This window comes from Apus apus, chromosome 6 (assembly GCF_020740795.1).
Source record: "Apus apus isolate bApuApu2 chromosome 6, bApuApu2.pri.cur, whole genome shotgun sequence".
NCBI lineage: Eukaryota > Metazoa > Chordata > Aves > Apodiformes > Apodidae > Apus > Apus apus.
In genome coordinates this window covers 9,737,255-10,019,507 of record NC_067287.1, presented here as the reverse complement: position 1 = coordinate 10,019,507, position 282,253 = coordinate 9,737,255, and the positions used below count along the sequence as shown (strand labels likewise).

Below are 282,253 nucleotides of genomic sequence, written 5' to 3'. Positions count from 1 at the left end.
AGAGCCCAATCCAACCTGGCTGTGAACACTTCCAAGCATGAGACATCCACAGCCTCCCTGGGCAACCTGCTCCAGTGTCTCACCACCCTCACACTAAAGAACTTCTTCCTTATGTCTAACCAAAATCTACCCTCTTCCAGTTTAAATAAATGTCTCCTCTGAGGCAGCAACTCAGCTTCAGCAGTCTTCCTCCTTGGTGACACAGAGGATGTGGTAGTGTGTTGCTAGTTAAAGCAAACATTTTCTCACTTGGGAATGACAAAAGGAGTTGCAGATAGACAGTTGCTTCCAATGAGGTATGGCTTCCCTGTTAACACTGCTGTCAACACCATCCCTTGCTCATGGCTCTGTTTGGTGTAGACTTGATTTGTTTTCATAAAGGAAACCTTTATTGGAATAAGAGGGTGCAGTTCTTTACATACGCCTAGAAGCCCTCTCTTCTTGAAGATTTTTACAAATATCATGTTAACTGATTAAAAACTAGCTGATGTAAACACAGTGCATAAGATGGATGCATACACAGTAGGCACTGAGAAAGGATTCCAACAGGTTCCTTGACACACATGATCACCTGCAGAAAGGAAGTCAGAAGTGTTGTACCATACCTAGTTGAGCACATTCCATTTCAACTTCTTTTCCAGCACCACTCAGAATTGCTTTAGAGACACCTTAAATAAGAAGAAACAAGACTCCACTGTTACTACTGTTAATGCTGTTGAAGTCCCCTCTGAGGCAGAACCATGTACCACATAATATCTAAAAATACTTCGATCCTGATAACAGTACATGTTACAACTGAAAAGCACTCTTGCCTACATTTTCAGCTAGCGCTTTAAATTGAATAGTGATGTCTAAAGCACCTAACTTCTCTTTTAGTCTGAGAGATGGTCTATAAAAAGCTTCTATTAAAAGGAGAACATAATATTTCTAGTTTCCCTAGAATCATAAACATGCCAGCCTGTAACACATTAGCAAGGAAAAGGAAGGTTCAGGCACTTACTAATGGAACATTTGGACCCTAAGAAGCAAAACAGAAACTACACTTCGACACAAAAGGGTTTGAAGCATTGAAAAAAAATACTTTCTACTCTCCTTACCTAGACCTTCCAACCACACCTACTGTTTTCACACATAATACCAACTAAATTACCTGTTTTGAGGTTGAAGGTTTGGTTTGTTACGTTTACAATGACATCTGTCTCTTCCTTGGTAATATCACCCTCTGCCACCTGGAACACGACGGAGCCAATCGTCACTTCGTGTACACCCTGTGCTGCCGTTGAAGAGGTACCCGAGGAAGCTGCAGGGAAGAAATACAGACCCTGAGCAGAAGGGGAGCAAGGAGGTACAAGATAAGGGACTTCTTCATGGGTACAACACCTACAGAGACCACAGTTTGCCTCCAGACACAGTCTGCAAAGAGGACTGCCAGATGCGTTAACTGAAAATCATTCCTTCTCACAAGGGTCTCTGATCAACCTTCACCTATTCCCATTGTTGTTATTCATGCTGAGGTGACAGAAAAAAAAACCTTGCTCTGCTGCACACATGGTACACAGACAATACTTTGACTCACTGTATTATCCAAGCCTTTGCAAAACTCCCAGCTAAGAGAGTGGCAAAGTTTCCAAGTCTCACCCTCTTGCTCCCCTGTATCAGTTTTCAGGCAGGTTCTCTATTGCATGACAGGAACTTTTTACCTATGTGTTATTTGTAAAAACTTAATTAAGTTTTCAAACTCTAACTCACTTTCTACACTCCGCAGTTCCATTAGGCTAGATAACACCAAAGATATTTCAGCTTGGTTTTGCTGTTCTCCTGAATGTGTAAAAGATTTAAGAGTATTCCAAATAAGCCAGTTTAAGACATAACTAGGAACTCAACTGCTTTCCCAGGATATAGGAAGGCACCCACCTGTTCACAATCTAATTAAGTTCTGCAGCAATAAAAGAAAAACCCTGATTTGTAGGGGCATTATCCAGATCATGAATCACAGGTATGCTTGTTTTCTTAGCATCTCCAACACTGTTTTGACATTAGACAGACAGCATGAAAATACTATATGCTGTCTTTACATCAGCCATTTTGACTGTTCTTGGATTTCAGGGATGACATGCTCAAAGGAATATTTAAGTATCCATAATGAATGCATTCTCTGGAATATTTAAAATAATTAAGAAATCCACCAGGCACACAACTTCTGTGAAACAAGCTTACCTGTGCCTTGGCTAGCCTTGTCTGGAGAAGTCTTCTTCACCTTAGTATTTACAGTATTTCCAAGTCTGCTTTCAAGTTCATTTGAAAACTCCTAGATAAGGAAATTATTATCAACCCCTGTAGAAGTCTTTAGATTATACAGTAGAAATAACGGCTTGAAGAGGAAAGTTAAAAAAAAAAAGTTTGTAAGTAGCTTAATGCAGATTACTTTGTACCATCTGCCCTGATGCTGATGGCAAGTCTTGACTTTTCAGCATGAGCAACAGCCAGAATCAACAACTAACTAAGTGAAAGCCTGGGAGGGATGCATTAGCAGATGGCATCCTTCCACTGAGGGGCTAGTGTGCACTCCAACTCAAGTCCCGCAGCTAATGCCACCCTCTTCTATGCACAACAGCTCAGGCCTTGGCACAGCAGCCTTCAAGTCTGGCCTTTCAAAATGCACAGAATAACAGGAGTCAATAGATGCAGAAACACTTATTTGGACATTAATTCACAGCATGACTGCTCTCTTTGAGAGATTCGTGGTGAAATGAGTAACTTGAATGTTGATACAGAAAACATGTGCTAATGCAACACTGAAGCAAAGGGGACGTGTTTTCTGCTGGAGAAGTTTACCAGCAATCCTAGCATTATTGTTCTTCCTAAAAGGACACGAGCACTCCATTGAAAGTACTCCTTTTTCCAAGAGAGAAGATACCTGTGCAAAAGTTGCAGAAAATTTATCTGTAGGCAAGTCCTAGGTACTGAAGAATTAGGTGAGTTAATGAGATAAAGAGCAATTACACTTTCATCTGTATTACTGCCAGGGAACAGAAAAAGACAGAAAGGGAGCAGGGCTGTACAGGACAGGCAGGTGACCATGAGGGGTAGAACCAAAAAAAGAACTTTCAGTACAGATCAGAGTGTCAAAAAACTACTTCTGCAGTACGAGAACAAACACCCTGGGGATTCTTTGGAGATCATCAGGTAGCCAAGTATCGTGAGGCAGTCCCAAACAAAAGAGCATATAAGAGAGACAGAAAAACATGCTAACTCACCTGGATACAATCTGTGTCTTTTGGATACAACAGAAAGTGAACTTCCTCAAGAGAACTGACTCTCATTTTACTACTGAATTCAAACACTTTGTCAAACAGCAACTTAGCAACAGCAAACTTTGGGAATCCTAAACGCCCTGTCCCAATCGCTGGGAAAGTAATTGACTTCAAAGACAGCTCCTCAGCAATCTGCAGGCATCTTGTGATGATGCTGCACAAGATCTGTAAAGCACAATTATTTTTTCAATTACTGGAAGTAATTTTTTTTCCAGTCTGTGTAATGCAGTACTTTCCCTCTTAGCTATCTCTTAGCATTGAAATTAAATAACTGTATACACCACATGGAATATGTTAATCAACAAGGGATTAGCCACAGCTAAAAAGTCAGTCCAAACTCTCATAGCCTACAAAATTATCCCTCATTTCAAAGGAGAAGTTGCATTAAACCCACCATAAAGCCCAGTCAAATTAAGAGTTAAGACCAATAAAAATCCTTATACCTTTCGAGATGAGCTTCTCTGGAACGATGGTACCACAGCATGAAGCACAACACTGCAGTCTAGATTGTAACCTTTTGTTTTCAAAACACATCCTTCCTCAATTGCTTTTCCTCGGCCTTCTTCTTCTAAGCTCATCTGAAGCTTTGACCCTGCCTTGCTTAGCAAAGCTTTACAGAGTGGTCCTGCATCAAGCCGGAGATCTTTGCCAACACTGACAACAACAATGTCAGTCTGAAAAACAAGCAAGCAAAGACTTCAGCTTTTAAGTATCAGTTCTTCTAAGCATCACATTTAAATTTGGCACTGGTTAATCAAATACAGCCTGCTTACTGATTCACAAAGTAAATGTTTGGGACAGCAATCTGAGAGTGAACAAAGTTTTGGAATAAACCAGTGAAATTCTACTACCGTAAGCCTGCCTGTAGCAACATAAAACCTCAGCTAACAGTGAAATTCATTTCAAGCCAATAGGAGAAAGTTAAAATTCTGCACTCCTGCTCTACTCATTTGAAAAATGTTTATGAAGTTCATTCTCTAAGAGAAGCTTGCAGATCAAAAACCCATGTTCACTGAGGTAAGCAAGGCCTTCCATACACGACTGGTCATGAAAAAAAGGAGATGCTCACAACAAACAAGACTGGAGGAAAGCCAAGGAGAAAGAAATGAGAAAAGCAGTAACTTGTAAGGCAGAGAAATACAAAAGGCTATGAACATTGTGTTGAGCACTATATTCAGCTCCTCAGGATGGACCTCTATACACATTTTGATGTATATCCTGCCCTGGCCAAATGGAGGAGCAGTACATGCTGTGGGAGGCATCTACTCCTGAAAGGATTTGCTGGCCACCATGGAAAGGGTTCTGAAAGGAGCTGCTTCCAGTGTCAGTGATCCCAGTAAAGTAACTATCAGCCAGCTACCAGCAATTCAGTACTGGAGACAACTGGAAATCAGATCAGTGAAGTTGGTTCCCCATAGGAAATGCAACAGCACGTCATGTGCCAGTGTTCATCAGTGGCACAATGGATGGGAGTTCCCCAGACCAACACCACAGAGATGGAGGGAGGACCAGGGCTCAGACGTGCACAGCTGCACTGCCTCAGGACCACAGTGTATCTGGACACAGCTCAGCTGCTCTCATGCAGCAGGATCCTAGTGTTAACCAACACTGAGCACCCTCTTCTGCTTCCGTGCTAGTACCGCACTCTTGCCATCAGGATTTCTGAGAAGCTCAGTGCTGCATGGAAGTGTTTCCTGCCCAGCAAGGTAGGGTCAGTGGGGTTTGGAGCCCAGAAGCATTCCTGCTGACTCCAATTGCTTCTGCTAAATTGTAATGTACCATGTACAACAGGGATCTGTGTGCCTCTGTGTCAGGAGGTGACAAAATGCAGTGCTGCACAGCCATCTGTATCTACCATGTAAGACAGTCATCTGATAGCAATTCTTTTTATCAGCAGTGATAGCCAATTCCAGCAACATATCACACATGTGACGTTGCTACTTACAGATTATAGTCTAAGGTTGTTCTTTTTTGGTTTTGTGGTTTTTCTTTAAAAAAATAAAAATAAAAAATCCAAACAAAAAAAGAATTGACATTTTAAAAGCAGGTAATTTAAGACACTTACTGTGGCATCTTCAATGCTTCCTCTTTTCAGCACGATGTCAAGGCCCTCCTCAGTTGTCAAAACTGGGAAGTTGTTGGTGCTTTGAGAAGTCCTGCTTTTCTTTGGCTGACGAACTAAAGTGACCTGACGCAGTGACATGGGGAAAGGTGAAAACACTTCTCTCAGTGCCTTGTTGAAAGCCTCAATGTTATCCTGTGCAATATCCACGAGATGAACCTCCTTCAAGCTGCTGTCTCCCATAGATTCTTCCAAGGTCTCCTTGACGGAGGATACAATTGAACGTGTACAGATCTGCAGCGGGAAGCCAAAAATCCCTCCGCTTATAGCGGGCAGAGCAATGGAGCAGTAATTGTATGCTTCAGCCAGCTGTAGACTTTTCTTCACTGCCTTTTTTAACAAGTACAAGCACTTGTCTGCTTCATGCTTCACCCACCTGGGCCCAACAGCATGAATGACACTCTTGCAGGGCAGCTTCCCAGCGCCCGTGATGACCGCACACCCCGGCTGGAAACGCCCTTTCTTCCTCACCAGCTCGTTGCACTCCTCTTGCAGCTCTGGGCCAGCTGCTTTCAACAGTGCCTCAGCAAGGCCACCAATGTGTTGCAAGTCTTCATTAGATGCATTGACCACAACATCAACTGGGTAATTACACAAGTTACCATTATACACTGCTATTATAGTCCTACCTACGGTCACCTGCCCACAGGGCTTGCCTGTAACACTATATTCTTGATGTTCTTCCATCTGTTCATCTGACTCTTCCAACCTGACTAAACACTTAAAGTCTTGTTTTGCTCTGGTGACAAAAAAGTGTTCTTGCTCTTTGAAATATGACCTAGCTCCTGGCTCTGTAATTATCACACGCTTGAAATGCAGGCCAGACAGGATTTGCCCAACTAAGGTGACTCCCTTCAGCACTTCTCTTCTTGGCCCACTCAAGGATATAACTCTACATTTATTCTGTGCGTTAAAGTCAACTTTCACACCTCTACTCTGTAAATCAGCCCAAACACCTGTCTTCTCTTTCTCAAAAAACATTATGACTGCCACAGGCTTTCCTCCAATAACCTTTTGTACTTGCGTGTTTTCATCTATAAAGTTACCAAGTTCCTCAAATGCTCTCGCTACTGCTTGAGAACAACCAGCAATGATGACCTGACTCTCTGCCTGAGTGACTGTTACAGCTTCATTAGACCAGTGCTCCTGGGTAAGCATCCTCCATTCCTCCTTCTGGAGGACTGACTCGTCCTCCAATATAATGCTTTTGTGGTCCAGCCCGTTCTTTATTTCTTCTTCTGCCTTTAGGAGATCTTCAGAAGAATTCCCTTTCAAGATTATAGCCTCTGTGCCAAGCTCAAAAAAGGCATTAATTTGTTTTGATATAAACAGGCTCTGTGACAGGGTTTCATTATCAATATGCTTTAAAAACTGGAAAATGTAAGGGGGGATATTAAGTGTTTTCTTTACCATTTTGCGTAAACTATCTAATATTTCTCCTTTTACTTTATAAACTTCCTCAGGGACCCCACACAGGTTAATTACCTTCTGAAAATGATCATAAGTTAACTGCAGGGCTGGGAACTCTGTACGAACTTTTTCTTCAAGACCAGTACTCTGCAAAATTGCATATTCTCCTGTACCCAGTAGTACCATTCCTTCAGTTCTTAGCTTTTCTCTTTCAATTTCTCTGGTGGTCTTTTCTATCAGACATGCCAGGTTTTGTCCAACATTCTTCACAACTTCTTTTTCACCTACTAGAACAAGTAAATCCTTGGAGATACATGGGATTATCAGAACTTCATCATGTGTGAAGCTGTTTCTAATGGCTTCCCACACCTCTGCACTTACTTGACATTTAATTGCTTTGTACTTGGATATGTTATGGGAAAACGCTGTGGAAACATCTTCATTCCATGTCTTGATCAATCGATATGCTAATCTCTTCTGCTCAAACAGAGCAGCTGAAGGATGCAAAATAACTTTTGGATCTGCACAGTTTGGTTCAGGCCACATCAGCTCACAATTACACTTTGCCATTTCACAACTTATTGCCTCAACTAGCCTGTTGTTTCTCTGCAAGTAATGCCAAATATACGGGTCCAGAGGCTTTGTAATCGGATCTGGCTTCTTAATTTGTGGCCCTTCCTTTCCATACAGAGCTGTTCCCAATGAGAGGTAATAAGGATAGACAGAGATTGGTGTTTTGTTGAGTGAATGCTGCTTTGCCAAGATATTGGTTACATCTAAAAACAAACAAACAAAAAAACAATTAGTGCTAGTATCATCAGGGCAAGTTAGATGGGGCTCTGAGCAACCTGGCCTAGTGGAAGGTATCCCTGCTCATAGCAGGGGGGTTGGATCTAGATGATGTGTAAGGTCCCTTCCAACCCAAACCATTCTATGAGTCTATCATCTTCTCCTTTGGTGATGTTTTGTTTGGGTTTGGTTTTGTTTAACTTCATTTTCTATATAATGTTTGTTTTAGAATAATTTTACAGCAATTTCACCCCCTTTCCAGCATCTGCTCTCCAGCCAAAAAGCTGTCCAAGAAATCACCCTCAGGCAAGCCAGACAGCACACATTGACATGGGACAGCCCGTAGCAAAGGCAGGGGGGGGAGAAGTCTCCTGCACTATGTGAGGCTGTGCTTTCTCTATTAAACTCAAACTGTAACCTGAACTCTGTAAGGATTATGGCCTGGGTGAAATAAACTGTGCAGAAAAAGGAAAAACTTCTATGCCTCATGCCCAGCTAGTCCAAAACTTAAGCTTGCACAAAATTTTACTGCACTTGCAGTTAGCAGAGACTTGCTGGCAAAGCACCAGATCTGCTGTTTGATGAGGACAAAGCAGGCATCTCTCTACAAAGTCCACATTTGGATGCTTAAGTGAAAGGATCTGAAAGAAAGCAGAGCTTTGCACTTCTGCATTACCTTTGTGGTCACTGAATGTAACGATAGCTGCATCTTCATCTGGCAGCTGCTGAACATTCACCACTTGCGCACCTCCGTTCTTCTTGTTCTCAAAGTAGATGGTTATATAGTCACTGGGTGTGTGAGGGGGTATATTTTCAGCCCTAATGCTTTTTGTTAGCTCAAGGCACCGTGCAGTAATATTTTGCTGCTTTGCTCTCTTGTCTTTATTAAGCTTTTCAGCAAATTCCCGTACATCTACAAAGAGAAGGGAGAAGGAAAAAGAAAACCAAACCACGTAAAACACCAGATCAACCTAGAAGCTCACTTTTCTCCCATGATGTTAGCAAACTAAGACTATCACTACATGGGTTGACCAAAGCGCTTAACCACAAAGCACCTTCTTCCCACAGATTCATTATGTGTCACTCAGTATTCACCACATGGTTGGTGACAGTGGACTACAACTGCTGTAGCCAGGATTTGTCACTGGTTTTTCTACTAAGTAGCACTGTGTCTCTTCAACCCCAGAAGAAAATAAGATCAGGTTCGTTTTTGGGCTGTAACTTTATAAACAACTCATCAAACTCAAGTCAACAGTTCAAGCTTGGATTCTTTCAGTTTTATGAGAAACATGTTATTTTTTGGGCTATTTTCCCCCCCCATTATCATCAGTTAAAGGTGGTCACGTCACTTCTACATGTCAGGCAAACACACAATTAAGGTTTTAAAGAATGTACTTATTTCCTAAAGACTACACCAAAAATTCAGGACTGGACCATGGTATAAGAGGCAAATAATTTCTGACTTCTAAAGCAGAGAACCCTATGCCTTCTCAGAGATTAAAAACTTCATTGGTTTAGTTATACAGCGGACTCATCCCTTCATAACTTTCAGAATTCTGAGCAACTTCATTCTTACATATTACCAGTAACACAACTAATCCCACAAAGGTGATTCAAAGTGGCACATAACTAGTTTTTGCCACATTCTACCCTCTAAAGAGGTTTACCATTTTTTTCAGTCCCCCCCAGCCTCTCCCTGGTGAGAAGCAGGAGCAGACATTTCTCCCTCACCTGGGAAGATGCCTTTGTCATCAATCACTAATAAGGCAGAAGAGAAAGTGTACAGTATCAATTGCACTAAGAAACCCCAGTGGGTACACAAGGGCTGAACTTGCTGACACTGCAGCATCAGGCCAAGCATGTGGTGGTAATTCTGTACCCACACTTCACGTAACTGACAGCTGCCCTCTGCATAAGGACAGCTGGACACACCTCAGCATCCCACGTCCATCCAGCCCCATGTCTCATCTCCAGCAATGGCCACAGCAGGTATCCATAGAGGAGTTGTAAGAAGATGCTGCTTCCCTAATCCCAGCCTCCAACCACTTTTTAGTACAGCAGATTTCCCAAGCCTGATGCAGCCTATTTAATAATTGTAAAAAGCTGTTCCACAAACTTGTTCAATTTTTTCCCTCAAATCCATACCAACTTGCTACACATGCAACACCTTCTAGCAAGGAGAACCTTTGTGATCAATCTAAGACAGAGCACATCATTTTGTTGCTTGTATAAAGTAGTTACAGTTTGCCTTTTACCTGTTTTGTTGACTATCCAAATCAGAGCTAGCCCTTCTTTCTTACACTGGCCTCTACGCCCTACCAATACAAACTTTATCAGAGGAAGTAATTAAAAATGACACAATACTGGGTTATATCTTAAACCTATGAGAGAAAACATTAATTTTCTGTTTAGTCTCCCTCACACACCAGTAGCTAATAAAAACAGATGTGCAACTTTGACTCCTCCTTACCAATATTGCCAGTAAAAGTAACTGCAGCAGCACGCATTTCAGGTATCATTTCCACACTGAAGTCATCATCTTCCCCTGACAAGCCACTGATGTTCTCCACCAGCATAGTTAACATGTAAGCTTTTACTGTCTCCTGTATATTTTCAAGCACAACTGTGGTGGAGAGCAGGGATTCTTGAGGGTCCTCCACTTGGCACAGGTCTTGGAGAGTTTCCACTTGCCATGGCTTCACAACCAGATCAATTTTCGTCACTGAGTGATGCTTCCTTTGCAGAACTTCTTGGGCATCTAGTTTCACAGGAAAAGAGAGACATGATCTTCCCTCCCCACCCCACCCCAGCAAAATGAGATGCTTAATTACACTCTACTTTAAAAATCTGGCCAGCCACATTTTCTCATATCACAGAAGAAATAGAAATAAGGCAAAACTGCCCCCTCCCTGGAGGTGTTCAAGGCCAGGTTGGATGGAGTTCTGAGCAACATGGTCTAGTGGAAGGTGTCCCTGTCCACGCATGGGGGTTGGAACTAGATGATCTCTAAGGTCCCTTCCCACCCATCCATTTTTTGATTCTGTGACTCTAAAACTACACAGAAAATTTGGGCCAGGATAACTTACTCTATGATTTAGGTGCCCCCAGTCTCCCAAAAGGAAAAAAAGTTACTTTTGAAGTGCTACCTCCTTTCTACTGCCTGCAAGTGCAAGGAACTGTTTTCCAAATTAGTGATATTTAATAAATAGCAAATAAATTTCTCTTTGTGATTTAACAAATATTTAACTATTTAACTATATTTGGCTATGTTAAATTTTAACTACTTCTCCTGCATAAACAATTTCCTCTTCCTGCACACATCCTTTGCACACTAAGAAGTAGCCAACAGCTCCTAAGCTAAGAGGAAAGCTACATGTAAATTGAGGCTACTCTAAAATAACTTTCTCCACAGAGGGTTTACCTCTGTGTCTTACTACTGCTTTTCCTCATAATCTTAAAACCTTGGCAACTGAAATTACTACAAAAGACAATACAACAAAATATTTACCCATGATCTGCAGTTAACACTACTGTGGTTTATCCAGTCTCCTGAACTAGAATTAAAGCTTGCTTATTCTGCAGGGCTCCTGACATCATCTCTCCTGCATTATGCTCTGTGACCCTCGACCAAGTATTTGAGATTGGTCTAGAGAACCACTTCTTCCCCTGTGGATTTATATAAGCACTGGAAGAAACCCACATCTGCATCAGATAGATGGACACATTCCCTCCTTTCACATCCTGTCACTCTTTGGGAATAATGTACCATTTCTGAGGCAGCAATGCCCACACAGAGACCCAGCACCAGCAAAAGCCTATTTTAAAAGGCAGCTTTAGTACTACAACACCCAAAAGGTACAACCATACCTTTCTCATCCTTAAAGGTGATGATCATTTGCTGATCCTTCTTGACGTAGGTCTTGATTAACCCCCCACCAGACTTATCTTTATTTTCAAAGTACATTTCCACAATCTCATCTTCTATTTCCTCCCCAGAAGCAGTAGTTACTATGATAGATTTCATAGAGGCTGTTTCTTCTGCTTCAAATTTCTCACAATATTCTGGAATGAAAGATCACACCCTATACCTTAGACAAAAGCTAAGAAAAAGACTGAGCTTGTCTTTCACAATTTCACACCACTTTTTGTTCACATCACGAATAAAATCAAGAACAGAAAAAAAAAAAAAAAGTAAATCAGGTGGTTAGGTTTTGTACACAACAGCCTTTAAATCCCAAACAAGCTGAACATACCACTGGGGTGAGTTGTCATATCAACAGATGAGGAGAAAATGCTTCTATTTCTCAGCAGGCGAGGACAGCAGAAGTAATGTCTACAAAAGCTTCTTCACAAATCTACAATGAGGGGAACCACCACCCTTCTGCCTGTGCACCTTCTGCATTTACAGTTCCAGCCATTGCTGTCACCATGGTCATGGGTCACCAGGGGTCTACATGTGCTGGCTGCCACAGGGGCTCAGGTGCACCTGAGGCACAGAGCTACACGTGTTCTGTCACGGGTCACCCTGGCAGGGCTGGTGGCAGCTGGGAAGGTCTGTGGAGGGACAGCCTTACCCAGAACAAAAATCAGCATCCACTGCATGTTCTCCCTGAAGAACTGACCTGTCTGAGGAAGTCAGTGAGGTGGGGAGTTTCCTAAAGGGGCTCATACAAATAAAATAATTATTATTTTAGCCTAAGATGAAGGTTTCTACACTATGTTAGACAAAAATTACAAGCCAGCCAGGTGACCAGGGCACTACTGCAGCATTAAGATCACTGAAAACCAATGAAGCAAGAAGACACTGGCCTTTGCTGGGTAAGTGGCACACTTACCTGTCTTCTGCTGAGTGTGCACAGAGTCCTCCTTATCCTGGCAGGTGAGAAGGGACACCTGGGGTTCATTAACTAGAGAGAAACAACAATGCTTTCTCAGTTACTGTGTACTTCAGGAAGGAAAACATCACGCTCTTGTAGACCCAGGAACTAACACAGCTTGAATTTAGTCTCATTTTACAGTGCCAAGGTCACAGGCTTCCGTATATTCCTTTCTTCAAACCATACGTGGAATGTTGCCCCAAAGCAAAGCAGTACATAGTTGAGCAGCACGAACCACTGAGAGCAGGGCCTCCCATGCATTTACAGCACTGGCGCTGTTAAAAATCCGAGCCATCAAACAAGAGCTCTGCTGAGCACACCCCTCCTCTGGAGAGGAGGGCCTTTAGAAGCAAGGCACCTCTGCAGAAGCGTCTATCACGGCATGCTCCGATCCTGCACCGCATCTCTACCCGCTACTTCAAAGCAGTACGGAACACTCGGCTGCGCTAGAAAACACGGGACAGCAGCAATACACATCAGGCTGTTTTTCCGCTCTGCCCCCTCAGCCTCCACCTTCTCGCCACCCTCACTCGCGCGGGGAAGCGACTCGCACGCAGAGCGACGCGGGCGGGGCGGGATCGGCAAACCCTGGCCCGCGGGGGGGAAAGAACACGCCTCGTCAGCTGGGACCTGAAACAGCCCAAGAGGAGCAACGCCACACGCTGCCTAGGAAGTTAGCGCGTTCAGCTGTTACACGTACCTCGGAGCTCACGGCAAGGTTGCGCTTCAGGAACGAAATTACTTAACTCTGCCGTTTAAAAGCAGAGTACGGGGACGGTTGGACGGCACGACTTGGAAGAGCAGAGCTCTGCTCTCCTGTGGAGGAGTCGCGGCTCGGCCACCGGCTGTTGTCACCTCCCCCCCCCCCGTTCCCCCCGGCCCCGCTCCCCCCGACCGGCGGCCCCGGGCAGCCCCGCCGAGCCCCCCCGGGCCGCCCCGCCGAGACCCCCCGGGCCGCCCCTACCTTGCGCCTCGGCCGCGCCGGCCCGTCCCACCTCCTGGAAGCGGAACGAGAGGAGAGCGGTTACCCACGGCCCCCCGGCCAGCCCCACCGCCCGGCCGTGCCCGGCCCTGCCCGCCCGCCTCACCTGCGCGGGGTGGGCGTCCGCGGGCAGCTCGGTGACCAGCAGCGACAGCCGCCCTCGGGGCCCGCAGTCGAGCTCATGGTTCCGCCGGTCGAGCACCCGCTGCCGCACTGACAACACGAGGGGCAGCGGTGAGGGCAGGCGGGCAGCACCGCCCTCCCGCCCCCGGGACCCCCCGGGATCCCCCGGGACCCCCCGGAACCCCCGCCCCGCCCCGGCGCTCACCCTCGGGCTGCGCGAAGCAGACGAGGACCTGCCCGTCCCCGCTGCCGGGCTGCAGCTCGCACTCGCCGCCGCCCGATCGCTTCTGGCTCTGGAAGTAGCAGAGCAGCTTCTTGCCGAGGGCAGGCGGCGGCCCGGCGGCGCCCCAGGGGCCGCGCACCAGGAGCGGGCAGCGCTGCGGCCGCTGCCCCGCCATGGCCGCTCGCCCCGCACCGCCTTTCGGTTTCAGTTCTTCAGCCAGGAAACCAGCGCCGGCTCCGCCCAGGGCCGGGAACGGGCGGGTCCCCGGAGCCGGCCGGGAAGGGGGGTGGCGGCCCCGGTCCCTCCCGGGGGCAGGAGGGCAGCAGCCTGGCTGGCCCGGGCGGCCACCAGCGCGGCCTCGGGGCTCTGCAGAGTCGCGCAGGGAGCTTTTCCGTGCCTGTGGGCGCTGGGTAACACGGTAACACGGATCCCGCTCTCCCCGTGTTACGCTTCCAAACCAAGTCGCGGTGCGGAGTGAAATTACCCGTTTCCATCATTCTCCATCAGATACACTTTTACACCTGTGCCAGAGTGCAACATGTTCCTCAGGCCAACGTGTCAGCCAGCAGAGACCACTCACACCAAGCGCTTCGCCTTCCCCTTCTGAACGTCGCTGTCTTCAGCTCCTTCTTGCTGCCTCTTCTACTGAGGTGCCCAAATACGAGACAGCAAAACAACAGCCAAACAAAGATTCCCCCACCCCAACTTGACTGAAAGTCCATCGAGGAAAGAGATGATAACCAAATACCAAAAGATATGATAAGCACAGGCAGACGTCAGGGGAACATCGCTGCTTTGTTTCTCAGCGGGCAATGAGTACTTTGCTCCCCAATGCTCTCAACAGTCAGCCCAGGTGCATGCTTGTCTCCCTTGTGGTAACCCAGGCAAAAATACCTGACTTTGATTGCCTGTCGGGCAGATTTACTCCTAAATTGCACATCTGTGGTTAGAAACTAAAGGTCTGTACGGCTGGTTGTAGGATAAAGGCTTGAGAGCTTCCAGGGACACCTAATAAGGCTCTGCTGCAGAACTCAGCCTGCAAGCTTTGCCACAGCTAAAACGGGAACTGCTGAGATCAGTGAACTGGCTTAATTGGGACAGGAAGTGAAACGAGAGACCAAAACAAGACGTGGAGATTTGATCTTCATAGCTTGTTTCAGTGTGCAGAGAATCACGGTCATTTAGAAACCACCAGAATGTTGGTGTCTTTGCACAGAAATGGTACATTCCCGGGTTGGCACAGAAAAGGGAAGAAACATGAAATAGTGTGAAATGTGAAAACAGAGGCAGCAAAACCAGCCGCAGCAGGAAAGTCATTCGACCCCACATGGAAACCAAACAGTGCCCAATACTAGGAAATCTGAAAGTTAAGGTAGTAGAATAGTACTGCCTGTTCACACGGTGGGAATCTCAAAAACAAAAGAGAGGTGTCATCAGGTCCAAATCATGGCTTTGCTGGGAAGCTCCTAAGTTAAAGACAAAAAAGTCCCTGTATGTGTCTAAAACAGGAGGGAAAACGTGTACAGAAAAATGCAGAACTGAGCAGATGGTATTTTTATATTTTATTTATTAGTTATAGTCAATTGCCTAACAAAAATGGTTTAACTCACTAAAAATTATGGCTGCATTAAGTTAAAACTATTTATTTCACATTGCGACCAAGCTAATTAGCAGCCTATTTAGGCAGTGAGAGTAGCAACAAAGTGTATTTGTGATACAACTGAAAACATACATTGGAAGCAACAGGAAAAAATATACTTTTATAGTTGACTTAAAAGCTGTACTTAAGCTTAAATACTATGTGAGGCACAGAACCAGGACCCCATCATCAGAGATGGCCATGGGCACTGCTCCAACGCGGCTGAGCATTCAGCGCTTCTGCGGGGTTAAAATTACTGCAGCATCCACATGCCCCTCATACATTACCCATGCTAATTTCATGTTTAAAACCCAAACCACTAATGCTATTTCTATCCTGAAAAGGAAAAGAAGCAAAAAGATCACCGTCTGATCACAGCTGATACTTATATACTAATGTTGCGGGCCGGTATCGGGGGGCTACTTTGCTTTGCTGGCTTGAAAGGGATTTTGTTTAGTCTTGTGTTGGGGGGAGAGAAAATGGACCTTTCCCCAGAAATAATAAAACTAATAAAAGTTTTCCAGCGATGGGTTACAGGATGCTATCCATGATGGCAGATGTGACAACACAAAGCTAAAGGAAGTGGCTGATCAAATAAAAGCTTGTAGTAGATCTGTCAGGTTCGGTGGTCGGACTGAAAACTCATGAGAAAAAGCCCAGATCAGATTCACTGGTGAAATAAGAGATATCACTTGATATTTGACAACTGCAGTAAGTACTGATATCACCCTCACAATCTGTAATGGCTACACATATAGGGAAACTCTATTCAAGGAAGTAAATGATCCATAAAAGGAGCATACATGGTTTGATGAAAAAAGATTACTTTTTGTAGCTGACTGCAAAATACAAGGGATTTAGGCACAGCAGTTGAACAAAGTAACTTCTTTCTTCGTTGTGCTTGAATAGTAAATGAATTGCTACACGTTCAGTTATTACACTTCAGAGCCGAGGGCTGACAAACATCCTTATTCAATTCCTCTTGCTTTCAGTTCTGATCGAACCCGCTGCAGATAATCAGGATCAGGGTAACCAAAACTAGGAGAAGAAACGATAATTGTTTGGGCTACTTCTGCAGTGAAGGAAGCACTTGGCAGTCCTATGGAACCTTCTCATCAAAATCTCTCAGAACACTTTGCAAAATGTATGCACTTGTCTTCTTACTCTACAGACACAATGGACCCTGTTTTACAGCTCGGAGAGGTGAGGGTAAAGCTAAAAGCTTACAAAAAGCAACTGATTCATTTGGTTGTCCAAAATGTCTGTTCTGTATGTATGCATGCTAATCCCTGGAAGTGTTCCAGGCCAGGTTGGATGGGGTTTGGAGCAACCTGATCTAGTGGGAGATGTCCCTGCCCATAGCAAGGGCCTGGGACCAGATGATCTTTAAGGTCCTTTCCAACCCAAATTAGTTTATGAATCTGTGAGTCTAACTGACACAAAGAACTTGATGTTTAAAGCTGCCTGCTGTCTCACTTGAAAATAACAGGGTGCTGGAGTATGCATTTTTCTAAAAACCAGACCGGAGGTGGTATCCAGGTGAGCATTTGAAACACAAATATAATGGCACCTCTGGATTTTAACTTTTACATCACCAAAAGTGTGTATGAAGCAAGTGTTAACTAGGGAGTGTATTTGTGCAGAGGTGGAGGGATAAAATAAAACTGATACTTCTTGTTCTTTTGACAATCCTGAGATCAGGAGCACAAACCTTAGCTGCTATCAAGAGCTTGCTGTCCTGTCCTGTACTAGAAGTAGTTTCTTATCTGAGTAGTTATTAACTGAGTAGGTGCTTTAGACAACTCACTGGTAAATCAGTGGCCTGAGGGGGAAACTGAACACTAAGCTCATCCTTGCTCCAACTGTCCAAACAAAAAACCACAAAATCTGAAAGCTCTAATGTGGAAAATACTAAGGGCAGCCTTCCTGACACATCTGAGTAGCAATCAAATGACGTAACGAGAAGAGTACTTACTTGGTAGGTCCTCCCTGCACAGAAGTTTTGTGGTGAATATCATTCCATGTGATGACACCTTCTGCACCAGTAGTACGTGAGCGCCCCACTGTGAAAATCAACTTTTGGTCAAAGGCTCTTTTGAGAAGCTTCAGAATTTCTTGCCCTTCCTTATTGTCAGGTAAATACGCCACTCGAGTAGTTGCCGCGTAACGGCTCCCTGGGTTTGGATGTTTGTCCTGTTTTGTAGAAAAACAAAACAAAAACTTTGCATATCATAAATGCTTTAAAAGTGTGAAAACCACACACCCCAGATTTGGGAATATTTTTAGCCTGTCTTTGACGCAGAAGGACACAGAATGACTGATGACTGATTTTGAGGAGTTTTTTTCTTGTTAGATAACTTATTTCATGTAAGTTTCCTTCACATTTTCTTGTCATCACTCATGTCTCCATTGTTATTCTAAAATTTGTTTTCTTCCTCTTTGCTCTCCCAAATACCTGTCACCCCACCCCCAACTTTTTCATTTATCCCATTTTCAGTCCTAGCTATGACCCTCAGCACAGAACAGAAGCTGATTTCTCACCTGGAAAGCTCACAAGCCAGCCTGCTATTCATTTTTGTCCATTGGTGTTGGCAGCTAAGAGAACACCTCAGAGAATCTTCATTACACTTGGATAACTTTGTTTACATGATATCACTCCATAGATTTCAGTTCAGTTATGCCCAGTGTACAAATTAAAATCAGGTAGCTCTGTCCTGGTGCATATTTATATGCACCTGGTGTATATAAAATGGAGAGCTACCATCTGATTACTTCATTCCTACTATATTACGTAATTGCACTCAAAAAATATTGAATTAAATACTTGCAAGATTTGTATAGAACAAAGAAATGTCTATTTTTGACATGCATTAAAATAATGGAAAATTAATTTTATATTCAATATTGGTTTTGATGTGGGGAAAATCTCTTTTATGAAACTTTAAAGGTACTCACAGTTTGAATTCCACCTTGCATATTATATATAATCACAATAGTACCACAATCGGGATAACCAGGGAGAGGATCAGTCACTGTTTCAGTTGACATTGTTCCCTCTGGTTGGTTTCCTTCTATGAGCCCATAAGGAGTATTACAAACAGGACAACACTGCTTATAAGTCATGGCCAGGTCGATGCAACTTTTGCAAAACTCATGATTACACTTTCTCAGTGTTTCTTTATTACTAATTCTGTCCATGCAAATCGGACACTTGTCTTTGTCTTCCTCATCTGTCTTTGCCGTAGGCTGTTTTTCTAAAGTAAGATTGTTCTTTTGCTTGCCATTGTATTTCTTCTCAGATGCTCCTGTAACTTCTTGGTAGCCAACACTGGAGGACAGCAGTGTTGTGCTTTTAGTCTGCATTGAGTCTTCAGGGTTTAGAAGGTCCATAATGTGCTTTTCAGCAGCATAAAGATGGTTTGGTAAACCGCTTAAAATTAATTTGTTGTCCTCCTTCTTAAGTTTTACATGCAGCTCTTCCAATAGTTTTCCATGAAGTAGCATATTTAATGTTTTCTCCTGATCTCCTGAAAGCCTCAGGCTGATGAGTTTCTCTCTCAACATTGCAGCGGCATTCTGAAATGCATTGATGAAACTTTCAGCAGCATGTGGAGTCATATCAAAAGTTTTGGTCCTAGGCCTAAATGTTATTAACATCTTCTGGCCGTATGAACTGCCTTTTTTTTCTGTTACTGTACCAAATTTATCTTCAATGTATTCAATGTCTTTGCTTAATATTGTTTCCAACAATTTAAACACAGAAGCATCAACTTCAATTCCATTCCTGTATTGGTACAGATCTGATGACATGTTCATATTCTTTTCAGCTTTGCTGTTTTCACCTTCCTGGTCCAGAAATTTTTTGGCATCTAAAATCAAATGCCCTGGACCACGGAGTAGCAATTGATTCTCTTCCTCTTTGGCGAGAAGATTACTAAACCTAGCATTTAGTTTTGTTATTGTCTCATTTAATGTGTCTCTGTTTGTTATGGGAATTTTTTCCTGTTTCAGATCTCTTACATGTTCCTGAAAAGCTGTGATAAAAAAATCTTTAGCTTTTTGTATTGATGCTGAACTTTTAACAGGAGTGAAGCACACTAATGTGCTTCCCTTGTCATGATCTTTACCTCTTATAGACACTCCAAAACGTTCTTGCAGTGTTTTGATTTCTTCTTTGCAAGCATGACTGAAATATTCATATAGAGCAGGCAGAACTTCAAGCTCATTCATTTCTTCAGTATTTAGACCATTTTCATCTTCCAGACCATTCTTACTTTCAGAAGGTGAAAAATCATGGTTTGAGTCATTGTCTGCAAGGATATCCTTAAAGTAGTGATAAGCCTTTTCAATATCCATAAAATCTCCTGTCAATTTCTCAAAGCCATCAATATCAGGATTTCCTTCTCTTTTTAAATTTGGACATAGAGTGGTAATTTTCTCCCTTTGCCTTTCAGTGAACATACTGGTATTCAAAGTTGCAGATACTGTGAGAAATATCTAAAGAGAGACAAGAAGACATCAGTATTTGTTTTTTCTAAGCCTACTGCTTCTGTATTTTGAGAAAAGAAAAAGCCCCATACCTCCCAGCAGGGCCAGATTACTGCAGACACAACTCTACACCCTGTTTCTTTTATGCCATGTATACTGACATTACAGATACCTAAGTTAAGCAGGCTGCTTCTAAGTCAGTAGCAAAAACTAAATCTGTTCAGGTCATCAGCAGGAACAAAGACAATAACTTTGCTACTTGAACCGAGACTGTGACCAGCACTCCCTGCTCCTGACCTCTGGTAATGTGCTTATCTTAACTAACACCGTGTCATAAAGCTAAGAGCTGTTCTCTGAGACCAAGCTGCTCATGTACGAGTCCCTTTTCCTCTCATTATCAGGCCCTCAAGGTCCTGTGCACCAAAACAGATTTATTTTTCCCCTCCCTGTCGTTCTCAAGGTTCCTGGGTACCAGACCAGTTACTCCCCTCCTTATTGGCCTTGAAGGTCCCAGGCAGCCTGCCAACCAGTTGGTGATGACCCCGGCACAGAACAGAGACATGTAATAAGCCCACAGAGCACTGTCCAAAAAAAATCAAGCAGTTAAAGTCCTAAGTGGGAATGTGGATGGCAGCTGCTGCTGGACAGTGAGACCCATGATTTTGCAGTGCCTAGGGACAACTCCACTGTCCTCCGCTTCCTCTGAGACCTCAGTGAATGACTTGTATTATTTTATGTGGGTTTTGAGTCTAAGTTATGACTGTTACATTGATACAGCAAGCCAATTATTAAGATTTGACATGATCTGCAGAGGATCCATGTGATTAGAAAACAGAAGCTGTTTAATAAAACTGTATCACACTGATTCTGCTCATAGAAATCCTGTGCTGTTCTGATCAGTAATTCCATGCTATGCTAACCATAAAACCCTGTTAGAGAATAAATAAAGCTTAAATTGTAACTACAGCTTCGTGCCATCATCATGCTGCCAAGGTTCCCCAAAAGAACCTGTCTGTCCCCTTAGTATTGGGTGACAGAAACACATGATTTAACAGCTCATTTAAGTTAAATTACGTTGTTCTTTAATTATATTAGACTTTCTAGTTTTCTCCTACTATCTTTCTGTTAAAAGAAATCCCAAAAGTTATACTTCAGTAACTCGGGGTTAAAGCAGAAAACAGGATTCTGAAAAACAGTAATGAACATGTTCACATCTCTACTTTGCACAGACAAAAGGATAGGGAAATTTGCAGCACGCCACTAGAGATGTCACTTTACCACTATGTTAGCACACAAAGTACCTCAGAAGCTGCATCTATGCTACTGTGGAAAAGAGGGTAAACCCTCTGGGCCAGATATCTGCCTCGGTGTCAGCCACATCATGTAACATATAGCCTGGCCCCTACCCCACATCCCTAACACACGGTTGATCTCTTCTTCCCTGAGTAAGCTTAAGTTCCAAGTGTCTGAAATAGTTTGCTGTGCCCATTGAAATGTGCTTTTTTAACACTGATGTAAGGGATGAAAGTAATTAGGGCTGCTGGAAGGTGCAAACCATGCTGAAATAGTGTTAGAAGTCTGCATAGCAGGAAAGGATCCGACTCTCATAGAACTTCCACCTTTTCGGAGCAGTCCTTGGTGCAGATTCTCCCCCAAAACCTGCCAGGGTGCTGCTGTGGGGAGCACTGGTTGGCACAGGCCAAAGCCATGCTGGAGAACACAGAATCATAGAATATCAGGTTGGAAGGGACCTCAAGATGACCTGGTCCAACCTTTCCTAGCAAAAGCAAGGTCAGGATGTTAACATGGTCCCTGTCAACAGTGTGTGGATGACCTGTGCTCCAGCACTCAGAAGTCACCCCCTGCCCCCCTCTTTACTGACTAAGAGAACATAACTGACACTTGCTTGGCATGAAGTATTGAAGTGCAACATGAAACAAGGCACAGGACGTGTGGAACTACGTGCTGGGCAGGTCGTGACGCTGCTGGTTACTGCTCTTCCTGACGTACCTTTCCGGTAAGGATGTCTTCTGCCGAGACTCCGTGGCCTTGGGCTGCCTGCTGCTCCCGCCGAGGTGGGGCAGAGCTGGGCGGGAGGGCAGAGCCGGGCGGGAGGGCAGAGCTGGGGGAAGCCTGCTCTGCAAGCGGGCTCTTGCTCAGGTCCTCCTGTCCCAGCAGCATGACTATCTTCAGGTGTCTGCCATCGATTTCGAGGGCGTGATCTGTGCGGGATTCCACGTTCTTCTTCACTGCAAGGAACGTGGGGACGGGCTGCTCCAGTGACCCGAACGCTTGACAGCTACAAGCGGCCGCCCAGGCCGCCTGCCCGCGCCCTGCCCCGCGGCACCGGAGGCACCCGCTGCCCTGGGCGGCCATTCCCGCCCCCTCGCAAGGCTGCGGGACCCCGCGGGCTGCCGAGCCGTCCGGCCCGGCCCGGCCCGGCCCCGTCTGCCCCGTACCTTGCTCCTGCTGGAAGTGCACCCAGAAGGTGCCGGGCCCGGACCCGGGCCGCACCTCGCACTCGCCGCCCCCCGAGCGCCGGGCTGACTGGAAGTAGCGGAGCAGCTTCAGCCGCGCCTTCTCGCCGGCCGCGGGCGCGGGGCTGAGCCGCACCAGCAGCGCTCCCGCCGCCATGGCCGCCGCCCGCTTTCGCTTTCGCTTCCTCCTCGGGGCTCCGCTTCCCCGCCCCTGGCGCCGCTCCCGCTCCCGCCGCTTACGTGAGGGAGACAGGGATCGCTTCCCGCAGCGGGACGGGGCCGCGGGCAGCCGCGCCGGTTCCTGGGGATGGTCCAGGTGAGGCGGCGGGGCCGGGGCTGGCGCGGGGCCGGACCCCGCTGCGGGAGCGGTGGCTGGAAGCGCCCGGGACGGGCCCTGCGGGGCCTCACGCACCCGCCGGCCAGGGCGTGGAGGCACTGGGGGCCACAAAGAGGGGGGGCAAAAAAGAGCTGTTTTCTGCCCGGGTCCTGCGGGTGGGGTTAACACGTCGCGGCCGGGCAGCTGGGCTGGCGGCAGCGGTGGGTGGCTTCACGGTGCCCTCGCCGTCCTTTCCGCTCTGAATCGCGACTTTAAATGTCGGGAAACTTCCTAGGAGCGTTGGAAAAGGGGCTGCTGCCGGTTTTCCTTACGGCAGAGCTGCTCCTGTCGGAACGTGGCCCGGCGAACAGGAACATCTGTTGTCTCTTTCCTGCGTCTGCTTTTTGCTGGTTGATTTTTGGTTGTGTTTGGTGGGTTTGTTTTTTTTGTTGTTTTGTTTATGTGTGTGTTTGTTTGTTTTTAAGTAGAGTTACCTGGCACGGACCTCGAAAGACAACAGCGCTTTAGGTAAGCCCCTCGTTTATCCGTCTGCACGGGGTGTTCCTGGGTTGCAGTTTAACATTGCCAGCCGCAGCCAGCAGGCTGGAAACGTCAGCGTGGAAGAGCCAGCAGCGACCCGAAATGTATCAATTAGACGTGGTTACGAATCAACATGATTATCCATGACTTCAGCGGGATTCGCTTGCATTTTCTGTGCCTAAAAGTAGGAGCTCAGAAGTGTTCTGATGAAGCAGTGTGTGTGCTTTGTAAGTGCAAAACGCTAAGGCTCTTTTTTACAAGCAGGTAGCATACCCTGGAGGAAAGTTTGATTAAAGTCGTACAAATTGATTTACACTAATTAACAGAACTGCTGCGTATAGCAGTGCTGACATCTGCCAAGAGAGGGCTGTATTGCCATAGTGATCATATACAAACTGCCCTACTCTTTACCATTATTTTCGTTCCCTAAAAAATGTGGTTTGAAAAGCCCTTCTGAATTCTTAAGTTCCATGCAAGGAAAGAACTAGCTTTAAGTGCAGACCCAGGAAGAGCCACGGAATTAGGGACAAAGTTCAGTCTAAGATCCCTGTGCCACAGTTGAATGAGTGTGTCTGCAGACGCTCCTCTGTGGGTGCAGCTGGGAGTCACTGACCCTGCAGGGGCGTGGGGGTCTCACCTTTGGACCTTGCTGGAGATTCGTGACAAAATGTTCAGAATGGCCTGGAGAGGGCAGGGGCAGCCTCCAGCCTTTGCAGCACAGGAAGCTCAGAGGAGGAGAAGTAGCATTTTCTGCTTTTACAAGCATTCTGAAGCCCTGATTACGGTGTGGCTTTTCACATTTGCTTTCTCAGCTGGAGTTCTAGTGGCAGTTCATTCAGTTGTGCTGCTGCATCAGTCTGTCAGGCTAGTGCTTTCAATAAAATTAAGGTTCGTGGTGAAGGCTATTTGTTTTTTTTTTTAATTCAGATTAATTCATGGATTCATTTAAGAATATGTCCCTGACAATGGTTGTGTCAGCCTAATGGTGGGGAGGATAAACAGTAGGAAAGAGAGAGAGAAAGAAAAGAGAGAGGAAAAAACAACTGGCAGGAGGACATGCATCTTGACCAAGCGTCCTCCTCAGGGTAAACAGTAAGGCAAACCCAAACCCTCAAATCACCACAGGCTCAGTGATGCTGTTGTTATCTTTTAGGGCCTTTGGAGGAAGAATAAGGTCAGCCACTTATATGGAAAAGATATCTGAGCAGGCATTTTGGGGGCTCAGGGCATGTTTCACCAGGTCTGGCAGCTGCTGGGTCACAAAAAGAGAACCTTGTAGACAGACCGTTTCAGAGGAGGGCATGTTGCCTCTCTGAGGACCATGGCCACTCCCATGCCTGCCTCTGCTCAGTCACAGGAAGGGGGTTGGTTGCTGATTGAGAAGAGAAACTGGAAGTATCCACAGGCTTACAGGAAACAGTGAACAATGTAAGGCTGTTTCTCAGAATCCAAATATGTTAAGCTGAGAAAGCACACCTGAACTTTCCACTTTTCTGCAACTCACACTGCTGTGATTCATAAGGCATTGGAAGGAAAGAGAAGAAGATCTTGAGGAAAGGTGGGAGAGGATCTATTAGGTGGGGAGGTTGATTTGAACAGAATAATGCTATGCACTTGAGGCCTAGATTTCTTGATTTCTTTGCTTAGTTGTGCTTTCTAAATCTATGGAAAGGAGAGAGAAGATCAGAATATGCTAAAAAATACCAGTAAGTAATAACAGTAGAATAAAATTGGGAGCTATAAACCACACTTCTGTATAAAAGGCAATGTTTTGCCAGTAGGACTTTGGATTTCACTTTTTATTATTCTGTATCCTAGGGCCAACCATGGTAATGGATGAGGACAGCTTGATGATCCCCATCACTAAAGATGCCTATGAAGTTCTTAAGAAAAGAGAGGACTGTCTAAGTAATCTCATTTTCAAAAAGTTTGCTTGTCAGTTGATCTTCAAAAGTACAAATTGCACTGTTGAAGTATACAGGAAAAAAATAAAGGAGGGAGTTGACATTTGTGTTTGTAAGGATGATCTCACAAGACACAAGGTAGATGCTTTGGTGAATGCAGCCAACGAACACCTGTGTCACAGCGGGGGCCTTGCTTTAGCCCTTGTCAGTGCTGGAGGGCCAGAAATACTAGAGCAAAGCAAGTGTTATATTCTAAAGCATGGACAACTCAAAACTGGCAAAATAGCAGTGACAGATGGAGGGAGGCTGCCTTGCAAGAAAATTATTCATGCAGTTGGTCCAAGGTGGAATGTTTATGAAAAGGAAAAATGTTGTAGCCTGCTTCAGGAAGCTATTAGGAATGTTCTGCAGTATGTTAGCGATCCAGAACATCGTATAAAGTCTGTTGCCATCCCAGCAGTGAGTTCAGGTATTTTTGGCTTCCCACTTAGTTTGTGTGCTCAAGTGATTGTAATGGCTATAAAGGAATTTGTTGAGGCAAATCCATCAAGCTGTCTGAGGGAAATCCGCCTGGTGAACCTTCTTCAGCCTACAGTTGCAGAAATGAAGAAGGCGTGTGAAAAGTTTCTGGGTGGTACCAACTCATGTCAGGAAACTCTTCCAGCTTCACCCAGCCAGCTTTCATCAACTTTCATCAAATATAAAGGCTTTCGCTTGCGCATCGTAAAAGGAGCCCTTGAAGAGCAGAAGGTAAGTCTGTCCTGTCACCTGCTCAACCTGGAGTTGCCCCCAGGTCTTTGCAGGATGTGGAGCCCAAGAATTCAGGACACAAGTTGTATCAGTCCACTAAGTAGTTTTCTTCTCAGCCTGATGAGAACTTACAAATAGTAAATAAATTATAGTGGCAAGGAGTTTGTTTTTTTTTCTAAATGGGTATTAAACATTATGGGTTTGTTTTGGTTTTCTTAATATACATGCTGGTATAATAGGAAGCAGCTAAAGACTGCATGATTAATTATAACATATCCCTATGTTAACGTTTAACTTCTTATTACAACATCATGGGAGTTCACATTTTATCACACGTTCCCTAGAAATCTACTCTTATTTTTTGCCTTGCTTTTTTCCTCTATAATTTATGTTCTCCTAGGTGCCACTACTGGAGTTACTCAGCAAACTGAAACAGCTGAAAATAACTTACACAGATGATGTGCACCTTATCTGTGCATGTAATGTTAAAAGACAGTGCATCATTTAAATTGATTTGTTTAACTTTTTAGCTAGAAAATCTAATGCAAAATATATGAGCTTAGTTATAGTAATCCAACAGATCTGGAACTGGAACAATCTTAGCCTGGAAGCTACATGACAGGAATTGCATTTCCTGTTAGCAACTGCTGTATCTTAAAAAAATTCGTAACACTTATTTTAAATAAGTGTATGAATTGAATAAGAAGTTATTTTTTCTTTGTGTTTCATTTTATTTTATTGTTTTGTTGGGTTTTTTTTACATGAGAGCAAAGGATTGCAAAGTTGACATTTTGGGGAGTTTTATTAACCAGTTTTACAGCACTGGAAGATACAGCGTGCCTTCGGGACTGTGAGGAAAATAAGCTCCAAGGTCTTGTATCTTTAGATAACCTTCAACAGTTGCAGCTACAACAGTTAGTGCTGTGGTCAGCAATCTGCAAAATATTTATTTTTTTTGCATTTGACAAATTGAATTTTAAATCATAGAATGGTTAAAGTTGGAAAGGACCTTAGAGATCATCCGGTTCCAACCCCTCTGCCATGAGCAGGGACACCTCCCACTAGACAGACCAGACTGCACAAGCCTCATCCAACCTGGCCTGGAACACCCCCAGGGAGGAGCAGCCACAACCTCCCTGGGCAACCTATTCCAGCACCTTACTACCTTCATGGGGAAGAATTTCCTTCTGATGTCTAACCTAAATCTCCCCTCTTTCAGTTTAAAACCATTACCCTTTGTCCTATCCCTGCCCTCTCTGGTGAAAAGTCCCTCCCCAGCTTTCCTGTAATCACTTCAAGTACTGGAAGGCCACTATAAGGTCTCCCCAGAGCCTTCTCCTCTTCAGGCTGAGCAGCCCCAACTCTCTCAGCCTGTCTTCATAGCAGAGGTGCTCCAGCCCTTGGATCATCTTCCCGGTCCTTCTCTGGATCCACTCCAACAGCTCCATGTCTTTCCTGTGCTGAGGGCTCCAGAGCTGTACACAGTACAGAATATACAGAAAATACAAAAGACCTACTACAGGAGTCTGCTGGGAAATGGAAGCAGCTGTTGCTTTACAGTTCCCCTGTGTCCAGTGACCCCGCTAGCTTGGTGACAAGCCTGCTACCCTTATGGGGAGCATCTGCTCAGGCTGGGATAACAGACATAGCCATAGTTCTCTCCTGCTCATTGATAATTAGCTGCAGAATTGCAGTTGATGAGGTGTGTATGGGTCCTTTCTATAGGTGTGGTAATAATTCTGTTGAATACCCTCTGGTGACTTGAACAAGTCTCATGCACACTGTTGGCTTCTGAAAAAAAAGGTGTGCATTTACTGCCTCCAGAAGGTGCACATCTTGATGTGTTCCAGTGCTGCCCTTGGGAGTAAGAGAACCTTTTGCACAGGTGATCCGAGGCAGCCAAGGCTTTTTTAAAGGAATTTTTCCTAGAAAGTGTGTTCTCTATAGCAGCAAAGCCTGCAAACAGTAACCTTGAAGTGTACTGAAATTTTGCACTCTTTCCTTCCAGACCAGAGCTGTTGTTAATTCTGTGCATGTGGATGGCAAAGGCTACCCTCCAGTTTCAAGAGGACTGCTGGAGAAAGCAGGTTCAGCTCTTCAGGATGCACTCAACACTGCTTTTAGACACTCTACGCTTTATAAGGCGCTCATAATAACCAAAGGGTTTAATCTGCCCTGTGATGTGGTGCTGCACACTGTATGGCAATACCACCACAGAGTGTTAGTGTACGAGGTGATGATCAGTTAGATTGGATTTTAATGCATTTTCATTTTCATGTTGGGTGATGTTAGGACTAAAATACTGTGGTTTTTTTCCTGCAGGAATTAAAAGTTGCAATGAAAATGTGCCTTGATTATTTAAGGGAATCCAAACGTTCCTCCGTTTCTTTCCCAGCAATGGGGATTTGGTCAGAAACGTTGCCTGCTGAGATAGTGGCAGAGGTCATGGTTGAAGAGGTTTTAAATTTTGCCAGGGCACACCCTGAGATGGAGATGAATACGCAGTTTGTCATTTGCCCAAAGGACGACAATACCTATCAGGTAACAAATCTGTTGTTAGCTACCAGTAAGGAAAACCCAACATGTAAAATCTTCCCATATATGACTACAAATTAAGATAATTTGAATTCTGTACTTATAGCACTTATGAGCAGCATGGCAGGTCCCCGTCATAAAACTATTTGTTTCATTAACAGGTATTATTAATCTATACAAATCTTTATTTTCTCTTCCCTAAACCAGAAGTCTTCACCCTGTGGTCTGATAACAAGGGAAGAGAGCTCTGAAATGCTCATGATTGTCAGTGGATTTATAAGAAAAGTCTACTCTTAACTCATTAGGGAGTAAACTTACTCCTCCTCAGAAAACTTCTTTAACCGATTTTTTGGTAGGAAGTTCGTAGAGCAAAACACTATCAACACATTATATGACCTAACATGATAGAAGGGAAACAGGCAGTGGATAATTTCAACTGCAGTCTGCCACTTTCCACCTTTTGAATATGTGGGTGATGTGATTAATAAGCAATTATTTTAGATAGCCATCTGTTGTAAAATACAGAGTTTGCTTTTCTTCCCGTTTAACTTCAACCATCCATTGTTTCAACAAGTGCAAGAACTAGGTGGAGGAGGGGTGGAACTAGATGATCTTGAAGGTCCCTTCCAACCCAAACCATTCCATGTTTCTAAGCTCAGAGCTGTGTTCTGTAACAGTCCCATAAACTCTAGAGGAAGCTGTATGTCACTTATGTGGTCATCACTTAATCCCTTGATAATTGGAATGCAGCAGAAACTTTGATTAAAAAAAAGAAGGAAAGGCAATTTGTCAGATGCCAAATCCACTGCCTAGCAGAGTTGCTCTTCTCTTGAGGCTTTCCATGTGCCATCATTAAGAGCCTTGGGGCAAAGGCAGAATAGTCTGGAGTTTAAAACTGAGTAAGGGTTCATCAGCATTAAACTGCAAGAAATGAACACCTTTATCAACTGAGTTTCCATGAGTTCTTACCTTAGGAGATGTAGAAGAACAGGAATGCATTTATTATTGTTAGGAATAAAATTTTGGGAAAAGCTGACAAATGTCAGCTGTCAAACCATTTCAGAATTTGGGGGGTGGTGGTGTAACTACAGCTGTAAACTGCTTATCTAATAGAGTTTTCAAGAGATTAATTGCATTTTTGACAAAAGATACTGCAAACTGTTCCTGAACTTTTCTCATTCCAGTTTTTCCAGAGAGCGTTTAATTCAGCAGCACAAAAACTGGAAGAAATGACATCTTACAAGACAAGTGATCACTTGAGTAAGTAATTAACAGAAGGGGCATATCAAGTAACTGAGCACTTCAGATCTGAGAATCTGAAATGACATTCCTTTAAAAAGAACTTAGTACTTGGATGTGTGTCTTTGGGAAAGGGGGAGGCAAAAATGTCTGAGCACTTTGCTTTTTTACATTCATAGGAATGGAGCTGGGCAGTCCCTTCTAAAATTTTCCAACATGAAAAGCTTCATCGTTGTCTAACTTGATGGAAGTTATTTGGTGGAAGGCAAATAAATTTTGCATGTGTGTGAGGTTGATTTCTTTTCCTGGAAACCTTCCCACCTGGCATATAATTTTTATTTTGAGCTTCTCTGCAGAAGAGAAGTGTGTCTCTTGCACTGTACATTTTGGGTTAAATATAGGAATTTATGACAGCCCTTGAAAGCTCTTCACTCTTCCAGTGCACTTGTACTGAAAATTAAATAAACAAATCTTACTTCTAGGTGCAGAGTCAGGCAGTCAAAGAGTAGAAGAGACTGCAAATAGCAAACCAGCTATTGAACTTAAAGGGAACACACGTACAGCATTGGAAGCAGCAGAATCATGGATCCAAAGTGTGCTACAGATTCAGGAAAGTCACTGTGCTGTTATTGAAAACAACTACATTTTTAGCTTTGGTAGGAGTGAGTTTGCAGAACTATCTCAGGAGCAGCATTCTAGTGTGTGCGTGTCAGAAGAAGTGCGAGATGGAAAAGCAAGACTGGAATTTCAGGGCCCTCCTCGTGCTGTGATTGATGCAGTGCTCACAACTGAAAAATTACTGCTTCGTATGCAGGACAAGACTGCAGCCAAACAAGAGGAACTGCTGAAATTAATATGTATGTAAATCACTAAGTAAATAAGTGCATAAATAAGGTTAAGTATGAAGCAACGTGTATCTGTGCATTGCTGAGAGTGGACAGACATGCGTTCAGTTCACAGACATACTGAGCATTGCTTTAATTACTGACACTGCTCTACTTGTAACATGCAAGCCCCTTGGAAGACTATTTGTGAGTTTTGGTTGCTGACTTGGCAATATCCCCAGTGGGGCAGAGTTTATACAGGGGCTGCCATTGTTGTACAGCCAGTTGTGATTCTGGCTTCCTCCAGGACAGCTTGATTTCAGAGCCTGGCCACTGGAGACATAAAATCTGCACTTAATTAACACATACCTTTGCTGAGCTCTTTTGCTCAGTACTGCTGGACCACTGGAGCAGGACCCACTGATGGCCTTGTTCTGCAGAGTCTGTGACTTTCATTAACAGTTGATAGAACTTGGGGCACTGCAGAAAGCTCCAGTGATCTGTTTTTCCTCATGTTTAGTCATTCAGTAGAGATACCACTATACGGAAGTCAGGCTGTGGAGAGATGTAATGGAGGAGATTGCTTTTCTTTGGTTCCCTCTCTCTGTGGTTTCTTTAATAAATGCAGCAATTATTTATTAATTTTCCCTCTCAACATTACCCTATGACATTACTTCAGAGAATATTTAGCATTCTTTGTTCTTAACTGAACTACCAAACTAAGGTGCTGGATCCCTCCTCCTTACCTTTACCTCAAATATTATGAGATACAAAAATTTTACTCCCTTATTTGTATCTAGGCCAACCAGAAGCAAGTCAGCTTTCAGAAGGACACTTTTACAAGAAAATTACTATTGAAGACATCCAGATTTCACTGGTGGAATCACACCTTCAGGAGTTTAAAGACAGACAGAAACAGTTTGAAAAAGCTGGGCTTCGTGTTCTCAAGGTAAAGAGGGTATTAAATGGAAAAACTAAATCTCAGCTAATGTATTTCAACTAACATGTTTAACATATGCTTAAAAAATTCAGCGGAACTCTCTCACTCTGTTGCTCTTAAAAATTAAGATCAAGTCAGCCTAATCCTTAAAATAGATGTAGTCTTTATTCCTAATGAAAAGTACTTTCAACATAATGCAAAGAGTCACTAAAAAAGTGTGGTTAAATTCTGAGAAGTCCAGTTAACTGTATGTTCCGTTTCATATTTCATCCTTCAAATGTTCCTTTATAGTACTCTAGAGAAATGTGAGATCAGTATGTTAGTAGGAGTGCAGTATTCCAGGACACTAATGCAGTGTCTCTGTTTTCTTTTTGTGAGCTTGACAGCAAAAATGAGCAACTGAATTTGTCAGAATTACAATCTGATTAGTGGTGTGTTGAAGCTGGGGTCTTGCTTTGGTATCAGCACTTGACTGAAGGGGAGGAGGAGGAGGCTGTGCAACATGGAGAAATACACAGGTTTGGAACCAGGGATTCGAGTGCCTAGTGGTGACAGTGATACCTGGAAACCCCACTGCCCCGTGCCAGCCTGCCCTTCGTACCAGAAGGGATTTAGCACTGAAGGAACAGCAAGTACCAGCCAGGGGAAAACAAGTGCTTCTTGAGCTGCAGAACTAAAGACTTTGTTGCATCTCAGTGCAAAAGCTACATCAGAATTTAAAACAGTGCTGCACTTGAGGATTGGTCATAAGCTCAGTGAAATGACTTTAAAGAAAGCAGAAGCTCGATGGGGCTTCAGCACCTGCTTGTTTTTGGCTCAGCTGTCAGAACTCTGGCATGACTGGGTGGCTGGAGACCCTGCAAACCCCTGGTACTGCCTTTTGCTGTAGGACTGTGACTGGCTTGCTGGTAGAATCAGGTGTGCCAGTGAGAGCTGCAGCATGGCCAGTTCACCTGAAGTTGTGTGTGTTGTTAGGCTGCAGCAGCCACACAAGCTGATGCAGAGGCTCTCTGATCTACAGACCTGTTCTTCCCCAGGGGCTGTGAAGTTTTGATCAATGAGAACTAATGTTCCCCACACCTTACAGGACACTTGCAGTTCTTTACAAGATCAAGCTAAGGACCCACAAAGGTTACTGTCATGTATGGTTGATAGGCAATCTGTTCAGCACAACCAGAGTACTGGAAATTAGTACACTAGGATATATTCCCACTGATTTCAATGAGAAGCATAGGACAGCAGCATGGCTCTTTCTGTGGATCATCTGCACACTTCACAGACCTTTTCTGCTACATGGTCAATGCATATAAGCTAAATTAAAGGTTCTTACACTGAAGAACAACCTGAACCAGAGTCCTCATAGATTTCATGGCTATTGGTCTCTGCTTATACTACACTATTATTTATATTACAGATTGAAAAGATAAATAATCCTCTTTTATCTGCTGCATTCCAACAAATGAAAAAAACAACAGAAGAAAAACATGGTACCTCCAAAATAACCCACAAGTTGTATCAGCGTGTTCCTCCTCAGTTCTTTACCTCAGTGTGCCTAACTGGATTTCACAGGATGTATTCTCCACCAACAGGTAATAACTTGCTTGGGCATCTTTCATCAAAATGAACAGTGACCAACTGCTAAAGTTGGATTAACATCACAGAAAATGGCATTCCTAAACAACAACTGTTTCTTACTTGTGTTTAGTGTCATGTGAACTTACTTTTTTATCAACAGTAAGGTTTTCCTGGTTTTCCTTCCTGACACTGTAGTCAGAAAGGCTCTGAGAGGATAAGCCTGGATTCTAGCCTAGCCCAGACACTGTTGACAGAATTGCTAGTATAATACACACATAATACCATGGCCAAGATTTCTTTTGTGGCATCACTCTTTCAAGAAAGTCAATGTCCCTATTTCCTTGCTGCAAACATGTATTCAATAGCTTGGTGCTTTAAAGCATGTTCAAAGGAATCATGGAAGAATTGAGGCTTGAAGGTCTCCCAGCCTCACTCGCTGCTCAGATCAGATGTGATCAGAGGCAGGTAATCTGAGCAGACTCCATTAAGAAGAAAGTTGTGGTGCCCATGAAAATACTGTAGTAGACAGAAGTTTTCAGTAACAGAAAGAATAAACATTTAATGCCTCATCCTGCAAGAGGTGAAGGGTGTGGTATTTTGCTTGTCAAATGTGGAATTGGGATTTCAGGCAATACACTGCTCCAAAAGTGGAGATTTGCCTTTTTTGTTGTTATAATGTACATGCAGCATTTTCACACTTTCAAAGTATTCAACAGGATGATGTTCTAATTTAATTTCTTTGCACTTTTCCACGTAATACTGTAATAGCACTTTTCTTCAGAAAATTTTTCTTTCTTTTTCCAGAACAAAAATATGGAGCTGGCATCTACTTTAAAAGGAACCCCAAAAGCCTAATTGAGGGTAGAGGTGTATGGGAAACAGACTCCAAAATGTATGTGTTTGAGGCTGATGTATTAACAGGCTTGTACACTGAAGGCAAGTCATCCTATATTATGCCACCAGCAGTGAAGGGGGATGCCATTAAGTTATATGACAGCCTGGTAGATAATGTAAACTGTCCTGACACCTTTGTCATTTTCAACAGTATTGGGGCCCTTCCACAATACTTGTTGACTTGTTCCCAAGTGAAGAAGCATGTATCAGTACAGTAGCTACTGCGAAGATCCCCTCAGAACACAGTCTAGTACTTGAATTGTAAGAGGATGCTCTACCTACTAACATGCTGTGACCCAAGTGCCTCGTGCAAAGTGCAGTGAAATACCTGTGAACAAAAAGAGTAAGTCAATACCTTAAGGAGAGTAGAATAAAGTAAGTCTGCATGGAAATGGGAGGGAAAGCATAATAAAAACAGCTTAACATTTATCTATTTACTTTATATGGCTTAAAATGCTCTGAGCATGTGACTGTACGCTTGATGTTTGTGTAGGCTGTCATTCTCCATTACATTTCCTTAATCTGAGATACTGCATATGTTAGTGAAACCCAAATGTGAGGCAATACTTCATGATGTCTATGGACATATGTCTATGCCTGGAGATGTTCCTGTGTGATGTGCTCTAGGTGATCCTGCTCTGGCAGGGGGGTTGACTAGATGATCTTTCAAGGTCCCTTCCAGCCCCTAAGATTCTGTGATGTCTTAACAGTACTTAGCACTACAGTTTTTATTAATTAAGAGATTCCAAGCATTGTAGATACATGTATTCAAAATAAAAACTATGAATGGCACCATCAGCTAACCTGTCATTATTTCATATAGTCTTAAGAACGTGACTTGGACTGTATTTAAGCTTCAGATTCCTCAGTGGTATTCAATCTCTTTGAAAGGCTACATAGTAGTAGAGAACTGGTTCAAAGCTACAGCTTGAATTTGCTCTTCAAATCATCTACCTTTACCAGTATATTTTAAAGATTACACTGTCAACTCTACATAGCCCCACACTGCCTCTATAGTGACCTAGAGCCAGTAAAGAGAAAAGCCTAAGAGCTATTACACTAATTTAAATGTAAAAGGGGGTTCAGTCCAGCTCTCTAAAACTTCCATTCTAAGGCCTGAAACTATGCCTGACATTAGCAGGGTTGAAAGCAAAACTATTGCCCTGAACTAAAAAGCTACTACCAGATTTGTCCAATCTGAAGCATTTAAACCCACTGGTTATGGCCCTAGCTAAACACTCAGCTTATAATAGTGCTGTGATACAGGAATAAAGGCTCATCTGTCAATATCACATCTGCTTCTAGATTGAAAGGTCACCTACGGTTAACACCATAATTACCTGGGGAGAAGAGGGACTCACATAAAACTATTTAAAAAACCTGAAGCTGTCATATGAAAGCCATTTCATCCACGTGTGAAGCACTGTGCTAATGGAGAGCAGTCTGAACCCTAAAAGACAAAATTAGAATTTAATAAACTTTAAACAATAATATGTTATTGAATTTCCATCACACTTCTACTGCACCTGCAACTCCCAAGATAGCAGTCATAGTGCTTGGAACCACTCAGAAGTCCAAAACTCCCAAAGAAATTAACTAATAAAAAAATCTAACTCTGAACTCTTAAGTGAGGTTAAGACCTCATCACCCTCTACCTGAAGCCTGCCTGAAAGGAGGCTGTAGTGAGGTGGGTGTTGGCCTCTTCTCCCTAGAGACCAGCGACAGGACAAGAGGAAATGGGGTCAAGCTGTGCCAGGGGAGGTTCAGATTGGATATTCGGAAAAATATCTTCATAGATAGAGTGGTGAGGCCTTGGAACAGGCTGCCCAGGGAGGTGGTGGAAGCACTGACCCTTGAGGTGTCCAAAAAACAGGTGGACGTGGTGTTTCAGGAGATGGTGCAGTGGTTAGGGGCTGTAGGGCAGATGGCTGGACTTGATGAACTTGAAGGTCTTTTCCAACCTTGATGATTCTATGATTCTAAGTTGAAATTATTTTTTTTAACAATTGCAAAAGAAACTCTTAAATTACTATAATAATATTTTTGTTTGTTTTAGAAATTATTTTTAAGGTTAGCTATGTCTACATTGTTGCAGAAGGGTAACTTTTGAAGTGTGCCAGTCAATGCTGAAGTGCAACCTTAAATGAGAAACCCCTCAGGAACTTGTAAGAACCATCTCACCCATGAGTCTGGGTCTCACAGAAATCCCAAGGCTGCTTATAGATAGTATGCAGGAAGTTTGAGAACAGAATCGTTTCTGTCTTGTTATGTCTATTTCTCTTTTAACTTCTCCATTTAAGCAATCCCTCTCCTCTATTTCTGTCCCATCTTTCCTCATGCACCGTGACTCATACATTACTGCCAGGAAAACCCACAGCTGTAGATTTAAAGGTTTTTTTAGGCAGCACTGAACAAGAATAAGCTCTTATTTTAGCTTGCTTCAAGAGGTTTCATTTTTTAAAGGAGTTTCATGGCAGGAATTAGGTTTTTTTCTGTTTTCTTTTATGAAAAGACTCAGTACAGCTTCTGAACTACTACATCTATTTCTAACAAGCAGTTAGAAAACCTCAGGTTTTCCAACTTTCAGAAAACCTCAAATAATTTGTTTTCTTTTGCACAATGTAACATCTTCTACGCAGCATAAAGAACAGTTTTCATAGTGCAGTATTATTTTAATACTGTTAGACAAGTACTGGTAACAATGCATTTAATCAATATCCTTTTTATTAACTTTGTAACTCTTTTTAACTGCATCTGAAAACATTGGTAGTTTATATATAATTTAATAGAAAAAATAACTACTGGGAAAATCAAATGCCCAGCACATGCTTCCTCCTCCCTCCACAAACACCTGCCATTTATAAGGATTCAGTCTTACTGAGTATCTTCCATTTTATTATAGCAATATTTTTTTCTAGTATAAGTTCACCAGTGTTCTCTGCACTTCGTGATATAATATATATTCTCTGTATATATATACACATAGTTAAAAAAAAAAAACTTGTAATGCAAGAGGTTGTATATAATTATTTTCATCTGGTCCTCAGAATAATTCCATGTACAGAAACTAGAAAATAAACCCAGCACAAACTAGATGTACCAAGTAGTACATATTAAAATAATTACCACAGTAATTGAAAATTCCTGATCTTAGTCCTACAGAAATCAGTCAACTAGAGGCTACTCCACAGCCTCTGGGATCTCTCTGTCAGCCACAATAAGGGTATGAATAATTCCTTCCTTTCGTTTTCCACTACTGACAGCCTTAATGCAACAGCTGTGGCCACCAACGCTGAAGTGAGTTTCAGTCCCATCTTCTACAAATTCACCCTGGGAGAAAGGAGACAAGAATAAAACCAGACGTTATTTTAGTAAAATAAAAGCTTGAGTGCATCAGACTATTTCCAAGGTCAAGATCACTTGTAGTTCCCACAATCAGAGCAGCTGTAGGTACCTACAACAAATACAGGGCAAATGCTGCACAGAGCTGCAGAACCTCAGATAGGGCTTAGGCAAAGATTTGTGGGTATTACATGACAATCTATATATCCCATAAACAGAAACGGTGAAGTTGAAGTCTCTGAATTAATATCATTGATTCATGTCAGTAAAACAAAAATAGAAAAGTTTCCTTCTGAGTTGTCCAGTACAGCCAGTAAGTACCACATAAACCTACACTGAAGTGCCAGTAAAACACGAAAGATTTAGTGCTACCTTCTAGAGCAGGACAGAGATCCCTGAATTGAGTAGAACAGTTGTGTATTTTGGATACGTAGCTTCTGCTGCATAATTTCCTCTTGTGGATTTTGCCGTGTGTGGCTGTGTGTGTCATAATCTTCAGGAGAGGAGAAATACCTGTGTGCTGCTCTCATGCAAGCACCGTTTCACAACTAAAGCTGTACTCATAGCTTGCAAGAAGATCTCCTAGTGCCTTTATGACATTGCAGAAAAGGCTGAAAACCATCAAGAGCAGAAGTTCTGATTCACTGAGGGATCCTCCTCTACCAAATAAACATTTGGTGAATCTTTTCATCGTATTCTCAAGTATAGCAAAACTGATGATTATACACTTTGTACTCATCCAGGGGACTACTTGTGGCAGCAGTAATCACACTGACAACTCTGTGGTGAGAAAGCACATCCTTCAAGGATGGGGAAACCTACACAGCATGCATATTGAAAGCCATCATAATATAAAAAGACACCAAATAGATAAAGCCCTCTAGCTGCCTACCTGCTCCAAAATTAATGCAGATGCAACAAAAGACAAAATATTTTGTTTCAGTAAGACTCTTAAACCCTAAGTATGAGGAACCATCTCTAGATGGAAAAAAATCCTGAGCTGTAATAGACTACACGTGTTCAACTTTTAGTCACCACTCACAAAAACACGTTTGGATGAGGTGGCTCTATATTCTGCATCAAACTCAAGTCCATCCCACTCCCCTGAAATTTTTCTCCCTAAAAAACCTTGAACAACCACAACCCAGAAGATTTATCTATTTCACTTGTCTAAAAAGTGTGAACTAAAGCATACTTTATCCTTAAATAGACAGATGTTTGGCATCCTAACTGAAATGCTATCAGTTACAAAAGACAATGAAGGACATTCAGAACAGACTAATGGCATACTGGCTGTCCAGGCCCATGCTCATACTCCGTGGTAAAGTGAGGTAACATGCCCCTCTGTGGCTTGTTCTGCTAAGCTCTGGTTACCTAGTCACAGCCTGTGGAAATGATCACGTACCGCTGTTTCCACTTTTTCACCGTTGCACCACACATCCATAGTGTCCTTTTCTGTGGAGGAAAAAGTATAAAGATATTTCAACCCCCTACAGAAAAGAAGATCTAGGAATTTTAGAAATTTACTGTTGAAATTGACTTTCAGTTCCCAAAAAAGTTCCTAATTAGCCATAGTACCTGAGCTATAAGGTTTGTTCTTATATTGGAGAGGTAGGAGGCTCTGTCATCAATGGGTGAAACATTTTTGCTATGAACATATATGTTTACCCCTCCCTAGCTCTGGCTACTAACACTGGGTTGTTCTGAAAATTGTCAGAGATATTGATAGAATCAGAGAATGGTTTGGGTTGGACCTTAAAGATCATCTAGTTCCAAACCCCATGGCATGGGCAGGGACACCTTCCACTAGGCCAGGTTTCTCAAAACCCTGTCCAACCTGGCTGTGAACACTTCCAGGGATGAGGCACCCACAGCCTTCCTGGGCAACCTGTGCCAGTGTCTCACCACCCTCACACTAAAGAATTTATTCCTTATGTCTAACATGAAACTTGAAGACAAAAAAATGAAGTAATTTCTGCTAATTATTATTAATGCATTGCCTTGCTATTAAGAAAGTGAAAAAAGTAACACGGAAGTTTTAAGATTAAATGTGTAGTTAAGATGTAATACAGAAAAAATTATGCTGATAATCTAACAAAAATGTAGAGTAAGATTGTTGCACTTCTTCAGTTAAGGACTCCTTCAGTTTGGTTTAAGATTTTTGTGAGGAAACCCTGGTTACCTGGTTAGCAAACTGACACAGACTGTGGGTTTGATCACATTGCAGATAATCCTTCTATAACGTGCTTCACCTGGAGACTTGCCTTGCTCTGGCAGCTCTATGGAAACAGGAGCCAGAACTCCTTCCAAAGTTGTTTTGTTTTTTTTTTTTCTTAAATCCAGACCATGCAATTCTTCACCACGAGGGTAGTAAGGTGCTGGAAGAGGTTGTCTTAGGGAGGTTGTGGAGGCCCCCTCCCTGGAGGTGTTTAAGGCCAGGTTGGATGAGGCTTGTGCAGCCTGGTGTAGTTTGAGGTGTCCCTGCTCATAGCAGGGAGGTTGGAATTTGATGATCTTTAAGGTCCCTTCCAATCTTAACTATTCTGTGGTTCTATTCTGTGATACTGTAGAACAGAACACTGACAGCAGGCTCATCACCCTCACAGGAAAGAATTTCCTCCCAATGTCTAATCTAAATCTACCATCTTCCAGTTTAAAGCCATTACCCCTTGTCCTATCACTCCATGTCCTTGTAAAAAGTCCCTCTAGACCCAATTCTTTTTCAGACTATCTTTGGTATCTAATTCCAAACTCCCAGACCACCCAGGATTTTACACTGCAACAGTGCTAGCTACTGAACTATGCTTTCTTTTAACTCCCAGTTATTGAATACATACAAATTTATTCAAACGCAGCAAAGTGAAGTCACTCAATGTTTACTTACCTAAAACCACCCTATAGTCTGTACCCCCCAAGGTCAGGATCCAAGTGTTGGTTGTTTTTGACCTGTTCTCCATATACTTCTTGAGGCTCTTCCCATTGATCTCCAAAGTATATTCATATGCAAAGCCACTGACTGCATCAATGTTAATAGTAGCTTTTGTTTTGGATGCTCCAACAGTGAATGTTTCTTTACCCACTAATTTAAACATCCATTCTTTTCTTATTTCTTCCTGTAGAATAAAACAAAGACAATGGGTATTAACAGATAAAGCTGAATACATGTTTTAGTATAAAGAAAATAGAACTAGAACTCAGGAAACAGCTCAGTACTTAACTATTCTTTCAGAATTAACAACTACACAATATTCTGTATGTCTAGAGTGCTCCTGCCCAAGGACAGCAAAGCACTTCATGAATACTCACACCTTAACTGTAACTGAAAAAAAAAAAAGAATGGTGCAGCTCATTAAATTAGGTAAAATTAATCAACTGAATATACCTCACTCGCATTTATTAGTCTTTTTGTTCTGATGCCTGTTGCATGGGAGTGCACTTACACAATCTGTATCATAGTGAATTTTGAGCACATAGCAATTTCACCTTTCCATCAACATAGACAACACGTTTTCCTGAAGTGGTCCCATGTTCAAATTCAATCTTATGAACACCATCACTTAAAGCTACTTCCCAAACAGCCACCAAATCTGTCATCTTCTCTAAGTGGCTGTACCGAGACCTACGGAAACACCAACAAAGTAAATTAATTGTTGTTGAAATAATTAAATTACTGATGTCTATAGTTTAAAGCTTTCCTACAAATGAGACTTGAAGGAATAAGCTTAGAGAGCTGCTAATATTTTCATGTTTTTCAAACATTCAGTATGACAAAACATCACAAAATATAAAGACAGTGCAACAGACTCACTTTGACAAACACCACACAAAGACACATATATCCAACCTCTAAAACTTCCATGTCAGCTGTAGTATGGTTACAAAATTATGGTTAGATTCAGATGCTCCTGGACAGTTCTGCAATTTCTTGCCAGGTTTAAAATATGGTATTTTCATTGGTCTCTAAGAAAAGCATTTCAGCCTTTTAAACTTCAAAAATTGTCAGGACCAGTTTAGCTATTACCTGTTTTACCAGGTTTGTCTGTAATCTTTCTCAGAAACACCACCTGCAGCATCCAGAAATGCAACTCTGTGCACACAAACACCCACAAGGGAGGAGAACTGGCAAGATATCCTTCTGTTTAAGTAATTTTTAAAGATTGGATACAGTCATAAGTGACCACTGGATGTGCAGTTATCTTTCCAAATCTGCTCATACCACAGTTCTAATTTTTTACCTTAGTTCATCTTCACAGACAGTAATCTCCTCACCGGATGCCATAGTAACCAAAACAGCTTTTAATCCAATTAGCAGCAAGAAAAAAAGAAAAGCAGAACAACAGCAGAGAAGTATCGAGGCCTAAATTTTCCGTTTTCTCCATCCAAGATACCTGATATTTTTAAAGTGCCATGAAGTATCATGCACTACTATATACAGGATGAAAAACAGACAATAGTATTTCTTCTCGGACAAAAAGGCAAATGAATGTATTCTTTCACAAAATTAGTATGTGCAATTTATCCTAGCTTTATTAGCACATCTTAAATGTGTTAATTATTTGATGGAGAAATGCTTGGCCTAACTTGTGAGCAAAAAGCTTAGAAATTCACAGCTTGATCAAGGCAGGAACCAAATCCAGAGCTGCCGACCTGGGTCACAAACCCTAACAAACTAGGAACTCTCGCCACCTCAGGGAAAGTCACAGGCAATGACAACTGCAACCTGCTTGTTTTTCTAAACCACTCTAGTAGTTTTCAACAAGAAACTGTCAATTCAGTTGTAAAGTTTATGTGAACCACAGAAAAATCACCCATTTCTTCCTTAGGACACTTTTAGACCATGACTTTGTTTTACCAACACTGTTGATATTTTTAGTTTATAAATTTCAGTAAACAGATTCATTTTTGTTAAGAACTATCTGCATTAAGTCTGTGCATGTCTATAAGTATAATTAAATGAATTTGTTACCAGTTATACTTTTCAGTGACAAATGAATTTAAGTAATTAGAAGTAAGGTAGTAAATCGCAGGATCTCTCTTCAGCATGAGAGGAGTGTGCAGTTAAAAATTAAACCTCCACTCTGAAGTTTCTATTTTAAAAGATGCTCAAGGACCCTGCTGTATTCCTCTGTGGTTTTGTCAGTAATCACATGTTTCTGTTCATAAACTGAAAAATAAGTTTTAAAACCAGTTAAGACCATCTGAAGGATACAGGACTTAATTCTCACAGTGGCGAGCACTCTACACCGCCTAATAAATGCTGAGGAGGTTGTTCCCAAAGCTACAGGCAGATTTCTGTGCAGGCACAGGGTGGAAGTCAGGCAAGGTGGGTTTCCAGGGACACGGCGTGTCCCCGCCCGCTAAGGGACACCAGGAGTGACACAAAAGGAAAGGCCAGAAGAGGTGGCACCGCGAGCAGCTCTCGGGGCTCCCCCCGGCACCGCAGGTGGTTTAGGATCAGTGCTGAGAGGGCGGGGGAATATCCCAGAGAGCGCCATTTCCTTCTTTTAAAAAAACAAACCGCGGTAAGGCGGCGATACGATTCCTTTATTTCTGCAGCCCAACCCGAACCCGAGCTCCAGGCCGGCCGGACGCGTCCCGCAGGGCACCCGGCCCCGGGCTCCCCGGCCTGGACCCGCGGAAGCGGCCGCGCCTCCCACCCCGCTGCACCTGCTGCTGACCAGCAGCCCCCACAGGAGATTTACTTCTTCGTACACAAGGGCTCGCTGGGAAGACTGGGACGGGATTACCGCCCTGCGCCCGGCAGGACAGCGGGGGATGGGGCACCAGGGAGGCTGGGGACTCCAGGGGCAGCGCATCTCTCCCCACCACCCCGCGGCTACTGCCAGCAGTTTCCAACTGCTCCTCACACAGCTCACTGCCGCGACCCTCTGCACCCCGGCCCCTCTCCCAGCCCACCCTGCCTCAGCCCCAGGCGGCCGGAGACCGCCGGCTCCCCGGCAGGCCTCCCGGCACGCCCCACCCCTCCTCCGGGCAGGGCCCGCGGCAACACGCCGCCGGAGACGCCATCTCTTTCCTCCTCCTCCTCCAGAGGCCGCACGGTCTCCAAGGAGCCCGGGGAGACGCTCCCTCAGCCCGGCCTGGCCCCAGGCGGGAAGGCTCACACTGAGCGAGGGCAGCTCCCGGGCGCCCGCACCGCTCCCCCCTCCCACCCCAGGGCAGACCCGGCCCCCGCCAACGGGCGACCAGGCGAGCCGGGCACCGAGCCCCGCGCCCCGCCCCGCCGCTCCCGGCCCGCTCCTACCTCCGCGGGACTCTCCTCCCCCTCGCCTCCCCGCGCCTCAAAATGGCGGCGCCCGCCAGCGCCGCCCCGCGGCCGCCTCCCCCTCCCGCCCTCCCCGCCTCCCGCCGGGCGGGCCGTTCCTGCCGCCGCCGCCCGCCTTCCCGCCCGCAGCCCCGTCCCAGCCTCCGCCCCGCCGCCCGTCGGCACCGCCGGCAGCTCCGCGACCCGGTAACCGGCTCCGTTCCTGCCCCGCCTCCCGGCAGCCCGCTGCGGGCGGCAGCGGTGCCGGGCTCGGCCCCCCCTCGCTGGTGGCCCGAGAGCGGGCGTCCCTCGCCATGACGGAGGTACCGTGGTGCCCCCCGGGCGGCCGCGTTACTGCTGAGGAGTTAAAAACGGAGCAGGAGGCAGGCGAGCAACCGGTGGAGCCCCAGAGCCGGCACCTGCGTCTCCTGAGGGCTCCTCCGGGGGCTGGGGGGGGGCCCGGTGCTCTGGGGTTACCCGGGGGTCGTCTGGGGTGTTTTTTGTAAAGGTAAATCTTACTCGTTGCACACGCTTCTCCTTCTAATAACGGTGAGGAAAACCGAGTAATCTTTATGCTGTTAAGTACACGCCTGGCCGGTATTTTTTTTCCAGATCCTCCTGGGGAGTCTCCCAGGCCCGCTTACCCTGGCAAGGGCTTCCTGAGGTGTGCGTGTGTTTTGGGGGGCACTGATACCCTTTGGGGGGCGTTGATATCCTTTGGGGGGCACTGATATCCTTTGGGGGGCGTTGATATCCTTTGGGGGGCACTGATATCCTCCCTGCACGACAGGAAGGGCAGGAGACGGGCGAGCTGAGCCCCAGAACTCGGGCTTCTGTCTCTTTTCCTTCCAGCTGCAGCAGGAGAAGGTAGAATGGGAAAACCTAAACAAGCTGTTGATGCGGCACGGGTTGAAACCGGTGAGTCTTGCTGCCCCCCAGAGCTGCAGAAAGGCATCAGGTAAGGAAATGCTAATTCTGCGGGTTTCTGCGCTTGGCAATTGTAAGGCCGTGCTCAGGAGGCGTCTCTACAGCCATCGCTTCTAAACGGCAGCAGGGATGCGGTGATCTTCAGCCGTTCGTTATGACTTTGCCAATGCTCTCTTTCTCCAGATACAACTGTCTTAGACAGCCAGTCTTCTCTAGGAATAAGACTTGCCTTAAAAACGCTGGTGGAAGACACCGACCGACAGCAGAAAATGATGCAGGGGCTCATGGAGGCTAATCGCTGTCTTAGGTAAGATGCACTGGACGGAACTTTCCTGCTGAGGCAAAGCAAAAGTATTATCAGTGCCCATCTCCTGCCAGGTGGAGGTCTTGTCACAGCCGAGGCCTAAGACCTTTTTCCTGAGATGATTGTGCAAAATGCAGCAATGGTGGCCTAGTTCATTTCGAGTTCTTCCATTATCTCATCTGCTGCTTCTTCCCATACCCGCTTATTTCCTGTACCACTGGCTATTAACGAGTGTCATCAGATGTTTGTCAGGCCTGTGCTTCTTTCACTGTCTTTAGTGAAATGGGTTTAATTTAAATAATGGCTTATTTTTCTTTTTTTCAGAGATGAGATACGACAGGAACGAGGTCGAGCTTCTCGACAAGAGCAACGGGCTAATGATTTGGAAAATGTGGTGAAGAACATCAAGTCCAAAATTTGTCAGCTGGAAGATGAGACAATAGCTAAAGTTTGCCAGCAACAGAATCAAGTCAGAGAACTTCAAAAAGATCAACAGGTTTCACAGGTGATTCAGATAGTGCTGTCTGAGGGTTCCAACTTTCTGCTTTTTTTAAAAGCTCTAAAAATGTTTACATTGATCAAAATAAATGTGGGTCTTGGGTCATAGAGTTAGTACACTGTTGATAACTTGGATTTTTCAATCTATGCAGAATTTTCTAGGATAATTTAGAAAAATACCTGTATCCTTCTACTGCCTCTTCAGTATTGCTAAAACCCAAGTACTAAGCCTCCTTGGGACCAAGTGCCTCCTTGGGCATGTACAGTACCAACTCCAGTTTCTCGGTTAGAATCATTCCATAATGCTCCCATCGTCTGTTCACAGGCAAAATACCAACAGCAGCAGAAGAAGCTGCAAGAACAGGAAGAGACCATTCTCCATTTGCAGAAGGAGCTGTGCAGAGCTGGGCTGGAGGAGCAGCGTCGTGGTGCCACCCAAACCAAACTGTTCTGTCGGTTTTGCAAGAGAGCTCCCAAGTCTCTTCTAGATCAGCAGTAAGCAGTTTTCTTGTCTTGGCGAATGACCTGTAACATGAAGAACTGGATTTTAAAGTAGCTGTTATCTGTATTTATATGGGGAAAAAAAAAACAACAAACAACAATTGGAGGCCTTAGGGTGCAAACTGAAATCTGAATTACAGAATCATGGTGTCACAGAACGTTAGGGGTTAGAAGCGACCTCTGGAGATCATAAAGTCCAACCCCCCCTGCCAGAGCAAGACCACCACAGAATCTGTGCCAAGTCACACTGAAATGCATCCAGAGGGGTCTTGAAAGTCTCCAGAGAAGGAGACTCCACAACCTCTCTGGGCAGCCTGTTCCACTGGTCCATCACCCTTACAGTAAAGAAGTTCTTTTTCATGTTGAGGTGGAACTTGCTGTGTTCCAGTTTGCATCCATTGACCCTTGTCCTATCACAGGGCACAACTGAAAAGAGACTGGTCCCGCCTTCTTGACACCCACCCTTCAGATATTTATATACATAATAAGATCCCTCTCAGTTTTCTCTTCTCTAGACAAAACAGCTCCAGGTCTCTCAGCCTTTCCTTATAGGGTAGGTGTTCCAGTCCCTTAATCATCCTCATAGCTCTCTGTTGGACTCTCTCAAGTAAATCCCTGTCATATAAAGGTACATCAGTGCAGTCATTTTTTTCTTGCATAAAAAAGCAGATAAATTCATGGCAGAAATTAAAACATTATTGTCCACTGTATGCACTAGGTGTCAGCAAAGAGAAGGGAATGATTCATTCTGGAACAGCAGCATCTGCTAGGGTGATGTCATGCTGGGGATTCTAACATCTGAAAATGTAAATTAAAAAAACAATCAAACAAAAAAAACCCACAACAAACACCACCCCCTTAGCCCCCCTGAAAAACCCCTTTCAATTTTGGACAGTCATCTTTGCAGCTGCTGTCTACTGGCTTGTTCTAAGGCTTCCCAGGTACTTTAGGGTAAGTTCTGAAAGTATTCCAAGCCTGTGTCTCTTGGAGTAAGAACTCCTTAGTTCTGCTGTAATCAGAGATTTGCCAGTTCTTAGGCCTCAGGTAGCCATTACTTTTTTGTGCTGATGTTTTCTAGGCCTGGCTAGCAAGTTTTCCTGGGAAGCATTTAAAAAGATTTGTGTGTGCACAGCTGTGCTCTTGAGCCCTCACTGGATGAGAGGAAGGATCACTGAATTTGCTTCCTCCTGCTTTCTCCTCTCTCCAAAACAGACAGTCTCAGAGTTGCTCAAGAGGAAAGGCAGTTTCTCAGCTGCTCAGTGTTTTGTGGCTTGATTTATTTTTTTTTTTTTGCAACCACTTACTTTGAAAGCACGTTTAGTTTCTTTAGAGATGGATGTTCTCAGGCTAAGTGGGACCTACGCTCTCTACCTCCCACAGTGGTCACTGAGCCCTGGCACTCAGGACTGTGCCTCACAGGCTTGCTGGGTTAACCTCACAAGATGAGGAGGCTGTCAGGAGGATTTAGCTTTTGTCTCCTCTTGAATATTTCTGCCACTTTTAGACTAGTACAGAGTTAATGTCTCTACTTTTCTATATTAGACAACTGACCATGTTTGTTTGGTATGAGAGAAACCCCCCCTATTTGAAGCAATCACTTCTGAAGTGCAGTCCAGTTGTGTAAGCTGGCCTGTTCCTACAGGTTGGTCTTAGTATCTTTCAGGCATGTTTTTTTTAGAATATATTAAATTGAAAATACGATTCTTCTTTTCTTCAGGTTCCTTTGTCTAATTGATTATTACGAATCTCAAATTAGTCGGATGAAAAAGGAACTAAGGTAGGTCTTCTCCAAAAGAATCACAGATCCACAGAATGGTTTGGGTTGGAAGGGACCTTGAAGATCACCCATCTAGTTCCAACCCTCTGCCTTGTCAGGGACACCTCCCACTAGACCAGCTTGCTCAATGCAAATACCTTATGGTTTTACTGTTCAAAATGCTATTACTTCTTACTGTTCTTAAATCCTATAATTATAAATATTCTGTGTTCTGGATGCCTCTAGCATGTAAGAAACAGCAAAGGATTGTAATGGTCATGGAAGTTTGGGTTCATTGGGGAATAAGTGTCAGTCAGGCTAAGGAGCTGCTCAGTCAGGAGGCCAGGCCAGCTAGGAAGGCTCTAGGACATTTCTGCACAGGACAGCTCTCTGCAATCAGCAGATGACACAGGGCTGTGCTGGTGTCCTGGATCAGAGATGTCCCAGTAGAGAGTTGTCCCTTCATGGCTGGGGAAGTTGAGGGCATTCAGACACATGAGTTATAAGTCTTCCTTTTTTCTTTTTTTTTTTTTTTTTCGCTTTTGCCATGGTTCAGAATTCCTGGTGCAGAATTACTGCACAAGCTGTGCTCAGTCAACTGATCTCCCTAAACAAAAGGAGTATCAGCTTTTCAGCTCTATCATGGTGCCTACGTGGTACAAAGCTACAAGCAGATACCTGAGACATTCCAATATTTTGAGATTATTGTCTTGAAAACTGCAACAGGATTTGCTTGTACTGGAATTTCTCTCAAGGAATAAGTGCATTTCATTAGTATATGAAACAGCTTCCCAGTGGATCTTGGGGCAGAACTTCTATTTACTTTGCAGTTGATGGGAACTTTGTTGTCATACATCACTCCTTTCTAAAACAACTTAGATCTTTGAGGTAATCGAATTACAGTAAGATGAAACAATCTGTTTTTCTCAATAGGCAATATAAAAAAGATGAAGACCAGACACAAAGAGACATAAAAAGCAAGGAAGAATTCTTAAATCTAGAAGCTACTCCTAAATACAGAGCACTGCTCACGGTATGGAACTGCTAAGAATAAGCCAGTGCAGCTCTCTAAATGGTAACCCTTCAAGAGCCACATAGAAGCATACTTGTGTTTGATTTCTATCCCCTTGTTCTTATTGTGCCTTCTTAACTTCTAAACTCTCTGGCCAGGGTTCACTGTCTTTATGCAAAGATTCTTTACTGGGGACTGCACAGATCTCCTTAATCACAGGTTCTCCACCTGCAGTCTAATGCAGCCGGCTCTTGATCTTAAGTTGACTAATTCCTCCTTGTCCATGCTGTCTTGCTATATAGGCAAATGAGAACCCTTCTTAACACATACATACTTTAAAGTGTTGAGGCTTGTTGGTTACAGAATGAGTGAAACAAAAGAAGTAACACGGTCTATGTTGCAGTCTTTCCAGAAACAACTTATTGAAACAAAAGCCAGGAATGAACAGCTTTTGCTTGAAAATACAAATCTCAAGAAAGATTTGGAAATAAGGTGAGAAAGGATAAGCATCATCCTTTACAAGGACACCTCAGTAGACCTGCTTTACAAGGAAAGAAACAGAAAGCACCACAACTGTCAAAGTGTAGGATGGTATCTGCCTATAAAAGGGATTTGTAGAAATCAGATTCAGCAGCTGCCATCAACCTTCCCTCCCTATGCTGTTAATAACAACTACTAATGGTTAGTTTGCTGTTTATTGCTGTTGCCATGTAGAAATGTTACAGAATTTCATTTCCAGAACCATGTTGCAGCACTGGCAAAGATTTCTTTTTCATTTGGCTGAGTTTTGTAGATACCTTCAAATGCAAGACATGCAATATGGGACTTTTTCCTTCCCACAGACCAACTGTGCAGGAATTAAAACTTTACAAGCACCAAGTGAAGAAACTAGAGAAAACTTTAAAGAAAACCACCCAGTAAGTATGATGGGACTTCAGGAACTTCAGTGAATTCTCTGAGCTTCTTAGGGCAAAGATACTCTGCAACCTGTAATGTAGATAGTAGCTTATCAAGCATGTGCTTTAACACTGTTCCTCAGAGCCTGGTTATGGGCAGCAGTTGCTGGTGTATCTCCAAATACACCCTGTGAATCTCTGAAGTGATGGCTTAGTCTCCAAATGGGGCATAGCAGTGTGTCTTTTTTACTTTGTCTTTCTGGATTTTATTTCAATGCTGTTGCAGGCAATATGGACAGGATCAAACTGTGGTGTTTGCTGCTTCCATGAGCTCTAAAGAAAGCTACTGGTTACATTATGAATTATGAATGAGAAAGTATGAGTTGGCAGAATGTTGCAACAACTGAAATTATGTCCATGTTGTTCTTGGAAACTGACTAAGTTTTTTTTCTGAAACCTTGCTGAGAAAATACATTGAAGGTATTAGAGACCCATTATTGACAATGTGTTTTTATCTGTATTTTCACTTTCTTGCTTGTGCATGTGTATGCTGAATGCCAGATATTGTATAGTCTGAAAAAGACACATCACTTGAAGTTTAAAAATGTTCCTTTCTTCATTTTACATTGTGTATGTTTTCTCTCGTGCAGTAGGTATGATTTAGTCTTTCTTTAGGGAAAGTCATCTTAGATGTGACAAGAAGAGCTGTATATAGTTAAGCCAGGTAAGGTGTTCCAAGCAGAAGCAGTTAAAGACCGTGAGCGTGGAATTTGACTTGTTTGAATGAAGTTCTGGATTTTAAGTCTTCAGCTGTAGTAGAAGCCCTGGTGACAGAACAACTGTACATCTAGTGGTGTCCCTTCTAAATTAGCATGCAGTCTGGAATAACCTCCACCTGGAGACTTGAGATAAATGAATGATATTTACATTTGGTATTACATTCTTCAGTGAGTTCAGTTAGATGGGATTCTATTGGCAGGCACCATAAAATTAACATTTTACTTTGTAGATGTAAGGATATGTGCTACCAACCTAGTTCTTTAATCAAGTTGAAAGCATTATCTCCAGCTAAGGCTGGAGTGTAACCCACTGTGTGTATTTGGTGTGTAGACCTGCGAGGAGCAGGACAGGAGAAAGACCTGAAGAAAAGAAAGAACCTGAGAGTATCACAGGAGTAGATCAGCTGCAGGCAGTTTGCCAGCAATACTTACAGGTATGCAAATTCTATCTGTGCTGTGTTTATCTAGCACTGTTACAATGAAATATAATGCATGAGTTTTGTTTATGTAAACTGAAGCATGGCATTTTGAATCTAAAAGTTGCTGTTGGGTCCTCTACACAAGATGCCTAATGTTCTGGATTTGGCACTTAATGTATTTGGCAGTCAGTGTAGGTTTGTTCTTAATTGTTCTGTCTTTGTGTAAACTACCTGAAGATACAGCACGGAAGCAGAGATGAGGTTGTCAAACATAAAATTAATGGTTTAGCTTAACTCTTTTCAGGACAGGGAATTTGTTCAAGGTCTTAAGCAAAACAGATCCTTATGTTACAGTTCTAAACATGTCTGAGGAGATAATGGCTTTTATTTTTCTTTGAATAAAAAAACTCCAAAGATAATAAAACTTAGCAAAGTGTAAACTCTGGAAGTAACAATGCCTCAAGCACAAATGTTAAATATGCCTCAGAGGGAAGTGTATTTGCATTACTTTTACATATCTTCTAGTTAGTATATTTTTAAACCTTTGAATCTATTACATACTGAATACATCTGTAAAATTCATTGATAGTAGCTTATTGGAGCTGTCTATGATTTAACGTTTAGACAACCATGACTGTGGTGGAGAGGGACTTTCATTATAAAATATCATACATATTTGAGCAGTAACATTTGTTGTTTGGTGTTGAAGGTTTTGTCCCACATAGATTCTATTTTGCAAAGCCCAAGAGCTCCTCCACTAATATACAAGCGCAGCAAAGGGTCAGTGCAAAATAACACTAAAGAGAACGGACAGGAATGTGGATTTGAGCACCTTCCACTCACTATAGAAATGTGGGCAGATCAGCTAATGGCCCTAAAGGTAAAACATTACTGTACTTGGCTTTATATTCCTCCTTTAATCTGCTGACCACCCCTCAGTCTCTCCCTGTATCTAGGGTGGGGTTTTTTTCCTGTGTGTAACTTTTGTTATTGCCTGACTTGGTGTTGAATTTTAAAAATAATTCTGCTGTCCACTTAGATACCACTTGGAAGTAGTACACAGTAAAGTGAAGCACGTGCAGTGTGACCACACATGAGAGATGCTCCTCTGTGTATATGAACTAAATGTTTTTGTTCACTTGCTATGTCCCTAAGACACTTCAGCTTTAATCTGTGTACTTCACACATCAGTGGCAATACATTCTCTTTCTTCCTCACAGAACAGTAACTTTTTGATTTAAATACAAGTGAAGTAATTTTGTTCTAAACCAAACTCTCTGTGACCAACACTTCTTTCTTCACCGAAACTGTAATATATGAAGTACTTCTATTTTTAGACTATCACTGTTCTTTTTAAATCCAAGAATGCAAGCAAGACACTGGGCTTGAATTCCATGAAAAATAAAACCTTACTATCTCCAGCACTGGAATGTTTTTGCATATGAGAAACAGAAAATCTGCCTGTTCTCTAAGAAAAACAACTTTAAGAAGTTACTAAAATAAGTTGTGTTCTCTTCCTTCCTTCAAAAGGATTTGTATAGATCCTTGAGAAAGCTGTCTCTGGAATTGATGCCCTGGCACACTGCAGATCTACAGGATAAGAGAGAATCCATACGAGTTGAAGACCTTCAGTTCATAGTAGATGCAATTTTGGAAGAAACAGAAAATAAGGAAAAGGTAATACTTACCAGGGGTTTACAATCACAAGTTGCTGTGGAATTCTTAAATCCCTTCTCCACAGGGTGATTAGCTTTGCACATTTGAAAGCCTTGGGGGGGGGGTTAAGAAAGAGCTGTTTGAAGACGTTCCATAGTCAAAGACTGTTTTAACATAATGGATAAATTCACCTTGGGGAAGACTGCTTTAATGAAAGTCATTTGACCAACGATGAATTTGCATTGCCCTGTAGTAGTCTTGGGTATCATCCTGGTCTGTCTCTTTCCCAGTCAGCATTGAGAATACACAAATGTACTTATTAAGAAACAGGAGAAAGCTATCAAAGAGTATTTTTCAGTTTGCTGGATATTTGTGTCTGAAAACTCTTTAAAATATGTCTTCACATTTAAGAATACTTGGAATGCTGTGACTTAATATGGGAAGTTACATCCCTTTTTCTTCATAGGCTGGTTTTAAGAATGTTTCAGTTACAAATCAAAGATTTTATAAGCAATAATGTCGATGAGTTCTTTACTCTGCTTTGCTACAGAACAGCCAGGCACCATCCTCACCAACCCTGTTTGCAATGGTCTCTCACTTCCAGAAGTTGTTTGATGTGAACTCTCTGAATGGTGTTTATCCACGAATGAATGAGGTTTACACAAAGCTTGGGGAGATGACCAATGCTATGAAGAATCTCCATGAGGTCCTGGAACTAGGTAAAGAGCATTTGTTCATGCCATTTCCAAAGGAAGGAGAAAAAAATATGATGAGCTGCTGAGAAATAAGTAAACTAGGTATATTCTTCACTGGGAAGATAAAAGCAGGTTGCTGTCTATTGGGAGTTTAAATAGCAAAACCCCATTATTTGGGGTTTAAATAGCAAAACCCCTTTAGCAGTTGCTGAGGAATACCAGGAAGGCAGAAGAAAGAAAGAACAAATTAAATTGGTTTTTTTAATTATTATTTTTTTGCAAAGCTTTGTTTTCTGTCAACTGCCTTGTAATTCTTCTTGACCATCTTTCACTCTCTACCGTAAAGACAAGTTTAGGAAAAAATAACTCAACCTTTACTCTGTATTTCTGCTCAGTTATTCATTCAATTATAATTACGTCCAGTCATCAGAAACTTCCTTCTTATGCTGCTAAGCTTAAGTTGTTGTTGACTGTCAAAAACTTAAGTGCCCAGTGGCACAATTAGTTAATTCCCAGTAGCCGTTCTCTTCTGGTTTGTACTTCTGGACAACAGCAGCTGCTGCTGCTCTTGGGTTTAAAGATTTGGCTGTGCTGTAGGGTACACAGGCTGAGAGCAAGGCCCCAGGACTGCTAAGGTCCCCTGAGCCTCAGGAGGAGGGCAGCAGTCCCTTCCTGGAGAGGGAAGTAGTGTCTGTCTGCAGCCAGCACAGGAGATGAGGAAGCCTTGAGTTGCCCTCATGATCACAAACCAAAGGAGCTTGGAAGATGCCTTCTCCAGACCTAGTGCTTCTGAAACTGAAGGAGAAAAGGACAGGGAGCCTGTTACCTGCAGTCACAGCAGTCAAGGCAAAACAAGTTCTGGCTGTTAATAAAGTATTTCTTGGCCTAGCCCCTGAGTTACAGGAACCTAATGAATACCCCTCTCTCTATAATTACAGTTGGCTGATTTCCACTGACATTGTAGGGTGCACTTCAGTATCATCTCTGCTGTGAAAATACACAGCTCTGACATGTGATTAGTGATTCACCATTCCTAGTTAACATTAGTGCATTTCTGACCATAGTTACTTTGTTTTGTGAATGATGGAACTTGTCTGCATAGACACACAAAAAACAAGTAAAATTTGGGCACCTGCAAGAACTGGATTGTGTCTTAAGCACTTGCCTGCTATTGCTGTTATAAGAAACATGAAGTTTGTTTTTCCACAGACAGTTCAGCTCCACCCACTGTGGTAGTGGATACTGTTGGGAAACTGTGTGACATAATTAATGAGAACGTGACTGAGCAGGTACAGCAGCTTCTGGGAACCCGAGACATCCACAGGTATGTGGGGCTGTTCCACTGGTGACCATTCTTCAAACATGAAATTTAGTAATTGAAAGAACTGGTTAAAACTGATACTGAAATAAACCAATTTGTTACAATGCTGTGACAGCAAAGGAGTTGCTACTATCCTGCTACTGTCCTACATGAAACAGAACTTGAATAGTTTCAAAAGGATAAATCCAGCAAAGAGAAATGTAATGCCAGAAAATTCCAAGACTTGGTTTGCATGGATAAGGTGATCAAGTCAGCCTTAGTAGGATGTATTCCATAAGGAGACAAAGCAAATACTGCATGTGGGTGGGGAGGAGAAAGTGTTGCAAGGTTTCAGCTATATTATTGAAATATATTAGTTGCTAAGAGAATAGATACCTCAAACTGCCTACAAATATTTTGGAAACTGGGCAAACCTTGGTCTGTCTTCAGCAGATGTCAACATACGTGTACTTGGCAGCAGACTGTAAGAGCCTGCATTCAGCACAGGCTCTGCAAACATACTAACAACCAACTGCAGCAGGCAGCAGCTCTGACACACACCGAGTTAACAATACCAACACCCTCAGCCTTGCTGCACTCCTCACAGTTTTAACTGGAGAATATCTGCTTATAAAACCTTCCTTGCTCCACCTCTCAGGCAGTTATATCAGCCTCCCTGAGGCAGCAGATTTAGCACTTCCAGTCCAAAAATTACCTAGTGCCATGTAAGAAAGAAGGATGTATATAGGGCACAAACAGGGAAATGAGAGATCCTTTCTTGACAGCTAACACTTGTTGGCTGGAGGTTTCAGAACCTGGGAGCACATTTTTTGTGTAGATGGTTTTATATACAATTAAGGAGCAGTGTTTTCAGAAATCCATTACACAGTACAGCAAAACAGCTGAGGAAATTAATTTAAAACGCCCTTTTATCTGACAGTCTCACTTGCACATTTCAGTATAATCAATAAGCTAGAAGAACATGAGTGCTTCTTTCCACCATTTCAAGCTCTCGTTCAGGACTTGCTCTGCCTTCTAGGTGAGTAATATTTGCAGCAGTTGTAATTATCTTCATGCCAATGCTTCCTCCTAAAACTTTTAAAATACCTAAGAAGTGTTTTGTTTACTTCTTGTGTTAAAACACAAGGAAGCTGTGAGGCAAGGTGCTAACTTTTGCCTCACTTTCCTCAGTGAAAGTGACCCAAATACTTTATGTTGCATATATGAAATCATATTACTCTTAAGCTAAACTGAGGGTTTTTTTTTCCAAAGGCATTAAAAGCTGCGAGGAGTTTATTTCATTCACTAGCTGCGTCTCTAACATTTCAGTTAGAATTTTGGCTGAACTTGAAGATGTTCTAGGTACATACACCTGACAGTTTTATTTTCATTCTGTTTCAGAGATCAGTAACCCGGATGATATTTTACCTACGGTGCAAAATTTGAAATTGGTGGCTAGTTAAGAGTTACTCTGGGCTTCTCTAGCAAGATTTCTCTTACCTGTGAATGTGCCTGTTGAGGCATATGACATTACAGCTACCTCTAACCTCTGTTAGCCTTAGTCAACAGTTTCAGGTTTTTTGACACAAATAAAAGCTGTTGAATTTCTTCATTTTCCTTAGTTCTTGTTTCATGGTCAATTTAAGAAAAACTAACCACTGATCTCCTCAGTCCCAGAGCAAGGACTAATACACTCTGCATCAGTCTAGGAAACTGAACCCAGCATGAGGCCAGACATACTGTAACCGTTAAACATCTTGAATGTTGTGGATACTCTTTAAGTATGAGAGAAAGGTGCTCTAACTGCCTTTACCATAAAATGTTGCTTACATTTTCAGGTAAATTTGAGATCTGAGCAAACTGTTATCCAGTGAGGATTCTTTCTGGTTACAAAGGCAGACTAGATAGATGCCATCTAGGTCAAACATACCTGAAACTTGTGTCGTGTGGTTGTTCATGGTCTCTGCCCAGCATGGATTTGAAGTTACCACAGCCATACTTTGACAGCCAGTTTAGAAATGCATAGATCAAGTTTTTTTTATGCAAGACAGAAGTTTATTGTACAGAAACAAGTAAACCAAGCTACCAAAAATATTTTGGTATATTTTGTTCCAATATTAATAAAGCTTAGTTTACAAAACTCTGCTGTTCCTCAGGCAGAATGCTTAGCTATCAAGGTTTGTAAGATTTTGAAATGTAACAAAGAACAAAACTTGTTAAGGCATCACAAACTTAAACCTTAATGACATCTTGGTAAACCAATGTCCCTGGTTTTGGAAGTCATTATATACATACCTGCAAGCACAATCTGTTAAAAGCCTTGCACAGCAGAATATAAATGTATTATTTTCTCAAAAAACAATCTGTTTTTTTCAGTGGGTTCTGTAGCTTCATCTACAGATGAAGAATGCTATTTAAAAATCCATTCTTCTAAAACTACAATGCTCTCATGTTGAAACAACATGAATAGGATCTTGGGGAAATGAGATTGCCAAGCAAAGTACAGGCACACCTGACAGTCCAAAATATTTCCAGATACAACTCTTCCTTAAGAGAGTATTCACACTTAAGGTTGGATTTTGGGGGAGAGGGTATGCCAAAAACAGCAAAAATAAAGCACTTGTTATTTAGAGACAAATTATTCCCAATGTGGGGTTGTTTTTGTGGGTTTTTTACTTCAATGAGAACTAATCTCTGAATAGCAGCATTAAATTTACATGTCCTGAGCTGCAGACTGCTTCAAATTTGCAGTGACTGTTCAAAAAAATGCTACTTACAAAAGAGTTATGTACATTCATATAAAGTTGAAAAATTAGTAACTTAGGTACATGAGAAGAAATCAGTTTTTCTTGCGTCTACTCCTTGTCAGCTCATACCTGCAAGACAGACACAATAATTCATTATAGTAGTTTAAGACTTTCTTTCAAGTTTTAACTGGCACAACAGAGAGAACGTGGGCTGCTTTATTGCTTGTGCTTCATAGGTGACACGGCAAAGGAGGCTTTGGAGATGGCCTCCAGCTTCAGCTCTTTACCAGGAGCTTTGATGTGTCGTTATTCTCCTGCTCCCCTAATTGCCACATCCTTTCTGAGAGACAGACATCAGCTGGCCAAGGGAACCTGGTTTTCCTATCCCACTGGCCAGTGCTGGCTCACTGCCTGTCAGGATGGCAAGCTCCTGGACTACCCACACTGCATTCCTTGGGCTCCACTGATGGAGAAAGAAGGAAGAACTACTGCCATTAACTACAGACACGGAAGGAGGAAAAAACAACCCTGGTTCTTAATCTTTGCCTCAGACCAGTGCTTAAGGTTTAAGTCTGAACCACAAGGAAGATACAAGCAAAATTGTAAGTGGCTCATTATACCAGTTTTTATAAATGGTTTATAATTAAAGTTTTATCATATATGTATATTGCTGATCACAGTATTAATTTAGTTAAGATCTTTATCCAAGTTAAAATCTGTTGCAAGGTTACTTTAATAAACGTAATTCTTTTACTTGTGTGTCCCAGTGGCTTTTATGGTAACTTAAAATATGCTGAAGACTTTAATTGACACACAGGCCTCTTATTAAAACTGTTTCACAGGGCAGGTATTGCACCAGCAACTGGATTAATGTGCAATTTAGATAGAACTACCAGATTAACTCAAGTCAGTCCTGCGTTTGCAGGTCAGATATTCTTCTTGCTTACCAAAATACACAGCCCATTTACCAGTCATGCAAGCTCCCAGCAAAGCCAGTAGCAGGGGTTGAAAGTATGGAGATGAAAACTCACCACTGTGCAAAACCTTTTATTAAATCCTCCTGCGACAAGTCAATCCGCACCTTTAAAAAGCAAATTTTATTCCTTTGAGTATTAGTCAGCCTACAAATTGATTAGCTAAGCTAGCAGCCCTCCCAGGTCAGACCCACTTTCAGGTTCTAGGGCTGGAGCTCAGGCTCGAGGGAAAAGGAGCTTCCTGCATTCCCAGGACACAAGGCATTGGCCAACCACAGCACTGCAGCTCCGTTTCTTAGCAGCACCGCTTGGAAATTTATCTGTCACTGAAGAAGTGATCCCAGTTTACTTTTCACAGAATCAAGAGTTGTTCACAGCTGAAAACACTATTGCCAAATTCTGGGTTTTAACCACAGGCCCTTCTCAGCTTCGTATTTGCACTACGGGAGCCATTCCCTGAATGGGCAGCAGCAGATCCCAGAAAACATGTTTTTATTCCGGGAGGAGCATCCTTCTGAAATAAGGCAGCATGGCACACAAGTTACAGGAGACCACAGCTTGAGTTCAGGTGAAAATCTGACAGAAAAAGTTGTTTCCAGACTGCTAGTTCTATTCCTGAGACTTAGGTCCTAGAACCACATTTCAGGATTACAGGAATCGCTCAGGCTGTTCAGCTCTATCAGATCTCTGGTGTAGTTTCTTTCAACTTACTTTCCCCAGCTCCTTCCTTTCCTGTGAAATGAACGGCCTGCTGTTTTTCACTGCAATGTCCAGTGTCCTTTTCTTGACATCTTCCAAAGATTCAAAAAATTCAAACCTGAAAGCAAAGTTTTGAAAGGAGAGATTTAAGTCAAAACTTAAAATCCTATAAGCATCAGTGGCCAGAACACAGTGACAGAATATAGCATCAGAGGCCAGAACTTCAACAGAGAAGGAAGACACAGAAAAGGCAATTCTGTAGTTAGATTTCATTCACATTGTAAGAAATCTCTTCCAGGCCTCATGAAAGACTACAACACTGTGCAGACTGTGCCAGGAAAAGGAGGAAAACACACATCCATGGTGAAATCCTATCTACCATCATTTTCCTCCTTCATGGAGGATCAGGATTATTCTCCATGCAACCTTTATTACTCAGAGGAAATAGTTGAGCCAACCCCCCAAGTTTACAAAGTAGGCTCACACCACATGAAGAGAAGACAAAGGTTGAAACCTGTGGCAATTAAATTCTTAATGGCTCTGACTCATGCCTCTGGCACACACCATCTAATGTCAAGTGAGTTTTGTCCAGGCTACATCACTTAGGTTCTGCCCACCTGAATAGCTCTTCCTCAAGTCAGAGCTGTAAAACAGGTTATATGTTTGGGAGCTAAGTGTTGCTCAACTGTTTCTGTACTTAATTGAGGATGTACAGGACACACCAATACTGAGGATGAGGAAAAAGAGATGAGATGTTCCTGACAGCTGTGCTGGCACTGTATTGGTGGAGATACATAAGAAGAGGCAGAAGCAAAATCTGCAGCTCTACTGTTTTGTGTGTCAAGAAGAAATATTTTAAAATCTTTTCTCCATTTCTGACCTGTACTGACATATGAAGAAAGGCCCCAACACAGAAAACAACCTGAGCCACCCAGGATCACCCAGTATTCCCTGATTTTCTTGTGTCTACCCTCCTCTGAAGATGGGGATAAAACCACATCTAAGCATTACTGTGGTTTTATACAAAACATGTTCCATTTCAGCAGCAAAGCTGCTGTCACAGCACTGTCAGGAAAGAGGTGGGAGTATTTCACCCTGCTCCCACCTGGTCTCAAGGACAATATCCATCCCACTGTCTGAAGAATGGTCCAGTCTCAAAAGGCTTTGTATTCCTGCCTTTGACTTTTGGAAAGATGTCAGAATAAGCATCAGGCTTAAAAGTATGGAGAGAGAAGTAGGCTTTGTGAGGTACCCAAATGGAAAGATCACCTCTGCAACAACAGGAGATAAGCATGGGTAGGGGAATGTCTGTGCAGCCTGTACCAGCTAGGAGCAGGAAAGGGGTTGGGAAGAAGGTGTGCCCTCCTACAGGCAACAGACAACACCCTAAGCAGAGCAAGGCCAGACCTAAGTACTTGGAAATCACAGTCAAAGCACCATTTTTGTCAGAAGACCTGCAAGCCTTTATGAGACAACCCTTAGGAGCAACAAGAAGCACACCTTATATAAGTCCTTTCATTGTACCAAGATTATAAACATTTCAGCAGCAACGATCATTAACATTTTCTTACTTTTCATCATACTGGGGGTTCAGAGTTTTCTTCTTAACTGAAGTCTTCCTCCTGCTTGTCCATCTTCTATCTGGAAGCAGGTATATACGAACATATGGATCTACTCCACGATTGGAAGAAGGTACTAAGTTTCTGTTGAAAGAAATAAAGTGTTGACAAGCAAGGCAGCTTCTCCCACTGACTATCTAAATCAGACCCACCTTTAATGGGCTCATGGGCCAAAAGCTTTTATCTTGAGTTGGAACATAAGCAAATAAAACTTAACAGACATGAAGTTAAACAAAATTTTCACTATTGAGTGTGTGGCCACTTATCAGAGTTCCTAAATTAACAGCTACAAATTCAGTCACAGGTGTCAATTCTTGTCATGATGCCTGTCAGGAGATCCCAAGACATGCATCAGTTGTCAATGCTGCTCAGAGGAAGTTCTGGGTGGATGAAGTTCAAGTACCTCTGCTGCAGTGAGCACCCCTCACTGCCCACCCTCGCAGTCCTGCTACTGGCACTGACCAGAGCTGGAGGTTTCCACCCGTCTGGGCTTAGTGAGGCTACACAGACTCAAGTCAGCCAACACTACGGCATCTTTTACAGGGTTCTGCTCTAGCTCTGTGGTGTGTCTGACAAGCTGAGAGAGCTCTCCCCCTTCCCTTTACAGACAGCCACAAGCAACGGTCAGTGCTACCTGCAGCTGTTCACCAGCACGACGAGGCTCTGCCGCACCGACGCGTAGCGCACCGTCAGCTGGATCTCCCCCAGAGGCATCTCGGTCCCGCTGCAAGACAGGTGCACAGCCAAAGCCCTTCAATACAGGTAGTTAACAGACCACATGGACAGACCCAGCAGCACAAAACAGGGCACGAGCTTCAGAAACTGGTGATGCATTTTCAACTAAACCCAACTTTCAGGGCATTAATCTTTCTGGCATCCTGAGGTTTGCTGTCTATAGATAAACAGCTGGACCACAGAGGCTCCTCAGAAAGAACACCCCTGTCAGTGCCAGCAGTGCCCAGCTGACCTGCACAGGTGCCCCATTTCAGTCCCACTGCATGAACAGCCAAAAAAGCACCTACTTGGCCTGCTGCAGATGGAGCAGCAAAGTACAGGTAGGCATGTTACACAGCTGCTTCAAGGATGTCTTTACATGCAAAATGGGACCCTTTTTTAAATCTCATTCTGCATGTTATTAAAGTGGTTTCAAATCCAAAACATCACTTAAAAACGGCTTCTAAATTAGGTCCATTTAGAGCTAGAGAATTTGCCAGTTCAGTACTAGACTGAACAGCCAGAGCTGGGTTTGGTATTCAGGTTGATAACTGCTCTGATGCTCTCTTTAATTGAGATGGACCTTCTCTGCCACCTCAGTTCATTAAGGATTCTACTAGCTCTACTCTGTGTCCCAGAAGAGACAGATCCAGCTCCCTGTCCCCCTCAACAGAGCAGACTCCTGCAGCCTCACACTTAGCACTGTGGGAAGGACACACACACAAGCACATCTGTCCACAAAAACTGTTCACAATATTATGGGAGTCTCAAAACTTCCTTGATAAAAGGCAGCATCTGAAACTTTAGGCAGCCAGATAGGCTTATCAAGAATGTATGTTTTCACAGAAATGGGACATTCAGACTTCCAGTCTCTCATTGCTAAAATAACGTGTTACGGGATGCAGGATAGTACTTGTGAGAGGTTCTTACACACCATGAAGTCAATACATGCAGCACCTCTTAGGAGAGCCAGAGAAGGAAATGCTTTTGCTTTACACCTGTACTTTAACTTGCTATTGACTGGAATACTTGGGCTAATTCTTTGTAAGGTGATTTGAGACTCAAGGCTCCAAACGACTTAGCAGTCTTGAACTCAACTGTGTGTAACAGTGACCTACAAAACCCCAAACCTTCCCAAGAGAAGAACAATTCAGCTGGAAGAACACCTACTTAGGAAGGTCCAGATTGCTGCTACTTAATTCAAAGCAAGAAGAAGGCAGAGAACCCAGTGAAGCAACACTGGGTGCAAGCCTCAGCTCCTGCAGGAGCGGCAGCGCGGGCACTGCCCCGGCTCTGGCAGGCAGGGCTGATGATGGGCAGAGCTCTGGGTTCTGCTCACGCTCCGTCTCATCGAGGGCAGCAAGAATTTCACTGGCTACAGGTGCTGCTGAACTATCACTTGTGTCCAGGTCTTCTCTGCTGTCCTTTTCTGGCAAGGATTCAAGTGCTGCAGGGTCTTTGTTCATGGAAGGGGCTTTTGAGACTTCCGAGTTTGGCGGGGAGACAAACTTCTGGTGGTTTCCACCGTTCTCCATGACACGCACGGGACCTTGCTTTGAGGCACTGACACCAGCCTTGACTCTTTGTGGATCGGGTTCTTCAACATTCAAGGCCTAAAAATCACATGGGAGTGAAATGAATGCTGCTCCCAAAGCACTGGGGTTAATGCTAGCATTATCACCTAGGACGAAACTTCACCACAAAACAGTAACAGCAGGAATCTGCCATTAGAGATCAAAGAGACCTATGGAATTGGCTGTGATGTTCTCTTCCCTTGTCCTACTGTGTATGTATGTATCAGTGTCTAAACACTGACCAACAGCACAGCGAGAAAACAGTTCTTAACCATCAGTCTCTCTTACTATTTAGCAGCTTTGATTTCCCAGCATAGATTTTTCTCAACCCAACTCTTTACTGTCATGAGAAGATTTTCAGCAGAGGCATTGCAATTGCACTAAGTTCCTGGAAGCCTCGGTGATACCTCTCAGCTCCACCATGCATTCTTAATTACACATAAACACCTTGTCACACTTCTGCTTTCTACTCATCTGTGAAGCAAAAGTGCATTTCTCCTCTACCACCTTTCATCTCTTTTGCCTGGTTAGAACTGGATGCTTCCACTGGGGAAGTTGAGTGAATGGGGCAAAGAACAACTTACCCGCAACACAAGTTTCATCTTAATGAAGCTGTCTGAGCTGGAATGATCCAGCTGAAATCTCTGATCCAGAGTCATGTTTGGGTCCTTAAGTAAATGGGAGAGACATACCACTGAAGTTCCCAGGACACTATCCCGATCCTTGTCTTTTATCTAGAGAGGAAAAAAAAAGTTGTAAGTTGTTATTAGATGGCAAACTGGGAAGCATACCACTAAGAAAAGCCAAGCAAGAAGGTAGTTCAGAATTAGCTTATTTACTTCAGGACATGCTATCAAGTATGATTACTTCCAAATGGGTGATGCCAGTATTACAGGAGTGTAACAAATCAGTATTTTTGGAATAAAACTCCTACCTCTAACTATACAGAGAAGGAATCGCCTTAGCAGAAAACCTAGGCCCTGAGATTTACTTGACCTTCCTTATTGGCTCTGGGGAAGATGTCCCAAGCAGCTGGGATGACAACTGATCAATCCTTTATAAGCTTTTTAGGTAAATAGTTTATTTAGCGTATTGAACCTCAATACACCCAAATTCAAATCCACTTCTGTAGCTGAGTGAACAGACATAGAACTGGCTGGGACTGCAATGTTTGCTAATGAAATACAGGATTTCTTAAGAAGCCAGAATACCAAGGTGAAGTGAGAGGACTCTGGTTGAGAATTAGAAAGGCTGCAATCTCTGACAGCAAAATATGCATGGCTTTACTACATACAGACCTGTATAAAAACCCATTTGCATTTTGCAGCCAAAAAATGTTCCACATTTGAACTGAGATGTTATGCATTAGGTGATCCCAGAGCAAAGGTAGATACCAGCATCCCCGACAGAGAATCACCTGTGCAACAACAGGTGCTTCTTCCACTTTTTAAATAGGAGGACCCCAGTACCAGCACACAGAAACAACCAGCACAGGGATCACAGCCACCATGAAACAAGCTTTCTTCGTATGTGTACTTCATCTTCAAAGGAAAGGCTTCTCTCTCACCTCAATGTGCAGTGACTGGGAATGAGCACTGTGGACAAAGAAGGTGAAAGCCTGGCCCCACGTGGGATCTTTGCTGAAATTGCAGGTCTGCAACAAGAAGATAGGGGCACAAAGGTTAGCTTATTCTGTTAGAAGCAAAGAATACCTTGACACTGATCACCAGTGACCCTCTTGTTTCAGTCAGTGATGCTATATCCCCACTGTACAGAGAGAGTGACATTTCCAAGTCAGAAATGTGCAGAAGCAAAGTCTCTGGTAAAACCAGAACAAGGTCTGCAGGGTGTGGAAATGCTGAAGAACAAGTCAGGCGAGTTGCTGTTGGACCCAGCCAGTGGTGCCTGGACCAGCAGCCTGCCTCACCTGCAGCCAGGCACTGCTCCCTCCCTCCCACCTCTCCACTCAGGGAGAACCTGAGCGCTGCTTCCCGCCTGCAGGCACCCAGAGCAGCTCCCAAAGCTGCAGTGAGCTAGAGAGGAAGGGCAGGAAGGCTAGAGGGGCAGGCTGAGGGGTGTAGAGCTTGAGGAAAGAGTAGGAGGGCACAGCTTCAGCATCATCCACACTTCAAGGATGAAAGCGTATGGAAAGCACCCGCAGGGTCTATGGCTGAGGCTGCTCCATAAACCAGCTGCTTCTGCCAGGTCATGAGTGCTGGCAGCAAGGGGAAAGGAGAAGGGAGAAGCTGGAAGTCAGACCTAGTTTGGGTGAGGCAGGTGATGTGGTGTGGTTTGTAAACAAAACCCAATTTCTGACTGGAGAAGGTTGAAGAAACAAAGGTGCCAGTCCCATATGCCTGTGTGTAGCCAACAGGATTCATCCCTATTTTTGGGTGTCACTCATCTACAACCAGCTGCGAGGCAATAAACAGCAGCTACTGGGAGGGCAAAAATTAATATTAAACAGTAAAAAAGGAACTGAAAGTAAAGCAGAAGGCATTAAGATACATGCTTGTCCAGGTAAAAAAAATTTAATTAAGCTTCTGCGAAACACAGGAGCCAGGAGACTCCGACAAGGGAACAAATGCCAGTTAAATGCAAATGACACCCTGCCCTGAGAAAGCATGAGCCAGATTGCAGACCTATCATTTTTTCCTCTGCAGTCTTCACAGAGCTAAGGTATCTTGGCCAACATGACTTCATGGCCATGAGCACAAGCACACACACCTGTACAGCAGCTGATCAGACCCCCACTAATTAAGCACGACTCAGTACCAGAGCACTTCCACATCCTGGTTCACCCCCACCTCCTGGCCCCTGCAGCCATCACCATGACTACAGCTCTTCACATCAGTTTCACTAGTCCTACTCTTCTTAGGGGCTACTTGGAGATAAATACTTTTTTGTGGATGCCTAAGGAAAGCAGAAGAGTCAAAAAGCCTCACCTTGCTTTTCTGTGTCTTGTTTCCTACCGTGAGCAGGACGAAGGAGGAGGGTTCTCGTTCTGTCTTCTGTAAGTTAATACAAGAGGGGGGAAAAAAAAAAAGAAAAAGAGAAGAGGCATTTATAGTTTACTGGAAGTAATGTTAAACCACTGCTCTTGAAATAGGTCATGACTCCTTTCCAGAAGCAACAACCCTGAACCTTTCACACTGTATGCTTCTGCACTAGTGCACTAAGGGTGTGGATCTGGTTCTTGGCACAGCAAAAGAGTACACAACAGGTACAGAATTAAGGACTACTGAATGGTATGTGTACCACAGTGCTGGTAGCTCATCTAAATTGTGAAGATCATATTAGGAGGGGAGCTACTCAGAGAGAACAAGAAGTTTTATCTTTATCTGTTGCTTAGAGCTGTGCTTGTGTGTAGCTTGTTCAAGAAAAAGGGCAGAAAGACACTCTTCCCTACACTTCCATTTACATCACAGTAGCAAAATGCAGTATTTGGAGGGAAGAAGTAAACAGAAGCAAAGGGAGAGGAGGTATGAATGACAGAGAGGCTTCTGAATCCCTCTAAAACTGATGGGGTAGGAATCTGGTGGTCAGATCGCCAATGGATGGGAAGGTTACCACAAACCAGCATATCCCTCCCATCCCAATGTGGGAGGTCAAGCTGGAACAGCTCCCCATGTAAAGAGCCCCTGCAGCAGCAGAAAGGATAACATGACTTGGTCTGAAGTCTGGAGGCACTCTGTCTAAAGTATAAAACAAAAATAAAGCTAATCCCACACAATCAAATATTTCCGTGCTGCATTCCCCCTTGGACCTCCTAGACTTTCTCTGGGGTGGGGCTTTCAACCACTATTTTGAAAGCTTGGTCACTCATATTCTTATTTTTTTAACCACAGCCAGTTTCAGTTGCTACGATACCACATCATCCAGAATGTTGTTCTGCAAGCATGGGAGAAGAATATCAATTTTACCTTGAGGTACTTGTTATTTTTGATCTTCTTTGCTCCACATTCACCATTCGAATACTCAAAGTGGTTTTTCTGAATTAGTAAAAGAGTATTTTTAAATGATTAATTTGTGGTCTTTTTAAAAAAAAAGAAAAAGCTTAGGAGTGAAGGCTGCCTGCACATGGTCTGCACTTACTGGAAGGTTGAAGGCACTGTCCAAGTAGACTATCAGAATGGCTGTAGATAGACCCTTCTTATCCTGGGAAGGCCAGGAAAGATAACACAAAACAAAACACAAGGTAGACATGATTACCCAACAAGGACAATGGAAAGCACAACAGAAATCCAAAGGACAGTTTCTGAAAGCTAAGCAGCTCTTCACCTTTCTCCTAAAACTTGCAATTTAGTGGAGCACAAGTCAGTACAACATGACAGTTTTAAGAAGAGCAGTAAGAAGAGTTCTAAGTCTTTCCAATTCACTGCTCTTAATGCACTTCAGTCTCTCTAGTGCAGAACTGGTTGGATTCCCCAGTGGAGCAAGACACCTAAAATACATGCTCAACCACATACATCAACATCAGCAATCCAGTGTTGGCAGAAAAAAGCCTGGAAACAAATTGTATTCACTTCAGTGAACTCAAATGCTTTTGCTCAGTTATGAAGAAACAATATCCTTGAGAAATGGGCTTTATCCAAGCAATTCTGCTGGACAAGTAAGTCATTACCATTTGGAACCATGGCTCTACCAAGCACTAGTGCTGGGAATTTGTCAACACAGGTTATAGACAGGGGTCCTACAAAGACCCTAGATGAAGAGGGAAGGGAAAAACTGTCAAAAAAGTGAACAGTGAGAGGCCACTTTGCAGTGAGTCAAACAAAGCTTTGCTAATTCAAGCAAAAAGAGCTGCCAGATTTGAGTAACTCTTGAATTACTAAGGGACCTGGAGCAAGCAAATGCCCTTCAACTTGGGGGTGGGTGAATCACATCAAAACTTTGTCAGACCAAAATAAATCCCATGAATTTGCCTGGGGTTCCTAATTGTACCCAATTCCTTGTTGATCACTGGATAGGGATCAGAATATCTGAATCCTTTGAGCAAATATACTCACCTCATGTAGCTTTTCTTGGTCATTTACCAGTGAAAGCCACTCCAGTTTTAAATGCAAGTGTCCACTTGTTGTCTTACTTAAGGGAAACCACTAAATGGAGACAACAAAGAGTAACTTGAGAACTGTGAGGTAGAATAATTGATATATATGTTGCAGTCTCTGAGACTTTTGTTCAACAGACAATATGAATTCTACTTGGGGTGCCTTAGCTTGCCTTTTTGACACTGAGATTGTAGCATGTCCATCCACTTAGAAACACAAGCCAGAAGAAACAAAACCAAGATACCCACATACATGCAAAGCACATGGACGTTTCCAACCACCAGCAACACAAGACAGGCACCCCAGCATTGTTTGCAGAGTGCTGGGTTGCAGGATGGACCACAGTAAGATTGGATCATTTCTTCCCTCAGCAGGCAGACTGCTTCACCAAACCTTATCTGTAGCCTTGGTATATGTGGTAGACAAAGGCCACAAGACATCAACACAAGATCCCACTGCTGGCTCAGTGTAACCTCAGGGCTGTCTGAGGTTGCCAGCTTGACTGTAAAAATTATTGTAATAGCTACTTCAAGTTTTCTGAGCAAATATTTATTTCTGAGAAATAAATATTTATTTCTGAGAAAATACTACTGTGCAAGTGTGCAAGGAAGCTTTAAGCACACAGAAACACTGAAGTATCAGAGGGAGAGCACAAATGAGCACACACCACCAAAAGCATTTAGAAATAAGCTGTGATCTTTACCTCATCAACAGTTCTGTCGTTCTTTACATCCACCAGGTTTATAAGCAAGCTAAAAGACAAAAAGCAAACATTCCAGTGTGTATTTAAGCATCTAGGACACTGCTGTTAGGGGCAGGGGGAGGGAGGAGAAACCACCACCAAAGCAGCTCACACTCAAATCTATTCCAAATAGCAACTTCTACACATTACCTGCATGCATGTGCACTGGAAAGCACTTGCACTTCTAAACTCTTCCCCCTGAAATACTTGTAAAACTAAAATAAATTTGAAATAAATCTCAAGTTGTGTAGTGACCATCACTTCTCATGGCTTCCTAGGATTCCCTGCAGGAGTCTGGGCCCATTCTGTACCTTGTTCAAAGTTAGTTGCAGTAGGAACTACTAACTTGGTATCAATATCTAGACAAAGGGAATAGTTTCTTTCAATATTAAGTTTCCAGTATGAATAACCTGGGTGTCCCATTTCAGAGCTTACTGGACCCTGAGCAAGGGGTTATGCTGATTTACCTGCCCATAAAGTCATCTTTATCTGGATCTTCATCATACAAGTCCACTTCTAAGTCCTGACCATGCAGTTCATGAACAACAAACTGGGGGAGAAAAAGGAATGATTAAAAATCAAAAGTATTCACATAGGTTCACATAGGCTCAGGCTGTGGACAAGAAGGACATTCCCTACTGTTTCACAGCTAATCATGTAACAAATGCAATTGATTATAGGTTAAAATAGTTCAAAACCAGTTTGCTTGGTTTTGAATTACAAGCTAAATCCCTCAAACTGCTAACCCTAATAAGCAGAGAAGAATCAATGCTAGAGCAGACTACAGCTGCACAGACTGCTGCTCTGATGGATATTTAAAGCAGCATTCTGCACCTCCTCCAAAAACCCACATACATAAACCACATCAACCTGAATGCCATCCCAAGTTTGCAATGTAAATTTGAACTCATTCAAGGGGCAGAAACGCCTCGTCAGTCAAGTAGCAAGGAAGTCCACCTGCTTCAGTGCAGTCAGCTAAGAGAAGGTCCTCCAAGCACAGGGATGTAAGCAGCTGTGCATCCTACGGATGGAGAGATCAAAAGATTCAGTACCTCAAAGGTCTCATTCCAAATGGGATTAAGATCTCGGGAAACTGTCTTGCTTCGATGCTGCACCGTGCCAAGGCGGAGAAGAGCGTAGGGGTCAGACTTCCCCCTGATTGCACCAAGGAAACTGTCCTTCTGGACAAGGTTTTCAGCTTCTAGCAGATGAACCCTTATTACTCCCTGAATAAAAGAAGATATAAAATTGGTCATGAAAATGTGATCTTTGGATAATTATACCATGCTACCTCCCCAAACTAGCTATTTCAGGCAGCAAGGGGTAGTCATCGTGACAGATTTGTGGAGGCGTGTATTTTGATGCAGTTTATTTCCAATGACAGCTGTATTAAAACACTTTCTCCACCATTTACCTTGATCTAAACCAGATACAATCTAGATAATTGCACAGGAAATATTCTTCAATTTGTATTTAAATCAGAAACATACATATGCACACAGGATTACAGCCACAGTCAGAGCAAGGATAAAGATCAACTCCCACTGACTGAAGGGGGAACTAAGTCTCCATTGGCAGTTTCTTATTTTATTGCAGAGTGGCTATCCAGCTTCAATATGGTCATCTAAGTTTGCAATAGGGAGCATCCTTTTGTCATTCATTTATATTTACCCTCATTAATGAGTCTATTAAGTATTTGAGGGATGGAGGAGACTGAAGATCTGGGTATGATAAACATTTAGGAGATTTGTTGTTGGGTTTTTTCCCCCAATTTTCTTCTGTAACCAAGAGATGTCACCCTCTGAGCTCCTTATTTGCCCTCCTTCACAGCACTAGTGAAAAAATCAGGCAGCCTGACACTCATTGCTCAGGCATTTGCCATCTCCAACTGAAGATCTGTGGTATTCTCAAATTAAACTAAAGGTTTAAACCTGTAAACGTGCTCAGCATCTAGGCAGACTTCTTATGGCATGTAGAGAGGGTAGGACCCTCTTCAAACTATGAACCATCCAACACCTGCTTTTGTATTTCTGAAACATTGCCTACAGAAAGCCTGCAATCCAGGTTGAAACAGCTGAAGCAGGAACCTAAGACACTGAGCTTACACGAATCCACACTGCAGCAAATGCACACTTAGATTAACACTCTCACTGAGAAAAAAACAACTCACATGTGGGATGGGGAACCTCAAGTGGGCAATGTTCATATTCTTCTTCAGAGGCACTGTGATCCTGTTTGGTAGAACCAGCCGTGAAGCAATGAAGTCTTGAATTAGTGAGTCTGACATTACACTGCAGGTAGGGTAAAAAAAAAAAAAAAGCAGCCTAAATCTCTACAATTGATCACAGTTTCAGTTAGAATGAAAGAATGAAGCAGAGTGTGAGAAACGGGCACCGCGACGTGAGCAGAACTGCCTAACCTGCCCCCAGCTGCACACGGGCAGAAGAAACTCATGTTTGTGACATTTAGCTCAGAACAGGAGGAAATGGAGAAGACAGTTTAAGACCAGAACCAATCACCAAGGATGGCTGTGGATCCCTGAGGAAGGCTAGGCTGTCTCCAATCCATAATTCATGGCCAGCTGAGCTGCTGCAGAGCAGAAGATGAGCATGGGGAAGACTCTCAAGGTCCCTTTCGATCTTACTCCTTGTTGTTCTGCATGTAATCACCACTGCCTCGTGGCACACATGGTGCAGTGCCCACTTGCACACAGGGATGTTCCAGGCCAGGGTTACTAGGGCTGGGTGTGAATTTGCTTCCAGTAGGTTGTAAGTGATCAACAGGAGCTTAGGTCATATGATGAGATCATCACGCACCCAAACAAGTTATACAAACCCATGTGCCTTTTGTTTTTCTCTGGGAATGCTGACACCAGACATGGACAAGGTGAAGAGGGAATGTGGAAGTTTCAGCACTTCACAAGGGGGTCAAGACCCTGAGGTAGCTTGTTTTTAGCCTTAGAACAAGGCCCCAGTGCACACTGCTGTCTGCTCTTGGCCACATGCTGACACCTGACTGCAACATGGAAGAAGAAAGCACCCACATTCAAAACAAAGGATGAAATTCTGTATCTTGGTGTATCTTGCACTAAGAAGGAAAATCTTGTTTGAAGTAACTGCACCTTCAGCACAGAGATGATCACGCAGCCTCAACTGAGGATACTGTGCCTTGTCTTGGGAGTTCAGGGAACTTTCCAGTCTAATTAAAACTTGCAAACTTTTAGCTTTTGAGTTTCAGTCTTTTCTGTAGAAGTGCTCTATCTGTATGGCAGGGACAACTAATTTGACCTGCTTGTCCTGAGCAAGAAGTATGTTTCTATCATTGATGTCTGGTACTCTGCAGGTGATTAATGAGAGGATTTCAATATAGTGTTACAACTTGGCATTAGCAGAAGACAATACTAAGATAAAAACCCAAGAGCACCAGACATCTGAAAGATTTTTGTCCTCTTGATAAATCTAGTGTTGATAAAGCAGCTTCTCAGGGTAAGGCTGTGCAACAAAATTGTCACAGTTCACAGATGAGGCTGGATTCACACAGGAGGAATCCTCTCTTACACCAAGTACAAAACCAGAAGCCTGAAAGCCCTTGGTCAGATTGTTGGCTTCCTTGTCAAAACAAAAAAAAAACAAACCACAGGAATGTCACAGAATTGTCCCCTCTCTCAAGGTTCAGTGTACACCCAACTAAACACAGCTTGTACATGTGGACAGACAACTGCATCCAGTTTCTTTACTCTCCTAACTAAGCCAAATTCATATGGAAGGGAGAGTTCTTGTTCAACCTGTACTTCAGCCTATTCACAGCCAGGCATGTTTTGCTCCCAGCTTTCATGTGCAGTGCTGATGAACCAGCAAGGGTTTCTGTGTTCAAATCCCTGGGAGAGAACCAGGGAGTGAAAATTTAGGACACCAAATTTGCACTTAATTATGAGAGGCTGTAGGTTGGAACACCTACCTACCTTCTTCCTTGCAAGGAAACCATGTTAGAAAAGAACAGATTCCTCTGATAAAAACTGGAGCTCCAAGGGCAAACTTTGGGGCAAAAGGCCACTCTGGCCTCAAATTAAAAAAAAAACCACAAAGCTTCCTTTCACCCAATACCAAAGGTTGTTCTCTTGTATGTTGCCCTTTAATGCATAAACTGGCACCTGAAGTAGCCAGCCACTTCCTATGAGTCTGCAAACCATGAGCTGCAGAAGAGAGGGAAGCAGAGGTGTCTGCATTTGCATTTAAAGGGAGAAAGGCAATGGCTGAGTAACCAAATATATTTTGTTCTTGTGTAACAGATTTTCTCCTCCACAGTGACGAACAAGGAAACAGCAAATCTCCAATCTGCAGAAACAGTTTGAAACTTACAGTACTGAAAACTGCTAAGATTTTCATCCTTGCTGTGCAAGATTTATGCACAAGATCAACCCAAGAGAAACTGGGAAGGAGCTACATTTTCTGAAGAACCTAAAGGGTGAGCAGATTACACAGAGGGAAAAAAAAAAAAGAGAACGTTTCTCCTCATAAACCTTGTGCAGTTTTCTTTATCGTGGATTGTATTTCCCTTTATCAGAGGGACTGATACCACTGCCACTCTGATACCTTGCCTTTCTTCACTATAAGGTAAATAAACATAAGCACAGCACCTTTTACACAGCACTCTTGAGAACAGATTTGATGATTACTGAAAAGAAGCCATCCCAACTTCCAAAGGCTTTTTAAAGAAGAATAAAGTAAAGCAAAGGAGACACTCACTTAATCCCTGGGACATCCAGGAGGTTGCTCATGCCTGCCCAGTTGATTTCCAAGTGCTACAAGAAGATTGGGGGGAAAAAAAAATATACAGGACCATTAAAATTTATTTCAGAACAAATGTAGAACTTAAAGGGGAAGCAAATGCTTCTAAAACAAGGCCAGCTGTTCAAAGAAAGCAAAACTTGCACCACTAAGTGACTTCATCTGTATATTAAAACCAATGCATAGTATCAATTTCTTTATCTATTTTACCTCCCATACCAAAAGAGAGTGTCACTGGCACTTGTCCTGCAAGCACAGGGAAATCCAACATTCAGCCCCTAGCAGTGGCCACTGGCAGATGCCCTGGGGTCATCCACAGTAAATCCAACAGTTCTACCTAGATTCTGAAGCTGTTTCCTCATCCTTTCACTTCCAAGGTCGGCCCAGGCCCTGAGGCAGGGGGATTTACAAACACCACCTGACTTCAGGAGTCTGTATTTCTATTCATATAATAAACAAAAAGGGTTTTTTTTCATGTGCTAAAATAACGCTACTACATCTAAACACAAAACCACCTCATCCAAGATCAAAAATGTTTGACTTCCATGAACTCATACAGAGCATAACCCACAAGCAAACAAAGCTGTGTGCTAGAAGACAACTGGTTCTTACAATACTAGAAGGTTTCTCATATTTTATTAAACCACGATTCAACTACAAGGCATGTGACCTTAAGCAGGCGAGCTTTCAAAACACAACCATGACTGTATGGTCCCCAAGACGACTACGTCTAAAAATCTATCAATGGGAAGATTTAAAACCCACCTGCCAAGAACCTTGCAGCAATACTTTCAAAGGCCTGTGAAATGTCCGCTGTGCTGTCACCACTGGAAAGTCCTCCCAGTGAAGAAAGTAACTTTTTAGGCACTACTACAAGAGGGCAGGATAAATCCACTGCTATTCTCTTGGGGTTCAAAAGAGGCACTGAACAATCAGGAATTTTCTATTTAAACACCTGCACTGTGAGGCACTCACAGCCATGCACTTTGGGCTACCAGTGACAGACAGCTTGTGTCACTCACTGAGGACCTATCCACACATTAAGACAGCCCAAGTGCCAAGAAGGCTGCAGAGTGCAGATCCCTACTGACTCACCGGCTTCTGCATAAAAAAGAGGGTCACTGCTCCAATAAAAGGTGGGTCGGTCAGAAGAGGTTCCAGGATCACCCTCAACGTCCCATACAACTGCAAACAGAATAGACCAAGGCAAACTGAATCTGAAGGTACTCTGAGGATGCAGTTTGAAAACTGTGAGCTTTTTAGTCATGGAGATAATATTTAAAATCCAATTTGAAGTCATTTTATTTAGCATTGAATAGCAACAATAACCTTCTCCCTCCCCAGCCATCACTACCGATATTGGGCAAGCTTGTGGAATCTCCCTGCAATCCTGACTGCCACACAGCAGAGTGATCAACACTGTAGAAACAGGTTGTTGGTCTCATCCCCACCAGTTTATGAGCACCCTGTAGAACTGGCTCTTCTGAAGCTCTCTACCAACACGCAGCTCCTCTGGACTCCAGTGGCAGGAGCTGGCCTCCAGGAGCTCAACGCTCTAGCACTGACCCTGCTTAAGAGTCACACTAAGAAGCTTAAGAGTGGTATTTAGGTGCTTTCCAAGGAAGGCACTACTGCCCCAGCCAAAACGCAAGGTGATAAAGCCAGTAATTCCAAGCCTGCTAGTTGGTGGTTTCCCAGCTAAGTGTCACGACCTCCCCACTGGGACATGCCACCTCCTGCCACACACAGCCTTGAACAGACAACGTTAGCACTGCACGTACCTGGATGCCTTTCACTCCAAGATTAAATTTCGCTATGTCCATGTGAATCTCACAGTCCCCTACGTAACTGAAAGAAAATTCACACGTTATTCCACAGTCTGCAATAGTCCCAGGAGAAATTTGGGGCTGTACAGAGTACAAATGAAATTAGTTGAATGACGGACAACGTGACCCTGCAGGCAGAGATGGATTTTCAAGCAAGTGAAATGGGAAAGTTGAACACATTGAAGAAGGGTCGGATCTTCATGAGAGAAACCCTGCAGTCAGCTGGCATATTGATCTACCTGCAAAATGAGAAAGCAACATCTCTATTTCAAGGTTACTTTCCCATTCTTAAGACTGGCAGTTGGCTGAGGCAAGCTTGCTCCAAGGAGGGTATCAAGAGTCTCACTGGAAATTTGAAGTCACAAGAGGGCACAAGCCAAGTGTCCTCTTGCTCTCTTCTCTGCTGAAGGCCTGATCCCACCCTACAGCCTGGTGACCCAGCTCCCCAGCTGATACAGAGTCATCCTGCCACCACATATGGGGTTCTTCACCTTGTCAACAATCACAAAGCCCACAGATAACCCTTGCTCACAACACAAAATCCCATTTGAAGAACAAATTCACCACTAGAAATAACCTGGTTTCCTTGAGGCTGAATTAAAAGACAACAAGTTAGATCAGGTTTTGGTCAGTTGCCATGGAGAACATCAGGCTTTAAATAAAATGAATGCCGAGTGTGGTATTTTTGCAATTTGGAAACCACTTTAGACTTTTAATAAAGGTACAAACATCACCTCATGCAAAAAACCAAATAGCCACTCCCCAGGGAGCAGAACCTAGATTTGTTGATGCCTCTAGCAGAAAACAATTGAAGGGAGCTACCAAGCTCCCTTTCAGTCCTCTGAGAAATAGCTCTTTCTGGATGCAGACACACAAACACCCTGCAGCTAAAGCAGGGAGTAAAGGCACCGCAGGACAGTGAACGTGCTGTGCTTGCTGCCTGCCTGCACCATTTCACCTCATAATCAAAGAAAAAGGACAAGATTTTTGCTGTGACCACATGTATACAGGCAAATAGTGCTGCAGTTGCCACTAATTCACACTGCAATTTGCACATAGACAGATTCCTTCCCTTCCCAAAAGACCCTGCCAAGAATGTGTAACCCTCTGAATTTGTCTCCATTTCTGCAAGCAAAGTCTTGGAAAATTTGTTTACAAAGAGCCACTTAGCAGCATTTTAAAAGCTCATAACACACATATTCAAGCCTTTAATGTTAGTACAGTCTCATTTCTTAAATAACCAACCTCATAGGCCATGCCAAAATTAACACAATATTTCTTATAAGCTAGTCACATAAATAAACAAACTTATTTTTACGTGTATCAATTTCTACAATTTTGACCTTATCTTACAGCCCATTACACTGGTGCTAAGAGAGCTCTGTCACAATAAAAGTCTACTTGAGAAGCCAAAATCAGTTCCTCAATTTGCAGTAACTAATCCAAGAGGATTTAATTCAGCTGTTGCCAGTGTCCAATACAACAAGTAATAGTTGTGGTGTTTCAATTTACGAACTTTACACCTTTCCATGCAGCCACTTCCCACCCACTCTTAGATGTCTCTTCTCTCCAGTAACACTTCAATACACACAATCATGTTTTCAAGTCTAGATGTCAGAGAAGATTCTACCCCTTTTATCAGAGCCTGAGCCTTTAATTATGCTTCATATAGGCATTGTCTTCACACCAGGGTGGCTTGGTAGGAAGGATGGATTCTTTTTTCATTAGTTTTATTCCTCTTTTCCAGTCCAAGCTGCTTCTGCTTTTGTCTGCCCCCTCTGCTCAGCATAACCTTGCTCTCCTCCCCCAGAGTACACCTGAGCCAAACTCAAGCCTCCACACTCGAAAGCGTGTAGGACTGAGCCTCTCTGCCACAGGACTGTGCTTTACTCACCTGTGAGGGGTAGCAGAATCTGTTTCTCTCCTAAATCATGTATTGTACAAGGAGATGCAGAAAACCATGCCTGTCCCATGGATGAGAACTGGAGAAGCTCGTACAGGTGCATGTAACTGCATCTCCTCTCTACCCAGGTGGAAAAGGATATAATGGCAATCCATTGACTGAAGGCAGGGATGCCACAAAGAGCACACACTGACGAGTCTGACTAACCTGGATGTCTACATATCCCTTTGGAAAAGGCATGTGCAATTCCCCCCCTGTAAAAACAGCTCCCTGTGGGACCATCTTCTCACTAGTCCACATGCTAACATCCCCCCTTGGTCCAGCCTTCTCAAGTGCTTTGTAAAGCAGGCTGCTGCTTACTCTGTGAACTTGAGTGAATGAGCAAGCAGTATTAGACAAATAACAGAAACAAGAAAATATGGCCAAGTACTACAGGGTATGAGAAAAAACAGACCATCTCTGCCCTTCCCTTTGCCTAGCAAGTCAGGCTCCCAAGGGCAAATGTTACGTTTCTGCTGAAGACTGACAAGTTTCCAAAATGCTTTTCATTTCTTGTAAGATCCTCCAAACTCTGTTAATCCAAACTCCAAAGCTCAAAGTATTGTTGCACACTTCTTCAGACTACCTTCTCCAATTATAAACAAATGGCAGTGTTTACAGACTTGAAAACTTGCCAGTTAGCAGGCCCAGAGATTCTCTTTTAAGAATAAATTGCAACACATACATATTTTTATATGTATTATGAAACTATTCTTCTGTGACCTCTCCTGTACTGTAAATGCCACAGAAGAGCACGGAAATGAAAATTCAAAACACTTCCAATGAAAAATGATTAGAGTACTAAATCAGATTAATAAAATAGGAAGCAACTGGATTGCCAGATATTCTTCTGGGAAGTTAACTGTGCCTTCAAATACTTTGAAACTCTGGTAATTATAGCAAGTGATTACATGACTACACAGCAGTTCAAGGAACTGCAGAATTAGTGGGAAGAAAAGCAGCTGTAGCAGGTCAAGTGGCTGCACTTGAAAATTTCCTATTTTGAAAAATCCGCTACTGGAGAGCATTTCTGGAATGCTTTGACAGTAATTCATTTGGAGAATGCAACTGTCAGCTCCCCATGCTCAGGGGACAGATTAATGATTTAGATCGAGAGCAAATTGTTTGCAGATTCCAGAGTATTGCCAGTTTATTTCCAGCTGGGATCACATATTTCAGATTTGAGGATTTCAGATCCCAGTCTGGCAAGGAATTCATACTTCATTTAGCCACTGGAAGAACCCTGATACTCTCCTATCTGTCTCATAGCCTCCTTCCTTGCCTCTTCCAAAAGGTCTCTCTTCCTCACAAGTAATCATCCCTGACCTTTGGTTTTCCTGCCAAAAACTCAACTATAGTCCTTTCATAGAATCACAGAACCATAGAATGTTTTGGCTTGGAAGGGACCTTAAAGAATGAGTTCCAACCTCCCTGCCACAGGCAGGGACACCTCCCACTAGACCACGTTGCTCCAAGTCCCATCCAGCCTGGCCTTGAACACTTCCAGGGATGGGGCATCCACAGCTTCCTGGGCAACCTGTTCCGGTGTCTCACCACCCTCACAGTGAAGAATTTCTTCCTAGTATCTTTCACGTGGGACAGTCAAGACTGTCATAAGACAGTGTTGTACATAACCATTCCCAATGCTCTGATGCTATGGGCATGTAATCTGTTATTAACAGACTTAATTGAAGCGGCTTCTTAAGTTCCTTTTGGTAACCCCGTGTGATACCAGATCTACTGTGTCACTGGCTCTGCTGACAGCAACTGCCCATACAAGTAAGGGACCTCTAACTGCTATTTTTCACAGTTCCCAAGCAAATGATGCAATTTGTGATATTACATCACAGATTTAACACAGAGGAAAGGAAGCTTTTCTTCACATGGCACAGACCTGAACCACAGCATTCAGCCTTGCATCATGGTTTGGAGATCAGGAACACAACCAGATGGACCATATGTCAATGAGTGACTATTAAAATCCCACAAATTATTCCATACAAACCACAAAGGAAGGCCAAGAGGCAAAGTTTTTTTCTACTCTTGCCTTTTTCCTGTGTTTTTTCCCCAGCCAACTCAGACTCTGGGCTTCAGAGGGTTAGTGGCCTCCTTGATAAAACTGGAGGGAAAAAAATCCCCTGCTCTGTGCTGTGTGCAGGAGAGAGCCAGCCACAGGGTCATGATCATCTGGATTCCCCAGCAAGGGAACTCCCCCAGAATTACAGCTAGCAAGCACCAAGGCAAAGGAATCATCTTCATTACATGCCAGCATGCTCATCTTTTAATATCCACTGCAACATAGCTACAATTCTCTAAATCTAAACCCAAGAGAGGGAAGGCAGTCACTGCTGTCTGGGCATTGCAAAGTGCACCACACAGGCACCCACAGCACACCACCCTCTTCTCCAGAGCTGCGATCCCAGGACACAGCTCTATGGACAGATCCCGCCACTTAAACCTCACCAGCATGCAGTAACCGAGAGGAGGTGCAGAGGGCAGCAGCCTCACGTTGGGGCAGCTCTAGTCCCCCTCCTCCAAGCAGCTCTTCTTCCAGCACCTGCTGCACTAGTGCAGACACTCACTGCTATTCACGTGGCTAAAGGAGTCCAGCCTGTAACAGGGGCTTGTCTCATTCCAGGAAAGTGGAAATCGCCCATTTCTTTCATTAAAGGGAGAGAAAAAGAAAGTTCCTTTGGCAATTCAGAAAAAAAGGCAGGTAAATAACACCACTGTTCTTATGTTTGCTCCTCCTCATTACTGGAAATAACACACAACCTCCTGCAGACACTGCACAATGCACAACACCCAGCTGAGATGCAGAAACTGATGTTAATGTATTAACATAAGAGAGGCTGAGTTATTAACACAGCTCCGAAGAAATTCCCACCAGAGATACAAAGTAGTCTGGACACTCCTGTGTGAATACAGAAAATATTTATGTTATCAGATGACAATTCAGGTTACATCATCATCCAGAGGAGGAACAGAAGTGTTTGGGCAGTTTGGAGATGCTGATAGGTCTGCCAGAGGGACAGGAATGAGGGGGTGGGGGAATCCCTCTGCAGAGGATTGTTAAAAGACAGAGAAAATGAGTATGTGGGAGAAGCAGCCTGGAGAATTAGTTTAACAGTGAACAGCACCAACCTCCTGCAGAGCCTTAGAGGCATCAAAGCCCTCAACCTCAATGTCGAAAGCACAAATTATTTGCCAAAGGTCCTAAAACTGGTCTGGCTATTACAAAGAACACTTCACTGGCAGCACTGAAGCACAACATGTTCTGGCTGAAAAACAAGCATGTCATTTTGCAGGGAGTGATAGTGGCCTGCCAGGGCTAGGGATGCTGCCATGCCATTGCCACACGAAGCAGCAGGCACAGTTCTGACCATCTTTGTGCTGTTGCCAAGACATCCTGTAATTTTACACTGCTTTTTCCTGGCACTATCATGAAGAAAAGCCATTTCTATGAGGCAGGTCAATCACCCACTACATTTACAGAGCTACAGCAGCACGCAAGTGATAATTCCCCCAGTAATCCCATTCTCCAGGCCAAACCAAGAGAGAATTTAGCTCTGCAGTGGCTCTGATGTTAACAAAACACACAAGCTCATTCAAAACAGCCTGGGAGGTATAAAATGTTTTCTCTAATTCTGTTGTTGTTGATAACAAAGCTAGAGGCAGTCTTCTGCTCAGACAACAGCTGTAATAAAAAAAAGCAAATGTGTTGGGTGGCACATGGAACAAATGGTGAGTAAAGCAAGGCAATTAATCCAGGGGAAGGCATTAAAAAACAAATAGTACAAGTAGTTCTGGAAGAACTGGGGAAGTTGGACTGAAGAGGAACCAAAGTGGGCCAACAGATAAACCAACTGCTTCCATGCCTGAGAGCTATCTGAGCTGCCAGAACAGGAAATACAGCTCCAAAACTTGGGTTCTTACTGCCATAACCAGCAAAGCCAAGGGACACATTCTTATACCCATGGCAGCAGTGATGTGCCAAAGCAGGTAACACCTAGACCTGTGCAGGTGACACTGAAAGAGTATCTCACCTCTCTAAATACTGAAGACATCCAGAAGGGGAACTGATTATCTCATATCATGCTAAGCTGATAAAAGATAAGGACCTCTCTACTTCATGCTGATCTTAGTGGACGACATGTCCAGTTCAGCATGACAACTCACACACAGGTGTCAAATGGGCAGCTAGTCAAGACTCATCTACATAATCCATGATGCAATATTACCATATCTGAAGGTCTAGAATAACTTGTCTTCTGTTGATTTCTTTGGTGTAGGCTTTTATTCCATTGATTCTAGGGCACTGAAATAAAGACAAACAAGATACAGCATAGTTAGTATCTTTCAAGGTAAGCCCAAGTGAAAAGTCCTACTCACTTCAATCAATTTGAGTACAGAAGCATTCATTAAAGACTTTGCATAACTGCACATGAAGAATGAGTAAACCAGACAAATTTTTCCCTTAAAGAGGTAGTGTGAACAGTCTGGGCAGTCCTCAGATACAGGACTAGTTCCAAGTAGCCATGCCACAGGCTGTAGGAACCACTGCAAACTCCTGTTGCAAGAATGTAAAAGGAAGAAATGTTCTATGTTCAGTCCATTGGGAAGGGATGTGTGTGTCTCTATATATGATCTTTCCTTCACAGTGAAGATGCTCAAGTCAACATGAGGAAGGAACAAAGGAGGTAGCAGTGTTGTACCAATACCATTCTGTTAAACACTCAGAGCTATTAAAAAGCTGAACATCAGACTCTCCCTGCATCTGAACTGAACAGAAAAGACTGAACTGCAAGTGTTGCGAAGGACTCACGCTACCTTCTCGCCAAAGTGGATCTTGGTAAAGGTGCACGTTTTCAGATGTACATTCTTTGCTCTGATTTTTGGTTCAAGAACTTCTTTAAATGTTTTTTCCATTATTGTCCCAAAGTATGGCCAAGCCTGTATAAGGACCTAAAGAACAGCAAAAGCAGAAACACACCGAGGATTCTTTGTACAAGATACATTTTGTTGAGAAACAGGCACACACATCACAGAACACCTGGCTATGAATGTCTGTCCTTTTAAAACACCAAGCCACATTTGTGCTCTTAAGTCATCCTTATGGAACAAACCATCACAGTTCCTCAGAAAAGGAATTTGGTTTGGTAACTGAATCGTAAGTTGTCACCATCATTCTGTTGACTGCTTCTAGCTACAGGGGCTGAGCCAGCAACAGTCAGGGCTAAAGACTCTAAAGCACAATAGTCCCCAATTAGTATCATAGAATCATAGAACTATTCAGGTTGGGAAAGACCCTTGGGATCACGAAGTCCAACCATCATCCCTACTCTACAAAGTTCTCACCTAAACTACAAAAGTGTCCCTGGAGTTAGATTTATTCAGAGAGGAGTGAGGTGAGTTTTTACATCAAAAAGAAAGTTTGCTAAAAATGAAAAAAATGTAGTTACTGGACACTAATTTGGAAGCTCCACTGTTTTGTTTTGAATTCCAGAGTCTTGTTCCAGCAAGAGTTTCACTACACCTGCAGATGGGAGCATCTGACTCAAGAGCTCTCTGGGAACCTCTCTGGTAAGAGGAGATGCCACTACTTTTGCTAAAGTAACAATAACAATAATAATAATAACAACAATAACAACAATGCATATGTATATACACAGATATATACATCTATGTGTGTATGCATATACACATACACATTGGGGTTTTTTTAATCTCAGAATGAGGTGTTGTGGTCAAATTCATCAAACCTGTATCAACCAGGCACACGTTTGGCTCTCACCAAAACCTCAGTGGCAACTCTATACATAAGTGGCTCCAAGACTTAAGTTCAGCCACTGATGTGATTGAGACATATTGTAGTGACTTGATAACTTTCTCAGACTTGTGCTGTGATGCAGCTCAGAGCAGATGGCCTCAAAAGTAGAGTTCAGAGCTCCTCACCTTGTTCAGCCACTCCACTCGTTCAACATCAGGGAAGTGAACCTGGGTGCAAAGAAAAATAAAGTGAGTGCCACACGCCCTCTGCTTCAGCACAGTGCAAGACATGCAAAAGATACCATGAGTGTGGAACAAGTTTTAGAGTGAGTTGAGAAGTCTCTGCCCTCATATATACATCCTTTATAACGTACTACCTCCCTGAAAAATTGTAAAAGGCAAATAAAACAGTAAAAAAAGCCAGTAAAAGGCAAAAGAAGACACGTGCACTGATGTACCAGTATGCCTCTGGGCACATTTACATGACTAAACCAGGTGTCATATCCTGTCCGTGATATAAAGCAGCATTTCTCATACCTCTCTTGGTCATGCCTTAGGAAGCCACAAGAACCTGCTTCGCTTCAACATCACGAGGTGTGCAGGACCTGTTCCCTGTACTGGCTCACCTCAACCAGGACACTACACTCTGGAAAACAAGAACCTGCTTGGGAAACTCAACGTATTGGTGGCGGCAGCGTTTCTCCACTAATACTAACACAGTGTCAACAGCTTCAGGGAAAAGTAGCACTGTAAGAGTTCAAGCCTATTAGCATCCCCTATCGTGTAACAGTTCAGTGTCTTCACATTTCAGAGCTTTTTCAGATGCTAAGGACAAATTAAAATGAAGTAGTCACTCATGCATCATGTTTTCAAGTTGGAGGCATCTAATGCCAACCAGAAATGTACGTGTCCATTACAAAATCCCCCTAGTTCCCTGACATGACGACTTGTGTGATCATCATCAGGACAGTGGGATATGAGACAACTCTCAAGAAACTAACTCACCTCTCAGACCTCACCAAGAAGCTGGTGAGTAAAGAGCCTCAATCACCCACTGAAGTCCTATGAACGTGGTACTTCCAGCCAGTGCTACAACTGGGTAGCAGGTTATCGCAGAAGTGAAGGACAGTGCAACTTCCCAGGGTGAACACTCAGGCCTTGCACAGCTCTACAAGAGCACCCAAGTACAAAGGGACTCCTTCCTCTATCATCTAGCCTGATAATAGTAATTGGGTAGAACAGCACATTACTTCCTTACACAAGAACTGTGAATTACACTCTTCAGTCAAAGGCTTGCTGTTTAATTCAGAAGCTTTCAGAGAAGTGCTCAGAATTGTTGGAATGGAATGGACAACAACTTGCCTGTTATTCCAGCTTTCAGATCCCATATGATACAATTTCAGATCCCATTTCCATTGCTCAAATAATGCTTCCAATTATTTCCAGTTGTTACATTAAAAAAAACCCAAAGTGGTACTACCATATTCTTTATAAGCAATATCTTTTGATGCTCTAAATAGCAACTTTTTCATTAAATAAGACAATGCAAGTTCACTGGAACATCAGCCTACCCAGCTAGATTTGCATGATAAAGTGAGAATACAGCACCAGAAGGGACAATCAATATTGATAAACTGCTGCTGACATTTTACAGTACGGCAGATTATGTGAGCCAGGGGACCTTCCAGCCTTTCATCTTTCATGAAAAGGTTCTCTACTGGGGCCCATAAATCCTGGGCAGCCTGCAGGCAGCTGGTCCTCAGCTCCACACAACTGCCAAGCACCCGTGCCTCACAGCATTTGTGCCACAGCTCCAGATCAGCCACTTAGCAGGGTAGAGCAGGGATGGAAGCAGCATGGCAAGCTGTCCTTCTAAAGACTTTACAGCAAGAAGAGGAATGTCACCTAAAAAGAAGGACAGACCAGGACTCAGGTCAACAATTAGGTCACCACATCCCAAAGAGAAAGTCATAGACCATGTGTGAATTCCACCAAGATTAAAGGGAGAAAACTGTGGCACAAAATAAAGCACTAAAGTTGGCTGGGATTGATATTCACTGGAGCCAAAGCCGATAGAGATATAACTGCAAGAGGCAACTAAGAAGCAAGCTGGTGGCTACACAGAGTTGGAACAGCAGGCAAGATCATCAGGAAACAGGCAAAATACCATGAGAAGGAGGCAGCACCTAGACTCACCTCAAGAAAAAGCAAAACTGAATTCACTATTTGAGCCACAGACACCCAGACAGCCCAGGGCAAACTTCAAAAGCAGCCGCAATGAGTCAGTGTCATGGAGTTACACCTCAGATTGCTGTGACAGGATTAGCAGCCACTTGTGGTTCATTTCCATCCTGCTTGACACCCCATCATTCACGCGTCTGCAACACAGCTCCTACCCAGACAATCTGTGCCTCAGTTTCCTTTGACTGACAGAAGAAATAGCAATGCTGCAGTTCAAAGGTACCAAAGACCACCAGGAGCTCCTTGGTGAACACAATGGGGCTCTCAGAGGCAAACACCACAGAAACTGGCAGAATAGAAAAACAGCTTTCTGCCTACTATGAAAGGCCACCAAATTTCATTGGGTTCCCAACACCAAGGGTCTGCTGCAATCAACGGCACAAATTCAATGAGCAGTTCCTGTAGAAGAAGCAGAGCTTGGTATCCAAGTGATGCATCTAGAACTTCCACCATCTGGTAAGATGTAAGTTCTGAGCAAAGCCTTTCCTACTTACAGGGTATCCCCATAATGTGCATGTCCCACTAGCAGAAGATGAGTTCTGCTCTAGTTCAGGCCAGTGATACCACCAAGCTCTGTTCTTGACCCAACAGCTTACTCCAAGAACTTACCATGTCCTATGTTTTGGAAAAAAACAAACAAACAGTAAAATCTGCAGTTCCATACTTCTTAACCATATGCTCTGGACTTCAGAAGTACTTCTGACCCCCGTTGCTAGTGAGGGCCCTGGAAGCAAGGTCTTGTCCTCGAGTTTGTTACCAGTGCAGCACAGCACAGCCCAATATGCTTCCTACCAAGCCCAGAAGCAGCCACCAAGTTAACACTATTCCAGAACAAGACTTAATCCCGTAGCCTTGGGCAAGTCACACTATCAAAATCAGTTTTCCCCATCTACAAAAGCAGGCATACTTCTTGCCAAGATTTTAGGAATGCTGCAAAAATTACTTAGCATGTGAAAAGAGCTTTGAAGATCAAAAACACCAGGTAAGGGCCAATTACTAGCACGTAAAGAAAATGCAGAAGTTTCTGCATGGCTCCACCTTACCCTAGAGCAGGTCACACTAGTGATTGTGGTAACAGCAAAACCCATGTCTGACACACCAGTGCCATTCTGATCAAGCGCAGCACAGGAATCATCTATCCTTGGGGGTGGGTTGTTTGGGGTTCAGCTGGGGGCTTTTTGGCTTTTTATTTGTTGTTTTTTTCAAGGGACAGATTTTTTTAGCTCCCTGTGCTGAGGCAAAAAAAATATAGTCCAGACAAGTCTTTTGCATGAATAAGGAATGAAGGGGCAAAAGAACTGCTCTGTACCCAGTAACAGCAATTTCTCCTGGTAAAAGGAATTTAACATCAGGAAGAAACGCGGTGTACGTGTATGTTCTCACCTGCAACCTGCTAACAGCTACAAAAGGAACATGGAGAAGCCATCGCCACCCTCAGGAGCCAGAAGGAAGGTAGTAGTAGCCTAGCTACCTCTGGGCACTGATTGGTTTTACAAAAAAGTCAGACTGAAGGCTGCACTACAGGCTGAAGTCAGATAGTGTCACCTCTCCAAGACCCAGACCTGATTCTGCTCAACACAAGATTTCCAGGCTGGTTTCCTAAGGAAGCAGAGCCTGCCCACGTAAGCTGTCTAGCACAGGAATGCCTCTATTCCAAACTCACTGGCTGGTTTCAGCCAAAAAACTGGTGCTGCAAAATAATCCTGCAAATTCCCTGAAACAGATGGTTAAGTAGATGAGGGACACCCTCCCAGCCTCCCTCCTGAAGGAGAGGCTGCAATATGAATGCATCTCCCAACAACCAACACCAGGACTTTGAAGGAGCCACTGCATTGCTCTAAGGGAGAACGGTTTTTAACCAATTAGTGCAATCAGTGATTGGTCTCAACTCTTTGCTGGACAACTCCTCCTCATTCTACCACAGGACACATGAGAAGACAAATGTTGAACAGTCCCCTAAGACACTGCCATTGCTTCACACTTCCAGAACCTTTCCTAGGATCAGAACACTGCAAATCCAACCCATGCTCCCCTAGCCCGAACTGTATTCCTGCTCCCACTTCTGCATGTCAAGAGAGAAGAACACAAGGGACATTTTTAGAGCTGTTTCAACTGAAGGCTTGTGAACACTAGAAGGCAAAAATGAAAGATAAAAAAAAAGATGACACTCCAGAGAATACTGGACAGACAGCAGGTGAGAATCAGCCTCCAAGACTGGCACAAGGGAGAAGTAGAAGATCAAATTGAGGAACAGGATAGAAGGAAAATTAAAACTTAGAAGATATAAAAAACATCAAGTATAAGTGTGGCACAAAACCAAACACCAACTTACAAAGAAAAAAAGTTATCCCCATTTATCAAAACCCCTCCTGTGCCTGGGGGTCACAGCCCTGCCAGTGAGGAGAAGAGGGCAATCAATAACCCCTTCCACTGACCACCTGCCCATTCACTCAGGAAGCCCTGACACTTTCAACCACAAAACCTCAGAACTTCTGAGACCGTGTTTGGGTGGGGTGGGGGGGGCAATTCTGGTTCTTCAGCAATGACTAAGAGACCCATTTTTCTCCTCACCTCGAATCAGGGTATTTGAGGATAAAGCACAGCGCTATTCCCACAGCACCAGGGCAAGAGCGGACACCACCACACTCATTAATGCTCTGAGTTGTTTTCAATGCTCTGGCAATACAAACGAGCAAAACCTCATTCACAAACAGACTTCTGCACCCGGCAGGAGGGAACACGTGTGGGGAGCTGCACCAGCTCTGCTAGGAGACCCTGGCCTCACTTCTCAGAAGCGCCAACTGCCTTGTTTCCCACAGTTTTAAGGAGAGCCAAGTGCTGTAGGCTATATAAAACAGTTTGCTGACTATAAATGCCTCCATGCCACACTCCTTACAAATAGAGCTCTTTGATATTCTTTTTCTTACAAGAGAAGCATTTCCCTGCCAGTCCCTGACATGTTCTTAAATGCTTAGCAAATGACAACGAAAAAAAACAAACTCCAAACAACCCTCATAATATTTTCCCTTAGCCAACCAAGACTACCCAACAAATAAATGAGATAGAATAAAATATGCAGCTAGATTTTCAAGTTTCTTCACTTTAAAACCCAGAGTGGCTGGGAGCAAATGTGAAGGACTAACAGGGCTTGGCTGTAGCTCCTTACAGTTAAAAATTCGGTTTTAGCAGGCTGACAAGACTGTAGCTGTAGATTTTTTTATTATTTTTTTTCCAAATGACACTGAAGGGGAGAAAATCTTCTGGATGAGAAGGTCTAAAATAAGTATCCTCTACACCAAAATACCTGCAATGCAACAGCACGTATCTGAAAGCAGGTTTCCCTGGGGATGCAGCAGTCCGTTTTACAAGCAGGCTTCCAGCCCCGCGCACGCTGCCTGGACTAAAACAACTCACAGCTTGGTACTCACTTCTCTGAGCAAGAGTTCAAAACCAGAGGCGTTACTGCCCGGTCCGAGGCATCCCTGCCACCTCTCGCCCTTGGGCTGCTCACTACCGCACACCCGCTCTCCGCAGCTCCCGCAGCATTCCCGCTCCGTCCCGGCTCGGGGGGCTGCGGGGGGCAGCGCAGCCCTGTCCCCGGCCACCACTCACCCAGGCCGGCAGGTGCCGGGCAGCCAGGCCCCGGCACACCGCCTCCCGCTCGTCCTCCAGCAGCGCCAAGGCAGCGGCCAGGCGGCCGCGCTTCCAGCGCCGGTTGTGTCCCCAGCAGAGCCACAGCGCCAGCCCCAGCAGCACCCAGCTGCCGCTCAGCCCCAGGTACCCCGCCAGGTACACGGGGCCGAGCCACAGCAGCGCCCGTGCGCCGGAGGAGAGCAGCAGCCGCGGCAGGGCGCCCGGCGGGCGGGCGGCGGGGCGGCGGGCGGCAGCGGCGTCCATGGCCAACGCCGGATCCCACCCCCCGGCTCCCTGGGGTCGCCCCAGCCGAGCGCGCCGCCCCGCCCCGCCCCGCCCCGCCGCGCCCGCGGCCCGCCCCGCCACAGCGCCCCCCCGCGGCAAGGGGCGGCCCCCCAGCCTCCCTGCACCGCCGGGGAAGGGGAGTCACCGCCTCCCTGCACCGCCGGGGAAGGGACAGTCACAGCCTCCCTGCACCGCCTGGGGAAGGGACAGTCAGAGCCTCCCTGCACCGCCGGGGAAGGGGAGTCACAGCCTCCCTGCACCGCCGGGAAGGGACAGTCACAGCCTCCCTGCACCGCCGGGAAGGGACAGTCACAGCCTCCCTGTACCGCCTGGGGAAGGGGCAGTCCCAGCCTCCCTGCACCGCCTGGGGAAGGGACAGTCCCAGCCTCCCTGCACCGCCGGGAAGGGGAGTCACAGCCTCCCTGCACCTCCGGGGAAGGGACAGTCACAGCCTCCCTGCACCACCGGGGAGGGGACAGTCAGAGCCTGCGAGCAGGGAAAGGCGGGAGAGCGAGGGAACTCATCGCACACATGGGGAGCGGCTGCTGAGAAGGAGCCGTTTCCACCGTGGCAACACTTCAGGGCAGGAGGTGGGGGATCACCCCCCCGCTGATAAGGAGCCTGCCCCTGGAGGGGCCTGGCTCTCTCCAGCTGTTCCTGTGGCACGTTTCTGTCGGTGGACCTAACCCAGTGCCACTGGGATTGCCTGCCTCTTAACATAGAAAGAGATGAGGCCAAAACAACCAGTTGGCTCTGGACACTTGCTGTTTGGAAGAACAAGAGTCCTTTTCTTGATGGGGGTATTGGGTGGGTTCAGATTTTGAAATACTGAGACCTGTGCATTAGGGAATGCTGCATTATTTGGGAACTGTACAACCCTTTTTGAGATGCTTTTACCCCCAGCAATTATCAGTTCTATACCTTTCTGCATATGCTTTAAGAGACAGGCTGTAATTGTATGTTTCTACATTGTGTTTTCCACTGCAGTTTTCCCTGGATCAAGCAAATGCTACTCTTTGTTCAGTGGATAAGTCTGGAACATCAGTGAATGATGCCAGCTTTTATTGTGGCCCCTTTTTGGTATTGGATACACAAGATAACAAACGATGAACCAGACACAAACCTCCAAGAAAAGGAAGTTGACCATGACTGGGGAAAACTTGGTTTGGCCTCTGCTTTGGAATGGAATTAGTATTTAATTACGGGTCAGTCAATAAATCAAACAATACCACAAGTGATCCTCATCTGTATGTTAATCATTCCGCATGACTGATCAGGGATAGAAATCAGTTCAGGCATCTGAAAAAAAATCAAGCCTCCAGTGCCTCATATCAGACAAACTCATGCATGAGACATTTACTATTAACAGGTATATTGGAAACAAACGCCCTAATCTTCCCCCTCTCTCCAATGAGAGTGCATATGCTCTTCTTCCTGGGGGTGTGGCAAAGATAAATCATTATAAAACACACTTAAGAAAGTACTTCTTTACATGGTGGGCAGTAAACCTCTAGAACCTGGAGAAGGCTGCAAGGCAGACAGGATCAGCTGGTCCAAAGAGGGATTAGATAAATTCTGAAACAAGAAGGCCCATACATGTACTCCCTAATATCCTGGATGCAACAGCTGTGGATACCAGGGGAAGCTGAAAGAGCTGCAGAACATTACTGAGCTTGTGCTCTCTCCCTACACAGCAACTCCTACTTGCCACCCAGAGCAAGTGGACCTGTGCTCTGACCCCAGAGGGCATTTCTGTTTCTAAAGCTCTGAAGAAAGACCAGAAACAGACAGATCTAACAGCTGAAGGAGTAACTGCCCTCTTGATATCATGCATTAAAATCCACCAAATGGTTAGTTTACATATATCAGCAGATGTGTTTAAATGCAAAAGTACACCTGGTGTTGTTCTAACTGTGACCAAAGACCGAGGCTGACTTGTTATCTGTTTTTCCCCAGTGCCATTTAAAGCTTGGTAAAAACATTCCAGTATGACATTTCAGCCACAGGGTAAAACTTCACATGGATAATCTCAGGCCCAAAGTCTGACCTTTCAGAAAAACAGAAGCTTCTGACAAAAAAGAATGGGGACTGTGTTCATGCTTTGAAGACTCAGAATGCTGCTTTTGCTGCTAGGAAAAGCTATAGTAACAGGTAGATCCAGTGTTTTGCTCCTGAGATACTTAGCTCAGTGAGCTGTTAAGTTCAGAAGCACCAATAGGAGGCAGCTTTTTGAGCAGGAAAAGCAGTGGGGCTGCAGTGAAATACATACTTGTTGAGTTTCATAAACAAACTGCAATGTTTTGTTTTTTCTTATTCTTCACTCAGCTGGTCACAAAAAACTTAGGCTCAGATTAATGGATAATAGGAGAGCCCGCAGCTGCTGTTTGGTGAAGGACATGCTTCCACGAAAGCAGAACTCCATGTCCCACCCTGCACTGTCTCCCAGGACCAGGAGCTCAGGAACAGCCATGCTTTCTTGAGCACTGCTTGTGCTCAAGACATTTGCTTTGTAGATCCAGAGAGGTTCTAGGAACTTTAAGCAATTACAAAAATAACAGAAAATGTCTTCCAACTTAAGTTCATACTGGTTGAGGATTTAAAAGTTGAATAAAAGAGGAGTAGAGGTGAAAAATTACTTCCATCACAACAGGTTGCACAGAAAGCTGTTCTCAAATCAAATAATGTGCTTATGGGAATAAGATAAATCAATAGCCCTTGAGACCTTTGTTCACTCTCTCTATGATGGATAGTAGATATCCTTTAAAGAATAATTGTTTCACATGGTTTTCTTAAATGTCAGAGGAAATACTGAATCACTAATCAAAGGGGACAACTTAAGACCCATCAATATCCTGCTGGGGAAAGCATGATCTTGACTGCAGCAGATTGTGTTCAGGCACTAGATATCTGAGCCACTTGAAACCAACCTTATTTTCAATTACAGGGAAATTCCACAAGCTGTTTCTCCCAATACAGGCAGGACAGTCACTTAAGGTGATGACCCAAGGCTATTTGCTCTGGCTTGGTGACACTCTGCACCTCTGATTTAACTTCACTAGACATCACTACTGTGGCTTATTAACACTACGATATCAGCATATGTTGTAGCTGATTATGACACAGAGATTTTACAGAAACTGCAGGGCTTTGAAAATGTATTAGTACTAAATTTGCTGTCTCTCAAGATGGCCATGGTAACTAAGGCAACCCACTTTAAAGGTGGGGAGTTATGAAAAAACACTGCCAACGCATTTTCTTTTAACTGTACAAGATACGCAAAGGAATTAATCTGAAATAGACATTTAAGTGCATGCCAATGCGATATCAAAGGGTTTACTGAAGATGACTTTCTAACTTTCTTGTGGCTTCAGGGTTTGTGACCAGTGTGAAATTCCCACATCAATGCTGGCAAACACTGGAGGTGCTGTGGATCTACAGCAAAACAGAGACCACTTATGTAAGGATAAATAAAGCCTCACTCCTTGCCTTAACAGAATTTCTTCTGTACTAAGATCTGATGGAAGCAGTTGCCCTGTTGCAATTTTTGTCACTTGGCAACAAACTATTGTTTAGTTTCCTCTGAGTTTGTACTCCCCATCCTACTGTTCACCCTATCAAAGTCATATCCAAACTCTGCCTATCACAGGGCAAAACTCTTGTCTCTACTCCTCTTGTCTGTTCTCAAGCAAACATTCCCACAGAGTCTGGAGTGCATTCCCACAGGGAAAGCTGTGGCTCCTCCATTCTGTCCAGTTCTGTCCAGAAATTAAATATAAGCTGGGCAGCTAAAATGAGCCTGTGTCACATTGTTCAGCCAGGTATATTATTCTGGCTTGAGATTTGTAATTTGATCATGAAAATATTCACAATTTTATTTTGGGGAATCATTCCATTGGCAGAAAAAAATACCAACCTCAAGCTTAGCTGTGGGATTCTGACTAGCTAAACCTTGCCTAATCTAGGACTAACTGGTATTATCTATAAACTTGGTCTGGACTGTAAAGCTAATGAGACTTTTTCTCATAAGGAAAATAATCACAAGTGGAAGATTGCAGGGCCAGGGCTTTAGTTGGGGATACTGCAAAGACAGGCTGGGGGTACATGACCCTTGCTTTTAAAGGCTCTGCTTCACTGTGCTCGCTCCCCCCTGCTGTGCCTCGTGCCTGCCTGGTTCATGGCTTCTCACTGCTTTTGTGCAGGAAACAGAGGCACTGAACAGCTGGCACTTCTGGCAATATAACAAACCCAGTAACAGCAATTCATTTCACACTCCACTTGCTCATCCTACAGCAGGGCCATTAATGTGAGGGCAGCGCAGCAGGATGCAGAGCACCCACCACAGCAGGTAAGAGGGTGGTGTGGCCCAGTGCCCCTTCCCCAGCCTTGCCCTTCCTGCCAGCAAATCCCACACTGTTCTGACACTGCGAGTCAACAGTGGACATCTGGGTTAGCAGAGCACTGAGAAAAGCTACGTCTTGTATACACAAATTACACAAACGCACAGGGGATGTATGAGAAAGGGAAAGAATACAAAGTGCAATCTCTGATGGCAGCAAAGGGAGAGAAGAAATAAACTTCCCTTACAGTGAGGACAGCATGTTCCAGTGCTTCCGGAGACGTCCAGCGTGTGGAAGCTCTCCCTTCCCTGGCTCTGGGGACGACTCGGGACTTTCTCCCATCGGCACACCTTTGTGTCATCTCTCCGACCCGCGAGCAGCTGGTGCCACCTGCCGAACACAAGAGCTCTTACTTCAGGAAGGCAGGCTACAGAAAAGAGAGCTAAGAAGAGCTAAGAGTTGTTAGGACGTGTCTGCTTAGGAGAGAGCCCTGGATGCTGTCACCACGTGCCTCTGATGTTAGTATCCAAACCAGATTTGGTAGGTAATTTTTAATCTGGATTGAAGAAAAATAATTTATCACCTGAAAAGTCAAATCTTGCTGAAATTACACTGTTATTTTACCAACAGAGGAATCAGCAGAGAACTGTAGTAGGTCAGGGGAAATTCAGAATTTTTACAAAAGTCTTTGCAGAGTACAGCTTCTATTATTGTACCATACATTTTAATGTCAAAAGGACAGCCTGTTAAATCTGTTCATTTTACATTTTGTCATTGGTATAACATTCATTTCTTCCATTTTTATGTTTGAACAATTGTATCTTCAACAGGATCTGTGAGCACAATACAATTGTCTTCAGTCTAAAAATAGCACATTTCTTGGAGGATAAAATATTTTATAGATTTTGTCATGTTAGGTAGTAAAAGGCAAGCAAGAAAACCCAAGGGGGAAAAACAATTGTCTCCACATCCCTTTAAATCCTTTTCTACTTTGCTGAGTGAAAGAGCACACTGGTACAGGCTACTGACACACATTAGGCTGTAAAAATTGCTTTTGCAAGTGCATGATGAGGTTCCAGAACAAGGTTATTAATAATTTATAGCTTAGTCTGTAATCTGTACAATTTATATCTTGCTGTATTTGAAGTGCTTGAAGGACTTGACTGAGGTCACAGAAACCTCTTATTTAAGGAATTTGAGTGCTTGACCTTTGTGAAACACATTTTCAGTGTCAAGAAGTGGAAGAAGATAATTCATTAGCTACAGAACTGCTGTTGGAGTGGGTCCCTCCCCATCAATGCTGAAACCAGGAAGGATAAACTTTCTTGTTTAAGTTTCTTGGAGGGCTACATCTTGTTTACCTGACACTCTCCATTTAAAGTGTCACAAAACAAAAGGGTTTCTTGATAAACTCTACCTGGTTTACCTACTAACACCATCCCTAGGAAGCTCATTTCTTTACACTTGGGCTTTGAAGAAGTAACAGATACATCATCTGCTACACTTTCTCTTGCTAGAAGGGAAGGAGGGAGGTATAACCAGACACTTTCTTGCTCCTTTCTTTTTGCTGCAGGGCTCAGTCTTAAGTGAATGTTTAATAAAGTCCTTTTAAATTGCAGATTTGTGTGAGCACTTCGTGTCTGTGGTCTGTATTTGCCACAGTGTGAGACACGGATCAGATTCCACCCTACAGTCACACCAGGAGCAACACGTGAGGAGCTGTGACAAACGCTGTGTGTGTTTTTGCCTGCTCAGACATCCCTTCACCGTAATGGATCCTGACATAGGAACACCTGCCTGCCCCCTCCCACTTGGAGCATGGACTGCCAGAGGAAGCACAAGCACAGTCTGCAATGGCACAGCCAGGCTGGCACTGGGCTGGGAAGTCAGTTGGTCAGAAGCCACTTTCCTTGAGCTAAGTTACTGCCAAGGAGCAATGACAGCACCTTGCCCCTCTGCAAGGCTGTGCCTCCCAGCTTTGCTGAGGTTCTGCTTAGCCTTCTCTTTGAAAAAGGAAAACAGATACAGCCTGACTGAAGAGCTCCCTCTGAAGAGTTCCTACCACCTTCTTTTCAGCAAAGAGCTGATGCTCTTAAAATGAAGACCTGAAGTTGGTGAAGTGCTGCCTTCAAAGCTCCAGAAAGGTCAGTGAAAAGCCTGTTCACAGCAGAATCAGTGCTGAATCCAACAGTGTCCTGAAACATCTTTGAGCAAGCAGAACTGCTCTGTGCCACAGTTCTGCACGTGAAGACGTGCACACAGTAAATTTTCATGTGACTTTTCTTAGCTCGTCGTGAGAAGCTGCATCACGTAAACAAGTTCAAAACTTAAAGGAATTGCAAAGTACTGTGGTGTGGAAGGAGGTTAATAAGCCCAAATGGACTTCCTTTACCCAGTGCTTCTCCCCTCACAGCAATGTGTACCCTAAAACTGAACGAGGTTAGGCACAGAAAGGGGAATTGTCTGGGCTGGAGAAAGACATGATGGTATGTATTAGGTGGGTTTTATAAAACCCAAAGGGACTGAGAAAAACTTGAGGAAAGAGGACAACTTTGGAGTAAGCTAAGACAAACACAAAGCTCACACTAAGCTCGCTAAACACTGTAAGGTCTTAAACACAGAATCCCCATCAAAAGGAACATGGGATTACAGTAAACTCAGGAGATTCAAAACCCACCTCAGCCACTTTGCTGCATCCCTGTGACAGAGACAGCTCTGCCCCATGGGCTACACCTGAGCTTTTACTGCTGTCTGTCCAACGGGGATGGTTGGTGACACGCCAGCTTGACCATTAAATCCTGACAGAAGCAGGCTGACAGTCTGCATGGTTGCTCCCAATCTTTTATGGGCTTTTGGATTCCAGTAGTTGCCTATGAAAAAGCCTGTTGATACAGAAAAGAGAAAGGTTGATTATTTTATCTATAAAAAACCCAAAAGTGTATTTTCTTCCACTGAGGAGAATTCCTACATAATTTGGGTTTCATAAAGAAAAACAAGTAAAAAATGTCTCTGTCCTGGTTCTAATTAAAAGGTTTAAGGGGGATTTTGCTATTAGTCTTTTCCTTATTGGGATCATTGAGAATGTCTATTTCCCTGCATGAATACCAATCATTAGAATGTAAGTTTAAGGTTGCCATTAGCATTGAATTGATGTGTAAGTAACAGATACCTTGCAGCCAATCAGTGGTCAAAACTGTATATGCTGGGAAATGTAGACAAAGACTAGCTACAAAAGCATAATGTTTTAAAATTAAAATAAAAAAAATTTAAAAGATAGAAAAGGCAGAAAAAGCTCAAGGCACAAATATTCCTATAATTCCCTCCCACATAAAAGAAAAGTTGTGAATCTTTGGGGAACACATGAGAGACAGTTCTTTATGCCATGGGTAACAGAACTCTTGCCAAAGGAAACTGTAATGGAAAAAAATCATGTGGATTCAAGAGGAGACTGGACAAGGGCTGAGAGAAGAGGTTTGCTGAGGTTTAGCACATCAGACTCCAGATATCCCCAAGATGAGAACAGCTGGAGACTGGGAGAACCTTGGGGGAGTATTTTAAGTACTTGTCCTTACTCTCCACTAAGTGGCTGCTTATGGACACCTTGATAACTCTCGGTCTGAACCCTTATGGCCACTCTTAAGTTCCTGTGACAATGAGGTGGGGTGAGGAGCCCCTTTTGGCCCTGCAGGACATGAGCACAGCTTGGTGGGGGACTGAGAGGTGGGAGTAAGGCAAGGGCTAAGTCCACCCCATCTGAACCATTCAGTCCAGTGTAGGGGCTGTACTGGGAGAGCAGCTACCCTCCCAGCTGCACACCCTGTTCCTTCACACTCCCATTTACAGTGGCCGGGGGGACAGGTACCAACCCACCTCTACTAATAGATCTCCATCAGCAGAAATGCTCCACAGTCTTCTTCATGACATCCACTGTGGGGACAAGAGAAATCATAGCTAGAAACTGGGTCCTGTATAATTCTTTTTTAGGTGAATTCTTTTGAAAAAGCTAAAATGTTCCATTTGTTTCAGAGTGCCATCTGGGGATGGTTCTTCAATGGCAGGGTCAGAGAATCCCCATATAGCCTGTAGGCTAATAGCAGTAACAAAAGCCTGTCCTACCCCATTTACCAATAAAACCTGGTGAGATGGGGTGTGCCATTCACAACGAAGTGTGAAAAAGACAAAGATTTTGTTTACTGAGAAAATGTTCCTCTTCTGAGCACCACGGCCAGTAAAATCATGATTGATTTAAAACTGGAAACACAATAGTAGCCCTGTTCCTTTGCTTTGTCCCAGCTCTTTTGCATGTGCTTTCTTTCTGGAAATCAGCTTACAGCTGAAAGACCTCATTTCTTTCCAGTTCCTGCATCTGTTTCCAATATGTTTGTTACCACAAAATCTTTTGTTCAGAGGAGCAGAACAAAGGCCCACTAGACTTAATTACCTCCATGAAAACTGTTCAGTTTTTCCAGTGGCACTGTGTGATTTTGGTTGGTGTTTTTCAGTAATGCTTTTTTCTTGTAGAAAATTTAAGTCAGATCGAAGTGCAGAAAATACATCCACTGGAGGGCAGGCCTGACTCTGGCAGAGCCTGCTGAAAAGGCCCGGGAGGAAAGATAAATATGTATCAGTTATACAAGAACTGTTCTGGGTGGGCACTGATGTCCCACTCACTGGACTTGCAATCTGTGCACTCTCTACTGCCAGGTCCCCTGCTACCATGGAGATGGCTCTACCTCAGAGTTAATTATATGTGACTGGATCAAATACTTCATATTGTACGTGGTTCTAACAAAGACTGAGTTTGGCTCAGTAGTTTGAGATGCTAAACCTTTGACAATCCAAATACCATGTTTTGCTTTGAGTGCCACCAAAGTCAGAACAAAGGGAAAGTGTTTATTTCACCTGGCAGCTGAAGATCCCATATTTAATGGGATTTAATGTTGACTTTGTCAACACTCAGTTTTCTTTCAGACAAACTGAAAACTCAATTTTCTCTTTGCAGTTTTCATGGGAGCATATTAAATGAACTTCTTCCTTTCATCAGTGACTCACTCCTGGAAAGGCTATTTCACAAAGACTATCTTCATTCCAGAGGAGACAAGCTGTTCCCTCTTAAATTACTCAAGTAGCTGCAGACAAACTAAAATACATTTGAGTCAAAAGATTGCAAAATGCATTAGATACGTCAAAGAGTTTTCTCATATGAATTGCTGCCTTTTAATTAAATAACTCAAGCCAAATTCTGAAACCGAGTAGAAATTCTGGGTGCCTGGCTGGAGACACCTTACAATCGAATGGAGTCCAGAAGTTCATACCCCTTTTGTGGTGTCTAATGTTGTCACACAGAATATCTATGGAGTTTCTTGAAAACTTTGCCCATAAGGAACCCAGCTAACAGGGTTGACAGCAGTGACTACAGAATCAGAGTAGCTTTCTGAGATAGGGCTACCATGGGTGAACACAAAGGACCAGTAAGTCCAATATTACATTGAGTGATGAATTTAAAACATTATCAAGGTCTCCTTCCTGAAACTCCAGGTTTATCCTATTGTTGGCAGTGTAAGAATTAGCCTCAGGTGTATTATCTGTAAAAAGGCTTTCCAAGAGTGCTCCATGCCAAGAAGATATTACTCCACTGCTATCACTGGAATGCTTTGTGTCGTTAAGACTTCCACTGAAAATTCATGGACACTGTTTCCGTTACTCATAGCAAGTGCAGCAAACACTCAAAGGGAAGAAGACAAAAGAGACAGGCAAATGCAGAAATTACAAAACCAAGTTAGCCCAGACATATGCAACACTTTCCAGTGCTGAATGACTTCAAACTCAACTGAATTCTGCCTGCAGGTTAAACAAATAACTGCTGATGTAAATAGTTCTTTTTGTCCCTGTTCATCATGTCTGGATTTCTTTACTTTCTGGGGCCTGAAATCAGACATATGCAACTATCACTTCCTCATATTTGCATATTTTAATAGAGACAGAGTAATATATTTACTTGTCTTAAGGATAAGAGAGACTATCATGACCTCTTGCATGGTCAATGTGTTCAGTTTCATCCAGTAACTTTTGCTTAAAGCCAAAAAACCCAGTGATCAAACGCAGGCACCTCTTTCCATCACAGATACTCTCCTTTGATTTTCTTTAGCAACATTTATCAGACTTGGATTGTTCTGATTTAATGAAGAGACCCTTTGGGAAAACATTTTTCAACTGAATTGCTCTCATGGACTTTATCTACTCTCAGTTCATCCTTTTGGGAAGCACTTCTTCCACTATCTATCCTCCCAACCTTGAATATTTATTTTAATCTAATACATAAAATTCACCTTAGCAGTAACATTAAATTGTACAGAATCACAGAATCTCCAGCTCCTGGAACAGATACTCTCTTAAATAATAACCATAACCACAGTAATAATTAATTGCTTCTTTCCTGAAAGTACATTAATACCTTTACTTCTCCTGTGTGAGATGTGATCAGTATACAGAGTGGGAAATTTTGACATCTTTCAAGGTTCTTAAAAAGTTCTGTCACCATGTTTCATTAAAAAGGAGATTTTCACTGTGATCTGGTATGTTTGTGGGATTGGAAAAGCAGATGGGGTAGTTGTGCTTTTCCATTGCCTCCTCTCTGATATTTGTCCACAGCTCTTTGCTTATTTTTAGAGTGATTAGTATAAATTAGTAATGTTGCTCTGTCCCTTTGGGAGCCTAACATGCTCCAGAGCAATAAGCACAAACAACCTGTGGGGTCTGAGAGGCTGAAAGGATGACTGTCCACAATCAGCAAGTTGCTGCAATGTCTGAAGTTAAAGATTCCTTTGTTTGGATTCTGGCACTGGCCCTTTGGCTCAATTCTAGGAAGACACTTGGATGGTTCACTGCCAGGGGCATCAGAGGGAGTAAGGTACTTGAATTCTTTGCCATCTGCTCCCTCAGTGATTCGCAGCAGCATCTGATGCCATTATAAACACAGGAGATTTAACAGAGAACATTTAACAGCATTTAACAGCAGAGCAAAGTAAAGGCTTTCCAAGGAAAGAAGGCTACTGTCAGCCCCACCCCACCCCGGGTGATCCCAGCCTAGCAGGATGAAGTGGTCCCTCAGGCACCAAGTTCCAATCTATTACTTTAAATACAGGATTATGTCAATGGCAAATGTTTAATGTAATAAGAAACATCATAGCCTAACAGGTTTAATACTAATACCACTGATGTCCATAACAAAATGCCTGCTGTTTTCAGCCAAGGCAGATCAGAGCCAAAACTCAAAACTTCTGAGGAAAATTCAGGATGTCACTTTTGTAAAACTAACTTTCCTTTTATCTGCCTAGTGGTATAAACAGAGTCTTCTAAATAATACATCAAGATAATGAATCCAACAATGGCTTGACATAGCCACAATTATCACATGCTGTCCAGGAATTTTTTTCTGACCAACAGAGTGTTTGAGTCTCCAAAGGAAATGGCAAAAAGTAATTTTAATGCTAACACAGATTCTACTGTTTACAGTTTAATTCTTACAGAGGTGTTCTGCTGAAGTTTTTTGAGGCCTACTAGTCCCTTACTACACCTGCTTTGGACCAGAAAGCATCAATGATGACAGCTTTGATGGCATTTTCAAACAACACTGACAGGCAGAAAGAATCAAATATATCTAAACATGGTGATTTTTCAGAAGATCAATTATTCCTGTAAAAACAGTCTTCAGGTGAAGCTGCTTGATCTTTAGTGACAATAGCAGAGAAATACCAGTTTTATGACTGTTTTCCAGATGATTAAGCAACACTGTTTTTGAAATCTTGAAAGTATTTTTGAAATTAAAGTTCCATCTTTCATAATTTCAGAATGATGCAGATGTACTTTGAGCATAACCTGCAGCTCAGAAACCAGAAGTAAAAGAGAAAGAAATGCAGATTTATTAAAATAATTCAGACATTCTGGAGATCTGGCTCAAGCTTTAAATGTCTGTGTTTGGCACTACAGAGCACACTGGCTGGAAGTCCTGCCTTTTGACACTCATTTGTAACACTGAAATCATATGGAACTCTTCTTCCCTCGCTTCCTAAATATGAACTACAGACAACATAACATTAAAAAGACTATGTTCTCAAGAAAGGGCTGGATCAGTTTACATCAGCTGATGCTTTACACTCATACCCAGGGATGCTCTTTCAGATCTCCCCTTTTTTTCCTGCTGGTGAATTGAGTAATCAGGATCACTCGTTACGTACACCTCTTTTTATTTACTGTTACCTTTTAATTCTGGAGAAGCAGAGTTGCACTCTCAAATACTGGAATCTTCAAGCGTGTGTCTGCAAGGGTGGGAGGTCTGACTGCAGCACAGAAAAAGCTGCCCATGCTCATTTTAATCAAGGTTGGTTTAAAGGTGGGCACTGTGAGTCTCCTTGGATGCTGCGCACTGATGTCAGTGACCAGTCTGCACTGAAGCCTGTCTTTTTTGCTACCAGGATTTTAATTGTCTAGTTTAGCCTGAGTCACTCCTCCCACCAAGTGTGTGAATGCTTTTATCAGTGCCATGAACAGAAGCTCACAGCTTGTGTATAACCTGTTTTTAGCAAAGTAAGAATGAGACTATACTAGATTGACCAATAGCAAAATGATGGATGATGCCCCAGGAATGGCTTCCATGAGCTGGTATTTCCAGTGGTGCAGATGAAAGGCTGCAGATAGGAACCCTCACTGGGCTAGGACATCAGCACTGTGTTTCTGAAAGGCAGGTTTAAAGGCAATTCATCTGCAGGCACTCTCCAGGAGGAAGGATCCATTGAGGAAGGGTGCATACAAGCAGCTGGAGGTGCTTGCAGAAGGGATGAGTGACCAAGGTGGGTATTACTGTCATAGCAGACATAGTTCCTTTGTTCCTTCTTCAGCTGTTCTACAGTGTTACCAAACAGCTACTACAAATTATTCTGTGTTCCAGCACTGTTTCACAATGGAAATATTCCTCACATTGATATGGAGGGATTACTAAGCAGGAAGAACTGAACTTCAGAGGTTGGAGGTTCCTTGGTCTGTCAGCTACACGGGGAATTAAAAGCTTTTCTGCTGTTAGATCTGGTGGTGGACATTGTTCATCAACACCACTTTTCAGCATGCTGAGCTGTGTCTGGCCTTCCTGTACCAATATATAAAATGACCATGATTGCTGACAGTACCTGCACGGGGACATCTGTGCCTACTGTGTTACCAAAAGTAGCAAATTTGTTGAAACACGATGGTGCCTGAAGGGAAAGGTGCTTCAGAGGCAGGGAAGCAGAGAGAGAATCGTTTGAAAGCAATTATCTCTTGATATTTGATGTCCATTTTCAGGGTAACATACAGAGAACTAATCATGCAAATCCAAACTCAAGGGAAATAAGCCTGGGTTTCTTCATCTGGTGCTCTGAAACTCAGCCAACAATACATACAACTGAAATCCCTGAGGTGACAAAGGGCATTGTTGATTTGTAGACGAGGCATATTGGATTACTGGAGACTCCACACTGTGAAATTATTATAAACCAGTAATTAGTTGGTGATGGAGGCATAATTTGGTTCAGAATTCTGAAGACAGAAAAAATTGACTGATTAAAAATAATGCACTGTTAACTCAGTCCCTTGTGCAATTAAAAACTCAAAGACTCAAAGAATTTGACTGAAGTAGAGAGGCCTTCTAATAGCAGGAAAAACTGTGACCATTTTAAGATGTGCTCAACTAAAAGCAGGATTGGGTCCTGGAAATGTTATTTCTTTAAAGACAGAAGAATGTGCTATTGCTTTTCACCCAGGAGAACCCTCAGCCACTTAATGCAGTTTAACCTTTGGATGGTAGAACAAGAACCTGCAAGAACTAAGCAGTGCCTGGCACAAGAAAACAGCTCATCATATGATGTTTTTTTGATCTACCAGTGCTTTGGAAAGCTACTTCCTGCAGGTGTTCTGAAATCACCTGGAGTTTTTCAGAAGCTACTTGATTTAATTTTCAAGTCCCTGCTGTGGTCATACAGACATGATCTGGGAAGTCCCTCACGACCAATTACCTCCTGTAGGTGTTAAGTGGCACAAAATAGCCCTATCAGATGTGTCTGGCTTTTTTTTGGCCAAATCATGTGATTTCTGGATCTTTCTATGCTTGATTGCCATGATGTTGCACTGATTTTGGTTTTGATTAATTCAGCTTCCTTAGAGGCCACAGAGGGACACAGCCAATGAAACAAAGTGCAGTACAGCAGCAATTATGGGAGACTTCTGACAAATTCCAGCTTTGTAGAAATTACTTGAGATGCCCATAAAAATGAAGAGTCAGAAGACAGGTTTGACCAAGTCCTTCAGTCTGTGAGAGCAGTATGGATGGGACTCCATTCTGGGGATGACAGGAGGTCTCTTCTGAACACATGCTGAGACCCTGCAACGCCCCACACCACAAGGCCCAGAGAAGAACTATATGTGACTGTAGCACTACATTCCTGATGGCCACCCAGGGCCCTACACCAAAGTGCCTACCACTGAACACCCTCTAGCAGCAGGCAGAGCTGAGGGAAGTCAAAGAGGCTGCTCAGGCTAGAAGAGCTGATTCCTGTGTCACCAGCCCAAACAGCTGTAGACACTGCTCACTACTCACTGCTTTGAAAGCCCTCTCTGAAGGCTTTTCATATTATAGCAAAAACACAAAATCAAAACCCCACAGCAACAACAAAAAACAACAAAGATTTTTAGAAGGGTCTCTAATTACTGTACACTGCCTATTGCAACTGCTTGAAGAAGAAGACTTATTCCAAGCAACTCGTGCTGGTACTCTGTGTACAAGCTGACGGCAGGAGAAGCAGAAAACAGGAGGAAAAAACAATTTTAAAACAAATTCTGCTTTAAAATAACTTCTATGAAAAACCTAGATACCTCAGTGACAACTTTGGTTTTCAGGGGTGATGCCCTCAGCACATACCTGTTTGATGTTTCTCCAGGAACCATATGGATTATGCACTCACTGGCTTCAGAGCAGCACTTGGCAATTATATTTACAAAGAAATTTACCCACACCAGTACACAGAGAAGTCTTTTTTATCTGCCTTCATCCAGTTTTCCAAGGAAATGACAAAGTTTGTGTATATCTCACCTGAAAAATTCTAAAGCTGCTGGCTATTTCCAACCAAACCAAAAGAGCAGGAGAGTTTTCAGCAAGAATTAAAATCCTCTACAGTTAAACAGCTGGAGAGAAGACTCACAGTGTTTCCATAAGGCAAAGGATGCAGCGTGAGCATAACTCTTATCAGACACAAAAAAACCTGTGCAGGAGAGAGACCAAACAAATGTCCAGACCACAAGAAAAACTTGAAGTAGCTGAACCTTACATTACAACTCCAAAGGTAACAAGATTGCTTTTGGGGAGAGATTCATGAAACTATTATTGGGAGATGAAAATGTAATTTCACCCACTTCTTTACATCACATATGCTGCTGTTTTTATCCCAGCCCTCTTATAAAATATAATTGGTTTACATTTTGAAGACCTTGATGGGTTTTCTCTCATCATGGAACAGTAAGTGAGACTAATAAGCCAGTTACTGAGCACTTAAGCTCATGGATAATTTCCATATAAAAACATTAATATTTTCTTCATTTTAAAAATGCACCTTTTATTTGATTTAGAGGTTCATGCTCATTTTTTAATGTAATAAAAGGGAAAAAAGCTGAACTGAGTCAGTGTTTATTAACCTCGCTAATGAGACAGGCTTTTTCAGGCAAAATGGATATATCTTAATTGGTAAACTTGTGCATTGTCATTTAGCCAATTAATCCTTTCCCAACAAAGGAAGCAGCATCAATTTTATTTGCAGTGAATGGAAATAAACTTATCTCATTCTGTGTATCCATTTACACATTCTTACTTTCCCACTTAAATCAGTAAGAATGCAGCCCTTGGATTCCCAAAATAAGGTAATCCACAAATGAACAGGGAAATATGGCTATACATAATTGATCTTAGTTTTGCAGTCTGTATCTACACTAAATCTGCACTTTCATGGGATTAATCTAGAACTGAATGCTACATTTCCTTCAAAAGAGTGTGATTTGCATCTTTAGTAGAGGCATAAGAAAGCAGATTAAAACATGAATAAACTGTTTTCCACAGCTTGTAAAAGCCTTGAGGCTGAAATTTGCACTAATGCTGTTTAAATAGCACTGCTGTTGAATGTTGATATTTCAGACAACTGCTATTGAATCCTGACTCTATAAAGCATCCAAGTGCTTATCAACAGGTATTAGCAGTTTGCTAGAAACAACTATATATGTATTTTTATATATAAAAATGCACCCCAAAATTTTTCCTCTGGTCCAACGTGTTACAAATGATAACCTGGATAAAAACAACTCTCAGAAATATTCCAGTGCACTGAGTAACATTACACCAAAAGCACAATTCCCATTACATCATTCCTATTTTTTTCTGATTTATATCCTGTAATACCTCAGTCCCTTTCATGGAACACTGAACAGGCATAGAACTGTGACTAACCACCAACTGCACGTTAGTTCTTAGAGTTTATACCCCATTTCTGTGCCCAACCAGAATAGTTAAGTGGCATCATACACAAAAATCGATGACTTTTTAACTATTTAGCAAAATTTAGTGTTCTTAGACACAGCTGGATTGCCTCTGATAGTTTATCACTTTGAGTTAACCTTACATTATGAGGTATCCTGCAGGGATATAATGCACAGAGGTCTGTGTGTTACTAGCTGTTAGGAGAGTCCCTTTGTATTTCAGGAAAAATTTAAGGCAAGGTAACAGCTTTTTCTTACCTTCTCTTCACACTGAAACCTAGCCCATAAAGGCCTTAAAGCACAGAAAGGAGGATCATTTTAATAGAAAGGAGGTTCATTTCTTTGAAGGCTGGCACTGGAGAATGGAGAAGCATGACTGATTTGCATTGGGATGACCAGGAAACTGGAAGAGAAGGGAGAAAAGAGGCTACTGCTGTAAAAAAGAAGAAAGAAAAAGAGATCAGCTCTGGTTAATCACCACTGTTTCTTAGCACTTGCTCCATCTTCACTAGACATTGAAATTTAGCTGATGGGTAAGAGTTCCTAAGAATTATCTATGCTTGATTTAACCTAAACTGTGAATTATGAACTGTGAATGCTTTCACTGTAAACTGTGAGAACATTTTTGTCATGGTCATGTTAAGAAACATGCTCAAGTCTCAGTGCACCTCTTAAAAGATCAACTGCTTTCCTCAGGACTTGCAGAAGAAAAAAAGCAATGTGTACATATTTAAGCAGTTGTTTGTAGTTAAAGAAACTCTGCAGATATCCAGACCTGCATTCTGAACAGTCCCTTGCCAATTAGACAGTTAGCATAAACTTAACAGCTTGTTAAGCTTAAAGCTTAACTTTGAAGTGAGCAGAGATAGTATCTGGCTAGTATAACACAGGCTATTTTGCAGTTTGATTTTCACCCTACTTTCCCACTTTCTGTCTGCCTGGGCTTTTTACAGTTGGTCTACACTGATATCCTATCTCTGCAATGAACTTGTTTCTTAAGGGTTTTAAGTATGTCTGGAAAAAATATGGCTTCTAGGAACGTTGTATGATTTGCTGCATTTTCTATGCCTTTTAGTACAGAAGATAGGTGCTTTTCAGCACAAATAGCCTGGACTGCTCTTCAAAATGAGCCATCAACTCACTATGGGTAAAACCAATTTTGTCTGATGTCCAGCAAGCCCTCAAGAAAGCAGGAGACATCTCAGCTGAAAGGTGACATGCTGAGAAATCTCATTCCTAGGGACTACACCCAGAGCATTACAGGTCTCTCTGTAGTTCACCAGAGTTCATTGCCCCAGTCCATGCACCCTTTTGCCAAGAGAGCTGTGCATTGAATTGAAGCCCTGAAGAGCTACCGAAATCTGCTTGGACATGATCTTGGTGGACAGTAACTGTGTTTAAGTCTTCCCTTTCATTAAAAATTCAAAAAGTATGATTTACAGTAAAGTCTGAGACTTAATGACTTACCTGCAAAATTTCAAGGACAGGTCATAATTTAAAAAAAAAAACAAAATCAGAAGAATTTGGTCATGAGGACTTAGCACATTTTATTTTAAAACGGTGGCTCTAAATTAACTACCAAACTATTTACATGGTAGTACTGTGGTTTTCTGGTCCTTCACACCAGGACAAAATGAGCAGGTACACGGCTGAGGATGCTCACTGAAGAATTGTTTGGGGTAATTATCACATTGAGAGTCCTTGACAGAAGTGGTATTCCTGGTGGTTCTCTTCTTTTTGCATAAGAAGTTGCTGACCTCACTGAATGTAAGTACGGGTAGCTGGGACATAGGAAGCCACATGCAATAACAGAATAAACAGTGCCAAACCATGGACTTCAGAAAACTACTCTTATTCCAGAATAAGGGCTTTATTAAGTGCTGCCAGCTTCATGTTCTCCACATGTTTTTGAACCTTCTCTCTGAGCTCTTTGGTTTTGGGTTGAAAATGTCCATCTGGGTGACTGCGTGGTTCTCTGCAAGAAGTTTTCAAAAGTCATTGTGTTTATAATAGCCAGAGGAAATACTTAGGAATGCTGACAAAAACAAAGGAAAAGACAGTCACACATAATTTCTCTCTTTTTTATAATGAATAGAGAGGGTGTTCTACTACTTATGCAGAAGTGGAAAAGGAGTGAAACTGTGAAAATAACATTCACTCTCTGCTTGGCCAGTTAGGAAAGCAAACCACTGGACAGGCAAACAGATACTAGACTGAGTTTTACATTTTATCTATGAAGGAGCATATGCTGTAATGGCCAGAACAAGAGAATCCACATGATTTGTCTTAAGGATAAAATGCTGAAACTACTGTAGAGGAGCAATGTGTGTTCTGTCATCTAGTGAAACATCACCCCATCAATAACAACAAAGAACCCTCCAGTGACAAACAAAAGGATTGGGACTTTGTTGCTTGCTAATAAATTTGTTTCCCTCTTTACACAGCCAAACAAAAAGGGAAGCTTTAAACAAGTAAGTATCAACACAGAGAGGTGTTTAATATAGAAAAGTATTTTCAATTTTAAAGAAAACATCTAAAACTTCAAAAAGAGAGAAACTTATGGTTATAAAACTACTTACCCAGTAGCACCATCTGACACTGTATCACTGTGGAGAAAAGGTCACTATTCAGTGACACAAGCTATCCCAAATCCTCAAATACTGACAAGCAGTGTCATAAAATGCAAAAAGCTGCACTGACTCAGACACACCTGTGTTTTTACAGCAAAATTATTTACAACCAGTGCTGCAGTAATCAAAATGTAGCAATCAGTGTTTCATCAGAGAGCTCATCATACACAGCACTGTTTTAAAGTTTAATGGCTGTCAGTTGTACAAGATTTTAATAAATTAAATAATTTCTCTCTAAAATAAAAGAAAATGAGACATTCAAAGCTCTTGATGGCTCTGAAAGTTTCAGGCTACTATGCACATCCTGACTTCAAAGCCACATCATGACCATTTTAAAGAGGTGGCAACAGTTGGACAGAAAGATTAATTCACTTGCTCCAACTCACATGAGGTATCTGTGAAAATACAGGGTTAGAACTCAGCACTTGCCCTGGTTTGCTCTACAATCACTTACTGCACCCACTCAGCCTGCTGCTCGAGCCCACTGCCCGCAGTGTCCCACTTACCACTTCACCCACGTCCCTGCATCCTTCCTGCAACATCCCCTTCCCCCAAGTTTCCACACAGGGCATCCACTTCTGCTTCCAAGCCCCACAGAACTGCTGGGCAGTTCTGAAAAGCTCCTCTGAAACCATGGTGGTAACCATCACCCCCATAGAAGGCCCATTGGTCCCCCACACCTCTCCTTGTCCTCAAGTTCCCACTCTAGGTTTCTCTGCTGAGCTGAAACTCAGGACATTGGCCTGACAACACAGGAAAAGGCCTCCCTCCCCCAAAATTTTGCCCCTGCAGTGGCCAATTTACAACATTTTAGGAAGCAGGTAACTGTGTTCATGTATGCCTAAAACAAAATGGCTGTTGGTGGAGTGTGGAGCTCAGATAGCAGAGCAAATGTGACACACCTCTAGGATGAGACTGAGAAAAAAAGCACCATGCCAGGGGAAATTCCAAGGGCTCATTCCTCTGCCACCCTTAATAAACATCTAACCAAAAGGGGCACTGAAAAGGAAATGCCACTGGCACAAGAACAGTGAATATATCTGTGAAGGCAAGAAAACTGCCTCAAGTGTTAGATCATATTGATAAAACTGAAGTCAGAGACATGCAGGCCAGTGTGTCACATTCACAGCTGCTTTCTGAAGTCCAGTCTGGAGATCACATTTGCAATGCAAATTCACTCAAAGTACCTGCATCCCACTCATGATGGAGCACCTAGAGCATCTCAGCATGACTTTCTACGTAATTCTGAAGGGGAAACTCATCTTCAGACTCCATCCCAATCCTCTCCTCTCATTTCAAACTATACCTACCCTTCTTTTGCTGATTTCTCTTCAGCTTCTTCTGAGAGCGTCTGCCCAACTTGTGGAAATTCAGCTCTCACCATCTCTGGAGTAAGAAGCATTTTGAACTCAGTTTCATCTGTTTCACTAAAAATTAGTAAGATGAAGAACAATCATGCTTTATCCTTCTTAAAAAAAATGTTTTAGGCAAGAGGGACTTTGTGCTTTTGCCTTTGAGGTTCTCTCAGGACAGGTTTAGACACATTCATACAAGTGGTTAAGACATGACCAATCACACTGAATACAAAATAGAGGAGAAACTTACTGGTCAATTATGTTCTCCCAGTCTCTCTCAGGTAAGTCATCCAGTGTTGGTGGTGCATCTCTTGGAAGCATATCTAAACTGTAAGGATCCCTATGATGGAAATGGTATTAGTTCAAGATGGACAAAGAGTAACTGCACTCAATCCTTTTATTTTAAAGGTTCACAGTACCTGTAGTTACAATGAAGATGATGTACTTTTAAATATTCCTGGAAAATCTGAGTACACCAGAAACTGCTGTGCTATGAGGGAACATGACCCTGAGAAATATGCCCTTGTTGAAGGTTTTACCCTTTATACTTCTGCAGAACTGAGCTTGTACCTCCTGGGTTCTTCTGGCACTGAATCAAAAAGCATTCAGGATAAATGTTACTCAATCCAGACTGGAACTCTCCTAGGGCTGGGTACTTCCTCTAATGATATTTTTCTTAACCCACCCTTCAAGGAGGTCAGTGGGGCTTTTCCCTGTTGGTTTTGGATTTCTGAGCAACAAATACCTCCACCCATAGGTCCACGTTTATCTGTAGGACTAGTTACTGGTGAATTTAGTTACAGACAGCAGAAACTGGTGCAAGGTAGAGGCAGTGAATATTCAAATTCTTCCTTACCTAGGTGTTGTAATTGTCAATGTGGGAGAGTTAGAAAAAGTGGAATACACCACAGGTAAGAATCTTCTCCATTCCATTACTCCAGAAATCACTTCCTGAAATGACAAGTGCTACAGCAATCAGCCCTCTAATCTAGAACGGAGTGGGGAGCAAGGCTTGCAGGACAGAGCATCTGATTTCTTGGTTGAGAATTTAATTTAGGGAGCTGCAGTTCTCCCTATTTCAAAGATGCTTCCTCCACTGCAAGGTCATGAAAAGAGATCATGTCTATTGTAAATAGACAATGAAAAGAAGGAAAGAGCAGAGAAACACTCAGGGGTAAGTAAGAGAAATGGATAAAGCCTAACAAGAACAAGTTATTCTGGCCCATGTACTGACTATTTAGATGCACACATGATCTACATTTGAAAATGTTTTCTATTCAGGACTACTCTTCATCTTCCTTTTTTATTCCTTGGAGCAAATCTCAGCAAGAACATATCCAAGTCAGGTACTCGTACAATAAATCCAAAGGGCCATACCTTGTGATCTAGAAATTTCTTTTGTGTGACTGGAATACTGGATCCTTTGGGGCATTCCTTGGTAAAGATGTATTTTGGATGAGGACAAAGATGATATTCAATATTTGTTTCAGAATAGGCCAAAGGAGGTAAAACTGGAACCAGTCCTGGACTGGGGTTCTAAAAACAAAAAAGATATTATTTTTAAAAATTATTCTGAGCACCACAGAGAACAAAATTGATGAAAATTCAGTTCTTGCAATTAATATAGTCTCCCCAGATTCAGACCTTTGTCTCCTTGTGACTGTTCATTTCCTGTCTTTTCCCTTCATCACACACCCATAATCTGCCTGACTTATCCATGCTCTCTGCTGCCTAAAATATAGCAATTTAGGTGTTGTTTCCAAGTTTGGAAGAAAAAGATGGTTACTCCAAACCCCACTGCTGATTCTCTGAACAGTTCAGAATCCAAGAACAGGAACTGGCCTTGTAGTGGTGGAAGCTACTGAGTATTCTGCCATCTCTTTCACTGCACTAGCATGTGTTTCTGAATAAAGATAATGCTGGGTAGTGTGGGATCAGGCTGTGCCTGGCTCTTACACTGACATGACAGAGGGATGAAAGAGATGCACAGAGGATCTCATCAGTAAGTCCACTGGAGTCCTGGCCACATGCAGTGAGAACAAGTCTATACCATATATGCTATGCCAAGACCACCTGACTAGCACACTGGGCTCTGGGCCTTGGCAGCCAAGTAATGCTGAAGGACAGAGCCACCCTAGTCAGGCACAGTGCCAGGCTGGCTTGGACATGCTGCCTGTACCCACACACAGCACTTCACTGAGCTATACAGATGCCTCTGCCTGCTCAGACACGCCTCAGGGACCTCCAGGCTGTGCTGCACTGTGTGGGAAATACCATCTGTAGCTGGTCCCAAGCAGCACAATCTACATGACAATTAAGTAACACAAAATCATCCTATACACGTGGTTGTGATTTTTTTAATCTCTGTGCCTAATAATTTGAATATGTGGGTTTGGGATGCTATGAGAACTATTGGAAACTCTCAGGCAGCAGGATGCAACGTGAGCAGAGTTTGACTTCACTTTTCTCCTTTTACCTACAGATCAGGCAGAAGTGCCCTCCCCTCACTGAACAGAAGAAAAAGACTGCACCTGTCCTACCTACCTGGGCAAAGCTTGAGGTTATAAAGGGACTGAAATGCCAAGATCATAGCCCTTCTTCTAACATCTAAATGGGGAAACAAATAGAGAAGGGAGGGGCCCTGTCGTGTTCTAGGGAATCCTGGGATCATTGACCACTGTGGAGAGTGAGACTGGAAGGCTCTCCAGTTCTCTGCCATCACTGGCAACTTTGCTTTATCATCGACCTCCTAAACTGATCACATTTTCACCTTCAAATGGAATTGTGCTCCTCTCAGTGCGATGTGCTCTGTGACTCCTGCCTACCAGGGCTTGTACCTTGAAGGACTACTCTCACTCTGGATAGCTGTATATACCAATCTGAGTAAGAGAATTGCCCACCAATTCCACATCAGACTTCTGATTAAAGAAACACTTTTCCCCTTCCTTTCTTAGGTTCTTTGTGGAAGCTGATTTCTACTTACAAAAATGCGAAGTGGGCTGCTCTCTGTAGGGTAGACTAAAGCTTGGGGAGGAGCCAGATTTAAGAGGCTGATATCCCTTTCTGCTGCATCTTCTGGTGATGCTTTATGAACATCCATCCTCTGGGATGTTTCATCCTTGAAAAACAGAGACATCAAAAGTGTTTGGAGTGTAGTAAGCCTTTTGATATAAAATGCTGAGGTCAAATTAATCAAATCATTGTAGAAACATAGGGTTGGGAGTGACTTCAGCAAAGTCTGTATTTGAGATGACTTGTTACCTGGGCTCCCTGCCTCAGTGGCCGGGAAAGTTTTCGAGGTTTGTAACTGGTGGCTGCATAGTGTGTACAAAATGGCTGATACTTCATAATGCTGAAGTGCTGAGGAACCTAATTGCAAAGAAAAAAAGACATGCTGCAGGAGATGACAACAATCCCTTTTGATTAACTCATAGATGGAATGGAACACTTCAGCTTTATCACACACACATCTCTATGCATCTCTGTGGCAAAAGGTACCTGGAACACTGTTCTGGAACAAGGTATGTGACCAAAACTTTGAGAAGCCTTATTTCACCAGGATAAGCTGAATGAATGCATAAAGGAATACTTCCATTCTTGCTTTTCTATGAAAGATCACGGAGTTAACAGTTTCTTGATCAAATATACTGAACTTAATGGGGTGGAGAAAAGCTGTGTTAAGTAATATACGTAACACTGATAGATGAACCAATGTGTAACAAGGGGGAAAGGTGCTACAGGAGAGCTCCTAGACTTGTTACACTACCTGAAAATAAAGGAAGTGAACATTGAGCCAAAATCTGCATCGACTTGAACCCTAGGAAATATTTTTACTTTGATGGGGTGCAGAATTTGATCTTTTGCTATTCAAAAAATGCAGAGAAAAGGGTTTCAAAGTCAGGAGGAAAAAAAATGTTTCTGTAACTAACTCATGAAGCTGAAAAAATATTATATATTTCAAGGAGATGTTTGCATTTTCTATGCAGGAATGAAGTAACCAAGCAGGCAGAACTGGATGCCAAATAAGCAAAAGTCTTCCATTATTTTCTAAAAGGAAGGACACTTTTGTTATGTCACTTTTAGAAAACCCTGAAATCAAAGGAAAGACTGTGTGGCATGAAGGGCTTGTAATATCCTCATTCATAGAAGGATTTTGTTGTTTGAGATAATAATTTCAGCTGAGGTTATTAATCTCTTTAGAGACTATTGCTCACTATAAGGTGGTTATTCATGGAAACAGGTGAGATTTGTTTTTAATAAAAGCATGCTAACCATACAGTCATATTAAGGCAACATTTCTACTGGGCTGAACTCTGGGGCCACTGAATCTGGCAGAAAACATGTCTGTCTGGACTCACGGAAGACAGAAACATGATACAGCTGAGGGGGCTGTACTGACTCACCTTCAAGTCACAGAGAGGAAGAATGTGTCTCATTTTCACATCTACAGATTCGATAGGAACTGGGCCAAGAGCATCAGGTGCCTGAAAGAATACAGTATTTAAACCCCAGTCACATTTTATTTTGCGTTGGCAGCAACTCATCAGCACAGCTTCTAGAAAACATATTAACAAAACTATGCAAACATGTAAAAAAACATTCTATATCTTTCAGTTTGATACTTCTCCTATCCTTTCTTGGACTTTGGCATTTCAGTTATCTTTTATTTCTTTTCTTCTGCAAAATCACAGATGTTAACTAACTCTGATCATTAATGTATTACTCAGAATGCAATTAGGAGAAAGCAAAGATTTTTTTACTGCTTTCAGCAGCATGCTCAATAAACCTGAAGTCCTGAATTCATTTGTTGGAACCCCAGAACACCAGTCACACTGTAAAATTTTAATAAAGACAGTACCAGGCCTGGGGCAAATGTCTTCAAGAAAAACCTAGCTTGAGTGTTGGCCACCTTTTTAATTACTGTACCTACCAATTCATGGCGCAATTCATGAGAACTGGAAAAGGGGAATTCAAAAGGCAATATCCGATCTTCAGACATGCGAGAAGAAAAGCCCTCACATTCTTCACTCTTCTCTGGTTTGCTGAAACTCCTGCTTTCTGTCACAAATGAAAAGCAAGTATTAGTATTTTGTAATATATCTTAATAAACTCTTTCAAAAATAGAATCAAGCAAAAAATATGTATTTAACATCTTCCTAAGACAGGATGTGTATAGTAATTTTAATGTAAAAAGTAAGGTAATATTTCCTCAGGGGCTTTAATAGCCACATCTACAAGACAGCAGACACAATACCTTGACTAGCAGACAGATCTAATTTCCCCTCTTCTTAAAGGACATTACAGCCCACTCATTCCAGCATGATCCTCCATCTCATTCCATTCACCAAGGCAGAGACAAGTCAGAAGGCCTCTCTTACACTAACTCCCATCACACCTTCAACTTGAAGCATCTCTGTAACTTCTGCACACTGGGAATTAAAAGCGCCTACTTGCAGGAACAGGAAAAGGCCTGATATGGACAGGTGTCTCAGTAGTTGTCAAATTGTGTGTGCACAAGGGAGTGGGAAATGAGAGACATAAATTGTCTTCTGTCACCAGTATACCCAACTGTGACTCCCATCCAAAGCCAGTTTTCATCTATGACTATTAAAGAACAAATTACTTTTCCAGGCCAGCACTTTCATTTCACTGTAAAGGGATTGCTTGAAAGCACATGTATGAGAAAATGATTAGCAGAAAAACTCAACCCAATACTGGCCACCTAGCCATGTATCTCATGGTTCCTACTGTCTTGTTTGACTGAGTTCAGGTATCTTGCCTTCATCACATTCAGGTGTCTTTCCTCCTCTGTTCCCCATGCAATAAGCTCCTCTTATGTTTCTAACCTCTTGGGCTCCATCTGACCTGTTTACCTACCAGTCTGCTTCTCACATAGTCCCATCTGCCCTCTCCTGGTTCCTCAGGCTTCCAAGTAGAATCACAGAATGGTCTGGGTTGTAAAGGACCTTTAGAGATCAGCTAGTCCAATCCTCCTGCCAGGGGCAGGGGCATCTATCACTAAATCAGGTTGCTCAAAGCCCCAACCAACCCAGCCTGGAACACTTTCAATGATGGAGCAGCCACAACTTCTGCCTTATTCTTAAGTAAATAAGCTGCAAGGCTTCTAAGAAGAGTTAATCACATTTTTTAAATCTGGTAAACAATGTGTATGAAAAATAGACATATTTTGACTACAGGCATTTCTACCTTTTAGCAAGACCTGCTGCAACAGGACAAGGGGTAATGGTTTGAAACTAAAGGATGGTAGATTCATACACAGTATGAGGAGAAAATTGTTTACAATGAGTGTGGTGAAACACTGGCACATGTTGCCCAGAGAGGCTGTAGATGCTCTCTCCAGGGAAACATTCAAGGTCAGGTTGGACAGGGCTCTGAGCAACCTGACCTAGTTGATGTCCCTGCTCACTGCAGTGGGGGTGGACCAGGTGACCTTTAGAGGTCCCTTCCAACCCAAATTATTCTATGATTCTGTCTTGTCACACTTTTTTTTGTTGTTGTTGGAAGATCCTTCGTAAGGGCTCTGTCTTTATGTTTATATGTAACGTATCTGAGACCCTGCAGTGCAACCTGAATTATCAAAACTGATGGTCAAAATATCAACTTGTTCTTCTACTTCTTACCAGACACAGAGCCTTCCTCCAAACCTCTGTCTCCTCTGGTTAGCCCACGGAACAGAAGTAGTAAATTATTTAGCCGAATCTGAATCACAATCTGAGAGAATGATTTCAAAGTTCATTATTAAGCCAACCACTCCAAGATGTACAGCCACAGAACTATAGATACATTACAACTGTACTTATTGTATTTATGGTTTTCTGTTCAGGAGGGAGAAAATGTGGAAGGAGAGATGTAGAATGGAACTCAACTCTACAGTGACATTACACAGCAAAACAGTTCAAACCTTCATTTAGTCTTACAGGTTAATTAAACTTTTTTTGGCTAGATCCCAATCCTTCATCTGTGTCTGTTGGCATATACAGATTTAACAGTGGGTAAACAGTCAGTTGATCAGGGCTGTAGTCAGACTAATATTGAGAATAGATTGGAGAAGAATATCCAAACTGGATACTAAGAGAGCAGGAAATTTCCATGTTGCTTCCTGCATTTAGATTAACTGGGAAAAGAGCAGTACAGATGCAAGATAATGTTTAAACCCATTGAGATACGTGATTCTACTGATTAGTTTTTAGCTTTCAGGTTGAAAGGGATCATTGGAGGTCCTAGTCCAACCTCCTGTTTCAAAGGTCAGTGATGAGATCAGACCAGGTTGCTCAGAGCTTTATGCAGTTTGATCTTGAAAACATTCAAGAAGGTAGACTGTACAACCTCTCTGGGCAACCTGCTCCAATGACTGACTGTTCCCATGGTGAAAAAGGCTTTCCTTATACACTGTCTCTACATCTCTTATTTGAATTTATGCCCACTGTTTCCCATGTTCCCACCACGCACTATTGCAAAAATTCTGCCTCCATCATCAACAAGCTCATCAGAGGTGTCCTAAGGTGCTGCTCTCTCCCTCCACTTATCCTCTCCAGGCTCCTCACAGAGTGAGTGCTCCAGACACTGACCACCTTGGTGGGTCTACAATGAACTCACTCTAGCTTACTGATGTGTTTCTTGTACTGAGGCCCAAAACTGGGCACTGTATTATATTACCAAATCTTACCTTTTTTGTGCCCAAGTATTTTTTACTTTAAAAAAAATGATCTGCGTTTCTTTAGTATTGACTGCAACACCACATGAATACAAAACTTACTAGAGATATTTATTTCCTGGTAAAGTGGGGACACATGTATCAAGCTATCAAACCCCTGGCTAGCTCTGGAGACTCCTTGTGTGCTAGTCTGCATGTTCTTCTGTGCTATTTTCAACATGTCATGCCATCACACTGCATTCTGGTTGTTCCTGTTACCTTGTATGCTGCTTGTTGGAATTTCCTCAACATCTTGCTTCTGTTGTCCCAAGGGTCATTTTGGAGCAAGTCAAATGTGGGATGGACATTTGGATGCTGCATGGTATTTTTTTTAAGAAAAAGAAAAGGACACCCCTTTTTACAACCAGACAAGAGAGGAATTTCCACTAGTCCAAGCCATTCCTTGGCCTGAATCCATATGTTATTTTTAAACAGTGAAATTAAGTCAAGTGAAAACATTTGCAGTGTTGGCATTTAACCAGAGACCTTCACTTTAGGGCTTAGTGGGAGGTAATCACCTAATGTTTACAGATGCAGTAAGAAGAATGCACAGATAATGCAGCATGGTCTGCATCCACACAAATGACAACCACATACTACATGGGCAGTCAGACAGTGGAGAAAATGCACTAGGTCTCTGCTGAGTACACATTTCATTTTGCACAGATGTGAAGCTGGAAAACCTGTAAGAGTTCCAACCAGGGAACCAGCAAAACCAGTATCCTGTCTCCAATAATGCCTGAGAGCACATACCCACAGGACTAAAGACTGGAGTAAATTCAGAGTGACAATTCCCCAGAATAACCTCCCCACATGTAGAGAGCTCTTGCTCTGGACATACTTGAGGCAGAGGTGATATTTAATGCCTTAAATTGTTGGAATGTTCTTAGAACACTCTTGATACATTAATCTCCTGTCTAGTTTTAAATCGATGTGACAAAAGAATGTGACACCAGAAGAGACTCCAGTGGCCCCACGGTATATTACCTCTCAATGAGAGAGAAGCCACTCAACTGCCATTCAGATTAGGAATGTCCTCAGAACACCAGCTCCACACAACCCCATGCCATGCCTCAACAAACAACTTTGAGCACTTTGTAACTGGCATAAGAAATTAGTAGAAGACGAACTCCCACAGCTATTATGTTCCTCAAGAAGAAGGTAGTCTGTGTTGCTGACATTCAAAGTTCTTCCACTAGAAGGGTATCTATTAAACAAAGCTCCCAATAATCCTAGGAAATGGATCTTAGAAGTACCTCACACCACAGAGAAAGAAAAAAAAAAAAGTACCAGAAAGGTTCTTGTCAATCAGACCTGAAGGTAAAGTCTGCAAATCTTCTGATATGCTTAACCTTATGTTTAGGCATGAATGAGGTACTCCTGAGAGAACTTCCAGAAAAAAGCCATTTCAGGCTAGGCCTGCAGATTTCCACTTGTCTCTCCTATGAGATCATCAGAAGCTGAGCTGTGCACATAGCATGCTGCCTGCCCTACTGTACTAAAATTAAACTGGGAAAAATTACACTGACAGAGAAATGAGAATATTAGGAGGAAGAGTATTCAGTGCCAAATGTCTGTGGCTGTTTGTTAGCTTAGTAGGTGATAATAACATATAAACAAACCTGGTCAACAGGCCGGATAACACGTCTGGAAGAAACTTTGACTTCATTCCTTTGAAACTCCTGTTCCATGACAGGATCTCCTCTTTGGATCTAATTTGTCAATAGGGAGAACAATCACATTAGTACAAAGCTACCAGTTAATTCTTTTCTCCCTTACAATTAGTGGGACTCACAACGTAACATTCTGGAGCTGCCTGACAAAATACTGTCTTCATTCCCTCTAGGGAGTCATTATTGCAACCCTTGAGCAAGGCAAAGTAAAATAATGCATTTTTGGGTCTGAGTTTAAATCAGATTTCTGCCCTACAGAAATACAGTTCATTCTGCATAGCCAGAATCAGCCAGAGAAGGAAAACTGAAGAAGCAGAGGACTTGAAACAATTCACTAGTGCACTGCATAATCTGAAAATACAAGTTTCATTTTAAGTGTATAGAAAAAACAGCAAAGACTAACCTTGTATTGCTCTTCCTCTCTCTGTCGGTTTTCAATAATCTCCTTTTTAAATTCCACAGAGAGCGGATCGTTCCCTTTATGAACTTGCCTGCGTTTCCAGTGGAGGCAAGAAAAATGCTTTACTTAATGCAAAGTTTACTTTATTTAAAAGCTAACAGACCAATCCTCCTCTTCCTAAGGTGTCTGGGGTTCCATAACATGCAGCACAAATGCAGATCTGTGGATTGCCAATGGTTCCACGGTGTGCTTACACACATGACTATACATTTTGCTTTATGCCATTTGATGTACATGAGCAATGCTGTTCCACTCATTATACGTTTTAGTCTTGATTTATTGACAATCATGACAATGGTTCCCTTTGATCATAAGGGCACAATATAGGATGGACAAGAACAAGGTTAGGTGAAGAAGGTTTTCAGCAGATTTATTTCTGAATGCAACCATAATACAATCAAAGACCTCACTGGGCACTCCTATGGATTACTACTGAGACTCCTGTTAGGTAGAAGAGAAAAAACTGAAAGTTAAACAACAGTAACTTAGCTGTAAAGAAACCTAGTCAGGACATGAAATGGCAACATTATGCACTAGTGCATATTGCATACATCTTCCACAGCGGCCTTCATTAAGCAAACCCTAATGTCATTAATGTGGTTAAGTAACACGTACCACTTCAGATGATTTGCTTCCTCCTCCTGAATATTTTGTTTGACTTTCAGTTGAAATGCGGCTTCCTTCACCTGTCTTGTTTTTATTCCTTCATTGCCTTGGCAAAGGACTGCAGGAGTATCAGAAAGCCACAAACACCTCAAACTGGATTGAATTTTCAATTGGGAAATCCACCCATTATATAACTCATTAAAGCTAAGGTGAGATTTCTTACTGAAACTACAATCACATTACCTCAGCAATTCTGAAGCTGAGTTCCTCATCAGAAACCTGCAAATAATGCAAGAGACCAAGTTGATGCTAATTAATTACATTACCTTCTTTCAAGTCCTTAATCTTCAATTTGCCTGGTTCCTGATTCAAAACAGTAGCTACAGCATATGGATTTGACAAGTCGGTGGGGAATCTGAGGTTCTGGTATTCAATTTCCTACAAGACATGAATTCATAGGAAGAAACGGAAACAAGAAAGATTTTCAGCCCAGAAAAGTTCTTGTGATTACTATCTTTTCACACCTTTACTTTTTTGATTGGACTCCATTGTGGTCGGTCTCTTCCACTCCATGAAATTGGTTGGTCTCTTCTCCACACCATGGGTCTTCCTGCAGACACAGCTCTTTTCTCTGAATGACTTTGTTGTTTGTCAAAATGTTCTTTTCTAGGTGTCAGAAGGACACATATTGCTCTTATAAGTACTCTGTAAATGGTATATATAAGTCTATAATGTATATGTAAGTCTAGGACATGCATTTATTTACATTCCCTTAGATATACAAGGAGAATGGCAATCTGTCTCCCAAACTACAACTGGAACCAAACTTTCTAATCTGCAGAGTACACAAAAAATTAAGTACAGCCCCAAAGACCCTCTTGCTCAAAACCCCTGTATCCTGCAATGCCTCAGCAGTAAGAGTAACACAGTGAAAATGTAACAGAAGTTGAGGATGCTCAACACTTCTTTAAGGATTTGTAACTTCTCCTTACTTTTCTTTTAGTGTAGTTGCCCTTCATACAGATTAAGGGCATTCTGAGCAAATTACATAAGAGGTACATGTATTAGCACTCTAATTGCATTAGTGCATTTTAAGCATCCATAGATACAAACACTTAAAATTATTAGAGCAAAATGGCATAAAATTCTATTGCATAGGTATTTTTTAGCACTGGGCAAAAATATTCAAAAGGTCAGCCAGCCACACATACATAAGACTCAGATGTGGTGTTGATGTTCCTGTGAACACACATACATAGGGTTTTGAGTGAAACTGTAGAATTTGTAACTGCATTGTCATTTGTGCTGTTCCGTACTCAAGTGGGGAATATTTCACAGTTATTTCCACTTTCCCATTGCCTGGAATGATTCCTGAGATTAGAGAAGAAAAACAGTAAGAGTCCATTTAACATGAACCCACTTAAGTATGCTGCAGTTGATTCTGGAGTACATTTTTAAAAGCATATCTCAATCCTTGAATGGATGGCAATAGGCTTGGAAAGTATTTCAGGTCTCAAAGTGCCTTTCAAGAACTATCAGTTGCCAGATAATAGGAGGTATTTTGCAGTAGCAGAGAGATTTGACAGAAAGACTGTAGTGTTTCGTACTGTTGTGAAAATGATTGCCTCTTTCTATGTAGAAATTCCTCACTTGCAGCTGCCAGTCTTAAGTCTCTGGCACTTTCTGCTTTTATGAGCAAAGCATCAGATTCCTCTAGGGTCTTTAAAGTATACTAGGCATGGAAATAGGCAAGTACACTGTAGCCAAACATCCCTTGCTCTTGTAAAGCCTGTACACAAGAGGTCTAGACTGATTGAAATGCCTACTGTCATCCCATGAAACACCTGCCACCGTGTGTTTTGTGCCCATCACTGCGATGGCTCCTGAAGCAACAGACACAATTCTATCAAATTCTTCCAGACCACCAGTGAAAAACAGATACAGGAATATGTTTGATAGAGCAGAGGTCACCTTTTATTTCCTCTGTGCCTCCAATCACAGAATGTGATGCACACCTATTCCACAAGGAGAGATTTCTGTTCCTTTAATGGGGTAGGAGCCAGTCAGTCTTTGGGGGAAAGTGTCATAAAGAGGCTTCCTGCCTCCCTCTTCTCCAAAGGCTGCACCAGCAAGAAGAGCAGACAAAGGCCAGACAGACTGTTTGGGACATCCCATATTCAGCCAGAGCTCTGTAGCTGGGCATTTACAAAATAAATCTACCAGCCACAGAGAGCTATTTGCCATGAGGCTGCATATGACCAATATTTATCAGCATGCATTTACCTGAATACACTCTGAGGCAAAGGCTTTTTCTGTACAGCACTGACTACCCGGTCACAAGTAGCTACACTTAGTAAATATGGATTTAACATTTAGAATTTTAATTAAGTTCAATCTACCAGATGTTGGCTGGACAGTGAAGGCTCTGTGAGGCTGAATAAAATCAATGTGGAATTCAAAATCTATTGGACAGCTGCACTGCAACGGGATAACATACTCCTTACTGAAAAGAAAGGAAGAAAGAAATTAATGAAACTACAGTTGATCATCAATTACAGGTTGGAAAATTATAGTGTATACAACATACATATATACATATAGGGTATACACTGAATTTATCTTTATTTGAATGCTGGGTATTCTGCATCTTGACTTGCTTTCTCCTCCCCATACATAATCTGGTTACAGAAAAATGTATTGAATTTACATTTTAGAAGTTATTTATGTGCACCCTCACGTTCTTATGAACTGCAGTATCTAGCAAGTATGAACAATCCAAACTGGAGCAACAGTAAGTACAGAAATCAGAAATCAGCCTCCTCCCATGGCCTTCCTTGTAGGGAACGGAGAGAGGAGGCTCTGTGCTGTCTTCAAAGGTGTTGAAAACTCCAGCAATCAGAATGACTGGACTTCAACCATGGTAGGAATAATGATGCTGTGGCCTGATATTGATAAAAGCCCTTTATGTCTCATCCTGAGGGGTATTAGCACACATCTTTTCAACCTGTCTTGCTTTTGTATGCATCTATTTTCACGCATCCAACTGAAACACAGAAGCACTGGTGTAACACCATCCATCATCCTACAAAGCAAGACCAATGTACCCAGGCTTATTTCTGGTTTTTGTAAACTGTCTGACTGAAACCCTATCCTGCTGATTAGCAAAGAATGCCTGTTATACACAGTGTTCCTTTGGAAAGCACATTCTGGAATGTCTAAGGAAATAAACAACAATTGCAAAGTCCTTTTTTTGGTTTTCCCTGCCTTAACATGACCTGTTCATGAAGCAGATGTAAGGGGAGAATGGGGAGGCAACTTGTTCTAAGGTATAGTGGAGCTTGTACAGTAACAAAACTGATTTAGAAACAAGACAATTATGTTACCTGTTGCCTGACAGCCTTTCTGTGCCCAAGCAGAAAGCTGGGTGGTAGAATACAGGTCTTATCCTACACTTACAGAAGTAAAAGGCAGTTTTTCCATTGACCTCAGTGGGCTATGGACTAAGGTCATAGTCCTTTGAGTTCTGTACAGAACCAAGCAGCTCAGAGAGCTTTCATTTTTAGGAAAGTTTTTAATAGCCTAATGATGAAAAATACTGGTAAAAACACTTGAAAACATCAGTATTTCTCTTCAGGAATGCTTCCAAATTCCCTCCGGGGCATCTCTGAACATTCCCGTTGTGTTGAAAAAATTCCCCATTATTTAAAATTGTATTTGCTACTCTGCCTTATCTCTCCTCTGTCTTCTGAGAGCATGAAAAATCTGTGTATTTTAGCACTTGTTATAAAAATGGAGGAAATAAACAGAATCACATCACTCCTAGAGGCACCTAGAAAGTCAGGAGTTATGTTCAGTCCTGTGAGAAAGCTGTAACATCACTACTGACAGATTCACTAGAGTTTAACAGACAAAGGGGGATCAGAAAAACCAATAAAGACAAAAGTGTTCATTCTACAATGCTGGGCTTGCTTTTATTGCAGAATTTCACATTCTCCTTGTATGTGATTTGCCTATTCATACTTCTGTGCTTCAGTAAAATTCATGAGTTACTTCCAACTTGCAGGTTAAGGCCAAACCTAGTACTAAGACCTCCTGTTCCTAGAATTCACTCAAATCTTCACACTAACACAAATCACCATAATTGTAACTAATATAGTCAGTATACTACAGAACTAGACCCTATTCATTAGGATTCCCCTTCTTTTTCTTCCCCTTCCTAGTTCCTATTAACAATTACTACCAATTACTTAATGAGAAGAGTCAGTGTTAAAACTATACAACAAAATAAGATGCAGTCTATGCCATTTAGAGCTCCACATCAGAAGATCACTTTAAATATCTTTAAATAGAAGAAGCAAATGTAATGACTGATCAATCTCTGGACTGAAGTGAGTTATTTGCTATCACACCTACTATTGCCAGCTCATACCTTCATTTCCAGAACCCTTCATCTTAAAAGGCAGATCCATTCACTAGGGATTTATTAACACTAAAAAGACACAGCACTTGGGAGTGTACCGATTATGAACAGCAGCCATGTGGCTTCACCATAAGTGAAGCAGCACCAATTTAGGCTCACTGAAACCCCAGTTCCATCTATGTATATGTTTACTTTGCACTGCATTTACTGTCCTGTGAATGTGTGCCTGAAACAGTTTATATACAGAATTATTTTGCAGTCCAGACAGTAGCTGATTTTCCTGATATTTCCAAGAGATTAAGTTGTACATAGAGAGGAAAATAAAGAGTTTTCACATTTTGTGCATGTCTTTCAAAATGTGGACAAATGTCCATCTTTAACTCACCTCTTACCAACTGCTACATCACCCATATTTATAAATGATGGAAATTCGACAACATTCACAACAGGGTAAGCATGCAGAGGAACAATGGATGTGTCTTCTCCCTGAAAAAAAAAAGGTGATAAACATATATTTCTTAGCATGGATAATGTAGTATTTGACCAGTAACTGGGCAGAAAACATCTTCAAGATCATCACTGTGTTGCACCTCAGGATATCGATATTCTACCTGCTTTCAGTACTGAAACTATTTAGAGCTCCCCCAAGCCTGCTCAGTAAAGACATCAAAGTGGCACAGAGACTTATCTACTGGCAAGAATAACAGAATAAGGAAGATATTCTACCCACAGCTCTGGGATGTTTACAGTGAGAAATATTTTAAAGTATTCCAAACTTACTGGGAATAAACCCTAGGAGATTAACTGTACCTGTACCTCATTGTCCTCATGTCCTAATAGCTGCTTCATTCCATTACAACTGTAAATCTATTTTACAATAAATCCTCACCTGGCAGTGAATTCGGATGCAGTCACAGTAATACCGCCACTCATCAGGGCAAAAATCAACAGTGACCACGTATGACAAGCCAGGGACAAGCCGGTGCTAGAAAATGACCCAAAATAAGATATGACACATGTAAAAGCTGCTTATATGACACAAAACTAGTGCTGCATGCAAAGAGCAGGGTAAAGGCCTTCTGACACTTACTGTTTTGTTGTATTTGATCTGAAAATACCTTGTCTGGGGTGGTATTATGTGAAGGTTTATTACATCACCAGAAATATTTATCAGCTTCTGTGGAACAAAACAAAACTGAAAGTGCAAAACACTTTACAATATAAGAGGTCAATTGAGAATGCCAACTGAACTTATTGTGAGACTACCCGTAGCAAAGAAGCTGTATTAAACAAGGAAGTAATTTAACCTCAGCAGAAATAATTCCAAATGCACTCTGAATGTAAAAGAAAATGATTTAAACCTGCATTCTTACTCTTTGGAACCGAGTCCCAATTCTTTATCTAGGAATAACAGTTAGTCTTGCTACTGTTTTGCTTATGTGCAAACGCAACAAAAAATGAAACCTATTGATTTTGCTTTTACATAAGTCTGAATCAACAGAACTGAAGTAATATCCCATGGTTTTGTTTTGGATCACAAAACCACAAACAGTTGTTCAGCATGTAAAGCCTCGTTCATCTTGTAAAATTTCAGTATATCTGAAGAACCTAGTCCACCATAATCACCCAACCTCTGCCTCAAAACACTCACCACATGAATGAAGGCAGCAGACAAAGGGAAAGCAGAGAGAAGAAAAGGAAACACCCAAACTTTTCACAGGGAACAGTAATCAAAACTATGCACTGAGGTTCTTTCCTCAGATTAAATTGCTCTTGGCAGAAAGCCAGAGGTGCTTTCAGAATTTTCCCACCAGTGAATGTGTTTGCAGACACAGAGACAGTCCCAGGACATTTTGAAAACAGTCCCCTATGGAGTTAAAGCCTGGCTCCTTCATTCAGGACATGCAAGTCACATATCACTGACACTGCTGGCAGAGACAGGACAGGGAAAAGTAAAATAGAGACTGGAAAGGACAGCAATGCACACAGCACAGTGCTCATCTGTCTTGTTACTGCAGGGCCACGGATGTTATGTGCTGCTTTTCACAGCACTCGATAGAGCAAAAGGCTCATGACCACAAGCAGCCTACTCAGCTTCTGTTGTCCTTTTATGAGCCCCAAGAGGATCCCTGCTCTGACACTTACCAGCGCCTGTTGGTGATGTTTTCCAAGTTCATACCCTCCGTAGTGTAACACAGCAGGCTCAGCCTGTACAACCTTGCTCCTCTTAAGGTCTGAATAAATTTCTACAGAGACAGATAATACAACAGGGAGAAAAGGATACACATACATGGTGGTTTGTTACTTACATTGATTACATATATTTATGTTTCACCCATTGTATTGTAGAGAAAAAAAATGAGATTATTTCTGCTCTTAAGCAGGCATGACTCTTTACATAGACAGTTAAGGCAGTATCTACTACCCCAGTAAATCTATAATCCTGTCCCCAGGTTACCCCTTGGCATCATGGCTTCAACAAGCCACTCCAAAACCTTAGGGTACCGCCACTATTTCTTTCCTGACTACCTCACCTATGATTTGAGCTGACAAGAAGATGTAATTTAAGCAACAGGATAGGAATTTTGCCTGTAAGTTGCAAAAAAACCTCCAAACAAACAAAAATTTAAAAAAAAGCAAAACCAAACAAAAAACACCCTAAACAAAAAAAAGCAAAGTGCCTCCTAGGATTGCTGTAAGGTTGGGGAACAGTCAGAGCAGAAACTTACTGGATTCCAGCAGGTAATTTGGGACAGCATGTCTTTTTTTAGGTTCTTCCACTAGGCTGTCCAGAAGGACACTGGGTATTTTCTCGAAGGATTTCTTAGCAATCGCGATTTCTGTGGAGGCCGATTGAACCACATCCATGTTTGGACAGAAATAGAGTCCAAATGGTACTAAAATTCCTCAGCACCTGCAGCAAATCAAAATAGCATCACGACTGAAGTGTCTTCCCTTGCACTGGTAACATCTGTTGCCTAAAACTACCTAAAAACACTTAGGAGAGGGAGTGACTTTTTTTCCTACTGAAGATTACCATGTGTGAGCAAAGTACAAGGAGAGGGTGACTGCAGGAAACCTTGCTCCCACTGCAAGCCTTAGCACTTTGGGTATGTTTATTTTCAGGACTGGGTAAAACATCTCCCTCTTCCTTCATGTCCCCCAGCACAGACAAGGAGAGAAGGTTCTTCTGATATATTATACAAACTGATTTCTACATACATGGTCTTCCAGTCTCTCCTGAGTGTTTGGGTTATTCACTTGCAGATTAATTTTTAATTTTTAAATATTAATATGAGGGATAAGAAAATTGGCATTTGAATCTTTTGTTTGGATAGCATCATCTGAGTTATTTGTTTAGTGAAGATAACTGTAAACCCAGAGGGTGATTGGCATTATAGATTCTGTGCTAAGTAAGCACAGTTATCAGAACATAAACTACTCTAATGACAAGTGCAAATGTTACAGAATAAGGACACCAGACACAAACCATCCACAAGAAATTATCTTAATAAATATAGGACATAGCTCTTGTCTCCTCTACAAACTGCAGAACTGCATGCTGGAAAAGACAAGATACTTTTGGAAAAAGCATCAAGTTCAAAAGCCATGCTGGATTTTTCAAATCTCAAGAAAGGGGCTGAAAACCCTTTGTTTGGCAGTTGTCCTTCACCAATGGGAAGGTGGGTGCACAGCTCAGGATGGTCCCACATGAAGATCAATGCACACTTGAACTCAGCCAATGTTAGACACCATCGACTCCTCCACCAGGCTCCAGTCACGAGGCACCTTCCTGCTCCTGGAGCAGTAGCACAAAGGCAGATGTAGTTGCTTGGACAACAGTTGGGTTGTATCATCCACACTACAGCAACACTTTAAAATTCAACAGTTCCCGAGATGAATCATTACTACCAGGAGTGGTACTGTGTCTGTTTTGTTGTTTTAACACTTTCATAACAGCTTGAATGAACTGAAAGGGCCCAAACCTAAAATTAACACCGATTAATAAATGTTTGAGGGAAGAAGGGCAGAGGGGAGCATCAAAATTATGCCCAGCACACCTGGATCAGCACTTCTGAGTAATTAAGAGGTCCATCTCCCTCACTGTATTTCATGGTCCCATCTCTGGTATTTGCCTGGCTCTCTAGTCTGCTTTAGTTCTCTCAGGCAGAAGTTGAGAGATGTTTCAAGCTCGTAAAGTGCTGCTTTGATTTATAGCCTTGTGCAGTATTAAATAATAAATAAGCAAGAAGCTTAAAATAATGTGCTACCAGAACCCTGGCCTCAATAATATTTTCCACTCTGTGGCTCCAAGCACAAATTTTCCACTTGCAACAGAAAATCACTAAGAGGAACTGTAATAGCATGCACAGCAGTAAATTTCTTACAAGGTAGCGAGACCAACCAAACTCAGACAAAAGCATGCTAGAAGACTCTAAATACAAGGCTTGCATTCTTTCCACTTGTGTTGTTCAACTTTCATTTACCCAACGGCCATCCTCCTCCTCTTGGTCAGCGTGCCCCACCAGGAACACAAGTTTTGAAAAGCTGCAGACAGACCTGTACCAGCAAAGGATTCCTGGTGCAACTTCGCCAGTCACTGAAAGTGATGCGTCCATCCTCACCCACCCGCTGGAAGACCCTTCAGGCTTCCTCAAAGGGCCAACACAGGGTGAACGGGGACATGACAAGGCCCTGGAACCCCTGACTGACAGACTGACTGCTCCTCAGATAAACCCACCCACAGCAGAATCACAGAATCATAGAATCCTAGGGGTTGGAAGGGACCTCGAAAGATCATCTAGTCCAACCCCCCTGCCAGAGCAGGGTCACCTAGAGTACATCACACAGGAAGGCATCCAGGCGGGTTTTGAATGTCTCCAGCGAAGGAGACTCCACAACCCCCCTGGGCAGCCTGTTCCAGGGCTCTGTCACTCTCACAGTAAAAAAATTTTTTCGGATATTCACCTTGAACCTCCTATGCTCCAATTTACACCCATTACCCCTTGTCCTATCACTGGTCATCACTGAGAAGAGCCTAACTCCATCTCCCTGACACTCACCCCTTACACATTTGTAAACACTGATGAGGTCACCCCTCAGCCTCCTCTTCTCCAAGCTAAAGAGACCCAGCTCCCAGCTCCGGGGCCGTGAAATCCTGGCTCCCTTAGGGGGGCCACCGCAAAACTCACCCCAGATCCCCTCAGGCCACCGGCTCCGCTCAGGAACCACCCTTCTTCTGCCGGCATTTGGGCCTTCTCATCCCGCCGTGCCCCGCACAGCCCCTGGCACACCTCCCCACCCGCCGGCCCGGGGGGGGCCCCGACGTGCTCGGGGAGCAACGGAAAACCAGCTTCTGTGGCCCCCGCGGCCCCCGCGGCCCCCGCAGGCCGGTCCCCGCCGCCCCGCGAGTCCCGCCGGCCCCGCTCACCCGCCGCACGGACGCACAGCCCAGCCGGGCAGGCCCGCGGCGGGGCCGCCGGTCGCCGGGCAACGGGGCCTTCCCGCCGGGGCCGCTCGGGCGGCTCTGGCGGCAGCGGCACAGAGCCGGGAAACACCGTCTTCTTGTTCTTTCTTTTCTTTTCTCCCCCCCCGCAAGCGGGATCCCCGGTGTGCGCGCAGAGGCGCTTCTTTCCCTCAAAAAAAACAGGTCACTTGTTCTTCCTCGGCTTCCTCCGACTTGTTCTTCCTTTTCAGCAGACAGGGCAAGGGGTAACGGTGTGAAACCGAGAGAGGGGAGGGTTAGGTGAGATACCAGGAAGAAATCCTTCCCTCTAAGGGGGGTGAGGAGCGGGAAGGGGTTGCCCAGGGAGGCTGTTGATGCCCCATCCCTGGAGGTTTTTAAGGCCAGGTTGGACGAGGTTTTGTGCAACCTGATCTAGTGGTTCCCTGCTCATGGCAGGGGGTTGGAACTTGATGTCCCTGCCAACCTCAGTGATTCTGTGACAAGCGTTCTGTAAGGTTTCCTGAGAGGCAGCAAATCGGTGGGAAAGGCAGGTGAAAAGAGGGGATTATCAGCCGACAAGTCTGCAGGCTGCCTTGGGAAGGCTAGTGAAAATAGAGGCAGTGAACTAGGATTTGAACAGGTGATTCTCACCTCATTTTTATCGCTGTAGTCCAAATATTGGGTGAAAAATGCGTGGCCTGATTGTTAAGCTGTAATAGAGGCATTGCAAACAATTTAATTACTTAGCCAAGGAGGGAGGACAAAAAAGAAAGACTTGTTAGACGGAAGCACTAATGGAAATGTTACGTATTAATACATAAATATTTAACATCAAAGTTGGTTAGTGTTTGAAAAGTAAACAATCCTGCAATCAGAATAACACAAATAAAAGTAATTTATTTACTCCTGAAGTTATTAAAAGTCTTTCAAGACCACGTGAACAAATTCTGATGTTTTATTTCTGATTTAGATTACAGGTGTGACAAATTTAAAATGGATATACTTAGTAGGAATAAAGGTAGATGAACACAGCCAAGGGCAACACCACAATGTTTAATTAAACAAACACCTCCTTTCAGGATATGTGAATTTTTGGTAATAATTCTCAGTAGTCTGCTGCTGCTCCCAGGTTTCCCAGCCCGTGCTGTCTGTCTCATTGTGCTGCAAGTCAAGCAATGGTTGACACAGGTGAGAGTTTTCCAGGGTTTATTTTGCACCCAGCTTCTTTCAAAGGCTCAGCCTGCACTTGGCTGTAATGGGAGAGCCACAAAATATTAGCCTCTTCATTCACACCATTGTTTAAATCCAATATTGTATCTTCAAAACCCCCAGGCAACCATTGCCTATTTCAGAAGATGCTCCACATTCAGAAGTACGTTCAGGAGAAAGCTCCCTCAGTTCCCCAAAGGTGAACAAGAGTGGTGGTTTTCAGGGAAAGCTGTTACAATATGAATGGAAGAATAAAATATTCCTTGAGACAAAGGAAGAGAGAGGATGACTTGGCACCCCACTGAGATGGTGCAGCATTGCCAACGTGGTTTCTTCAGACTGCTGTAATGACATTGTCTGGCTGCCTTTCAGACCCACTTTTAACAAGAAAATGAAAGTTCCTGCAAGTTTAGTGTGGACCAGGGCAAGGAAAACTGAAACATTTGCCCTTGGCAAGGGGAAGGATGCTGTGTGAGTGTGGCAGCTGGGCAGGACAGGCCTATGGTGGGGGCAGAGGAGGTATCCTGCTTGTCTGACTCCTCCTCTGGGGATGTGGGCAGGGATGAGGGTGGTGTGCAGGGGCACAAAGAGCATTGCCATTCAACCCAGAGTGGGCTTGGGAAGGGGCGACGCTCACTAGGAAACCTGGATTCCTTCATTCTGCTGCTCAGCGGATGACTTAATTAATGCAATAGTTGAATTATCAGCGTGCAGGTAATGAGACAGACGTTTTATGGCCACAGTCATTGAATTCACTAGTATATCCAGAGCACACCCTCAGTAGATTTGAGAGCAGATCTTGAGTTTTTTGGCAGCACCCCATCACATTTGGCCTTTCTGGGGTGATAGGTGATGGTAAAAGATGTTTCAAGACACTTTACCAAGCTGAGAACTGCAGAGCTTTGAGAAAAGGCACTAGAGCTCAGTGCAAACTTTGGCTCTTGTTAGAGGCTGCTTTCATTATTGTGCTACAGGTGAACTTGGCAAGCAAGAGTCTGGGGCACTTGCCTTGGCAGCTGAGAGCCCACACCCAGGGTAAGAACATGGCCCCTTTAAAATAGTTTTCTCACAGAAACATAACTTGGAAAACCAAACATCACGCTGCTGCCAGGGAAGGAGACTGCTGAGGAGCTGCCTATGGGTACCTCAGGATGGCTCAAATCTACATCCCACCACGAGGGATCCAAACACAATGAGATCTTGCAACCTATAGCATTAGGGCAAAATGCAGACTAGCTGTTTCTATGGATGTTGGGTGAGAGAGTGAAGTCCAAGGAGTATTTATTGTCCTCTTCAGAAGGGGTAGGAAGAGTAGGTCCCCTCTTTGCCCTTTCTCTGGTGCCTACTCAGGCTAGAGGTCATCTTCAGCTCTGGAAGCTGTGCTTGCCTGGGCTGGGTGGGAGGCAGGGGTAGCTGGCTGTCCTGCAGCGGGCTCTGCCAGCTTCCTGATTTCTGGCTCTCGGGGATGTGTGCTCACTGTGGGAGGCATGTGCAGAGCTGTCAGGAGCAGAAGCATTGCAGGCTGCCTGAATCACATTCCTCCAACCTTGTTTCTCAGCAGGGCTCTTATTCCAGGGCTGTATTTTCCCCGGATTTATTACCTCTGTCATTGTGGGGCTGACATCTTACACAGGAGTCCTGCTTAGTCCCTTATTGTGGAAGCATGAGGATTGACCATTCCCCAGCGACACCCGTCGATAACAGTGGATAATAGCCGGGAAGGGAAGCAGCCGGTAGTAGGAACATGCTCAACAGAGGTGCTGTTATTCTTGGGACAGGAGGCTTCTGCAGAGGAGGAGGAGGGTTTGGAGGGTGGATGGGGCAGCCCTGTCATTGCTGATGCTCTCTTGGGCTCAGCAGCTGGACAGAAAACATTGGCTAAGGGTGGTCAAAGCTGGGAAAGGAAAAAAGCGAGGAGGAAAAGGGATGAAGTGAAAGGAGCTAAGAGCCACTCTGGAGAGCACACAGACAGCCTGGTGACCTCTGGTGCACAAGGGATGAAGGAAACAGCCTGTGACTGACTATGTGGACCATCTGGGTGATCATCTTCTGGATTTCAACCGGCCTGGTAGGTGCTCAGAGCTATTTATTCCCGGTTGCATGGAACCACATGTCGTCTGAGTAAGTGCACCTCTATTCCATGAAGTCATAGTGCCTTTTTAAAAAACAGTCTGTGTAGAAGCTGGGATTTTTGTATTTTGTTCTTTTCTTCTCCTGCTTCCTGCACTAATTGACAGTGGCCAGATGGCTAGATGCTGGATGCTTCAGTTTCCCCGTGTATGTAAAGAGCATCATGCCTCAGTTTCCCCATCTTTATAAAGACAGCAGTGTTACTAACCTGCTTGGGTAATCATACCAGGTTCTGTAATGAAGGAGAAAAGATTTTATGCCATTTAGAGAACCTTTGCTGATTCACAACAGCAAGCAATCCCCTAAGGGGGAATGCCCACCACTACCAAAGCCTCCCTTCACTCCAACTGAAGGGATGCAAAACAATGCTTAAGCCACAGATCTTGGTTTCTTTCTTTTAGCTTTATCACTTTACTGGGATTCATGTGGCAGGTTGTCACTGCGGAGCGCTGGGCACTTAGACCCGTCTGGGGGCACAGCTGAACCTGGGCTGTGATCTGCAACTTTCTGCCTTTTGATTTTCTTCCACAATAAAAATAGTGACTGTGATGTTTTGATTGCCATTTTGCTTTCTTATTCTTAGGTATTACTTAAAGGACTATGCCATTGCTCAGGGTGCCACTGAGAGCACCTTCTTCCACTTGTTCTCTTTCTAATCCTTCAACATGCGTATTTTGATTTTGTCAGGTATCTTTTGTTCTTTAAATCCTCTCGTTAAACTAACCCCACTTGCTTTCAAATTAAATGTCTGTGAATTCTGTGGCTGCAAGTATTATTTCTATTAAATCGTTTTCAGGTCCATTCATTTCACAGGTTAAAAACTGTAGCTGGCTGTTGCTATCAATATCACAAAGTGAAGCTTTCTGCCCATTTTGGACATCTAGTTATCACAGCTACTGCTGTTTGGAACAGTTTTGGTACCTCACATTTTCTTTAAACAAGAGATGAGGAATGTCTTGCCCCCTCATCAAAATCTGACAGCCTGTGAGCTGGGAGCTGTTTCAGTGAACTGTTTGGGAAGAGACGGAGAAACTCCACATATAGGAGGCCCCTTTTCCTCCACAGTTCCAAGGCTTGGGGGCAGGCTGTTTGCTCCCAGTTGTGGGTGGTAAACACGAGTGGGACTGAGCACAGCTGGCAGCAGCACAGGGTTAGCCGGCTGTGGCTGGGAAGCGGGATTCACATCCCTCAGCAAACAGCCGCGCCAGAACGGCAACAGCCCCGCTCGCCCCAGCCTGCCCTGTCAGCTGCCAGCGTTGGCAAAGACCCACCTAGGGACAACCTTTGTGGAAAACAAGGTCTTTAAACCAGCACCTGGAGGGGCTCTGATTCCCCCGGGTGTAAAATCTGGTTACCCACGTGTTTATTACCAGACGGAGATACCTAATCTGAAGAGTAGGGTGGTCATCACTTGGTGGGGTAAAACAGTAATAGTAAGGCATTAATGCTCCACATTTCTGCTTAAGCAGCAATAAGAAATAATAGTAAAATAATGCTGTGTCAGGGTGGTCTTCACAACCAAACGTGCTAAAATCATGCGGCCTCATTCTGACCATAAGGAAATAACGTCGTTTTTCAATATCTCTCTAAACCAAAAGCTTTCTTAGGACCTACATTTCTTAAAAGGAAAGGGTGCCCACAAGGTGCATAGCCCTCGTTAAGGTGAACAGTTTTCCTGTTTCTGATATTATTAACATGTCATTTATAGTATTTATTTTTATATATGTTTGGTATCATCTTGAATGACCCACACGCAGACTGGATCAGTTCTGTTCACCGCTTCAAATGTTCAGCATTAATATTGTTTTTTAATGTACCTTCAAGGCAACTTTTGGATAGAGATACTACAGCATTAGTATGTTGTAGGTCTTAACTGTAACATTTATACTTGCAAACTCAGAAAATGTAGTAAATTGCTTTACTATTGGTAATCAAATAGGTAACGAGAGAGTGATAAATAATGCACATTTAAAAAATCTGTCAATATTTAGAAATGATCAAATTCAACCTTCAGCTAACAATTGAAACTCCTAAATGCAATTACATTTTGTTAGACATGTTACTCCAGACATTTCTGTGTTTTTTTTCCAAAGATTACATGGATTTTTTAAATGGATTTTTTTCAAACATTACATGGATTAAAAATGCATTTAAATCCTGGCATCAGAGGATAGTTTATTTAATCTGAATTTTTTACATTATGCAAAACCAAATGGTTTTTAGCTTGTTTATTTCATGATGCACAAAGGGAAAAAGATGCTGAAGTTAAACAAAACAGACCAATTAGATGAGGCATGAAAACACTGCTGAAAAGGTCAAACTTTGTTCAGAAATAAAATACCCAGAATACTTCCAGCCAAAATGAGTGGGAATATAGTCTTTGATGTCTGTTAGGCTAAAATTCAATTGTGGAAAAGTAATAGTTCTCTTTACAAGGTTTTCAGTGATCATTCTCTCTCCTAAATCTAATCTGGAAGTGATCAGCAATGCTACAAATTTATAAGATAGAGAAGTAATATGATGCTGCTGGGTTAATTTGTCCTGCACAAAGTACCTAAAAAAATTCTTTCTGATACTTTTGAAATAATTCATCCTGATGACTTGCTTTTAATCTTTTAAGTATGTGTGTATATACAGCTATGCATATATATGTATGTATGTATGTATGTATGTATGTATGTATGTATAAGCTCCATAGTGGAAATTTATAAGATTTTTCATTTAATTAATGAGGGAAGAATTATCTAATTTGTTATTATGGGAACATGCTTATATTCAGTTTTTTTATTGTAAAAATTAATAGAAACTGGTGAAATAATAAAAATGTTAAAAGTACATTTTTACTGCAGACATAACAACTGGGACTTTATTGTGCAAACCATTTTGCAATGATTTTTAACACATGCCATTTTAACAGTTGGCAGCTGTTTCATACATTCATTTTGGTCCAGCTATATATAACATAAGCTGCACATTTAATTGCTACACGAGGCTTGAGTTAAGGCTAACATGCCCACACTGCTTTGTGAGAAAGGAGGATGGGGCAAGATGGGAAGGTCAGAAAATGGCCATAGGATAAATCACCCGGGTTCTCACAAAAGTCTGCATGAAATTTTGCTTTCAGGTTGGCTCCTGCAGCTTCCTGATCTGTAGCAGTGAAACAGACATGAGTGGGGTGCAACCAGTGGACATGTTAGGATCACTTGTGCCTGGGAAAATGACCTGCTAGATCTATGGTTTAACACTACCAGGGGCGAGTGGTTATTTCTCTGTTGCTCTAGGGGAGAGTCCTGCAGTGCCCTGGATATTTGTTGCTACAGGCTTTTGGAACAGCATCCTGCTCATGTACTTCATTTAGCAGAATAACATGTTCATTTTTCTCAATAACAGTAATGTTAGACAAAAGGGAGAAAGCAGAAACTCAGCTCGTGCATGCCTACTATAAAAAAGCAGAGTTAATTAGGAAATCTGACTCTATTTCAAGGGAATATTACCTACAATCAGTTTAGAGGGTTGCATGGGAGATGTGAGCATAAGGGTAAATCCTGTCGACGAGATGTAAGTTTAAAGAGGAAAAGTGATTCCTACTGCTTTTAAAATGTGCAGATCAGAGCTGTCCCACCTGTCTGCGACCTCCTGAGCGTCCTGAAAAGGGAGGAAGAAAACTGTGCTGAGACTCTCTCCCTGGAGGCAAGGAACAGAACTCAGGAAAATGATTCACTTCTGAGCTCAGGTAAAGGCTGAATGAATGTGCACAGTCAAAACTGCTCTCAAGTGAGTTGAATGGCCTCAAAATCATATAACCCCCACATTCCTTCCCAAAGGAGGCATGCACCTTGTATGCAACTCTCATTTAGGAGCAGAAAACCAGGTAGGGTTTGTTATAAGGCTCCAAGAGTGGGATTTTGACCTTACTGTGGCAGCAAAAGTAGTAGGAGCCTTCTAACTCAGCTGCTCAGCTGCAGTTCTCACATTTAGGGGGCAGATCAGCAGCAAAATCTTGCAAATTGGAAAGGATTTGGAATTCATCTCATCTTGGACAAGAAAATTTTTATAAAGTCAGCTCATTAAGTGCAAATTTACTTAACTATATTTGCCCTCAAAATTAATGAATACCAGCAGTCAGTTTTTAAATCACACGGCCCAAAATTCCTCGTTGCTTCCTCTTTGCTCTAAATTACTGTCATGTAACAGAGCTCTTGCATTTCAGAGAGGATTTATCATCATATGAAGGAGTTTTTTGGCCTAGGAAAGCCTTGTAGTGCTGAGTCCTCATCATGCAGACAACTTTCTTTTCACCATTCAGCAAGTGCATTCCGGTGCAAGGGATCTCAGAGAGATAACTGCAAACAATTACTGAAGCTTGCCTATGAACTGAGTGTCAGCTCCCCCAGGTACCAGCTGGGTCAGCATCTCTCAGAGTACGTTGGATGGAGGCAACAGATGCGACTATTTTGTGTGTGTGACCAGCCATCACCACTGAGAATGGGCTTGTGTCATTCACAGCATCTCAGAGAGTGAACTGTTTCTGGGTGACTTTTGCAGACCACACATGGCAGGTCCTCACCAGTGTGGAAACTGAAGGAATCCCCAGAAGATGTGATTTGTGCAGCGTGTCCTGGCCAGAGATAAGCTACCGTGCGGAGCCAAACCTGAGGCTTTTTCTTTTTTTCAAAGCCTTCCTCTCTAGCAGAGAGTTCTGGAGACACAGAAGTGTTTCACCCTGATGTAGCCTAAAGGCAGGACTGAGAGGGAAGATCTATTGCCTGGTTTCTTAGGATGCCTGGCATTTTTCCCTGTTTTATTCCTGTGAGCCTTGCAGATGGATGGGTGTGAGCACAGCCTCAGGGCATTACACCCATGTAGCAGTGACAGGGTACCTCATGGCAGGCTGCCAGATACTCCAGAATACAGATCTGTCTCATTACATACAAGAATTTTGATGACATGAATAAGTCAGTATTGTTTGTTTCCTCTACTGGTGCCCTTCACTGAAGAGGAGGCTGTTTTGACAAACTCTGTTTTTCAGCTTGGATCCTGTGACATGGCTCTGTTCTTGAGCTCTGCATTTCTTCTGCACCAGAGCTCTGAAGATGCAAAGAAGATAAACTTCACAGGGCCATGACAGTGTGGATGTGGACCAGCACTAGCATTAGCAAGCAGTTCTGAAAAATGAGATAAAAAATTCACATCTCGTTTCCTTCATCTTTCCAGGGCCACTCAGTAGTTTACCAGAAGACAGATGGGTAAGAAGGGACTTGATGCAAAGTTCACAATGGCCAAGTTGCTCTTTGGCTCACAATAGGACCACAATAGGACAGGCCTGGACCTTGCTGAGGCTGGTTTGAAGAAAGCAGGACCTGTTCTGTCCTACCCAGGACTTGACAGGTCTCAGAAGGACTTGCTCTGTCTCATCCAGCTTGCTTTTCAGAGTACTGAGCATCTTGGTCCTCATGGCTGCCTTGGTCCTTAGGAGACATTGCATGGTGTTTCATTGCTTGGAGATGCTTCATGGTGTTTGGTTGTTGGGGGAAGTTTTGTGGTGTTTTATCACTGGAAGGGGCTGCATGGTGTTTCATTGTTGCCCCCTCAGGCAGATGTGCTGGAATGTGGGATAACATGAGCTGCTGGCCTTCATCCCCTGTGGGACAGACTGTCAATGCTCACTGCCCTGTATTCTTCCAGATGCTGACTGGGAAAAAAGGTAACACTAAAAACATGCTTTTCTTGACCAGGTGTTTTTTATTGTTATTTTATTTTAAAATGTGCTATTTACAAAAATGTCACTGTCAGGTCTGAACTTGAAATTGTGTTGCTGCTTCTTTTAAAGACCCAATGGTCACTTAGCAGTTGCATTTCCAACACTAAGCTAAACGTAGGAAAGCCTGGGATTGAAGTAGGAAGATGTTGTGTTTGTTTTTCTTAGCTAGGTGGAGAAAAGTGCAGGAGGTAACTGCTAACCTGAAAAGCAGTTTTTTTAGCATAGCATTTCTTAAGGAAAGAGTGTTCTCCACTCAGGCTCTGTGATTATGTTTATTTCTGTTTTTCCCCTTCTAATAAGTCTTAGAGCCAGTGGCTGATCTCAGCTGAGCCTGATGGGGATAAAACTTCATGCAGCATTCAAGTTTTGGCAAAACTGCCAGCCAGGTAGGGGAAAAAGATCCTTCTCTTGCCTACATCAAGAGGAAGTCTGCACTGAGGATTCACCCCCTGGCTGTGACAGACTTCACACAAGTGGCCTAAATTCATGGGAACCCAGGTTTCATGTCTCACCAAACAGCTTAACTCAGAGAGATGAGATCAAGCAACATTTGTTGTCCTTTCTCTGGGTTTTCTAAACTAGAAATTAAGTGTAATTTATTCCCAGTACACTGCAGTAATCATTAGCCATTAAGTAGGAGTTTCTCCTGGCTTTCTGTTCAGTTCTACTTTTCAGCAATGCCCAAGAAATGTGCTTACATTTCTCTTTAGTGAGTTAATGATTCAAATTGGAAGAGGGTTTTACATTCTTCAGTTATAGGACACGGATTAATGAGATCCAGTGCTTAGAGAAAAGCAGACAGATTCATTTTATGGAGGGAGGAACAGGAGACAAAGTATTAGATTGTCTAATAAAGATTAGATAAGTCAGACGAGAAGCACTTAGTGCTCTTTAATAAAATCAGACATGAGCCGTTCAGATGAAAATAAATACCATGCTACTTTCTGTACACAAACAGTAGCTGCCCATTGAATCCTATAATCTGCTTTAAAGGCAGAGGATAAACTGCACAAAGACACAGATCGCTGAGGAAATAATCTGTTCAGCATGCACTGACAAATCTTTAGAATAGTGACACCGGCCCTTAAATGCATGAAATTAAATTCCTGCTGGTACAGCCACTAGAGGGAACCGCTCCCTGCCTTTGGATCTCGCACCAGGGAGGAAAACAGGAATTTGTACATCCAAAGGTCAGAATTACACCTCAAATGTGCACTGCATTATCTTAGAGATAGCCTAACAGCTTTAAACTTTAGTTGCCCTCCTTATCGAGAAGCTGAGACCTAAACCACTTCTGACAACAACAACCGAAGTGAGGGTTTTCAAAACAGAAACCCAAGACATGGTCCATTGGCATTTGCATCTTATTTTGGTCTCTGCATTTGGCATTTTGGGTCAAAGTCAGCAATAGTTTCTTCCCAGTCTCATAGAGACATTCTCCTCTGGTTTTATACTGCGGTTGGCTTGTGACTCATGTGTTTATTGCTGCAGTTGTTGCCCTGTTTGAAGTGATTTTGCAAAAGAAAGCAAAGATCTGTTTGCTTGGGAAAAAAAGCATAAGTTTTCTCTCCTCACCACTTACAAGGCAGATGGGCAGCCACAAATGCCAAAGATCCATACGTTAGGGGACACATCTAGCTCTGACCAAACCCTGGTCTCTGTGCTGTTGAGCTTTGTGCTGATATCTAGACTTGCATTTGCAGCCCAGACTGTCTGGCCCCTTCCCACATAACACACAAAAGAAACAAAATAATCTGCAACCAAGGAACATAACTGCATCTCACATCCAGGCCTGTACATTGTGTCTCAGGCAAGAGAGGAGAAGGCCACACTGAATGGCCCCAGGTCTGTAGCCATCGCTTTAGCCAGTGTTCCCTCTTGCCCAGGCAACTCCAGAAGCCTCCAAGGCAGCAGTGAACACCAAGCACGGATGGTTAGACAGACTGCAGGCCCCCAGTCTGCTCCAATTGGGGCATGCTGCAGTTCCCCCAGTGTGTGTCACCCATAAGTAAGTAAAATTGTTAAAACTGTGCTCACATCCATCAACATGATACGCTCTATGTAATCTCCTGTGCTTTGCATATGATGCAGTCACACCAACACAGAACTTCACCTCTTCTTGCCTGATCTACTTCGACATCCTCAAGCAAAAACCAGTTACAGGCATCTTTACAAGCACAACACTCTGCTCTAAGTATGTGTGTCTTCATAACCAAAGACGAAGTAGCAAATTTGCCACCCTACCACTCACTCTCTTGCTGGGTGCCAAGGCAGGCAGGGGAGAACTGTTTGGGAGAGCTGTTTCTATCCTGTTGTTGTTGCACTGCAGCGAAGTATAGAAACCTGGCTTAAAAAGCAAGCCTGGCCCTTCCAAAGATGCTAACCTGGAACAAGATGTTCACAAAAGCATCAGAATACTAGTACTGACACACCCAGAGCTCTTCCCACTTGGAGATCTCAGTATGTTTGCTGTGCCTTGCAGTTTTGCAGAGGTGAGTTCAAATCAAGTGCAGACATGCTGTCAGGTCACTAGAATTTGCCCAGACATAGCAGGAGCCCTGATGTCCTGACTGTCCCTTCAAGGCTCCAAAGAGCATAAACCAGTGCCAAACACTGTTACATATACATCTCCCTCTGTTCCCTCCACATCACGGAAGTGTTTTGCAGGAACTAGATGACCTAGAGTCCCTGTGGCTAAATGTGTGGGAAAAAGTAGACTTTTATGGTGCTTTCTGGCAAGACTTCTACTAAGAAGGGCTGCTGATTTCTAAATCCTTGCTAGTATTGCCATTACTGCAGCAAAGCCAGGATTTCACTCTGTGTTTCTGAAGTGTGGCTTCTACCTGACAGATGAATGTGATTAGGACAGTGGATGGTGGTTTTAGTTCTTTGTAAAGGTTTCTGTTCTCTTCAGCACATAACCTACATGCCTGCTAGGGTAATTTTCTTCCAGTGAGATTGTAAGGTGTGTAGGGCAGGACTTCCAACTTTGACTCTATTGCCAAACATTAACACGGATGTGTTCGAACCCGTCCTATTCAACCATGTGCAACTTGCTGGGGATCCATCTCACTCAGCTTTAGGAGTTTAAAAGTCAGATGGCTCAGCAGAAGTGGGTCAGACAAACTGCACTCTGCAGATGTCTGTCTGAAAATGAGATTAATTCTGCAAATGCCTCTTTTTCTCCACTGACTAGAAAGACACCCACAAGGGACACAGTTGGACTCAAGCATTTAGCTTTCAGTGGGCTAACTTAAGTGAGGGGAATCCCACCCTAGCTTTTAATTTGCAAGTTAGCAAGGAAATCAGCAGTGTAAGATAATGCCCAGACCTGGCTGCGGCAACAAGCCTTTTAGTTTTCATTTAAATCTCACAAAAAATCTGTGACCATCTGAAGTTTTGTGTTTTCTTCAGACCATGACAAACCACAGTAATGAGGTGGGAGCATTCAGGAAGGTATCAGGTTTGCATGGAGTATGAATCTGTGATTGGAACAGTCATGTGTTTGCTGATCTTGGAACACTGGCCAAGAAACACCAGATGTACTGAACAGTATTATTTATGTTGCAATTAGTAAAAACACATCCATCACAGTCATCCCTGAGTTGGCAAACAATATTATGACCCACACAAGTACACTGGGCAAGTATCAACACAATTAGCTCAGCTGTATTTCACCTCCAGCTATGCAGAGCGCACTCACTGTCTGGGGGAAAATACTCTCTTTGCTCTTGGAGCAACCCTGCATGTTGGTGACCGACCCCCAAGGAGAGCAAAGATACCACTGGAAACCATCATATCTGGCTTTGCCTTTTTTTGTTGTTGCCACACAGGTTTTGTCTACCGAAACTGCACGAGCGAGGGTTGGTCGGAACCATATCCCAGACCTGACATCGCTTGTGGCTACAATGTCAATGACATGACCAACGAGGCAAGAGTGAGTCTGAGTGCCTGTGACCACAGATCTGCTGCTTTGGGGCTCTGGGGAAGGAACATGTTAAGGGGAGACTGAATTGTACTGTGATTTAACTAAGGGGGTTTATTTTTACAGGTTTTTTTCAGCATAAATGCTTCCTCCAAACTATCAAAATGGGTTGCTCAGGGTGAAGATTCAGTAGCTGATTGTAGAAGAAAATTAATTTGTTAAGTAGGAGGAGGCACCTTTCTCTTGGTATGGGTTGATTTCAACCAGACAGTCAAAGATAAAGATGTGAATACATGTTCCCCTGCAGCGTTCCTATTTCATGACTCTGAAGACCATGTACACCATCGGATACTGCACCTCCCTCGTGACGTTGACAATAGCCTTAGCAGTCCTGGTCTCTTTTAGGTGAGGAGAAGCATTTCTCGTTTGTGTTTGGACTTCGGGTCATCTCAGCTGACAGAGATCTTTCTGTTGGCTTTTAGATCAAGTTAAAAATTGAAGTATTTCTGAAAACCTTTGCAGGAATCAGAAAAAAACTACCTGAGTCTTGTCTCCCAGAAAATGTCAGGGCTGCTCCTCACATTGTGCACTCCTGCCCTTTGCAAAACGTAGCTGGACATATTTTTCAGACTGGTGTTGGCACCAGCTCCCTGCTGATGTCTTCCCATAATTTCAGTGTCCTTTGGGCAGAGTGTCTTTCCCCCTGCTGTTCTTTTCCCCACTTGAGACTGTGGCTAAAACTTTGCTCTACATGCTGCTGCACTGACTTCTGGGAAGGTGTCTCAGGTTTACAGCAGTGATCTGACAGTCAGCTTATCTCCACACATCCTCATAACCTGGAATTTGTACTTTGCTGCTTATTCAGTGAAACTGATTTCCCTCACAGTAAGTGTCAGGGCGGGGCCGCCGGGAAGAAGGAGCCCCAACTCCTTGGCAAGCTCATCTTCAGGCTGCACGGCATCCTGATCCAGATTATATGGAGATTTGACACAGAAAACATTGCAGGCACAAGTGCACTGTGCAAGCAAACCAAATAGATCCACCCAGGTGTGGAGAAACAGATTGGGTTTGTGTTACTCCAGAAAAGTGAGAGGGAGGCTAGACTAAGCATATTGGCGTGAAATCACAATTCTTCTGGCAACGTTCAGCTTCTTTCAGCACCTGAGTGGAGCAGATACGACTACAGCTTTTTCAGGTCCTCTGTAGGATCTCCCTCTCAGGAAATGTGTTGGTCTTCCTCTCGCAGACAGAGAAACAGCATTCTGGATTTGTCAGTTTAGCATTAAGAGGGATTGAGACCTGCTGTTTACAGCTACAAGCTGCCCGCATTGGCTAGAAATGCAACTTCACAGGATCTCTCTTTCTTTTTGTAACAGAAGACTTCGCTGTACGAGGAACTACATCCACATGCATCTTTTCACATCGTTCATTTTGCGAGCCTCATCCAACTTCATCAAGGATGCTGTTTTGTTTTCCTCTGAAGACACGAATTACTGTGGGGCATACACGGTAACCCTCAATTGAGCAAATTTTAATTTGTCTTTATCGACCCTTTTTCTTTGGAAAAAAGGACTGACAAATACATTCACGTGCTTCTCTAAGGTAATATTAGTGCTTCTGATAGTCATAAGGTAGCAATAGTGAAACTTCTCTAAGTGAGACAGTAACACAAACCCCAGTGTCCATGATACATTTGGTTCTTGCTAGTGAGGGAGGTGCTTAATGCATTTTCAAGTGCCAGGCCTGCTTTCTTGTCATGTGAATGCATGTCTCAAGGCCACCCATTTAGTTCCCTAATTGCTATAAAATGTCTGTTTGCCAAGATTCATTTACAGCTTGCTCTCTGTTAGAAGGTAGACAGAAATCCAGGCAGAAACTAATTATCCTCTCTTTCCTCAGGCTGGCTGTAAGCTCACCATGGTCTTCTTTCAGTACTGCATCATGTCTAACTACAGCTGGCTCCTTGTGGAGGGACTGTATCTCCACACCCTCCTGGTTATTTCTTTCTTCTCAGAAAGGAAGTTCCTCTGGTGGTTCATCGCCCTCGGATGGGGTACTGGTTCTGCTTTCAGTAAGAATAATTGTGGACTTGTTTTGCCTTTGGGATGGACTTGTGGGGCAGTAACTAACTTTTCCAATTGCAGGTGCACCAACTGTGTTTGTGGCTGCATGGGCAATTGCTAGGCAACTCCATGAAAATATTGGGTAAGTCGTGTATGGGGGGAGGAAGGTGGCACATGAGGGGAGCATGCAGCTCTGGTGCAGGCTGCTCCATGGGGTCTTGCTCTTTCTTAACTGCTGGCAGCCAAGCAAACCAAGCACCACCCCGCTGTGGTGCAAGCCTAGGTCCTAGCGTGGGTGGGAGTAGAGGTCCAGCTGAGCAACCTGAGAAACAGCCTCACATTTTGCTTGAGTATTTTCAAGGGTAGGAGGTTGCATTCAAGCATTAATTCAGCCTCTGATGATGCAGCATCTGTATCTGACTTTCTAAACAATGAAACTTTGTTCCTTTCTCTCCTCCCTTCCAAAATTTTGAATGGTGATTGTACTTTAAGGACAGGATGTACTTTTGTCCTGTACAGGTGGACAGTTTTCTGTCAGAAATGTGCAGCTAAGTAAGAACAGGTAATCAGTGTTGCACAAGAAGGGAAAAGGGGGCCTATCTGAAGTGCAAAATAGACTAAACCCCTTTGAAAAAAGACCAGTGTTTTGGTAACTGACTGCACCTTCTCTTCTATTTTTACAGGTGTTGGGACATTAACACTAATGCCAATACCTGGTGGATCATTAGAGGCCCTATAGTTTTGTCTATTTTTGTAAGTAATTTCTGGGACAAGCTTATTCAAACTGTATTTTTAAATATTGTGAAGTCAGAGATCATCCACTCAACATGCTTTAGAAGTGTGTTAATGAACTGATCTTAGACATGTGCCTGAACTGGTGTGACACATGAATTACTGCTCAAGCAACTTCTGCTCAGCAGGATTTAGTCAGTAACTAATGCCCCAAAGCTAAGTTCACAAGGAAAGTAGAGCGTCCTCCCAAGAAGCAAGAGCCTGAAGAAGATCAGGTTTCCACATCCTGTTGATTTCATATGAACTTGGCTGGCTTGTGGAAGCTTGTTTTGGACTGTTTCAGGAAGGCTCCGGAGGAGAAACGAAGTGCCTGTACATTTCAGTACAATTGCCTTTGTGTCTCCCGGTCAATGCCTCTCTCAGCAAAGCCAAAAACAACTTGCCTTACATGACCATTAGCTTTTGTTTTCAGCAATGAAAGCTGCTGACAGGTTGCACGCACCATATGTTAGTGGACTAAAATTATATTATTATGGTATTGCTCACTGAAATAAGGCGTAGGCACTGGAACTGTGTGTGAACTTGCCCAGGACAAGGCAGTAGCCATGTAAAGTACAGTTTGGTACAAGTAATATCCAACACCTGTGGTGGCCTCAAGCTCTGCTCCCACTTACACTGAGCAATCCTTCACCCCCACAAGACAAGCAGAAGACCAGACAAGCGATTCCTGATCAACTTAATGAGGCCGTAGCATTTGTTGTTCTTAATGAATCAACCCCCTAACGCTGCAGGAGCCACTCTGCAATATTTAAAGGCCAGCAGGGCCCAGGCATTCTGCAAGGCCAAAAGCACAAACTTAAGATATCTTTTGAGGGTCACCCGCTATCCCCTTGCAAGTTTCCCCAAAATCCTGATCACGTCTAGCTTGCTTAGCCACTTAAGGCAGAAGCCACCTGCATGACGCTGCCTCTTTACCTAAAAGAGGCTTTTCTCAAGGCCATAGCCACAGACAAACAAACAGCCAGTCCCTCAGAATTCAGATCTAATCTCTGTATTCCTCACAGCACACAGTCCTTAGCAGTTCAAAGGGCAGAAAATCAACACCGATAAACTCTTTTGTGCTCCTAGGCCAACATTCCCTGCTGTGCTGCCCGCGGCATTCCTTCCCAGCAGGAGTCCTGTCGCGTCCCCCCTTCCCCAGAACTTTTCATCAACAAAAAGTCCTGCTCCGCCTACACTGCTCAGTCCTGGCCTGATGAGTTCAAAAACCCAGAATCCTCAGACCTGAAGCTTCTTTTCCTCCAACTCCCCAAAATACTTTACTCTTTCCTTCACGTTCCCCACTTCAAGCTCTTCCCAGCTCAGCTTCTTTCATAGAATCACAGAATGGTCTGGATTGGAAGGGCCCTTAAACACCATCCAGCTCCAACACTCCTGCCATGGGCAGAGACACCTTGCACTGGACCAGGCTGCTCAAAGCCCCATCCAACCTGGCCGTGAACACTTCCAGGAAAGGGGCATCCACACCTCCTTTCCTCACCCCTCCCCAGCTCCCCAGCCTTTCAGCCCTCTCCAGACACCCTCAACAGCCCAGGCTCCCTCTTCATTCAGTAATTCCAGTAACCCAAGGACATCCTGGGCCTGTCCCATCCAAAGGGGACCCGCTTCCTTCAGGGAAACTCACCACCTCGGAGCCCTGCTCCAACACCTGCAAACGCTTCCAAGCCCCCACAAAGAGGATCATGGCTGCGATGGTGTTTCCAGGGAGGGTTAAGGGCCTGCTGCAGTGTAGGAGTGTTGGGAAAGGGCAGGAGAAGCAGGGCCATGTCTGCCCTGATGCCAAGGGCAGATAAAGCCCCCGGCTGCTCCCTGAGGGAATGGGAGTTGAGGAGCTCAGCCAGCTTTGCCTTCCCTGTGGCTCCTGTGCTTTGCCTGAGGGTCAAACGAATAGAAACAGCTCTTGCTTCACCTTCCCCCAAACTTAACAGCATTTTTATCTGATATCCACCCTAGGAGAGGGGAAAATGCAAATGGCAGAACATCAGTGAGACTCTCTCCTACCCCCACTTCTAACCACTTTGCCTCAGTGGCGAGGTGGGGGTCAGTCTCTGCTCCCAAGCAACAAGCAATAGGACCAGAGGGAACTGCCTCAAGTTGTGCCAGAGGAGGTTTAGATTGAATCTTAGGAACAATTCTTCACTGAAAAGGTTGTCAGGCACTGAAACAGGGTGCACAGGCAAGTGGTCCAGTCACCATCCCAGGAGGTAAAAGACTTGTAGGTATAATGTTGAGGACAATGGTTTAGTTGTGGATTTTGCAGTGTGCTAAGATTACAGTTGGACTTGAAGATCTCAAAGGTCTTTTTAAACCAAAACGATTCTATGATCTCAAGTCATACTGTGTCTTCCAGCAGGGAACAAACAGCATTTGCCTTCTCAGCAAGTGGTAGCTCTGGTGCTGCCCCTTTGCTGGCATCCAACGTGAAGCCAGACTGCACAGAGGCTGTCTGAACCCCACAGCCAGGATGGTTCCCACCCATGCACCTGGTCTCACTGCCCTTTGGTGATTTGCCCAGATAATAAACCCTGATTGTCCTCACAACTAAAGCTGTAACAAACTGAAGAAGGAAAGCACCAGCATTGAAGCTTAGGGTGGCTGGACAGGCAGGGACAGGGTCAAGGACAAGGATGGGGATAGGGACACAGGCAGGCAAGCCCCAGCCTGCTCAGCCAAAATACCCCAAACTAGCTCTGCTGATACCTGGCAGTTACATAAGTGGTAACTGAGCATTTAGTTTTGTTGTTTGTTTGTTTTTCCAGATTAATTTCATACTTTTTGTCAACATTTTAAGAATCTTGATGAGGAAGCTCAGCTCTCCTGAAGGACGGAGCAGTGATTTCAACCAATACAAGTATGTCCCTTACATCATGAATTTCTGCCACATGACCCCACCCCAGCTCCTCTTGCTCCTTCTACACAGGCTTTCCCCTCTGTTTTTGTCCACAGAAGACTTGCAAAGTCAACACTCCTCCTCATCCCTCTCTTTGGGGTGCACTACATCATCTTTGCTTTTTTCCCTGAAGACACAAGCAGCGGCACAATGGAAATTCAGCTGTTTTTTGAGTTAGCTCTTGGATCATTCCAGGTAATATCTGACAAGCTGTTGTTTCTTTAAAAGAAGAATAAGAGGTACAACACATAACTCTGCAGCAGAGTCCCAAGAGCTATTTAATCTCCCTTGAGATGCCTCATCCTCATTCAAAAGCTGAAACTGCAGTTCTAATTCTGTGACCATTGTTCTTTTATCTTTCAGGGCTTTGTTGTGGCTGTACTTTATTGTTTTCTTAATGGTGAGGTGAGTTTTGTATATGTAACATTATTTCTTACTGCTCAAGCATGCCTCATTAATCAGGAGGACACATTCTCCAACAAATTACACATTTTATCTGAGAGTTTTCTTCCCAGATACCTAACATCACTCATGAAATACCTCCTAGACCTGGCAAGCCTAAGTAATTGTGTGCCAGATGCAAACCTCTTCTCTCAACTACTGCAGCCCTTCAATAAATCAGATAGCATTATTCCTGTTTGGGAATGGAGGGTGGGAGCACCATCCCACACACAGTCATACTGACAGTCTGACATATGGTGGTATTATCTGTCATCCCATGGCTGTTTTCTTAGCTTGATCCTTGGGAGGAATTTATCAAACGCTGTATCCAGTCCAAGTTAATTAGGACTCTTATAAGGTAAAGCTTTTTGGAAGAGGGACTTTCTTTTGTAGTCGTATGATAACTCCCAGGATTCTGGGCTAGAGCTTGCACTCTGCAATGTTATTGCTGGTAGAAGTGTGGGGAAACATTATTCAAACCTGGGAGACCCTGAGGTTATTGAGAAGACAAAAAAACCCCAAAAACATTGGTATCTAAGGTTGGAAGAAAAACTTATCTTGAAATGCTTTAACTGATTCTTTAACGGGGTTCAGAAAAAGTTATTTTGAAAAGATAATTTGAATTTTTGTACCTCAGAGTGCCAAAATGTCCCATTTTTAGAACTAAAATAAAAAATAACAGAAAAACCTAAACAAAACACTAAGGCCAGCCAGATCCTCTCAACAGTTTCACCTGCATTTGACCAGAAAACCAGGTTAACAAAAAATTGTGTAGCTGCAACAACAGTAACACTGCAAGTGACAAGAAACAGGCCCTACCTAACCCCTTAAACTGGGGGTTAAATGAATAAATCCAGACCTTGGCAAAGGTAACCCGCTCTCCTTTTCCTGTTATACTGCTCTCCAGGCTCCAAGATAAACTAGCTGAACTAAGTATTTTTTGACCTTTCTACCTAGGTTCAGCTGGAGGTTCAGAGAAAACTGAGGCAGTGGCATTTAAACAAACACTTGCGTCAGCATCTCAGCACCTCAGCGAGTAACGGAGGAAGTGGCTTAACTCAAGAGATGCAGATGGCGAGGTCAAGCCCACCAGAGCACAGGAGAGCAACCCTCCAAAGGTCAAGCGTGCTTTAACACAGTGTGCCCAGAAGGATACCTCCATGCTCTGGTGCGCATGGTTAAGTCCCATGGACCATGCAGGGAGTCTTGTGTATGTGTCCAAAAGTGGGACTTGGCTGTAGATCAATGGTTCTTGAAGCACATCTGTTCATCTGTATCCTGTGTAGCACCAGAGTTATTTTGCAAGGCAAAATGGGCCAAAACATTATGCTCTTCCTCAGGTTTCTGACCACAGTCATTTGTGTTTCTTTCCACACCAACATTTTTCAGCTGCTATTTCTACCTTAAATGTGACCTTTCATTTTCCATGTGGTTCTCCAACATGTTCCAGGCTAAGCCAGGCTGGTGAGTTTTAGATATTCCTTCTGCTGTTGAAGCTGGGAGGACACTCAGTTTTTGTATAATAAAGGTTCCATGCCATCCTTTTAACATATTCAAAACATGACACTCGTGGATTTGAAATGCAGAATTAATTGATCCCTAAAATTTACTGAGATTCAAAATCTTTCTGTTGTGGTGTTGGATGATGGACACTGGGAACATAAAGCATATCTGAACTAATGCTTCCTATCCAGCTGCTTATCCATTGCTCAGGTATGCTCCAGTGATGGTGGCAGGTTCAGAGTTTTCTTCCTTTGCCTCTTCTAACAGAGATGATCTTGAAAATAACAGTGGTCCAATTTGGATTTTGATCTGTCTTTTGAAATGGTTAAAAAAACTAGTATAGCAAATCCCAAGGGTGGCCAAGGAAACTTCTGTAAGATGGCTCTTACCTGTTGTGTCTATACCTCTAAGACTTGTCCTGCTAGTTCTTAATGGGAAGCAATGAAAGCCCTTGGCATATTTAAAACTCAATTGAACTGGTCAGTACCAGGTATCTTATGAAAAACACTACCATAGTGGCTGGCAAAAGTATCTTTACAGGTCTATGATCACTCAGCATGCTGAAATCTGCAAGACTGTGCACTGTAATATGCTGTCACAAGGTATCTGAGCTTCTATTACAGCTTTATATTCTTAAGGATAAAATTGTTAAGCAAATTTCCCTGCTTTGAGTTGGAAAGGGATAAAAGAACTAATTCCACAAATGAAATCAAGCCTCCCACTTGATTTGGTATCTGCAGTTCCGCAGTTGGGGCAATTCTTGCCTGATTTTCTTCAAGGGCAGATAGGACTGAACAGGAAGCAAGAGGCATTTATCAGGCTTCCCCCTCCTCCTGGTCATCTACAAGACATTGGCAAAACATGCATGGTATGTCAAATACTGGCCAAGCAGCATTCCCCAAAAACTCAACCAAAATAAGTGGAAGGAAGAACAGAAGTGGGATCAGTCCCATGACCAAGGGGGAAGTAAAAGCCTCCCCATGGATGTTTGGATGAAAGATCTCCCTTCTCGCTGACTTACCCAAGCCAAGCGGAGCCTCCAACCTCCTTGGACGTTCACTCTGTCCTTGCACATTTATCAAGTCAGATATTTCTAACAAGATACAGCTACTAGCTTAATTTTCTCTCCAGCCAACAAATTAGACCCAGCAGAGTGAAACAACTTGTATGTTCCCTGTCTGAGAATTAAACATTTATCAGTCAACCCAAAGCAAATGTTTGTTTTAAATGCAAATGCCTTCTTCTGGCATAAATGAAGAAATAAAGATTCAGAGATACAGAGATCTGATGCAATTATTGGCTCTTCCACAAGCCAGTGTAACAGATCAGCCCTGCAGTGTGTAGTTAGGACCAGTGCTGATAGCACAAGGTGGGGTGGAGCTCAGGCTAAGTGTGGTGCCAATTTGAACAAGCGTCTTGGTGGAACTGGGGCAAACAACATGTCCTGAAATAAAACACTGTGGATCATGGTATTTAAAAAGAAGTGTCAACATAAGTTGTTGTTTTACATGGCCATTTCGGCTTGACTTGCTTGAAATAACAAAAAAAAGTATTCCTAGATTCTCTATTACATGTGTGCTTCAGGCATCAAGCGCTGGCCTGGTTTAGATGAAGAGCTGAGGCTCCATAAAAGCACTTGGATGTCAGCTGGCATTCAGTCTTCAGCTCTTTGGGAAGAGCAAGTCCACTCAGGCAGGTGCCAGAAGCAGCCAGCCCCAGACACTACAATGCTCTGACCTGGATGTAGAAAGCTGCTGCCAAACACCACCATAGTGGGATGGGTTCTCACCTCACCCATCTTCTGCACAAGCAACGCAAGAGCACCCTTCCCTACTGGGGAATCTCTCCTGGTGAAATGAACTCAAGAATACTGAAGGAAAGAGCTACTTTGCTGCAGGAACACTGACATGTTTATAAGCAGATGAGGAGGAACAGGGAAGTCAATCTCAGTAAGCGATGCAGAAAGTGGGAGATGAATGGGTGCAAGGCACACAGACTCCAGCCTCAGTGGCCTGAAACAGCTGACACAGGCTGAGCCTAAATTCCATATTCACCAACTTCCCTTTCTTGTCCCTCAGTATTCAGTTGAGAGCAGGCATTTGTTATCTGTAAATAGGACTTGACTACCATCTTTCAGACAAGTATTTATTGTCTGGGGACACTAGTTACAGCCTGTGGCTATTCACTCCAGCTCCCCTGAAAAGCCAGTTGCAGCTCTGCAAGTGCAGAAAGCAGTTTCTGCAGCCCAAACAGCAGAGGTCTAAGACCTACGGCTAGATTTAAGAGGAAGTGATTAATGGATTTTCTCTCGCAACAAGGAAGTTCCCAGCAAAACTGACAGAATCAAGAAGCAGTATTGTTGTGCAGTGAATAATTACATTGTGCAATGCCTTACTGGGCGTCGGGGGAGCTGAAATTAACTGTTTCAGAAGGTGAGGGTGTGTGCCAGTGTAGAGGGGCTGGAGGCTGAACAGCCCTAGGAATCCAGCCAACATCCCTTCCAGGACACCCCCCGGGACAGACCTTTCTTTCACCCAGAATGGAGGCCCTTGTGGTATGTGCAAGCATGTGCATGGAAAGTTTAGAAGAAGGGCAATTAGCTACTTACCACAGGGTGCAGCAGAGGGAAAGAGAAGGCAGGTGAGGACAATAATCTGCCTGTAATCACCTTCCCCTGACTCACAAAGGCAAGCAAAGCTCAAACCCCAAACCAGGTGTCCCTCCAAGCACAGCTGATGAAGATACTGTGGACTTCTAATCAAAATGCCAGTAGCAGTCCAGGATATCTCCTTAGCTAGCATTCCCTGTACCGTTATTTCCTTGTTCTTATCCACAACCAATGGTTTGTGCACAAGTTTCCAATTAAAGTTAGTAACCAGGCAAGTCTAAGCAGCTCATTAACAAGGTGATATTCATTACCCTGCTTTTAAGAGATATTAAACCATCTGAGACAGACCAATGACCTCTCCCATCAGGAAGAAAACACCAGGTGCTAATTAACTTGCTTGAGATTACATAAACTAATTCAACGGGAAGCTGGAAATCTGCTTTCATGACATTTAACTAAATTGTTTAGTACAGTGAGCATTTGTACTCAGATACCACTTCTTCAGGCCAAGTAAACAGTTGGGGAAAAAAGCAAGGATGCTTCAGACACAGGGTGCAGTGTGGGAAAAGGGAGGTGAAGGACTCAGGAAAGAGCTCTTTAGCTGGTAAACAGAGCACATGCAAGAGCAGGAAGTCATTAAGAGCCTACAAGGTTATCTCCAATTCCCATGAAGCAGCACAGCTGACTGTGCCTCTTGTTTTGAAAGACAAGAAAGTGGTGCTGGCTGCTGGGGTTGGTGTGGACATGTTGGAGGGGAAAAGGAGAGGGGAGTGTGCAGTGACTCCATGGCCTCAGCTCCCTTGGCTGGAGCTTGGCAAAGCACCAAGCAGTAATTTCGTCTTTGGTTTAGCAGGGTAAACACCCTGAACTGGTGGTGTCTGGGAGATTACATAAACCCACCTCATCCCCTTAAGCCTGCACCCCGATATCTACATACAAATAGTGAGAATTAGTTATCTAATTTAAAAGAAATTTATTTAACAAACTTCAGAAATATTGCTTGTCATTTCCATGGGCTTCAGAAAATGAACAGGTTACCCATCACTCCATAGGTTGCTGTATATAAGGATGTCTCCAAGATAATCAACCTTGTCATGTAGTTTTTATCCATGAAAACACATCTTCTCCCTGCATTAGTAAGTCAAGCAGTACAATAAAAAGCTATTTGGAAAAAAAAAAAAGCTACTGTATTTTCCCTAGAGGATTCCCAACTACCAAGAAAAGGCCTCTCCTTCAGCAAGCAGGGGACATCCCAAAATCATTCACAATTGCACCAAGTCTTGGGTGAACTCAATGGCCAATCGTCCACTGTTTCCCTCTAAGCTGAGTGGGAAGCACCAGCCTGAACTCAAGTATGGCTACAGCTGCCTTCCCCCAGGGAAGGGGCTGGGAACACAGCCTCCCACTAGCACAAAGGAGAGTACGTCCAGAACTGATTTCCAGTTTTGGATATCACCAAGAAGGTACTCTGAAAGTACATCCATGTTTCTAGACAAGCCATGGACACCTTTAACCTTGTGCAGGGGAACTGTCCTGCTTGGCATGGGCACCCCTAGGCACCACAAGTGATTTATCAGCTAGTTAAGGCACTCTACCACCTGGTAACACCACAACGAAACAGTTTGGGTCTGGACCTTGCAGACTCTGGGGTAAGTAGTTCTGATGAAGCCAACAGCACTGTTCACAGAAGAAGCTGCAAGTTCAGCCCACTAGCACATCTTCATCAGTGTAATTCAGCAAATCAAATGCACCTTCACAAAGAGAGACACAGTGCACAATCACAGTGCAGTTTTCCAGGGGCAGGTTAAAGGCACAAGTCTTGTCCTTGAGAGAGGGTCAATAAACCCTGACAGAGCTCCAAACACTGCACAAGCTTCAGGAGTTGGCTGGGTAACACAGCTCTGTGCATTATCTCACCAGAAAGACTGACACACTCGTGTGCAGAACCACAACTGGCACTGGTCCAGAGCAAGTGTGACATGAAACTGCACTGCAGAACAGGCTTAGGAGCATTATCCTAAAACGTTACGGAAATCTGAGAAGGAATGAAGACTGTCCTCATGAAGGCAAGTGAGTCCACAGGAGCAGATTCAGCAAGTGTGGATGTATGTGTCTTGGCGTTGAAACACAGAGCTGTTTACTCCTGGCTCACCTACACAGCCTTCTCGGCATCTGTGCTATGATGCTTTTGTTTCAGGTGAAGAATTGTGTCAAACTTGCTGCACAGGAAATGAAAACCTTGCTCAACAGCTATCACACAAGCTACACAGATGAAACATGTAAAAACATTCGTTCTAAAACAAAAATACAAGCGGTTTTACCAGCAGATACAAAACAAACATTAAACCAGAAACCCTGAAATACTCCAAAACCACGTTTATCTGAACAACAGGGTGCAGGATGTTGGACAGTGAGGACACATATAGGGCAACCAACCTCTGAGGTCTCCTGCTGAGGTCTTCTCTCCTTTTACATCAGACACCATGAGGAACTTCAAAACTGCAGCAACTAAGGAGATCTTGACTCAGTTATTGGCAGGAAGAAGCCAAGCCTTAATATAATTTTGGCCAGGTCTCTGTATTTCCACCTGCCGTGACAGATTAGAGCTGCCCCCATCAGCCCCTCCTTGGGCAATCATGAGCTACCTCTCCTCCCAAGGCTACTGTTAACCAGCAGATGAAGAAGACTTGGGCCTGGTCAGGTGGAGGCAGAGCTTTCTGTTCCCACAAGAAATGCAACAGGAGACTCTCCATGACAGGATACGATTTCCCATTGCCCCAGCAGGAAACCCTGACAACCAAAACACAGCCCAGAAGGTGCCAGCATGCTCTGCCCAGCCACAACACCCATCTAATGCCCCTGCAGAGCTTGGCCCTCTTGCCCCAAAGGGACAAAAAAGAAACCAGGAAGAGCAATGGCCTATTACAGAGAGCTTTGCAAGGGCTGTGAGGGAGCCAGTTTGGTTGACTGATTGGCACGTGTCCTACAGGGATGGCGGAGAAGTGACACTGGGGAGAAGCCACAAGCACAGGAACATGCACTGCTGCCCAAGGAAGACATTTCAACCCTTCCCCATACACCTGCATCACCCAATACCTGCCCTTGGCCCCAAAACAGCTACATCTCCCTGCACCTCTGGCAGAGGTGTCCCAGAAAGACTCACAAAAGACAGATACAGTCAACGTGTCAGCAGGAAACAAAATGGGTGACCAGATCAAGATCTGTGTGCCTTCTCTTTTGAAATGGAGTGAGATCCAGTGAAGACTTTCAATGCTCCGTGCCAGTGAGTGTGGCCAGGCACAAGTCATCTGTCCCTGAGATACAGCAAAGCCAAGTTGTCACACTCCTCACAGGTTCCAGAGTGTGGGGGGGAAGCCCAGCGACACCAAACCCACAGCAGTACAGGCTTTGTGTAAGCCTCAGAAATGAGCCAACATGTAGGTCAGTCTGCTACCCCTCTGCACATCTAAGGGGACACCTTCTTCTTTAATCCACTCCTCCAGAAAAACGCATTTCAGCAACAGCCAGGCTGGGTCTCTGCTTCACTGGTGTTGTGCAGCTCTGGCCAGCGGGCGGGTGTGTCTTCTACAGGCACCAAGACTGACTCACGCTTCCCCTCCTTGCACACAATTTAAGACACGATGTCCCTTTCAAACTTCACTAGACTCCCTTTTTTTCCAGTCCAATTGGCAAAGCTGATTACACAAAAGCAGAGGTACACACCCTTTGCACCTAGATTTTGCCTACCCTGTTCCTGGGATGCGTGAGGCTGTTGATGTGAAGTCCGCTGATCCCATTAAGGAAGAAGAGAAAGGCAGCAATGAACTCGCACCAGTACGTCAACGTGAAGCCCATGAAGGTGAGGTGATCCCTCACGAGGATGGAGAAGCTCAGAACACCGGTGGCCGAGAGCAAAAACGAGACGAGGATGAGCACCGAGCCCATCGACCACTTCCGCCTCGCGTTGGCGTCTTCGCAGACCTGGGACACCATCAGCAGCTCCAGGCCAAAGATGGCAACCACCACGGCAAAGGACACCATGCTTCTTATAGGAATGACCCCCACGCTCAGCCCTTCCACCTGGGACAGGCTGAGGTCAGTGACACAGGTCAGGACGCTGCTGTTGCTAACGGTGCAGAAATGCCAGAGCCCCAGGAGCTGACCCCTCGCCAGGAGCCAGCGGCCATCGCAGACGGAGATGGACGACAAGACCACCGCGATTGCCACGCACAGGATGATCAGGCTCCTGATGAGCGTCTCAAAGAAGGACTTCTGAGGTCTCGGGTGTGCCAGCAGCCTCGGCACCTTAAAGGAGAGTGGGGGAGGAAGGAAAAACACCTGAGGCAACAGCACTGCTTTAGGCTGAAACGCAACCAGAGGGACAAAGCTGCGGGACCTCAGCGTTTGAAGTGATTTCCTTGTGCACATCAAACCCCTTCTCACAGGAGGAGGCAGTGCAGTTACGGGCTGTACCCCGGGGAAAGGAAGGGTGGGTGAAGCTCTGCCCGTTCGCCGGCTGCACAAACAATGCTCCCACGTCAAGGCCCCCCGGCTTCGGGATGACAAAGGCTCCGGGGCTGAGCAGGATCCCTGCCCCACGGCACAGCCCCCGCTCTGGCAGAGCCGGAGGAAACCGCCGGCCCCCGGGAGGATGGAGGCCGACGGCTGGGACGGGGGAGGCGGCTGAGGGAGGGGGGTGGGAGTGGGCACCAAATTCCCAGCACTGCCCTCCTTTTCCTAAAGCCAGCCGGGCTCTTGCCGGCAGCGGTCCGGACCCGGCTCTTCACCCACCCCAGAGGCAGCAAGGCTCGGTTCCCCCGGGGCTGGGCTCCGGCCGCAGCCCCCTCCTCATAGAAACCCCTGCCTCCGAGAGGACCCGAAAATAAAATCCAAGCCACGCACCCCGTAGCCCCCCTCCCAGCCCTCCGAGGCAGGCGGTGATGCTCAGGTGCGGCGGGGAGCGGGGCTGCAGTCCGAGCGGAGGGGAGAGCCCGGGGAGCTGCTGCCGGTCCCGGAGTAGAGAGGGAGGATCGGGCTGGCTGCGCCCTGAGGCTCAGGGAAGGGGGGTCGGGGCGACCCCAGCCGCGCCGGGACCAGCCGAAGCAGCAGCGCTGGTGCCCGGGGGGCCCTCCGCGTCCCCGCGGCGGGAGCAGGCGGCCACGTACCTGCGCCCCGATGGCGGTCATGCTGCCGGCAGCGCCGAAAGACGCGGGCGAGCTCCGGCCGCGGGCTTTTATCTCCCCGGAGGGCGGCGGGCACCGCTCCCGCCCCGCCCGCGGCGCCTCCGGGCCCCCCCGCCGCTGAGTCAGCACCGGCGGGCCGAGCGGGGCCGGGCCGAGCGGGGCCGGGCCGAGCGGCTCTCCCGAGCGCTGCCCTGCCCCGGGGCACAGGCCTGGCCGCTCCCGGCCCAGAGCACGGCCGCCCCGGGGGGGAAGGTGGTTCCTCCCGCCGTGCTGCAGCCTCAGCCCCCCCGTGTGCCTGCCTGTGCGTCCCGGCTGCCGGAGGGCTCGAGGTGTGTCACTGCAAGCAGCGGTTTTGGCCCCCCGAGACCTTCTTGTCCACCCCCGTGGGCTGCAGCCCCTTCGGGAGGCGGTTGTTCTACTGCCCCAAAGGAATCTCCTCGCCCCGCCCCGGGACCGGCTTCCCCGGTGGCGGGGCTGTCTGAGCCACAGAGCACAGCATCAGGCAAGGAACACAGCATCAGGCACGGAGCACAGCATCAGGCACAGAGCACAGCGTCAGGCACAGAGCACAGCATCAGGCAAGGAACACAGCATCAGGCACGGAGCACAGCATCAGGCACAGAGCACAGCGTCAGGCACAGAGCACAGCGTCAGGCACAGAGCACAGCATCAGGCAAGGAATACAGCATTAGGCACAAAGCACAGCACCAGGCACAAAGCACAGCGTCAGGCACAGAGCACAGCATCAGGCAAGGAACACAGCATTAGGCACAAAGCACAGCACCAGGCACAAAGCACAGCATCAGGCACGGAGCACAGCATCAGGCACGGAGCACAGCATCAGGCACAGAGCACAGCATCAGGCACAAAGCACAGCACCAGGCACAAAGCACAGCATCAGGCACGGAGCACAGCATCAGGCACGGAACACAGCATCAGGCACGGAACACAGCATCAGGCACGGAACACAGCATCAGGCACAAAGCACACCGTCAGCCGCGTCCTGCCGTTCCCCTGCCTGCCCGTATCTACTCCCGCTGTTTGTGTTTCCGAAGCCTCTCCAGCCCGGCTCTCCTCCCTGCCGGCTGCGGCCTCTCACCTTGGGCTGTGTGCTCACTCTTATCTCTTACCAGGGTACTTAGCCTTAAGTATCTCTACCTGTTCCGTCAGCAAAAAACATCTCTGCTCATAAAGTTTTATGTCCTTGCTCTTTTTCTCACTCCTGTTTTGCCATCTTTATTTTTTTTTGTTTGTTTTAATTTTTGTTTGCAGGGGGGTGTGTGTTTCAGAAACAGCTTTAAAAAAAGCCCGACGAAGTTGAGTTTTGCTGTGCCATCAAAAACTCTTGTTTTACTGCCAAATTCTGATTTTGAGTCCAGCAGAGAGGTCTGCAGTGACTCCACAGGCTCCAGTGGATGTGCTCCTCAGGTCGTGGTTCCTGGACCTCCCTCCTACAAAGTGGGGTCAGAGTTTGAGCATTCCTTTTCTAGCCGGAGGGAGCTGGAAGGATCTCCTTCTCCACCATGGGGTGGTAGAAGTTATCAAAACTTCACCCTTCCAACAGCTTCCATTTCTGAAAAAGTCAGCTGTCCATAGAGATTGTCTCATTATTTTAGTATCTATGCAGTTTCATGAGGGCTTTCTCTTTCCTTTAAAAACACATAGATCTGCTATGATTTGCCTGAAGGCATTTTCTGGAACACTATTTCTCAAAAGAGTGAGTGTTCTGAACAACATGTTTACTTCAGTTTTCATACTTCACATTTTAATGATACATTCTGACCCTTCTCTCTTCCTGCAAAATCTTTTGTTCATCTGTTTCTCTTCAAAGTTGTATATGTTATTAAATTTCTATCCAACACTGAATTGGGATTTTCTGCTTTTGCAACATGGCAAATTTTTGCAAGGTCTGTTGTTAAAACTTCATTTGTGGTCTGCCACATTTGTTTTTTTCCTAAATGTGTTATCCAAGCTGGCAGACTAGATGCTTGCCACATCTCTTTCATTTCAGGCTCATCAGATGATAGTTTTATGAACATCCTGGGCTATATATTCCACAGGTTAAACAGTATTTCTATATTCCAGTGTTCAGGCTGATCCCATGCATTTGCTGTTAAACCCTTCAAGTTCTAAGTTCCAGACTTAACAAGATTTATGTATTTTTGGCTCAAAATCACAAGCAGGTCCTCTTGTCTCATTTGCTACATGACGAATGTTCCTTGCACTGTGCTAAGCAAATGCAGGCCCAGGCCAGACAAAATACACCAACACTTATCTGGCAAAAACCTCACATGACTTAGACTTTTCGTAACACAGCCCCAATCCTGCAAAGCATTAGGCAATTTGGCTCCCATTTAGCAACCTAAAGCACCTTTAAAACACACAAGTCATCCTAATGACTTCAGCAATTAAAAAAAATTAATTTTTAATTGTGAGGTGTGTCCTTCTGAACACGATAATATTTTTCTGTAGAAGCCCGTGGTAAGGCTCACATGAGTAAACATGTGCACAAATGTAGATTGAGGAACTTAAAGTAGTTATTTTTGAAACAAAAACTACTCCCCATCATACTTCGAGTCAATACAGTTACCTGCTAAGCTGATTCTGTTGAGGAAAAGGATGGTTTGGGGATGGTGCTTTTGTAAAACTGCTTTAACATTTTGTATTTAAATGACCTAAATAGAAAATATAAATCAGAATTAAACTTGCCCTTTAATATCGGAATTCAATGGATACTTTCAGATTCACTTTTTATAGTAGTTAATAATGAAACAGTTACTAATAGTTTACAAGCTCTTTGTTTCTGCCATTGCTTGGTACATTCTGTATGAAGCCTGCTAGAACTGTGCACCTTTTTCAAGTGAAAAAATGACTTTATCTTCATTCTCTCATAACAAAACAAGCCAAATATATTTTCTGTCTTTTCAAGATAAGAGAATTGAAGAAAAAATGGTGGGAAAAAGGCCTCAACATTATTCTTTCTGAAAATTGTATGTGAAAACAGCATTTTACAATAAAAAGAACTCAGTACTTTAAAAGGAAAATATTTTTTTTTTGCCTGAAGAATGTTACCTACACAGTGACAACATGGTAAATGACCTTTAAAGCACTTCAGATGTATTTTTGGTTCAGCTGTGTTACTGTAGAGTTCTTGGTATATTGCCAGTTTAATTATTTTGTTTAGAAAGTCTCTTTTTTCTATTGTTTCAAGAGGGTATTTCACATCCTATCCCTGGAGAGAAAGTTTTCAGGGAAATGTGTACATAAATAATGGAAATTACCAGAGCCTGTTGTAAAACATGGAAATAGTTTCATCTGGTTCATTTAAAACCACGAGAAGTTAAAAAATAAAGAATCTGCTCCAGCTTTTCTCCTGCAGAAACCCAGAGAAGGTTCACAACTGAAGCCTGAGAGTCACCAGGACTCAGGGAACAGTTACCCAATGAAGTATCTCACTTCAAAGTAGAGCAGAACACAACTGACTGAGTCAACACCAGTACAAGTTCATCTAATCTCAAAGTTAGTTATTTCCGTACATGCATTTCTCTGTTGCACACACTTCTGATGAACTCTTTAATTCTTGTCACAGAAACTGATCTCGCCAAGCATTTAAAGCCTCATGTTTGCCAGGTCCCTATTTCAAGGTGTCTTTCGGACAAGTTCACCTTATTTTGGAGAAAAGTAGATATTCAGTATTTTGCAGACTGAGACTTTGGGAGATTCCCAAGGCCTGTTATAAGGGGTCAAATAATTTTATTTGCACCTTCCCCAAAATGTGAGCATGTAGAACATTTTATGAAGATGAATGAAGAGGCAGCTGTCTTGTTTCATTGTTCTTTTGTAGGTTTTTTTTCTGGCAGTAGACTGAAAATCCAAGTTGAAGAAGCTGCCTTCAGCTCAGGCTGGAGTCGGCCTTGCTGGGCTGAAAGAGCTTCTGGAATGGGGCAAAGAGTCAGCAAGTTGCTGGCAAGCTGCTCAAGAGCAGCAGCTTCTGGGAACACAGGCAGCGTCATCCTCAGTGATTGATGTGATCTCCAGGCAGCATGTGGAACATAAGGGGGGGGTGGGCTGCTCTAAGGCAGACACAGCACAGACCAGCCCCTTGTCACAACCATTTCAGCTCATGATTTTCCTCCCATGGCTGCAGGGTGCTGGAGGTGAGCAGACAGCCTCATCCCAGCACGTAAGAGATGCAGTTAAGAGCCTAGAAAGTAGACGACTCCTGGGCCAGATGGTTTCACTTTGCCTCCCAGCTGGACCCCTCTCTGGTGCCACTGGAAGGCAGACTTCCCTCAGAGGGGGCTACCAGGTGTCCCTACAGCCCCAGGCTCTGCCACACTCTGCTGGATTGAAGGCAGGGATCTGGGACGCTGGACATGGCAATACTCAGCACCAAGGTCTGGGATCCTGTTGCTCATCCCAGTCAAAAGGTACCTGTTCAGGCACTCAGAGCTGGGTTAGAAACATGCTGTTAATATGCCAATTCATCACAGTCACTTTACCCCTCAAGCCAACTAAGTCTGAGAAGAGAGACTTTAAGCAGAAGGACAGGCTTAAAGGAATACATGTTGTATCCTGGTAAGAATGTTTTTCACTTCTGATCAGTTTCTGGATCTACCTCAGCATCACCTTGCTGAGACCCAACACTGGGTGCTGGCTCATTCTGCTTTGGCTTGAGCCCTTTTCAGGACTCTGACAATAGTTACACTGTCTTAGGAGAGACCTCAAACTATTTACACCTGTCCATTGTGACAAGCTGATGCTTTGAAATACACATTCAATACAGGAAATGAAACTTTAGCCCTTTCAGCACTACTAGAAAAATGCATGTCCACATTTCAATACTACGTAAGCTGGGGGAAATAATATGATTCAGTTTCTCAGTTGTTATGTATGTTTCTTCTCTCAGTAAAAACTCAGATCAATGCAGCTAAATACTCAGATTCAAAAATACCAAGTACTTTAAATGGGTGAGCTCACCTTTCAGATTCAGAACTTATCCAGATGAGCAGTGTTTGTCAGGAGGAGATAACTTACCACTATCTCAACCTTTTGGGGAACACAGTACAAGTCAGTGCCTTGTACGCTTTGCTGGAGACAAACAAGGTGTCTCCCTGGCTGTGTTAGCCAAAGTAGTGTCATTTTCATCCCTTCCAGAGTGTGGAATCATCTGAGGCAATCTGGGATTGCAGAGAACAAGCTCCTGGCTTAGGAAAAATTGGCCAGAGAGATCATATAATACCCCAGTGCACCAGGGCTTTGGGCTCTTTTACATGAACAGTAAGAGCTCCTCATTGCGGGGGCAGTAACTAGAGCTAAAGTAACCCCTGCTAACCTAAGGGCTGGAAGGCATTTGTTGAGCCACTTATGAAAAACTGCCTGGACATGGAATATCACCTTTCATAAGCTTAACAAGCTCCAGGAATTTTGGCCAGCTGTTCCTCCCCAGACCCATAATCATTAAAGTGATTGTATGTTTGAATGGCTTCTCCATTACTCAGTCTAAAGTACAGGAAGTCTTTCAAACACTAGAGGAAAGATATATTAAATGATTTTGAAAACAACTCTGTACATCTTCAGGCACTCTTGAGACAGCAAAGATTTAGATTCCACTAAAACTACAGCAGATGGTGGGATGGTTTTAAGAGATGACAGTTGGAAGACTGCATAACCCTTTTTGGATGACAGTTGTGGTATTTATGAACCTATCCAAGCCAAAATGCATTTTCTTTTTTGCCTATCCCAATTTATAATCAATCCCACCAATCCCACATGATAGCTCAGTCACCCCAAAGTGGTGTTGCCCGATGTTGTTTGCTCTGAATACTCAGGGGGGCAGAGCAAGTATTTTAAACAACAGCAAACACAACTGTCACTTATTTTTAGCAGTATCACCAGGGTCAAATAAGTTCAAAGGTTAAAATACTTGTGTTGTGAAACAAGATCCCTCCAGCTGAGGACTGAAGAATTTTGACAGAAACAGTTGCACACTGCAGTCGGCCTCAGAGTGCTTTTTAGTCAAACAGAAAACAACTTTGTAGGGTTGAAAAAGCTGTGATGGGCCTTAAGCAGCAGTTTGGTACTGATTTGTTAAATCTGTGCTAGGGGTGTTGCACCTTCCCATATGTTTGTTCAGAGCAAGCAAAAGCTACAAGAAAAAAAAAAAATCCACAAGGGAAGAAACATCCTCTTTCCAGCTTATCTCTAATTGCACTGGGTGCCAATCAACTAGTTTCTCTGTGTAAGAACTAATAGCAGAAGGGCGATAGAAGGAACACGGTCTTATCACACATGCAAGTTAACATTTATTATTGCCAAAGTCCAGATTCCATCCTGCATGCTCTGCACACTCAGCACAGATCTGAGTGCACACGTGCCAGCTGGCCTCTGACCTCCTGCATGCTGGGCTTGTTTCAGAGCACGTCTTTTCCCTCTGCAAGCACTGCAAGGACCAGGACGTCACTGGCCTTCCTTTGATCTCATACAGAGGAAACGGCAGCAACTCCCTGAAGGGGCGTCAGAACAATCCCGTTTTGCAGCATTGCCCAGCCATCAAAAGCATCCATTCCTCCATCAAGAGTACCTTATTGCAGACAGAGCAATGGCTCTGAAGTGATGTTTTGGTTTGAGGCTTGCTGCTCGTTTCAAATCTCAAGGTTGTATAGCTGGTTGTCTATTTTTACCACTTTACTAGTTTAGTAACAGCAATTCACTCTACCTACAAGTCTGTTTGCAGCTGTCCTCAGACCACCATTGCCCTAGCATCACTACTGCCAAAGTGTTATACATGCAGCCCAGGAGTCTCATCCTGCACACAAGCAAGCACTAGGCTGTCAGTAAGTCAGCACCACTTCCAGACAGCCCAACATCCCCTGCATTTACAGACGCTAACCCTGCTGTAAACAACCAGCAGCCCCAATCCAGCCCAGTCTTTTTCAACACGCTCTCTCCAGTGGTAGTACCCACACTTAACAGCTGTGCAGGCAACTTTGGTGCTGCTGCTTCTCCTCACCAATACTGTGCACAGACATCAGTACTTCTGTTTCCACCTTAGTGCCTTTTGCACAGTCTCTTACCATATAGCTCTTACATCCACAACTTGAATTTTTCAGCTTACTCCTGAGATGCACAGTTGATTGCCAAAGAGCAGATTCATTGCCAAGGAACAAGCTAAGCAGGAAGACTACTGATGTTACTTTCCCAAGGACAGTGAAGCTGTAAGCAGGAAGAAGGTGTTACTAGGGTAAAAATAAGTTACCCAAATAAAGACATCCAAGGTAGAGATCCCAATCACTTGTACAGACTGGCAAACAGCATTATTTGAACAAGGCAAGGTATAAAAGCCTGGCCAAGACCAAGTCCTCTCTGGGATATGCACTGTGTACATAGGGATGTTTTCCTAATGCCAGACAGGTATGAGGAAGCTAAGCAGCACTGTAACAATTAGCTGAAGTCTCACAGGAAAAAAAAGCCAAATGAGGTCTAGGATATAGAACCTGACAGAATCCAACTCCACTGCTTTAGCAGTCAAAAATTCTGAAAACATGTATTTTGACAAAATGATAGCAAAGCACAGCATGCTCACAGTGCTTCAGCTTCCAGCAAACACAAGCACAAGAGCTACACCCTGCTACAGGAAGGCAGAATGCTCCAAGGATGGCCAGCTTCTTAAAACACAGCTATGAAGATGGAGATGGCTGCAGAATTCAGGGTTGGCAAAGAACTAACAACATTTCTTGTACTAAACATCTGCTCTTATCCCTCTGTAATTAACACAATTTCAAATAACTAACAGGGGAGAGGTAAAAAACCCAAATGCTGACACAGAAGAATAAGAAAGAACAAGAATAAACCACCTTTTTCCATATGAGAACAGGGAACAAACCCTTCTTTGTCCTAACCCATTTTGAAGGGTGAGCACAAGTAGTTCCAGGAGTATTTCCATTAAAAGTAGCAAAGGGGGAAGTTAAAACTTTTGAAACCATGTGAGGTAAAGTTTTCTCCATCTCTCACCAGTGACCTGAGGAAATACAAGTTAGATAATACACACAGCAAAGCCCGTGTAACTTAGTACAGAACTACATATTTACCAAGCTAGATATGTGATGACAGGTTACATCCCTATGTATTTCTGTGAATTAATTGCTATCTGAAGACTGTTTATTCAAAGTCCTCACCTGTTCTGATGCTAACCAGTACAGCAGGAGTTAGAATTCCTTATTCCCGTATCAGGCTGTGACTTCGTTCTCAAATACTCTATACAGGAATAGTCCAATGCCACATTTTAAAAGCACAGTCTCTTTCCAGCATCAGCAATTCTAACAGTCTATACTTGGCAGACTAAATCAGGTAAAAGCCAGCTAGAGATGGTCACAACTATGGCCTTTGTAATAGAACTTTTGCTGTTCACTGCAAGTCTTCCTATTTGAACAGTCTTGTTAATATTAAGCCAGTATTTGCCTTATCTCCAGAAGCCTAACATGGTTGGGGAGTAACATCTCCAAGAAGCATCCTGTGAAAGATGATTTGACAACCATTGACCAAGTTTCTGAAAGCCCCGGGCAACAAACATCAAGAACCTTGCTCTTAGCACACACACCCTTCGACCTAGCCTCGTCACGGTGCTCCAGCTTTTGTGGGTTGCCACTCATCTACACGAGCCAGGAGGTAGAGAAGTATCAGACATCACCGGGTTGGTTCAGACAAGTCCGCGTGGCACAAACACAGATCCCTGAGCCCCCTCTAGTGGCACCAGGACCGGGAGGCCGCGCCTTACCAAGCGGGTCTGACAGCGGCCACACAGCGGTGAAGGCGGGAGCCCAGAACTATCTCCAAGGGATGACCACCACAACAGCCAAATACCAAATGCACTTTAATGAGTTCCAGATTTTGTTCCCAGAAGGAATTTATAACGTGTCAGTACATTAGGTGAGTACACAGCTTCCCCCAAACTAAAGGTGTGAGGAGAACTATCATATAGTAAGCATTTAAAATTACTCTTGGAAACCAGTTTTTGACAGTATTAGAAATAAGGCATATTTCAGGTGTGTAAATGGCTGCTACAGCCAGTCCTCAGATGCCATATTTGCTCTTTAGTTCTTCAACTTTTGCTATGTAAGCTTTCATTGCATCTTCTTTGGACATTCCTGAAAGACAGAAGACAGGAAGCAGTCAGATACCTCCTGCAGATGATGACACCTTTTGCATGGAAGTCACAGTCCCTTGCAAGCTACAGCACACAGCAGCACGCTACCCCAGAGCAAAGGAGCCAAAGAAGGTCACCTGGCTGTGAACACAGCATTAAAGCTTTGAACAAATGCATTCAGCAGTCATGGGAAAACAGAGTTCTGAAGCAGTTACACTAGTATAAACAGCAACTAAACACTTAGTTCTATTAACACCACTCACAATTATCACAGGAAAGCTTTCAAATGACTTAGACTGCACTTAGATATAGTTCTAGCTCCTTAAAGCACCAGAAAAATTCAATTTGCATAGATTAGACCACTTGTGTGACTCCTCGTTTAAAGCAGAGAGCCCAGTTCCATCTTCCAGCTAGGAAAGCTTGAGAAGGAACACGACGACTGGAGGGAAAGTTCAGTCTCTGGAGTACTAGGCTGTGGCCTGGAAAACAGAAATTGAGGTTTCTGCTGCTGCTACAAATCTCCTTTCTGCAACGACTTAGGCCAGCTGAGCGTTTTGCACCTTAATTCCCTTTCATACAGGCTACATTCTTCAGGTTTCCTTATGCCTTGCAGAGGTAATCAAAAGTAAGAATTAATTATGACGGCATCTGAACTCCTAGAACTCTTGTCTTAAAAGGCAACACTGTCTTTCTTGCTGAACCACATATGATTTCTTGACTAGTTTGCCTGTGGTTTTATTTATTATTTTTTTAAGCAGATCCTTACCTTTCAATGCATTCCAGGCATCCCACTTTGCTTTGCCTTTGAAGTCCAGCATACCAGGGCGGTCTGGGGGAGACAGGATAAGCAGCAGAATTAGTTCGTGTGGTCTGGTTGCAGTTAATACCTACTCCTCTCCTCAGGGCTATTTAGCTGGTAAGATACAATGTTACTTACTAAGCTGTAGGCAGGGGAGCACTTCAAGGGAACACCTTGGAATGCTGCTGGTGGCAACAGATATTCTCTGTCAAGTTCCCTTAGGACAACAGCATCATTTCAGCAGAAGAGCACCATGTAGTGCTATTGGTTTTATTACACTTTCTGAAGAAACTGCAGTCACATGCCAGCTATCCAACTAAAGCACAGCAGCTCTAAAGTAAAGCAGAAGTGCCCCAAGGTCCACTACAAACCAAGACACAAGAACAACTGCTAGCAGTGTACAGCTTAGAACTCATTACCATAAAATTAATGGCATGTTTCTAACACACAGCTCTTCATTTGCTCTGCCAGCTAGGGGGATGAGCTCTGACTTCTAACTCACTTCATTGCAGGCTATGTTGTGGCCAGAGAAAGAAGTTAATGAGATATGGATGTATTAGATGGTTACGCTTCACAGAGTCCCCTCTGGGTTTTTACTTCCTCTTAGGATGCAACATTGTCCTTAAAGACAATGCTTTGGATTAACAAATGCAACTAGACAGTAGCCTGTAAATTAGCCGAAGGAATACCCTTGTTGCTCACACGGCAACATGAGCTGCAGAGCTAGCTGGCACTTCCACCCAACACAAAGCCCTGTTAGCTCACTCTTGAATTAATTGCTTTTCTAGCCAGCTACTGCTCCAAATGAATGGAGCAACTTACAGAAATGTTGGTATATTAACAGCTCTACAGCACCATTTCACCCTGACAAACACTAATGAAGCCAAGGTCCAGCCACACCAAAGGGATTGTATCTTAAAACCAAAGTCAGTTCTTGGGAAGAAAAGACTGCAAGTGACCCATATTAACATTACTTGTACACTTCACAGCCAACTTTGAATTCAACCAACACCATGTAAGTGTCATTAGTAACCGGGTCAGGAAGCCAGTGCTCCAAAGAAATGACCTTTTTCCTTTCTAATTCCAGTTACTCAAGTGTTACACAAGGTCAACAAAGACATGCTTCATTTTAAGTGTTACTCCTAGGCTAAGCTGCCAGTGACAGAAGTGTAGTGAAAGAAGTAGCAGGCGAGATTTTGCATAACGTACCTGCAGAGATATTTCTGCTACAGTCCTTCCAACATTTGGTATTTAACTGCAGCTCCTATATAAGTTTTCTCCTGTTCCTTTTAGCTTTCCAATACTATTTTTAGCAGCCAATCCAGTTCAAAGAAACTCTCCCCCCCACACACAAGTATTGCAATTCCACACTGGTATAGTTTTGCCTTGCTGTTAAAAGCCAGTTTGAGAAGCGTTTGTATTAAAGCAACAATCCCTTGACCTAGGCAGCTACTTACTGAGAGAGGTCTCAAAAAACCCCAAGCCTAACATTTGCACAAAGCTAACACGAAGGATTCTCAGACCGTTGCTACAAATGATTTAGACGGCTACAGCTGGGTTAATCTAAAAACCACAAGTTGCACAAACCCTTATCAGGCCAGCTTATGCCCGCCTGCACGTAAATCCATGCCAAGTGGGTACTCAGCCATTTTTTTTTTTTTTTTTTTTTTTTTTTTTTTTTTTTTTGCAAAACCGCCGATTGCAGGAAGCGAGACACGCAATAGGGGAGAGGTTTTGCCTTCCAAAGTGCCTCCAGCCCAGCCTGACGCCGCAACCGCCTCGCCCCCGCGCGCCGGGGCCCTGGCACAGGGTGCGGGGTCTGAGGGGGGTGCGGGGTCTGAGGGGGGTGCGGGGTCTGAGGGGGGTGCGGGGCCCGGGGGGGGTGCGGGGCCCGGGGGGGGCGGTGCGGGGCCCGGGGGGGGCGGTGCGGGGCCCGGGGGGGGCCTGAGGGGCCGAGACGGGACCTACCCGTGTTCACGTCGCCCACGGTGGCCTGTTTGTAGTAGCTGTAGATGTCCAGCATCTCCTGGTCTGTAGGCCGGGCCTTGAGCTGCTTCACCTCCTCAGCAGCCTTCTGAAACGCGGCCTGGAGGGGGGAAGGCAGCCGGGCGGGGGTGAGCACCCGCGGGCGGCTGCCGCTGCTGACAGAGCGGGAAGGGGAGGGGGGGAAAAGACCCAGGCAGCCACCCTCCCCCGGCCCCACTCCCCGCAGCCCCCGGCCCGGCCCGTACCTCAGTCATGGTCACCGACCCTCCCGGCCCCGCAGCCTCTGCCGCGCCCCCCGCGCCGCCCGCCCGCTTCACCCATCGCCAGAGCGCCCGCCGGCCAATCGCAGCGCCCTCGCCCCGCCCCCGCCAATCAGCGCCAGGCGGGGGCGGGGAGAAGCCCGGGCGGAGGGCCAATGAGAGGGCGGGCTGCGGGGAGGGGGGCGGTGTCAGGGCGTGAGGCGGGACGGCGCCCAGCGCCCGGCGGCTCGAGCTAGGGGGCGGGGACGGGGCCCCCGGCAGCCAATCCTGCCGCGTGGTGGGTGGAGCCGGGGGGACGTGATTGGTGGGAGCGTGAGCAGGGGGCGGGGAGCGGCACCCGGAAGTGGCGGCGGGGGAGCCCGCGGTGAGGCGGGAGGGCGCGGGCGGGGGGACGCGGTGCTGCCGCCCCGGGGGCTGCTGCCGGCAGGTGGGAGCCGGGCCGGCCCCTGGAGGCCCTTCCTCAGGTGAGGTGTCGGCGTCGGGGCCGCCCCTGAGGAGAAGGCGGCGGCGCCGTGCCCTGGGGCGGGGCGGGGCGGTGCCGGGCCCCGGCTCCGGGTGAGATCGGCCTGCGGGGTGTGCGCAGCAAACGTGAGACGGGGCGATGTGCGGTTGTCCCCGCTCCCCGGTCTGTGCTCCTGCAGTGCTCTCCCGTGCGGCGCGGGAGGAAGCGAGCGGGCTCCTTCCCGCTCGTCTGTGCCCTCCGGCCCGTGCGGGGGATGCCTGTCAGGAGAGCAGCTGTCCTCGCCGTTTAACGTCAGTCTGGCCGTTTTCAAGTGCAAAGTATGCTCTCCTGGATTGGCGTGTTTTGTCTGCCGCAGCTGATTTCCCGTGAGGATGGCGCTGGGGCTCTCTGAGTTACCAGCCAGGAGTGTGTAAAAGCAGGTTGCCCTGCGGCGTGGAAGGCCCGTGTCCCCATCCTGCAGGAAGCGCAGGAGCAGAGCGTTGCTGGGTTACTTTGCTGGGACAAATGCAGCAAAACCTGGGAGGTGCCTGGGTGATAGTGGGACTCTCTTCAATAATTTTCTCCTCCCGACAAAAAAGGCAAAAATGCCGCACAAGCACCACCCGCGCTGCTCCCCCCCTTCCAGTAAAGGGATAAATAGGTAAGAGAATCCCTTGTGGGGCTCGAAGCGGTGGTTGAAACGGCTGCTGAGGGGCAGGAGATGCCGGGGTCGTGCCCTGCCCCCGGCTGGTGTTGCAGCGCTTGGCCTGCAGCCCGTGCTCCTTGCTGCCGCAGTTCAACGTGTGACCAGAAAGCAAGGTTGTTGAGGGATACCCAGCGCCAAAAATAGAGAAGATTGCCGAGGAAGGAAATAGCTCGTTTTCCTGTGAAGAGAAGGAACCCAACAGAACAACACATGGGCTTGTTTGAAGAGGGGCTGGGGCTGATCAGGTGATTCCAGTGTAGGTTCTGCTCTTTATAAAGCAGTATAAACCCTACAGAGCCATTCTAGAGACCTACTATTGTAAATTAAATTAAATCAAATCCCTTAATTATGTAGCAGTATACCAGGAGAATTATTTGCTGTATGTGGGGGAGGTTTTTCTGCTTTCTGTAGGAGCGTTGTGTAGGAGCTTAGGCATTTTCCAGAGTATTATGCTCTCTACAATGTAAGTATGTTAGAAAGGTTTCACTTCTGTTCACCTTAGTACATGCTTTTAGAGCACAGTGTTACTCCCTCAGCAGGTAAAGTTTTCAGTTGCTTAAAACCCTGAAGACATACTTGCATCTATCCATACTGGTTTTGTGTGTTCAGCAGGGAGTCTGCTGCTGTGTTACACAACACAGGTACAAATGCTGGAATATTTGGTGTGTGATGTGAATAATCTCCTATGTCACCATGTTTGTTTTGAGATCTTACTATTGTTTCTGTATAAATGCTGAAAGGGAAGTCCTGAAAGACATGAAGCTATTGAATTTCTTGCTGTGTTCTAGTCCTTGCACGAGGCCTCCCTGCCCTTTGTTTTCTAGCTGTGTTCGTACACAGAGGAGAGGCAATAATTCCTCTCTGTGATGTTTCCCAGGTTATTCAGAATCAGTTCTCATGTCAGCAGAAAGCTCAACAGTCACGGTTCGTCTTGTTCGCTCTTTTGAACACCGGAACTTCAGACCTGTGGTGTATCATGGAGTTAACTTGGATCAGACAGTCAAGCAGTTCATCACTTTTGTGCAGAAGGGTGAGGGGCCGTTGTCTTACTCATTTGCTTCAGTCCCTTGTATTGCTGTCTCTGAACAAGAAAGTGGAGGGGGGCAAATAAATGGGAATTCTGTGGCTTTGGCTGAGACGCCAGATTTGTGTTTCCAGCCCTATGTACCCTTCTCCCTTGGATGAGAGGCCTGGAGTTAATAAGAGCTTCCATGGTCAGTATGCCATGCCAAAATTGGTATAGACTGCTCCCCCAGCCCAAATCCCCATCTTTGGTTAAACAGAAAGGGCATTGCTGCATTTGGCTTTGTGCCTCAGGCTCATTGAGTGGTGCTGTCAGGCAGCTATTCAAAAATTAATAGAATTAAACTGAAGGAATTCAGAGAGCCTTGGATCCTCAGGAACTACACCAGTACGTGGAATGTGGGAATGCAAGTCGTGTTTGCGGTTTCTGAGAAGAGAGGATCTTAAAAACTTGGTTTTACACCAGGAGTTCCCACTGTGCATGTTTGCTTCCGGGTTTCTCTCCCCATCTTGGGCTTTGTGGTGCAGATTTACTCATCTGTGGGCTTGATGGTTGAAAGCCTGGTTGAAAGTGACAGTGTATCTGAATGTTAGTTAATGTAGACCATCCTACGCAGCGACTTGGTCGTTAGGGTGTTGCCCTGATCTTACAGGTGTATTTCTACACACTGCAGTGGAGACATTCAAAGGGTGCAGAGTAACTGCATTTCTTTTTGCATGAAGTCAGCTTGAACAAGTCTCGAGCTGTTACAGCTGATAACGCTTGAGCAACTCCTAGAATGTTGCCCTGGGCCTCACAGCTGTATTGTGTTTCCAGGCTTCTAGACAGTGACAGGCATGGCAAGATCTTGGGATGCTTTTGGAAATCTACAAGCACTTTCAGAACATATGGTACAGCTGCAGTTACAAAGCATAAAATAATAAAAAAACAGCATTAAGAAACTTGCTTTTGATGTGTGCAGTATTGCAGCTTGCTGTTATTTGAGACAAAGCTGGTGTCTTGAACAAGACTTTGTGGAACCTCATTCCACAGATGGATGGTTAGTGCTCCAAAAGGAGCCATGTTACTTCCTTTATTCTAATCTGTTTTGAAGGTCAGCTTTGAGATGCTGTTTATTGATGAAATTATGGTTTCAACCACCTTGCTGCCAAGCACCCCACAAGTGGCTGGGCCTTCCAAGGCCCTGGTTAAATCCCTGGGTGTCACTGGGGACACTGGTGCCAGGGAAGGTGTTTGTGTTCTTGCAGTTACCTGTAGGATGTGTCCTCCATGTGGCTAAAGAGGTTACACTGGAACAGGTTGCCCAGAGACGGGGTAGATGCCCCATCACTAGAAACATTCCAGGTCAGGTTGGACAGAGCTCTGAGCAACGTGGTCTAGTTGAAGACCCTAGTTGAAGCAGATGTCCCTGCTCACTGATGGGGGTTGGACTAGATGACCTTTAAAGGTCCCTTCCAACCCTAACCATTCTATGATTCTAAAGAAGTAATTTTCTACAGTTTGGGTTGGCATGGCTGTGTTTAGTGAACAGTTCAGTTATGAGTGACAGTTGTCAGCTGTTTGTATAAGATAGAGAGAGATGCTGTGCAGACCATTAACAGGATGTTGCTGGCAGATTTCTGAAGGCTCAGACTCCCGTGATCACATCCTAGTTGCACTCATGCACTCTCCTCATGGGTCCTTTTGTTCAGAGGGACTTCATGCTCCAGTGAAGTTAATCAGATAACAGAGTAAATACAGAATCTGAGCCCAAAGGTTGTGTTTTAGTATTTAATGATCAAATAAATCTCCTGTATTGTGGGTTTACTTTAATGTGAAGGATGTCCAAGGTACATGCACAAAATAATGGAAAGTAAAATACTGGAAATAAAAAAAAAATACAAAAGTTTGTTTTAACATGGTGCCTTTATTTTAATAGATGTGCCTTCAAGAACAGGACTTCCTCCTCCTTTCAGGAATTACAAGTATGGTATGTGGGTTTTTTCTTGTTTTAATTGCTGTAAAATGCAGACATAATGTTTTATGCCAGTTTCTACATAATTTAGAAGACAACTGCTGTAGAATACTCATGCTGGTGACCATGCCTGCCCAAATTTGCTTGAAGTAGATATGAACACTTTTAAGTATGCTTTAAAAAGAAGCAGCCTGGTGTGAAATTTAGAATGATTTTACCCTCTAATGTAAAGCTATGTTTCTATTTCCTTTTTGTGAAGACTGGCATGAGCATGTGCAATTCATCTGTTTGGGACAGAATATAATTTCAAAATAGAATAAATAACAAACTCAAGGAAAGGAAGTGAACTCAGATGTCAGTAACATATCTTTTCCTAAACTTCGCAATTCTGAAAGTTCCCTTGGAATTTTGCTGCAAGTGATCTTCTGTCTCCTATTTCTTGGAGTTGACAAACTCATTCCTCTACAGTCATTCAAAGAATTGAATGAATGAATGAGGAATCTATTTAATAGATTCATACCATATGAACAGCAATAAAGTCTTTGCCTATTAAAAAAAAAAAAAGCCAAGCGTTTCATTCTGTGTTCTTGCTGATGATGAAACAGATTGTGCAAAATGAGAGCAGAAAAAAGAGTTAGGGATTAAGATTTACAGTGGCAAGGACTTCAACATAACAATTTTAAAAAAAAAGTATCAGTTAAGCTCTTAGCAGTTACCTTACATGCCCTTCCCCCTAATATCTCAGAGAGGGGCTCCTGTGGAGGATGGCTGCTGCCAGCTGTGTTCCTGGTCATGCCTGTCCCTGCTGCTAGTTCTTTCATCATTGAGAGCATCAGTGTATTCTTTTTCCAAGGCAAATCTTGTGGCTGAGCTCCTGATTGTGCTGTGTAGGACTGAGCATAGCGTGGGTGACAAACACTGCAGAGCTTTAAAACCTGTTAGACCAGTGAAGTGGGGGCCTAATGTTAGTGGGATGGTGCAAGCTGTATGGAAATTTTCACAGAGAAAAATGAAAGTCCCTCACCTTCCCCTCCGGCTGTGAATCATCCAGGTTCATGTTCTTGGCATCTCTTGTGTGCTCTACCGTCTTTCCTGTATTTTATTGATGAAAGGACAGCGAGACTTCTTATTGAGAATCAGATTTTTCCTTCTGCTTTGCTTGGCAGTGCCAGAACTCTCAGTTGGACCTGGCTGTCTCTCACATTGTGCCAGTTGCAGCTTCCTTCTCTGCAGAGTCCAGCACCACTGTGTTCTCTCAGCATCGTATATGATGCCATTAGCATTATCCTCTTGGCTCGGTGCTTTAACTTGCATCTCAAAGCTTTATGACTTTCATTTTCTTTTAGTTTCTTTGTGCACATCATTCTTGTCCTTGGTATGGAACTCTTTTCAGTCAATCTTCTCATCTTTCCACCCTGTCATTGCCACCTTTTCACCGATGATGACAGCCTGGGTGCCAGCTTGTCTCATAAGCTCCTTCTCTTTTTTTTCCATGCATGTGGAGCAATGTAGTAGGTACTTCACAGAATCAGACTTAGAAAGTGATTTCTTACCTGTTGCCACAAGAATTTCCATTATCACAAAAGGAAAGGTAAAAATCTAGGAATATGATGAAGTGGGACTAAACTGGGATGAAATAGGAATGGCAATTAAGAGGACATAAGGCTTTTGTTTTTTTTAGCCTATGTGAACAGGCTGTAGTTTTGTCCATGTAACACTTAGGGAAGCCATTTAATAGCTCAGATAAAGATATGGTAAACTGCTGGATGCCAGTGGTGGAGCTGTGGAGAAGTAAAATGGAGACAATAGTTCAGAGAATGACTGGGCGAAGAGTAGGAAAAAGGGGATGAGACAAAGTAGGTGGAGAAGCTTAAAACTAACAGGCAGAGGCAGGACTGTATTTGTTGTGGTAGAAAGGTTTTGTGATTGCAATATGTTTTTTCTGTGGTTGCTCGGTCTTTTTGCAATGCTTCTATGGAAGATGGATCTGGGAACTGCAATTTCACATGTGTCTTGCTTCTAATACTGCAGTTATTACAGCATGCTAAGACTGCCTTTTCACTGACCTCTGTAGTGGGAATACAGAGTGGTTTTAGCCTTCTGTGATATTTTAAATAAAATGTTCAGAATGGGCCAGAGTGGTACGGAAGCAAACTTCTGAATAGGAATGTGATCTCTGTTCTTCTGAATATCTGAATACTTGCTTTTGATAGTTGAAAGTTGTTCTAGCCTACATTTAGCTTCCTTGCATCCTTCTCTTACCAGACTATTTCAACGTGTAGTGTTCAGTTAATGCTCAAAAGCAAACTAGGGCAGAAAAGAGTAGGCAAACAGAAGTGGTTTTTGCTTTTTTGCTGGGAAGGGATTGATGTATTATTCTGAATTTGTTCAAACACACAAGCTTTGGAATTTGGTGTTGTTGGTTTTGATTTTTTGTTTGGTTGTTGTTGTTTTTTTCTTTCTTTGTTTTGGCTTGATTTTTAGCATGGACATCTAACTTCCAGTCCCTCTGGATCTTTGCACTCATCTGGTTGCTTTAGTGACCACATTATTTACACTAGTTTTTCCCTTCTGTTAACAAAGCCCTGTGCCACACTGCCAGAGGAAAGAAGTATTTCTTCTTTTGTAAAGCATAATTTCTTAAAGTCCTACACAGCACAAACATATCAGGGATAAATATTACTGAAGATGGTGCAACATTAAAAAGAGGGGGGGCTGTATGTGTTAATGGAAAATGGACTTGCTGAACAAAATTTTGGCATGGGTGCTTCCTTCATGAGAAGGAGAATTTGAAGGAATGATCTGAAGGGCTCAGGTTACTGTGTGTTAATTACTCACTGCCTATCAACTTAACTGTAGTAGTTGACAGTGCATAAATGCTGTTTGTCCTTCTCCAACTGCATGTCTGAAATCTGTTAGGTTGAAACACCCTAACTGGCATTTGAATTGGTGTGTTTTGACTGGTGATTGGGATAGTCTTTAATGAGCTACTGTAATTCAGGCAGCAGACAGAAGCCCAATAGGATGTGGTACCTTACTGTTGGATTGACTGGTTTAAGACTGTGGCTGCAGGACTGGGAAGTTATGATGTTTTCTCCTCTTCTGGACTGAAGACACAAAATTGTTAATAGATGATTTTGAACCTTACCCCTTTATTTGTCTCCTCTTCCCCAAATATAGTTTTCAGTGTTAACTGCCTATTAAGTCTTATTTTAGGAAAACATTGTATTTTCTTTCAGATACCATGAAGATCATTCACCAAGCACACAAATCTAAGGTATGATTATTAGCTGTATTCATCCCCTTTTACATGCTTTAATGCAGGCAGATCTCTGCACTGTCAAGCAAGGCTGGGGCAGAATCAGTCAGTAAAATCCTTACCTCTTATCTTTCTGTTCTGGTTCTCTGATTTGTAGACTGGTGAACTTGTAGTGAGTTTGGAAGATGATGAGAAGCTGATTTTGAAGGAAGACAGTACACTGAAAGCAGCTGGAGTAGGTAGGAGCACATTTATATTGACTGAAGGTGCTGTTCATTGTGGTTGTCATTAAACTGGTAACTGGCTGATTATGTTTGGATAGCCTGCTGAAAAGTAAATGCTATTCCTGATGCTCTTTACACTACTTGATAATTATTCAGGGAAGAAGGGGGAATAATGTACATTCAAATCATTGGATGGAGGGCAGCAGGTATCTGCACTCCAAATATTCAGAATGCAAATTGTGATTTTTAGAGGGTATGCTTATAATTCTACTGAGAGTAATTTTAAATGATTGACAGATAGGTTATTAGTACCATGTCTGCTTAGTCTTATCAGTAACATTTAAACTGATGTTTTGGTTAGAAATGTAAGTAGTGGAACCAGCGTGGAATAATGAAATAAGATTAGATTTGTTTAATGTGCAGCATAGAGTGCCTGATAGCCAGTTTGCTCAGGAAAGCTCCAGCAGTATCATTTAGAGAATGTGCTGAAGATAGCAAAGACTTGAAACTTGACCTGATTTCTCACATTTTGACAGGGGACTACATATAGGGCATGTCTTTTGGTGATAATGTAAAGAAATGTCTGTCATGATAAAATTGATGGTCCCTGGCTGTCCTTTGGGCTTCTCATAAATGTGGCTGAATGACTTTGTGGCAGCAGGGTACTTAAGGGATGTAGTTTCATTCCACCTTGATATGGACATTTGCTCATTTGAATCTGATTTGCCTAGCTGGAGTGCATAACTGCCTGGCTCTAACTGCAGGGGTGTCACAGAGAAAGCTCCCTCCTGCTCCTCATGCCCTTTGATTGCTCCCCAGCTAGTGAATGGGAATTCTTTCTCCTTGGTTTCTTGGCTCTTTTGTTTCTTGCCATTTACTTTCTGATTTTAAGTGATTTGGGATGCCTCTTTGATGTTTTTCTCTGTGGTGCACTGCAAGTGGCTTCAGTGTACCTTTCCTAAAGGTTTTTGGGTGTTCCTATAATATGAATTGATAATTATTCTCTGGCTGTTTGTACCAAATAGGGTCTTTTTATCTGGAGGAAAAAAAAAGGTTCCTGAGGAAGGAGGATTACCAGCACTGAATTCTTACAGGGTTGTAATTTAGTTAGCAGAAGATGCATCTAAGCATTAGTTTTATCTGCCTAAGGCATAAGAGACAACACAGTTCAGGAGAGGGACTGATGACAGTGCCAGATGCTGGATTAGAAATTAGATTGCCTATAGCTGCCTTCTTTCAAAAAGGCATTGATAAATACTGGTATTTATTATCCATCTTTGAAACTAAGTGTGTAGCTACAGCAGTGTAATACTTAGAGGTGATCTCAAAAAAGATGTCAAAATATCAGAGTAAATGTTATAGTGAAAGGAAATTGGAATAGACCAGCCTGTTTTGTGTTTCTGTACAAAGAGAGGGGTGGCTTATTCAGTGCAGAAAACAATTTAAAGCTGCTTTTACTTATTTCTTTTTTCAGAATAACAGCATATAGTCATTAGTGTGCAGTGAGTATTTGTGATAGAAAACCTCTTGCTTTGTAAAATGCAACGTGCCATTATGCCATTTTGATTTTTGATATGTATCATTTTGATATCTATCAAAGAGATAGATAATTAGCTAAGTTAGGAGTGGGGGTCTTTGTAGTAAAATTGTAAAGATTTTACTTCTTCAACAAGAAACGGGAAAGTAAAAACCAAGGAAGTGAAGTATGACAGCATATGCCACTAGTCCTCATTTTGTCCAATTTCATTTAAATCAGTAAGAAGATTTGAAATCTCCTATTGACACGTTACATTTTCCCAATATCTAGTCTGGATATGATTTACTAGAATAAAACAGAGAATTTCTGTAAGAAAATGTGTGAAATTGTGAGACACACAGAACACTTTCTAAGCTGCAGTTCATTGCCCTTGGCACTTTACAGGGTTGGGTAGACAGTTATAAATTATGAGGCCATTAGATAAGTATCCTCAGGAAAGCCTCTGTGGTAGTGATTATTATTACAGTTATTATCTAGTCAGCAAAGTTAATGTTTGCCTGTTTTTTTTTTTGTAAAGCAGAGTGTATATTAATAAAGTATTCAGCGCTCATTGCAAAGTCTTGTCTGTTTTCTAGTTGAGATTCTAAAACCCCTTCTGCCTGTTTTTTTTTTCAAGACAGGCCAGACTTCATTAACTTCAGGTTTAATTTAAAAAATGAATGTGGAACTTATTGGCTCAGCACCTTAAAGAATTCCATGTTTAATAATTGTGAAGGCTTTCCATCAGATTTGTCTCTGTTCTGAATTAATAATGCTGCTGACTTATTGTTTTAGAAGAGGAAGTCCTTGACCTACTGGGTTGAAAGAATTGTGACTGCTCTGAACCTTTGTGGGTCCTTTAGCTCTGCCATATCCCCTGTGAATAATTAGAGGTATTTGAAGGTATTGCTGGAGAAGCCAATTTGTGTCTTTCACTTTGCATATTGTTGAAGCCTCATGAATTAACCATCAGCAGGGCAAAAAATTAACTTCTTCAGACACATATTTTGATGGGTCATGAGGGAGACTGTAAAGTGATCTGTAAAATATTCTACTGATCCTCTAAGTATTAAATTATTATACCTACAGGCAAATTTAATGGAAAAAAATAGATTTTTTTCCCTTTCCTAACAGAAAAATGCACCAAAAAAAAAAAAGATCAAAATCATGCTTCATTATTTTTCTAGCATTTGAGGGCAATAGAAATGCAATCACTTAATTTGCTGAATGCTTATACAAACGATTCTGAAGGCTGTGTTAAATAAATCTTGTGGGCTCTTGTGTACGTATTGACTTCTATATATTCAGGTTCCTGGTTTTTGGTATGGTGTTTCTTTTTTTATTCTTGGTGGGTTTTTTTTGTTTGGTTGGTTGGATTTTTTTGTGATCAAGGTTGAATGATGTCTTTAATACTGGAATCTTTTTTGCAAAAAACGTGAGGTGAGGGGCAGGGAGTGTGTGTTGATTTATAATTGTCTTCCACCAAAAAGTTGCCAGCTGTCTTTTAAGATTCTAAATAGCTGCCTGTTGGGTGGTTCATTTACTGCTATGCTAAATATTGATTTTTTTATTCATTCTAGCAAATGAGACCGAATTAGCATTCTTCTGTGAGGAAGATTACAGAAACTACAAAGCTAATCCTGTTTCGGCCTGGTGAAGATCCCAAGAGATTGTTTTGTTTTCCCATACCTGTTGTAAATTTTCCTTATTCTGCTTAATGAGATTTTTCTTAAAGATCAATAAATCCTAGAGGATTGCTTTGCAAACAGTGTGGTTCCCTTCCTATAGAAATTAACTTCCATCAATATGCTAAGACTGAGATGATGGAAAACTGGGGACCATAAGTGACCTTTTTTTCTTTCTCCCATTTCTTTTTGCTTTGCTTGCCTCTTAGGATGCAGGCAGTGTAATGTGACCTGTGACACATGTTCTTGGTGTGACCCTACAGCAGACAGTAGCTGCAGATGGAGATTACAGAATGCACAGGGAGATGCCATCACAGCACTAACTTCTAATGAAAATAGAAACACTTCATGACCAAATCACTGGGTATTTTTTAGAGCGCTGGAGAAGAGAATCTCTCTGTTTCAAGGCATAGCTTCTCACATTTTATGTTTGGTCTCTTTTGTAAGTGTGCAGACTGGCAAGAGTTTCATACTCTACACTAGTGAATGCTTCCTTTATACTCTCTTCCAGCCCTCTTCAGCATGCTGAAAGGGACAAAGACTGTTGGGAGGCTTTTGTGTTCCAGGACCAGCTCTCCTGTTTCTCGCTTTACTTCATGCAGACACCTTCATGTGAGAGTTAGCAGCCTGAATTCTGCCAGGACATCAGTGTGCCTAAGTAGGAATTGGGCATTTTTCCAAATGTAGTGAAGGCTCATGGTTTCAGTTGTAAGAATAAAACCTAAATGATTTTTTTGTGAGGAGAGGCCCAGTCTGTGAGCCACATGTCTTCAAGACTGGAATTGATTCTTGTTTCCAAGAGCTGAATATTCTCTTGCTATGTGTTAGTTTTTGGTAGTTCCTGGCTTTCCTACTATATTAACCCAATCAAGAATCAGAAAAAATAATCACACATCCAATAAAGTAAGTACCTTTAGATAGATACTGTTTATGAAACTGGTTTTTAGGGGGTACTAAGAGGGGACACTCTGCCTTTAAACCTGTCTTCACTAAAATAGAAGTTATGCTGGCTCTCTGCCTTGGCGTGCTTTTGGGGCATAGGCTCTGCTAAATCAAATGAGACCTCATGTGCAATTGCTTCAGACCCACGCAATTACCCTCAACTCTGGGTGACAGCTGACAGCACCATTTCCACAAGAGACTTTCCAGAGAAATAAGCTGACTGTTTCCTAGAGCTTTGATGATTTTTTTTATATTGACATGTGATAGTGAAAGCAGATGTGTGATTTCCAAAGTATCTAAATAAAAGTTCTCTTTACTTTAGATGTAAGGCCAAAGATTGTTCCCACCTCATTTTCTTCATCCTTCCTGACAACTCTCTGGTTTACACTGGTTTTGGTAGCTGGTGTTACTCACCAACAGCTTTGCTTCAAACAGAGTTTTATTGTCTTGTGAAAGTAGTCTACCACTTTGTCATCGGTGATTAAAAGGGTAATTGTGTCTTTATCTTGTGAAGAAGAGTCCTGTGCCCCTGAAGTCACCTGTGTTCTCTTGGGATTTAGGTGCCTATATGTATGCTCTGATGGATTTGTGGGGAGAACTTATCACTTGCCTCCTCTTCCTGTCCAGGCCACCTTTCTGTTGCTGGTACCTGCTTCCCAGACATGGACCCATGTCTCAGCTGCCTTCTTACACAGTCGTATTTGCAGATTAATCTAGCTAGTAGGAGTTTGTGCTCATCCTCTCTGACAGTTTAAGCTAATGCATTGCACTCCAGAGTATACCAGCTGTGTTCAGCCAAGTTTGCAATAATGAAGGTAACTTTGTAAGAAATAGATGACATACCAGAGAGATCAGTGTCTCAGACTGGCCTTCCAAGGCATCTAGATAATGTCTGTCAGCACACTCAGACTCTCAGACTGAGCAAACACTGTCATTCTTTCCCTCCTGTTTTGTGGATTTGAATTTGGTCTCTGGCCCTTAAAGATACATTTGGATTGGTTTTATGATCCCTAGTCTCTAAGCCATTTGTGTTTGAAAGAGTCACCAACATGTAACAACTGTCCTTTCTGGGCTAGTACAGTTACAAGGGTTCAGTGCCACGTTGAGCGTGGCACAGTGAAAGAGCAATTCTTACAGCATTGAGGAGAAAATGAGAAATGTTTTAATGCAAATATTCAAGAACTATGTGAGTGGAACTCCAAATTAGCTTCTCTTTCCAAGGGAAGAGTTAAACTGCTGCTTTGTGAGCTCAGTTTGCACTGGCAGTGGCACTTCCTTGGCTCCTTTCTGCAGCAGCACAGTAGAGCCTTTTGTAATGCTCTCAATGGCCATACTTGTAAATTGGATTCTTCCTCAAGTGTTTTTCTACTGTGTTGTGTTGTTTTTTTTTTTTTAATTGGACCTTTAATAATGCTTCATACAAATAAATCCCACAACAACTGTAGATGATAACAGGGAACTTTTTAAGATAGAAGCTGTTCCAACAATTTTCAGTGGGATATGGTACAGCTGAGCATCAAAGTAGGTTTGATTCCAGGATTGTTGAGTACTGAATGAAATCTGTGAACACTGGCTAATAAATTACAAAAGACTGAGATGTCTGGTAGCTCATATAGCTTTGCTAGTGTTTTTAGACATCATGGAGTTAATAAGGATTAAGCTTTCAGTATGAAGTCCTTGGAGTCTTTAACCAGCCTCTTTTTTTTTAAACAAAAAGAGCAGCATCCAGAGTGGCTGCTGAAATAAGATACAACTTCTGTGTTACAGCAATATAGCAGGGAAAGGCAGTCAAACTGGAAGCCAGAGGTGAGTGGGGGGCTTGAATGTTTCTTGGAGAAAAAAATTACTTTGGAGAGACTGGAATTTTGGTTAGGAGTTGTGGGAGAATAGCTACTAAAGGAAAAGAGAAGAAATTGGGAAAGGAATTATGGAAGAAAAGGTAACAATATAACTGAATAAACATGAAAGATCTTGCATCCAGCACTCTTGGCACAGAAGTGCTGGAGCAGTTCTGCTTTTTACACTTCGCACTAAAGGTATGAAAATGGTGCAAAAAATGGTCCAGTTCATCCATTTTTTTTGAATTGAACTTATAAACTGATGGAATAGGCATTTTGGTTTTTTCTGCCTTGTCACATTATACTTCATGCAGCAGTTTTTGTGTTATTTTTCTGTCCAGAGGTAGTTATGTTGCCTCTTGGAGAAGCAAGAGCTAAGAAAACTGCTGACATGGATAATAAAGTTTAATGTTGACACCAACGGCATGAAGGAGTCCTCAAAGATCTGATATGCACTGTTGGGGAACTGCTTTATCTGATGTAAACATTGTCTTAAAGGTGACTCAGAGATAAGTTGCAAGCTGTGGTGTTTCTCTTTCATTCTCTGGGAATATTCAGCACATCCCCTGACAGATCATGTACTTAAAAACGTGCTTACAGGTAACAGTCCAAGAGTTACCACAGCCACAAGAGGCCATCTGTGGGTCCTGTCCTTGGAATCTAATAGTCACAGAAGTCCTGGGTGTCCAGAGATCAGGATGATCCAGAACATGCAAGGCTTGTTCTTGGTTTCTTATGACTGATAGGATCCTGGCTTCAGAGGAACTTCAGACATCACAAATGCTTCAGACAAGAACACACTTTTGCTTATTGAACAGTTTGGACTAAGCTCAGTTTTGCTGGTAGGCACCTGAACCTCTTTCCATGGCTTTCTTTTTTGTAGTACTACTTGGCACAGATTTGCAAATGATTAATGAGTCAAGCAATGATGCCCAGTAGACAACTTTGCTACTTTTCTTATTATCAGGACATTGACTTTTCCCTACTACCTACTTGAATACTGAGTTAGAGAAACAGACACACCTTTTCATGTTTTCCCAGCCACTTGCCTTTGCTTCTTCCTGCCACCTCTCTTTAATGGTTAGGTTTGCACCTCAGCTGATTTGCAATAGCAGCATTTCCTGTGGCAGTGAGAATAGATTTTTTTTTTTTTTTAAATTCATGAATAAAATGCTTTGAAGTAAAGAGGAGAGACCTTTTCTACACTGTTGCTAATAGTGCACAACAAAGAATCCTTTCTTGCTCTACTGGAGGACTTGCATAGGACAGCACTGTCAACTGGTCAGTGGAAACAAAAATGTTGTTATCGTAATGCTTTATATCTTGAAATGAAACCAGAGAAGTTACATCAGGGATGAAAAAAGATGCAGCAAAAAGCCAAAACCTATTGCCATAAACTGTCTTTGTCTGCAGAGAAAGCCACCAGATGTCAGCACAGCCTGTTCTTTCATTCTCCAGAACCTGTGTAAGCCAAGAAAGATGTAATGTTTATGAAAAAAACACCAGGCTGGGTTTAGCCTGCAAAGTCTGTACTAGGGCTCTTGTGATGAAAGCTGAATCCTTTCTTGCAGAAAGTATTTCTTTTTATATTAAAATCAAAAAGCAGCAAATTGAACTGGTATCAGTGCTTAAATTCCTGTTGTTAGAGAGCATCCTTTGCAGAGCCAGTTCCAGTGTATTTAAATCTTTGCATGTGGTGAGGAGGCATTTGCAGAACATTCATTTGAAGAATTGTCTGGAAAAGATCAGTGATAATTTGCTGAGGTTTTGTAAAGCAGACTTTTAAGTATGCCTGTTTTGTTTTTTTAAACACAAGGAAAACCACCCAGAACAGGCACACATGCAATGCAGAGCAAAACATCTCCAGCAACACAGCTTAAACACACAACAAATGTATCCTTCGTGCTTCTGACCCTAAGCTCCTGGTATTTCTTCCTTGTAGTGCAAGGGCTGGAGAACCTGGCACTGCCTTCTCTGGGCCACGCTTTCTGAGCTGTGATGAGCTGAGCTGGGACACGAGTTTCAGAGCCCAAACCTAAGTGCTGTGCACAGCTTGATGCTGTCACTCATATAAGTGTGCATAGATGCTGCTTGGTTAAGAGGGTAAATTTGAATTGTTGCACAGGGGCAAGGTGTGATGGAGCTTTCTGCTGAGATTCCTGAGCATTTCTTGCAGCAGCTTGCAGGTGCCAGGGAGACTATCACAGAGGGGGAAGTTAAGTGGCAGGCAGAACATGGAAGACCTGAATTCTTCCTTCCGTTTTGGGCTGCTTCTTTAGTTCCTTTCTTCTGGCCTCGTGGCACTGGTGTCATGCTAGGGGTTTGCCACAGCTTGGTGTGTGTGAGAACTGCTTGTTGATTCCCAGCTCCCAGTGTAACCCTCAAACACCAGTCACGATCCGGAGGCGATGCACGGGAGGTTGCAGCTGTGCAGTCTGGTGCTGCCTCCCTGTGTGCGTGGGGCAGCAGCATGGTGCTGCAGGTTGGTTGGGAGGTGTTATTCTCCCTTCTCTGCCTTCTACACAGCACCTAGTTATGTTTTGCTAGGGACCAGGACCTTGTCTTGAAGCACGGCATGCCTGGCAGATAGCTGGGAGCTGAGGTGGGTGTTTGGGCTGGTGATGCAGTGGGGAAGAGGATGGGACATAAAGCTTTCATCTTCCTGTAGACATAGTATTTTTGATCAGATATGGATTGTTACCTTTTGTTTGCTAGCATCCTCTCTGATAGCAATAGATTCTTTCCTTTGTAGTGGGTCAAAACCAGCTAGCCACAAGGCTGGGAGTTTCAACTGGTACTGAATACATTTGAGAGCTCAGTATGACAGATTAATGTAAGAATTTACCTTTGTATGTCCATTTCTGCTCTCTGGCAGGTGACCTACAGTGTTGTGTACCAGGAATGTCAGCACATACTGTAAGAACTGCTCCTGTCCACCCCCATTCCTGGGGAAGTTTAATTGTGCTTTCTAACCTGAAGTCCAGGGAATATATCCTTTAAGGCCAGTCTGGGAAGCCCCTTTTCTTCAGTGAAGTGAGATTCTTAAAATGGAAGGTGTGGTGGAATCAGTCTGTTTTCACACTACTTTGAGGTCTCATCTTTGGCTCTATGCCTGTATTTGTGTCCATCCAACTGGAAGACATCACTTGGTTTTAGAGTCAAAGCAGCAATCTAGAAATGAAAGCCTTATATCCTAGCAGTTAGTATGATGGCCATTTCTTCACACTTCCCTCCCAAATCAAATAAACATGGTTTTGCAGAAAGCAGACTTGAGTCTTGCACAGCAACTTTGTTTTCTAGAGCACCTGCCTGCTTAAAGGCAGACATCTGATTGCAGACAGCTCTTGAAGGCAGCAGGCTGGCATGCTGCAGCAGCAGCTGAAGCTAGCTAGTTGCAGAGCAGAGATGGGAAACAGGTAACTAGAGTAACTAACAAGCTGAACAGGAGCTGTAGTGGATCCTCCAGTGCTGAGGTTTCTAAATGTAAAGCAGATTATCTTTCTTGGGAACTGCAGTAGTGCCACTTTAAGTCTTTGAGAGGTTCCTGTAATACTATAGCTTGTAGTATGTGATGCTCCTGAGTGGCCACACACAAGAGATATTTTTAGTCTTTGATTATTAAAGTCCTGTGCACACTAGACTAACAAGAACTGTCTCTAATCATAGGTGGTATCTTCCTCCTGTATATTGTATGCTCAGCTTTAAAATAAGCAGGGTTCTGACTTGCACTAAGAAACCTCCTGCAGAAATTCTGCAAAACTGCTGCTTCTTATTAAGGCACAATAAACCAATAAAAGGAAACTGTCCTAGTGTAACAAATCTTGTTCTTCAAATCTGAGGCACAGTCTGCAGATCCCACTAGCTCAGTGCATGAAATTTTGGGCTCAAGAATAACACCAGACTTCTGTTGCTAGTTGTAGCAGGTCATGCAGCTGCTCTGGCCATCTTGAAGAGGCTGGAGGAAATACACTGCACAGAGGGGCTGAAGCAAGTGCATCCCCCTAAAGATTTAATGGTAGTGTGATATATCCCTTTGTAAGTAAATCCCTGAAGAGCAACAAACCAATTGCCCTGTTAAAAGCCTTGTATTATAAAACAGAATGAGTGAGAGAACTGTACCTGCAGAGGTTAATCTTCAGCACAGGAATTTAAACGAACTAATTAAAATCAACTTACAAATTAGCTCATCAAAATGCAACACTGCAGATCCAGAAGTTGGTTGATCTGGCATGCTACTTCTATGAAGAAGTGACTTAAGAAACAGAGAACAAATTGATAGTATTAAAACTTCCTTTTTCCTCCCAGTCCCAGAAACCCTCATCTGTAACTCCCTATCTTGAACTCTGTACCAACAGCACTTTCTGTTTAGTGACTTAAGCTTCTTCAATCCCGTGCTACAAGTGCTGTGTAGTATCACTAACCTCTCGTAATGAAATGTATGTCTGTGCACACTTGTGCCCTCCCACATGCAGAGGAACTCTGTAATTGAGGCCCTGGCACCACGGGTCACAGCAACGATCATTTTCACTTATTACCTTGATAATGAGACTCTACCAGCTGCTGACTGTAGGGGGCTTTATTTCCTAGTGGTTAAATTCCAAATAATCACACTGCACTACTACTGCTATTAAAGTAATGGTATTGTTTAGGAGGAGGAGGGAAAAAAGACTCAAACGAGTTCTGATACAATTATATAGACCTGTTCAGAATACCTTTTATATAAACTACAGATGCCAGTGGTTAAAACTGGCCTTAATCTTACAGCTTTTCAGTTGGTTCTTACTTATCTCAGAGGCACATAGTAGGCAATATAGAAAATAAAAATATATAGATTTTACATTCCAGCTATATATTCTGTAATTATATATATATATATGTGTGTGTGTGTACATATATACAGACAGAAACTCCAAGTGCAAAACCAGTCAATTGGCCTCACTAAATCCCCCATCCACATCAAAAAATGTGTAGGAAACTTAACTGAAAAATTCTTAAAACTACCTTTCAGCATTCCAAAATCAGAAGAAATTACTCAGTGTTGCATCAAAGGTTTTAAGAACTGGACGCCTACAGAGGGCACCATTTGAAATGCTGTTCTGCATTTACAGTCTTTAAAAGGGAGTGACTGGCTGGAGATTATGTTGGCATGGGCATTACCTGGAGCATTTGACCAGCCTTTTTTTAGATCCTGTGGAGCTGTGGGGATTTTTAGATGGCTTGTCTGTCCATCTGGGCTTGTTTCCACCTAAAAAGCACGATGCTGACTCACTCACAGAGCCAGCTCCTCAGGTAGGTCCAGGTGTCTGACTCTGCTGCTCACTAAAACTGTCTGGGAAAGGGTAGGTGGGGGTGAAAGTCATGCAAAGAAAGCAGAGGTGCAAACCTTACTTCTGCTGGGCAGAAAGGTGAGTCTTTAACCTTGCAGCAACTCACAATAAAGCCACACGTTTCCCCTTGAAGACAAAGCCTGCAAGCTTCTGTAATGTTCTTTCCCTGCCTCCTAATCTTGCCTGACCTAAAGATATGAGAATTAACTTAGGTAGGAAAAAAGAGGCATTGGAATGCATTATTGTAACCAGAAAATGTGCAAACTGGTGCTTTTATGTTGAGTTTGCTTGATGATGAAATGGAAGACTAAAAGCCTGCAAGCTTGCTGAATCCAGTTTTCCCTCAAGGATGAGTTAAAGTGGAGTGGGTGGAATTATACTCAGGTGAAACTGTCTCAAATCCGTGTGGAAACTTAACCCATCTTTCAAACACAAATAAACAGTGCCAGGTAATCAATCTGCTTGGGGAGTGATTTGATCAGGTGCCAGTCTGGGCTAGGCTGTGGAGGTGGATGGGGAGACCTGAGTAACTGCAGCTTTCTGAAGGGGACAGTGGGAAAGAATGGCACCTTCCTCATGTTGCCTAAATAAATAAAAATAATCAGCTGATTGTGAAATCTGGGCATTTCCCTCATGCTGATTTGTTTCCATTCCCTGAAAAGATTTGCTGTTTGGAGACTTTACTGTAAGCCTTAGGCAAGAACTGAAATCCCTCAGTATCATCACTGGCATGGTGAGTAATACTTGGAGAATGCTGCTCACTGTAGTTATTTGAGCTCTACAGGGAATTCTTAAGATCCTCTGTCTGTGTAGAAATCATCCAGGTTACAGAAGCAATGTTGGCTTGTAGAAGGGCTTATGTGCCCTGAAGTTGATCATCCCCCCTTCTGCCATTTACATTAACTGCACTTCTAACAAGTAGTGGTCCCACAGACCATACCTCATTTGATGCTGACAGCTGTTGTTTTTTAAACCTGGAGTGGTGTCTTTTACTTAACTGTAGGAAAATGAGGCTATTCTGGCCATGTCCTTGTCTCTGACCTTACTGAGGTAGTTGTGTCATCCCAACTGGTTGCTTTTAAATGAGCTTTTGTGGATGGCTGTCCATTCTCTGTTTGGTAATTTGGATGTCCAAAATCTAAATAATTATTCTGATAAAGAACAATTATAACAATAATTGTTTTAGCAAATCAGGAATATAATTTAACTACTACTGTCTAAGCTAGTTTCACAGTCATCCATTTTCTGAAGTCACCAAATTTTATTATTAACCCACTATACAATTATACCAAAACACACATGTATTTAGGAAATACAAACACCTTTATAGAAATGTTGATAGTGCTTTGAAATCCTCTGCCACAGCTAGGGCTCTGTTAGACATTGCTGGAGGTCTCCCCACTTGAATATTCCCCCGTTGCGCTGGGCAGAACAAACTTCACGTATCTCCCCTTCTCCCAGCCCCTCCTGATCCGCAGAAGTCTTTGCTGGATGCAGGGAAAACTGAAGATGACTTTTGCTAGGATCACAGTACATGGGACGAGCAGCGTGAGGGTGTAGGTTGGAGGCAGGTAGAATTTGTACTGGTTCTCATCAAAGGCCCTCGACCATCCGTATGTGAGCGTGTGCAGGGTGCTGATTACCAAGGCAATAAATCCAAGCGTGGACTAAAAGGAAAAGGAAAACAAGCCTGTTAGTAGAGGACCTTGTGCCAGACTGTTTTCCTGTATTTTTTACACTACTTTGTAAGTGTATATAGCAGAGAGAAAGCAATGAGTATTCCTGCCATTCTTGGACAGAACCAATGGGAAGCCTTTCCTGGCTAGTGTGCCAGGCTGCGTTTTTCTTTCTCTAATCAGAGGTTAAGTGTGGTAACAGAAACTCAGTAGGAGCTTCCCAGAAGATGCTGCCAACTGGGCTAAGAGGTGGGCTGCTGCCTCCACCTGAAGCAGCAGCCCCAGGCCCCCGCTGAGCCCGTAGCCACGGGCAGCTCACAAATGCCCCTCCCGAGCGGCGGCTGCCGGCTGCGCTGCCGCCGGCCCTGGCTGGCAAGAGGCTGCTGACCGGTGTGGTGAGGCATGGGCATGGTGGCTCCAGACCAGCAGCTGGCACAGGCAGAAGTCAGTCAAGCTGCAGCTTCACACGCAGCAAAGAAACCTTTGCAGTCATCTACCAGAAAATGAGTTGTGGAGACAGAAACGCTTGGCTGGAGATGAAAGACGGCCCTGAAGGGTTTTCCTTCTGTGTCCTGGAGGTGTGTGTTGGTTTGTGAGCCAGACCATCAGGCTGTATGATGGACTAAGTCATTGAAATGGGGAGTCAAGAGCCCTTTATCCACTCAGGGAGGCAGCAAGGACCCCAGCACCTGTTCTGCAGAGAAGAACTTCCCCTATTTTCAGCTCAGGTCATGGCTCCCAAGCACCCACAGAGACAACATTTTGCCTGAGTATTTCCAGCTCCCTCAAGAGGGGCTTTAAATTGTGGTGCCCTCACTGGTGGTTTTGAGCACCAAAGGTGCTTGCTCCCATAGGCATCTCAATTACAGGCCTTTGCTTCTGTATTTTCCAAGAAAAACATGGGGGTAGCAGATTGCTCTGCTGCCCTACTTTGAATGCATGGTCTAAGCCTGCAATAATAACCACATTTCTGGATGCCTCAACAGGGAAAATCTTGCTGCTGGTGTCCCTAGCTTGGAGAAGCGTTCTGGTTTGAGCCAGGACAGAACCAATTTTCTTTTCAGTAATTTTACTTTTCAGTTACAAGTCAAAGTATCTGGCTCAGTGCAGCTAGTCAGAGATCAGCAAGAACCATGGTCTTTCTGAAGGTATGTCTAGGACAGAGGATACAGTAGAGGAATAAGGGACCAGGGCAAGACAGGAGGAAGGACTCATCATTTTCTCTTGACAAAATAATCTCAGCTGTAAAACTAGGCAATTCAAAGCATCCCTTCCTATTTTTGATTGCTGGGAAATTATTTTAAAACAGAGACAACTTTTTAAAATGTACCATGTTGTTACCAACAAATTAGACCAAGACTCCTCTCACCTTCAGAGCTAATCATGTAGACAGCTGAGAGGACTGGGAAGGAGAGGGAAGAAGAGCTCTAAAGCGTTAACACCAGATCTAGGTAGATCTGCCACCATTACAGTGGGACTCAACCCATAGGTCATCCAGTGTTTATTGACACTGAGCTTCCCTCCAACAGGCAAAAAAAATAAAATCTCTGGGTGGAAAAAAGGTTGGAAGTACCTGGAGGACACGCATCTTGCAACAAAGAGGTGTAAAGCAGGGTAGGTGTAAAGGGGACAGAGTGAAATCCAAGGGCAGCCAGATGATTTCTGCCCTGAGCAGAGGGTGCTTTTGGAGTCAGCCCAAGCAGGGCTCTGTGTGGCAGAGATGTAGGGGCTGGAGTTAATTTGTTTGTTCCTCTACAGTTTCTCTTTCAACCACTGCTGGTAATGCGGGAAAGTAGGAGTGGAAATGAGTAGGACAGAAGGTGACTAACCATCACAGGCACCCAGTGACCCACCTTTGTGTGCAGATGGCAGGGCACATGAAACAAAAAAGCTAATTGGCACAAAATGTGTGGATAAGCTGCTGGTGGCTGGAAAGTCCTGGTGGCTCCTCAGGCTGCAGCAGTGGGTTGATCCACTGGTAACACTAAGGAGGGGCAGGGGGTGCCCGAGGGGAGGGGGTTCCAGTGCTGATGCTGGCTGAAGGCCCTGCCAGCCGTGTACAGGTTGGTCACCAGAGTGCATGAAAACAAAAGTTTTGCTGATCAGAGCTGGGCTCAGCGCATACAGCTCACTATATACTCAGTACAGCACAATGGGAGCCTGCTGAGCACCCCAGGGGGGCTGATCTGCCAACATGCTTAGCCCTGATACCACACTGAGTTTTGAAGCTCTGCTGTCATTTATCTTCTCGATGCAGTTGTTGGCTATGAAACTTTTTTTTGTTGTGTTTTTTTTTGATTGAAGCAGTGGCAGGGGTTTCTTTTACACTGTCACAGCATGAGGACTCCATGTAAAGTATTAAAGCCCTCTGAAAGATGGCTCTATGAAAAGCCTCATGCAGGCTTTACATAGAATTTTTTGCTATATTAGCTCTTATACCTCCCCCATCTCCTTGGTGTCTGTGAAGCTCCCTGTAATACATCAGCAAAGGTGATTCAGTCGCATGTGGCTCATTTAGAAATGTCTGCGCAGCGTCCAAAGCAAACAGCCCCTTCCTGACCCAAATATGTTTCTCACTCCTGCTGCAGTCAGTCCCATGAAGTCATTAGCTCCATGGAAGCAGCTCTGGCTCACACTCTGTCGACAGGAGGGTTAGAAAAGGTCTGATGACAGATTCTTTACATTGTCTGATACATGAGCTAAGAAAGAAACCAGGTCAATTCAACCTTCAAATTCCAGGAGGGACTTCTCAGGGTGGGAAGGTACAGGCAAGCATACACATTTTTACTTTTCAGCCTATTAGAGTTGATTTGTAAATCACTGGGGAACATTAAAAATGTCTCCTATAAGTTGAATTACATATGAACCATTCTTGTTATCCAGTGCCTAGAGCCTGTACATTTTCTGTTAATCAAAACTGGATGTAAGGGGAACAGTGTGTCCACGTTAACCATATTTAATTGAAATTTGTATATGTGCAGGAATCACTATAAAAATTAACTGTATTTTCTTTGTTTTCTAAAACCTTTGCAACAATCCAAAGGGGATTTTTATCCCATCAGGCAACAGATGTGTATTTTAAGAGCCTGGCAGTATCCCATGACACTAATACAAAGGCACACGCCACTGCTGGAAAATGTCAGGCTTGGGAAGCTCTGGCTAAGGAGGGCACTAAAGTGGCTCCTGAACTTGTAACAAGCCCCAGCCCTCTCTCAAATGTGGCTTTTGGTACAGCATCTCTCAAACACAACAGTCAGTTCAACTGAGGTGGCAAGGAATGGTGGCATTTTCTGGGTGACATCTGGCTGGGGCGGCTACACTCTGCGTGTTCCTTCTTTCACTCTTCCCAAGCATGGAAAGCCAGGATGCCTCTGATAGGCTGTAAAAGGGTCAAGTGCAAGACACCCCAAATATCTGAGAAAGCAGCTTCATGCTTCACCCCTTTTCATTTACATTGTGCTGCTGTGCATTGATTCAGGAGGGATCACACTGCAATCACATTAACCTCTGCAGACGGGGAGCTGAAGCTCTGTCTGCTCTTAATTCCCTCTAGAAAGGCATCACCAACTTACTGAAGAGTCAATCAGTGAAGAGTCCTCATTAAAAAAAAACAACAAACAAACGGAAAATAACATGGCAAGAGATCTGTCACCTGCTCTTTTTACATGATATTTCCACAGTAGAGCACAATACCAGCCATGCCTCTCAGGCATGTGATCAGTTGGGAGCTTGTGTTGCTCCGTCATGCTTTATCCCATGTGGACAGAAATAGGCATATCTTTCCATGAATTTAGCCAGCCAGTTCCCACGTGAGGCAGCCAAGAGCTATTTTGGAGCTGAGCATCATGTATCTGTCTGGTTCCAGCGCTGACATACCCTTAGGAAGATGCAGGAAGGGGTCCCAAAGGGCAGATGTGACAGTCGTGTTACCCACGCTGGTAGGAGGTGGCGGCACTACCTGCCGTGACAATGTATATATTATGTGACACAACACCAGCACCCTCCAGGAGAGCTGCCAGGCTGCCTGGGGCACCAAAGGGAAAGTAGGGGGTTTCAAAGCCTCCTTCCAGGCTGCAAAGAGATACTTCTCTTCAGTTGGGATTCCCGGTATGAGATGCCTAAGCTAGGATTGATTTATCCTGTGTCCCAGCGGCTGCAGCCCTCCCCTGAGACATGGAGGCGAGAATTAATATGCTCCTGTTGTCCAATCTGAAAGAGGTTTTAAGCCAGGTCTCCTTTCTCCCTGAGGGATGATCTCTTGGGGTCAGTCTCTCCTGGTGAGGCTCTTCTACTCAGTGTAAATAATTATTCAATAGCCCACAGCAAGAGGAAAAAAGACAAACTGACTTGCTCATTTGGTGATGGGGGCACTTGTGGGGGAAGCAGGCTTCAAACTCCTGCTCTAATGAATATTGAATTATTTATGTGCTACTGAAGAGCTTCAACAGGAGAGGCTGGATGATAGATATTCACCTCTACATCCCTGCACCCTGCCCTCCCATTTTGAAGGTTAGGTGTGCACTGCTGTGATTGATGCACAGGGAGGCTGGGCAGGGCAGATGCAGGGGGATGGGGTCCCACAGGGGTCACTGCAGCAGGACTCAAAGCTGGGTGCAGGCTAAGCAGAAGTGATGTAGGAGACACAAGTAACAAGGGATTTTAGAGCTATGGGATATGACAGTGACATGGTGAGTGGAATGTGACTTCAAGATAAGCTCCAGTGTGCAGAGAATACTTGAAGGATCGTTCCCTGCTGTCCCTGTTAGTTAGGTCTAACCCCAAGCACATCCCTGAGAATGCTGCAGCCACCAAGTCTGGCATTTGTGAATGTCCCACATGGTGGACCCAGGTCACTAAGGGAATTTGGCCCTTAGGATCTGGGACATCACTGTTAAGTGGAAAGAAGGCTGCTAAAACTCTGAATGACTTTGGAGAAAGAAAAATTACATTTCTAATTCACCTTTTAGAATCAGACATGGACTTCTCATTGAAATCATACCCATTTCTTTGTGCTTGGGCTCTGGCATTTTTACAGACCAGTCTAAGCCTTTTTGAACCTGTCTATTCAACATCTGGGTGGATGCAAGCTCTGCCAAACCTGACCTTCCCCTGCACTGTCCTCCCACATGCTTTCCTTTTTAGAAGCTCTCTCTCCCTGGAATGAAAGGGCAGGTCTGTGCTCTGCAGCCAGATGTCTCCATGGCAGGTCACCTGCCTGCCCTCCACAGCCTGATGCAAATTCATTGCAGCAGCTCTGACGCGTTGTGCATTGTGTAAACTACCCACAGCAGCTCTGACATGTTGTGCATGACTGACACATGACTGGCTCCAAGGGGGATCTTGCCCATGGAAGCGAACAACCCTGCCCTCTCAAAATGACCCCAAGGCTTTCTGCCTTTCTACTTCGTGTAACTTCAGGAGGTTTTTAGCCGTGAATGGTCACACTGCTCCCCGGTACCAAGCGAGGGGGGAAAGGACTCTGCAGGGAGATGTCACACAGACAAAGCCCAGGCTGGTTTTTCTTCTCAGGATCTCTTAACTAGTGCTGCTAAATGCTGAGTGAGAAAGAAACTTCAGCCAAGACATTAAAGACTCCCTCCTGCAAAGCCTGCTGCTCATCACCATGTGGATGCCCACGACACATTAAATTTTCCCTTCCTCTCAAGACAGCGGCACCTCTGCAGAGGGGGTGAGCCCTGGTGAGAGCAGGGCAGCCCCAGCAGGACACACTGTGTCCCACTGCCAGGCCATTGCTGCTCAGTGTCACCTCCTGGGCAGGGGGTCCACAGCTCCTGGGTGCCCGGAGAGCTGTGGAGGGGCAGGATTTGGCCATGACACCAATGCACAGCTTTCAGTGGCTGTGTTGGAGGAGGGACGTGCTGGGATGGCAGGTCAACCTCTGCCCTCCCATGTTCTGCGTGAGGGCCTGACTTGGACAGCAAGATCGCCCTCTGGCATCAGCAAACGTCAACGTTACCTGAATGCAACTGAATTCCCTCCAGTTGAGAGAGTTTGCGATGGATGGAAGTGAAGTGATGGCAAGTAACGACAGCAAGCCCAGGGCAATGATTCCAACAGAGATATATATCTCCATCCTCCAGACTTCCTCCTCTACCCAGACACTCTTCTTCTCCACAGCCTGGCATGACAACGAAGGTTTGTTAAAATGGAGAGTTTAGGAATAGAGGAACTGAATTTTATCTGCATTCATGTTGATTTTGGAAGCAGGTTTCCTGGATGAACACTGGGTCCCGTTCATACCTCCAGTGCTGTTTTCCCCTGCATTTTGGGAGGTGTGAAAATGTTCTTTTATCCCGCTCCTGTTTGGCCAAGCTAGACCAGATCTGAAGCCTGCTGGGAAGAACTGCTGAATGCTCTCAGCTCTCACAGCCTGTAACCACAGCAGCAGGCCCCAAAGTTGCACTTGGAAAGACAATTAGAATGAGAAGTCAATTTAAAGCCATGAAAACAAATACAGATGCTTGAATATGCAGTAGTCTCCTAATAACCTTCGTTTTAAGTGCATTTATGAGGAAAATTGTTCATGCTAATGGAAGGGAAGATGGGTTTTATGCTGCATGGCAACAAAGAGCATTTAGAGCCGTCCTCTTTAGCCCATTAAATGGGTTTAATTTACTAAACAAAGATGTTGCTGGAAAACAGGAGGTAGAGGGGAAATGAACACAGGATACTTGACTGAGATTAATGTGTGACTGTGGCAATGGAGAAGGGCCTGCTCAAGGCTGAAGCTGGGAGGCTGGGGATGTTGTCTGATGGATGCTTTGGACAGGCACTGCTGCCAAAAGCAGCCATCCTGCTCCCCACTTCTCCCACAGCCCCTTCCCTCCTGTCTGTTGGGATGAGAATTTGGAGACATTTGGGCAATGTCCCAGAACATAAAGCAGACTGGTGAGGGGGCAGAAAAAGGGCAGAATCACTTTTGCCCATGGCATTGTTGAGTTAATGAGCTGCTGAATTGCCTGAAGGTAGCAATCTCTTACTGCATAAACACTGCCAAGGATCTCAGTAAGGCAATAAAGTCCTTTTCCATTTCCTCATTCTCTTAGACTATGACCAGTTCTTCACCATCGTTTTGTTACAACTCCTGGAGGCACATTGTGATGAGGACACACCTCCTACAAAACAAATTCCCTGGGTTATGACTTGGCCAGTCCAGCAGGTACCTACTGTGAACACCAGTGCGAGCAAATGGGGATATCCCAAAATCTAGAGAGAAAAGTTGAGGGCAACTCTGCTCCATTTACCACTGGATTTCTCCCCTCCTAGCATTTTTCCTACCTCTGCCCTAGTCTTAGACTTGCCCAGATGCTGAATAAAGCTGGTTTCAAAGGCTTATCCGTGCTTCTGAGGATCAATGGCACGGGGAAGTTTGATCCTAGCCCTGGCTGCAAATGGACAGGCAACAAACACCCTGCTGAGATGGCTGGTCCTCACTGCGGATGGGTGCCTGGCACGTGCTGTGTGGTTGCCTTGTGGAAGAGCTGCTCATACAGGTAACAGCTTATTCCCACTGTGCTTTGGAAAGCGGATGCAAAAGCCAAGACATTAAGCCCGCCCACCCACCATCTGGATGTGTGTAGAAGATGACTACGGGGGCTGCCCTGAAGAGCACCCGGGTTACCTGCTTGGCGGCCATCTCGATCAGCTGGTAGCGGTGGGAGCGGCGCATGGGCAGACACAGGCTGTACACGGCGTGCAGGGCTGCGCAGAAGAAGCTGAGGAGACCGATCTGCTTTCGGTGCTGGAGCCACTGGTCGAGCCAGTCTGGAAAGCGCCTGTATTTGGTGCCATAGTAGAGCTGTGAGCAGGCTGCCAGCACCCCCGGCAGGTAGACCAGAGACAGCATGACGTAGGACACGCAAGGCAGCGTTGTGTTGACCACCTCGATGGGGATCTTGTACAACTTGTTCTTCTGCTCCCTGATGTAAGGGTGGATGACCTGCCGGATCAGGTTGTAAGTGAAGAAGCAAAGAAAAAGCCCCAAAGCCAAAAAGATGGGGATTTTCCAGGCTGGCAAGAGGCGCAGGGGAATGTTCTCGATCTCACAGGCTGACGACATGCAGCCCATGTCCACAGGGGTGAATCCCATGACTTGAGCAATTTCTGCTACAATGCGCTTGGCTTCTTGATTATTTGAGCAAATCAGAACCTGCAACAAACAAAAGACACATGCAAGGCTAAGAGAGATCAGGCTGCTGGGAAGGAGTGTGCCAAGAGGGATGCTGTGCTACAGGAGCCTACGTTATTCCAGAGCATTGTGCTTCCTGGCAGGCGCTCTGACAGGAATTTACCATGGCTGCCAAAGACCTCTCTCCCGGGCAGGTTTCCTTTCATGTGTGCACCACCAGTTTGTTTTACTGGCTGTGTTTAGATAAACAGACAACTAAATAATACTTTTCTCTTAGGCAGAGGCGCCAAAGACTACAAAGCACGAAGTAAGCAAGAGTACTTCATTTGTGAGCAAAGAAATGTGGAAGCTCTGGGGTGCTACCAGCACTTGGACCCCATCTCCTGGAGCCTAAGGCCATTTGCCATTGGTGCCAGACCTCAGCTGCTGAAACAGTTGGGATTTGGCCCTTGTCAGAAGAAAACAATACCTGCTTATTTCCATCCCTGGCACCTGACTGCAGCGTCCACGCAGAAACCACGTTAAACCCCTTGACCACGGTGCAGGCTGGGAACAGAGAAGCCAAGTACTCGGCGTTGGACTCTTTGTGATGGTTGATCTCGGTGTTGTTACTAACGTCCACCAGGATCTTGCCTGCCAGCGCATCAGCCAGGTCGCAGAGCGTAGAGTAATGTTCCCTGAAAACCGCCACGAAAATGACGTCCGTCTTCTTCACTGCCTCAGCCTGGAAGGTGACTTCTGCTGCGGAAGGGAAGAGGCCGGCCTTGCGCTTGGGGTTGCGGCTGCCCACCACCACCTTGAAGCCGGAGCAGACCAGGCGGATGGCCAGCGACCGCGCAAAGTCCCCGCTCCCCAGCACCCCGATGGTGCGGCCGGCCGCGGGCCTCGCGCCGGGGTCCCCCTCCGTGTTCTGGTGGCCCAGGAGGGGCTTGGCCATGTCTCCTCCGGACATCCTGGCAGGAAAACAACAAGGGGAAATGCAAGTTCATTGTGTAGCTCTCGCCGAGACCCAGACCATGTTCACGGTGGGGAAAAACGCCACTTAGGCCACTTGAACAGAGGTGCAGGTGGTTTTGGTCTCAGTAGCCCAGGACCCATCTGCCGAACCATCTGCAAGTGTGCAGGAATGTACAAGCACCATTGGAGGGGGACAAAACACCGTGCAGGGTTGGAAGGCAGAAGGCTTTAGGAAGGTTTCCCAGGTTTGTGTGATCCAACACCTTCTGGCTGCACTCATTCACCCTTTGCTGTTCTTCATGCAGGCATCTCACACTTGCAAAGCCAGGTCAATGCTAACAACAACCAGGACCAGCAACTCTCAGACCCCCATGGAGCTACCACGCATCTTCTGAAAAGCCCAGGGCCAGGGGTCCATGGGGATCCCTGAGCACACATTTGGGAAACCGAGTGGATGTTTCTGATTTGCAAGAGCAGAATCAAGGCACGGAGTTTCAGCTGAAATCAAAGTGTCCTAAAAGTGGTAAAAAAGAGAGATGCAGCCTTTGCCTGTTCCAATACTGGGTACGGCAAGAGCTGTTTGCTTCAGCTCTTCAATGAATAATGAGAACTTACTTGTGACATTTAAAAATATATTAAAACATGATGGGATTTGCTCATGAAAGATCTTGAAAAGCTTTGCAAACATTAATGAATTTTGCTCTGTAACACTCTGCTCTCCGTAACAGATTAGATAGAGGCCATGGAGAGGTTTCAAGCAGATCAATAAATTCACTGGCAGCACATCAGCTGGCCCAGGAACTCAGATGAAATTCAGGCAGGGAACTGCTGGGCTGCTCATGGGCTGAGCCACCAGTAGCTCAGATCTGCCTCCTGGCTTAAGGAGTGGCAAATTAGCCCTTAAGGAATTTGCCATTCTTTAAGGCCAGATTTTCAAAAGGCTCAGGAGGTGGCTCAGGAAACGTACACACCAGGACATCTGGCTTTTGCATTGGGCACAGTGGCAGAGATGATAATAAAGACCAGAATTAACAAAATCATAATATATGGGGGACTTGGTTTGGCAGAGTAGAATCACAGAATCATTAAGGTTGGAAGGGACCTTAAAGATCATCAAGTTCCAACCCCCTGCCATGAGCAGGGAACCACTAGATCAGGTTGTACAAAACCTCGTCCAACCTGGCCTTAAAAACCTCCAAGGATGGGGCATCAACAACCTCCCTGGGCAACCCCTTCCAGTTCCTCACCACCCTTACAGTGAAGAATTTCTTCCTAATATCTAACCTAAATCTCCCCTCTCTCAGTTTAAAACCATTAGCTCTTGTCCTATCACTGTCTTCTCTGATGAAAAGCCCCTCCCCAGCTTTCCTGTAGCCCCTTCCAAGTACTGGAAGGTGCTATAAGGTCTCCCCAGACCCTTCTCTTCTCTAGGCTGAACAGCCCAAACTCTCTCAGCCTGTCTTCATAGCAGAGGTGCTCCAGCCCTTTGATCATCGTGGTGGCCCTTCTCTGGACCCTCTCCAACAGGTCTATAACTTTCTTGTGCTGAGGGCACCAGAACTGTATACAGTATTCCAGGTGGACAGTATTCCAGAAGTACAGTCTTGCCTTATAGCTAGTCAAGTTCTTTCAAAGTAAAGGTGACCACTGTGGTGGGGTGACCTGGTCCTTAGCCCAGGTTGTCTTTTTCATAGGCTTTTGGAAATATCCTTAAGCCAAGGCTTTCCTAGGATTGGAGAAGTAGTGGTGCAAAGGGGAAGTACACATCTCCATGGGAAACAAAGGGCAAGAAGACATAAATAATCTTCTTAATGGGGTTGGCTATCAAGGGATTTCCCTAAGGATTTGTATTGTTCAACATGCTCATTATTGATCTGGAAAAGGGAGTGAATATTGAGAAGACAGGGCACGTGCATAATGAAAGTTTAGGATGGTCAATCTTTACTTGTGAAGGACCTGCAGAAGGATCTCCTCATTCAAAGTGACTGAGCATCAAAATTCACTATTGAAGCATGCCAAGTGCTGCCTATGGGCATAACCCCCTCCTAATTATACATATGCTTTAATGATCTATACATTTGTTAAAACCACTCAGAAAAAAGACCTGAGGGTCACATTACCCTGAAAATATCAGCTCAGTGCTTCCTGGCAAGCACACGTCCAACGGAGCCTAAGTTACTAGAGGAGAAGATCTCACACAGCAACCACGATCTCTCAGTCCTGCTCCTCATGGAAAGCCTACAAAACACCTTCAGCAGATGGACTTTTAAACTGTAAGTCACTGTTCTGGATACAAAAAAATCATGGCTATGGTGACAATACTGTTTCTCTGGCAGAGGTCTGCCTGCTCTTCTTGCCCCTCACCAAGCACTCCCCTGTCCCAGAGACGGAAGCTGCTCATACATGGAAGAAAATGCTCTCAGGAGAAAAGTGCCGAAGAAAGGTGTGTTGGCTTCCCCCTTTTAATAACAGGTTTCCTCTGCTCCTCACATATCACTTGCACTTTCTTTCATGCTCTAGGTAAGAGAGTCCTCTTAAACTCAGAATTATCAATAATATTAATAATATTCATTATTCAGAGCACTGGAATATGTTGTCCAGGGAGGCTGTGGAGTCTCCATCTCCAGAGCTATTCAAAACCTGCCTGGACGCAGTCCTGTGTAAAGTGTTTAGGTTATCCTACTTCAGAGGAAGAGTTGGACTAGATGATCTCGAGAGGTCCCTTCCAACTCCAGCAATTCTGTGATTCTGTGATACTTCACTCCTTCTGTCCCAGATCTGCAGAAGGGTTTCTGTGCCACCGGGCTGATTTGGTGAGGCTGGCTATGTCAGCTGGGTCAACCCAGGCTGCTGCCTGTGCACACGCCTGCTTTAGGTATATTCCATATGTATCATGATGACTAGGATGTTTCATCCAGGAATTAGAGGGAAAGGCATACACAACAACACAGAAAACACTGCTAAGCACTGTATAAATCTGTATGTTGAACAGCACACTGCAGTTCTGCTCATTCCCCTGCAAAAAAGGGAATAAACCTAGAAGAGGCTGCAAGAAAAGAGGGAGAGACATAACAAGGGCTGTCACCTTGGGAAAGAAACATTGGTCAGGAGGGAGAAGAGACCACCTGGGGTTTCTCAAGGTGAAGAGCAACCTCACAAGTGGAGTTCAGGTCAACGGGAACACTGGAGAACAATATGGGCAATACTCTTTGTCCCCAGCCAGTCATGCTGCGAAACACATAGTGTCAAGTAAAGCAGCTCTGTCTGAAATGATGTTGGATATTTTTTCCTGGCCTCTTCTTATCAGACACTTTATCAAAAGCTCACTGCTTTACTTTTTAGAAACTGTCTTGCTCTGGCTAAATTTATTTGTGGTCAGGACTATTTGTTCTAGGGCCAACACTATTGTTCAGCCTAATGAGCTTTCTTTCCTACACTTCCCCCCACCCTTTTCCACCACCTGTATGCACAAAATGAGAGAGAGGCATCTCTGGCTCTCAGCCAAGGGGAGAGAAATCAACATTCCGGGTGACAAAGCAGTTATTTTTATAATAATAATTTTATAATCCATCTAAAACAACTCAAAAGCTTTCTCTATGCTCCCACCGGGATGGCAATTCTTGTGCAAGCAAATATTCTTGTAATGTGTTTTCTCTGTCCTGTAATTGCCACTGGACATGTAGAGAGATGTTAGCAATGTTTGCAGATAAACAGCTTTGCTGTCTCCAGTTATTTTGATTCAAAAGGATGACAGAATTAAATGGCCTTTGAAGTCAGCAGGATAGTTTAAAATTAAGAAGCCTCAGTATGTTTTCTGTGGATTTTGGTGTGATTATTTCAGTCATGCTCTGTCAGGGGGTTGGAGCAGGACCCATCCCTGCTGCACAGCCCATGGTGGGATGGCACCTTGGTCCCCACCATCAATACTGCCATGCACTGAAAATCCCCCAAGGAAGGAGGAGAAAATCCCTTTTTTATTGTAAACACATTTTGCTGTGACAAACACTGTGATCTCTGCCCAACAGATGCCTGGAAACGGAGTGTCTGATTAGGCAACAGGTTTTTTTCACTTCTCTATCTCTGTGGAGCACACAGACCACCCCCCACTGCTACCACTGCCCCAACTCAGCATGTTCATGCTGCTTTCTCTGCACCTAGGAACAATGTGTTACCTGCTTAAAACTCTCCCTCCCAAAGCTAATTCTTCATGGCAAGGTCAACCCACCTAAAGTCACTGCAAATTGCCATGGCTGGGGTGCTGTGGTGTCACCTGGAGGCAGTGGAGGTCAAGAGTGATTACCACGGCGTTTGGACACATCTTTAGGATGTTGCAGCCTTAGATAAACCTCATTTATTGATCTTCCTTATCAAGGGAACTCCTCTCCTGCTGACCTGTGGCATTTGCAATTCAAGGAGATCGGTTTCTTACCAAGGAAGCTACAAGATGATTTAAAGCACAGCCCAGTGAGAGTAAACTAGCTTCAATCCTAACCAGGAAGCAATTCCCTAATTAAAATACCTAATACAATGTAAAGCTGCCCTTCAGCTAGACCATTAGTGACACTCTTATAGTACTGCATGGGGATGAAATGTCCAGTTCTAGCACACTTGTCCCTGCCTGCAGTTCACCACTGCATGGCAATTACTGCTGTTATTTGCAGGACAATGGCAGTGATGGGCAAGGAGCAAGGTGGGGAGCTCTGCTCTGCCAGGCACCCTACCAAAACTGGCCAGAAGGTCACTCCTGCCCCAAAGAATGGGATCAGACAGACAAAAGCTGGGTGAAATGAAGCAGTCAAATCTCTGTTGCTCAAGCAGAGGGAGGGGCTCTCATAGAAGCAAAACATGGATCATTCAATGTATTTTGCACCTGAGTCTTCGCAAGAGGCTGTTAGCTTAGGCTCAGTGCCAGGCAAACAAGGTTTTTCTGCCTCTGCCCTTGCCAAGCAGCCTTGCTCCCATTTTGCAGCAGGACACCTGTTCTGGTGGGGGCCAGGCTTCAGGAGCCCACTCAGGTGTCTCTGGGCTCACAGCAGAATCAATCTGCCAAGCAGATCATCCACTACTGCTAAACAGGGAGCCAGCTCAGTCGTTACCCTCTTTCGACAGATGTGGGAGACTGAGATACTCATAATGGGACTCCAGTAAGTTTGCCTGGGAAGACCCAGATATCTTTGACCACGTCTTTAACAATGAGACCATCTTCTCTGGCCCCTTTCACTTGCTCTGGTACAGGAGGATAGCTAGGCTGGTTCCTGTAACTTGCAGCCTGAAGATGTTTGAGTTGCAAACCCTGAAGGAGGATGGACCTGTGGTGGCAAGGCATGAGCTTCTCTTCAGCTCTGGCTAAAAAAAAAATCAAGACCCATTTTACTGCCTTGGTATTCAGATTTATCAGAGAAAAGACAACTTTTACAATAACTGTAAAAAAATAAAGCAATGTCTTCAACACATCCCTGAGGCAAACTGTGCTGAAGAACATGGCAGCAATATCATAAAGAGCTCCAAGTAATGGTCCTGACCAGTACAACTGGTTCTTATTTGCACAAAAGCTCATCTCTGAGCTCAACCTCACACACAGAGTTTAAGCCAGCAGTGCCTTGGCTAAAACAACAGCTTCTGTGTCTTCCCCTGAGGTCAGATTTTGTCTAGACAGACCACAAATGAGTTTCAAGTAGCTGTGGATTCAACCTGGTGCAGGTCCTCACAGTACCTGATCTGAACCTCAGCTTCTGCATTGGGGGCTATTTGAGATAAAGCACATGATTATTATCTACATCCTCTAATGAACACGTGGGTTGAAAGACAAGGAAGCTGCATGAGGAATCAAATTATGTAGCAAAGCCTTTAAGTCAGGTCATTGCAGAGAAACACAGTGCTTTCTGCACTGGAATGGTCCCTTTGGGCTCTGCTGGTCACAGCTGGCACCCAGTTCCATGCAGCATGGCCCCACAAGCACACACCAGAGGGACAGGGGTGATCTTTGCCCCTAGGGGACTTCCAGTCTGCATGGAGGGACCTTTGAACCATGAAGCTGAAGCCCCACAGCTTCTGTTTGCAGAGCCCTCTGCTCAGTGCTGTGCCTGGGCAACTCCTTCTATGTTAAGCCTCAAGAAGCACCCACTGGAGCGTTGCATTCAGCACCTGAAGTCTCCGTTCAGGTCTTGCTGTGAGCAGAGTTGCTCACTTTTTTGGCTACAGCCTTTTCCTTTCCAGGGAAAACACATTTAAATCTCTTTCCCACACCCAGAGCATCCCTCTGAGGAGCACAGCAAGTACCATGTACCTGTTGGGACTGGAATAGATTGAAGTAAGAAAAGGGCTTATCTAAAGCAGCTTTAACCGCAGCTCTGGTGCACGTTTCAGGAGACCTCTCGGTCCTGCCCAGCCTGACTGGAAATAATCCCTCTGCTGCTTCTTTCTCCTCCTGAAGTAAACTCCCTAACAGCACAAACCAGGAACTGGCAAAGGGAATAAATCACCCGTTGGTATTAATTTAGGCAGAAAAGTCATGTTGCAAACCTACCTGGGATGCCAGCCAGGCCATCAGGATGAGGAAAGGCTGGGAGCGGCGCTCGCTCCGCCGCCCGCCCTCAGCCCCTTGGCCCCTGGGGCACACAGGGCAGGGAGTGCTGATGGGGGACAGGGTGGGGAGGTGGGACAGGGAGATGGTCCTGCCCCAAGCAGGCATCGCTGGGTGCTGAGGCTGTCTCCTGTGACATGGTGGGGACAGACCAGCCATGAGCTCCTGGGGCTGCTGTGACTCCAAACCTGCCACGGGCTCCTGGGGTTGCTGGGACCTCAAACCTGCCGTGGTCTTTCAGGGTTGCTGTGACCCCAGACCTGCTGCATGTCCCCCTGCCACTGCTCTGCATTTTGCATTCACAGATCCTCATCCCTCCCCCCGCCCCAGGGCATGTGTTTAGATGATTATCTGATTTATCAGGTATTTATCTGTTGAAACCACTTCCATAAGCTCCTGCAGAGTCCAGCTTTCCCCCCTCTCTCCCTCAATCCAATTAACCTCACCCCTGCCTCTCTTACCCCCAAAGGACATAGTGAGCTATTTGCCCCCTCTTCTGCAGACACAGTCTGCATTTTGAGAACAGGTTTCACATCTCCCTTCAGTTTTCCTGCACGAGTAAAACCCAACTCTTTCCTCAGACCTGTTATTTGCCAAGTGTTTGACAACTCAGCCTCTTTTCCTTGCTTTTCATTTTTCTTGGAGGACATCCAGAACTGCATTTTCCAACTGAGCCCCTACAAGGCACTGGCTGGAGCAGAGACACCACTTCCCCCGTGTCCCACTTCCTCTTCTTCATGCCAGCAGGCTGTTTGTTTTGCACAACTCCCTGACAATGTTGACTCATGGACTATGGTGCCCATCATCCTGTCCTCTGACTCCCCACAGCCACTGCCTGGCCGGTCACTCACCCAGTGTCCACACGGTCAGTTGGTCCTACCACATAGGACATAACAGGTGCCTTTTTTTTTTTTGGACCATCTCTCCAATGTGTCACAATCTTTAGTTCTTCATCTCCCCTCTAAAATGTTTCCAGTCCCTCCCAGCTCAGTGTTACCTACAAATTCAGTACTTGCCTTCTGACTCCATCACCCACTAATGAAAACACGGGTTGACAGGCACTGACTCTCCTCACTCTGCACACCCTCTGGTTTAAACATTGATAAATATTGAGGATGTTGTTTTTGGAAGCCAGCAGTGAAGCCAAAGGCATGTCCCTGATCATGGGATGTTCTTCACCATGACCAAAAGTCAAAAACATCTTTCAAAACAGGGGAGAGCAGAGGAGAAAGGGCTACCAGAGTTTCCCACCAGGGCAAAACAGGCACTTTTCCTCACAGAAGGTCAGACATTTTGGCTACAGTTTTCCTATAGAAATACATCAGCCTGTGGTCACATTGCAAGCACAATTTCCTTTCCCAAGATTAAACAGGCAACATTAATGCTGAGCAGAAAAATAATCCACCTACAATATGGAACTGGAAGACAAACTTTTGTCCTGTTATTTTTAAACTATGTACTTTTAAGCTCAGTTACCAAGAGGTTCTGTCATAGGTAGCCCCAAACTCTCCCACATTTGACTTTGAAGGCAAGGGGCCCCCCATTTCTAGTACCACTTCTCTGCAGCAAAGCCCTTATCTGAAGAGCTTCCTCTGCTCTTCTGCAAAATGATCTTGCTGCTTGTGCCTGCTGTGTCAATAGAGCAATGAGAGGCCTGTAAAAAGGCATAAAATGGGAATCTGAAAGTCTGGGAAGCCTGGAAGTTTCATGGTAAGACTGTGGAGAGCACAGTCTTGAAGCAAGATGAAATTTTGTTAGAGCTGATGCTGACATAGCACACAAGACTTTATGACTGATGTGACTTTGAATAAAAAGGTTATCTTCCCTGCTTGTCATCTCACAGCTCTTAAGTGACATAAAGGGGTGGTTTACAACAACTTCAGGTGCTGTACTGAAATCCTCTGTGGCTTTGCTTGACTTCTTTTGGGATCTTAGTTCTGTTGCTGCTCTTACCAAGTTAATGTCTGTCTCATAGTGACCCATTTCTGAGCCTTCCCAAAGCATAGGGAGAACAAGGTAAGCAGCCAAACCCCCTGGGTGGTGAAAGCTCCTCAGGTAGATCTAATAACACCCCTCAGCCAGATGCGATGGGAGGAGGTGCTCCTGCCTGAACTGAGCTGGAGAAAATCCCTTCCACTCTTATCCAGGCAATGTGTGTTGTTCTGCTGAGAGCTGGAGGGCTTAGGAGATGGTGAGACCTGACTTCAGCAGTCACTGCAGGGAGCTGGCAGGCTCCAGCTGTTTAAATCCCCTTCATTTCTTTCCAGGAAAGACGCACAGGAATTTCACTGTGTGTACAGGAAAATATTTGGATTGGCTATTCCTGCTCTGCAGCATCTCTTAGAAGGGTCTCCAAGATCAGCACTCCCTTGCTGTTCTGATTTTGTCTCTCGTGGTGACTCAGAACATGTACAGGACCACACAGCAGGGAGAAGATGGCCCTGGAGGTAGGTGTGGTGGAAGGAAGACGCAACTGATGGCATGGGGTCAGCTGGTTTGGGGATCCAGATGGGTGGCAGAGATGCTCTCCACTGAAAGGCAACTCACTGCCCTGAGATGCTGGAACCCCACCACGCTCTGCCTTCCCCTTCCTGCCCTGGCTGTTTGCCTGTGTCTGGCAGAAACACGTCTTTGGTCCAACATCCTGGAGAGCAGAGCCAGCTTTTTCACCTGGGGAGCACAAAGCTCTCACTGATCATCCTGGGGAGGCAAATTCACCTGGTCCCTTCTGTTGAGGGACATGGATCTGCTAACATCTTGCTATGTTTGTGTCATTCTGGCCATCTACTTTACATTTCTCTCTTTTTCTTCACTCCTTCAAGCAGGTGGTGAGACCAACAGGAAAGGAGGAAGAAGAGGAAGTGCTACTGACTTGGGAGGAGTTGGAGGAAAAGCAAGAGGAGGCAGCAGCTGGCTTCCCCAGGAAAGGACCATGAAAAGATGATGACTATGGTGATCACACTGCCTTGTGAACAGAGCACTTGTTTTGCCTGAGCACACTGTATTCCTGAGGGCATCTTCAAGACATGCCACAGGCATAGCTGCTCTGCTGAGCGGCTGTCACAGGCAAGGAGATATGTCTGGGAAGAGGACCTTGGTATAAAGCAGCAGCAGAAGGTACCGACTGACTCAGCGGTACCTTCTCTAGGGTGAGGCAAGGCTGGTGCATGGATGTGCACAGCACACCTTCCCCAGGGACCCCAGGGACTTAGCCAACACCCAAGGGTGCTGGATGAATACAAATACCACTTATTTCACTGCTGCTCAGAACAGCCATCCTGTCCCAAGCTAAGCTGGCTACTGCAGAGGGAACTAATGCTACCTGCATGGTTGCTTTCTTCCATCTGGGAGCCTTCTTTGATGATTTTTAATGTTTTTTAAAGCCAGCTCTGCTAGAGTGCTGCCTCCTGCACCCCCCTTTGGCAAGGACACCCTTGCAGTGAGAACTGTATTTATTCCAAGTACCTGAAGAGATGCACGTTGGTATCTATCAGAGCTTGCTCATGATCAGTTGCTGGTATCAGCATACTTCTGTGTGGACATGTTATCTACAGACCCTGATCCTTGAAGCCTGGGGTCGTGGGGAGCTCATAGGACATTTTTTCTGAATACTACAGTGGAATATCCATATGAAGTAAATGGAAAAGCATATGCAAGTGTTACCACAATCAAGGCTTTAGAGAGACTCACTCACAACCTGAGAACCTGGAAAGAGGATGGAAGCAATTTCTGTCTTAGTTCTTTAAAATCTAGGAAAAATTCTCAAAATGTTCAAGTGATTTAGGCCCCAAAGTACCTAAGGGCTTTTGGAAACTGGATATTAGTTCCCACATCACTGACATGCTATCAAAATGCTTTAGCCTTTCAGTTAAGCTGCATTTCACTTAGATGAAGATGAGAAGCTGCTTAATCCACTGTAGGGCTGCAGGAAAAAAATGACCTTATGAAAAAGCTGTAAACTAAAATTTGCAAATAATTAGCATTTTCCTCCATCATGGGGTTGACAAAAAGCTAATTCTAATAAGTGATGGTGAACTTACAGGTAACATATTGGTGGGTTTTATTCCTTGCTATGTGATATTTCTTACCACGGCTGCCAGTGCCTTCCCCACCTCTCAAGAGAGCAGCATGGCTGGCCTAGTTCTTCCACCACTGAAAAAAAAATGTGTTTCCCCTGAATCTAAACCTGCTTCTATTTAGGGGTGTGATGTTACAAGGTCACAGTCAAAGCATAGCTCCTAGCAATAAAAAGCAAAACAAACAAAAAATAAATAGCAAAGCAAACAAAACAAAAATTATTTTGCTTTCAAAAAGCCTGTTTTCCTGGGGTTTGATGTGTTGTTTTTTTTTAAAACCAAAGACAGGTTGAGTCATCAACATTTTCTTCCTTACAATTACAAAGGAAATAAAATACGTGCAGTGACTATGGGATCTTGTATTACTGTACATTTGTTTCATAGCAAATGTGATTTTAGAAGAGGAGAAACCTTAAGCTTGTTATGGTATTTAAATCTTGTTAGTCCTCCATCTCCTCAGCCCACAGGAGTATTGATGCTGTAGGCAATGATCTTCCTCTCCTGCTGTCTCCCAGTTTTGGTTTCTTGTCACAGGAGGCATTTTTCTGTGCATTGGTTTAATTTAGAGTGTACAGAGGGAAATGATCTGGGGTCCTCAGCACCCATCCATCCTCTGCTCAGCTCCGTGGGGTGCAGGTGTTTATGAACACGAACACTGCCCCAGGCTCCCTGCTGTTCAGCAGAGGGGCCATCAGGGCCCTGTGCACCCCTGGAGAGAGGTTTACAGGACAGGGAGAGTCCCACCCCAGGTCACATCACCTGTGGGATGATCCTACTACAAAATCACCTTTCCAGTTCCTTCACAGTTTTCATCCTTCATTACTCTGACACAAATAAAAGGCTGAAGTCCCCCCGACAAGAGCATCCAACCCTTGTACCTTTCATAAGCCCCAACACTGGTCCAGAAACCACACGGCTGCTCCCCACTTGCCTCTCAGGGACCGTGAACCCTGCCCAGGATTTCTTCCCCGAGACTGTTTATATCTCGGTGCCGATTTCCCCCCGGCTGCAAGAAGCCGCTCATCCCCTCCAAGCGTTTGGAGAACTGAGAACGGAAAGTGAACCCCAAGCACAACCCGCTCTCGGGGGGGACACACACCTGGCCTCTCCACACCTCGCCACCCCACAGGACGTCACCAGCGGACCCGGGGAGCAACACCCGCCCCGCTCCAGCCGCGTTTGTGCAGGGAGATCCCCGCACCTGCAGGGACCAGCATCCCACCCGCCTCCTCCCAGCGACCACCCGCGCCTGGGACACACCGGCCCCCTCGGAAAGTTTTGGCCCCAGCCCTGAACCCAACGTCGGCACCCAGGCGCTCACAGCTCAGACCTCCCGGGGCCTCTCCCGCCGCCCGCCCGGACCCCCCAGCCCAAGGGCGCAGCGGGAGCGGGTTGGGCACGGCGGGGGGGGGCTGGGGGTCCCCGCTCCCCAGCCCTGCCGCGGGGCTCCCGGGGCTGCTGGCGGGACGGGGACCCGCGGACCCGGGACGATCATCCCGGGCGGAGCCACCCGCGGCAGCGCCTCCCTGACGAGCCGAGCCAGCCGGGCCGGGCAGAGCCAGCCGGGCCGAGCCGAGCCGGGCCGGGCCAGCCGGGCCGAGCCACCCCCGCCCCGCACTGCGCGGCCCCAGGCCCGCCTGTTCGAGCCCCGCTGCCGCCGCCGAGTACCCGTCGTGGGGCAGCCCCGCCGCGCCGTCCCCGCCAGGGCAAAGCCCGGCCGTGCCCGTCCCCCCGCGGTGCTCACCTCTGCGCGGCGCCGGGAGGGCGAGCGGAGCCGTCCGGTAGCGGGGAGCCGGGAGCCGTGATGTCAGCCCGCGGGCTCCGCCCTCCCGCCCATGTGCGCGGCGCTCGCCAGGCACCCGCTCCGCTCCGCTCCGCTCGGCGTGGCCCGGCACGGCACGGCTCGGCTCCGCATGGCCCGGCCCGGCTGCGCGCAGCCAGGTGCACAGCGCAGCGTGGCACAGCACGGCGTGGAACAACCTGGCCCGGCTCGGCACAGCCTGGCGTGGCACAGCCTGGCATGGCACGGCTCGACACAGCCTGGCGTGGCACAGCCTGGCATGGCGTGGCACAGCCTGGCATGGCACGGCTCAGCACAGCCTGGCGTGGCACAGCCTGGCATGGCACGGCTCGGCACAGCCTGGCGTGGCACAGCCTGGCATGGCGTGGCTCAGCACAGCCAGGCTAACCACCCGGCCCAGCACCGCCCGGCCCAGGGGCGAGGGCGCTGGAGCTGTGAGCCCCCCAGCCCCAACCCTGCGGTGCCCACCGGGGTGGCACTGCCATGACGAGGTTAAACACACACGGAGCAGAGGCCATCGCTGCTGGGGCTGCAGCGGATGCAGTGCCCATTACAGGCAGGAGTGGGAGGCAGACCTTAATTCTCTATTTATAAGTGCATTTCCGAGCCTGCCAGTGTTTCATTTTAAGGCGAGGGCGCGGCTTGGTGTGTCTGGCCCCTTGCTATCAGCGGCCGTGCACTTGCTCTTAAAAGCTGTGCCACGGGTGTGGAGCAGATAATGGTTCTTCCCCCCTCGCCGGCAGAGCGGTCCTGGCGCAGCCGCCCCTCTCGGAGCCCCGCGCTGCAGCAGCGTGTTCTCGGGCTGCCGGGGGCAGGCACGAAAAGTAGCATCTTCAGGCAAAACCACTGGGTCAAACTCACTGGGATTTAAAAATAAATAATAATTAAAAAATCCCTCTGGGGCATTAGTTCATTCATTCAGTAGAGGAGAGGAGCACAGAGGGGAGGGACCCAGAAGGTTTGTCTCATCCGTGGTACAGCTGGGTAGGTGCTGCTGTGACGTGGGCTTTGAAGCCTGTGTGGAGGGGATGTGCAGCCCCTCTGCAGTGAGCCTGACCTGCTTCTTCATTGTTCCTGCAGTTAGGAGGGTTTTTCCCTAATCTCTTGATCTTCGTGGACTGCCATCCCCTCTGCGCCCACCTTGCACGCTGTGCGTGTGTTCCTGGGACGAAACAAACCCCACTTCTTTACCCTCTCCTGGGCAGGCCGTGGTTTTAACCATCTCAGCCCATTCTCACTGCGGTCTTCTGTGGTTGTCCCCCCTCTTCTGCCTCTGTGCTGCCTGCAAATGGGGCCAGCCTGGGGTGGTACCCACTGCCTCTCACATCCACTCCCATATCCATGGAGTGAGAGATACAAAAAACCTGCTGATAAGGGGAGGCTGCAGCAAAGACATAGGATTGCTGGGAAAAGTTTGTGTTGCTGGTTCCTGGTGGCTGGACCTTGGACAAGAGAAAACTTCAGAGGCTGAGGATGTTTGAGCTACAAACTTTGAGATGCAGCAAGTTCCCTCGGTACTGAGGAATACTGGAGGGGCAAGAAAACCTATTGGTGTAGTTAGGAGGAGGTTCGTTGGGAGGTCTGTACTTCATCATGCCTCTATGGATTGCACCTGTGAGTGAATGCAGCCCAGAGACACAGATAACTCCTTACCCCTTCTTCCCTTTTGTGGCCCCTGCCTCCTCATGCATATCTTAGTAATACTTCATTTATATGCCATGGTCAGCCCTTTGTGGGGACTGAAGGAAAAATTGTTGGACTGTCCTGCACTTTCTGTATCTTGTTACCTTGCACTCCCACGTTATGCAAAGGACAAATTTTGCCTTTTAATTTATTTACAGAACCCACAGTCATTGCCTTGTTTGCTATGGTCACTGCAATTGATTTTACATGATTCCTCTTTGATCTTCCTGGTCCCTGTGAAGCTGTGGTTGCACTATGTGGCTCTGCCTCTGTACCTTTCCCTCGCACAGGGCAAGGCTCCTGTTACAGTTTTAGGGTGATTTCCTTGGGTAATGAGCAGCCCTCTGGATTCCTTTATCCCGAAGCACTGAAATCTAGTTTTTTTGTTTGTTTGTTTCTTTTTTTCTGAGATTTCACTTCCTTTACATAGAATAGTGCTTTGGAGTTTTCCCCCCATAGTTTTCACTAAACTATCATCTGTGGTTCCACCTTTCTGCTTTCTGTCAGAAAGAAACACCTCAAAATGATCACTCGTTTCACACCTATCTCCCTCCCCTCAAGCCCATGGACAGCCCTGTCCCAGCCACCTGTTTGCTGGATGGTTTGAGTCCCCCAGCTCCATTTTTCCTGCAGACATCTCAGTAGGTAGCTAAAGCTTCCCCAGCTTCCTTGGCTGCTTCTGTTGATTGCTCAATAAATGCCTTTGGGAACCATCTTTCTGATGGGGTGACCTGATGTGGGTTTGCAAAGTGTCTTCATTTCTCTTCTGCCCAGAGATACCCAACGTGTCAGACTCATGCTGGACTTGACTGGTGTTTCTGTGTGTTTGTTTTTTCCCCCTTTCTTCTTGCTGGTCCTGAGCAAGGGTTTTCCTGGTGCCAGCTGGACCCTTCCTGCCCCAGCAGTCATCTCTCGTGGCCCATCACTCAGTGGTCGCATCCACGGCTCTCTGGCAGCACCATCTGTGTCCCTGTGCCCAGCTGGCCCTGCCACTGCAGTCCCCTTGGCTGTGATGCCACCGGCACCTCCTCCTCCTCGTCCTTCCCCCCTATGGGTCCAGGCAGCGGCTTTGGATCTGCTCAGAGCTGGGACTGGCAGGCTCTGCTGGTGCCCATGTGCCAGCACAGTGTGGCATGGGTGAGCAGATGAACCTTGGCAGCTCCTGGCTGCCAGGCAAGGGAACCATGGCGAGCCCCTGCCTCCCATGCTGTATCTCAGGGCTCTTGCTGGGATGCTTGAGCCATCCAAGGTGTCCATGTGAAGGGTGCACCAGGCCGGGTTGCCTCCTGCCTCATACTTAATCGATAAGGTGGGTGGCTCTCCGCCATCCCAGGGCATGCTTGGGCATCACTCTACCCAGGCACCCAGACAGTGGTCCCCAGGCCCCCCTGTGCTGCTTCCTCCTTGCCAGCTCCCTTGGGTGCATCACGGAGGTGTACCTGCCAGCCTGGTGTGCACCAGAGCCCACCAGGGATGTGGCAGTGCTGGGCAGTGGTGGCTGCAGCTGAGCAAATACGGTGACAAAAGCAGAGCTCAGGGACACTGTCTCACCCTGCCACCCACAATGTCACTGCAAGAGAATGGCACCACTTTCCCCTGAAATCCAGGGCTAGTAAGTGGCACTTAGCATTTGCAAACCGAGCCTAGCTGGCAGGGTGGTTGGTGAACATAGCTTCTCCTCTGGCCTTTCCAGAGCTGCTTTTTTAGGCTGGAAGCTGCTTTCCTCGGACTCAGCAACACCATTTGGGTGGAGAAATTGGGTTAGAAGTGCAACAGGAGCATCAGGCAGGTTTGCGCTCCAGACTGGCACGTGGCCCAGCAGTGTCAAAACCACTGAGTTCAGAAAGGAGTTGAGGGGCTGAAAGGTGTGTGTGTGTGGAATTGATAACGTGGTTAATTATTGCCAGCGAGCAGAGGCCAGAAATTAATTCAGCGCAGTTGTGAAACAGAGAGCACGTGCCGGAGGAGTGAGGCGGGGGCTGCAAACTGGGGGCAGGGGGAGCTGAGATGGCTCTGTGAAGCTGGAGTTCAGCAAAGAGCATCTTCATTGGATCAAGAAGAAGTCGCTTGACTCTGCTGGGGTTTTCTGGGAGTACAGAGGGGGATGCTGAATCCTGATGGCACTGGGGACAGACGTGGCTGCAAGGAGGGCACAGGCAGAGTGCAGGAGCTTGCAGGCAGAACAAAGTGCTGCCATGTCCTTCTGAGAGAATCATCTGTGGGGAGGGACGGGCTGTACCCCCACAGTCCTCTTCCTCCCACTCGGAGGTTGTGTGGGAGTGATGGTGGCTGTATGGTGCTGAAAGTCCATGCTTGCTCCCTGCCATTGGCTGCATGTCTCCTGATGATGATCCAGAAATGCCAGTGAAATACCTGGATTTTGGATAAGGCCATTGAGGTGAGATGTGGTTGCTTCTGGCCATGCTCAGTGCCCCCCTGGGGAGCTGGCAGCATCCCCTGAGGAAGCTGGTCGCAAAGCACAGTTAACACAGCACTACCAGAAAACGGCTTCCTGTGCTAATCAGCTCCCGGCAGGTTATCTCTTTCATAACTGCCTGCTCTCTCTCTCTCTCTCTTTTTTTTTTTTTTTTCTTTTCGGAGAAAACTCTCGTTTATCAGCCCTTCACCGAGGAGACCTGGGAGAGAGATGCTCCGCGCTGGCCCTGCCGGGGCTGGTCCCTGCCTGTCCTGCCGGCGCCATCTAGTAGGAGAAGGAGAAAAAGACAAAAAAAAAGTCAAATAAAGTGGATGTGGAGGTGCAGTTTCTTTCCGGCACAACAGTTTAATCCAACAGAGGGCTGCTCTGGGGTACGGCTCTAGTGCTGAGCCCATGGTTTGGGAACCTTGCAGGACTATTCCCTGGGTGGGAAATGGTGAGGGCATGGAGATGATCCAAACGGCATGACTTGTCCAGGATGAGTCCTGATTTATTTGATATAAAATGCAGCATCATTTTCAGGCAGCTCCTTGATAACATTGTCAGGACTGGATTTGATTAATTGTCTGGGGTGGGTTAATTGCAGTGTACTGGCTTGGGCTTCTGCCTTCAACTCCAGTGGGTGGCAGATGCTCCTGTTTCCAGCACCAAGGTAATCCCATCAGCTGGAGGCTTTACTTACAGCTAAAAACCTCTCTCTGCCATCCATGCATGTGTGATTTCCCTTTGTGAAGTCGCCCACTTTGGTCACGTTGCATGATTTTATCACAAATCCCAAAGAGTGCTGTAGTAATCTTCTAACAGTCCCATGGATTTTCAGTGTGATTTCCCAGCCTGAGGGGTTTGCCAGAGGAAATCCCCAAATCAACCCCTGCCAAGGTGAAATAAACGGGACCTGTAACATTAATTTGATTTAAATAAATAAATAAATAAATACATATATTATTTTTTTAGCAATACTATTATTTTTATGCAGCTGGAGTCACCCTTTCCAATGTGGGGAGGTGACAATGCTGGGTGTCTGTTGTCTGCCACATGAGAATTCCCACTGGCAGGAGTTCTGTCCTCTGCCGCCGATACACAGATGCATGTCCCCATGCTGCATGTCCCTGTGATCCACATGTGATGTGGTGAGTCCTGCTTGGGGCATGTCTCCCTCTGGCTTTTTCCCTTCATTTCCTGAAATATCAAGAACTGGAGGCTAGGGATGCTGCAGCATGAGGGACATTGCCCAAGTCCTACAGTCCAGTGGCGTCACCATTCCAGGGACTGCACTAGCATCATTGCACTTTGCCCAGAGCAGAACCTTAATTCATCTCTGCTTTCATAGATAAAAGCCTGAATTAATTAAAGAAGAGAATAGAAACCACTTTGATTTCCAGAACACCAGAAACTCCTAATTATCACAGCTCCCACAAGTGCTGCTATAATTAAGGGACTATCGCTGCTTCCAGTGCAGACCCAGTTTTTGCAGGGATTTACAAACAACACCTACATATTTTGCTTTCGGTGAAGTAGAGTGACTTGGGCCATGGATTCTGGCTCCAGGTGCATCTCTGTAAATCAACCACAGCACCACTGAAGCAGCATCTAATTCCCCTATGGATTTCTTATTAGAAATCTGGAGTCCCCAGTGGCAGCGTGCTACAGACAGCGTCTGCTCTTCAATTATACAAAATAATAAAATTCAGGGCCTTTTTTCTTTGCCTTCTGGTCTTTCTGTCTTTGAAATACACCTAGGGGCTGCTTTGAGCTCTTTTTTTTTTTTTTTTTTTGTCATAACCAGAGAGACTAAGCATTTATTAGTATTTAAAAAAGATGGTGTAAACTGAATTTCTCACCTGATCGCTGGTCCTCTGGTTCTTGTAACCTTTCCAGAAGCACTGCAAGCACCACGATGACACTGATGGTGAAACAGGCAGCTTTTGCTGCAGTGTAAAGGCTGTAAAATACCCCTAATGCAATAACCAAGCAAATCCCACAGGAGCATCTTCCCTGCAAGTGCCAGGCCCAGGCAGGGCAGGGAGCTCCCAGCTGCCTTTTATAGATCACAGAATCTTAGGGGTTGGAAGGGACCTCAGAAGATCATCAAGTTCAACCCCCATGCCAGAGTAGGACAAAAGAAAAACAAACAAACGAACAAAAAACAAACCCCAAAAAACACCACCAAAACACACCAACTAGGGCAGATCACTCAGAAAGATACTCAGATGGGTTTTGAATGTCTCCAGAGAAGGAGACTCCACAACCTCTCTGGGCAGCCTGACCCAGTGCTCTGCTACCCTCACAGTAGTAAAGAAGTTCTTCCTCATGTTGAGATGGAACTTCCTGTGCTTGAGTTTGAATCCGTTGCCCCTCGTCCTATCACAGGGCACAGGTGAAAAGGGGTTCTCCCTGCCTTCTTGATGCCCAGCCCTCATGTATTTGTAGATGTTAATTACACTTGGAGAAGTGGCCAGATAAAAAGGTGTGGCTGACAATATATGTCACCTCTGCACATGTTGAGGTTTATCCTTTGGTTGCTGCACCTTTCCTGACTTCATCCCTTTCTAAGTGTTGTCTGAAGTCTGCCCACTGCCAGCTGCTTTCTTGATGGGTGGTAGCTTCCCCACCTCCAAGGGAAGGGCCCCCCAGCATCGCTTCCTCACTCATCTCCCTGGCTGTTTCACAGCTGTGGACAAAACTGTTCCAGAAATACTCTTATCTACTGACAGCTTCTTTCCCTCTGTGTTGAACACTCCCGGTTCTTCCCCAGGTCACCCCATCCTGATCATGGGGAGAGTCTGGCTGCATCAGAGTCAGTGCACGGTTTGCAGGAGGGATGAGTTTGGACCTGATGTAGGACTCTACTCATGTGTCTGGATTGCAGGGTGTCCTGGAAAAGGCTCTGTGAACAGGTTTTTAAGGAAAATAACATTTGGTGTATAGCTTGGAGCTACCCTATGGCTCCTTTGCAGGCATTACAATGCATTGAATATTGGACAGCTGAAATTGTGAGTCTGTCTTGGTATGAACTCTCCCAGGTACTTGTAACTGATGTTTAACACCACATTCTGCAGGAAACACTTTATTTCATCCCTCTGAAAAGGCTAAAGAAATCAAGGCTGTGTTCCAAAGGAACACATCAAAAAGCAGAGGGATGCTCCTTTTCCTCTGACCCAGTGCTGGCTGATGAAGGGGCAAAGCTTGTCCCAGCCTCACTGTTCCCACATCTCTGGATTCCCTCCCTGCCTGTTCATGCTCCCTGACATCAAGCAGAAGCACCCAGAGGGTGGAAAACATATTTCCCCTCCCAAAGGTGCCATTTTAGTATGTGCTAAAGTGTAAGTGCCATGGCTTGTGCATGGGCAACACAGATGTGCTTCAGGATCGTGGTGGGCCATGGCTCTGCTCCTACCCTGTTGTCTTTGCTGCAAGTTGATTTCATTAAAAAAATCATCACCAGCTTGAAAAAAAAATTAAAAAAGGAAAGTGAAAGGAACAAACATAAAATTTGTCTGTATTAGCCACGCAGGGAAGCATAGGAAGTTAAGGAGATCACAGACAATTGAATTTAATTGAAAAAGAAGATTAAGTAAAATGAGAATCGAATATGAAGAGCTAAGTTGAATTAAAGAAACAAGCTGATTGCCTGAAGAAAGAAGTTAGAGGATGAAAATAATTTTATTTTGCATATGGGTTTCAGCTCTATTTATATAAGGATGGCATAGAAATGCCCCCCCAACAACCACCCCACCAAAGTGGTTTTACTCTTGAAATGATAATTTTTTTTTGAGATTGTCACAGTGCACAGGGAAATGGGGCTCTGACCTGATCTCCTGGGCTTACAGAGGTTTGGCACCATGTATGGTGAACTGGGAGAGCTTGATCCAAGGCTTACAGCTTCCCAGCATCATCTCAGGCTTGGTAGAAAGGTCTGCAGCTCCTCCCTCACAGGCAGGGGGGCAAAACCCAAACCCCAGGGGCAAACCAGGGGGTCAGTGAAAAGTGGGCCCTTGCTTTGGGAACAACAGCAGGTGGGAACTTTTCTGGGACTGTAAAAGCCTGTTGCAAAGGGCTCTGAGAGGAAGCCACACGGCAGGCAGCACTGGGGGATCATGCATGGGGGTTGTGGCTGGGATGTGCTCCTGCACCAGCTTCTGGCAGCAGAATGGGTAAGAAGCTAGTTTCAGGGAAAATGAATAGTCTGTATTCACAGCACAAATGGGAAAATTATATACAAGCAAGCGACACAAATGGGAAAAATAAGGCCTTAATTTAAAGTAGTTTTTCGAGTTAGAGGCATCTTTATTCCAAGGGAGTTCTCCTGATGGTGGCAAAATGGTTGAATGCATCCCCCTCCAGCATTCCTAACTCCCACTTGGCTCTTGCACCCTCTGCTGCAGGGAATCCAGTCCCCAGCATCCCCTTCCCCACCGAATGGCCCCACAGTGCTGGGGAGCAGCCAAGCTCACCCAGCACCAGGGCTGAGCCAGCAAAGGTCACTTCCACGTCCCTCTGCAGCACGCCTGGCCAGGAGGACTCTGCTGGGCTTGGCACAGAGCTCAGCTGCATCCTGTGGAGCAAAGACCTTTCAGAGCCCCGGAGGTGGGGATGGGGAGAAGGGCAACTGGGGGGGGAGGAGAGGGCGAGTTTGTTGGCCCTTTTCCAGAGGATCATTTTGATTCTTTGTCATCACTTGAAAATTTTGAACTATAAATAAATGCAGCAGTGTTGCTCCTTCATATTGACTCTTTCTGCCAGATGGGGGGGCTGACCCAAATGTGTTTTTAATGTGTATTTCATGTGTACACTGCTAGCTTGTCGCTGTCTTTAACTGCTGCACACCCGCATTTTGCATGTGCATGACCTGATCCCAGCGTCTCTTTTGCCTGCCCCTTCCCACCCATCCCTGCCATGTGCTTCATCCCTGGCCTCCCCTTGTCTCCTCTGGTCCCTGACCAACTCTCCTCTGCTCCATCAGTCTCCCAAGCTGAGAAATCCAGACAGGGATGTATTTCCTCCAGCCCTCTCTGAGACAGCATGTGCATGGTGGTGCACCTCTTGTAAGCTGGTCTGGTAACATGTCCTGCCCTGCACCCCAGAGATTTTCATCTGCCCCAATATTGCATGAGAATCTCATTTCTCAGCAAAATCCAGCTGTGATTTCATTAAGGAGGCTCTGGGTCTTTGTGCTCAATATTTAATTTAACACAAGCGTGTGTGTTCAGTTCGAGGTGTTGATTAACCATGACTCTGAGATAGAGGGAAATTACTAATATGGGAAAGTGCAGCCAGTATTTCATGGCAAAGAGTAATTGAGCTAGCAGTTGACATATGGAGTTGTGTGGGCAAACTAATTAAATTTTACATCTTCCCAAGCATTTGTGAGTTTTATAAGCATTTGATTTATATATTAATTAAACCTGAGAGTGAAATAAAGAGGACGTAACTATTTATACTGCAAATGTGTCCATCAAGAGGAAGGGCTTTCATGTATTTTAAAGCAGATACCAACATACCTCTGTGAGTCCCTGGCTCAGTCTGACAGTGGCAGAGCAGACTGGGACCACGTTCCAGCTCATGGGGCTGGCTCTGCACAGGCAAAGGGTGCAGAGTACCCAGCCCTGGACATGCTGCTGGACATCCCTTCATCCCCTACAGGGTCTGTCTCTCATATTGACCACCAGGAACAATCTCTGTGCTGCCCAGCAGGTTGGTGTCTCCTGAGGAGCTGCAGAGCCCACCTTTTCTGCTGACCTGGGTGCTTTGTAAGTAGCTAGTGAGAAAGCTAATATGTAATTTAAATATTTTATATTTATTCTATAATATTTATAATATTTAATTTAAATATTTATCTGATCTGTTAGCAAGGCACTGGAGGTGGTTACAGCATGTCCTGACATGACCTTGCTGAGGGTGTTTGAAGTTGTCTTATTTACTTATTTACTTGATTTAATCTCTAAAGGCAACTTGGGCTGTGTTTATTGGCAGCTGGACAGAAGGACACCTGGAACATTTATGGTGGTCAGCATGTTTTTCAGCCTGGCTGATGCTCTGATGGAGCAGAGTTCCTGAAGATACAGCATCAGTCTTGCTCTTTGTGTTTTCACAGAATTGTCAGAGTTGGAAGGGACCTCGAGAGATCATCTAGTCCAACTCCCCTGCTAAAGCAGGATCCCCTAGAGCACATTCCCCAGGACTGCATCCAGGTGGGTCTTGAATATCTTCAGAGAAGGAGACTCCACAACCCCTCTGGGCAGCCTGTTCCAGTGCTTTTTTTTGGACCCTGGGATCTCAGGTGAGAGGCCATTTGTGCAGCTGGGAGAAGATGGTCTTCATCAGCACACGTCTCCTGGGTCTCGGGGTGAGCTTGGAGGTTGGTGCTGGGTTGACGTGGGGGCAGCCCTGGGAAGTGCAGGTCTTGCTGAGGGTTTCTGGCTGCACTGGGATGAGTTGGGAGCCTTTTTGGAGCAAGAACATGGAGTTTTGATCCAGGACTGAGTGCTCAGGCTGCTCCTGCCCGGGGCCATCTGGCTTACTCCAGCAAGTGCCTCTGCTGCTCACTGAGGCTGCCCTGCACAGTTTATTCCCAGTGGTTTTGATGCCTGTAAACCCCTCTGCTTCTAAAATTAAAAAAACCCCAAAACCAGACAAGTGTTTCTATTCTGCTCTGCCTCCCAGCAGCACTGCTGATGGGGCTGTGCAGTAGCACTTGCATCTGTTTCTATATCCTGGCTCTGGCATCCTGGTGATGCTAAAAATGTGAATCTACCTTTTGTGTTTCCTTGTTATTGATGGGCTATTTTACCTTCTTTTGAAGGTAGGAACAGGGGGCTGTTTATGTCAGCAATGACATAGGATTCAGAAAACATTATGTTTTGGTAGGAAAGTGGAATTACAGCTAAAACATGGGTATTAAGAGTCCCTTAAATACAGTAAACTATTCCTAACAGGTACACAGCTGATATTCAACTCTATCAATACTATGAAATAGATGGTAGCTATATTTTAGGAGTCATTCTGTGTGCCACCTCACCATCCTGCCTACCCTCCAGGGACTCCATCAATCTTGTGGAGGCCAATGATCCCCGTTGGCAGTGTCAGTGATGAATATCTTGACCCATTGGAGAGGAAGGATTACAGCAGCTTAGTGTTTGTATGTGGTGTAAGTTAAAGGTTGCAGGGGCAGGAGTTACCAGGACTGGGTTGGAATTAAACTGGGGGCTGGTGTTCAGCATCAACTGCTTTTAAGACTCGGTGCTTTGCAGAGCATCCTTCCCCAGGGGAGGTGAGATGCATATGGCAGACCCACTCCATGTCATATGGCACAGGGGGAATCCTGGTGCCTCCTGCAATATCACATGTTGAATTGCTTCCTCAGCTCGTTGCATCTGCAAGCTCTCTCTCAAACCCTGCAAAAATGCAGCCCACTGCAGAGTATTGCCTGCTGGCACTGCCCAGGCTCTGAGCAAGGGTTCACTGTGTGAGAAGCAAACCCCAGCTGAAGCCTGTGTCCATCCACCCGGGTGTAACTGAAGGGTGTTCATGGAGCAGGGACAACTGTATGGGAAATCAAAGCCACCTGGGAGCTCGCTGCCTGGAATCTGAAGCTCAGCTTTGCTGCACGTACATGTTTGTGTTTGGAGGAACCCAGGGGCCAATCCACCACCAGTGATGAAGCATCCATAACGACATGGTTGACAGCATCTTTAACAGGACTCAGGGTATCGACAGTCCCCGGAAAACCTTGGGATGAACACTCTCTCAGTAGAGATAACTTTCATTACCTGTGCTCAAACAGACCAGTATCACTTTACCACAGGGGATCTCAAGAACATTCAGCAACAAACACACCAACAACTTTTCCCTCCACTTCAGCCTGACTGTGAACACACCCAGGAACAACTCTCAGCTCCCCAAACAGCATTACATTTCATTGGCATTTTTGTTATAAAGTCAGTGTACAGTGTGCCATCAATTTGTGCTCTCCTTGCCTACAAATCAATGTAGCTAATATAACGTGTGGCATCTTACATTCAGGGGGCTCTCACTGTTGTCCCAGCAGTGCCAATGCATTAAACCTAGGAATGGAACCAGCACAATGAATTTTAATTTCATATAATAACGGGACCTGCAGATCTCCTCTCTGCATGCCATTAAAATGGAGCATTGGAATAGGGTGCTTTGGAAGCAGCCACGTGCAGCGTGATGAAGAGGCAGAGCTGGCAGATCACCTTGAAGCGGGTCTAATTTGATGCTGCTGGAGCATCAGAAATCATCCTAAATGGTCTTGCAGTCGATGGGGGCTTTTGCTTAACGTCACAGGTGGAATCAATAACAAACCTGGGGGACTAAATAGATGAAACCATGTAAAGGCTAAGCAGCCTTTGTCCTCTGCTGCCACTGATTTTGGACAGGCATATGCAAGGCTGCTCTTGGATGTCCTCCATAAGTGTTATTTGTTTGGTGCTGCAGCTGGTCCCAGGGCTGGGGCTCACAGGAGATGGGATGCTCATCCTGGGATGGCTCTGCTCCTCAGCATCCCTGAGGCCCCTGTGGCATTGCTTGCACTTGCTAGTTTCAGAGAAATGGGGACGGGTAATAACGTGTAAATAGGAAGTGAAAGGTCAAGACTTCCTACACAGTAGTTTTGCCCACAGCAGCAGAAAGCATAAGGGACAAAAGGCTCGTGTGACCAAGGCCCTCATCTGCTCCAGGTAGCACAGCCATGGCCTCAGGCAACCTACTGGTTTCTGTGTCCTCTCTGGTTTTTGCAAACTGGCCTGTCAGACCTCACTTACCAAGAAGACCTATGTGCAATTTAGTTGCCCCCTGTTCCTCCTCTGTCCTAATGCAAAATCTGTCATTGCACTCCATCAGCCTGCCTTTCCACCTGGATCATAACTGAGCTCCAGATTGCTACTGATAGGCTGGATAGCCACAACAATCTTTGGGAAATTTGTGATCTGGTCCTGGCATATTTGACAGATAACACTCGAAATACAAATGTCAAAACGCATTTAGGTTTTTTCCCTTTTCTAACTCACCCTGAAGAAAATGCAAACCCTTTTTGACAGAATCAGTTCAGGAGCCTCCCCTAAGCCAGGCCCTGAGTGTTAGGAGAATCTGCCTCTTAAAGCCATAGAGATCCATCGCTGTTGTACTAAAAAATACTCTTTTCCCTGAGGCAGAATTACTTAAGAAAACCTGGACATGATTAGACACCACTCTCTCTCTTCTGAGAGAAAAGTAAGTACACTATTAAAGGATAACTGAGATGCTGGATAAATTGGCAGTATTTAAATGACTTGATATTGCAGTTCCGAAATGTCAGTTTGGCAGGAGGGCACAAGGAAGGACTGGAATATTTTCTGGGTACCACTGGGCAGCTAGGCTGCAAGCATTCACTGGGGCTGCAGCTGCCCTGGACCTGCTGACACGGGACGTATCAGCTCTGGGTTGGTGAAGTTCATAATCACAGGCTTAGAACATTTGATAACAGTTAGTAACTAAATTGATAACAATTTATGCACATGCTTTAGAGTGCAAGAAGTGTTGCCTTGAATGAGTACAATGATGTCAGTTAAACAGTTATCTTACTTGTAGTACAGAAGAGCCTGGCCCCACCATTCTGCTTGATACACACACTAACCACAAAGTCAGGGTCTGCCCTCAGAAGTGGAGAAGGTGAGGGTGAGTGTGAATGGAATGGGTAACCCACAGACATCTGCACTGATCAGCAATAAATATTTGAGCATATTTCATTGTATTAAGTCAATACACTTAAGCATAGCCTTAAACACTGAGCCCCAGCAGGGTCTTAATTAAGAGTGCTACTGAACTGCAGAGCCTGTAGCCAACAGTAAGCTGGGAATTTTCTATGTACCTATTATTAGATGCAAGCTTATTTTTGAAGTCAAGATTGTGTGTTCAATAATACTCCATATATGTATAATTACACATCAATAGAGTAGAACCTCTCAGACTTCACCCTTTAGCCACTCTAGAAAGGCTAAGTCTGTAGCAGGTGGACAACCACAGTCCTCATTTCCTTGTGTAGATTTTGGGGGACAGCATGAGTATTTCACATTAGATCTGATCTGAGGTCCAACTAGCTTTGATAGCTCTTGGGAATATGTGTGATTAGCCAGCCCAGCCACAACATGTCACCAGCACTCCACACAAGCAGCTCCCTGCTGCTGGAGAGCAGGGCCACTGTGTGGCCGGGAGGGAAAGCATCACATCCCGCAGCTGAGAGAGGGGAAAAGTGGATCAAAGGGCAAGGAAGAGACTTGACAGGAAGATGGTAAGTAAGGAAACAGAGATTCCTGGGAAAATGATCAGAGAGCAGGTGAGGGCAATGGCAGGCCAGGTGGGAGCTGCCCCACTCACTCGCGGAGCTGCGTGGGGACGAGGAAAGGAGCCGTCCTGGTCCTCGGCGTGTCCTGGCATCCCAGCGCTGGGCTTTGCAGGCTGTGACTTAAAAGCACTCATTTCTTCATCTTTTCTTTCCATTTTAAAGGATTGCTTCTCCTCCTGATCATATTAAGCCTCACCTGCTCAGAACCAAAACCACTCAGTACACTGATGAATTCCCCTTCCCAGTGCTAGATCAAGCAGTGAGGGTGGCAGGGTCAGGTGCACATGTCCCCTTCACTGCAGAGCAGATGCTGCATCTGAGAACGGGCTGAGCTCCTGTGGGTCCTTTCCTGCAAGGTCCAGGGGGTCCCCAATGCCTACAAAAAACACCCTATCAAGTGGCTGGATGTGGATTCAGCTGACCTCTCCTCTCCTTTCCGCTCCTCTCTTCTTCTCCCTTTAAACTATTTTATTCTTAAATTATTTTACTTCACCCTCATCTTGTTTATTCTTGCAGGAGTTTTGCACAGACAGTGCCTATCTAAATGAGCAGGCACTTAAACCTTCAGGTCTTTATTTTAAAATACCAAGATTTATCAAGCACACATGTTGCTTTGCCTGGAGAACTGTACCTGGAGTTGGATCTTTGTGTGCCCCAGGTGGTGTCCTGCACTTTGTTGCTCTGGCTGTGCTGAATTGCTCCTTAATTTGCCTTCTGCTGTGATTACTGCTGCTGGTGCAACAAAAATTCCACACTGAATTAGGAGGAGGATTTGGCTTGTGATTTCTGGGAGACATCTTCGTTGGCACCAGGAGCCCTGATGGGTGGAGGCAGGACATGTGCCTTGTCATGGAGACTGCAGAAGGCCAGGTAGTTCATGCAGGAGTGAATAAGAAAATATGAATATCAAATATATATACATATATATACACACACACATATATATACATATAATATCCAGCAGGTATGTGAGCAGGGGTCAGAGAGTCTGGCCCTTGTGCTGTAGAGCCTTTATCCAAAGTGCCACCTGCCTGTCCCCTCACTGGAGCCAAAAGTGATGGGGTTTGGTGTTTGCAGGGTCACAGCTCTGCCTTAACTGGGGCAGGCCCCTTGCCTTGGCCATATGTGTCCTGTGAAACACTTGCCTCAGCATAAAACTCTATAACATTAGTAATAAGGATGGTACTGAAACCAGCCAAGAGGTCACCATGGACCCCACTGGGCTGTCAGCAAAAAAGCAAGACATCAAATGAACCTGGAAGCAGAGCAGCTGGGACAAGCAGGATACAAAGGAAATTTTTTTTTATGTTGTCTGTTACTTACTTATTTTTTCTTCACATTTTTTGCTCACTATTAGCATCATTTTGGCATCAACTGATACCGTAGTGCTGGCAGCCATTCAATAAAGTGATGTAGATGATTTTGGATTGGGCCCAGTGACTTCAAAAAGTTTTACTCCTGTTATAAATGAGAGCAGAATATAGCTGTAAAAGTCTCTATATAGCAAGAACTAGGTTCTGACTAAATCTACATCATTTTTTTCTGCTATTCACCTTGCATAAATTAAGACATTTCCATAAATAAAGAGAAAAATAAATAAGTTTCAGAAAGATTAGACTGTTTCCACTGGATTTTATGTCTGTTGCATAAATCCTCCCAAGTAATTCCATACTTTGTGTGGAGATAATTTTTTTACAGTATAAATTCCATTAACACTCTCGTGCTATATGTGCTATATATTAAAGGGAGCAGCCTTCTGCACTCTCAGTAAATCACTGGCATTTGTGCCTGCTTCCCAATTCCATCAACACGGATCTGCTGCAGTGGTGTGGTGGTGGGAGGTCCCACATGGACCTTGGGGCTGCATTCAGCTGCTGAACCAGCCTGCCTGGACTTCATCCCTGGCTGTAGTGTTGTTCTTCCAGGATAAAAGATTATGTACTTGCTGTGATCCCATGATGAAGATGCTGGACTCATTGCATTCACATTCCCTCTCCTCTCCCTCTCCTCTCTCCATTTATCCCACAGAAAAGTAGAATTGTTTTAGTGTTATTTATGAAATGTACCATGAAGATCTGGCTAGAGTAGAGGTTTTAGAGCTGTGGATATGACAGTAGAGTTGAGCAAGGCACCATGGGGCCAGTTTCTGGGTTGATGACTTCCACTTCTTCTCCAGATTCCAGTTTTGCCAGCTGCTCCAGCAGTGACCTCCATCTCCAGCCAGGCTGGGGTCCACCTCAGCAAGGTCCCCACCAAAATGAGGAGAGGGCCCTGAAGAGAAGCCCTTAAAGGCATGATTTAATAGAGCTGTGAGGCAGAGGGAGGGTGAGCTGCATTGCAGGGCACTCGCTACAGAGCAGACCTGATTCTTTGCTGATACCAGCCAGGGCTGACATCAGACTCCTGAGCACCTCATCTCAGAGAGATGCTGCGTGGGAGAAGACAAGATGGATGGGCAAATAAGTGTTTCCAATTTGGACATTTTGGCACTCTGGCCTCTAAACACCTAGAAGCTGGGCAAATGTGTGTGGTCAAGCAACACAGTCTACTGTAGGGAAAGGTTTGCATGTCCAGCCATTTCCATGGCACCAAGGTCTCAGGCCACCCACATCATTCCAGATACTTCAGCCATTCCCCACTCATGGAGCATTTTCTGTGAAAATATTGAAGTTTAAACTAATACCTCAGTGTGCAAAGTATTGCTTTACTTTCCAGGTGTTCTGAATATCCTGAAAACTGGTAAAAGAAATTATTCTCTTGACCCTAATCAAAAGTAATTAAAAATACACTGAAATAGAGCACAAATCTGTAATTAATTCTAAATATCTTTCCTGTATAAATAACATTATTAGTTACTAACTCTTTGGTTCCAGAAGAAACAGTTTTTTGCTGTCACGGGTGCTCTGCAAACACCCAGACAGAGACTATCTGGCTGGAATACTTTAGCTTGATAACGGCCTTCCTTGCATCTCTGAAGATCAAAACTCCATAAAACAAGATCACATTCCATTGCTTGCCACAACCAATGCCATGATTTAGCACTTTTTAAAATTGGTTGACTTTGCACAGCAGGGACAGTGCAAAATGCCACGCTTTCAGTTACTGTGCCTTGCAGCCTCGGAGCCGATGCTTTTTACTCATTCACTTCACACGACTATATCCTTGCCATTTTTCCTTCCTTTGGACAGAGCCCTTGGCTTTCAGACAATTCCTGCAGACCCTGCAGCAGTCGTGTCACCAGAAGATGTGTCACTCATACTGGAAGCAGTCAGGTTTTAAAACTGAAGAACTGCCTGACTTGCATCCGAGGTGGAGCTGACAGTGAGTGAGCAGGCAGGGAGGGGCGGGGGGGTGCAGACAGATGATGCCTTTTAGCCTTAAGCAAGGCTTAATGCAGTTAAAATCTAGACTTAGATATGGCTCCTGATGGTGCCAGTAATGCCTACTTGTTTGGGACTGCTCAGCAAGAAGCTGTTGTCTTGTTTTGTGATAAAACAGGTCTGCAGAATGAATGCTCTCCTTTTTCTAGATGTTTCAGTGTGAAGTCCCACAAGGCATTTTCTTTTGAGGACAGAATTGCAGTTAACAACTGTCAAGTGTGTGAAAGGCTACCACTGAAAAGGAGGGAAGAAATCTCCTGCTCTTGCAGGTGAGGAGGATTTAGAGGCATAAATGGCAGCAGAGAAATTAATATCAGATGCTGGAAAATGGCCTGGGGAAAGGCAGAGATTATGAAGCATTGCAACAGGTTTCTGGGGGGGGTTTATGAATTTCCACCCCTGGAGACGTTTCCATATGTTAGACATTGATCATGCTCAGAGGCAGAGACAGTGGTGGAGTACCCACCTTCTAAGAGATGCTGCTGACCTTCTCCTGCTGTGTATCACAAGAGGCTGGCCTTGCAATCAAGGCAAAAAAACAATAAAAATATTGTTGTGTGGCAGATGGGTGTGGCAGATTTATTTTGTGAACCCTCCCAGACAGGCAGCAGTGTTTCACAAGTCACCTGAACCTAGAAGTCTGTCCTCAAGGAGTCTTGTTTCTATCTTCTAGGACTTCTTGGCTTTTCAGAGTAATTGAGGACCCATTCTCAGAACAGGATCTAGGACATCACTTGAAACGAGACGCATAATAGTAAACTTTGTATTGATGAAAATATATGGTCAGACACCCATGATGTTACCATTTCTGTCTAGCATGAACTGAACTAGATGAATTTAATATTTACTTAACCTACAGCTTTGCCTACAGAGCATAGTTACAAGAGTCAGCAGGTCTCAGATCTACCACATAGGGTGGGCACTTCTGGCTCACAGAAGCCCATTAACTCACACCAGGCTTTCCTTCCACACCACGTAAGGTGTGGTGAATAGCTTGCAGTCCTGCTGCCCTTGGAGGTGGTGACCAGCCCTTCCTTCTGTCATTGCCTCTCCTGCTTCCGTCTCCCTGTGGTCTGCAGTTGGCCTTGCTCACTTAGCACGAGATGGCTGGAGGTGAGCACCTCGGGAGGGCTCTCCTCCTCCTTCCACCTGTTTTTCATTCCTTGACTCACTGGCTTTAAGCCGTAAGCAGTGACGTGACAGCTGAGTCACGGACGCACCACCTGGATGCTGTCAGCATCAATCTCTCTTAGAAGGATCATAGAAGAACAAAATAGAGAAGACTGTGAGGGCTCCTGATTCATCTTCCTGCCAGTGGGGCACTGAGTCCTGCAGTGAGGGCTCTGGCTTTGCCCAACCTCCAAAATAAACCACAACACCTTGGTCTCCAAACCCCAAGCAATGGGCTTCCATTCCTCTCCCCCAGGAACCACTCTGTGATTTAATCAACATCATCATCAAGGAGAGCATTGCTTTTCTGGGATTGCTGTTTAGCCTAACTTGTACTCATGAGAGCAAATAACTTCTTACAAATATCTAGTGTTTTTTTCTTTTTTCTTGCAAAGAAAATCTGTGAAGTTGCAAAATTGGGGATTGAATGTTTTGTTTGTGTTTTATGTAACAGTTTTAAGAGTCTCCCTGCTGCATGCATTGTTGGACGGAGCAGATTAAAAAAAAAAAAAGAGAGATGCAGTCCTATGCCCTGGAGAGCTTACACTTTTCATTTAAACAAGATACAGTGACTGAGAATGACAAGTAACGAGAAGGCAGGACAAGAGTCATACGAGAAAGGTCAGGATGTTTCTAAACAGAGCCCATTGTCACGCTTTTAATTTGGATTTATATTGAAGAGTCAACATAGATGACTACAATGACTACGTATTTTGGGACAATTTCATCATGCTTTAATAAAATATTTTGTTTAATTTCACAAAATGATCTTACCTACTTTGGTTTAGTGCTTATTTAAAGCTTCATTTGTAAGAAATCCATGTTTTTCTCTCATGGTTACTCTTTCTTTCAGCTTAACCAGGCTTTTTGCAAAAACAATTGTCACAGTCTGGATATTAATTCCCTGAGTATCCCAGAGGTACATGACCTTGTGCAGCTGATCTATGCCCTGCACTGGGACTGAGTCTCCTTGACCTTTGTCTCCAGCTCTCTGTCTCCTCTCCAGCAACACCCCAAATTACCCTTACTCCAGAAGTGGGAGTCAAACATCTTCACCTGAGGCTATTTGTCCGAACATACCAAAGCAACTTGTCTCTGCACAAGCCTTACAGCTGCCCCTGCTCAGCAGAACGACTCCTCTCCACCGGGCACCAGTAGGTCACAGCAAAGCATCACGGAGCCAGGACCATCTGCCCCACCTTGTCCATATGCCTTCCTCCAGCTTTTACCTCCTGCTCCCTGTGTGTTTCCTACACCCAACAGAGGTGTGAAGCCAATTCCTGACATCCTTAGCTTTGGGTCTCCAGTCCTCTCGTCTTCCTCTTCATGCTACATGATTAACAGAGCAACACGTTTAATTCTGGGGGATGCAGGATAAAAGTTTATTGTGGAAAGTGAATATTATTCCAACAGATGTCCATTCGATGCCATCTGTCACACCTATGGGTTTGGCTATTATTTCTTACTAATTTTATTCTTGTCTTTGCCTTCTGGGAACAAATTCTCTCTGGTACCTCTCTCTGCAGGTTCAGTAAACTCCCAGAGGGAAGCTAAAATGCACTTCAAAAGCACTTTTAATGTGTGCTTCTCATCCTGGTGAAACCAGCTGCCCATGCACATCATTTCCTTGCAGCAATTTTTCCCTTCATATCATAGAAATGATCAGCCTCATGGCTGGGTGTAGAAACTTTGCTAAATTAAGACAAAGGATCTGCATAAAGGGACTGATTTTAGCCCTCTGACCCTCCAGCCTCCCTCTTCCCTCTTCTGAAGTCATGAAGACTCAAGAGTTAAGTCCTGCTGGGCATTTCAGAGGATTCAGAAGGGAGATGAGTGATTTTCAGCTGGAGAGCCTGTCAGGGCTTTGGTTTTATACACACACACACATTGCTGGGCAGCTTCTGTTACATTCAGAAGGCAAGGGCAGGATCTCTGTCTTCTACTGGGCCTCCAAATTTGGGTTACTCTTATGTTTACCATAAGTGTGCTTAATTATTATTTCATTATTTGTATTTTGTATGGAAGGCCCTCACTCAATTTAAAAAGCAGAAGCATAGACAGTGTAGAGGAACTCCAGCAGTCACACTGAAAAGCATTAGTTATCTAAGGAGACAAACTGAACAAGACAAATCTAGGGCCAACCTGTTTCTCCTCAAGCAGTTTGTAAACATGTACCGAGAAGCAGAGAATTAGGAAAAGAGAGTTGAATTTGCTCTCACTGTGACCCAAAATCCTGCCTTCAGCTGGTTAAAGGCAAGCAAACTTGGCCTCCTCCTTCATTTGTCTCTACTGTTCTTAAGCAAGATGTCTTTCAAACCTGCTAGCTTGACAGGTGATGTTGCTCAGATCCTGCCTTCTGTTAAGGACAGTTATGTTTCCCTCTAAACCCACTTTAGCTCCAGCTGAAGACCTGCTCTGGGAACAGGGAGCTCCCAACAGCCTGGAGTTCCTGTAATGCTTCCTCCATCACCCTGGCTACTGGGGCCAAGAATCAGCTGCTGCTCCTGTACTGTTCCTAGCAGTTTCTTGGGGACATGAGCAGCCACATGTTTGGATGAGGCATCTTCAGCACCAGCTTCTGTCACCGTGTGAGATTTCTCTGTTCCCACACAGTTTATCTAAGCTTTGATGAATTAAGATCAGGCTGTGACTCTGCTCTGAGAGAAGGCAAGGGCAAAAATCACACTGGGTCAGAAGTGGGAAGCAAGGTTCAGTGGCTCTGATTCGTCCTTGTCAGAAAATATAGACTGAGTTCTCCTGAGGTTGGTGAACAGCACCTGTTTGGGGGATGCGAAGGCATTTGGCTTTCAATGATTCTCTCCACACTTTTGAGTATTTCCCCAAGCAGTGCTCTGAAGGTAGGTCTGGGGGTTGTGAACTTCTCTCTTATGACGAGCCAAATGTATCTGCAGAAACACCCCTGTGCAAAGATCCAGCAGGTTTTGTCTTCTGTGTACAGCACCTGGATATGGTCAAGAGCAAGTAGCAGCAATTCACAGTGGTCAATAACACATCTGATGAAGCCCATCCAACTGCAATGTCTGGATTGTACCCGAACTTCTCTGTATGCAGGATCTCTGACAGATACTGTGTCAGTAGAGGGGACCTGATTCTGGCTGTATCACCCTGATTTTATGTTCTGCTACAGCAGCACAAGCCTCTGCCAGCTATTCCAACTCTGCCTTGCAGACAGCAAGAGAAGAGCCAGCTTCTGGCCTTGTTCTGTGTAATAAAATGCTTTTTCTGCTGTGCAGGACCCCGTGTACCCACTGGGTCCATCAAGTGGAATCAAATTCAGCATTTTGCTGTTAAGAAAAGCACTGTCAGAAATTCCAACTTAGGTCAAAAAGAAGTGCCTAGTATTTGTGGGGAGTGATGGCAGCTAGTACAATAAGCCTAACCATTTCTAAACTTTTCCCTCCATTAAGTAAAAATAATCAGTGTCATCATCTTTTACATTTTGTGAATGGAAATAATATTATACGCATTCTGAACATTAACAGCCTCAAATTTGTTTTCAGCAAGAAATGTGGACATTTTAGCATAAGGAATATATATATATATATATATATATATATATATATATATATATAATGTTTTACTAGCTGTTGAATACATGGAGTTCCACATAGTTAATTCTGGCAATGAGAAAGGTCTGTAAGTCTTGTGATGTGAGAAAGGTAATGAATGAAGCACTTCAAAGGATCAGAAGGTAATGTTATCCATAACTTCCATCTATCATGACACAAGATAGTGAAACAAAACTACTCCCTGGGATGGGTGAGGATACTGATCCAAGGGCTGTGCCTTTACTTACAGCAATCTTGATTTCAGGTTCTTAAGAGGATTTTAAGGACTTCCTGAGCCATAGTAAAATCATAGAATCATAGAATCATTAAGGTTGGAAGGGACCTTAAAGATCATCAAGTTCCAACCCCCTGCCATGAGCAGGGAACCACTAGATCAGGCTGCACAAAACCTCGTCCAACCTGGCCTTAAAAACCTCCAGGGATGAGGCATCAACAACCTCCCTGGGCAACTCATTCCAGTTTCTCACCACCCTTATAGTGAAGAATTTCTTCCTAATATCTAACCTAAATCTCCCCTCTCTCAGTTTAAAACCATTAGCTCTTGTCCTATCACTGTCTTCTCTGATGAAAAGTCCCTCCCCAGCTTTCCTGTAGCCCCTTTCAAGTACCAAGGAGCCTGCAACAGGGCACCAGCCTGGTTCACTCTTTAAAAGATGTGAAGTGCCTGACTCTAAACTATATTCTTAAATACTGGTGTGGGATCAGTGGGTGGTACCAGCTGCCTCTCCCATTCTAGCGCTGCTTCCTGGGACATGAGATGAATTACATCAGTCAGCCCATAACTCCACATATCCAGGAACGTAGAGCGTAGAACCTTCTGGATATGATGTGTCACACTGTGTTTACCTTAAAGCAATCTGATGGAAGGATGAAGCAGGTGATCAGCCCATCTCACTGCATCACAGAGAAGTAGTTAAATTATTCCCAAACAAAACTGCAAGACTTTGACACTCAGCCTAACTGCAGATTTCTCCATAATATTCTCTGCCAGCTTGTTCAAGTGCTAAACCTCATTAAGAACTGGGAAAATTTTGTCCTGCTGGAAGTTAGAATATGTTTCATTATTTGTCCTTGTTGATCCATGGGAATAACAGACTTTGCAGCAGGGGCTGGTGAGTCTCTATTTGGAAGATAGTTCCCAGCACCAGCCACCTCATTATAAAAGTGAGTGAATGCAAATTGGGAAGTTGCAGCAGAGCCCAAATAATACAAGAACTTAATTATTCAGAAAAGGGTTAGAAAAGCTACAGTGTGGCTGCTGCCTTTGGAAAACAGGAGATTAAACAGCCACGTTAGAGGGGTTTGCAGAGCTCTGGGGGAATAGCAAGGATTCACATACACAGGAAGAGCAGAGCTAGTGACAAATACCAGAACAAAAGGGAAATTAACAGAAGCTTAAGTAGGGATGATCGGCAAAGCAGTGTAATTTAGTTGTGAATTTATTTGTATTTAGCACAGTTAATATATGGAAAATTACACCAGGGCTGTAACAGAAACAACTGTTAGAAATAATTTTGCAAGGCTTCAGACAAGTGTGGGGGCTTAATAATAACACTGTCGGATGCAACTGGTAATTGAGAGGAGAGAAAAAGGTCTTACGTCTTTGTCACAATCTCAACTGAAAATATTTAGCTGCATTGTGCTACGTAATATACATGGTTACTCAAATGCTATGTTTTTTGGGTTTTTTTCAGGGAAAGGTTTTCGTTTACAAGATCAATTTCGCTTCCAGATTCAAATGCATAGGTGGGGGTAAAAAAGTAATCAGAGACTTGGATGGGCACGGATTAATCCTGATCTCAGGATAACTCCAGGAAAAAACGCTGAATACACACAGGGACCGTAACTTAGATGAGATCTGGTCCTGAAGTGCGTGCATTCCAGATGGGAAAGCCTTGATGTCCCCTCCTTAAATATCAAGGAAAGCTAACAAGAGTTCCAGGTCCTTTTAGGGCATTTCTTGCAGTTCTCGGGAGAAGCCTGGGTGTCACCATTTGCATAGGATGCCTCCAGGCCATCGGCTTCAAGAACCGCTGGATCAAACCGAGCGGTTCGCTTCCTTCGACCCGCAGCTTTGCCCGTTTTAAGACAAAACAGACGGTGTTCAGCTCCGGTGAACCTGCTGGAAATTCGCTTTTCTTATGCACCAAAGGAGCGGGCGACACCGAAATGTTGCCCTTAAGAAAATCAGTTTGGCCGCTGTACCACCCTGTTCTGTCTTTCTGGGGCGGGTCCTTAACCCACTGACCTGAGATGGTGTGGTTAAGATCACAACTTACTCTCCAGAGGGGAGATCCCCGTAGGCAGTTACCGATGCAAGAGCTCTCTCTGGCTGTACTACCACCGCTTACTCAGAAAATCAAAGACAATTAATCACAATTTCTCGATTGGGAAAAAACCCGCTTGTTTTGGACCCACCACTACACAGGGATACCTACAGAATCCTGTGCTGTCCTAAACCCCGCTAAAGGCATTTCTTCCCAGGGCTCCCCCTCTGCCCGGCAAGCCCTGCCTGCCGCCGCGAATTGAGACAGGTGGAAACAACTTTAATAACGCTCGGATGGGTTGAGGAGCAAGATCAACCCCCCGATGTTGTCCCACTCGCCTTTGGACCGCCGAGGCTGGACGGGGGGAGCTGAGGGAGCCACGGGGCACACGCCGGGGCAATTTCTTGCCTGCGCGGGGCTTTCCCGGACCCTCTCCCGCAGAAAGCGGTGCGGCTCGACGGAGGGAAGGAGCTCACCCCGGGGGAACCGGGGGCTCCGGCCGCTTCCCGGGAAGTTGCGCAGGGGCCGTCCCGCTGCGGGCACGGAGGGATAGAGGGATGGAGGGATGGAGAGACAGAGGGATGGAGGGATGGAGGGGGCTGGAGGGAGGAAGCCGCTCCAGGCGGCACGTGAACGGGACAATGCGATACGTCCCCGGGCGTCCCGTTTGGAGTGGAGCGCATTTTGGGCGGTACCCGCACGGACTGAGCCGGTGCCGGGGGCGCGGGCGGGGTTCCCCCGACACCAGTGCCAGCCGTCGGGGGGCCGGAGAGTCCGGGGGTGCGCGGGACGCCCCGCCGCCTCTCCCCTCCCCTCCGCCCGCCCAGCCACAGGCGCTCGGTACCGCGGGCGGGCCGGTGGCGGCAGAAGGGCGCATCGCGAGTGACAGCGACGGCGGAGCCCTGAGGACCCCCGGCGGCTCCGCCCCGGCCCCGCAGGTGGGTCCGTCCGCCCTGCCCCGCTCCCCTCCGCGCTCCCCCCGCCGGGGCGGTGACGGGGGCGGGCGAGCCCGTGTCCCACCCCTCCCGCGGGGGCGAGGGGCAGAGCCGAGCGCCCGCTGGGCGCGGCGAACCCCCCGCACCGCCTCAGCCCCGCCGGGCGGTTGGGGCGCCGCGTCCCCTCGGAGCGGAGCGGGGCAGGGGCGGCTGGCGGCAGCGGCATGGCGGGGCGAGCGGCCGGGCGGCGGGCGGGCTGAGGCGGGGGCCGGGCGGGGAGGCGCCGGCGGCGGGGGGCTCACCGCCTTTTCTTGCCGCCCCCCCGCAGGGAGCGGCCGGCCCCCCCGCGCCACCATTGCCTCGCACGGCAAGGAGGACCTGCTCGCCGTCGCCGCCCGGCTCTGGCAGCGGAGGAGGCGGCTGCTGGCCGCCGCCGGGCTCGCCCTGGCCATGGCTGTCGCCTTGCTCGTCGCCCTGCCCCTGCTGCTGCTGCAGGCGCCCGCCGAGAGCGGAGCCCACTACGAGATGATGGGCACCTGCCGCATGATCTGCGACCCGTACAGCGGCGGCCGCCCGCCCGGCCCCGGCAGCACCGCCGCCGTGGAGGCCCTGCAGGACCTGGGTGCCAACCCCCCGCCGCCCTTCGTCCAGGGACCCAAGGGGGAGCCGGGCCGGCCGGGCAAACCGGGCCCCCGCGGACCCCCCGGGGAGCCGGGTCCTCCCGGTCCGCGGGGCCCGCCGGGGGAGCGGGGCGAGGCGGGGAAGCCGGGGCTGCCCGGGCTGGCGCTGGCCGGGGCGGGCGGCGGCGGGAGCGGCGGCGGGGCGGCTGCGGGCGGCGAGGCGGCGGGCGGGCTGAGCGCCGCCTTCAGCGGGCCGCGCATCGCCTTCTACGTGGGGCTGAAGAGCCCCCACGAGGGCTACGAGGTCCTCAAGTTCGACGACGTGGTCACCAACCTGGGCAACCACTACGACCCGGCCAGCGGCAAGTTCACCTGCCAGGTGCGCGGCATCTACTTCTTCACCTACCACATCCTCATGCGCGGCGGCGACGGCACCAGCATGTGGGCCGACCTCTGCAAGAACGGGCAGGTGGGTCCTCGCCGCTCCCCCGCTCGTCCTCCCCGCCCCGGGTCCTTCCCCTCCCGGCCGCGGGCACCGGCCGCCGCCGGTACCGGGGAAAGGAGCATCTGGAGCCTCCTCCCCGGCGTCGGGGCGCGGGTGCACGGCGGGGAGCAGCTGTAGAGCCGCGATGAGTTCCAAACTCCTGGCTTGCAAACTTTCCCGTCGGGCTGGGGGGAAGGAGAAGCGCGGAGGGAGGGCACGGGGGTAGTGGAGGAGCTGATGGAGGGACTTGGCAAGAGGCGCCCGGGGAGCTGATGTAGCGGCTGGGGAAGAGGAGCTCGGGATCTGATGTAGCCCGCGGCTGTGTTGGCAGGTTCGGGCCAGTGCCATCGCCCAAGACGCAGACCAGAACTACGACTATGCCAGCAACAGCGTGGTGCTGCACCTGGACTCCGGCGACGAGGTGTATGTTAAGCTGGACGGAGGCAAAGCGCACGGAGGCAACAACAATAAGTACAGCACTTTCTCTGGCTTTCTTTTATACCCCGATTAACACACAACAAGCGATGTGACACGACTGGCCCCGCCACTGACGCCCGTGGGGCTGGCTGTGCCCCTGCCCTCTCATGCCGCTATTCCCGCTGGTGTCCACTGTCTCCGCAGGTCACTTTAGCTTCATTATCCGTTTATGTAGGGTTTTTGTTTTATTTTTACCCCTGTGGAAACGAAATAGAAGTGAAACAAAGCAGCCGCCTTCCTTACTCTCCCCCATTTGCTCTGAACCCTGCTCGCCCTTTGTCAGCCTCAGTGTATTTTGTGTCACACGAGGAACTCGGCAGCTTTAAACTCTTGAGTGGTTCCCGGGGGGTGTGAGAGAGCCCTGAGTTCAGACTGTGCCACACACGGAATTTGAACTGGTCACATTTTTTATTTTTTTTTTTGTCCAGGAGTATTAATTATGATAATGCTGAATTTTCAGATCAACTATTCATGAAGTGGGGCTGGACCATAACTTGACTTTTCCTCTGCTGCTTTGTTTGTATGGGGTCAAGTGTAAACTTTTATTTCTTGTGCAATGCGATGCTCGCGTGAGTGATGGTGTCATTAACGTCAAACCTGTGCCTGTCTGCAAAAGAATTCAGTCCTTGACCACAATCATCAAAATATCACATTAAATTATGTTTTTAGACAATGCCTTCTGCTGTCTCTCTCTTCCAGTGCTGCAAAGGAGCTCTGTGGTGGTGCCATGGGAGGGTGGGAGGTAAAGGGGGCAGGAGTCACTTCAGTCCTTTAGGTTTGCAGCAAAATTTAAAGTGAGAATGGGGCACCTTGGCTAGGTCTTCATTATGGTTCAAGGGGGCTGGGAAGAAGCAGAGGGAGAGGAAAAAAAGTTTTGTAAACAAGCGGTTCACGGTCATCAAGAGGTGAAAGTGAGCGTGTGGAGGAGATCTAAACAGATTTACTGGGTCTAAGTCTGATCCAGAGGTTAGTGAAGTATAAGACAAGTGGTTTAATCAGCAATTATGGAAAGCTGTGCATCTGTAACATGCTTGACAAATGCAAGAAGGCAGCAGGGGAGAGAGTCTGTCTAAACCCCGGTACTTGCAGTGTGTATAGGGGTTGGAAGCCACACCTGACCATAGGTGGGTCTGCCTGAGATGGGCTGGGAGAGGAAGCTCACTCAAGGCTGACAGGTTCAGAGAATTTGGAAAGGTTTTCTCCTGCTGGTCCTCAGTAAATCCCAGCCACCCTGTGTCCTTTTAAAAGTGCAGGGGTGTCTAACTAGTGTGTGCAATTTGAAGCCTTTGGTGGAGGAAGTGCCTCTTTCATCATCACCCCAGCAGGTAATCTCCTCACTTTCGGTAAAATGGGGTTGCTTTGCTGAACCTAAAAGAGCTAAGCTGATTTACAAATCCTCTTCATTTTATTGCCCTGTCATTTCATTTTTCTCTCCTGAACATCTTACCTCCCTGTCATCTTCCTGCCATTAGCGTGGTTGCACAGGTAAGAGACACAGGAGCTGGGCTGCAACTGCTGTGCCATGGCTGGAGCTTTGCCCCTGCCCTGACTTTGCAGAAGGAAAGGGAACCACAGCTGAGAGGAACTTGTTCCAGCCCCTTTTGGGGTAGCCCAGTGATGACCAAATTTGGCTGGAAGAAGAGGGTCAGAGAGAGAAAGAAATTCCTCCTTTCATCTTGTCCTCAAACATCTCCCACCTGAGGGAAGCAGAGTTCATAACCAGGTACATGTGTTAGTCACTTATCAATCTCTGATGTCTTGTTGATTTGTACTATTTAGAATACGATTAAAACCAGTGTCTGAGACCCAAATGAAGAATAATTGCTATGGATCCTCAATTCTCCCTGGATCTGTAATCCTTTTTGACTATTCCTCCCCTCCCCTCCGATGAAATGGAGCTTAGATACAAAGCCCTCAGTTTAAATTTCAAAAAATTAAAATTGACATGCAGCAGCATTAGCAGGAGCCAGGAGGAATTCTAAGGAGGTGCCCGGGCTCTGCTTTATCCTTTGCATTAAGAAGCAATTTGTACTTCTAACAAAGACCCAACTGTTCCCCCTTGGCAAAAGGGCAATGAAGATGCCTTGCAAGGGAATTGCTGTTCACAATACTTAAACAAATTTGAATCTTAGATTTTTAAATCTGTATTCCCTGGTGGAGCCTGCTCCTCGCAATTCTAATGCAGGGCTGGTGGTGTGTGCCTGCCAAGGTGTCAGCAGCTAAGCAGATGATGGATTGATGAGGCAATGGGAAGACACAGGCTCACAGTGGTGGTTTGCCCCGACAGTGATCTATGTATCTGCACATTATCAATGTCATGAGGAGGCTTGAACCACCCTCACTAGATGTCTCATTTTCCACTTATCTCTTATGTACTAATTATCAGGCTGGATTATTCCCCAGGATAGAAACAGAAAAAAAAAAAAAATGCTCATTGCCACTCCACTGACAGTTTACACAATCGATAGAATGAATGTCTCCCTCAGCTGCTCGCAGGCTTTTTTGTTTCCTCTCCTCATTGCAGGGACCTCTGAGATTGCCTCTGTGGGGGGCTGATGGCTCTTGCCGGCATCTGTGGCAGTGGTGCTTGGACAGGCTCCTCTATCCCAGCCATCGTGGTAGCAGCTTACTGTGTGGGTTGGTTGTTTTGAGGGTTTTGCTTTGGTGTTTTTTTTTCTGAAGTAACACAGGGAAAAGCAATTGAGAGATGAAAAACTTTAGTGCTTGGTAGTGCAGCTGTCTGGAAAAGCAGAGGCAGCTTTGTGGGTGGGGATGGCAGTCCCTGTGCTGCGGGTGGCTGTGCATGGGGTCCTGAGCCTCCGGGCTTCCCCTGGCTCCTCCTCCCCTTAGATGTGGTCCACGGGTTCTATATGCTCCATGGCATGAATAAAAGTGATGCCCTGCTCCCCTGGTTTGTATTGGAGGAGGGAAATCAATGTGTACTCAGAGGCTGGATTCAGCTTTCTTAGGGAGCAGCTTTCCCAAGTGAGACTGGCATTTCAGACAACCATTAGCCTGTGGCTGCTTTGAAGGTCTGACCTCTCAGAGGTGTTATTTTGCTTGATGTGTAAAGCAAATGCTTTTAAAAGTTGTGAGGTGATCAGATGTGATGTGAACAGGGAAACCTCCATGAAAGGAATGGAAGGTCAGAGTTTTAGACAAAGGGCACTTCTGGTTTGTGCTCAACAGCATGTTCAAGTTAAAGTAATAATAAAAGTGTTAAGATACAACAAACAAAAAAACCCCAACAGACAGGTGTTCATGCTCTCAAAACAGCTTAGATATTGCAGTGGCAAATCCCTGATTTTTGTGCAACTGATAGGAATCCTTGACCCTTGTCCATGCCTGAACAGCACTGGCTATGGAAGGGATCTCTGGAAAAGAGGGGAGCAGGGAGACATCCAAGCACACAAACACCCTGGAATGGGAAATGGGGATGCTGCTGAGAGCTCCAAGAAGTGTTCCAGCCACCCCTTCTCTGCAGCTGTTCCCTGGAGGGAGGTGTTTGGGTTCCTCAGCTCTCTCATAAGTCAGCTGGCTCGTGGCTGGGCACTTGTTTTCTTGTGTTTTGACCTTCATTGGCTTGGGGAGCTCCCTGGCATCTCTCTAGGGAGGTGGGTGAAGAAATCCTGCCTTGCCTTGTGAAGCAGGTTAGCTGCTGGGGCTAAGTTTTTGCCAGCTAGTGTACAGGGAGTTTTTGGAGAAACCTGTGCTGCAAGAGCAGCTGTGTCTGGTGTCTTGTACAAAGTCTGGAGCCTTTGTGTTTTCCAGAATCTGGGCTTGCAGATTTTCCCCTTGATGCGCATCCCCTTGTGGAGTAGGACCTGGGTTGATGGCCCTGCACTGGCCTGCAGCAGGCCAGGACAGCCCCATGTCTGGGTTTTCCTCTTCCCTTTTGCTGATAGAAAACCAAAGTGCTTTTTGTACCTCATGGCTTTACACATGTGCATTGAACCCCACTTTGGTCTGGGGCTTGCTTCTTTTGAAACTCACTCTGGGCATTTTTCTCAGTGGTTTAATGCTTGCTTATCTCTTGGCTCCTTCAGTGGCTGACAGGGCCGGGATTGGATTAATCTATGAACTCACAAAGCAGCGAGGATGAGTTTGATGGATGCTCATGTGATCTTTTTATGCCACAGACTAATTATATTAAAGGAGTTGTGGCAGACAGAGGCAAAATGACATATAAATCTATTTTAAATCTGTTTGTGTTGATTTATTTATTTATTTGTAACATGCCACTTTTCCCTCCTTATTGCGTTTAGACGAAGTTCTGGGAAACTTTGCTGTCAAGGTTCTGTCTCTTAGTATTGTCTGTGGGATAAAGGAGCCTGTCAGAATAAAACAACGACTAGCTGAATCTTCACTGACTTGGAGACTGCCAGGAGTTACTGTAAATGTCTGCATCGTGCAGACTTGGAAGATGAATTACAGATGAGAGAGGTAAACTGTTACCCTGTGGACACCCTGGCACTTGGGTGTGAGGACCTGGTCTCAGAGGGTTTCACGTCTAACGGCAGAAAGAGGTTCAGCTTGATTATAAGCTGTGGCTAACATGCAAATGGGGACCCATTTCTGTAGATCAAGCCCAGGTCAGTTCAGAAGTTAATCCCTTGGTCACATAGCAGGTGCCACAGCAGAAATGTGGGAGATGCTTCACTATTTCTCAAGCCCACCTGCCCTCGAGTGAGCTTCATTTTTGAAGCCTGTGTGGGGGATTAAAGCAGGGGGGTGAGCTCTGACTTCGATTTAGAGCCAGTTTGTTACTGGCCTTAATGAGTTATGAAGAGGCAGTGAAGGGCAATGCTGGTTCCCTGGAATAGCCTTGGGTCAGAAGCACTATAGAATCATAGAATGGTAGCATTGTTTTGGTTGGAAAAGACCTTTAGGATCATCAAGTCCAACTGTTGATTTAGCTCCCTGCCCTGTGCACCGCTAAACTATGTCCCTCAGTACCACATCCACACATGTTTTAAATACCTCCAGGGATGGTGACTTCACCACTGCCCTATCCTGCCTGTTCTAGTGCCTGACAACCCTTTCAGTAAAGAAATTGTTCCTAATATCCAATCTAAACCTCCCCTGGCACAACTTGAGGCAGTTTCCTCTTGTCCGATCGCTTGTTGTTTGGGAGAAAGAGACCAACACCCACATTACTTCAACCTCCTTCCAGGTAGTTGTAGAGAGGGATAAGGACTCCCCTCAGCCTCCAAGCTAAACAATCCCGGTTCCCACAGTTGCTCCTTGTAAGTCTTCTGCTGCAGAAGAGCTTCACTGCTGTTCTTTGGACAAGCTCCAGCACCTCAGTGTCCTTGTAGTGAAGGGCCCAAAACTGAACACAGGATCTGAGGTGTGAATTACTTCCCAGGTAGGCAAGAAGCTGAGGCTGTCACATGTTTTGAACATACATCAGAAATCCCCTTCTTTCCCCCTGTGTTTCAGGTGGAGGCCCTGAGAGCTGGTGGTTTCAGGTCACAGCCTGAAAGGTGCCACTGCTGTGTCCTGGCCCCTGCTGCACAGTGCTCTGTGGGATCTCACTCTTGAGGTTTTGCAGAGTGTAATTCTGAGGAAGCTGGGAGTTCTGTCCTTGTTTCATTTTAGAGAAAACCATAAATTCCTATTGCCTTTGAGTTCTTCCAATTACAAAATAGCCTGAATTAACCATTACCCCGTGTGGCACAGCTCCATATTCTAATAAAGGGGAGTAGATTTTCCTCATAGGGAGCTGATGGCACATCCCTGTCTCTGTTGCATTTGCTCCTGTTTTGCTTTTTTGGCATGAGCTGGGGTAGAAATGAAAAAGGCCTGTTTGATGCCTGTGATCTGCTGCCCTATCAATGCAGGATTATTTCCTCCAGTGCGCTGTGAGCACAGTGACATGGAGAGCATGGCTTGCCTGCAGCCTTTGGCTGCACTCCTCCCAGCAAGGGGATGTTCACATGATCCTGGCTCTTCTTTTCGCTTGCAGCTGCCAGATCATGTCTAGAAAAACAAACAAAAAATATCCAAGCCCAGCCCTGAATGCAGCTGAAATGTTTTCTTGGTGCCATTTCTCTTTGTCAACAAATTGCTTATGGCTTAAGTGTTGTGATGTGATCCCCATCCCAAAGAGGAGAGACCTGCTGCTGAGAACGGGGAGAAAACGTGCCCAGGAGAATAACTTGTTTGAAGGTCTGAGCTATCCTTTGCACAAGCTTTATGAACGATGATTTGTTGTCTGATTTTAGTTTCAAGATGCAATTTTGATGGTATGATAACACAGAAAATGTTTATCTCCCTGGGGAGGAAGCTGCTTTGCAGGGAGTGTTTTGCTCTTCCCTCATTATTGTAATGCTATTCCTGAAACTTCGCATCAGTCGTGCAGTGCTGCAGCATGTGAATGCATGAGGTGATGGAGATCAGATCTGGATCGGTTTCTTTCTGTTTTGTTTTTGTTATACAGCTGAATTCTTGACGTTTGCTTCTCCTGGCCCCTCATTTTTCATGGAGCTGTCCTTCCTGGAAGCTGGGAGCCCAAGGGCCAAAGTCTGCTTGCAGATACGCTGATCTAATTCTTCTCAAACTTATTTTTTCTCAGCATCCGTGGAGTCAGAACCAATCCTTAAGTACATTACATGCAGCTTCCCTCTGACTGCTGCTGTGGCAATTGCTTCCTGTTACGTAGTGTCTGGGGACATAGTATAATCAATCTCAGTCTTTGTACCCCAGAAGTGGAAATGGTCCAGCTCCATGTTGTATCCCACCTGGTAAGTGTCACTATATAAATACCTTTCAGGGAAAACACCATTGACATCCATGGAGAGGGTGGAGCAGCTCCTATTGCCAGCATCCAGCAACCTGCTTAGGAAAAAGAGGTGTCCAACATCTCTGAAGCTCAAGTCCTCCCAGGTGCTGCTGAGCCCATCCCTGCAGCAGAGAGTTTGGGTAGTAAACTTTTGCCTCCCCTCTCAAAAGACAAAGCACCCTCAAGGAGTAACACTGTGCTGCTATTTATCAGTTTGAGCACGAATGAAGCTTCAGTGTTCTTAGAGCAGAAACACTGATCAAGCCAATAAATTCCTTTGTCTTTTTTGGGTGTGTTTGCAATTAATATGTAAAATCCCATTGAATCCAGCAGCTCCATAATTCACAGTGCATAGTGTTATTATACGTTGACAGTGTGTGCTGTGAAGTCTCCAAAAGGTTCTGCTGTGCATGGTAAGAATACTGCTGTGATCCCAGATAAATCCTCACAGGCTGGATGAGTCACAGGGTAGCATCAGGTCCTACCAAATCCTTGCCTGTCAGCTGGGGGTGGGAGGACCACACAGGAATGTGTTTCTGTTGAGCATACACTGTGTCTCAATGGCTGTTTGCACTTTAAGTTGCTTTCAAAACTTAAGGTGGAAAAGAGGAAAGGTGTTCCAGCTGATCCTAAGAAAAGGCTGTGAAGAGAAGCTGATTGTGAAGGAAATACGTATTCGGATCAAAGCAAGGCAGGTCTTTAAAAGAGTCTTAGCTTTAATTCACTTCTGATTGAGAGATCTAAATAATCTTTCCTCAGAGTTTGTTCAGAGCTATGAGACGGGAGCTGGGACAGGAAGGCTGCTTAGAGATGTTTTCTCTCTTCCAGGGGAATGCTATTTTGGCAACCTAAGACAGGACAAGAATCCACAACTGTTGAACCCTGCAGTGACTCTGCCTAAAATTGCCTTTTGCAGCATCAAAAGAAGTTCTGCTAAAATGTTTTCCAACATGTTTCGCTAAGGCAGCAAAATCAGTGGGTTGTTGTAAGGAGTAGTTATATTAAAATATAACTATTCTATATACAATATTTAATTGAGAAGGCCATCTAGATGAGATTTTGTTGCCTATTTTTCCTTACATTTTAACTCATTGGTCTGTAACAGCTCTGCTCTTTAGGTGGAAGGGTTCAAGCAGAGGCATGTGGCTGGTGGACTAGATGTTCTCCAAGGGTCTGGTTTGATCCCCATCAAAGCTGGTGGGCAGGTGCTCAGTGGTTTTAGTGGGACAGGATCAAGGTTAGGTTTAATCTTTGGTTGGGATTCTGTGGTGGTGGTCTTTTTTGTGACTGTTCTCAGTTCTCATGAGGTTATTCAATTCGGTCTTGGCATAATCAATAAGCCTCTATATTGATAGATGCAGTCTTTGAAGTCTGTGGAGCAGATCATGGGATGGATGTGCTTTTTCTTCTGAACAGCACATATCAAATATGCAGCTGCTGAATTATTTTGTGGTTGGTGTTTTCTGAGAACTGCAATTCAGATTTCCATTTGCCACTACCATCCTTCCAAAGACCAAAAAAATAAAAAGCCAGGGAGGTAAAGCTGAGAAAAAAACATGTTTTAGACTAGTGTGATCCCTGTGTAAGTAGAGGCTGCATGATGGTTTCAGATGGGTCTTAAATGAGAAGTAGTTTGTTTAATGGAAGCAAGATGCCTGGACAATGTGGTCATGCCAGCCTGTAGCCTCTGAAAACCTCTGTACTTTAACTTGACTTTAACTTGAAAAATGGAGCTTGCTTCTCATTCTAGGTTTCTCAAACAACTTTCTTCAAGCAATAGAAAAGCAAACTTGTCCGGTGGGCAGGGGTTAATTGCAACAACTAAGTTTTGAGGTATCTGTGTTTATCACTTGATTTGCTGCTGGAAATCTCCAAGTGAAACAAGAGAGCCTGGATTGCTTAAGAAGGTCAAATGAGATGAATGTAACAGTCCCCTCTGGCCCGCAAAGTCCATGAACTGTGCTGTCAAATGGAAGTATGGACAATAGCAGAGCTGAGTTTTTGAAAATTTGTTTTAGCTGTCACAGACTGGTGGTGGGAGGGAGTGGAGTGGGAGGAATAAGCCTTGTGGTTCACAGAGGGTTTTGAGGTAAGACTGAGTGATTGTCCCTGTCTGCAAACTGAAGCCAGTCACTGCCCTCAGACATTTTAAACTTGCTGTATATACAACACACAAATACAAGTCTTGCATGGGTAGAGTGGCCTGGTGATTTTCCATGTGTCTTCCTGTGGCTTTGTTTGGTGGTGGCAATTCCTTGGCAGGCATCAGGTGTTTTGATAAAACTGCAGATTTAACAGATGTGAAGCTCTTCTTCCTTTCTGTCTTTTATTGCTGATAAATAAAGAGTGTCTGTAACTGCAGCAAATTGCATTCAAAACAGCAGTGGGGATATTACAAATTACAATTATTGCAATTAAGATACAAATGAGTATATTACAAATACGCAAATATTACAAACATTGGTCATATGACTGAGAGGAATCTCCTAGATGGTGGCTGCAGAGCCCATTGGGTAATGTAGCATGAGACCAGTTATGGATGATGGATTGCCAGGAGAACCAGTGTTGTGTGGGACAGTGCCAGAGTGTGTCCTGTCCTCAGCTCTATTCTGTGCCATTGTTAGTGCTGGGACTAATTAAGTAGAAGACCCATCCATTAAATCTGCAGATGACATTAAGGCAGAGAAGAGGATTAAATTCAAAATGACCTTCACAAAACAGAGGAAAGGGATGTAAAAAAAGCAGGAGACAATTCAAGGGATCCAAGTTACCTCTACCTAGAGGCAGTCCATGATATGAACATGTGCTGGAAAGCCAGAGGAGAAGAGGGGGGGGTTGGGAGCAGTAGCCAAGGAGCTGCTTCTCAGAGAGGATATGGAGGACCACTGACTAAACGTGAGGTGACCATCTATGATGTGGAAAAGACCAGTGTGCACATGCTGAGATGTGTAAGCTGGAGCAGAGTCCCCAAGGGATATGAAGTAATCCCATTCTCCTGGGCTCTTGGAAGATCTCACCTGGAGCAGTCTCCAGTCCACAGGTACCGTGCAACCAGAAAGCTGTGATGTGGCTGGGGATGGTCCAGAAGGCAACAGGATTTTCAGTTTAGCAAGCTGGAAAATGCAGCCTGAGAGGAAAGAGGGATGGATTGGGTTGCTCACCCTGGAGAAGGGGGTGTAGGGTGCACAAGGGGATGGTTCCTAAGGTCACGAGAGGAAGGGAAATGTGCTCTTTGTGCTTGTTTTGGATAGGAGAGAGTGAGGACCTTGAGATGCAGTAGCAAGGTCAGACAGGAAGAGAAGCTTTCAGATGGCGAGGCATGGGAGCAGGTTGCTTGGGAAGGCTCTGGGTCTCCAGCACAGAAGGTCTCTAGAGTACATTAGACATCAATCAGATTTGGCTGTGGCATAGCTGGGGTGGGATGAGGAACCAAGCCAGATGACTCCTCAGGATCATACACACTATTGATTTTCCATCACCCTTTCTTTCTCTGTGTGTCTGCAGAGTTACATACACACCACCTGCCTCTCTGTAATACAGCCCTCTAAAAACAGAGCTGGGTGCCCTTCTGTGTCCTGGGTGATGCTGTCACTGTGCCCCGGAGTGACTACATCTCTGTAAGGTCCATTTCAGCAGGGCTAGATTTTCCTGTTGGGGTCTTCCCAGCTCACTTAACCCCCGGTCAGGTTGGGTTTTTTTTTGCCCGTAATGGATCGGGGACAGGGCTGGGGCCTGAAAGGTCTCTCCCCAAGAGAGGGCGTGCGGCGGCCGGGAACGACGGGGCGGCCGGGATGGGCTGCGGGGACCGGGGCTGCGGGGACCGGGGCTGCGGGGACCGGGGCCGAGGCTGGAGCTGGGGCCGGAGCGGAGGCTCTATAGGGAGCTGGCTGGCCATGGAGGAGAGGTGGAGGGTAAGGAGTGATCCAACCGGTGCTCTTCTCTGCCTGGCTGCCTGCTTCAGTGTCCCAGCAGGGACAAGTAGGGAAGAGCAACCCTTCCAGGCTCTGCGGCGCGGGGGTTTGGGGTGAGGAGGGGGTGGAGGTTGACAGGGAAATGAGGTGCGGGCAGGGTGGTTCTAGTGAAAGGGGTTTTGCCAAGAGTCAGCCCCTGGAGCTGAGCCTTGCATTAACCCTGCTTTCATAGCTCCCGACTGCCGCAGCTCCTGCTGCCCAGGATCTCCCCCGAGTCCCTCTGAGTGACGGTGCAAAGGTCTTATCACAGCACTGGCTGCCCTTTTGGCTTTACCTCTGCAAATCCGTCTGAGCATGTTATTTTTGCATCTACAGGTAAGAAGATGAAAACTTGGAGCTGTCTCCCCAGAACCCTGTCACTTAGTTTCCCTGTTCCTGCAGCCTCTTTGCCCAGCACCTCTGGTTTTGGGGGTGGGCTTTCTTAGGGATCCTCTTCAAATCTTGGTGCTTTTTCAGGTGTGACAAGTCTACACGTGGATAACATAGTGTTCACTGAAAGAAAAGCTTTGAAATAGAAAAAGAACATGGGATAGTTAGGATACCCTGCTTGTGGATTTGTTTTCCCTTCCTATCAGCTGAGATCACAAAAGGGAAAAATGATAATTTTCTTTAAAAGAGAGAGAAAAAAATATCCCACCAAAAAAACATCCACACCTTCCAAGTATCAGCTTGAGTTTGCTTTGACCTCATGCACAACAGCCTAACTATCCTTGTTTCCACCCTGGGCTGGAGTTTCTATATTTAAGTTCTCCACAGGACAGAGTTTAGAGTGGTGGTGCTGAGTCACACTTCATTAAGAGTCCCCAGCAGTGACTCCTGTGATGCATCAGGCAGCTCTGGCCCCGGCAGCCCTGCTGGGCAGAGCCCATGGTGGGAGGATGAGGAGGATGAGGAGGATGAGGAGCCATCAGCCACCACTGGCTCCACACACAGCTGAGCCAATGTCACCAGCTTCACACAATGGGGTGGTGGTGGATTATGTGACAGTGACTGAAATGAGGTCGTTGGGAAGAGAGATCAGGTTCAATTGCATTAGGAGTTCATGCCAGACAAAGGTGGCAGAGGTGCTGCAGAACTGGCCATCGCTGGGCTCACTACACAGCTGGTTAATAGTTTTATCACATATCTCTCCCAGAGTGACTCTAGGTTTAAATTAAAAAAAAAAAAAAATTCCTCTTTGTGGTTCCTCATCTGGTGGTTTTGTAATATTTGGCTCTTCCCTGCTGTTGATTGGATTTGTGAACTTATTAGTTGTGTCAGTAAAGTTATCAACGGAAAGATGGACTTAGGCTCAGGGAAGAAGCCTGTCAGGTTTTCCTGCTTCTCCAGCAAGCTGCAGGTCTGGTGTCACTGGTGGTGACCAGCAGCAGGCATTTGACACTGTCCTTCTAGCCTCAAATTTTGGTGCAAGGTGGAGAAACATTGCTAATACCAATCCTCAGGGTAAAGCTTTTTAAAAAGTATTCCATATAGGCTTTTGGACAACTAAACTAAACCAGAAATAAAAACCCCTACCCCTGTATTCAGTGCTTGTACTTCATGGAGAGTGTCTGCCAGGTGTAATTTCATCCTTGTTCTCACCCTAAAACTAAGGGAATAACAAGCATGTTGAGACTGAGGTGAACCAGTGTGATCTGGAAAGATTAGAGCAGCGGAGTCTGTGACCTGCAAAAAAATCAGAGTCTAAAGCAAATAATGCTCTGTGAGTAAGGATGGGGAGGAAGGGATGCATCAAGCACTACTTGCTAATGCAGACACCAACGAAGCTTGTTTGTGTATTGGTTTGTGCACACACTGACTGGGCTGGAGGGTTTCACCCTCAGCTGCTGTTTCAGAGGAAACCTGCACGCTGCTTCGGACAAACACTTGGGGAGGGATGATGCATGGTCAGTGTGAGAGCAAGGAGTGTTATTCCTGCCTCTGGTACTACCTACACCTGAATATTAATTCTTCCTTTCTCTTCAAGGGAGGCTGCTAAATGCAAATTACCTCTCTACCACCAGTGAAGCTGGTAAGGTGATGGTAAAAAATATACAGAATAAGTGATGCTAAGCAATGCGTTTTGCTAGAGAGAGGAGGGGGGAGGCGGAGGGCACTGAAAATATCCTTTATGTACATCCTCATGTAATCCCAGTGATAGGGAGCAGGCAGGGGCATGGAACCTTGGGGTTCACCCAGGCACTTCTGTGCAATAAGATGCAGCAGCAGTGGCATTGTGTGCCAGAGCTAAGCCATAATTAAACACCTCCAGGTGGTTTAAACGAGATGTGCACATTTGGAAGATAGTTTTTAGTGGTTCACATTATCATCTGGCTAGCAGAGAGAACAAATAGATGTGGCATGCATTAAAAAAAAATATATGAAGGGAGAATGAAGTAGGTTCACAAATTAATTCTTAGTCCTGCTCCGGTGGGGAGGGGATAGAGAGTGCCAGTGTCTCCAGCACCCAGCAGAGCCTTGGCATGGGTGGGAGCCTCTGGGTTTATTAATGGTTTCAACACTGAGTTTCTGCCCAACGCTTCCACTTCCCAGCACTGTCATTTCACAGAATCACAGAATCACAGAATCTTAGGGGTTGGAAGGGACCATCTAGTCCAACCCCCCTGCCAGAGCAGGGTCATCTAGAGCACATCACACAGGAACTTGTCCAGGTGGGTTTTGAATGTCTCCAGAGAAGGAGACTCCACAACCTCTCTGGGCAGCCTGTTCCACTGCTCTGTCACTCTCACAGTAAAGAAGTTTTTTCTGATGTGTACATGGAACCTCCTATGCTCCAGTTTGCACCCATTGCCCCTTGTCCTATCACTGGACATCACTGAAAAAAGCCTGGCTCCATCCTCCTGACACTTGCCCTTTATATATTTGTAAACACTGATGAGGTCGCCCCTCAGACTCCTCCAAGCTTAAGAGACCCAGCTCCCTCAGCCTTTCCTCATAAGGGAGATGTTCCACTGCCTTAATCATCTTTGTGGCTCTGCGCTGGACTCTTTCAGGCAGTTCCCTGTCCTTCTAGAACTGTGGGGCCCAGAACTGAACACAATATTCCAGATGCAGCCTCACCAAGGCAGAATAGAGGGGGAGGAGAGCCTCTCTTGATCTACTAACCACCCCCTTTCTAATGCACCCCAGGATGCCATTGGCCTTCCTGGCCATTTGCACCACATCTGTGGAGGGTGCATTGACTGTGGGTCCAGGTATACAGAGTATTTGTGCAAGGATATCAGTGTGTTTCAAGCTGGTGCTTTCTGCTCTCCTTCCCCATCCTGGTGAGGGTAATTCACCCCCTTGCTCTCCCTCCACCAGAGCAGGGTGACGGGACAGCTGGGGCTGTGGTCCTGAGCACCTTCACTCACCAGCCACATTTCTCCCCTCATGAGGGTTGGTTCTTGGTGAAGAGCAGCCAGACAAAGCCCAAAACTTGTAGCTGCTATTACTAAGCCTGTTGTGCCACAGATGCTGGAGATGATGGCTGAGGTCTAAGTGCCTGGTGGAGGTCAGGGCATGGCCCCGTGATTGCAAGCAGCTGCACCAGTGTGCTCTAGGGAGTAACTGTCCTGTCAGCTGGGAGATCCTCCCTCGCTGCTGGGGTTATTTCATTGAGAAGGCAAATGTGTTAGCCTGGATCTCCAGGAAGGTGGTTTCCTCAGGGCCTGAGCCACTGAAGGCAGCTGAAGCTGGGCTGTTTGAATTTTCACAGCAACAACAGGATTTGCATGCAGGTACCACCCATCAGGTGTGAAGGGGAAACTCCCAGGTGTGAAGGGGAACCTCCCAGCTGAAGGGGCAGCCTCATTCCTTGCCTGACAAGCTGTTAAATTGCTCCAGCTCAATGAAGGAGAGTACTGGATGCGAATGTGCACATGGTTCTGGAATTCAATCTCAAGCCAAAGGAGATTCAGCTCTAGTGCCATAAGCTCCCGGTGAGACCCACAATGGCTAAACATCCTGTGGAAGTGCTGGCGGCCTGCTCCAAATATACTGAAGCCCCACCATGGACTCTGGTAAGGAAAAGGAGACCAGCCCTGTTGCTGACCATCCCCTGTGCACCACTGGGCACTGACTTGCTGGGAATCCAGCCCTTCTTTGCTGTTTGGGACAACAGACTTTGGCAGGGTGATGCTCATTGTTTTTTAATCCTTGAAGGAATGAGCAATTCCTCTGTAGGATCGAGCAGAGTCTGGCTGGCAGTCAGCTGCTTGATGTGGCAGTGATACCCTTGGAGCTGGGGGAGCATTGTCCTTGCCTGGGGAGACAGGAGGGGAAAAAAGCCACAGCTCCTGGTGGCTGTGCTGGAGATGCCGGCTGGAGTTAGGGCTGGCTTGATGGCTCCTGACGGGGAGCCTGGAGGCGACCAAACTGTGCTTTTGCCACGGCTGTGGTGGTTTCTGTGTGTTCCTGGCCGTGCTGTGCATCAGGGGTCACTTCTGCTAGGGCTCTGGGTGGGGTGGTCTGGTGGGTGGGAGCTCACTGTATCCCAGCCCTGGGGCTGCAGGGGACGCGCTCGCTCTCCCTGCCTTGGAGCTTTGCTTCAATATTTACAGAAACATTGTCACGTGTTTAAAAAGCTTCAGCTGGAATGAGTGAGACCAAACATTGCGGTGGGAATGTCACCGTGTCCTTTTTTAGACCCAGGATGGGGGGCTGGCAGCTGGGTGCAGGGCACTTTTGGGAGTCCAGTGTGTTTGAAGCAAATTCGAGTCCATAGCAATGGACCTTTTACATGGAACAGAGGTGGGACACACAGAAGAAAAAGGGATTCTTGGATCTGTGGTACTAGCTTGAAACATGAAGCCAAGACCCAGCTTGGTAGGTTTTGCTAGAGATGTCCCATGGAAAGCAAAGACCAGTTTGGGATGGAAACCAAACTGACTTCAGGGCCACCGAGGAGCCTTTAGAGACCAGGAGCAGCCCTGTCCTTCCAAAGGGGATTGATTATCTAAGGGGACTCTTGGAGACACCCTGCATTATCTCCTTGGGCAAATGCTTGGTCCCAGCATGAGAGTCACCATGATTATACTGCACTAGGAAAGCTTCATTTTCCTGGGCGTTACAGAGGCAGCTGAGGTGGTATTGGCCAAACACTTCCAAGCCCCACTATGGATATTTTAATGGTGCTGTGGACTTCTTTTTCCATCTTTCTCTGAAAAATAGTTTGGGGTGCATATACACACACGTGTGGTGAGCTCAGTGTCCCTCCAGAGAGGGAAAGGGTCTAGAGCATTGCTTTGCTATTAATTTCCAAAGGCAGGATGTACAAACAGTATCAATATTTATTAAGCAGCTTTGCTTATCCCAGGATTGTAACAAAGAAAGTGACTTAGGTTGTGATGTTTGTCCTCTTTGCAGTGTCCTGTTCCTCATTTGTGATTGCGGGTCCATCTTAATGCATATTTGATTTCCTTTTTCTGAACACAACTGTAACCAGAATAGCTTAAAAATGGAAAGTGGCACTTGCTTGATGGCTGGCTCAGTGGTTCTATCATTTCTGCTTTTAAGAGCCCCCTTCTGTGTTAAAGACAGCAGCACTCACCACCCAGGCTTACAACAGCAGCTTTCTTGCCAGATTTTGCCCTTCCACCCTTCCTTCCTTCACCTCGGCTGCTTTAAATAAACAGGGAAGTTTTAAGTTACAACAAAACCAGTAAATTTACTACAACTCCACCTCTGAATGGCTTCTTTTGTTCACTTCAGCTTAAATTTTATTTCAAGTGGCATCAAGAAGAAAAAAAAAAATCCCCAAATCCCCAAACTCCACTTAGAGCATCGTGAAAGTTCCTGCAGCTGCAGCTTTGCTGGAGGCTTTTTTGCTGTGCCCCACAGAGGAGGAGAAGGGGGATTTCTAGGCATCACCTGCACTACAGAGGTGAGAATTTGGGTGTTGACTCTTTATTACAGATGCAAGAAGTCAGCCTCGCGCACAGGGACTCTCTGCCATTGCTTTTTGCATCCTTACATGAGAAGGAACCACGCTGCAGACATGGTGCTGCTGCCTCTGACAGCACAGGACTGTTTCCAGCTGCTCCCTTTAAATTAATGTCCCCAAAGTCAGTCACAACATGAGCGGAGTAATGATCCTGGTGACACTTCCCGAACAATTAGCACTGGGAGCGAGCGGCACCAGAGGACTTGTGCCACGTTCTGTCCTGCGTGTCTCTGGTATAAATAGCCTGGCTGGAGGATTTTTTTTTTTGCCCAAAATGATGATAAGAGGGTGGTTTTATGTTAATTCAATGTGTCAGCTTTTCTGTGAGCTGTGTTTGAAACCAGAGACCCCAGGGGTCTCTGCTCTGCCTCGATCAGGAGCACTAAGCTGATTAAACTGAACACTGGGCGACAGGAGGGTTGTTTGTAGCTGGCTGGTGGGCACGAAGCCTCTTGGTATGGACAGTGATGGGCAGGTAGCTCCCAGGTGCTTCACAAATGGCTTGCTGTGTTGAGGGCCACTTGCAGGAGGAGGTGCCACACAGGGTGGGGATACAGCTGGGATGAGGAACCCTCCTGTGACACCACCAGAGCAATGAACTTCTGATGAGGTAGCAAATGAGACAACAGAGATGTCCCAGCAGAAAAGGTCCACGATGACCTACCAGCCTGGCTCCAGCTGTAACTGCTGACAAACCCAGCTCCTGCCTGTGGTTTGCTGAGCTTGATCCCCAGATGCTTTGCAGACCAGGTTGGCAGCCACAGTGACCTGCTGCTAGTCCAAGAGGAGCTGCTTCTGTGAGAGGACACTTGGACAACACAGGTCCTGTGCCTACAGTGTCTTCCCTGGACAGAAGTCAGATGAAGGGATGGAAAATGCTACTTACAGTGCAAGGAGTTTGCTGGGTCCTTGGCAGAGGTACAGTCCTTGCTACATAAGGATCAGCAGCTGAAATGACTAAGACTAAAAGTCCTTCAGAAGGTCCCTTAGTGGATAGTTTTCTTTTCCTTCCCCTTCTGTATTTTGACCAGTTGAGAGCAAAGAGAAGGAGAGATGAGACAATAAACCCCAGGGAAGACCACCATGCCCAAGGCAACACACTTAACAGAGCTTCAGTGGCTCAGGGTGTTGAGAAAAGTCACACCTCAGAAGACATGGGCCAAGACCCACAGAGCTTTGTGTTAATTAGCTCATGAGCAGCCTATTGGAAGGAGAAAGACTTTCAGACCCCTCAGCCTTCACCCCATAGATAGGCTAGTTGCAGCATTGAGCTGGTGAGTCAGGGTCCACCCTGAGCCATGGCAGCACATGAAGTACTTGGGAAAAGATACCCAAGACTGATAATGGCTGAAAGCAAATGCTGGTGGAAAGGCAGCCCTTGCCTCTTTGCAAGGCCCTTGGGGTTTTCACTTGAGTCATTCTGGTGGGGAGAACATGTATGGATGTGGAAATCAGCTGGAGCGTGTTGGAGCTCAACTCTTCCCATCAGCAGGGTCTCCAGGCTCCTGGTCTTCAGGCATCTGGTGCCTCCTGCTCATCTTTTCAACTTTAATAAGAGATATGTGTGTGCTCCCCCTCCCCGAAGATGTTACATTTTCAGATCAATTTTAAAAGTAGCCTCTTTAATATTGAATTATTCCTGATCTCTATTGTCACTTCTAGCTGATTAGTTTAAGGACTGTGCTTGGTTTGTTTAATAACCTCTTGACACTAAACAAACACTCTTGAAAAGGGAACAATTTGCAAAACAGAAGGAAAACAAATATCCTACAAGGGCACCCTCTTCAAAATAGAAAGACTGATTACATTAAAACAGCAAAATAATTCCAGACATTAAAAGAAAGTATATAGATATTGGCTTATCTATATTCAAGGAAGATTTAAAAACACTGCAAAGTTAAAGTTTTCATTAGCAATACGGTGAAATCTCTCCATTAGAATTCCTGGAGCGTATTAAATGGTATTTAGTTTCTAACTCAATGCATCATTTTCTGTTAAATAATTGATCGTGGTGCAGAGATTGTGTTTGTGTAGTTTAAGAAAGCGATTAGACCAGAGAACATTTGGTAGGAAAGTTGCATCAATAACTCCAGCACTACTGCAACCTGTTGTGGAGGTGCTCTCAAAGCAAGGCCAACCACTGAGATGGACAGACATTGTGCCTGAAGTGACCTGGGGCAAGGAGAGCTGTCCTGGACCACAAGGAGCTCATATTGAACACAGTGAGTGAAACCTGATGCCTTCAGAGACCACAACTGACTGGGCATGAGGTGTCTCTGGGAGGAGAGAGAGCCCCTCAACCCCAAATCATGCTGACTAAGTGAACACAGCAGAGGGGAAAAGCCTGAAATTCTGGAGATGCTGAAGGAAGATCAGTGAGGAGCCCATAGGAGTTCTGGCAAAAGCCACATGGGATGGGAGAGGTGAAACCATTGAGGATTTCACTAAGCTCTTGTGCCTTTGTGGCGAGTGCCTGAATCCCACTGTTGTTATTTCTCTACCTGATGTTAATTTACCTTCTACCCACCTGGTGCCTGCAGAAGGGGAATGCAGTGATAGGACACCTCTCTGGTGCCACAGCACAAAAAGCCCCGTCTTCAGATCTGTGTACTTAAATAGGACTTAAAATGCTTATTTCAGCCTGCCACTCACCCATGTTTGGACAGGGAAGGCTTTAACCTTCCTTTCTGGCTCTGTCATGGCTGGAGACATGCAATCCCAGCCATGTGGAAGGTGCTGGTGGAATTCCCACTTCTCTGAGGTTAAAGCCAAGATTTCTTTTATGCCTTTTAAGTGGACAAGTCTCTTTGGAAACTTCAGCCCTAAGTGAGCAAAGCCTTCTGGGCTGCCCAAACACCACCCAGATCTTCAGGGCTTCACTGCATTTTGTGAGGTATTTAGGGTGATTGAACAGCACAACACAAAGCCCATAACGTTTAACCAAGATTTTGGGTAGTTCTTCTCACCACCACCCTCAAGTTTTTAATTTTTATTTGCTTATTTTCTTTAATGAGATGCAATTACAGTTTCAATGTAATAGGCAGGAGGATTTATATTTGTACTGCTTTGTAGTAAAGACATAATTACTGCTTTTATGAATAAAATCCCTTTATGTATCATAAATACTTATTAAAACAGCCACTGGCAATTTTACCTCAACGTGTTTCTTCTTGAAGCAGGATTTATTGCCTATATAAAAATGCCAGTCTCTTCTGGATCTCCCTCCCCTACAATTGCTTGGCTTGCAAAATCTCCAGGGCTGGCTTGGAGTGGTTCAGAAGGTGAGATATTTTATAGCACACTTAAATAGCTGTGTGTGTGCACATACAGCTCGTGTGCCCTGAAGACACCTTCATGATTATTGTTTGTGCTCCAGTGATACCTCTGCTCTGCCTTTTGCCCAGTGTGGTATGAGCAGACCATAGCAGATGTCCTCTACAGAGGTGTTTGCCCCAGTGTGTGCTGTGCACTGAGCAGGGGCAGGTGGATTGACACTCCAGTGGGAAGGTCTGCATAAATATTGAAACTCTCTGGTTTTCTGCATGAAGGTGAGTTTCAAAGAATCACAGAATGGTTTGGGTTCTAGTTCCACCCTCCCTGCATGGACAAGGACACCTTCCACTAGACCAGGTTGCTCAAAGCTTCATTCAGCTTGGCCTCAAACACCTCCAGGGAGGAGGCATCCACAACAGTTGCATCTGCTTCATGCAACTGGAGACAGTTTCCCTTCAAATACAATTTTTTGAAAGGTGTTACTTCCCTGTCTCTTCCTCTTATCCTCATACTGTGTGAGTGTCTTCCCTGTCTTTAGGGGTAAACAAAGCTGGAGTGGGAGATGGCACCACATAGGATGGAGATCTGGGAAAGATTTGAACATGGCAGGTGTGTGACAATTCAGATGCTGCTGCCAGAAGGAAGATTTGGTCCACAGACTGAAACAGTAGGAAAGGCAAGTTTGGTTTCTGTAGATGAAAGAGTCCCAAACAGATGAAAAAGAAGGTTGGCAAGGCAAAAATCCTGCAAGATGTTGCCAGAAAGTTCATGCCAAATTAACCTGACATCTCTCCTTGGCTAAGCTAACAAACACCCTTAACACAAGGGCAGTAAATCTCCTCTCTGGAAATGTGCTTTGGAGGAAGTTCTTCACAAGAAATCCTTGAAGAAACTAGAAAAATCTGTTCTCAAAATGAACAAATACAATTGATAGAGAATTCATTTATAGGTCGACAACAGCAAGCAAGGAGCTTAATAAAGACTTTCCTCAAAGGTAGGTCATGGGACAGATTTTGTTTTTAATAACATTTACTTAATGACCCAAAAAAAGCAAGACAGTACTTATTGTGCCAGCCACTGAAATACACTCAGGAGATCTGGTCAGGGGAAAGCAGAATCATAGTATTTTTGTTCAAGAACCAGCAGAAATGGAATTAAATGTTTTGAAAAGTGCAAAGTCCTACATCTGGGCACTTGAGACAGTACCAGGAGCCTGTGGTACAACTCAGGACTGGGAGCTAGCAAGGACAACCTCTCTGCTGCAGGTATCAGTCAACTGTAACCTTAGATGAGGTGAACTTTCCCCAGATATAGGAAAAAGTGAGGTATCATTAACTGCAGACAAGGTCTCTACAAGTCTTTGCCTGGAATACTTCATATTTGGGTCACACATCTTCAAGAAAGATGACTTTGTCCTGGAAGACTGATGGAAACACAGCAGAGAGGAGAGCTTATCCTGCAGAGGAGGCTGGAAGTGCTTGGTGGGCAGGGACAGGAGTGCTTGCCTTTGGGTGCTTTCTCTGAGAAAGGCATGGGGGTGGAGAAGGAATGGTTTGAGTTAAAGGGCAATGCTGAGTAAGAAAAAAGATGGGTATAAGGTCATGTAACTATAACTGGAGGGGGAGGGCACTAAAATGTCTATCTACCACAGCATGTCTCCCAAGGGTACATAAGGAAGGGCACAAAGACCTCCTGGCTTCTGAGTGTGGACACATGGAATAGCAGGGGACAGTAATCCTTGGTGTCCCTTTCTATCATCTAAATGAGCCCCTTCATGCTCAGGCCTTCACAAGACAGCGGATGCGATTTAGGAGCAGTATGACGGTCCTAATGTGCCTGCCCTGATTTATCCAATGGCTGTTATTCCTTTTTCATCAATAAGGAGTAATGACACAACGAGGCCCTGTAGTTGGGTCATTAATTAGGAGATTTTTCACCTTTCAATTAAAAAAAAAGCAAAGCAAATGCCTCCTGGATCCTTTTGCTGCACCCTCAGGGGAAGGGGGAGACAACCCCCCTACCCAGGTAGGGCAACTGGGAGTTTCATCCAGCAATGTGAGGTTTCGTCTTCAGAGCTGATTGATTGGCCCAGGAAGCTCATTTAACCCAGAATCATCTGTCTTCAAGACTAATCAGACGTGATGAATAAAAAAGGAGAGGCAGGCATGTTAGTTGAGTTCACCATCAGCTGGTGGCTGATGAACAGATAATTACACAAAGCGAAACCGTCACAGCGATAAATATGTTTTAGGAAGAAGTGACCTGGTGGTGTGGGAAGCACAGAGGAGTTGATATGTCACTGTTTTCCAGGGATGAGGGCGATGAAGGTGGATTTGCCACGTGGTAACTGGTGCTGGCATTTGTCACAGGGGATATGTAGAGGCTCTGGGCAGCACAGTGCTCACTGGTGCTGCTGGTAGGTGGTTGTTTCTCAGGCATTTGATCTGCAGTTTGTTTTTTCAGCTGTATCATGTGTCCTGTCAGCCTCTGGAGTCATTGAAGGGACATGTCCCAGGGCAATCACAAAGGGAAACGTGGGATGCTGCTACCCTGGGGAGCTACTGGGACTTTGTGCTTCACCCTGCACTCTTCCTTGGCTCTCTGGGGAACCTCAGGAACCTCACTGGGTATCTCTTTCACCACGTCTCCTCCCGGACCCAGTCTGAACCAGGGGACGCAGAGGCCAAGCTCCAGGGCGAGCGGGCTGCTGGGCACGTTTGGGTGGGAGCAGCAGAGCGTTGAGCTCCAGTAACGGGGGCAGAGCCCTGCCTGGTGGAGGCCTGTGAGCCTCCTCCCTGCTGGCATTTTGGGGGGGCTGAGGGTTCCAGCCGTGGAGCCCCGCGGAGGTGGCAGTGCCAGGTGGTGAGAGCCTTCCCCAGCCGGGCTCAGCCTCCTCTCTCCACAGGGTGGCAATGCCTGACTTCAGCTACAGCAGCCGGGCCCTGCGGCTGCCGAGCACGCAGAGACACAGGATGAATCGCAGGATGGTTTGGGTTGGAAGGGACCTTAAAGATCTTCTAGTTCCAACACCCCCCTGCACGGGCAGGGACACCTCCCACTCCACCAGGTTGCTCCAAGCCCCATCCAACCTGGCTGTGAACACTTCCAGGGATGGAGCAGCCACAGCTTCCCTGGGCAGCCGGTCGCAGTGTCTCACTACCCTCACAGTAAATAATTTCTTCCTCATATCTGATCTAAATCTATCCTCCTTCAGTTTAAAACTGTCCCCCCTTGTCCTGTCACTACATGCCTTTGCATAAAGTCCCTCTGCAGGTTTCATGCAGGCCCCATTCAGGTACTGGAAAGCAGCAAAGCCCTTGGCTGGAGGGTCCCTGGGCACCCAGTGCTGCTGGAGGCTCTGGCACAGCCTTTGGGTACGGCCTGTGGAGCTGGGGACATGGGGTGCTGCTGGCTGGGGCTGGCACTTCTGGCTTGGCACCTCTTCAGCAACACTGGCCAATTGCTTCTGGCCCATACTGTGCTTTTAGGGGGGCTCTGAGTAGAGTCCCCAGCCATGCTGGGGACTCCCAAGGGTGCCACTGCTGTGCTGCTGGCACGCATTGGCTGGGCTTGGGAAATCTGCTTCATGGTGATGTCTCTGGGGTAAGAGTTGAGACATGCTGCTCAGTTAGGCTAACGTGCAAAGCCCCCATCACACACACTTGTCAGGCAGCAAGTTACTGGAAGATGTTTGGTTGGGCCTTGTATCTATGTGTGTGGCTCTAATTTCAGGTCCTCTCCTGCAGAAGCTTCCAAGTGATGCATCAGGGGCAAGAGAAGAAGCTGCTGAATAGCAGATGTTAAATAGACAAATGTTGAACTAGTAATGTAAAGGCAAGCACTGAAAAGGCAGATGCTAAAGAGAAGAGCAGCTCCAGGGAAGCATTTAAATTAATTCCTCTGAAGCAGCTGAGACCATTTGTTTATTAAAAGACACATCTGTAAACACACACAAGAGGGTGTTGTGGCCAAGCACAAGCTCATGCCACTCCCATGGTTGAAGGTTAAGCTCTAAGAGGAACCCATTGGAGCCTGCACAGGGGGGAGAGGGGCTGGGACCCCCCAGTACTCCCATCTTTGGGTCTCAGGAGCAGCTGGGTCCTGGAAAAGGGTTCCCCAGAGTGTTCCTTTTTTATAACTGAATATTTGCATTATACCAAGCCAGAGAACAGAGACAGGGATTGCATTTTAAGGCATTCAGGAGGCTGAGGAAGTTGCAGTGTAATTGTTAATTGTTACAGGACTGAAGTAAAAATTTAACCCTGTCTACTTCTGCCATAGCAGGAGAGCCCAGATTCATGTCCTCTAACGATGTCATGTGTCAGAGTTTCTTAATGATGTTTTCCCCCCTGATTTCTGTCTAATTTGTCCTCTCTCCTTCTGAAGATTACTGCCTTTTTACATCCTTCTGAATAAAGAGTGTTTCGTTAGCAGTGAAGAAAAGATTGCCATTGAAGAACTGAGAAAAGCAGTGGATTAATTCTCTGCCTGCAGCTAAACCGGGAGTTCATCTCCTAATAGGCCATTTCAAAGCAGTTAGATTTACTTTTTTAGACTAACCATACTGTCTGAACAATATTTTATGCCTGTGTTAAAATATAATAGGCTAGAGAGACAACTCAGATGTCAAGAGTAGATAGTGCTGTCAAAGTAATTTGTCTTGGGTAGTAGATAGACTGACATGACTTTGAAATATTCCAAGGAAGAAATCATTCCACATTTGAATAGTTTCTTTCCCTTTAAGAAACCAAGACTATATTATTTAAATAGTGTCTATCAGAAAGTCTTTATTTTCTGTTAAAGTAACATTGGTATTTCCAGCAGTGAGGACATGGGGCAATGAGACTTTGCAGTGTTTGGTAGGGGAATTTAGCAGCACCAGCATGGTGCTCCCTGAGCATCCTCAGACCACCCACTGAAGCCCCTCAGTGCTGCCGGTACTCGTGGGAGTCTGGGAATGGATTAAAAAAATTAAACCCAGTGCTCTGGGAAATGGCAACAGTGCAGCTGAGGTCAGGAGAAATGCTTTTTTCGAAGTCCCCTAAGGAGTGTGACACTGGCAATTGTTCTCCTCCAGCATCAACCATTTAGAACAAAAATGCTATGAAATGACACAGGTAATTACTGAAGAAATGGAAGTAACCTTCTCAACACAATGTTTGTCACAAGCCTTCCCACTGCAAAAATGTTATTGGTACTGTTTACAGCTTTTTAAAGCTTATAGCAGCTTCCTCTCATAGATAGTCAGCAAATACATGTATACTTAAGGGATATGGACAATCTGTTATCCAGTCTTGTAATTTGTCCAAGTGTTCTGGAAGAAAGGTTTAACTTATTTTTGTTTTTGTTAAGAAAGTATATGCAAGGACTTGGGAAAAAGTCAGAAAAGTCTTAAGAGATTTTGTTGTCTTGTGTTAAGAAGATAAAAAGAAAGTTGGTAGGGTCTTATTTTGCAGAATACAGATTAGGTAAGATTTTTAGTATGTGCTTGGTCCCTTCACACCACCGTGCTGGATGAAAAAAAAAGGTTGAGGAAGCAGCCAAGAATGTTTACGTTCCCTTCGAAGCCCGTTTCCATTGCAGGTGTAAGTGGCACCAGCTCGCAGAGCTGATAATGGCAGCATGTGGCATCTTCCCCAGTGCTGCACTGTGCTCTCCCAGGCTCATACCAAGCTGTCTTGAGCCTGGGGTGTCTCTGCTAAGGAATGGGTAGGGTCAGGACATTATCCATTTGTGGGGATGGAGACTGATCCTGCCCCAGGCTCAGGCTCTGGGACCATCTCAGCCATGCCCGTCATGGGAACTTCTTCAAAAGCACTAAAAGGCCTGTGAGTCAAAGCAAAATAATCACATGGCATGTGTCAATACTTCCGTCACCAGGAAAAGGACCATCTCATTTGGAAATTGGACTGTGTAAATTCAGTGGAGAAACGCTATTAAAAAAATACTCACTGATTCACCTCTGCCTGATGGCAGCACAGTGTTCGGATGGGGATCAGCTCCCCCAGGTGTGGGGGTGCTCTGCAGGGCTGGCCCTTGGTTCTTGGGTTCTTCTGCTTTGGACTTACCCCTTGGTAAAGTGTCTGCAAAACTATCCAACACGAACAGCACATTTTATTCCCCACTCTCCATGCACAAGCATAAATGCCCACCATTTAGAGGCTGTAGCAATAAATCGCCTCACTCGGAGGTTTCCCAGGAACGTTCCATAGGAAGGTAAACAACCAGCTTTGACATCCCTATTTTATGGGTGAGTACATGGAAGGGTGGAGAGAGACTTGTCCTGCTGGGGTTAGAGGCAGCGCTGGGAATAGGGTGTCGGTGTCAAGCTGGGGAGTCTCATGCTTTAGTGACAGAACTGACACTTGTGGGTAGAATGTCCCTTTTCTATTGCTATTCTGCTGCCACTTGCAGCCATTTCTATTCAAGGCATGTTATTATCAAATCTTGCAGGGAGCCCCTTGAGATTTGCAGCTGATAACTAAAAGAAACTCCTTTGTGTTCATAATGATAAAACAAAGCATCAAGTCATTCGAGTTGATTTTACCCAAGACATTTCCTGAATTATTGCTCTCTCACAGCTGTCATGGGCTTGAAGCTTTCAAAAGCCCGTTTTGTTTCTGCTCGTAGCTCTTTCATCATCAAAGGCTGGTGCTGTACCCCTGGGTTTGCTTGTGCAGCTCAAAGAGGAGTGAGCAAGGCAGCTCCTCAAAGTTAAACAAAAAAATCCTCACAGTTAATGAACTTGTCTAATTTTATGCAGAAAATGCTGCCATCCTTCCTTTTAAAACTCGCTCCAAATTCCAGGTTGATACCAGTGGGGATAGTTTCAAAAGCACCTCAGACTAGGATGCAAATCCCTTTGACTTTCAGCCAGGCCTATATGATCCTATATACTATTGAGGGGCACATTTTTGGTTATCAAAACCTCTCAGCATCACAAACCCACCTGGCTTCTGCTGAGCACTGTGGCCAGCCAGCAAAAATCAATGCCTCTCTACTTAGCTGTGCAAATCCCATTCACTGTAATTACCCATGTAAGAAGATGATATGGCTTTACTTTAGGATCTCCAAAGTAGCTTTATGATCTTTCTGCAGTATTTCATGCATGCTGTTTTTTTCATTCCCTCACATCTTGAGCAGTGAACGTGAAAATAAAAAACCCCAAACAACCCATATACAAAAAAGAGAAATGATGTCCCTAAAAGTATTAAATTCCTAGGCAAGTAAGTGGATAGAAATGCTCTTGTCTACTCTAAAATCAACCTGACCTAAATTATACAGTATAGATTATTGCATTTAGAATAATGATGGTGTGCTGGATATAGTAGAGTGATTTTAAACCAAGGACGTACAGCCTTTGCCTTAGAGCCAACTGGGTTTTTTTAATCTGATTTATGATGCAAAATTTAGGTCAGGTGGATTGATTCCTAATAGAGATAAAATGAATCAAAATTCCTAGAATGGCTTTATTTTGCACAGAGGTGTCAACAAGCTGTACTTCTCTATTTGTGCACCTGGCGTGTAATGATTCTCTTGCAAAAATCATAATCCATCAAGTCCTCCATTCAAGAATATCAATCAGTGCCAGGAACAAGACTATTTTAGCCAGGAGTTCTCAGTCATTTTGTTTTCCTCTTCATGAACACATAAGGCGCCGTGACATTTAAATTGTGTTTTGACATGTAATCATTAAATGTTTGAAAATGTCTCATTCCGGTTTTGTTGCCTCATCCATTTGCTTACACAGGCTTCTTGTTTTGTCATTGTTTCTGGGGTTTTTAGCATGCAATACCCACAATGTTGCTTTTAAGAGCTGGAGGAAAAATTATCTCAATTTTCCTGACACAGAATTTGGTTTTAGTATTAGAAAACTGAAATTAAAGCTAATGAAATGTCTGTTACTGCCTTAATGGAAATTAAAGCAAAAAGCCCCAGACCTTTCTCGTGACATTACCCACCTTTGACATAACAAGACAACTTCAAGATGATTGTCATAAAACTGGTGATACAGGCACAAACAGAGACCTATAGCAGCTTCTTGCTAAGATTTGTATCCTACATGTTTTCCTGTGTTTTGCACGACTTTTTGCCAAGGTAAGAGCGAAGTTGCATGATCGGGCCTCTCTGTTTCCCAGCCTGCTGACAGTGTCATCTGTTGGGCAGCTTTCTGGCTACTTGAGGAACTGATACAAGGGTTTTTGCTGGAAATGCAACAAATCCCTTCTACTCAACAGCATTTCTGGGCAGGGCAGGGCGTGATGGGGTGTAATTATACTATAAGAAGATGTACAGGCACAGCATAATTTGTTATGACTGGTATTAATTGTTATAAACAATAGCAGTGATTTCTTGCTCTTCTTGCTGAGCCAATGTGCAAATGTCTTAGTCAAGACAACAGCCTGGTGCTGCAAGATGTTACGGAGATACCCACAGAGCAGCAATGCCTTCCCTAGAGAAGCAACCACATCATTATTTTTTAATTTGGTCATAGGGTTATAAAAATAAATTTAGAAGAGACTTAAGGTGGAGACTTTTATAAAGCATGTGTCTGGAAATGGCATTTACACTGACTGTGCTCCTGACAGTGTGCTAATGTTAAAAAAGGCCACTAATGGAATGGAAAAGGTTGCTCACTTTGCTAGTTTCAGCCAAAATTCATCTTGGTGGTGTGATCACTGACATCCTGCCTCAGCCTCCACTGGCTGCTGCCATCAGCCTCCTCCCTGCAGCGTCGTCCGGCATTACACAGATGGCTGGGGACTAAGTGAAGGCTGGAGGTGATCTTCCCATCTCTTTTCCCTGGGTGAGAAAATTGGTGTTTGCAGAACAATTAGAGGCCCTGGGGTACAGAAGAGCCCTGTCCCCATTTCGCCGTGCAGAGACATCCACAGAGGTGCAGCTTTTCCTTCCATACCAATCTCCCGTGTAACCAGGTTGAATACAAGGGGTCAGCTGTGCTGGATGCAGGCAGCTATCCAGTGGCTTTAAAATGGTTGTATCTTTATTGCCAGCCCCCAAAAGACACACCCCCCTGCAAGCATTCCAGCCTTGTGAACACGCTCAGTGCTACCCCCCACGCTCAGTGCCATGTGCCGGCGTGAGATGCTGCTTGTCCCCAGCCTTCCTGCAGATAACGTGGTGTTTGTCTTTTTTATTTCTCCCTCCTCTCTTGTCATTCTGGTGTGTAACTGAGAAAATCATGCCTCCTTTCTTCCTTGGTGTAAATGGTTGCAGCTGCCTCCGTGCCAGATTGTCCCAGCCGCCGGCCTGGCCTGGATCCAACGCTTGGCACAAACTGGCTGAGAGCTGTGTACAAACCAGCCTTGTCACTATGTATGTTACTGCCCCTTTGTTTAGGATGTAAATATGTCCCATACATGCTAGCGAGCTCTTCGTTTGCTGTTTCAATGGAGAGTCCTATGAAACAGCTGTCATGCTCTCTGCTGTCAAATCAGTTCCAGATGCTGGTGTCCTTCCCCGTAATAAACAGGTGTGACATCCTCTTCATGCAGCGTGCCAGCCCTCCTCATTGGGAACACAAACGAGGGAAGCTGGGAAAAAAAAACCACTCTGGAAGCTGGTGCTCTGGTGGAGCAGGGTAAAAGCGACACAGCCCTTTGCAAAGAGGCTTCTAAGCAGAACATTTCGGGGCGTGAGGTACTGAACTCGTGGTGATAGGTGTGGAAAAGCGAGGTGAACTCCTAGCTTGTCCATATTAGCTGCGGGTGGATGGTAGCAAAGCAGCAAAGCAGCCCCTGTCCTGGGCAGGGTCAAGGCAGAGTGCTGGGAACACTCCTTCCTCCATCCAGCAAGACTGGTGCATGCTTGGAGGTGGTGACCTTGCAAATAAGTGTATAAGAAGGTATAGAGTCAGAGGGAAGGTGAGGGGCAGGATTTCAGGAATGTTATGCTTTTTCTGACTCCTAGAACCACTGTATGCCTTGTTATTGCCAAGGCTGGCTGCTAATTTTGGCTGTTTTTTGTCACTGCATGTCTTTGGGTGAGAGCAGGCCACCAGACCTTCTGCTTTGATGGACCTCTGAGCATGTCTTGTGACCTTTGGTAGGAAACTCTGCCCTACCCTGTGCTCACCACAGACCAGCATCAGCTTGGGAAGACCTAAGCAAGCACGGATTGTGTGTCTGAGTGCCCAGCTTTTCCCTCACCCGAGTTTGATAAAAAAACCCCCAACATGACATGTGCCAAAAGCCACTGAAGCATAGACTTGCTCTTACACTAAGCACTAACCAAGGGAGAGTCGGTTTTCAAGATGGGTGGGAGATTTAAGCTTAATACTTTATCATTCCTGGGCCCTTTTGCCTCCACACTCAGCTCCCACCTTGCACACCAAATGTTTTATGGCACACCTCCTATTTTCGATGAAGAGCTTCTGTCTTTCCTGTTGGCTTTCATGTGAATTAAGTGTCAGATGGTGAAAATCTCCCTTATACTAATGGAGTTAACAAGGCAGATTTGCAGAGATGAGGATCTGGCCCATACATTTTATTCACACTTTGTCGGGCCGTGTCTCTGAGGTGGATAATCATGAAGCTGACAGCATCACATAAATTGCCTATTAGTTATCAGTATCTTCTTTCACACAATAACAGTCAAATTTGCTTATGTCAGACAGCAGCGTGTGGAGGTTGGGAAGTTTTGGGAATCCACCAGGGGTAATCTTCAGCAAAGACTCAGTAGTTCAACAACAAGGAGCTGGGGCCACACACCAACAGCTGGGTGAGTAGCCTCTCAAGACAAGGCTTGAATGCTGACGAAGTTCTCCATACAAAGCTTGGAAGGAGCAATGGCTTGGAGACTCTCTGCAGCTGATGAGTTGCCCGTCTCCTCCCCACTTCAGTAATGTGCTGTCAGACTCATAAAACTCTTGTGAAATTCTGTTTGCACCTGAGCCAAGGATGTTGAAACAGTGTGGTGTGCTACCTGGTCTGTTGGTGATTAGTTAAGTGCTCCTGGGCACAACACACCACACGCAAGTCAAACCTCCAAGACAGGATTTTGAACAGGGATGTTGAAAACAGAAGTCCAGCAAGAAATGAGAGGGAGAAGACCCATTCTGGAGAGCATTTCTAAGAAGCATTACAGGAAAACATAAGTTTAAAGAGGCTACATTCACATTGAGAACTGTAATGTCACAGGGAAGGACAAAGAGATGTTTTGTTCTGGACTCGAGTGAGTTTTTATACGGTTTTAAGGAAGTTGTTACAATTCTTTGCTGAGGTGTGTGGTGGGTTAGAATCAGTAGTTACTGATTTATTGGTGTGGTTGGCCAGAAGGGGGCTAGTTGACGAAAAGAGCAGAGGTTCAGCAGTACAGGGAGGAGAAACTACTGCCCCTGACTGCTCTCCTTCCTGCTGGTGGTGGGCAGAACTATGTCCCACGTCAGCCACTGCAGCTCAGGAGATGGGATGGCTCTCCTCACCAGCTTCACATTGGCCAACAGGCTCAGAAGACCCAAACCCTGCTGCTTGGGGCACATTCTGCATTTTGCTGCCTGCTTCAGACTCACCTTTGGCAAAGGCACATGGTTGTTGGTGGTAATGCTGTACTCCTAGCTCTGCCCTCCTAATGTTATTCCTATTAGAACACTTTACCAATAGTTATTACAGCCAGCCAAGGCATCATGGCCACTGAACTCACTTCTAGGCAGGCTAAACTTGCTCTGATAGCTGTGGGTTGAAGGTGTTTGCATGATACATCCATTTTGACACACCATGCTAACCCATGCAGCTCTCAGTGCAGGAGGTTGGGGAGAGCGTTGTCAAAATGACACGGTTGTCTATGAGGAAGGCTGAAATCTCCCTCAGATTATACCCAGGAAGTACACAGTGATACCTGCTGACATTTTGTACAACTGCAGACAAAAATAGCTGTCCTGCAGGAGGCAGACATAGGAGTGGGTAGGGACTTTCAGCTGGAGGCAACAAAATAAAATAGAAAACCTTCAGACCAGGGAGCTGCCACCCTTCTCTTGGATGCTTTCATGTCAGTGGTGGAAGAAACCGGATGTGTTTCTCCCCATCGTTATGTGAGGACAGACATCTATTAGGGAAAACTGGTGAAGGACCATGACTCCCATCTTTATATTGGAGCTCCACATGGCTTTGTCCTTGGGACCCTTCTCCTTCTACCTTCTCTTTAGCTTTTCTCATCTGCAGACTTCAATTCAGCCCATGCTGGTGACTTACAGACCAACATTACAGTTCCAGATCACAGTCCCAGCTTGCCTTTTTGACATATCCAAGTGGATTTCTGGTTACCACCTCAAGCCATTTGCATCCAGGCTATGCCTCTGTCCCACATGCTATTTCTGTACAGCAGCTCCAAGCTACCACCTATCCATCACCCTCCAGAGTTACATCTTTCCTCCAGCCTTCCCTGCATCCACCTTTCCTCCTTGCCTGACAAATGCAGCTTGATGGGCTTGTGGAGAGCCACCACAAGGTTCCCTCTTCGGGCTGTTGGTGGCTAATTCTTCCTCTCTGTAAAACTCCCGGTATCTTTGTCTTGTTCATCAGGTTTTTTCTTCATATAGTCCCACTATAAAACAATAATTTGTTGGTGCCTTGAGGTCCACACAGTGTGGTGGGTGCTTCAGCCCTTGTTCTCACCCTTGTTGCCTGTAGCTGTTCTGGTCTTGAGCTGGAAATGTCTCTTTAGTCTATGCTTGCTAAGGATCTGGAACGGGAGGTTCCTCATTTCCGATAAAAAACTAGCACATTAAGTTACGGCTTTGATTACAAAATAATAAATGTTCTAAGAGGTCAGGGTTGGTCTGCATGTTTCCCAAGAGGTAAAAAGGTGGTAAGATAGACTTTATTTACCCTGGTGCAGTTTGGAGTGTGTGAGTGCCAAAGAGAAGCCCTTGTGCCCCGTTCTGTCCCTCCCGACAGCCGCCAGCTTTGCTCTGAGGCTTGGGAAGCTCCACTGTGGCAGGTCCCTGCCCGTGTCTCACCCCCCAGCATGAACAGAGGGGATTTAATCCTTCACTGGCCAAGCTGAGGAGGGAAGAGAAATTCCGGGGAGGAATCAAAGGCAAAGCAGCTTCCAAAATATGTTTTGGAAATCTGCAGGAGTTTGGCGCTCTTTTAAGATTATTTTCATTTTGTGCAGACAGAAGAACTGCTAGGACAGGATAATTGGCTAATTAGCTAAATATAATGTCTAAGCCTTTAAATTTTTTTCATCTTTAAGCCAACTTTAGTTTTTAACTCCCTCCCCTCTAGCCAAAAATCCAGCTGTTTCTCAAAATCATCTTGTGATTAATCTTGGTCCTCATTGTAATCAAGAACAAAAATCCCTTTCATTACACTGTGGCCAAGGCTTCTGCTAAGAGGATTTTGGTCAATGTTTTTTCAAATTGCTCATTTAAATAAACACGAGTTTTTACTTAAAAAAGGCAATTTGGGGAAAAAAAGTAATCCTATTTCAAATATTATTTCTGTAGATGTACTGTTTACAAAATCTTTTGTGGAAGGATCATTCTTGATTTTAAAAAGGATCATACCTGATTCACACAAAAAGTCTAGAGAGAAAACTGAGTTACATTGCAAGAATGTTGTATAAAAATAAAGACTTGCCCTCACCTAAATGCTTCCAAACGTAAGCAAAGCAAGCTTGAAATTCAGCACAAAAATAAGTTTTTGCTCCTGTTTGTTTTGACTTTCCTTCTGGTTGATTTATTACCCTTGGCACCCCGCAGCCCTGTCTGAGCAGTCTTTCATTACTCTGCTCTTTTCTTTTGGACATGATGAAACTTTCTGGCTCCTTGTTGTCCTCCCAGCAGTGATGAACGTGGAGCGGGTGCCTGGCTTTTCCCAGCCTCTACTTCCAGCTCCTCCAGCCACCCACGTTCAGGGCTGGTGTTTGCTCCTGTCTTGCTTCTCTTGGTGATTTGGGTTGCACTGGTACATGCCTGGGAGGATGGGACCTGGCCAGGGGAAAAAATATAAAGAAAGGCAATTAGTTAAATACATAAATCAATTAGAAGCCAAACCTATGCCTGAAAACTTTCCTCTTGCTTACACAGCAATTGTTATAAAAAAAATTGAAGGGGCTTCTAGCTGGGGTGGCCACTGAAGCATGGGAGATGGAAGAGGCAGCCAGGGCAGGTCGGGTGAGCCCAGCCTGCTTTTAATCACCTGTGGGTTTTGTATACAGCCCAGCTTGTGTTTTCCACCTTCATTTTGCACTTCTCGCCAAGGAATTGCAACTCAGAACAACGAGTCCAGTGGATTTACGAGTCCATGGTGTTATTTTGCAACGTGCAGCCCTGTGATTTGTTTTTCTTAAGGCCAGCTTCATGATGACTGCTCTGTCCCAGCTTGTCAGTGTGGAGCTGCTGGAGCTGGCACCAAGGGGATGTGCTGCTTGAGCAGAGGATGTGCCCATGCCAGCCAGGCTGCACTTGCTGGCAAAGTGAGGAGCGAGGGAAGCCTTGGGGATAAACCTTGGATGGAGGATGGCTGGGGGTGGCATCCCCTCCTGTCAGTTATCACACCAGTGAAAAAGTAGAAGAATACACTCAGGAGTGTTTGTGTATGCACACTCACAATATCTGGACTGGCTCTTCATGAGACCTACCATAGATGCTCCAGCCTGACAATGGTACAGGTCATTAAATCCGTGGGCTTTCCTAGTTTTTGCCTTGTAGCTGCCTAGTTCTGCTAGTGGCTCAGTACACTCAGTTTTCCAATTAATGAGGCTGTAATTAGGCAGAACAAGTTGAGAAATGTTTTTTCCACTCCATCAAAGCTACAGAGATCTTGAGCATTGCCCCATTCAACAGTGGCATAAACAGGGGTGGTTACAACATTGATTTCATTTGCATTTTTGGGTGGTTTTTTTAATAATGTTTTTATGTGCAAATTCCACCTTAGACACCACGGAATGTCCACTGCCATGCTGCCCACCTGTGCATGCCAGGAGAGCCTGTGCCAGGAAGAAGCAGTCACCAGGGAAGCAGCAGGAGGGAAGATGCTGCAGCAAAATCTCATTGTAGACTGAGTCCCTGTGGGGAGCTGAGACACTGACAAAGAGAGAGGCTAGTCCAAATTGCCCAGAAATGTGAGCTTGGCAGACCTCGTAGGTTCAGAAATCACAGATTAAAAAAAATCCCTGCCAGAAGAAAATTCCCCCATACGTGTTTTCTGGAGGCAGGATGGTGTCTATCATTATTTTTGAATGCTTTGTTTTGGCAATATGAGGTCTGATTTCTACCCATCAGCAGAGGTACACAGACAACACTTGAATATACAAATTACAGGGTATAAATTAAACAAGTTTTGTGAAGTTCAAAGACACGTATTTGCTATTGCATCATCTAATGGTAGCATCTTGGTAGCTACCAAGTGATCCAGACAACCAAGTCTGTGCAAAGTCTGTGCTTTTGCAGCCTTTGCCCTGGACACGTGGTGCCCCAGCCAACGCTTTTTCTCCTCGAACCCTGTGTCATGGAAATTCTCTGTGTGTGACTTTTGGAGAAATTAAAACACACACACACAAAACCAATACAATCGTAACTACAAGCTTAACTTTGAGCTTGTACTAATTGTGTTGAGGCCAACAGCATCATTCATCTGTCAGGAGAGACACAGAGAAGGGCAAGGGATGAACAAGGGCATGCAGGAGGAGTTTCCGTACACTGAACACTAGCCAGGCTGGGACTTTTCCTCTTGGCAAAGAAATGACTGCAAGTGAGATGTGCTAGAAATTGTGATATCTGGAAGGTGATGGATGGAGTGACCAGAGGATTATTCACCACACTGTTGAACACAAGTACAAAGGCCAGCAATGAGTATTTTGAGCAAGGTGTTCAAAGCAAACACAAAAAAAATGCTTCCTCACCCAGCACCCAGTTAGGCTGAGTCCCCATGGAAGCTTTTGTATCTCAAGTGCTCAGCCAAGTCCTGTTTTTGTTGATTTCAGAGCAAATAGAAAAAGCTGCTTCATTATAAGAGGAGGGGTGTTGGGTTGACAGAACACATCACGTAAAAGATACTTAAAAATATTTAATCCACCAAAACCTTCACCTTCTCACTGCACCACTGACTAATTTGTTAGCCCCAGAGGAAGTTCAGCAGCTCTAGGAGGCCAGGAAGCAGCAGCACCTGGTACCTTGCACGGTGTGACTTGCCAGTCTGGAGCAATCAGTCAACTGCTTAATAAGCAAAACACTTGAAACCTTTAGTGGTATTTTTCTTTGTTAATATGAGGAGGTGACACACACGCCCAAGCAGCACTGACTTGCCTCGTGCTACTTTATATGGATGCACATAAGCACCTGCGACCTGCCAGCCCCTCATTTGTCAATGGGGAGCAATCATTCAGCCACTTAACAGTTGCCAGGAGAAATGCTCCAAAGCTTTCCAACTGAAAATTAAAGTGTGGCTCTTCCATGAGTGATTGCAATTCCCTGACAAAGCATCCTGGAGTCTTAAAAATAGCTGTGCATTTTTGTATGTATCTGTAAACAGTTGACAGTTGATTTCTTACTTTCATTTCTAAGCAAGCTGGGTAAATTCTGTAATTAATGGTCATTAGGGATTTAGAAGACAAATGAGTCATTCATTAGCTCGGTGTCCAAACTAATGAGCAATAAATGCTTATGAAAGACATGATTTATTTAGTATTTAGAATCTGTGTCTTTGTGTGCTACCTGATGAGGTTGCCAAGCAACAAAGATGGCCCATGCCATGGAGCTGTGCAGGGGACAGCCATGTGCTCTATGGGACCACACTGGTGCCGACTTCGAGGGACTCCTGGGAAGTCACCAGCCTTCCCAGGACTAACAAGGGTTAGCTTAGCCAGTTGAGATCAAGTTTTGCCCAAGTGCTAAGTGTCTTCCTAGGGGCTGGGCCCAGGACGATCATTCCTGGCTATTTCAGATCACCTGAGGTCTTCATTACATATATGGTGCTGCCATGGGCAGCACATCCTTGTCCCAAAACCATTTTTGGACTTTCTCTTGTTACTGTCCAGATGAGCAACCCAACAGCTGCAGGAGAAGAGCCTGGCTGTGCTGCTGTCTCCATTACCATTCAGTTTTGCCTGTGACCTTTCAAGAAGTCTTTCCATCTGCCCAGCCTGCCTTTCCCACAGTTGAGAGCTGGAGATGTTATACTCCAGAACAAAGCTAACGTGCCAAAATGTCAGAATTAACTAACAAAGAACATCACAGAAGTTAGTTACAGCTGGTCCCAAGAAAAATTGCTCTACATCATGTTTAAGCAAGCCAGGAGAGAGACAAACTGGCTGCCATGGGGACTGGGAAGGAGCTGTAAGGTTAGCAGGTATTTAAGGCAAGTAGAACTGGAGTTTCAGATGGCAGTACTCACTGGTCCAGGCTTATAAAAGCTGCTGGGGCCATAAGGAGAGTGGCTTTTGCCTCACCAGAGGAGGATTTGTGGTCAGGGAGGAGGATCTGTAATGGGTGCTTGTTTTGAAAGAGAAGTTCCTGCACTGCTTGGCGGGTGTCTGTGCTTACTGATGCAGCCTCCTGGAGTCATTCTCTCATGGCTTGAGCTCCTCTGGTGCTGTGAATCTCTTCCAGCCCTTTTTCTCATCTCTGATTTCACTGCTGCTTATTTTGGGCTACTGGTAGAAGAAGGTGTCCTTCAGGCTAACTAGGATCAGACACTTCAGGAGGGTTCCTGCAAGCCATTGCTTCTGGGGAGCCACGTGAGTAATTAATGGCATTTTGAAGGACAGCTATCTCCTCCTGACACGTGGTTTCCAGCTGAGCAGACAGCAGGTCCAGGTCCCTGCAGAGATGTGCTCATGGTTTGGTCCTGCCTCAGATCAGTGCTCGCTCTGCTCTTTTTGGGAACCCCATCAAACAGAGAGGACAGGTTTACAGAGCAGAGCCAGTCATTTGTTTTCTTTCTTTCTCCTTTCCAGTCAGTCTTCACACAGGCCTCTGATCCTGTTGCCTGGGTATTCATAGATCCTTATTCATTCTCTTCTGCAAAGCAGAAAGCAGAAAACACTCTCAGTAATGTTTTCCAGGCACAGAAGTGGCATGTTTTATAATCATAGGTACTTCATATGCATTGTTTCTGCACTGGGCTAGAGCTATACTTCTAAGTGTTTCAGACAGCAAGAATTTCAAAACTTGGTACAATCAGACATTTTGAGGACCATACAATTCAACTCCTTTTGTTAAAAAGGAAAGATCATCACCCCCTGGTTTTGTTTGGTGGAGCACGAGTCTGTGCATCTGCCCCATGACACTTCCACTGCTATCTTTCAAACTTCTGGAAATCTGGCTCTTGATTAAGCCATTTTTTGCAAGCTGGATGTCACCGACACGTGCTGAAGGAGACAATTAAAAAATCTGAAAATTAATTCCAAATAAAAGGATCTCTTCAGATGTGTAATTTTTGGCACGGGGGCTCCTCCGAGCCACCACTAATTACTGCGGAGACCAGAGGCAAGGCTGAGGTGAGTTCATGTTGCCCCTAAACGAGCTCTCCCACGTCCCTGCCGGGAGCGGGGAGTCCACGGGCACATGGTGCACATCCCTGGCTCTGCCTGGGGCTGGGGAAGGGAGCTGGAAAAGCACGTTGCCTGGGCTCTGCAGCACTTGCAGGCCTCTGAGAGCTCTGCAGCTCTTGCCAGCAGGGACGAGGTTGGCAGCTGATGTCTGTGTCACCTCCAGGAGGCTGCCTGCAGCCCTCCAGCAGGGTCTGGGGCTGGCAGGAAGACCCGGCTGCTCACCTTGCCTTGCTTTGGGCACAGCGAGGACGTGGTGGCTCCTCCAAAACTATGGTCTCAAGGGGGATTGTTGAAGAGACCCAAGGTTCTTCTGGCTTGAACATGTCAAAGCTCAGCCTCTGGTGACTCAGATCATTGGGCTACAATTGGTAAAATAACGGATGTGTGTGACAGAGTGACTTCCCCCTGCGGGTGTCCTTTAACTGGCCAGATGAGCTGTGCTGGGTGCTCCAAGCTGGAACTTCCCACTACAGAGTTGTGGAGTTCATCTTGTTTATCATGGTGGAGCAGCACAGGTCTCATCCAGGAGCAAACAACCTGACACTTAGATGAGATAAGCAATTTGTGGCTTCGTGAAACATCAACACAGCTCGATTTGTGCCATTTAAGAAAGGCATTTATTTTTTTCCTTGCACAAGCAGCTGCAGCAAAGTTAATGTGCTCTCCCTTGCTGTTTTTTTGAAGGAGGTTATAGCCCTTTTTAATGTGTGACCTCCAAGCTCTACAGAAAACTTACAAATGAAAAGCTTCTGTGAGTAATCCCATTTGTAGTCAATATAGTCACACTCTGCAGAGGTTTGGTTTAAGTCTCTCACCTCAGAGTAGCAGGTGATAAAGTAAGGATGGATTTTTTTTTATTTTTAATAAATTGATTATTTGGCATTCAGAAATCCTCCCTTAAGCCCCAGGCTCTGAGTAACACTATTGCAAGAAAATGTTTTTAATTTAATTGAAGAGTGGCTCTTGAAGTCTTGCAGCTCTGGCCGTGGTGGGTGCCTTTTGTCACAAAGCCAGTCCTTGGGGTTATGTGGGAGTGGGAAACCCAGTGTGCAGTGGGGGCTGGGTTGCCTGTGTCATTTGCAAATGCTTCTCATGAATTTAGTGATGAATGAGAAGGTGGGGGGAGAAGGAGCATTTTTTTTCTTGTCTTTCTGCTATCTTATTCAATTCTCCATGTAAGAAAACCTCTTTCTTAGAAGTTTGTAGAAGTTCATTCAAAATAAGTGACAGAAAAGTAAGTTTTTTGGCAGGGACTGAAGCTGCTCAGTCTTGGCAGGCATCTCCAAGGGCACCTGGGATCTGGGTTCAACAGGGCTTTTGCCCCCCACACCTGGCTGAGTGCTCAGACGTGGCAAGGCTGCTGGAGGGGAGGGGCAGGGGCAGCCTGGCTAATTAAAGAGGTGTCCAGGTCCCTTGGGATTAAAGAGTCTTTCTGTATTTGCCTTCCAGAGCACAGACTTCAGACCTTGGTCTTTCTCTGGACAAAAGAGTTACTTGATGTCTTGATTTTTCATTTATTTAGTTATATGTGTAGGGGTAAAATACCTGGGGGGAACATGTGAGACACTGCAAGCTGACCTGGCCTGCTCGTTCTGCAACATGAGAGTGCAAGAATTGTGTTTTTCTGGTAGCAAACAGTCATTGCAACTTCATTTTTAACATCTGCACAGACAAAGCAGCTGGGGGTGGGCAAACGAATGCTGGCAGGGGAATGGGTCTCCTTGATGAGTGCAGCCAGGTGTTCCCATAAACACTGGGACTGGTTTGGCTGAGTTATGAGCCTTGGAGCTGCAGTTTGTTCCTGCAATGACCATGACTGTGTGTCCACCTGGAGGAGAGGCTGGCTGCCCTGTGCCTGTGCTGGGGCTGAGGGAGGCTCCCACAGGGATCTGACTCATTGCTCACAGTTTCCTAAATCTCTGTGTCAGTCAAGTAGTGGCAGCAGCCTGATGAGCAGAGCTGCTCTTAAAAGGATGCAGCAAATTCAGCCTTCCTTCTGGGGAGACCAGGCTTCAATTGCAAGGAAATAACTTCTCCCATTCAACCACCAGTGTTTCTGTAGTTGAAGGTATAGACCCCTCTGTACAAATGTTTGGAATTGCCAGGACAAAAAACAAACAAACAAACCAAACCAAACAAAAAAAGAAAAAAAGAAAAAGCTCATTACCCATAAATTAAATTTTCCTGGATCTGCCATTACTGCGGGAGCATTTTCCACCCTGCCAGAAACAAACAATCATCCCCTCCTCTAGGCAAGGACAATAAGATGCCTCAAACATTTTTTATTAAAACTTTGAATCAAAGTAGTTTTCAAAGTTGCAGAGGGTCTTTTATTGATGGAAAATTCAAGAAGAAAACAGATTTTTTGGAGCACAAGAAAAATTATGGCGATTCAGAAAGAGGTCTTTTAAGTTTCAAACGTGGTCACTTTTTAATAAACACCAGTAAAAGAGCCATTTGGAAAGAAAAAAGGATCCAAGGAAAGGGCTCTGTTTTGAGGCAGATACAGCTTCAAGGCTTTGCCTTTGCATTGTGAAGGCTTTTCCCACCTGCTCTGTTTTTTGTGGAAGTTGCTTCCACAAGCTCTGGCCAACCTGAAGGACAATTTCTGGTGACAGGTCATGCTCAGGTGCTAGCACCTCCACTGTGGCCCCAAATTGCCTCTCTGCTTGAAATGGGCTCTGCTGGGACCAGGGAGTTCCCAGCTCAGGGTGAGCTCTGAGCCTCATGCTGAATTTTTGGGAAAGATTCGTGTGAAAGGCAGTTTCCCTGCTCACAGTGTCTGTTGACTGGGGGAATCCAGGCTTCATCCTGTATCAGACAGGCAAATAGCTGGCTTTAATTCTGCTTGCATCTGCCAGTGTTGTCAAATGAAACGTGCCATGGATGGGTGAGAAGTGATAAAAGCAGCACTTTCAGAGGGTGCATTTAGACCATGTCCCTGTTCCACGAGGAGCAGCCTGGCAGGAGGGACATTTTCACCCCTGTGACAAGCCTCCAGGGACAACAGCAAAACATGGGGCAGGTTTTTGCTCTTATTTGAGGTGAAACAGTCAAGCTTCTGTCTGTGGGATTGGTGTGATGCTTGAGGCACTCAGGGCATGCAAAGACCCTGTGTCACAGCTGCCATGACACCAGGAGGATTCTGCTGCAAAATAAATACCACGTCTTTCAAAGAAACCAAGGATTTGGGTCTTTACGCTGAGATTCTCTACTACGCCTGCAGTGAAATTAGGCACATGGCTCCCAAGGCAAGAAGTGCATGTAAGCAAGTCCCAGCCTTGTGGGCAACAGGATTTGGCTGTGTAGGTTTGGACTCAGGCTCTTTGGAGGCAGTGACAAGGCTCATTAATGTCAGTGGTGCTGGATGAAGGTGTCCTGGGGCATCCTCCCACCCAGGGCAGGAGGACCTGTTGGAGCTGCAGTGCTGCAGTCCCCAGTGGAGA

General features: G+C 45.0%; 13 protein-coding genes across 39 annotated transcripts in view; 5 read left to right on the top strand and 8 right to left on the bottom strand.

The window, feature by feature from the left end:
- Positions 1 to 14,036, bottom strand: part of PARP14 (poly(ADP-ribose) polymerase family member 14) — a 21,279-nt gene extending 7,243 nt beyond the window's left edge. The window contains exons 1-13 of the mRNA XM_051622750.1: positions 13,823 to 14,036; positions 13,601 to 13,707; positions 13,477 to 13,510; positions 12,471 to 12,542; positions 11,503 to 11,697; positions 10,106 to 10,393; positions 8,312 to 8,548; positions 5,380 to 7,622; positions 3,758 to 3,988; positions 3,258 to 3,479; positions 2,218 to 2,308; positions 1,151 to 1,300; positions 606 to 668 (exon numbers count right to left, since the gene is read on the bottom strand). Coding sequence (XP_051478710.1) covers positions 606 to 668; positions 1,151 to 1,300; positions 2,218 to 2,308; positions 3,258 to 3,479; positions 3,758 to 3,988; positions 5,380 to 7,622; positions 8,312 to 8,548; positions 10,106 to 10,393; positions 11,503 to 11,697; positions 12,471 to 12,542; positions 13,477 to 13,510; positions 13,601 to 13,707; positions 13,823 to 14,015 — 4,126 coding nt within the window. The 5' untranslated portion in view covers positions 14,016 to 14,036. The remainder of the gene's footprint in view (positions 1 to 605; positions 669 to 1,150; positions 1,301 to 2,217; positions 2,309 to 3,257; positions 3,480 to 3,757; positions 3,989 to 5,379; positions 7,623 to 8,311; positions 8,549 to 10,105; positions 10,394 to 11,502; positions 11,698 to 12,470; positions 12,543 to 13,476; positions 13,511 to 13,600; positions 13,708 to 13,822) is intronic.
- Positions 14,037 to 15,610: 1,574 nt separating this feature from the next.
- On the bottom strand, positions 15,611 to 22,608 carry DTX3L (deltex E3 ubiquitin ligase 3L). Its single transcript, XM_051623019.1, has 5 exons — positions 22,427 to 22,608; positions 21,978 to 22,216; positions 18,435 to 19,976; positions 17,455 to 17,672; positions 15,611 to 16,517 (listed from the first exon to the last, which is right to left on the bottom strand). Exons 1-5 carry the CDS (start codon positions 22,599 to 22,601, stop codon positions 16,448 to 16,450), a joined length of 2,244 nt encoding a protein of 747 aa, XP_051478979.1. The 5' UTR covers positions 22,602 to 22,608; the 3' UTR covers positions 15,611 to 16,447.
- Positions 22,609 to 22,662: 54 nt separating this feature from the next.
- PARP9 (poly(ADP-ribose) polymerase family member 9) lies at positions 22,663 to 34,753 on the top strand. 3 transcript variants are annotated; one of them, XM_051623016.1, is made up of 10 exons: positions 22,663 to 22,760; positions 23,249 to 23,288; positions 25,119 to 25,954; positions 27,963 to 28,187; positions 28,277 to 28,495; positions 29,674 to 29,749; positions 30,211 to 30,585; positions 31,353 to 31,501; positions 32,907 to 33,081; positions 33,872 to 34,753. In XM_051623016.1, the coding sequence occupies exons 1-10, from the start codon at positions 22,752 to 22,754 to the stop codon at positions 34,177 to 34,179; spliced, it is 2,412 nt and encodes an 803-aa protein (XP_051478976.1). In that variant the 5' UTR covers positions 22,663 to 22,751; the 3' UTR covers positions 34,180 to 34,753. The 3 variants fall into 3 exon arrangements, with proteins under 3 accessions (XP_051478976.1, XP_051478978.1, XP_051478977.1); XM_051623017.1 differs by having other exon boundaries at positions 22,684 to 22,760; positions 23,246 to 23,288; XM_051623018.1 differs by lacking the exon at positions 27,963 to 28,187.
- Positions 34,754 to 36,667: 1,914 nt separating this feature from the next.
- FAIM (Fas apoptotic inhibitory molecule) lies at positions 36,668 to 43,616 on the bottom strand. 2 transcript variants are annotated; one of them, XM_051624052.1, is made up of 6 exons: positions 43,566 to 43,596; positions 41,539 to 41,596; positions 40,787 to 40,922; positions 40,188 to 40,416; positions 38,709 to 38,758; positions 36,668 to 37,291 (listed from the first exon to the last, which is right to left on the bottom strand). In XM_051624052.1, the coding sequence occupies exons 2-6, from the start codon at positions 41,580 to 41,582 to the stop codon at positions 37,142 to 37,144; spliced, it is 609 nt and encodes a 202-aa protein (XP_051480012.1). In that variant the 5' UTR covers positions 41,583 to 41,596; positions 43,566 to 43,596; the 3' UTR covers positions 36,668 to 37,141. The 2 variants fall into 2 exon arrangements, with proteins under 2 accessions (XP_051480012.1, XP_051480013.1); XM_051624053.1 differs by lacking the exon at positions 41,539 to 41,596 and having other exon boundaries at positions 43,566 to 43,616.
- Positions 43,617 to 43,706: 90 nt separating this feature from the next.
- On the top strand, positions 43,707 to 55,920 carry CEP70 (centrosomal protein 70). Of its 9 annotated transcripts, none has more exons than XM_051623411.1 (16): positions 43,707 to 43,888; positions 44,418 to 44,523; positions 44,676 to 44,799; positions 45,121 to 45,301; positions 45,620 to 45,789; positions 47,513 to 47,572; positions 48,485 to 48,584; positions 48,967 to 49,055; positions 49,406 to 49,480; positions 50,570 to 50,672; positions 51,367 to 51,537; positions 52,188 to 52,334; positions 52,918 to 53,032; positions 54,218 to 54,332; positions 55,268 to 55,347; positions 55,710 to 55,920. In XM_051623411.1, exons 1-16 carry the CDS (start codon positions 43,880 to 43,882, stop codon positions 55,769 to 55,771), a joined length of 1,707 nt encoding a protein of 568 aa, XP_051479371.1. In that variant the 5' UTR covers positions 43,707 to 43,879; the 3' UTR covers positions 55,772 to 55,920. The 9 variants fall into 9 exon arrangements, with proteins under 9 accessions (XP_051479371.1, XP_051479374.1, XP_051479373.1 ...); XM_051623413.1 differs by having other exon boundaries at positions 43,708 to 43,772; positions 44,418 to 44,483; positions 52,864 to 53,032; XM_051623410.1 differs by having other exon boundaries at positions 43,709 to 43,888; positions 52,864 to 53,032.
- ESYT3 (extended synaptotagmin 3) lies at positions 53,692 to 82,980 on the bottom strand. Of its 2 annotated transcripts, none has more exons than XR_007889896.1 (22): positions 81,814 to 81,938; positions 81,225 to 81,301; positions 74,997 to 75,063; positions 74,311 to 74,400; positions 73,174 to 73,229; positions 70,599 to 70,719; positions 69,481 to 69,654; positions 68,896 to 68,978; positions 68,390 to 68,438; positions 67,645 to 67,734; positions 66,731 to 66,793; positions 66,559 to 66,627; positions 65,581 to 65,646; positions 64,203 to 64,289; positions 63,220 to 63,369; positions 62,232 to 62,674; positions 60,982 to 61,071; positions 60,300 to 60,431; positions 58,741 to 58,846; positions 58,087 to 58,136; positions 57,086 to 57,184; positions 53,692 to 53,803 (listed from the first exon to the last, which is right to left on the bottom strand). XR_007889896.1 is itself a non-coding variant. In XM_051623408.1 (22 exons), the coding sequence occupies exons 2-22, from the start codon at positions 81,910 to 81,912 to the stop codon at positions 57,148 to 57,150; spliced, it is 2,199 nt and encodes a 732-aa protein (XP_051479368.1). In that variant the 5' UTR covers positions 81,913 to 81,948; positions 82,939 to 82,980; the 3' UTR covers positions 56,357 to 57,147. The 2 variants fall into 2 exon arrangements, 1 of the variants encoding a protein (XP_051479368.1); XM_051623408.1 differs by lacking the exon at positions 53,692 to 53,803 and adding an exon at positions 82,939 to 82,980 and having other exon boundaries at positions 56,357 to 57,184; positions 81,814 to 81,948.
- Positions 82,981 to 107,333: 24,353 nt separating this feature from the next.
- On the bottom strand, positions 107,334 to 127,525 carry CFAP221 (cilia and flagella associated protein 221). The gene is made up of 24 exons (XM_051623303.1): positions 127,385 to 127,525; positions 126,801 to 126,901; positions 125,746 to 125,832; positions 125,545 to 125,640; positions 125,041 to 125,141; positions 122,635 to 122,738; positions 121,447 to 121,606; positions 120,760 to 120,901; positions 120,562 to 120,673; positions 120,245 to 120,353; positions 119,573 to 119,660; positions 119,119 to 119,208; positions 117,716 to 117,811; positions 116,424 to 116,514; positions 114,713 to 114,840; positions 114,186 to 114,266; positions 113,044 to 113,151; positions 112,766 to 112,900; positions 111,160 to 111,318; positions 110,639 to 110,733; positions 110,033 to 110,122; positions 109,738 to 109,854; positions 108,377 to 108,403; positions 107,334 to 107,772 (listed from the first exon to the last, which is right to left on the bottom strand). The coding sequence occupies exons 1-24, from the start codon at positions 127,521 to 127,523 to the stop codon at positions 107,649 to 107,651; spliced, it is 2,580 nt and encodes an 859-aa protein (XP_051479263.1). The 5' UTR covers positions 127,524 to 127,525; the 3' UTR covers positions 107,334 to 107,648.
- A 5,780-nt stretch (positions 127,526 to 133,305) lies between these two features.
- SCTR (secretin receptor) lies at positions 133,306 to 164,197 on the top strand. Its single transcript, XM_051623868.1, has 14 exons — positions 133,306 to 133,378; positions 137,047 to 137,173; positions 139,034 to 139,144; positions 143,035 to 143,138; positions 143,434 to 143,531; positions 144,503 to 144,635; positions 145,026 to 145,179; positions 145,271 to 145,331; positions 145,873 to 145,942; positions 148,741 to 148,832; positions 148,928 to 149,066; positions 149,235 to 149,276; positions 150,270 to 150,450; positions 164,187 to 164,197. Exons 1-13 carry the CDS (start codon positions 133,334 to 133,336, stop codon positions 150,444 to 150,446), a joined length of 1,353 nt encoding a protein of 450 aa, XP_051479828.1. The 5' UTR covers positions 133,306 to 133,333; the 3' UTR covers positions 150,447 to 150,450; positions 164,187 to 164,197.
- On the bottom strand, positions 154,385 to 159,098 carry TMEM37 (transmembrane protein 37). The gene is made up of 2 exons (XM_051623870.1): positions 158,589 to 159,098; positions 154,385 to 157,728 (listed from the first exon to the last, which is right to left on the bottom strand). Exons 1-2 carry the CDS (start codon positions 158,607 to 158,609, stop codon positions 157,156 to 157,158), a joined length of 594 nt encoding a protein of 197 aa, XP_051479830.1. The 5' UTR covers positions 158,610 to 159,098; the 3' UTR covers positions 154,385 to 157,155.
- Positions 164,198 to 167,461: 3,264 nt separating the features above from the next.
- Positions 167,462 to 170,841, bottom strand: DBI (diazepam binding inhibitor, acyl-CoA binding protein). The gene is made up of 4 exons (XM_051623990.1): positions 170,782 to 170,841; positions 170,519 to 170,636; positions 168,518 to 168,580; positions 167,462 to 167,752 (listed from the first exon to the last, which is right to left on the bottom strand). The coding sequence occupies exons 1-4, from the start codon at positions 170,788 to 170,790 to the stop codon at positions 167,679 to 167,681; spliced, it is 264 nt and encodes an 87-aa protein (XP_051479950.1). The 5' UTR covers positions 170,791 to 170,841; the 3' UTR covers positions 167,462 to 167,678.
- A 291-nt stretch (positions 170,842 to 171,132) lies between these two features.
- C6H2orf76 (chromosome 6 C2orf76 homolog) lies at positions 171,133 to 211,509 on the top strand. Of its 11 annotated transcripts, none has more exons than XM_051624275.1 (6): positions 171,133 to 171,160; positions 172,822 to 172,974; positions 174,887 to 174,937; positions 178,162 to 178,199; positions 178,339 to 178,420; positions 187,262 to 187,652. In XM_051624275.1, the coding sequence occupies exons 2-6, from the start codon at positions 172,842 to 172,844 to the stop codon at positions 187,384 to 187,386; spliced, it is 429 nt and encodes a 142-aa protein (XP_051480235.1). In that variant the 5' UTR covers positions 171,133 to 171,160; positions 172,822 to 172,841; the 3' UTR covers positions 187,387 to 187,652. The 11 variants fall into 11 exon arrangements, 9 of the variants coding, with proteins under 9 accessions (XP_051480235.1, XP_051480233.1, XP_051480236.1 ...); XM_051624273.1 differs by lacking the exon at positions 171,133 to 171,160 and adding an exon at positions 171,171 to 171,260; XM_051624276.1 differs by lacking the exon at positions 171,133 to 171,160 and adding an exon at positions 171,276 to 171,899.
- On the bottom strand, positions 190,955 to 212,975 carry STEAP3 (STEAP3 metalloreductase). 5 transcript variants are annotated; one of them, XM_051624266.1, is made up of 5 exons: positions 212,899 to 212,975; positions 200,008 to 200,491; positions 199,032 to 199,559; positions 197,367 to 197,528; positions 190,955 to 191,380 (listed from the first exon to the last, which is right to left on the bottom strand). In XM_051624266.1, the coding sequence occupies exons 2-5, from the start codon at positions 200,488 to 200,490 to the stop codon at positions 191,090 to 191,092; spliced, it is 1,464 nt and encodes a 487-aa protein (XP_051480226.1). In that variant the 5' UTR covers position 200,491; positions 212,899 to 212,975; the 3' UTR covers positions 190,955 to 191,089. The 5 variants fall into 5 exon arrangements, with proteins under 5 accessions (XP_051480226.1, XP_051480227.1, XP_051480225.1 ...); XM_051624267.1 differs by lacking the exon at positions 212,899 to 212,975 and adding an exon at positions 212,823 to 212,883; XM_051624265.1 differs by lacking the exon at positions 212,899 to 212,975 and adding an exon at positions 207,930 to 207,985.
- Positions 212,976 to 239,209: 26,234 nt separating this feature from the next.
- C1QL2 (complement C1q like 2) lies at positions 239,210 to 240,985 on the top strand. Its single transcript, XM_051624270.1, has 2 exons — positions 239,210 to 239,848; positions 240,195 to 240,985. Exons 1-2 carry the CDS (start codon positions 239,210 to 239,212, stop codon positions 240,372 to 240,374), a joined length of 819 nt encoding a protein of 272 aa, XP_051480230.1. The 3' UTR covers positions 240,375 to 240,985.
- Positions 240,986 to 282,253: the final 41,268 nt, after the last annotated feature.

Coding starts and splice junctions, on each gene's coding strand:
- ESYT3 (XM_051623408.1), bottom strand. CDS start 81,912: ATGGAAAAAACATTTAAAGAAGTTCTTGAACCAAAAATCAGAGCAAAG. Junction 67,735..68,389: donor ACGACAGAACTGTTGATGAG/GTAAAGATCACA, acceptor GTCTCCATTTAG/TGGTTTCCCTTAAGTAAGAC. Junction 61,072..62,231: donor AGCAATCTGGACCTTCCTAA/GTAGGTGTTCTT, acceptor CCTGTCTTGCAG/CGGGACCGAGATGCCTCTGG.
- C1QL2 (XM_051624270.1), top strand. CDS start 239,210: ATGGCTGTCGCCTTGCTCGTCGCCCTGCCCCTGCTGCTGCTGCAGGCG. Junction 239,849..240,194: donor ACCTCTGCAAGAACGGGCAG/GTGGGTCCTCGC, acceptor CTGTGTTGGCAG/GTTCGGGCCAGTGCCATCGC.
- DTX3L (XM_051623019.1), bottom strand. CDS start 22,601: ATGGCGGCGGGAGCGCTGCTGGTGCGGCTCAGCCCCGCGCCCGCGGCC. Junction 19,977..21,977: donor AAGACATCCTTACCGGAAAG/GTACGTCAGGAA, acceptor GTCTCTCTTTAG/ATATTTCTCACAGTATCTGC. Junction 16,518..17,454: donor GTGCAGGGAGGACCTACCAA/GTAAGTACTCTT, acceptor TTCTTCTCCTAG/TTTTGGTTACCCTGATCCTG.
- STEAP3 (XM_051624265.1), bottom strand. CDS start 207,970: ATGTCCTATGTGGTAGGACCAACTGACCGTGTGGACACTGG. Junction 197,529..199,031: donor TCGAGATGGCCGCCAAGCAG/GTAACCCGGGTG, acceptor TTGTCATGCCAG/GCTGTGGAGAAGAAGAGTGT. Junction 191,381..197,366: donor GGGAATTCAGTTGCATTCAG/GTAACGTTGACG, acceptor TTTTCCTTTTAG/TCCACGCTTGGATTTATTGC.
- DBI (XM_051623990.1), bottom strand. Junction 168,581..170,518: donor CGTGGGCGACGTGAACACGG/GTAGGTCCCGTC, acceptor TGTCTCCCCCAG/ACCGCCCTGGTATGCTGGAC. Junction 167,753..168,517: donor TGCCTGGAATGCATTGAAAG/GTAAGGATCTGC, acceptor TCTGTCTTTCAG/GAATGTCCAAAGAAGATGCA.
- FAIM (XM_051624052.1), bottom strand. CDS start 41,582: ATGGCATCCGGTGAGGAGATTACTGTCTGTGAAGATGAACTAAG. Junction 40,923..41,538: donor GTCTGTGAAGATGAACTAAG/GTAAAAAATTAG, acceptor GTGTTTCCGTAG/GTCTCGGTACAGCCACTTAG. Junction 38,759..40,187: donor AGACTATAGGGTGGTTTTAG/GTAAGTAAACAT, acceptor TTTCCTCCACAG/AAAAGGACACTATGGATGTG.
- TMEM37 (XM_051623870.1), bottom strand. CDS start 158,609: ATGACCGCCATCGGGGCGCAG. Junction 157,729..158,588: donor TGACCGCCATCGGGGCGCAG/GTACGTGGCCGC, acceptor CTCTCCTTTAAG/GTGCCGAGGCTGCTGGCACA.
- SCTR (XM_051623868.1), top strand. CDS start 133,334: ATGTGGACCATCTGGGTGATCATCTTCTGGATTTCAACCGGCCTG. Junction 139,145..143,034: donor GATGCTGACTGGGAAAAAAG/GTAACACTAAAA, acceptor GTTGCCACACAG/GTTTTGTCTACCGAAACTGC. Junction 145,332..145,872: donor CAACTCCATGAAAATATTGG/GTAAGTCGTGTA, acceptor CTATTTTTACAG/GTGTTGGGACATTAACACTA.
- CFAP221 (XM_051623303.1), bottom strand. CDS start 127,523: ATGGATGTGGTTCAATCGGCCTCCACAGAAATCGCGATTGCTAAGAAA. Junction 119,661..120,244: donor GAAGCAAATCATCTGAAGTG/GTACGTGTTACT, acceptor CTGGAAACGCAG/GCAAGTTCATAAAGGGAACG. Junction 107,773..108,376: donor GTGTCAGATGGTGCTACTGG/GTAAGTAGTTTT, acceptor AACTTCTTGCAG/AGAACCACGCAGTCACCCAG.
- PARP9 (XM_051623016.1), top strand. Junction 23,289..25,118: donor GAAAGACAACAGCGCTTTAG/GTAAGCCCCTCG, acceptor TCTGTATCCTAG/GGCCAACCATGGTAATGGAT. Junction 31,502..32,906: donor CTGGGCTTCGTGTTCTCAAG/GTAAAGAGGGTA, acceptor TTTATATTACAG/ATTGAAAAGATAAATAATCC.
- CEP70 (XM_051623410.1), top strand. Junction 44,524..44,675: donor GAGCTGCAGAAAGGCATCAG/GTAAGGAAATGC, acceptor CTCTTTCTCCAG/ATACAACTGTCTTAGACAGC. Junction 54,333..55,267: donor GGAACCCGAGACATCCACAG/GTATGTGGGGCT, acceptor TGCACATTTCAG/TATAATCAATAAGCTAGAAG.
- C6H2orf76 (XM_051624275.1), top strand. CDS start 172,842: ATGTCAGCAGAAAGCTCAACAGTCACGGTTCGTCTTGTTCGCTCTTTT. Junction 174,938..178,161: donor TTTCAGGAATTACAAGTATG/GTATGTGGGTTT, acceptor ATTTTCTTTCAG/ATACCATGAAGATCATTCAC. Junction 178,421..187,261: donor ACTGAAAGCAGCTGGAGTAG/GTAGGAGCACAT, acceptor GCTCTCTGGCAG/GTGACCTACAGTGTTGTGTA.